Raw genomic sequence first — 279,912 nt, 5'->3', positions numbered from 1 at the left:
TGTGATTTTGAGATAATGTTTTAATTCAGTAAATATATTTGTCTTCATTAGCACATTTAAATTGTAATGTCTGACCAGTTGTCAGGTTTTTTTTAAGGAACACCAAAGCCAACTATGTCTTAAATACATGACACCAAAGCCAACTTCATAAATGAGCTGAACTAAGTATCTCTTAAATATAGAACCAATGCTTACAGATTGATGGGGCATATGACAGCAGAAAAAATGCCACGTGGCTCATAGTAAGCACCCAGAGGACAAATGAGTTTACCAATTCATCAGGTAAGAACTAGGTCAGTAGCCACTGATATTAATAGTAGCACAGGCCTGCCTTAGATTGAAAATATGCACAATGCTGTATCACATGAGTCCCTAAGCAGGTGTCTAAAAATGTAAAATATTGACCCTAAATCATGTTCAAAAAGGGGTTTCATTATAAATAGTAGTTTACTGAAGATCGTTTTAGCTCTCAGTTTTGCAGCATATTGTTCACAGCTTTGCATGCTGATTTGCAGTGGCTCCTAGAAATCCAGATTTTTGCTATCATAAACTGCTCTCGTGAACTGCTAAGAGTTGAAAGAAAGTTGCAAAGACACTCATATGTTTATAATCTTAGTCCTATTTTATGTTTCCAGTCTCATACTGTGTGAGATAATAATTTAGGTCAATTTTTGTTAGCTGTTTCAATTTACCCACTAAGAGTTTATTTATGATGACAATGAAGAAATGAAAACCCATTTTAGGGGTGTTTCACGTATCTCATTTTTTATGGTCACTCGGTAAAAAAATTCTACAGGAGATTCAGGATGCATGTTATAATGACAAAAAGTTAAAGTGACAAAAATAACTAGAAATAACCATTGGATTGACTGAAAAGGAAGTGAAGATTTTAAAAAAATTTAGTAACATTGGTTAATAAATATCAATATTTTAGAATCTACTGATTGAGATCTTTTTTTCTTTAAGCTACGTCATAAATGTAGCTGATGGTGGTGTATCTTTTACTAAACAATAAAAAAAGCTAAAAAGGATCATGGTGGGGTTATCTTGGAGGGCAATAAAGAATTTACTTGTTGATTTGTGTAAAAGGCAGCATGATTTACACTCTGACAAAGTTAAAATAAAACAGCTTTTCCAAACTTTATCTAAGGTCAGGTTTTCAGGGTTAGAATTATGTGGTATACTATGATTTCCCAGCAAGATCTAGCAGTTTATTCAAAACATAACACAGAAAGCATGAGGAAGGATTGCAAACCTTTCCACTAGGCAAAGATTTAAATAGGAGCCAAGCCCACATCATGATGGGTGAGGCATATCTCCCTATGGTCTTGGCAACCTCCAGTTACAATTTGGGCAAAGAATGACCCCTTCGGTGTCCACCCAGAAGCCGTAGCATTTCCATTCTGGAAGAAGACAAGCAATGGGGAACCTAAAATGGAGGCCAAAAGAGAAACTTATCCTGTGAACTTGGCTTAGGGCAAGGCTCCAACTTACGTCTTGGATGCAGGAGCACTGAAAATAAAATAGAAATGTTGCATTTCTAGGGATTTGGGCAGTTAGAAGGGAGATTGACAGTTATCTGCAAAGTGGAGAGTAATAAACGGTGCCGATGGTGAACTCCAGGCCAGCCTCTCTGTGGCACTTGGTTAACTGGTAAGATTCAATAGACAGCATTTATTCTGTACCAAAACTCATCTCTGATTCTATCTGGTAGATAGCCAAGGACATAATGATATAATGAAAAGAGCAGAGACTTTGTAGGCAGAAAACTTGAGTTCAAATTCTGGGTCTTCTACCTATAGACTATGACCAAAACTGCTGGCTATTCATCAAAATACTATTTCTTTTTCCTGGACACCCAGTGAGGTTGCATTTCCCAGCTTCTCTCAGTTAGTCATATCACATATGACTGGGTTCTAGCTAATATAACGACAACAAAAATGATGTTGATGTGATTTTGACAAAAACAAAGATGCTTAAGAGTTGTCTTAGAGGGCAATTAGGTATTTGCCAGGTGGTCTATTGTAGGGCATGTGCTGTGCACATACTCAAAAAATAAAAATGGAAGAACCCTCATGGTTCTCCCAAACTCTATCTTCTCATTCAAGAACAAACTGAGTACATGCTGCTAGTTCCTCTTTTCACCATGGAAAGAAAAGAGAGAAGGTTTTTAATGTACTAATTCATAACCTACAGGAGAGATTTTTACCCATTTTTAACTCACTGAAAGCACTCCTTGTTTGACACATGGGATAGAGTTAAAGAAGACCAGAATTTCAAACTCTCAAAGGAGTTTATGACTGCTGAGGTAGAGCCAGGTTCCAGAGCTCTCTGGTGATTAATTTGGGTGCTTCAACAGAAAGTACCCAGTTGAACCAAGCAGTTCAACTCTTCGTCACCATGCCCACTCATGGGCAGAGGAGTCTTCAGAGGGCCGCAGAGGTGTCTTCCACAAGCAGGAAGCAGGGATAGGAGTAGACGACTCAGAGAAGCAAGATAGTCTCCTCAGTGTCTGGCAACATCCACCATATTCAAAAGATCACACAGTCCAGTGCTTCAAGTTTCTCTCTGGGGTCACAGCAGGCAAAAGCCAATGCCAAAACTATAAAAAACCAGCCTAAGTAAATGATTACAAACCAAGTCAATGATGTGTATCTTAGGAAAACTAAAAATGAACTTCATTAGCCAATAAAAGTATTTACAAACTACCAAAATTAATCACACTTAAAATTTGATGAAAATCAGAAATCTTTTTCTTTGCTGTCACTTCTTAATTAAAACACTATAATAGAGCATTTTGCCAGAGCAATAAGACAATAAATGAAAAGTATCTTTCAAACTCTGTAAAATAGAAATTAGCTAAAATATGCAAGACTTTGTTTAAGGAAACTATAAAATTATCCAGAATGGCAGAAATAATAATCTGAATAAATGAAGAAATTTATTATAATTCTCAAAAAAAAATAGTCTTAAACTTAGCGTATTCCAAATCCAAATTCCAACAGGATTTGTAAAGGAATTTGACAGGCTGATTCAAAATTTCATGTAGGAGGCCTTAACTATAAGAATATCAGAGACATTTTTGAAAAAGAAGAAAAAAGTGTATTATCAAAGCATATCTAAACAGCATACAGAAATTAAGCTGACTAGGATCAAAATAAGAATAGCATATCAATCAATCAAAGCAAAGAATCAAGAAACAGACCCATTTATATATGTAGATTTTGTAAAAAATAAAGTTGGTGTTTTAAACTGCTAAGGAAATGACACATTATTCAATAAACGGGGTTGGAACAGTTGAGTATTAATTTTAAAAAATGATAAAGTTAAGAGCCTACCTCACAGAGTTCTAAATTAATTCAAGATATAAATCTAAGGCAAATTTTAAGATAATTATGAAAAATATATCTATAAGCCTGGAATAAGTGATATTGTCACTTAAAAACAAAATATTAAAGGAGTAATAAATTTGACCACATCAAAATTAAAGCCTTATCTATGCTAAAAGTTTCCATAAAAATTTTTTTAAACCAAAAAACAGAAAAGGGAAATATATTTGAAATTTCTATAACAAGCAAAAAGTTAGTATCTAGCATATAAAAATAACTCTTACAAATTAATATTTTAATGGTCCACGAAAATGAGGAAAGAATATAAATTGGCAATTCCAAAGGGGAAACCTAAGTAGCCAGTAAGCAAGAGAAGACGTGCAGCCTCACTGGTCAGGGAGGAAATGGGAATTAAAGCAAGCATGGGATACCATTTTTTAAAAGCAATCTAATGCGGGGAAAATGTTATAATATCAAAAGCTGCTGAGCCTAAAGGCGAAAAGGAACTCTCCGAAGTGGCTAGTAGTAAATTGGTACAGCCACTTTGGAAAGCAATTTTGTGGCATTTGTTAGATTTTTGAAACACATCTCCTGTGTCTTGTCACTTCCAGCCCTAGAGAACCACTCCAATAAGTGTGCAAAGAGGCAAGTGTGAGGTATTGCAGCATCAGTTAAAACTGCTTAATTAAAAAACAGGGAAATAAGCATATAAATCAACAGAAGAATGATAATTATACCAACATATTATAGCCATTCTATCAACTTTTATTATATTATGGAAAAACGTTACTTGAACATAGAAATGTACAGTATATTATCATTTATATCTTTTAAAAAATAATACTATGTACCATTTTTGTATAGAGACACTTATTTTATGCAGATGTGTAGGAAGGCCTCATAGCATACAGGGTACTCATTGATAATAATGGTTACCTGGAGGGAAGGGCCTGGACATTAAATGTGATGGTGAAGTAAGACTCAGTTTTGTCATAATATTTGCATATTTTACAATGAGAATGCATTTATATATTCATTATTTGTTGTGTAATAAAATAAAACTTAAAAATATTTTGGCCTGTTTAGACTCAGCTGGAATGGGTTTCAGGAGGTATTTCTATCCAGCAGCTTAGATAGTGTGGCAGACAGAATAATGGTCCCCCAAAATGTGCATGTCCTAATCCTCGGAACATGTGAATATGTTACCTTACATTGAAATGGGGACTTTACAGATGTATTAATTTAAGGATCTTGAGTTGTGAGATTACCCTGGAATATCTGGGTGGGTACAATGCAGTCACAAGGGTCCTTATAAGAGGGAGGCAGGAAGGCCAATCAAAAGCCTATGTGACATAGCACAGGGAGATCAGCTCGGTGATTTGTGACCACCTAGAGGGGTGGGATAGGGAGGGTGGGAGGGAGGCTCAAGACGGAGGAGAAATGGGGATATATGTATAGGAATAGCTGATTCACTTTGTTATAAAGCAGAAACTAACACACCATTGTAAAGCAATTATACTCCAATAAAGATGTTTAAAAAATAAATAAATAAATAAAAACTCTCAAATTTATATACTTGGAAAAAGAAAAAAGCCTATGTGACAATGGAAGTAGAGAGAGAGATGGGATGCTACACTGGCTGCTGGCTTTGAAGATGGAGGAAGCGGCCACGAGCCAAGGGATGTAGGTGGCCTCTGGAAGCTGGAAAAGGAAAGGAACCAGGTTCTCCCCTAGGATCTCCAGGAGGAATGCAGCCCTGCTGATCATTTTGAACTTCTAACTTCCAGAATTGTAATATAATAAATTTGTCTTTGTATAAACCTCTGAGTTGGTGGTAATTTGTTACAACAGCAATAGGAAACCAGCACAACTAGTTATGATAATAATTTATGAGTCAGTAAATAAATAACCAGACATCAAAAAAATAAGGGAGGCTGCCTTAATTATTAAATAGCTTCTACTCTACCTCATACAAAAAAGGTGTTAATTTCAGGATATGTTTAATAAAAGTTCCCAAATACAGAGATAGTATATCAAAATACAGATACAAGAGTGAATATAAATTATTAACACCAGCAATTATTTTCATTAAAAATGCTGTATATCACTTTTTTCTTCCTGTCAAGGAAATTTTTAGTGATGTTATCTTGCTTCTGGTCAAGTTGCGAAGATATTTTTTAGTACTGTCTATGAATAAGTTCTCCTCAGTTCCAACAAATACATATCTTACTTACCAGCTTGTTCATCTTTTTATCAGATACTGGTCTTACCTGAGATACAAAGCAAAGATTTTGGAGCTCTTCCACAGGCAGAAACCAGACTTCTAGACAGGCTAGGAACACACAGGGCTACAGAATGCATCTATATGCCAGGAGGAAATATTCTCAGCAAACTTTGCAGGTCACTGTCAGCTGCTTTATCTTCTTAAATAACAACAGAAAATATAAGTATATATTTTTTTAAAAAACTATTTTTTAGAGTAGTTTAAGGTTCACATCAAAATTGAGAGGAAGGTACAGAGATTTCCCGTATATCCCCTGTCTCCACACAGGCCCAGCCTCCCTCATTATCAGCATCTCCCATCACAAACTAGTGAATATAACAAAGAAGAAACAGACTCACAGATATAGAAAACAAATTAGTGGTTACCAGTGGGGAGAGGGAAGGGGGAGTCACAAGATAGGGATAGGGGATTAAGAGGTACAAACTATTATGTATAAAACAAATAAGCTACAAGGATGTATTGTACAACACAGGGTATATAGCCAGTATTTTGTAGTAACTATAGATGGAATGTAACCTTTTAAAATTGTGAATCACTATGCTGTACACCTGTAACTTACGTATCAATAATATTGTACATCAACTACCCTTCAATTTTAAAAAATGAAAAGAAAAATCCCTCACCAGAAGAGTACATTTGTTACAATTGATAAACCTACATTGACACGTCATTATCTCCCAAAGTCCACAGGTTACATTAGGGTTCATTCACTCTTGGTGTTGTATATTCTAAGGGTTTTGACAAATGTAGAATGTCATGTACCCATCATTATAGTATTGTACATATAGTATTTTCACTCCCTTAAAAATCCTCTAGGCTTTGCTTACTCATTCCTCCTTCCCCTCAAGTCCCTGGCAACCACTGATCTTTTTACTGTCTCCATAGTTTTGCCAAATATAATTTATTTTAAAAAGATTAACAAAGAGTATTTTTAAAATCCTGTTTGATTTTCCTTCTGCTAAAATCAGACTGATCAAACAAATTCACCAGTTGCATTTTTCCACTGACAGTATTTTTCCATATTGTTGTCTCCTGATTTATTTTTCATTGTCAAAAAGCACTTAAAATATCAATGACCCACTCCAGAACAAGTTCCGGTTTATAGTCTGACTTTTTTTTTTTTTTTCCTCTTTAAAGCACTATCTCCAAGTCCAAGGGTTTCAAAAAGACTACTTTTTATAGAATACTTTGGAAAGTCTAGAGTGGGAGATGCTATCTGGGGCAGAGGAGAGAAGAGGTTTAAGATAAACTTTTCCATTGATGGGATTAGTCTATTATCTTGAAATTGAAACATAAGACAAATTGCCCTCCTTTCCACTTCTGCTATTAATGTCATTTTTCAATTTACATTGTCATGGTTCTTGAGAAAACTGTTCTGCTGACAGTCTCTCAGGCAGAAATTGCACCAAGCACAGGGAGAAAGGGGGCAGGTTATGAGAATGATAGAACACAGAGTGGCAGTCTCTATAAACCAAACACTGAGGAAGACTTCTTTTTTAATTTGAACAGGTCATATATTATTTTATATTCTCAAGACAATTCAATTTAATCATTTATTGAGCTCCCTCAAGTAGATGTGGTTTTGTTCTCTTTCAATAGCCTCAGCATAAGCAGGTCAGGAAGATGGAATTTGAAATCAAGAGAAATGGATTTTGAATTACATCTCTGCCAGGTCCTAGCTGCTGCCCTAGGATAGGTTTCATACCATGCTTTGAGATTTTGTTTCCTCATCTGTTAAATGGCAATGGGAATAACTCCTTCGCTTGGCTGTATCATGTGTATCACGTGAGATAGAAGCCTCTTTGCACTATGTCGACACATACTAAGGACTCAATACATAACAAATGTTATTATTCGATTTGTATTTTTTAAGTCACTGTGATGATCAGGAAAAATTTATTGCTGTGACTCATAAAATCCATCCACTCCTTTTAAGCCAATTTCTTCTTGCTTAAATCTCTGCAGTCCTATACTGAACACACAACATTACACCTACTTAATTATGCTAATTGGGCAAGAAGTAATTTAATCCGTAAGGCCAGTCAAATCCACTTATTGATGGAAATGACTGAAACAAACAGCTATGTTGGATTAGATAATAAACCTGAGGAAGATATCTTTTATATATCACATTTCTCCAGTAATGGAATATTCCAACTGAATCTCTATCAAGACTACAGATTGAGAAGCTAACATTAAATTCTGTTACTTGAGCTACCCTCTGTTCACTGAGACATTTATCCTCAAAAAAGAGAATAAACCAAAAGAGGCAGTGTGGTAAAAGGCTCCAGGTTAAAGTGTGGGTCTGTGAATAATTAGTCTCATTTATTCATTTAATCAATAAGTATATTTTGAACACCTACTAGTCAGGCATAATTCTAGCTGCTGGAAATAGAGCAGAGAATGAAACAAAGCCCCTTCCCTTGAACACATTGGAGACAGGCTATAAACAGATAAATGTATAGGTCATATTCTAATATGTACTATTGTCAAAAGTAATGCAAGATAGGGTTGATAAGGGGTGCCAGCTTGGTAGTGGGAGTTGGGGGGTCAGAGACAGCCTTTCTGAAAAGATGATAATTGAGCAGAGGTGCAAAGGAGTGTGCCACGCACGTATCTAGGGGTAGAATGTTCCTGGCTAGGATTCTTGTACTAACCACAAACATTGTATTTAGTGGCTAAATGGCAGTGACTTGACCTCAACTAAAAATCTTCTAGAAAAAGTAAAACAACATTCTGAATTTGTATAATTCATGACTTTAAAAAAAATATTTCCAATTTTACAGTTCAGTGACAGAACGAAGCCAGCAAGAATGGAATCTTAGAATGTGTATAATTTTCCAGTACTTCATGGTAAAAACAGTGCGCATGGGAGAGTGCAAAGAATCAACTGCAGAGTAATGCCCAATGAGCTGTTTTATTGTGGACTGAAGGGAGGCGATTCCAAACTGGAAAACAGGAAAATGCTTCACCATAGTATGTGGATAGACGGTAAAGTACAATGGTGACAGGGCACTTTGTGTCAACCTTAAGGGGTGACATTGTTCCATTGGAGAAAAATTTTCAGGCCAACCAAAAGACGAAAAATCTTAAGTAGTCTCAGCAGCTTTAGACAGGAGCTGCAATTGTTCTTCAACAAGTGAACCTAACACGCATTCAATGAGAAAAGGCACAGCTGCACAAACAAACAGCAGTTTGTTCTAAAAAGACAATAATAGAAAAATGCCCTTTCTCAATCCCCAAGCAAACACACAAGTTTATGCTATTTCGTATGTCTTGGTCACACACCTGATAGGCATTCAATTCTCAATGCTATAAGATGCTGTGTGATATGAAACATTGTATTTAAGGTAGAAGAAATAATTTAGCCTTAATCACCAGGCAGTTTTATGATGGGGAGTCTTGTGTTTTTGTTTTTGTTTTTTTAACATCTTTATTGGAGTATTATTGCTTTACAATGGTGTGTTATTTTCTGCTTTATAACAAAGTGAATCAGCTATACATATACATATATCCCCATATCTCCTCCCTCTTGTGTCTCCCTCCCACCCTCCCTATCACACCCCTCAGGTGGTCACAAAGCACTGAGCTGATCTCCCTGTGCTATGCGGCTGCTTCCCACTAGCTATCTATTTTATGTTTGGTAGTGTATATATGTCCATGCCACTCTCTCACTTCATCCCAGCTTCCCCTTCCCCCTCCACATGTCCTCTAGTCCATTTTGAGTCATAAAAACCCTGTCAATATTCTCTGCCATCATTTGGCTTGAGAAGACCTTTGTGGCAGTTCTGCCTCGGGCTTTGATCTCATATCTTTATGGGTTGTATTTTCAAAGTAATGCAGGTGACTGCCAATCTATCTGACACATGCTGATCAAGTAACTACACTTCAAGCAATCTGCTAATGCAAAATTTAATAATATGACTGCAAACCTTGCATATGTTCATACTAGAGAAGTTTTGCTTGTCTGATTCTGTATCTACTTTCCAGGACTAATCAAATGTCTTGCCGCTTCTCCTTAGTTTCTTCCTATTCAGTACCACAGACTCCTGGGCTTCTTGGGAATGTTGTCTGAATTCATTCAGACTAGAGGAGTCATGAAACACATGTCAGATGTTTCATGTTTGCTGTGGATTATCAGTTGTTGAAGGTGGTGTCATATTGCATAAGGCAGAAGCTATGAGGCCATTTATACATGAAAATCACATGTTAAATTTAAAGAGCAGCACCCAGGATGAGCCAGGCCCTGTGCTAGTTAAAGAACAAAGTGAGGGGGGAAAAAAAAAAACCTAATCATAGGTTGATTGTGTTGATTTAAACAATTTAATAGATTCTAGCTTGTCAGTAATATTCTAAATGTAAGTTTAGATAATTGTATTTTTAAAAAACTAGATTGTATTATAGCTTAGAATATAATAAGGATACCGAATTGAAGATGAAGGAAAAGATCAACAGAATAAGGACCGAGCTAACATAGCGTGAAAATGTGAGGCAATTACCAATTTCAGATTGTATCTCGCTATCAAATTTCACAGCCATATTACATTAAATGATGGAGAAAAGTTATCACTAAGGCAATCTGCAATCAAATGCAATTTACTTGTGTTTGAAATTGCAGAGTTTCTATAAATTGTTCTCGCATTGCAAAGCCCTGAAATGGATGGGAAAATGGAGAAAGATGGGGGCACAGGACATTTCATCAATTATTGACAACTTGCAGGACTTGAGAGAGCCAAATAAATTAGCGCTTTTAAAACACTAAGATTTCCCTTAAAACTTAGAGAACCTGAGCTTCTGAAACAAACAAGATGGGGCATGTTTGAGTGATCAATTACAGGACACCTCAGATTGCTAAAGTCAAGGTATCACCATGCCTGGGGAATTAATTGACCATTAAGACTCATCTGGTCAATCTACTTAAACATGGATTTTTTTTTTTTTTTAATTCATTGAGGATCTTGGTATTGTGAAAATCTTTAAATAAAGTCTAGTGTGGTTAAGTCCTACAGGATGGAATCAAAAGCAAATGTAGAACTTGAGAAAACACACTTCTAAACCAGCATTTTGTTTTCTGGCAAAGAAGGAAAAGTGAATTTAAAAAATACAAACATATACATACATCACACCATTCTTTATGTTTCTTTATTCCATCCATTGTCTTAAATCATCTTTTTAATTTAATTAATGCTAGCCCATATTAAAAGTGACTTCACAACCCTAGAAGATTAGGGTCATACCAAATTAGTAGTGCTGAATCTAGAGTATCTCAATTAATCCTCATAATAACCCTGTAAGACATCACCATACCACTCCTGTCAGATGGGTTATTCAGTGAAACTATACTTGACTTCAACAGCATGATTACTAACGAGTGTGACAAGGCACTTTAGACCAAGCAGATGGCCTGTTGTATCCAGCAAGGAGCCCCTACTAGATCATGGCATAGCTCTTACTTTTACAGTTCACAACTGGTGAGGATGGCATGTTTCAGCAGTTAATTATTTTCTTGGCTTCCTCTGGAAATGTATAATTTAAGCACTAATGTTCAAAACATTAAATTTAGACCAGGGAAAATCCAGCAATGGGAACAACAGAACCTAAGTTCAATGAAGGCAGGGATCCACGGATATTTTCCAAATGCCTAGGACAGTACCCAATGCATACACAGTAGGTACACAATAAATATTTGTTTAATAAAAGGGCTTATGGATTCAAATATATTGTTTGAATGTAAAGTTTTATGTTGTATGTGCACGTGTTTGGGGCAAGGGTCCATACCTTTCATGAGATTCTCAAAAGGGTCTGTGAAATGAATTATGATCCACTGCTAGAAGACAGGGATTTATGTGTTGAGCAGCAAGTGAGACTAGATGACCTCTAAGGACTTTTCGACTCTAACATTTGACCTCAAAATACAAATATCTTTTAAAATGTTAATATGCCTACACCTTAACTGCATCAGTCTTTAAAGCCCAACTTCTACCCATGAGATTGAAGTTTCTCTTCTTACAAAGGAGTTATAAATTGTATTGAACCAGAGGGGGGCCTGATGGAATTCTAGAAACCTATGATATAGGGGACCTCCAGCTGTGCTATTATAGGAAGTCCTGCCCTTCTGTCTTTATTCCTATCAAGATCAGGCCACCAGAACCTCTTCAGCCACAATCCACATGTTGTGAATTTCCAGGAGTGTGAGTAGACTTAATTTATGGCAACTGCATTTTCTAGACTATTGTTTCATATAACTAATTACACTACTATGTATACTTTCTAAGCAACTAATTCATGACTAGAGTCAATAAATATTTTTCTGACTTGTGTTTATATAAAAAGTATCATATTGTCATAAAAATAACAAATCCTCTTTACTTAAAAGAAGAATGGATTTGTGGTGATCATAAATTCTAAACTGGAAATCTGGGACACAAAGTCAATAATTTTGATTTGCAAATGTATTATTCTAAATCCATATAAACTCTAAAGGTGAAACCATCTTAAATTATACCTTTAGTATTTGCGTGTGTGTCTTCTGGTTCACAGGGAAAGAAGAGAAATTACAGATTTTATATACATATAGCCTAAAATTATCATTGTGTGCCTGATTCTGATTCCAATCTTCTGTAAAGGCTAAGAAAAGAGGAAACAGCAGGAAGTCAAGAAATTGAAATTTCTCTGAAGTTTGGATTGAAGAATGCCAGAACAATGACAGGACAGGAAGGAGGTCTGGGACATGGGAGATGGTTTCCCTAGATGAGCAAGGATTTCTTTGAATCCTCTGGCTCTAAGTTCAGTTCCTCCCTCATGACGTGCCCTGATCGCCACTGTCTCCTGGTTGATTCCTTTCCCTCCTTCTGCATCTTCCCCTCTTTGTTCTTAAGGAGATTCTTCCAAAGTAGTGTAAGGATCTCTATTCCCAGTGCAAGCTTGGCACATGCTGTTCAACTAAACAAATTTTATACCTTTTTAATCCTATTATGCAGTCCTAAGCTAAAGTTATTACAAAGCTTGTATTATTCCCAGTGTGAGAGGAGTATTATCCTTGAACTTGGAGCTGCATAAAAGGAAATCACGTGAAACTATTATGTCTCTGTGAGTGCCTCATTATCTCAGCCAAGGAAATGAATGTTTTCTGACTATTCTCTGCTGTTCACCAGCATGAAGTCTGTGTCTCATATTTACTGACACTTTTATAGTTGACCTTCAAGCTAGTTGACAGATTTCAACAGTGATGTTTAACAATGAGAAATAAATCACTCTCCATACCAACACTGTGCTATTGACGGTTCCTGCTCCTCACTTTCTTAGCTCTATTATTTATTATCATCTCTTAATATAAATAACGAACTAAAAGTGGATTCATGTAACGTTGGCCTGTGAACGCTATTAGGAAAAGTGTAGCTTACTCAATATTATTGAAAAATAGAGCAAAACACTAAAGAAAATGCTTTTCTAAAATAATAAGGTTTAAAGCAGATGCTTTTGAGTCTGTATTTTGTGTTTACAAATCCTGGCAGATATGGACCAATGTTTATCAATAGAGACTTTTCTATGGCAATAGATTTTGTCATTTTTCAGAAAGCACAAACATACAGAACAGGTTAAATTTCACTTCTCTTGTTATAATATCCAAGTTCTTCCTATTTCATATGTTTATATGTATTATACTGAATATACATGTGTGTATCATTCTTAACTGCATATTTATATCTAGTTACATATATGAACTTTACACACACGTTTTAGGGTATTTGTTATTTTAGAACACTTACAGAAATGTGAATGCTTAAGACCGTTTAAAACTATATTGAAAACTATCAAAATGTTACTTAATATTTGAACTGAAGGAAGTGGTCTTTGAAAAGAGCAAAAAGCTGAGAGCACTTAAATTTCACATTATTTTGTATAAATACTCATGAATTTATGTCCTTTCCTATGATCAGAATATCCTGCTAATAAACATATTCATATGGAGAATAATGTACTCTAGACTGCACTTATATACTTATAATAATGGGCAATTATATTAAATTAAAATAATTAATTAAAACATTTGATAAAAGCACAGACCATGGCCTCTGTGTATTTTGCCAGAAGGAAGCAGAGAGCTGACGAAAGAATCTGATTTGAAAATTCATCTAAAATGTTCTAAATGTTGAAAAGAAGGAGGAATGTGAGAGACTTGAATGTCATGAAAGAAATTTAAAACTAGCTAGGGATACCATAGGTTTTAGCTATACAGTTTCAGAAAAAAAAAAAAAAAATTCAGTCAGTTGTGTGTGTGTTTTGTCTACCCAATGCCAGAGACGATTTATACGAAAGCACTTTAAAAAAGTGTATGCCTGTGACTAAACAGAACTTTTCTAATTATAAAAATTTTTAGACCTTGGAACAGGTTACTAAGATAAAAAGAGTGGAATTTTCTTCCCTGGATACTATTAATGCAGAATAAAGAGTTGTCTGGACCCCTTCCTAAACAGAGGGTATTATTCTACACAACTTTTGAGGTTCCTTTTCATCTTGCCATTTTATAAAATTTTCTAAGGCGACAGGATTAATATTGACATTCTGCAAGCTCTCTTGGACTTTTATTTCCATTTTCTTTAAAAAGGAGGAATCCAATCTAAGAAGTAAATGATGGCTTTGGGCTTTAGTACGCCAAGATTTTCTCCTATCTCTTTACTGTTTATTGTAAAATATACAGCAATGCCTCATAGAAGAAAGCTGTGAGCTTTCTATGGTATTCCTGGAACAAATGAATCTTGCATGCTGTCCTTGGTACTCCCTTGATTGTTGCCCACATTTTGAATTGGGCTTCATTGGAGCATCACATCGATAACCCTCATAAATTCAGTATGACTGATGGACAACCATGTAACCCAAATGTTCATGGGTTCCCTAACCATGATGAGGTGAAGCCTAGCCATTATGCCCTCTACAGAGACATGATCTGTGGATGTGGTCTCACTAGCTTAATTAACATAAAGCAATTTCACACACTGACCATCATTTCAATTTGGGTGAGAAAAATTTGGAGAATAATGACCTGGGTGGCTATGTGTTTGGTCAGTTCCCTTAGACCACAATGACAGTATAATTCATTGCCCAATTTCGGACCCTTTTGAAAGTAAAGCAAAGGATGGGGGAATCATTAGTATAACCCTGGGACCACACATATGTAGATGGGGACTATCCCAGGAAGACAGGAAAATGTGGTTGCCCTGCTTTGACCTGAGCCATGCTGCAATAACAGACAAGAAAGACTACTGTGCTCGTGCAGGCACAATATTAGAGAAGTTTATCACTCGTAGTTATTTACTGACAAGGAAAGCTTCAAAGTGGGAAGACACAGAACAAGCATCCATCACTTCTGTTATGCTCTATACCCCCTGCACTATTTTTACAAGATATAACACATATTCCTAAAATTTAATTTCAACGATGTCTATCTTTTCCACAATTAAGGCATTTGCTTTTATTTTAAGGGCTTTGATTTAGGAATCAAAACATCTTGCATAATAAACCACCTCAAACACAGCAGCATAAAACAGAAACAATCACTTCTTGTCTCTTCCAGTTCCGGTAGTTGACTGGGACGAGCTAAGTAGTTCTTACTCCATGGACTTTCTTGAAGTTGCAGTCAGATGGTGTCTGGTCCTAGTGTCGTCTCAAAGGCTTCCCCCCCTTACATGACAGGTAGTCATTGCTGACTGTCAGCCAGAACTTCAGCTGGGCTTGTCAGCCAGAACCCCTCACACAAGGCCTCTGCATGTGGCCTGGGCATCCTCTTAGTGTGAACTCTGTGTTCCAAAATTAAGTGACCCAAGATAAAGAGCTAGGAGAAAGCTGTCTCTCCTTTTCTGGCCCAGTCTTGGAAGTCACATAACATCATATTGACACCAGATGATAAGCACAAGGATTCACCCAGTCTCAAGGGGAAGATAAATAGACACCACCTCCTGATGGGGAACAACAAGGTCATATGTGTAATAAGAGCATATGAGTAGAGAGGAGCTTCAAGACGGCAGAAGAGTAAGACGTGGAGATCACCTTCCTCCCCACAAATACATCAGAAATACATCTACATGTGGAACAACTCCTACAGAACACCTACTGAACACTGGCAGAAGACCGCAGACCTCCCAAAAGGCAAGAAACTCCCCTACCTGGGTAGGGCAAAAGAAAAAAGAAATAACAGACACAAAAGAATAGGGACAGGGGCTTCCCTGGTGGCGCAGTGGTTGAGAATCTGCCTGCCAATGCAGGGGACACAGGTTCGAGCCCTGGTCTGGGAAGATCCCACATGCCACAGAGCAACAAGGCCCGTGAGCCACAGTTACTGAGCCAGCGCGTCTGGAGCCTGTGCTCCGCAACAAGAGAGGCCACGATAGTGAGAGGCCCGTGCACCGCGATGAAGAGTGGCCCCCGCTTACCGCAGCTAGAGAAAGCCCTCACACAGAAATGAAGACCCAACACAGCCATAAATAAATAAATAAATAAAAATTAAGAAAGAATAGGGACAGGACCTGCACCTCTGGGAGGGAGCTGTGAAGGAGGAAAGGCTTCCACACACTAGGAAGCCCCTTTGCAGGCGGAGATGGGGGGTGGGCGGGGGGGTAAGCTTCAGAGCCGCGGAGGAGAGCGCAGCCACAGGGGTGCGGAGGGCAAAGTGGAGAGATTCCTGCACAGAGGATTGGTGCTGACCAGCACTCACCAGCCCGAGAGGCTTGTCTGCTCCCCCGCCGGGACGGGTGGGGGCTGGGAGCTGAGGCTCTGGCTTCAGTCAGATCGCAGGGAGAGGACTGGGGTTGGCGGCTTGAACACAGCCTGAAGGGGCTAGTGCGCCACAGCTAGCTGGGAGGGAGTCCGGGAAAAGGTCTGGAGCTGCTGAACAGGCAAGAGACTTTTTCTTGTCTGTTTCCTGGTGTGCGAGGAGAGGGGATTAAGAGCGCCGCCTAAAGGAGTTCCAGAGACGGGCGCGAGCCGCGGCGATCGGCGCGGACCCCAGAGACAGGCATGAGACGCTAGGGCTGCTCCTGCAGCCACCAAGAAGCCTGTGTGCAAGCACAGGTCACTCTCCACACTTCCCCTCCTGGGAGCCTGTGCAGCCCGCCACTGCCAGGGTCCCGTGATCCAGGGACAATTTCCCCGGGAGAACACATGGTGCGCCTCAGGCTGGTGGAACGTCACGCTGGCCTCTGCCGCAGGCTCACTCTGCATCCGTACCCCTCCCTCCCCGCGGCCTGAGTGAGCCAGAGCCCCTGAATCAGCTGCTCCTTTAACCCCGTCCTGTCTGAGCGAAGAACAGACGCCCTCAGGCAACCTACGTGCAGAGGCGGGTCCAAATCCAAAGCTGAACCACAGGAGCTGTGCAAACAGAAGAGAAAGGGAAATTTCTCCCAGCAGCCTCAGAAGCAGCGGATTAAAGCTCCACAATCAACTTGATGTACCTGCAGCTGTGGAATACCTGAATAGACAACGAATCATCCCAAATTGAGGAGGTGGGCTTTGGGAGCAACGATATATACATATTTTTCCTTTTCCTCTTTTTGTGAGTGTGTATGTGTATGCTTCTGTGTGTGATTTTGCCTGTATAGCTTTGCTTTTACCTTTGTCCTAGGGTTCTGTCTGTCAGTTTTTTTGTTTCTTGGGGGTTATTTTAGTATAGTTTTTATCGTTTGTTATCATTGGTGGATTTGTTTTTTGGTTTGGTTGTTCTTTCTTTCGTTCTTTCTTTTTTATTACTTAAAAAATTGTTTTAATAATTATTTTTTATTTTAATAACTTTATTTTATATTATTTTATTTCATTTCATGTCATTTTATTTTAACATCTTTCTTTCTTTCTTTCTTTCTTTCTATTTTTTCTTCCTTTTATTCTAAGCCGTGTGGATGACAGGCTCTTGGTGCTCCAACCAGGTGCCAGGGCTGTGCCTCTGAGGTGGGAGAGCCAAGTTCAGGACATTGGTCCACCAGAGACCTCCCAGCTCCATGTAATATCAGACGGCGAAAATCTCCCAGAGATCTCCATCAATGCCAAGACCCAGCTCCACTCAATGACCAGCAAGCTACAGTGCTGGACACCCTATGCCAAACAACTAGCAAGACAGGAACACAGCCCCACCCATTAGCAGAGAGGCATCCTAAAATCATAATAAGGTCACAGACACCCCAAAACACACCACCAGACGTGGACCTGCCCAGAAAAAAGACAAGATCCAGCCTCATCCACCAGAACACAGGCACTAGTCCCCTCCACCAGGAAGCCTACACAACCCACCAAACCAACCTTAGCCACTGGGTACAGACACCAAAAACAACGGGAACTACGAACCTGCAGCCTGCGAAAAGGAGACCACAAACACAGTAAGTTAAGCAAAATGAGAAGACAGAGAAACACACAGCAGATGAAGGAGCAAGGTAAAAACCCACCAGACCTAACAAATGAAGAGGATATAGGCAGTCTACCTGAAAAAGAATTCAGAGTAATGATAGTAAAGATGATCCAAAATCTTGGAAATAGAAGGGAGAAAATACAAGAAATGTTTAACAAGGAACTAGAAAAACTAAAGAGCAAACAATGATGAACAACACAATAAATGAAATTAAAAATTCTCTAGAAGGGGTCAATAGCAGAATAACTGAGGCAGAAGAACGGATAAGTGACCCGGAAGATAAAATAGTGGAAATAACTCCTGCAGAGCAGAATAAGGAAAAAAAAAAAAATGAAAAGAATTGAGGACAGTCTCAGAGACTCTGGGACAACATTAAATGAACCAACATTCAAAATATAGGGGTCCTAGAAGAAGAAGAGAAAAAGAAAGGGACTGAGAAAATATTTGAAGAGATTATAGATGAAAACTTCCCTAATATGGTAAAGGAATTAGGCAATCAAGTCCAGGAAGTACAGAGAGTCCCATACAGGATAAATCCAAGGAAAAACACACCAAGACACATATTAATCAAACTATCAAAAATTTAATACAAAGAAAAAATATTAAAAGCAGCAAGGGAAAAATAACATACAAGGGAATCCCAATAAGGTAAACAGCTGATCTTTCAGCAGAAACTCTGCAAGCCAGAGGGAGTGGCAGGGCATATTTAAAGTGTTGAAAGGGAAAAACCTACAACCAAGATTACTCTACCCAGCAAGGATCTCATTCAGATTCGACAGAGAAATTAAAACCTTTACATACAAGCAAAAGCTAAGAGAATTCAGCACCACCAAACCTGCTTTACAACAAATGCAAAAGGAACTTCTCTAGGCAGGAAACACAAGTGAAGGAAAAGACCTACAATAATAAACCCAAAACAATTAATAAAATGGTAATAGGAACATACATATCAATAATTACCTTAAATGTAAATGGTTTAAATGCTCCAACCAAAAGACATAGACTGGCTGAATGGATACAAAAACAAGGCCCATATATATGCTGTCTACAAGAGACTCACTTCAGACCTAGGGACACATACAGACTGAAAGTGAGGGGATGGAAAAAGATATTCCATGCAAATGGAAATCAGAAGAAAACTGGAGTAGCAATTGTCATATCAGACAAAATAGAATTTACAACAAAGACTATTACAAGAGACAAAGAAGGACACTACAAAATGATCAAGGGATCAATCCAAGAAGAATATACAACAATTGTAAATATTTATGCACCCAACATAGGACCACCTCAATACATAAGGCAAATACTAACAGTCATAAAAGGGGAAATCGACAGTAACACAATCATAGTAGGGGACTTTAACACCCCACTTTCACCAATAGACAGATCATCCAAAATGAAAATAAATAATGAAACACAAGCTTTACATGATACATTACACAAGATGGACTTAATTGATATTTATAGGACATTCCATTCAAAAACAACAGAATACACTTTCGTCTCAGGTGCTCATGGAATATTCTCCAGGATAGATCATATCTTGGGTCACAAATCCAGCCTTGGTAAATTTAAGAAAATTGAAATCATATCAAGTATCTTTCCTGACCACAATGCTCTGAGACTAAATATCAATTACAGGGAAAAAAATCTGTAAAAATTACAAACACATGGAAGCTAAGCCATACACTAGTTAATAACCAAGAGATCACTGAAGAAATCAAAGAGGAAATAAAAAAATACCAAGAAACAAATGAAAATGAAAACACGACAACCCAAAACCTATGGGATGCAGCGAAAGCAGTTCTAAGAGGGAAGTTTATAGCAATACAATCCTACCTTAAGAAACAAGAAACATCTCAAATAAACAACCTAACCTTACACTTAAAGCAATTACAGAAAGAAGAACAAAAAAAACCCCAAAGTTGGCAGAAGGAAAGAAATCATAAAGATCAGATCAGAAAAAAATGAAAAAAGAAATGAAGGAAACAATAGCAAAGATCAATAAAACTAAAAGCTGGTTCTTTGAGAAGATAAACAAAATTGATAAACCATTAGCCAGACTCATTAAGAGAAAAAGGGAGAAGACTCAAATCAATAGAATTAGACATGAAAAAGGAGAAGTAACAACGGACACTGCAGAAATACAAAGGATCATGAGAGATTACTACAAGCAACTATATGCCAATAAAATGACCAACCTGGAAGAAATGGACAAATTCTTAGAAATGCAGAACCTTCCGAGACTGAACCAGGAGAAATAGAAGATATGAACAGACCAATCACAAGCACTGAAATTGAAACTGTGATTAAAAATCCTCTAACAAACAAAAGCCCAGGACCAGATGGCTTCACAGGTGAATTCTATCAAACATTTACAGAAGAGCTAACACCTATCCTTCTCAAAATCTTCCAAAATATAGCAGAGGGAGAATCACTCCCAAACTTGTTCTATGAGGCCACCATCATCCTGATACCAAAACCAGACAAAGATGTCACAAAGAAAGAAAACTACAGGCCAATATCACTGATGAACATAGATGCAAAATTCCTCAACAAAATACTAGCAAACAGAATCCAACAGCACATTAAAAGGATCATACACCATGATCAAGTGGGCTTTTTCCCAGGAATGCAAGGATTCTTCAGTATATGCAAATCAATCAATGTGATACACCATGTTAACAAACTGAAGGAGAAAAACCATATGATCATCTCGAAAGATGCAGAGAAAGTTTTGACAAAATTCAACACCCATTTATGATAAAAACTCTCTAGAAGCAGGCATAGATGGAACTTACCTCAACATAATAAAGGCCATATATGACAAACCCACAGCCAACGTCGTCCTCAATGGTGAAAAACTGAAACCATTTCCACTATATCAGGAAGAAGACAAGGTTACCCACTCTCACCACTATTATTCAACATAGTTTTGGAAGTCTTAGCCACAGCAATCAGAGAAGAACAAGATTTAAAAGGAATCCAAATCGGAAAAGAGGTAAAGCTGTCATTGTTTGCAGATGACATGATAGTATACATAAAGAATCCTAAAGATGTTACCAGAAAATTACTAGAGCTAATCAATGAATTTGGTAAAGTAGCAGGAAACAAAATTAATGCACAGAAATCTCTTGCATTCCTATACACTAATGATGAAAAATCTGAAAGTGAAATTAAGAAAACACTCCCATTTACCATTGCATCAAAAAGAATAAAATACCTAGGAATAAACCTACCGAAGGAGACAAAAGACCTGTATGCAGAAAATTATAAGACACTCATGAAAGAAATTAAAGATGATACAAATACGTGGAGAGATATACCGTGTTCTTGGATTGGAAGAATCAACACTGTGAAAATGACTATACTACCCAAAGCAATCTACAGATTCAATGCAATCCCTATCAAATACCAATGGCATCTTTCACAGAACTAGAACAAAAAATTTCACAATTTGTATGGAAACACAAAAGACCCCAAATAGCCAAAACAATCTTGAGAAAGCAAAACGGAACTGGAGGACTCAGGCTCCCAGACTTCAGACTATACTACAAAGCTACAGTAATCAAGACAGTATGGTACTGTCACAGAAACAGAAATATAGATCAATGGAACAGGACAGGAAGCCCAGAGATAAACCCACGCACATATGGTCACCGTATCTTTGATAAAGGAGGCTAGAATATACAATGGAGAAAAAATAGCCTCTTCAATAAGTGGTGCTGGGAAAACTTGACAGCTACATGTAAAAGAATGAAATTAGAACACTCCCCAACACTATACAGAAAAAGAAACTCAAAATGGATTAAAGACCTAAATGTAAGGCTAGACACTATCAAACTCTTAGAGGAAAACATAGGCAGAAAAGTCTATGACATAAATCACAGCAAGATCCTTTTTGACCCACATCCTAGAGAAATGGAAATAAAAACAATAATAAACAAATGGGACCTAATGAAACTTAAAAGCTTTTGCACAGCAAAGGAAACCATAAACAAAATGAAAGACCTACAGAATGGGAGAAAATATTTGCAAACAGTACAACAAACAAGGGATTAATCTCCACATACAGCTCAATAACCTAAAAACAAAAACCCAATAAAAAAAATGGGCAGAAGATCTAAATAGACACTTCTCCAAAGAAGACATACAGATGGCCAAAAGGCACATGAAAAGGTTCCCAGCATCACTAATTATTAGAGAAATGCAAATCAAAACTACAATGTGATATCATCTCACACCGGTCAGAATGGCCATCATCAAAAAATCTACAAACAATAAATGTTGGAGAGGGTGTGGAGAAAAGAGAAGCCTCTTGCACTGTTGGTGGGAATGTAAATTGATACAGCCACTATGGAGAACAGTATGGAGGTTCCTTAAAAAATTAAAAATACAACTACCATACGACCCAGCAACCCCACTACTGGGCATATACTCTGAGATAACCATAAATCATAAAGAGTCATGTACCACAATGTTCACTGCAGCTCTATTTACAATAGCCAGGACATGGAAGCAACCTAAGTGTCCATCGACAGATGAATGGATAAAGATGATGTGGCACATATATGCAATGGAATATTACTCAGCCATAAAAAGAAACGAAATTGAGTTATTTGTAGTGAGGTGGATGGACCTAGAGTGTGTCATACAGAGTGAAGTAAGTCAGAAAGAGAAAAACAAATACCGTATGCTAACACATATATATGGAATCTAAAAGAAAAAAGAAATGTCATGAAGAACCTAAGGGCAAGACGGGAATAAAGACGCACACTTACTAGAGAATGAATGGACGTGAGGACATGGGGAGGGGGAAGTGTAAGCTGGGACAAAGTGAGAAAGTGGCATGGACATATATACACTACCTAAATGTAAAACCGATAGCTAGTGGGAAGCAGCCGCATAGCACAGGGAGATGATCTCGGTGCTTTGTGACCACCTAGAGGGATGGGATAGGGAGGGTGGGAGGGAGGGAGATGCAAGAGGGAAGAGATATGGGGACATATGTGTATGTATAACTGATTCACTTTGTTATAAAGCAGAAACTAACACTACCATTGTAAAGCAATTATACTCCAATAAAGATGTTAAAAAACAAAAACAAAAACAGAGCCATTGAGTATTGGGAGAGATTTTCACGGCCTTCACTGGAAAATACATTATGCCCAGATAGCCAAGTGATGCAAGAAGAAAAAGAAGAACTTGAAAAGCAAACATTTCTGAAGTAGCCTGAATAATGAATTGTATATTTTTTTGTATCAAATTCATATCTTGTAACTTTTTCTTTCTTTCTAAATGAGTTATATGATCTGGGACCTAATTAACTCTTTAAAATTTAAGCAATATAGGGCATATATACACTACTAAATGTAAAATAGATAGCTAGTGGGAAGCAGCCGCATAGCACAGGGAGATCAGCTCGGTGCTTTGTGACCACCTAGAGGGATGGGATAGGGAGGGTGGGAGGGAGGGAGATGCCAGAGGGAAGAGATATGGGGACATATGTGTATGTATAACTGATTCACTTTGTTATAAAGCAGAAACTAACACTACCATTTTAAAACAATTATACTCCAATAAAGATGTTTAAAATATATATATACATATTTATATACCAAAAAAAAAAAATTTAAGCAATGTAGTTCTCAAAAAAGGTACACAACATTACATTAGTCCAAACTGTTATCCAAAAAATATGATACTGGTTAGCTCCACACTCAGCATCCCTGACTGAATTCCAGCTCTCATTTTCTCTCCTATGAACTCCTGGCATCATTTCCTAAGCATTAGCCTTACTTCAGCCTTCTCTCTCTGCAGTCCATTTTTGGCACTGACTGAGTTTGCCTATATATCTCAAAACGCAAAAAAATTCAAGTCAGGAATTGTTTTGAATAAATGCCCATATAATGAAAGTTAAAGTGTTTAGTTTACTGTATAACCAAAACCCAAAATAATGAATAGAGGAGAATGCTTTAATTCCTTTTAAGAGACAGTAAACCCAAATAGAAGTTAAACCTGACTCAACATGCTTTTTTTTTTTTTTTTAACATCTTTATTGGAGTATAATTGCTTTACAGTGTTGTGTTAGTTTCTGCTGTACAACAAAGTGAATCAGCTATACGTATACATACATCCCTATATCCCCTCCCCCTTGCATCTCCCTCCCACCCTCCCTATCCCACCCCTCTAGGTGGTCACAAAGCACCGAGCTGATCTCCCTGTGCTATGGGGCTGCTTCTCACTAGCTATCTATCTATTTTATATTTGGTAGTGAATATATGTCCATGCCACTCTCTCACTTTGTCCCAGCTTACCCTTCCCCCTCCCTGTGTCCTCAAGTCCATTCTCTACGTCTGCATCTTTATTCCTGTCCTGCCCCTAGGTTCTTCAGAACCATTTTTTTTTTTTTTTTAGTTTCCCTATATATGTGTTAGCATACGGTATTTGTTTCTCTCTTTCTCACTTGCTTCACTCTGTATGACTGACTCTGGTCCATCCACCTCACTACAAATAACTCAATTTCGTTTCTTTTTATGACTGAGTAATATTCCATTGTATATATGTGCCACATCTTCTTTATCCATTCACCTGTCGATGGACACTTAGGTTGCTTCCATGTCCTGGCTCTTGTAAATAGAGCTGCAATGAACATTGTGGTACACGACTCTTTTTTTTTTTTAATTAATTAATTAATTAATTAATTTATTTATTTATTTATGGCTGTGTTGGGTCTTCGTTTCTGTGTGACGGCTTTCTCCAGTTGCGGCAAGTGGGGGCCACTCTTCATCGTGGTGCGCGGGCCTCTCACTATCGCGGCCTCTCTTGTTGCGGAGCACAGGCTCCAGACGCGCAGGTTCAGTAATTGTGGCTCACGGGCCTAGTTGCTCCGCGGCATGTGGGATCCTCCCAGACCAGGGCTCGAACCCGTGTCCCCTGCATTGGCAGGCAGATTCTCAACCACTGCGCCACCAGGGAAGCCCACGACTCTTTTTGAATTATGGTTTTCTCAGGGTATATGCCCAGTAGTGGGATTGCTGGGTCGTATGGTAGTTCTATTTTTAGTTTTTTAAGGAACCTCCATACTGTTCTCCATAGTGGCTGTATCAATTTACATTCCCAGCAACAGTGTAAGAGGGTTTCCTTTTCTCCACACCCTCTTCAGCATTTATTGTTTGTAGATTTTTTGATGATGGCCATTCTGACTGGTGTGAGGTGATACCTCATTGTAGTTTTGATTTGCGTTTCTCTAATGATTAGTGATGTTGAGTGTCCTTTTACGTGTTTGTTCGCAATCTTCAACATACTTTTTCCATAACCCGTATAAACTTTTATCTTCACACCTGAGGGATTACCAACATAAGATCCACCCAAGTTTTCCCATGCATCCAAACCATCCAATTTAAATATGCATTCATAAACAAGATCTGAGAATGATACCTAGAAATATTACATGCATTGTAACATCACTGTGTATAAGGAAGATGTTCTTACACACATGTATGGCATCTAAAAACACGGTACTGATGAACCTAGTGGCAGGGCAGGAATATAGATGCAGATGTAGAGAACGAACTTGAGGACACGGCAGGGAAGGGGAAGCTGGGACTAAGTTAGAGAGTAGCAATGACATATATACACTACCAAATGTAAAATGGATAGCTAGTGGGAAACTGCTGCATAGCATAGGGAGATCAGCTCGATGCTTTGTGAAGACCTAGAGGGGTGGGATAGGGAGGGTGGGAGGGAGGCTCAAGAGGGAGGGGATATGGGGATATATGTATACATATAGCTGATTCACTTTGTTTGTTGTACAGCAGAAACTAACACAACATTATAAAGCAATTGTACTCCCATAAAGATATTAAAAAAAATAATAAAGAAGATATTCTTGGAAGAGAGAGATTCCTGAAGGTGGTATAGTTCACCTTGTTCAGGAATGATCACAGAAATAACACAGTAATATATTAGAATTGGAGCTCATTTTGATCAGCTCTAGGGCAAACTTTGATTCTGACAACTAATTATAGGTCTTACAAGAACTTGTTTAACTATTAACTTTGGGGTGCAAAAGAGCATCTTTAAGTGTATTAAAATCGATCAATTTCTCAGTAATTAGTGTTATTGGAACTGTACTTGAAATCATCAGAGTTTAATTTTTAAAGAATAACTTAAAATTGTGATCCTCCAAAAGCATTTATGCAAAACGCCCATTCTACATACTACATTAAAAGCTAAGTTCAAACTAAGAGTGACAGGCGGCTGGGAGGAAGGCACACTTGATGGGGGTGGTGATAATGGTGACAAAACTGGGGAAATGGCTTGGGACATCACATTAAAGCAGCTACTTTGATGCCTCAGGTCAGAGGAGGCCCCAGAGCAGAGAGAGTAGGCTGGAAATCATGGACCCGTAAGACTCACAAGGCTGAGTGAGAAAACATACTCGAAAATGTCTGGTCTGTAAACCTACAGTAATTCTGTCCCAGTCCTAGAGGCTATATGAAAATAGTTTGAAACATTTTGTCTCAAAGCCAATTGTTCTGCTTCTTAAATTCTGTCTAATTTGATTCAAATTGCTCACTGATGTTATAAATTTTCCAATGCATCATTCCCTTTCACCATCAGCTTGGAAAGAAACTATTTGGAAATTAAGTCATAGTGTATTTTTCCCTAATTATTTCAAAATAATGGAAAGATCATCATCTAAATATAAACACCTGGTCAATTTCTTTCCGCTCTGTCAGCATTAATTTAAATAAATATCTGTAAAATTTGTTTAGTCTTCCATTACTGTTTTCAATATAATAATGTTTGCAATTTTATTTCTGGAATAAACCATTAATATTTTAGTTATAAGCGGTATAGTACTGAGAAAAAAGTGAGGGTTAGAATTCTGAATCTACAACTTACTGGATGTGTCACCTTGGATAAATTACTTAACTTTTCCAAGTTTCAATTTTCTCACCTATAAAATCAGGATAGTATAGTGTGTAGTACTCAAAATCGTAAATATTAATATTAGACATTCATGTGGGATCCTACCACGGATCATATAAGAATCAAAAGCAACCATATTTTACCCATAAAATCTGGAGAGGTTTGTTCTTGCAGTGACAAGTAGAAGTCACTGAAATTGTTGTTATTGTTAGCCTGTAAATCCGTAAACCCAAAGCTCTTGTTAACCATTGCCCTATTAGTGACTATACCCACGTTCAGATATTTTTGGATACCATTTAACTCCTGAACTCCAATAACTCAAACTGCTGTCAGAAAATGACTAGTCCTTTGTTCTAAAGAAAATCTTCCTTTTTAGGGGAGGAAGGAAGCAGATCTAAATGTGAAAAGAAGGGGCTTCTTTTGCAGAAGTCTATTTAATATGTGACACTATGATTCCTAGGCCTTCCATAAAGGAAAAAAATGACATGTTTCAATAACTTGTTGCTCAGATAATATTCAAGAGGGGCAGAGGAGCATGAACAAGGTGCCTAGGGATTCCACTTGCCTGTGAGTAGCTTCTGGTTATTCTGAGGCTATTGAAGCAAATCTCTTTCTGCTGTGGTACAATGACTGATAAGACCTTTTCATTCAACATAATAGCTGGGAGTCCTAAATTGGCTCAGAATAATCTGAGAAACTGTCCATCAATAATTTAGTGTATCAATTTTTCCAAGTACATTAGGGCTACATTTCTGGAACATATTTAGCCTGTGGCAAAGAATGGTCATATTGTAATTTGTTTGGACTAAGGCAGGTTCAAGGTCTGAAGTAAGACACATATGATACCAAAATGTTCCTAGTTCTTCTTTTTCCAAAAAATAAAATCCATTTGGAACAGTATAAAGGTAAAGGAGGACCTACGATGAATGGGAGAAAAGGGAAACGAAGACAGAGAAAATGATCACCATACAACATTTTTAAAGGTTGGAAATTATGAATTTGCAATGGAGTGAAGCTCTGATTTTTACCTCTTGATGCCTCCATTTGCTTTCCTTAACTGAACTTGGATCCTTTGAGGGTATTGCTTTTTCTGCAATTCTCTTAATGTGAAACTCTTTACTCACTTATGTCCCACGTACTGCACTGTCCAAATGCATAATAAACACTCTGGGAGCTGCCCTCATTACTGTTCTCATTTCGTTTTATTTTCACCTTCATTTGACACCCTCCTCCCTCCTTTAACGTTCATGACATTTGATTACACCAAAGACTAGCTGTATCTCTGCTGGTTATGTTCTACCTGACCTGGGGGCCATGAGGAAAGGCCCACATTCTCCTGGTTCCTCCTTGTAGTTTCCAGGCCACTGGTGGCTGTCTTCAATCCACAAGAGCTCCTTCTTTGAATCTCATGCCTCCAACTGATATAAGCTTAGCTTCGTTGTCCACTTTTCTAGGCCATTTCTCTCTGTTTGATGAGGATTTTAGCACCAGATTCACTGTTTCCCTCTCCAGGTTGGCTTCTGTCGTCCAAGGAGATCTGACTATGGCTCAAGATCTTTAGTCTCATGGATCCTCTACTATAATGATAGTAACAATTAATCAATTTTTACCTCATTATAGCCCAATACAAATTTCTACAAGAATCTTAGAAGTAGATATTATTATTCCCATCTATAGATGAGAAAACAGATAAAGGTGTTTTTTTGTTGGTTTTTTTTTTCAGTTTACACAGGGACTAAGTAAGAGAACTAAATACATGTCCAACTCTGATCTCAAAAGCCGAGGTTTGGGTAACTGAGCTCTGCTGCCTCCTAATGATCCTCACCTCAATTTGAGTTTGTTTCCTCATGTCGAAGTCCTTTTAGCATAAACTTCATCATTGTTCAATTTGATTCACTTTTGAAATATTGAACGGTGAAATCTCCAGTTATAACTACCAACTCCTTTCCTTCCATCTCTCACTCTGACTAAACCTCCCTTTTCAAGCTCACCACAACTTTTAATTTCTTGACAACTCCCTGTTTTCTCAATTTTCCTTTAATTCCCCTCTTTCTCATTCTGAATTTCATTGAAAAAAATGATCCAACTCTATTTTCAGTGGTTTCCCTCCCTTGGTTTGCCACAAGCAGCTTGCCAGTCTCCCCTCAACTGTCCTTTTTTTCCACTCCAGTCCCAGGGTGTTGCTGAAAGGGGTATTAACTAATTTCGTGCATATTTAACAGATATAGCAGCTAAGAGGTTAGGATGAAGATATACAACCCCAACCTCAAAGAACATATGGTCTGGAGGAAAATGGTATGCAAACAGTTAAGTACAATAAATGTTATTTAAACATCTTGTATTCAGTGGAGGTAAATAAAGGTCGATTTAAGTCCAGGAAATATAAAACTGTACTATTGGATGGTCATCTATGTGAAAATTGAAATCTCCTAGAAGACAGGTAGAAATTTGGTTAGAGGAAGGAAAAACAGTGGGTCCATTGTCAAAATCCTACATTATTATATTAGTGAATAAAAATGGGGCAATTAGGAGGTGCAAGTATGGGAAGAACAAACCTAAGAGTTACAGTTGAAATATTGGTGAGAATTAGAATAGGAACTATCACTTTTCTCCTCCTTGTGACAACATCCTTGATTTTCCTTTAGGAATTCACCCTTCCACCACCCTGTGTCCAAAGTTGGTCCAAATACAGTGAATAAGAGAACTTTGGCAAGAGCTACCAAAAAAGGAACACTCTCTTTAGAACTGAATTTGAATGTGAGCCAGTGTAGACATTTGACCATCATGTAAAGTTTGAGAATGAAACCAACCTACCAAAGACAGCATAAAGTAGCAAAGACAGAATGTCAGAGCTCTGACGGAACTGTCTGAGACTCAAATTAAGGGGTATGGGCTTCCCTGGTTGCGTAGCAGTTAGGAATCCGCCTGCCAATGCAGGGGACACGGGTTCGAGCCCTGGTCCAGGAAGACCCCACATGCCGTGGAGCAACTAAGCCTTTGCGCCACAGCTACTGAGTTTGCGCTCTAGAGCCCACGAGCCACGGCTGCTGAACCCACGTGCCACAACTACTGAAGCCTGCACGCCTAGAGCCCGTGCTCCACAGCATGCGAAGTCACGACAATGAGAAGCCCACACACCGCAACGAAGACCCAACGCAGCCAAAAATAAATCATTTATTTAAAAAAATAAAATAAAATAAAAAAGTTAAGGGGCATGTGAAACCAGCTCTACTCCTGGACCACTTTTTATGTTCATGAGCCATTAAATTTCCATTTTTATTCTTCTGAGGTTTGGATTGCATTTTTCTATTACCTGCAACTGAGAAGAACTGATAGACCAAGTATATTAAGGAAGGTAAATGGAGCCAGACCTACATGAAATGTATGTGTTTCTAGTATATACAAAAAAATCAGAAAAGAGGTTAATAAATTATATTCTTACAAGCATACTGCCTGTATCTAAATTCCAGATTTGCTACTCACTGGATGTGTAACTTTGGGCAAGTTACTTAACTTCTCTGTACCTTCATAGGTAAAGTGAGAATAATAATAGTTTCCATCTCATAAATTTCTTGAGAATAATAATAGTTTCCACCTCATAAATTTGTTATGAGGATTAAAGGAGTGAAACTCTTAGAATGATCTCAATCTTATTTGTTTGATCAGGATAATCTGAGAAAGGTAAGAATGGGAGTGGATAGGAGAGGTGGAGATGAGCATTTGCAGCAGAAAGAGTGAAAATTTATTCTTAAAAAAAATCAAACAATGGCATATAGAAAGCAAAGCAGGAGGAAAAAACCAAAAGCCCTAGCAGGCAGGTGTCAAGGAGAGATTTGGAGGAGGAATGAAGCCCCGTGCGATACAGGTGCTTTCCACTAGGCTATCTATTTTACATTTGGCAGTGTATATATGTCAGTGCCACTCTCTCACTTCGTCCCAGGTTACCCTTCCCCCTCCCCGTGTCCTCAAGTCCATTCTCTACATCTGCGTCTTTATTCCTGTCCTGCCCCTAGGTTCTTTAGAAACTTTTTTTTCTTTTTTTTAGATTCCATACATATGTGTTAGCATACGGTATTTGTTTTTCTCTTTCTGACTTACTTCACTCTGTATGACACACTCTAGGTCCATCCACCTCACTACAAATAACTCAATTTCATTTCTTTTTATGGCTGAGTAATATTCCATTGTATATATGTGCCACATCTTCTTTATCCATTCATCTGTCAGTGGACACTTGGGTTGCTTCCATGGCCTGGCTATTGTAAATAGTGCTGCAGTGAACATTGTGGTACATGACTCTTTTTTTTTTTTTTTTTTTAATTCTTTGAAGCTGTTTCCTTTTTTTTTTGTGAACTTTGGGTTTATTTATTTATTTATTTTTTTAATTTTATTTATGGCTGTGTTGGGTCTTCGTTTCTGTGCAAGGGCTTTCTCTAGTTGTGGCAAGTGGGGGCCACTCTTCATCACGGTGCGCGCGCTTCTCATTATTGCGGCCTCTCTTGTTGCGGAGCACAGGCTCCAGATGCGCAGGCTCAGTAGCTGTGGCTCACGGGCCCAGTTGCTCCCCGGCACGTGGGATCTTCCCAGACCAGGGCTCGAACCCGTGTCCCCTGCATTGGCAGGCAGATTCTCAACCACTGCACCACCAGGGAAGCCCCATGACTCTTTTTGAATTATGGTTTTCTCAGGGTATATGCCCAGTAATGAGATTGCTGGGTTGTATGGTAGTTCTATTTTTAGTTTTTTAAGGAACCTCCATACTGTTCTCCATAGTGGCTGTATCAATTTACATTCCCACCAACAGTGCAAGAGGGTTCCCTTTTCTCCACACCCTCTCTAGCATAAAAAAAGCAAATAACTTCTAAGAGACTGTTTTCGTCTGCTAAAGTCCAAATGATTTGCCTTTTCATTGCTTATCAAATTTGGTAATTCTTCCAGCAATGATTTTGGAATGCATCAATATTGGTAAAATCTATATTTTCATATCAAATCAGTATAGAAAGTCTAAATGATTATGGTGGTATTTTAATTAAAAATTTCTCTTTCTGATTGCAGCTTTATGTGGAGATCTGTTTAATTATTAGACTATTGCCTTTTTTCCAACTCTCCATCTTAAGGGCTTAAAATTGCATATATATATATGACATATAGACTGAAAATGTCTAAAAATTTTTAAACAAAATAAAATATTTTGCCAATTACTTTATTCTCTTTGCCAATTACTTTATTCTCACTCTCGGGTGAACTTGTCAAAAACATTTTATTTAAAAAGAATTATGGGGTAAATTATTTTATTCTACGCTGCTAATATTTTGTACATGCAAAATCACCTTTAACGCCAATATAAAATAAAAATTTTAAATTACCTTTATCTGTAGAAGTATCAGAAGAGCTTCCTAAAGCTCAGTGAATATTCAGTGAATATTATCTTCGTAAATATTTCACTTCAGAAAGTGAAGGTGAGACCCTAAAATACAGAGCAGTAAATGATACATAGTGAAATTTTTTTTTTTTAAACATCTTTATTGAAGTATAATTGCCTTACAATGGTGTGTTAGCTTCTGCTTTATAACAAAGTTAATCAATTATACGTATACAATATATTCCCATATCTCTTCCCTCTTGCATCTCCCTCCCTCCCACCCTCCCCATCCCACCCCTCTAGGTGGTCATAGTGAAATTTTTATGACATAGATTTCTTGACTTATAATGCATTTTGCAATATAAGGTGTTTATATATTTGTGTAGCTTGAATAGGCTGCAACAGTGAAACTTCCTCAGGATTGGGAATGAGGGCTCCATTTATTATTGAAAAAGGAGATTTACGTTAGAAATAAAAGCATGTTGTCCAAAATATCACCTCAAATTACAGAGAATTAAATTGGATGTGATACAACATTGGCAGGGGGGACTGGTAAACAAGAAATCTTGTTACAGTTTGAGTGTTGTTTTGATGCCAGAGAGTACTTTTTCCCCCACTGCGACATTATTGTGCTGTGACTGTATGGAAGGGAGTATAGTGAATATTAGTCTTTTTATTTCTTCTCAATAGAGAACTTATCTTATGTTTTGAAAATTATCCATCATGTGAATCTTTGTTTTCTCCTGGATATAGAAATTAAGAAGGCAATAGGGTTGCCAGATTTATCAAATAAAAATATAGGATGCCCAGCTAAATTTAAAGTTCACATAAACAGAAAATAAATTTTTAGTGTAAGTAAATCCCAAGTAAGGATGTCCCCCAAATTCTGCACCCTAGAAGGCAAGATCTTGCTTTCCAGCCTCCTGTGTAGGTAGGATGTGACCTAGGATGGCCTTGTGACCTAAAGATTAATCAATTAGATGCACTAGATTGACCAGACCTTGAATCAGAAGAAGCAGGAACAGTGGAGACTCCATTTAGTCAGTGGTAATAGCCACAGCAGCAATATCAAGTTTCCATGGCAACAACAACGATTGTGTTGCAGTGGTGCCCAGCAATGAAAGCTTTGGCATCCTGTGTCCAGTAGCAGCAGCAACAACAACAGTGTCTCCACTGGCCTGATTCTGGGGTGTGATTTTTGCTCCTTGGCCTCTCTTCTTCCTGCACCGTTACCAAGTTCAATCCTTTAGAATTCTTGATGATTTTTGATCTACTTAACATCTTTTCAACAAATTTTTTTCTGTTGAAACAGCCCAGAATCACTTTTTTTCATATATAAAACCCCATTTTCATATCAGAAGAGAATGATTTGGGAGAGAGAAAAAAGAATGTAAACATTCAAACAATAAATTTCGAGGCATTCTCTTGAGGACTATTGAATCTTCACTTCCAAGAGCAGCAGAGCAGTGTTAGAGCATGGGCCTTGGAGTAATGGACCCTGGGTCCGTAGTCCAACTCTGTCACTCACTACTTTAGTGACCTTGCACAAGTTACTTTTTTCTGCGGATCAGAAAGTTTGTTTCCACATCTGTAAAATGAGCACAATAATAGTGTCTAGCTCATAGAAATGTTCTGAATTTCAAATGGGTTAATATTTAGAACAGGTACTGGCATATATAGAGCACTATATACATGTTTAAAAAAACCCAAAAACAATCATCATTCACAATTCCAAGTTGTATTCAGAGGCAAAAACAGTCAATTGTAATTACCATATTGATTCTCTCCTCCAGGTGCTAAAAAAAGGGCTTCAGAGGAGCCTTTGTTGTGTAATAAGCAACTCCATGACTCATACATGCTAGAACAAGCAAAATATTCTTAGTATCAGACCTCTAGCATCATAATATCAAACCAGTGAGCTTGGTGGGCCTTATTTGAAAGTGAAATAGGTGAGATTTGGGAGGAAGTATACAAACATCTATAAAAACCCCTATACACCAAAAACATCACCTCCCTCCAGCTAGCTGTGGTCTTATAGAGTTATTTATCAATGGACTATACAGAAAAGGTGCATATGGAATGACCAGATAGCTAAAACACAATTAGAAGATTATAAACGGGAGTATATTTGATTAATCAATTGATACTACAGGTACCAGAGTAACATCATACAGGATTTGGAATTTTTAGTAGAGTCAATGATGAGAAGCAAGAGAGGGAATTTTATCATCTCGATGAGAAGAGAGAGATGTGTGAGTTGAGGTCAAGAACAGGACAGAACAATAGACCTAATGTCAGGAACCTGAATGGGAATGAGGAAGGGGATGGGGGGAGAATGTCACCACCAACTGACAAATTACCCTTTATTGACTCATTTAAAAAATACTTATTAAGTTCTTCTATACCAGATGTAATTTTATCTAGAATCTGTTTGGGAGAGAAAATAACTAAGACATAAAATTTATCAGTAATGAGATAAATGCAAGCCTAGAGCCAGTGCTGATTCTGCTTGTATTTCCTTAATCAATGGGCTGAAAAAGCAGTAAACTCCAAACACCACCTGGCATAAACTAGGATCAAAATGATCCATGGGAAAAGATAGTACCTACTCCAAAGATAGAAACATATGTAAGAAATGGAAACAGTTTTCTTTTCTTAACAATTAGTTCTGGAAATTCTTTTAAGAAAAATACCAAATATATTTTTTTAAAACTATGTTGATAAGCAGCTTGGCATGAGGGTGAGGTCCCAAGGGACATAGTCAAGGGAATAGAAACATGGGTACTAAATTCTTTGTATGCCTCCAGTAAACTTAGTACAGTGCCCAGTATCCAAAAGATGAAAATTATTCTGCTGGGTGTTTGGTAAACTGACTTTGCTCTAAGCTCTCCGTCTATCAGTGGTTGAATTTAAGTGGGGAATCAAGAAAACTTGTTTATAGTTTTTCAAATACTATACTGTGGGAAAGAGATCTGTAGTTGTATAGATTTATGCCATGCTGTTATATTTTCTCAGAAAACTTCTATTTATCTTTAAATTGTTGGCTTAGTTGGTATCCTTAATACGAGACCTCTACCAAGAGTAAATAAAGCAATCCACTCACATAAGATTAACGGCTTAAAATTCTTCCTTAAAACAGAAGTTGAGAAGTGCCATGTCACTGAGAAAGGTGATAATGAACAGCCTTCTCAACAACATTCACATTTTCTGAAATATCTGTCTTCAGTGACAACAAAAGTTGGAAGATGTATTTGGATTCCAGAAATGAAGAAATTATTGTGTCAAACCTGACAAGAATTATTTTGGTACCTATTGTGTGTCAAGCACCGTTTTGGAGCCTCTCAAATGCATTACCTTAATTCTCACAAAAATATTGTGAGTGTTATTCTCATTTCACAGAGAAACAGTTGATAAAAATATTCTTTGGGGGGAACAAAAGTATCATAAATTTAGAATAGACTATTCTAATTTTACAGATTTGGGTACCAAAATACAGAGAGTTCATTACTTAAAGTCATTTATCAAATCCAAATATAAAGCTGATTTTCTACTCCGTTTTTTTGAAAACTCACAGTCCCTAAGCTTTCTAGAGCAGCAGTCTCCAACATTTTTGGCAGCAGGGACCGGTTTCATGGAAGACAATTTTTCCACAGATGGAGGGGGGGATGGTTTTGGGATGATTCAAGCACATTACATTTATTGTGCACTTTATTGCTATTATTATTACATTGTAATATATAATGAAATAATTATACAACTCACCATAATGCTGACAGGAGGCGGAGCTCAGGCAGTAATGCAAGCGATGGGGAGCAGCTGTAAATTCAGATGAAGCTTCACCCGCTCACGCACAGCTCAGCTCCTGCTGTGCGGCCCAGGGTTGGGGACCCCTGTTCTAGAAGGTTTATATTCTTAAAGGTGATAAATCTCCCATTGCATTTTGGGTGAAGATTAAATTAGTTAATACATGTGGAACACTTAGAACAGTACCCGAAAAAGATAAGCACTCAGTAAATATTACAAACTATTACTATTTGTAATATTATTGCCAGAGTTTGAGCTCCTAAAAAAATGGAAAAACATTTGGGGATGGGAGAAAGACATTTGGGTCAAGAGGTGAAACAAATGGTTAGGATAATGTAGTTTAAAATTTGACCCTGAAATGAGCCCCTAAGAAGACTCTATTTTTCTATTCAATCAAACAGTATTTATTAAGCACCTACCTGAAGTGCAACACTGTGTCAGGCTCTGTGAGGAACATAGAAATGAATGGAACAGTCACTATAGAACAAGACATAAAAGAACAAAGACAATATGAAAGTAACTTATTGCCACAGCAATGTAGAACACATTGCTTCCAAATAAGGCTGTGAGCAAGAGGTAGCATCTAAGGCAGATAATGAACATGGAAGCTATTCAAAGAAAATGAACCTCTCAAACATAGGGACAGTATGAGCAAAGGCATAGAACCAGAAAAGAATGGGATTCATTCATTATTTCATTCACTCAATCACCAAAATATTATAAGCCAGACACTGTCTGAGGTCCTGGAGATACAGAGATGAATAAAACAACCAATCCCTGTACTTAAGGGCTTTGTCATCATTTGAGAGAATGCAGGGAAACAAAGTGTCATAAATTATTAGACATACTATGAAAATAATATAATAAGGACTACAAGTTAGGAATATTTGGTTACAAAGACAAGCTTATGGAGAAGTTTCAAATACTTTACAGGGGAAGTGTGTGTCCAGTAAGTAGTGGTTTGTGGTAAAAAGGAAACAACTGGTGAAAGTAAACAAGAAGTGATATTTCATAGGGATAAGAAATATACCACTTGAGATTGGTTCAAGATGGCAGAGAAGAAGGACGTGCACTCACTCCCTCTTGCAAGAGCACTGGAATCACAACTAACTGCTGAACAATCATCAATAGGAAGACACTGGAACTCACCAAAAAAGATACCCCACATCCAAAGACAAAGGAGAAGCTGCAGTGTGATGGTAGGAGGGGCACAATCACAATAAAATTAAATCCCATAACTGCTGGGTGGGTGACTCACAAACTGGAGAACAATTACACCACAGAAGTCCACGCACTGGAGTGAAGGTTCTGAGCCCCATGTCAGGCTTCCCAACCTAGGGGTTTGGCAACAGGAGGAGGAATTCCCAGAGAATCAGACTGTGAAGGCTAGTGGGATTTGATTGCAGGACTTTGACAGGACTGAGGGAAACAGAGACTCCACTCTTGGAGGGCACACACAAAGTAGTGTGCGCATCATTTCCCAGGGAGGAGGAGCAGTGACCCCATAGGAGACTGAACCAAACCTACCTGCTAGTGGTGGAGGGTCGCCTGCAGAGTTAGGGGGTGGCTGTGGCTCACTGCAGGGACAAGGACACTGGCAGCAGACGTTCTGGGAAGAACTCCTGGGTGTGAGCCCTCCTGGAGTCCACCATTAGCTTCACCAAAGAGCCTGTAGCCTCCAGTTCTGTGTCACCTCAGGCCAAACAACCAACAGGGAGGGAACCCAGCCCCACCCATCAGCAGACAAGTGGATTAAAGTTTTACTGAGCTCTGCCCACCAGAGCAACACCCAGCTCTACCCATCACCAGTCCCTCCCATCAGGAAGCTTGCACAAACCTCTTAGATAGCCTCACCCACCAGAGGGCAGACAGCAGAAGCCAGAAGAATTACAATCCTGCAGCCTGTGGAACAAAAACCACATTCACAGAAAGATAGACAAAATGAAAAGGCAGAGGTCTATGTACCAGTTGAAGGAACAAGATCCAACCCCAGAAAAACAACTAAATGAAGTGGAGATAGGCAACCTTCCAGAAAAAGAATTCAGAATAATGATAGTGAAGATGATCCAGGACCTCAGAAAAAAAAAAATGGAGTCAAAGATCAAGAAGATGCAAGAAATGCTTAACAAAGTCCTCAAAGAATTAAAGGACAAACACCTAGAAGAATTAAAGAACAAACAAACAGATGAACAATACAATAACTGAAATGAAAAATACACTAGAAGGAATCAATAGCAGAATAAATCAGGCAGAAGAACGGATAAGTGACCTGGAAGACAGAATGGTGGAATTCACTGCTGCGGAACAGAATAAAGAATGAAAAGAAATGAAGACAGCGTAAGAGACTTCTGGGACAATATTAATGTTCTAACATTTGCACTATAGGGGTTCCAGAAGGAGAAGAGAGAGAGAAAGGATCTAAGAAAATATTTGAAGAGATTATAGTTGAAAACTTCCCTAACATGGGAAAAGAAATAGCCACCCAAGTCGAGGAAGCACAGAGAGTCCCAGGCAGGATAAACCCAAGGACAAACATGCTGAGACACATAGTAATCAAATTGACAAAAATTAAAGACAAAGAAAAATTATTAAAACCAACAAGAGAAAAATGACAAATAATATAAAATGGAACTCCCATAAGGTTAACAGCTGATTTCTTGGCAGAAACTCTATAAGCCAGAAGGGAGTGGCACAATATATTTAAAGTGATGAGAGGGAAGAAACTACTACCAAGATTACTCTACCCAGCAAGGATCTCATTCAGATTCGACGGAGAAATCAAAAGCTTTACAGACAAGCAAAAGCTAAGAGAATTCAGCAGCACCAAACCAGCTCTACAGCAAATGCTAAAGGAACTTCTCTAAGTGGGAAACACAAGAGAAGAAAAGGACCTACAAAAACAAATCCATAACAATTAAGAAAATGATAATAAGAACATACATATCGATAATTACCTTAAATGTGAATGGATTAAATGCTCCAACCAAAAGACAAAGGCTCGCTGAATGGATACAAAAACAAGACCCATATATATGTTGTCTACAAGAGACCCACTTCAGACCTAGGGACACATACAGACTGAAAGTGAAAGGATGGAAAAAGATATTCCATGCAAATGGAAATCAAAAGAAAGCTGGAGTAACTATACTCATATCAGGTAAAATAGACTTTAAAATGAATGTCACAAGAGACAAGGAAGGACACTACATAATGATCAAGGGATCAATCCAAGAAGAAGATATAACAATTATAAATATATATGCACCCAACATAGGAGCACCTCAATACATACGGCAAATGCTAGCAGCTCTAAAAGAGGAAATCGACAGTGACACAATAATAGTGGGGGACTTTAACACCTCACTTACACCAGTGGACAGATCATCCAGACATAAAATTAATAAGGAAACACAAGCTTTAAATGACACAATAGACCAGGTACATTTAATTGATATTTATAGGACATTCCATCTGAAAACAGTAGATTACACTTATTTAACTAAAGAGTATCTGATAATCCCTGGTAGTCTAGAGCCTGGAACTTAATAACCACAAAAACTTAGAGGCCTGCCAAGATAGAAATTAAAATGAGACCACTACATAAAGCTGGTATACCCAAAGATATTCCATACTCAGTGGAAGATCCAGGTAAAACACACCCCCAAAGAAAGTGACTTGCTGATCTCAGATCTGGCTCTGGGTAGACTTGGAGTTAAGAAGACAAAGTCTTCCTTAAAAGTCATAACCCATTAGGTGACATTCATGTGACACAAATTTTATGAATGTGACCAAGAAATGCAAATCAAAAGTTCAGTCTGGAGTGGATTCTGGTTGAAAATCCTCCCAGGTTGCTAGTAGATCTTTAAAATTCCAATAAATAAATATAGAAGAAACATGAGCTCACAATTTGTAAATTCACTAAACACCCAAGAAACAAGGCACCATGAGCAAGATATAGCAGAAATTCAAACTGTAAAATCAGACAAACAAAAAAAAGGTATTAAAATTCTCAGATATAGAATATATTTAATATATTTAAAGAGAGAAAAAAGATTTCAAGTATGATAAAAATACAAGAGGATATAAAAATTAACAAAGCAAATATCAAAAAAGTACTTTTATAAGTAAATAACATAATAATTGAAAAATTGAAAAACTCTCTAAGCATGTTAAATTGAAGATTAGACAAAACCAGGAGAAAATTAGTGAACTGGAGAATAAATCTGAAGATATTACACAAAATCAAGTATAGAGACATGAAAATAAAACAAAGAGAGATTGAGAGAAATAAAAGAAGAATAAGAAAGTATTCTTAACAGAAGAAAGGAGTAAATGGGGGAAAGGCAATATGGGAAGAAGGAATGGCTGAGATTTTTTCAGAATTAAAAAAAGCATCATTATTTAGATTCAGGAACCCAAATGAATTCAAGTAGAATAAATAAAAAGAAATCTATATATAGGTTTTCTGCAGTGAAAGTGAGAAACTCAAAGACAAAAAGAAATATAAAATGTAGCAAAGAAACGTATAGTAGAAAAGAAATTTTGAGGGCTGCCAGGTACATTTATGTAACATGTGCACTGTACTAAGTAGTGTTATTCATTTGTGGTTTATCTATAAATTGTGCCCTTGGGAAATGAACAATGCTTATTCTGATCAGGCTTTTGCTTCATCCCAGTGTCTGCCGAAAGTGATGAATAACCTGACAGCTGACTTCTCATTGGCAACAATAAAAACAATAGGTAGTTGATAGATGATAGATAGATAGATGATAGACAGATAATAGATGATAGATAGATAGAATATTCAAAATGGTAAGACAAAATAACTTTCAACATAAAAATTTGTATCCAGAAAAACTATCTTACAATATCAAGTCTGAAATAGAGAGGTTTTCCAAAAATTGGTGAATAAAAACTGAGAAAGATTACCACAAATATGCTTCACTAAGAATCTTCAAAAGGATGAATGAGTGAAGGGGAATGATCCAAGAAATAAGGTCAAACATTCCATTCATATTATGAGCCAAAAAAAAAAAAAAAAAAGAACTGCTAAACCTGAGTAAATTAAAGAAGTAGGCTATATAAAACCATAATAAAATTGTTTAATATGTAGGACAAAATTTTAGATAATATCATTAATTGAGAGAAGCATAATTTGGAGTACAGAATTTTAACGTCTTTTTATTGATTGAAAGGATGGTCAAAATATTAATTATAGAACTTGTTAACTACATACTGAAATAATAAGATTAGAAAAGTGTAATTTCTAAATTAGTAGAACGAACAAAATTGGAGAAAAATGAATTTTAAAAACATGGAGAGGGGCAAATAGAAAACACTAAATAAGATGGAAGAAATAAATCCAAATATCTCAGTAACAATTATCAATTTGAATAGACTAACTTCTCCAAGAAAAAGACAATTGTGAAACTAGACTTTTAAAAAATCGAGACATGTTCTATTTATAAGAAACACATCTGAAACTTAAGGATATAGAAAAGTTTGCAGTAAACTTTTAGAATAAAAATATATACAAATGCTAACCAAAGAAAGTTGGTGTGACAAAAACAGACATACAGATCAAAGGGACAGAATAGATTGCCCAGAAATAAACCACTCGCCTATGGTCAATTAATCTTTGACAAAGCAGGCAAGAATATACAATGGAGAAAAGAGAGTCTCTTCAACAAGTTGTGTTGGGAAAGCTGGACAGCCTCATGGAAATCAATGAAATTAGAACCCTCCCTTACACCATATACAGAAATAAACTCAAAAATGGCTTAAAGACAAATATAAAACTCAAGAACAAGACTCCCTCAGTTTGAATCGCATCTCTGCCACTTGATAGCTTTGTAATATTGAGCAACTTATTATCTATTCATCTGTTTCTACATCTATAAAATGAAAATAATAATATATCTACCTCTTTGGGTGGTTGAGAGGATGATATGAGTTAATATTTGTAAAGCACTTTAAAAAGTATCAAGCAAATACTAAGTGCTAGGTACATTTTAGCTTACATCGCTTATAGGACTCATCTTTTTAGAGACTGGAATATGAAAGTCTGCAATGCAGGACTACTTTCCTGGCATCAAAGTTTGCAAGAAAAGAACTAGATTCCTTGTTAAGCAAAGTAAATTATATACATAAAAGAAATGTTCAGTCTGCAATAGCCTGATAATCTATCTTTTTACTTTCCATATTTCATCATTCATTAGGCAATTTTTTCAAATTTTAACGTCTCTAAAATTGGCATCTTATAATCACTGGTGTCTTGGTGTCACTGTCAGCGTTGTTGAAATGGTGATGTAGTTATCATTGACTGTGAATCCACAAACGTGATTGATATTCCTGGTAATATGACCGAATAACTACAACCCCATGATGTTTCAGCCAATAAACCAATTAAGGATCTTTTGAGGAAGGAATATAAACTCTTATCAGCATCTAAAAATCTTCCTTTGACACCTTCTAATAAGATCAAGAAAGCTTCAGTATCAGTATTTGCAGAAGTAGCTTGGAATAAAATCCTGGTGACAACAGTGGAATACTCTTTTAGGAAGTGTATATATCACCAAAGTCTTCATGGAAGTATATTTATGAGAAATACAGATACAATGATTTTGAGAAAAACAAATGGACGCTAAATATGAAGAAGTTTTAGGAATGTCTTAACCATTTATTTTACTAACATTTTTCTCCTTACATATGTACAAGAGTGATATGCACTAAAAATCTATGTTTAAATAAGTTCAAAAGACCTCCTTCATCAGTATGAAATCAAATTCTATTTCAAAAGCATTTACTTGCAGTGTTTTTCTTTCCTAATGCAGCAAAACTATTGGCACATCTTACAGATGATGGCATCTTATTGTTGATGAATTACAATAGTTAGACCCACTGTCCTCCTTAGTACCTGGAATAAGCGTGCCCATCAAATTCAACGGCCTTTTCAATGGTCAGCGTCAGGTAATCAAAGAGAAAATTTGCTTCTAACACCTACTAAAAATGAATTACCAGAAATATTAATTACATATTTAGTGGAATTGACACTATAGTTAAGACTATTAATTCTGAAGAATATGCTGAGGACCTAATGTACAGCATGGTCACCAGAGTTAATAATACCATATTGAATACTTGAAATTTGCTAACAGAGTAGATCTTATGTGTTCTCACCAAAACAAGCAAGTGAACAAACAAAAAAATTAAAAGGTTACTATGTGAAGTGAAAGACGTGTTAATTAACTTGATTGCGGTAATCATTTCACAATGTATATCAAATCATCGCGTTGTATGCTTTAACTATACTACAATTTTATTTGTCAATTTTACCTCAAAAAAGGTGGTGGGAAAATCCTAATTTAACCTGCAACTGCCTTCCTGATCTGATGTCTGATCCTAGGGTATGAGCTGCATGCTGTGTCCATCTCCTCCGTCCAATATACACCTTGTATTCTTGGCTTCAAACACACTGGTCATTTCAACCCCAGGCCCTAATACTGGTTTTTCATCCCCGACAAATTCCTGCAATTGACTCTTCCTATTCTTTAGGTTTTCAGTGAAATTATATTTCTTCTGAGAAAATATCCATGGTCACATGATCCAAAACAACCCTCACCCCACTTCTCTATATCACCTTGTCCTTATGTTCGTGCTCCTACGTCACTTGCTTCTGTTTAAATTTATTTGTAAAATGTCTGCTTCTCCCCCTAGCCCATGTATGCACTTAAATTGAATAGAACGCCAGGTGGGCATGGTTCTTACCCATCTTTGCAGCTGTAACTTCAGTTCTAAAATTGTTCCTGGCATCCAGTGGGATCTTTGGTTTCAATAAATGAATGCTCACAGCCACCTAATGAAGTGGGTAATGGCATATTTGTTTTACAACTGGAAATTCAGGATTAGGACCCTTGGCTTAAACACTCAGCTGTTAAACAAACAAGATTTTAAATCCAGGTCCGTTGTCCATAAAACTTTACTCTCCTCCAAGGTCAGGAAATGACTTTTCTTAAGCAACCATAAATAGAGAAGACACACTACTCAAATGCATAGTGAGTGTCTGTTAAGGTATTTTCAACTCGAGATCCTTGGCTAGTAGCAAAAAGGAAAACAATTTTTTAAAAATATTATTTTTTTCATGTGATTTCGGTTTGGCATGACTTGCCTTTATGCACATTTGTAATATTCTTCCCTCTTTTCTTTGTTAGGCTAACTTCTACTTGTCCTTCATGTCTCAGCTTTGATGCCATCTCTTCTTGGCTATGTATTCGGATTTTTTAGACCTGGGCTGGGTGCCCATGTTATGTTCACCTAGAGCACCTTGGAAATGAATCCTCTTATTACTCTGTACTATAATTACCTGTTTACTTGCCTGAAGTCCTTGAAGGGACAGTCTTGATCACTGCTGTTGTGCTAGCACCTACTACTGTGTCTAGCATATATAGTCAGTGCACAAAACTTATTTAATTGAATACACCATGGTCCTTTAATGGAAATGTGAAGAAAAATAACTTGGGAAAATAATCACAAGCATTCCATCAATAAATATTTATTATTCTGGTCACTGAGGTTACAAAAGTGCACAAAGCAAGCAAATTCTGCCATCTCAGAATGTACTGACAATCAAACACACAGTGTATGTATACACTATATAGTGCATTATGTTAAATGGTGATGAGTTCTATAGAGAAAAATGGTCTAAGAGGGGCAGGCAGTAGCGTGCGCTTGCTACTTTACACAGCGTGGTGGCAGAAAGTGTCACCTGGTGGCACTGATGAGTGTCACCTGGTGGCTAGTTGGGGAGACTAGCCGAGCAGGTATCTGAGTGAGAAACATTCCAGGCAAAGAAAAAGACATGAGCAAAATCCTGATGCAGGAGAGGACTTGATAGATTTCCAGCTTGTGTGGCTAGAACAAAACATTTAGGGGAAAAAAATTGTAGGAAATGAGGTTAAAGAAGTAACCCAGCCATGTGATGACTTTAAGCCATCAGGTATTATTCCAAATGCAATAGCAACCATTGGAGAAGCATCTTTTGGGTGAATCATTTCTGCTGAAGTTGGTCTCACCCATCATATATTGACTTCTGGCCTTAACTAAAGCTCTGCTGGCTTTGTTGCTTGACCCTGAAGATAATTTTGTGTGGACTCCATTGCTCTAGCTAAGCATACAGCCATTAACAACATATTACAACTAAAATACTTGGAGGTGAATGAATTATTGAGCATGGCCCAACGTATGAGGCTTGGATCAGTCGTAGTCGATTCTAATAAACGTTAATGGTTAGAAGAAAGTCTGAGGAACTGTACTGTTCATCATGCCATTGCTCATATCGCCTCTTCAGTCGGCATATGCTTACCCACCTGTGTCCCTTTCTCCTACAGTCATCGATTTTACTCAATGATCCTTTTGTCCTTTGGGTGGTGAAAATGTCACTGGAGTTGGAGTCAAAATGCCTGGACTTGTAGCTTCAAAGCATGAGTTTTGGAATCAGACCTCAGTTAGTGGCAGATCAATTCATCTTACTTTTTGCCTTCAAAATAGGGATAAAATATCTACCCTTTAGGAGTTTTGTAAGAATTGGGATTATTTGCATTAAAAAATTATCATGACACCTAGCATGTAGCAAATGCTAAATAAATGATATGATTTTTAAATTTATAATATATGCTTGAGCATCTCTGCTCTGTCAAGGAACTTTCCACAGTTGGGTTTACATTATGGTTATGTGAACCTGTGTGTATTCTTACGCTAGTGTGTGTATGCCTTGAGATTAGAACTACAAGCATATAATTTTTATGCCCAGTACCTGCCACTCTGTATCTGAAAAGGTAGATACTCAATAAATGTATGTTGAAAGCATGAGCAACTGGGTTTTACCAATTTCTGTAGGTTGCTCCAGAGCCAGACTAATGTAGGTCTTTCCTTTCCTTAACCTACAAAGAGAATTGGGACACGGTCGGTGTGTGGTTTCACCTTCTCTATCCCACTGGAGTGTCTCTTGGTTCAATTTCCTGAGAAAGTCAGTCTTCTAGCTGCTTCACCCTCTAGCAAGCCTGTATGTCTCTCTGTCCAGAATGGTCTAGATTTCTCCAGTATCACTGTCTATTCTTCTTCCATGTAATTCGTTGAAAGTTTCTGGTGGGAATAAAACTTGAACTGTTCATTGATAGGGACTTGTGGGTCACATCTGGATTTAATGAATTCTGGTAGTTTGAATATAATATAATAAAGTCCTCAATTTGTTGCTTGACTTTATCTCCTCTCAGGGAAGGCTACTGTTTTGTTTCTCTTCCTGATAAGTAATACATTCAACATCTCAAGTTATAGCATATTAGGGCAACACACTTCTGGGAACAAAGTCATCTTGTTGATATGTTAGGTTTTGTGGGAAGTGTCAAGTAGTTTGTGGGAGTCTTTGTGAGTTTGCTCTTTCATTACTAAGTTGCTTTGTGTGTGTGCACACACATACCCACACGCACACACACTCTCTTACACAATCAAAAGCAAGAAGCTACAGTGTTTTCCAAATTTGATGTTACAATGTCAAGATGATAAATTTTTACTTTTCAACTGTCTGGGATTACTAAGTTAATCTTTATGAAAACTTGTAGTAAATGATCAAGATACTTAGGAATATGTAAGAAAACACAATGAGTTCCCCAGGAATAATATGGCATTGCATTTAATAAGCACAATTTACTGAGAAAATGTGAAATGAAAAGTCTTAAGTAAGTAAAGAGTGCCACAGTGTGGTTATAGTATCAAATTTCATATAAACTTCTGTCCAAAAAATTTTTTGAAGCTAAAATAGGATTAGTTTGTTACTATTAAAGTTTCTTCTATATACCGCAACTTAAAATAAACATTTTAAATCTATCAGTTGTTCAACTTAAAGACACATATGATGATTAATGTTATTATTAATAAAAACCCAAAAGTTACGCTACTGGTAAATGGCTGAGCAGTATTAAAATTTATTTTTATCTGATTTCAGGTGCTATGTTCTCAACAATCTATAATCTAAGCGGAGGCCTCTATAACCTAAAAGACATCCCTCACCCCTCCCCACCCCTGCAATAATTAATGATCTTGGCTTCACAGGCCTACAGGATCAATGATATTGCACACATATTTTTGAGAGGTCACATTAACACCTCAAACACGACTTATCAGTTTTGATGTACTTCACAGTAATCTTGTCAAACAAAAGAGACATTCATTTTTGCAAACATGGAGAATAAAACTCAAAATATTTATGTGCTAATGTTTACATGGCACTTAAGTGACAGAAATAAGACTGGAGCTTCTGGCTTGAGGTCAGTACATCCGGATGATTATGAGAACAGGTGGAGTCAGAAATCAGGCAACCAGGACTTCAGGCTAAGCTCTGTCACGTGGTTAGTTGTATAATGTTAAGCAGATCACTGAACTCCAAGAGTTTCTAGTTCTTTTTTTTGTAAACAAAGTAATTATATTCCCCTTGCTTGTCTTTAGAGACGGTTCTATCAATCAAATGAAATAGCACATGAAAGACCTTTTTACAGACTGTGAGGTACTATAAATGTTAGCTGTTTTTATTATTTTTCTTGCTACCACCACAATGTAAAAATGCTTCAATAATGTAGTAAAGCTTAATCATCGCTTTTTCAAAATCCTATAAGCGCTGTAATTGTAACCTAAGCTAAAATGTCTGCTTAAATCACTTATTCAAAATTATGATTTTTATACGTCTGAAAAATGCATAATCATCAAATTCTTATTGGTATCTTCTCACTTAGGGATGCAGTATTCTTGGCCCAGTAAATATTCTCCACTATATACATTATATGTATTACCTGCAGTAAAACAGAATCTGGATTATAGGAGGTGAGTTTTAAATATAATTTTATAGTAGTCTGATATCGGGTAAACCTTCAGAAAATCCAAATGCTGTACACAAGTGAGACCACGATAGCTCACATCTCACAGGACCTAACATTATAATAAATGTAGATTAGTTGTCTTTAAAACTGGCTAGAAGAGGACTATCTCCTTGAGAAGCAGATAACAACATTAATTTCATCAAATGTTTTTAGAAGTAGTGCCGGGGGTATATTTTCTATACATGGTTCAGATCCTCTTCAAATTCCATAACTCACAGTATTTGGTTTTATTCATATCATTAGTTATTAATCATGAAATGGGTTCAAGAACGTTCTGAAATAAGATTATTTACCTACATCCTTTTATATTACATAATTGCCATAAAATTAACATAATGACTTTAAAGAGCTTTTCCACATTCACAAAAGATATAAGAAACTCTGGCAGTTTAAAACCCTGTCATTAAGTTTTGTTTCAGCACTTGAATCTGCATGGGTATGGCCAACATTTGAAATGTGTGAAGCGGGTACAGAAGATTTGATTTGATGAATTGGGGCCAAATAATATCTTGGTACAATGTGTAGCAGAATTTATACAGAATTAGGTAAGTTTAGGGTTCATTCAGCAAACAGTCATTGGTTCCCTACATGTAATAAGTACCACTGCCAGACTAACACCCCAGTCCCTGTGCTTAGAAGTTCATGGCAAGGTGGGGAGACATAAATAAATAAATCATTAGACAATAGGATGGTGCTATAATGGAGATATGCATGGGGAGTGCAGGTGCAGGAAAGAACCACAGAGGAGAAATGGGGTTTTTTTGCCCTTAGGATGAAGGGGAGGATGAAAATGTGAGAGCAAGTAACACCTGGAAATGCTAGCATTTTGAAGAAATTCCAGGGCCAGGGACAACATGTATAAAGGCAAGGTTGAGAAAGTGTTAGAAATTGGGAGGTGATTCTCTAGTGTGCTGAGTAGATCATTCACCCACAGGTTTTCATTATGTCTTTCTCATTACTCCATTTTATTCCTATGTATCTTTAAATTATTTTACAGCAGCAAACAAAATGAACAAAAGAATGGTTGAATCACTTTTAAAAATATGTGTTACATTTTTGTAATCCAATGACATAATATTGTATGTGTGTTCCTAAGTGCAAGACGTGTCCTGAACTGTGCTTTAACAGACCTACAGAAGTGCTAACGTAGAACAATTTTGGAGGAATGCTGCCATCTAGTGGTCAAATTGAGAAATTTACTCACTTGTGAATATATTTCTCAGCAAATTTCTTTCAAATGTGAGTCAAGGGGTTTTATACACTGAATACATGTTTTCCTGTTCACTAAGAGTTAATAATTTCTTATTTACTTTCAGTTATTGGGGTCTCTAACGGTTAAGTCTTACATTTGGCTTCTTGACTCTTGAAGAAATAACTTCTGTAAGAAAAATAAGTTGCCCAAAAGGCCTTATATTTGTTAACGTTTTCATACACACAATATCATTTGATATTCATAGCTATCTTATGAGAAAATAAAAACATTTAATATTATTCCCCTCTTTTATAGGTGAACAAACAAAAACATAACAGAGTGGAGCTTCAAGATGGTGGAAGAGTAAGACGCGGAGATACACATATACATCAGAAACACATCTACTTGTGGAAGAACTCCTACAGAAAACCTACTGAACGCTGGCAGAAGACCTCAGACCTCCCAAAAGGCAAGAAACTCCCCACGTACCTGGGTAGGGCAAAAGAAAAAAGAAAAAACAGAGACAAAAGAATAGGGATGGGACCTGCACCTCTGGGAGGGAGCTGTGAAGGAGGAAAGGTTTCCACACACTAGGAAGTCCCTTCATGGGCGGAGACTGTGGTGGTGGAGGGGGGAAGCTTCGGAGCCACGGAGGAGAGCGCAGCCACAGGGGTGCGGAGGGCAAAGCGGAGAGATTCCCGCACGGAGGAGCGGTGCCGACCAGCACTCACCAGCCCGAGAGGCTTGTCTGCTCCCCCGCCGGGGCGGGCGGGGCTGGGAGCTGAGGCTCCGGCTTCAGTCGGATCGCAGGGAGAGGACTGGGGTTGGTGGCGTGAACACAGCCTGAAGGGGCTAGTGCGCCATGGCTAGCCGGGAGGGAGTCTGGGAAAAGGTCTGGAGCTGCCGAAGAGGCAAGAGACTTTTTCTTGCCTCTTTGTTTCCTGGTGCGCGAGGAGAGGGGATTAAACGCCCCGCTTAAAGGAGCTCCAGAGACGGGCGCGAGCCGCGGTTATCAGCGTGAACCCCAGAGATGGGCATGAGACGCTAAGGCTGCTGCTGCCGCCACCAAAAAGCCTGTGTGCAAGCACAGGTCACTATCCACACCTCCCCTCCCGGGAGCCTGTGCAGCCCACCACTGCCAGGGTCCCGTGATCCAGGGACAACTTCCCCGGGAGAACGCACGGCGCCTCAGGCTGGTACAATGTCATGCCGGCCTCTGCCGCTGCAGGCTCGCCCCGCATCCGTACCCTTCCCTCCCCCCGGCCTGAGTGAGCCAGAGCCCCGGAATCAGCTGCTCCTTTAACCCCGTCCTGTCTGAGCGGGAACAGATGCCCTCAGGTGTCCTACACTCAGAGGTGGGTCCAAATCCAAAGCTGAATCCCAGGAGCTGTGCGAAAAAAGAAGAGAAAGGGAAATCTCTCCCAGCAGCCTCAGGAGCAGCGGATTAAAGCTCCACAAACAACTTGATGTACCTGCATCTGTGGACTACCTGAATAGACAACAAATCATCCCAAAATTGAGGAGGTGGACTTTGGGAGCAACAATATATATATATTTTTCCTTTTTCTCTTTTTGTGAGTGTGTATGTGTATGCTTCTGTGTGTGATTTTGTCTGTATAGCTTTGCTTTTACCATTTGTCCTAGGGTTCTGTCTGTCGGGTTTTTTGTTTTTTAGGGGTTATTTTAGTATAGTTTTTAGCGCTTGTTATCATTGGTTGATTTGTTTTTTGGTTTGGTTGTGCTCTTCTTTCACTCTTTCTATTTTTTTATGACCTAAAAAAATTTTTTTAATAATAAGTTTTTATATTTATTTTAATAACTTAATTTTCTTTTATTCTTTCTTGCTTCCTTCCTCCTTCCTTCCTTCCTTTCTTTCTTCTTTCTTTCTTTCTTTCTCTCTTTCTCCCTTCCTTTCTTTCTTTTTTTCTCCCATTTATTCTGAGCCATGCGGCTGACAGGGTCTTGGTGCTCCAGCCGGGTGTCAGGCCTGTGCCTCTGAGTTGGGAGAGCCAAGTTCAGGACATTGGTCCACCAGAGACCTCCCAGCTCCACATAATATCAAATGGTGAAAATCTCCCAGAGATCTCCATCTCAACGCCAAGACCCAGCTCCACTCAGTGACCAGCAAGCTACAGTGCTCGACACCCTATGCCAAACAACTAGCAAGACAGGAAGACAACCCCACCCATTAGCAGAGAGGCTGCCTAAAATCATAAAAAGGTCACAGACACCCCAAAACACACGACCAGACATGGACCGGCCCACCAGAAGGACAAGATCCAGCCTCATCCACCAGAACACAGGCACCAATCCCCCCCACCAGGAAGCCTACACAACCCACTGAACCAACCTTAGTCACTGGGAGCAGACACCAAAAACATGGGAACTACGAACCTGCAGCCTGTGAAAATGAGACCCCCAAAACAGTAAGTTAAGCAAAATGAGAAGACAGAGAAACACACAGCAGATGAAGGAGCAAGGTAAAAACTCATCAGACCAGACAAATGAAGAGGAAATAGGCAGTCTACCTGAAAAAGAATTCAGAGTAATGACAGTAAAGATGATGCAAAATCTTGGAAATAGAATGGAGAAAACACAAGAAATGTTTAACAAGTACCTAGAAGAACTAAAGAGCAAACAAACAATGATGAACAACAAAATAAATGAAATTAAATATTCTCTAGAAGGAATCAATAGCAGAATAATTGAGGAAGAAGAACGGATAAGTGACCTGGAAGATAAAATAGTGGAAATAACTATGGCAGAGCAGAATAAAGAAAAAAAGAATGAAAGGAATTGAGGCCAGTCTCAGAGACATCTGGGACAACATTAAACACACCAGCATTCAAATTATAGGGATCCCAGAAGAAGAAGAGAAATAGAAAGGGACTGAGAAAATATTTGAAGAGATTAGAGTTGAAAACTTCCCTAATATGGGAAAGGAAATAGTGAATCAAGTCCAGGAAGTACAGACAGTCCCATACAGGATAAATCCAAGGAGGAACACCCTGAGACACATAGTAATTAAATTGGCAAAAATTAAAGACAAAGAAAAATTATTGAAAGCAGCAAGGGAAAAACAACAAATAACATACAAAGGAATCCCCATAAGGTTAACAGCTGATCTTTCAGCAGAAACTCTGTAAGCCAGAAGGGAGTGGCAGGACATATTTAAAGTGATGAAAGGGAAAAAACTACAACCAATATTACTCTACCCAACAAGGACCTCACTCAGATTTGGCGGAGAAATTAAAACCTTTACAGAGAAGCAAAAGTTAAGAGAATTCAGCACCACCAAACCAGCTTTACAACAAATGCTAAAAGAACTTCTTGAGGCAGGAAACACAAGAAAAAGAAAAGACCTACAATAACAAACCAAAAACAATTAAGAAAATGATAGTAAGAACATACATATCGATAATAACCTTATTATCTTAATTTTTAACAGATTAAATGCTCCAACCAAAAGACATAGACTGGCTGAATGGATACAAAAACAAGACCCATATATATGCTGTCTACAAGAGACCCATTTCAGACCTAGGGACACATACAGACTGAAAGTGAGGGGATGGAAAAAGATATTCCATGCAAATGGAAATCAAAAGAAAGCTGGATTAGCAATTCTCATATCAGACAAAATAGACTTTAAAATAAAGACTATTACAAGAGACAAAGAAGGACACTACAAAATGATCAAGGGATCAATCCAAGAAGAATATATAACAATTGTAAATATTTATGCACCCTTTATAGGAGCACATCAATGAATAAGGCTAATGCTAACAGCCATAAAAGGGGAAATCGACAGTAACACAATCATAGTAGGGGACTTTAACACCCCACTTTCACCAATGGACAGATCATCCAAAATGAAAATAAATAAGGAAACACAAGCTTTAAATGATACATTAAACAAGATGGACTTAATTGATATTTATAGGACATTTCATCCAAAAACAGCAGATTATACTTTCTTCTCAAGTGCTCATGGAACATTCTCCAGGATAGATCATATCTTGGGTCACAAATCAAACCTTGGTAAATTTAAGAAAATTGAAATCGTATCAAGTATCTTTTCCGACCACAATGCTATGAGACTAGATATCAATTGCAGGAAAAAACCTGTAAAAAATACAAACACATGGAGGCTAAACAATACACTACTTAATAACCAAGAGATCATGGAAGAAATCAAAGAGGAAATCAAAAAATACCTAGAAACAAATGACAATGAAAACACGATGACCCAAAACCCAAAGGATGCAGCAAAAGCATTTCTGAGAGGGAAGTTTATAGCAATACAGTCCTACCTTAAGAAACAAGAAACATCTCAAATAAACAACCTAACCTTACACCTAAAGCAATTAGAGAAAGAAGAATGAAAAAAACCCCAAAGTTAGCAGAAGGAAAGAAATCATAAAGATCAGATCACAAATAAATGAAAAAGAAATGAAGGAAACAATAGCAAAGATCAATAAAACTAAAAGCTGGTTCTTCAAGAAGATAAACAAAATTGATAAAACATTAGCCAGAAGTATCAAGAAAAAAAGGGAGAAGACTCAAATCTATAGAATTAGAAACAAAAAAGGAGAAGTAACAACTGACACTGCAGAAATACAAAGGATCATGAGACATTACTACAAGCAACTATATGCCAATAAAATGGACAACCTGGAACAAATGGACAAATTCTTAGAAAAGCACAACCTTCCAAGACTGAACCAGGAAAAAATAGAAAATATGAACAGACCAATCACAAGCACTGAAATTGAAACTGTGATTAAAAATCTTCCAACAAAAAAAGCCCAGGACCAGATGGCTTCACAGGCGAATTTTATCAAACATTTAGAGAAGAGCTAACACCTATCTTTCTCAAACTCTTCCAAAATATAGCAGAGAGAGGAACACTCCCAAATGCATTCTACGAGGCCACCATCACCCTAATACCAAAACCAGACAAAGATGTCACAAAGAAAGAAAAATATAGGCCAATATCACTGATGAATATAGATGCAAAAATCCTCAACAAAATACTAGCAAACAGAATCCAACAGCACATTGAAAGGATCGTATAGCACAATCAAGTGGTGTTTATCCCAGGAATGCAAGGATTCTTCAATATGTGCAAATCAATCAATGTGATACACCATACTAACAAATTGAAGGAGAAAAACCATATGATCATCTCAATAGATGCAGAAAAAGGTTTTGACAGAATTCAACACCCATTTATGACAAAAACCCTCCAGAAAGTAGGCATAGAGGGAACTTTCCTCAACATAATAAAGGCCATATAAGACAAACCCACAGCCAACATAGTCCTCAATGGTGAAAAACTGAAACCATTTCCACTAAGATCAGGAATAAGACAAGGTTGCCCACTCTCACCACTATTATTCAACATAATTTTGGAAGTTTTAGCCACAGCAATCAGAGAAGAAAAAGAAATAGAAGGAATCCACGTCAGAAAAGAAGAAGAAAAGCTGTCACTCTTTGCAGATAACATGATACTGTACATAGAGAATCCTAAAGATGCTACCAGAAAAGTACTAGAGCTAATAAATGAATTTGGTAAGGTAGCAGGATACAAAATTAATGCACAGAAAGCTCTAGCATTTCTATACACTAATGATGAAAAATCTGAAAGTGAAATTAATGAAACACTCCCATTTACCATTTAACAAAAGGAATAAAATATGTAGGAATAAACCTACCTAAGGAGACAAAAGACCTGTATGCAGAAAACTATAAGACACTGATGAAAGAAATTAAAGATGTTACAATCAGATGGAGAGATATACCATGTTCTTGGATTGGAAGAATCAACATTGTGAAAATGACTATACTATCCAAAGCAATCAACAGATTCAATGCAATCCCTATCAAACTACCACTGGCATTTTTCACAGAACTAGAACAAAAAATTTCACAATTTGTATGGAAACACAAAAGACCCCAAATAGCCAAAGCAATCTTGAGAAAGCAAAACAGAGCTGGAGGAATCAGGCTCCCTGACTTCAGACTATATTACAAAGCTATGGTAATCAAGACAGTATGGTACTGGCACAAAAACAGAAAGATAGACCAATGGAACAGGATAGAAAGCCCAGAGATAAACCCACGCACATATGGTCACCTTATTTTTGATAAAGGAGACAAGAATATACAATGGAGAAAAGACAGCCTCTTCATTAAGTGGTGCTTGGAAAACTGGACAGCTACATGTAAAAGAATGAAATTAGAACACTCCCTAACACCATACACAAAAATAAACTCAAAATGGATTAAAGACCTAAATGTAAGGCCAGACACTATAAAACTCTTAGAGGAAAACATAGGCAGAACACTCTATGACATAAATCACAGCAGGATCCTTTTTGACCCACCTCCTAGAGAAATGGAAACAAAAACAAAAATAAACCAATGGGACATAATGAAACTTAAAAGCTTTTGTACAGCAAAGGAAACCATACACAAGACGAAAAGAGAACCCTCTGAATGGAGAAAATATTTGCAAATGAAGCAACTGAAAAAAGATTAATCTCCAAAATTTACAAGCAGCTTATGCAGCTCAATATCAAAAAAACAGACAACCCAATCCAAAAAAACGGGCAGAAGATGTAAATAGACATTTCTCCAAAGAAGATATACAGATTGCCAATAAACACAAGAAAGGATGCTCAACATCACTAATCATTAGAGAAATGCAAATCAAAACTACAATGAGATATCACCTCACACCAGTCAGAATGCCATCATCAAAAAATCTACAAACAATAAATGCTGGAGAGGGTGTGGAGAAAAGGGAACCCTCTTGCACTGTTGGTGGGAATGTAAATTGATACAGGCACTATGGAGAACAATATGGAGCTTCCTTATAAAACTAAAAATACAATTACCATACGACCCAGCAATTCCACTATTGGGCATATACCCTGAGAAAGCTATAATTCAAAAAGAGTCATGTACCACAATGTTCATTGCAGCTCTACTTACAATAGCCAGGACATGGAAGCAACCTAAGTGTCCATCGACAGATGAATGGATAAAGATGATGTGGCACATATATGCAATGGAATATTACTCAGCCATAAAAAGAAATGAGGGCTTCCCTGGTGGCGCAGTGGTTGGGAATCTGCCTGCCAATGCAGGACACACGGGTTCGGGCCCTGGTCTGGGAAGATCCCACATGCCACAGAGCAACTAGGCCCGTGAGCCACAATTGCTGAGCCTGCGCATCTGGAGCCTGTGCTCCGCAACAAGAGAGGCCGCGGCAGTGAGAGGCCCGCGCACCGCGATGAAGAGTGGCCCCCGCTTGCCACAACTAGAGAAAGCCCTCGCACAGAGATGAAGACCCAACACAGCCAAAAATAAATAAATAAACAAAGTAAACAATGTGTTTAAAAAAAAAAAATTCAATACTTTAAAAAAAAGAAATGAAATTGAGTTATTTGTAGTGAGATGGATGTACATAGAGTCTGTCATACAGAGTGAAGGAAGTCAGAAAGAGAAAATCAAATACTGTATGCTAACACACATATATGGAATCAAAAAAAAAAGTGGTCATGAAGAACCTAGGGGCAGGATGGGAATAAAGACACAGACCTACTAGAGAATGGACTTGAGGACCCAGGGAGGGGGAAGGGTAAGCTGGGACAAAGTGAGAGAGTGGCATGTATGTATCTACACTACCAAATGTAAAACCAATAGCTAGTGGGAAGCAGCCGCATAGCACAGGGAGATGATCTCGGTGCTTTTTGACCACCTAGAGGGGTGGGGTAGGGAGGGTGGGAGGGAGGGAGATGCAAGAGGGAGGAGATATTGGGATAGATGTATATGTATAGCTGATTCACTTTTTTATAAAGCAGAAACACACCATTGTAAAGCAATTATACTCCAATAAAGATGTTAAAAAATTAATTAATTAATTAATTAATTTTAAAAAAACATAATAGAGTAAGAAATTCACCTAAGGTTTCCATACAAAAAATTGACTCATGTCAGGACAATTCAGTTCTTATGTTCCTTTTTCTTGATGCATTAGGGACTTGTTTCATCATTAACTCTCTTGGTAAAGTTATGGATCCTTTATATGACGTGAATAATATCTATTTTGTGAGTTTGGAATTTGGAAGTTATGAGGTTTTCATAATGTAATGTATTAGTCAGCATAGGTTAGTTGATGCCAGGGTATCAACCCCTAAATCCCAGGGATTTCACACAATAAAAGTGTATTTCTCATCTTGACTCAGCAGTAGCTCATATCGTATCTGCTTGCATTTCATCAGGCTAGGCTGCAGGGGAATGGAAAATGAACAGGAGCAAATTAAAATTTGGGGGAGAACTACTGTCTGCCACAGGAGGTATATAGTCTGTTTTTTCATTTATTAATGTGTATATAAAGTAAGGCTTTGGGATCATTTGGGTTTGCAAAGCATTACTGTGCTTTTATTTCTGTTTTGCTTTTTTGTGTTTCTGTAGAGGACCTCAGGATCACAGAATTGTTTTCATCTTCATCCTTGGCTCATGGCATTCTTATGGATGGTACATGCATGACCCTCTTCTATGTATGTATATATGCCTGCATGTGTGTATTTAATAACGTAAAAAGCACCTGTGGACTTAATAGCGAATATGAAAGCTCAGACTTTGGCAATAAGTTACATCCAGCTGTGTGGTCCCCGCTCCATCCATCTGCAGATCAACACACACTCCCTGAGCCAGTGGTGAGTCACCTCACATCTGACAAATGGGCCAAGCTCAGTTTCATCTCTGCACCTCTGTTCATGCAGTTTCTCCAACTTAGAAGGTTCTCCTAACTTCTCATGGCTTCCTTGAGAAGGAGAGCAAATAAGCAAATCATCCATATATTGCCACAAGGTAGAACCGAGGGAACTTTATATCATCCAGATCAGCCTTCAGGATTTGTGAGAAATAAGGACTTTCAGTAAGTTGAGGCATTACTGTCCAGGTGAATTGTTGTTTTCCCAAGTGAAAGCAAGAGGTATTGGCTAGCTTCATTAACTGGAATACTAAAGAATGCACTGCATAAATCAATTACAATAAAGAATTTGCTTCCAGGGAAAATGGATGTCAGTAGCACATGAAGGATAAGAAAAACAGGGTGTAGAGGAATAACAATGTTTATTGCTCAGAGGTCCTAGACAAACCTCCACCCTCAGCCCTTTTTTTTAGCCTATGATTTATTTCTTTGGCTTTTATTCAGTATAGAAAAAATAGGATTTACAGTGATCATCTGTAAGAAGAGTTAAAAGAAAAAACCATGGATATTAAATGAAAGCGGCTCATGTAAACATCTTTAATTCTTTGAGAATCCTCCAACTGAGATTCTGCTGCCAAAATTTTAATTTTAACATTTTGAAACAGTGCCAAGCTTACAGAAAGGTCGCAAGTAGAATTCGAAGACATTGTTTTTTCTTTTGTGAGTCATTTGAAAGTAGGTTGCCAGCATGATGTTCTATCACGTAAAAATATTAATGTGTATTTAATACAAACAAGGATAATCTGCTACATAGCCACAATACAACAATCAAAATCAGGATATTAATAATGATAGCTTACTATGATCCAATCCTCAGAACTCATTCAAGTTTCAACAGCTATCCTGATGATGTCCTTCATCGCAATAAGAATTCAGGTCAGAATGAAACATCTTCAGTAGTCATGTCTCTTTCATCTTCAATCTAGAACAGGTCTTTAGTCTTTCCCTGACTTCCCCGACCTTAACAATTTTGAATATTACAGACAATTATGCTTGAAATTTCTCTCATTTGGGCTTTCGTGATATTTATTCAAGAACAAATTCAGGTGATGCATCTTTTTTAAAAAAATTTGTATTGGGGTATATTTAATTTACAATGTTGTGTTAGTTTCTGCCCTACAGCAAAGTGAATCAGTTATACATATACCTATATCCACTCCTTTTTAGATTCTTTTCCCATATAGGTCATTACAGAGTACTGAGTAGAGTTCCCTGTGCTATTCAGTAGGTCCTTATTAGTTATCTATTTTGTATATAGTAGTGTGTATATGTCAATCCCAATCTCCCAATTTATCCCCTGTACCCCGCTTTCCCCCCTGGTAACCATATGATATTGCTTATATGTGGAATCTAAAAAATGGTACAAATGAACTTATTTACGAAAGAGAAATAGAGTCGCAGATGTAGAAAGCAGGTGACACATCTTTGACAGGACTACTGCAGAAGTGATTCTGCATTCTTCTCATTGTCTTCTATCAGGTGTGCAAGATTTCAATTTGTCCTGTTACTCATCATATTCATTTTTATTACTTAGCCTGCCTTCTCCATTGTAAAGTTACTCTTACTTCCCTTTGTAATAAATAAGTACTTTGCAAAAGGACATACTTTGAGATGTTGTAAATATCTGATTCCATATTAAACCATAAACTTATTTACCTATTTATCAAGATGGAGTCATGGTTTCCAATATTATTCAATGAGTCATAATCTCTTCCTATCAATATTTATTTTAATGCTCAATTTCCCCAAATGGAGCCAGTGGGTGTTCCTTCAATCTGGATTCTGTGAGTTTTTGACATGTCCCTATCATTCTTTGAGCACTTCTTTGCTTTCTGACGAATAAAATGGTCTAGAATCATTTTATACTTTTCTTTTCCCAGCCCTGGAATCAAGTTCTCCAAGGAGCCTGGGTTTCTTTTTAGCAAATAATGGGATTTAAAGGCCAAAATCTGGGCACCAGTGTTCTCCTTGTTCTTGGGGTGTCACTGCTCCTATGTCTTCTCACCGACCTACCTAGGGAATCTCTCTCTCTCTCTCTCTCTCTCTCTATATATATATATATGCTTTCAATTTCAACCTAATACTACAGAATACATTCTGGTTTTCATTTTCATATGTGTTGAGAACTTCATCATTTGTTGAGAAACCTGGCTTCCACTACATTTAATACATTTAATTATTCGATTAATCTCCGTGTGTGTAACCAATCTACATTGTCATTGCTCTTCCTCTGCCTGCATGCCCCCTTGACACTTCATGTTCTCATGTCCTACTTTGATTCATTGTGGTTCCGTGACCACCACCACCCCCACCTACTTGTCTCTGCCCCACCTAATGGTTTTAGGATCAAATAGTTTAGGAAGTAAAAAGAGAGGAGGGGGGAAAGAAAAGGAAGAGGAACGATTACCAAAAATTTTTTATGAAGTTTTTTAATATTAGAACAAAAGTATTTGTGTCTAAAATTTTCTTTTTCAGAAGGAATGAAATATGTGTATATGTATACACACACACACACACACACACATACATACACACACACTAAACTTTTATCATGGTGTTTTTATTACTTACCAAAAAAGTTACCTGAAAATAATCAGATTGCACCAGATGAAGTAAAGTAGGATCCCGGTCGTAGGCATGAACAACAGGCAAATGCTTATGTCAAAAAGGCAAAGAACTAAGCCAAAATCACTGAGGCATGTGGATGGTTTGCAGGAAGACTAAGAGGACATTTCACTTACCAGTCATTCATTGAGACAGAGATAGAATGAAAAAATAAATGTATAGATTTAACTTGTCATCAAAATGTATTTTTATAAAATCAGAACTCTAGCAAATTTATAAATGAACAAATTGGTAACACTGAACTAGTTAAGGAGCCTCTGGTATTGGCATTAAGAAACTGAAAGCATGTGAACAAAGAAAAAGCAAGGACCCTAGATCATTCCGTTTTATAATCAATAGTCTTTAAAGTGTTCATCTAGTTAGTTTCTGGGAAGCACTGTCAATTGTGATATAAAGGCCATGAGGTCACGAGCATAGGACTCCAGCTCAGACTTTACTAACCTTGGACAAGTCTCTTAACCTCTCTTGGTCTTGTTATTTCACAGGGGTATTTTGAAGGACAAATTAAATATAAACAGTATTGCCATGTCTTGAACAAATAAGTGAAAATTAATTTGTTACCCCTCCCACTCCGCTCTGGGCACATTGGTCTCTTTCCTGTTCCTGGAACATGCTTGGGGCTCCACCTAAGAGCATTTGCATTTGCTATTCCCTCTGCCGGGAATGCTCTTCCCTTAAATATTCACAGGTCCTGCCCTCTCAGCTCCTTCACATCTTTAATCTGATGTAACTTTCTCATTGTGATCTTCCCCAGGGCCCCATTTAAAATGATACACCCCCAATATTTTCCATCTCCTTCTTTCCCTTCTTTAATTTTCTCCTTAGGACTTATTGTTAACATTCTAGAAACTTATTTGTATTGTTTATTGTTGGTCACCTCCACTAGAATGTAAGGTCCTTGAAAGCAGGCAATTTTGTCAGTTTTGTCCAATGCTGTATCCCCAGACCCTACAACATGCCTGGTGGCCTGTAGTGGGCATTCATTGGCTGTGTGCATTAATCAACCAATGAAAGAATGAACTTTCAAGTGTTCCCCTCCTGTTACATTTTTTGTCTTTCTTCACAAGTAGAAATGTTAAATGAAATGTGAGATGAAAAAAGAGACATGAACAAAGACATTAAAGAAAGGTAGACTCAAAGAAAGAAGAATGAGGAAGCCCTTATATACGGAACACTAACTCTGAACCTTAGCAGTTCAACGGTAGCAAACCACAGTCATGCAATACAGATTGTCTCTAAGACAAGCCTTGCAGATACAGCCCTTGTCACTCTTCTGGATTCTTCTCTGAGGTCAACTGCTCTCTGTTGGACAAACAGGGTAATATCAGCAAGTAAACTAGAAGGGGTTAAATTTTTTTTCTACACTTTGAATAAATGTATGCCATTTGCTCAACAAATTATACATACTTTCTAAGAAAAATCACCATGATTGAAAATGACGTTTCACATTTGAGTTTAGGTTTAACAACTTTTGCGTTTGAAAGCCATGAATCTGAGCATCTGTCATAGCAATGGTGCAATATTTCATTAAAGATAACAAACAAAAACTCAGTTACCTCTTGCTCATTTGTATATAGATGTATTTATTTCATATATGTATCTATGCATATATAAATTAAAAAGTGTTGTCTCATGGCACAAATAAATCCAGTCAGTGACTTACATTCACACACAATACAAAGAATTACATATTGAGACTAAACTGTTAAATAGTCTAGAAAAGAAACCACATTTTTAAAAAGGGAACACATAAGATAGTTGGTGAGGAATGTCTAAAAATACAGCATATGTCCCTACATTTGCATCAGGAAATTCATACTGATAGAAAATGTAGCTAAGTATATTTTTACGCAATTGACATCATCTGTCAATCTAACAAACATTTAAGGGTATTATTCTCATGCAGCTAAATAACTGCAACTTTGAGTATTAACCAGTCTCTTGAGACCAGTGCTAATATCTGTCCTGTGCTTTTAAATCCAGTTGTCATGGAATTTCAGACTGCCTCCGCATCAGAAATTGCTACGCTTTCCAGTACACAAACTATGCTGTGGGTTTGCTTAGAAACTCCTTGTTGAAGAATCTTCTTGCCTCAACACTACTGAGGGAAACAGAGCAACGAGATGGATTCTGTCTTCTATATTCAATGCTTTCAACTATGGCATTCTTTATTACCTGCGAATAGAAGCAAAAGATGTATAATTAGTGCTGTTCTGAACTCACTGAAACATTTGTTTGGTCAAAAAATATATATATAATTAATCTTTTTATTATAGTATTCTCTTTGAAATAGAAAGAGAAATCTCTGAGTCATTCATGTATATATTTATTTATTTTATTTTATTTTATTATTTATTTATTTATCTATTTGGTTGCATCAGGTCTTAGTTGCGGCTCGTGGGCTCCTTAGTTGCAGCTCACTGGCTCCTTAGTTGTGGCACGTGAACTCTTAATTGCGGCATGTGTGTGGGATCTAGTTCCCGGACCAGTGATCAAACCCAGGACCCCTGCATTGGGAGCAAGGAGTCTTAGCCACTGCACCACTACGGAAGTCCCACATGTATATATTTAAATTCAACGTCTCTATTACACTTAAAAAAAATTTTTTTTAATTGATGTATAGTTGACTTACAATGTTGTGTTAGTTTCAGGTGTACAGCAAAGTGATTCAGTTATATATATATATTCCTTTTTTTCAGTTATCTGCCTATCTATCATCTATCTATCTATTCTTTTTCAGTTTCTTTTCCATTATAGGTTATTAGAAGATATTGAATATAGTTCCCTGTACTATACAGTATGTCCTTGTTGTATATCCATTTTATATACAGTAGTGTGTATCTGCTAATCCCAAACTCCTAATTTATCCCCCCTCTTCCCCTTTGGTAACCATAAATTTGTCTTCTATGTCTGTGAGTCTATTTCTGCCTTGTAAATAAGTTCATTTGTACTACGTTTTTAGATTCCACATATAAGTGATACCATATGATGTTTGTCTTTCTCTGTGCACATTACACTCTTGTTCAGTTCATAACCAGATACTATTCCTTCCCCCAGCAGAGAAAGAACTATTGTGGGAGTGTTTCAGATTTTTTTTTAATTTATTTTTATTTATTTATTTTTGGCTGCGTTGGGTCTTCGTTGCTGTGCGCGGCTTTCTCTAGTTGCGGCGAGCGGAGGCTACTCTTCCTTGTGGTGCATGGGTTTCTCATTGTGGTGGCATCTCTTGTTGTGAAGCACAGGCTCTAGGCGCACAGGCTTCAGTAGTTGTGGCATGTGGGCTCAGTAGTTGTGGCTCGCGGGCTCTAGAGCGCAGGCTCAGTAGTTGTGGTGCACAGGCTTAGTTGCTCCGTGGCATGCGGAATCTTCCCAGACCAAGGCTCGAACCCGTGTCCCCTGTGGTGGCAGGCGAATTCTTAACCACTGTGCCACCAGGGAAGCCCCTGTTTCGGATTTTTTGCTGTTAAAATAGGGAATAAAATGTATGTAACATGGTAAATTTATCTTCGTTCTGTCCTTCATGGGGAAGGTAGTAAGAGGGAAGAAATAAGTAATTACTAAATCTAGAATTTATGTCCTTTATAGTTAGTAGATAAGCAGAAATAAGAGACCACAAGGAAGTACAAGACTTTCCCTAATCCTAATGAGAAAAGAAATTGCTGGAGAATTGCCCTGCTTCCTCAGTGAAACAAATACAGTTATAAAACATGGATATCCTCTATCTAGGAAACACCACGCTTTGTGATTTTATTGATGATGGCTCTTCTTTATTCAGAATAATCTTTGCATATACCCAGATTAATGGTGAATACAACCTCTAAAAATTGCTATTGTAATTATCATATACTTTTTTGGTATGATGTTAACCTAGTTAGGAACTTTTGGAATGAAGAGAAAATCTGGAATTTGGTTGAAGCAGTTATTGCAGAGCAATGGGAATGGGCTTTTGGAAAAGAGGCCTGGATAGTAACCTTGGCTCTGCTGCTGTTTTTGAACCCTGACAAAATCAGGAAGACTCCATTCCCAGGATAGGACTATACAATTTCATCGTTTTTTTTTTTTTTTAATTAATTTTTATTGGAGTATAGTTGCTTTACAATGTTGTGTTAGTTTCTGCTGTACAGCAAGGCGAATCAGTTACACGTATACATATATCCACTAATGAGATAGAAGTTTCAGGGCCAGAGGCAAGTCACATCGATATGCCACGATTCACTTTATTCCCTTCCCCAGGGATTGTGAGGCCATGTTAAGGTATTATACACATGCTTTTCAGCCCACTGCCATGAGCAGGAATACTTGGCAAGTCTGAGAAGTTTAGAACACCATGGCCCCTCCCACCCAGAGCTGGTGTGGCCCTCTTGACCTTGGAGATGTGTACACAGTAGGGTTTTCCCATTTCACATCCAATCTAACTCGGCAAGCTGGGTTCAGTACCTGGAGGCGAGAAATGTTTGACTTGGGTGACACTAACATGCAGTTAATATTCTGTGACTTTATGTAAGGCCCAATGGGCAGGGCCCTCTATTCTCTAATGCTAACTTTAAACAAACTGTCATATTCTAGAAAGAGGGACTTATCACAGGAATGTGACACCTTTGTTTGCTTTATGATTTTTAATTTTATATATATTTTCCCCAGAAGACAATTATATATATATTATAACTATATATATATAATTGTCTTCTGGGGAAAATATAAAATACACATATTTATTTTAAATAAATATATAAATACTTATATATCTATATTATAAATATATAATTATATTATATATAACATTATGTAAATATAAAATTATATATATAATTATATATATATAATGGTCTTCTGGGAAAAATGGGCTCAAATGTTACTGAGTCTTTTAAGCAAAGCAGATATTCGCTGACCCCATCTTCCCATGAGTAAGGGAAACATAATTCTATGGAGACAGAAGAGGGGGCTTCAAGCCTATGAAGCACACCTTGATAGAGGGCCTCCAGGCACAGTCACTTCTTGACTGTGTGAGATCAAGGGGAATTAACGTATATCCTTAAGCCTGTTTCCTCTTCTTTAAAATGGAAATAATAATACTAATCTTGGCTTTTGTGGGAACTGGAGATCATTTATATAAAGCACTTTGCACAATGCCTGGCACATAGGAAACATTCCACAACTAGCATCTATTTATTGTTGGTATTTTTAAACTGACCACATGTGAGGAAATTTAGGAGCTTAAAATTAGATGTGAGGCTGTAAAGCTTACTAGAAACAAAGGCACCATGTATAGCCAATAGCGGGCTTATTATATGGTAAAATTCAGCAAATCAATTCTGCTATCAAATGTGTCCTACTACATCTTCTTTTAATAATCTCCCTGTCTTTCTAGAGACCATGTCAGCAAGTTTTTGGTTGGTTTTTCCTTCTGAAAGGAGCACCAAAGCAACATTTGACACACCAACCCTCATTGCAGAGAAGTACCCAAGTAAAACTAAAAATCATTTATTTACTTTCCAAACACCCAAAAAGCTTTAAAATATATTAAAAAACAAAACAACAACAAAAAACTACAGGGGACATTGTACTAATCATGACTGTTGTCAACTCCTTTACAATGAATTCATGAGCACAAAAAGATCAACAATATCAATATTATGAACTAGTGGGTTTATCATTGTTGGCCCTTGGAAAGTGTTTTTAGTAAACAGGCCATTCTTTTAAAGGAAAATGGATATTCACATTTATAACTGAAAAATCCAAATAATATGCAATTAGAATGTGCATTTCGAACCACTAGGTGGCACATTAACACTATGAAACCATTAACCAGGTTTTTCAGATTACCCGTTTGTTGTGATGTGTAACAGCGGTCCCCAACCTTCTTGGCACCAGGGACCGGTTTCATGGGAGACGATTTTTCCTCAGACCTGGCAGGGGGGTGGGGGGGGGATGGTTTCGGGATGATTCAAGTGCATTACATTTATTGTGCGCTTTATTTCTATTACTATTACACTGTACTATATAATGAAATAATTATGCAACTCACCATAATGCAAAATCAGTGGGAGCCCTGAGCTTGTTTTTCCACAACTAGATGGTCCCATCTGGGAGTGATGGGAGACAGTGACACCCAAAGTGTGTTGCTTATGTCCAGTCTACTCCGTACGATGCAGCTGAATTGTCACTCGCTACTCACTGATAGGGTTTTGATATGAGTCTGCAAGCAACTGATTTATTATGGTCTCTGTGCAGTCAAACCTCTCTGCTAATGATAATCTGTATTTGCAGCCGCTCCCCAGCGTTAGCATCAACGCCTCAGCTCCACCTCAGATCGTCAGGCATTAGATTCTCATAAGGAACCTAGATCCCTCGCATGCGCAGTTCACAGTAGGGTTCACGCTCCTATGAGAATCTAATGCCGCTGCTGATCCGACAGGAGGCGGAGCTCAGGCGGCGATGCAAGTGATGGGGAGCGGCTGTAAATACAGATGAAGCTTCGCTCGCTCACCCGCCGCTCACTTCCTGCTGTGTGGCCCGGTTCCTAACAGGCACTGGTCCTGGCCCAGGGGTTGGGGACCCCTGATGTATAATCCTGTGATGTAAACAGAAGTGGCTGAGCTCAGCATTACATCAGTTGCTAAATTCAAACCTTTCGGCATGACACAGGGTACAATAGGATGTGTTCGAAAAGGTGATATGTTATATTTGAGTCTTCCTATTTTTTAAAATTATACTAGGAGTAATCGTCAATAGTATTGACATCTAATTTCCTCTTTCATTCCCCCCAAAAGTCATTGAGATACCAAATCCTTCCCGTCAGTTTTATCCTCGCAGGGGTCCTTATATCTCAAGCCTCTTCATCCCCACCACCTATCCCCAAATAAGACTGGTGTCATCTTTCACTTGTGCCATTTAATAGTCTCCCAATTTGCCAGATCCTTTATTTTTTTTTTTTATTTTTTTTTAACATCTTTATTGAAGTATAATTGCCTTACAATGGTGTGTTAGCTTCTGCTTTATAACAAAGTGAATCAGTTATACATATACAATATGTTCCCATTTCTCTTCCCTCTTGCATCTCCCTCCCTCCCACCCTCCCCATCCCACCCCTCTAGGTGGTCACAAAGCACCGAGCTGATCTCCCTGTGCTATGCGGCTGCTTCCCACTAGCTATCTATTTTACATTTGGTAGTGTATATATGTCCATGACACTCTCTTACCCTGTCACATCTCACCCCACCCCCTCCCCATATCCTCAAGTCCATTCTCTAGTAGGTCTGTGTCTTTATTCCCTTATTCCCGTCTTGCCACTAGGTTCTTCATGGCCTTTTTTTTTTTTTTTCCCTTAGATTCCGTATATATGTGTTAGCATACTGTATTTGTTTTTCTCTTTCTGACTTACTTCACTCTGTATGACAGACTCTAACTCCATCCACCTCATTACAAATACCTCCATTTCATTTCTTTTTATGGCTGAGTAATATTCCATTGTATATATGTGCCACATCTTCTTTATCCATTCATCTGTCGATGGACATTTAGGTTGCTTCCATGTCCTGGCTATTGTAAATAGAGCTGCAATGAACATTTTGGTACATGACTCTTTTTGACCTATGGTTTTCTCAGGGTATATGCCCAGTAGTGGGATTGCTGGGTCGTATGGTAGTTCTATTTGTAGTTTTTTAAGGAACCTCCATACTGTTCTCCATAGTGGCTGTATCAATTTACATTCCCACCAACAGTGCAAGAGGGTTCCCTTTCCTCCACACCCTCTCCAGCATTTATTGTTTCTAGATTTTTTGATGATGGCCATTCTGACCGGTGTGAGATGATATCTCATTGTAGTTTTGATTTGCATTTCTCTAATGATTAATGATGTTGAGCATTCTTTCATGTGTCTGTAGGCCATCTGTATATCTTCTTTGGAGAAATGTCTATTTAGGTCTTCTGCCCATTTTTGGATTGGGTTGTTCGTTTTTTTGTTATTGAGCTGCATGAGCTGCTTGTAAATCTTGGAGATTAATCCTTTGTCAGTTGCTTCATTTGCAAATATTTTCTCCCATTCTGATGGTTGTCTTTTGGTCTTGTTTATGGTTTCCTTTGCTGTGCAAAAGCTTTTAAGTTTCATTAGGTCCCATTTGTTTATTTGTGTTCTTATTTCCATTTCTCTGGGAGCTGGGTCCAAAAGAATCTTGCTGTGATGTATGTCATAGAGTGTTCTGCCTATGTTTTCCTCTAAGAGTTTGATAGTGTCTGCCCTTACACTTAGGTCTTTAATCCATTTTGAGTTTATTTTTGTGCATGGTGTCAGGGAGTGTTCTAATTTCATACTTTTACATGTACCTGTCCAATTTTCCCAGCACCACTTATTGAAGAGGCTGTCTTTTCTCCACTGTATATGCTTGCCTCCTTTATCAAAGATAAGGTGACCATATGTGTGTGGGTTTATCTCTGGGCTTTCTATCCTGTTCCATTGATCTATATTTCTGTTTTTGTGCCAGTACCAAACTGTCTTGATTACTGAAGCTTTGTAATATAGTCTGAAGTCAGGGAGCCTGATTCCCCCAGCTCCATGCCAGATCCTTTAAATATTTGGCAGTAAAGGCATAAAGAAAAAAAAGAAAACATGAAAAATGTAATCTTTCCCCAAAAGGAACAAATTTAGAGATGTGAGATTGGAAGCACTCCACAAATAAGTATTGGATTTGCACAACAGAAAATTTAAAATGAGCCTTAAAAGAAAGTTACAGTATATTTTGAGAGAGAAATAAAAATTATAAATATAGCAGAATGCAAGAAGATATTCTGGAGTAAATTACTGTGGATTTACTGGCTAATGCCTGCTTCCTAATAAAAACTAAAGTGTCATGAAAGTAGGGGCCTTAAGTAGTCTTGTCATTTTTTATCCCAGCACTTAGAACATGGAAGGGGAAGAATAAAAATCTGTGAAATTAATGACTGCCCAGAAGGTGCTCAGTGGAGGTCAATTAAACAGGATAAGGCTCAACTCATGGAGACAATGAGATTTGAGTTGAGTTGAAGGACAAGCAGGATTTGATAAGTGGAGTGGAAAGACCGGGCATTCTCAGTAAAAGGATAATCTCATAAAGAGGCTGAAGATGGAAGGTCATGGCATGTACAGGAAACATGTGGGAAGTGGTTTGGCTGGAAAGGAAGCTGTGTTTGGGGTATACTAGGAAATAAGGCTTCTTGAAAGATAGATGGTTCAAAAGGGAGGAAAGAGTGAGAAAAAACCTTTGGCCCCATCTCAGCTCCTCAACATAACAGTGTGACTTCCAGCAATCAGCCTACCTAATCCATGATTCGGTTTCCTCATGTAGAAATAAAAAATACCTACCTCATAGGCCAGTTGTGAATGCTGAATATTTGAAAAGGAAATATCTGGCTTATATTAAGCACTCAAAAGTTTTCCTTGTTCTTTAGATTTTGTGCATTGTTGTATCCTTAGTTCCTAAGGATACAACACAGTAGATACTCAATAAATAAGTATTGAATTAATAAATAAATAAGATACAAAAAGATTATAAGTAGCATTAAAGGTAAATGAATTTGGGCCTGATATAGAAGGCCATGATAACCAACAAGGACATACTGTATAGCACAGGGAACTATACTCAATATTTTGTAATAACCTAAAAGGGAAAAAAAACCTGAAAGGGAACATATATAGAGATATAGATATAGATATAGATATCCGTATAGGTATAACTGAATCACTGTGCTATACACGTGAAACTAACACAGTATTGTAAATCAGCTATACTTCAATTAAAATGAAAAAGAAATGCCTAGAGATATCACATAAAAAAATAAGGCTATGATACATAATAAGCTTCTAAATTATTTTGTAAAAGATAAAAACTTTAACTTGTACCTAGACACTCTTAACATGATGATGAAATATCAGTAAATGAAGAAGTAAATACCAATACTTCTGGATATACACTTTTCCTCACTTTAATTAACACTTAATATTTAACACTTTACAGGATCACTGGAGAAAGAATTTTAAAAGCTCATGATTATGCAGCGTTGGCATATGCTGTCACCGTCTTTAGAATATGCCAACAGAATGAATAAATTGAATGAGTGAGACTGCATAACAGTACATTTTCCTGTGATAACTGGTCCTGGAAAAGAGACCTCAGAAAGTGTATTTCCTCTAGATCGAGGTGGTAGTTTATGGGTACAGCATGTAGTCACACTACCTGGCCAGGCATACATTGCCTGGAGATTCTCCACAGTCAGGCATCTGCCTCCCACCAGCAGGCCCTGTATCCTGACACTCACTACTCGTTCCTCCTATTACGTTAAACTCTTTGACAGTTTCAGCCAGTAAGTCGATGACATTTTTTAAACGATTTATGAAAATTTTGTTGCATATTTATTTTAGGTGCCGGGCATTGTGATCAGTACCTCTGGAGGATACAAGGTAAATAAGGCAAGTCATTGTTTTTAAAGGGTTTAAATTTATAATTAAAAGCAGAAGAAAAATATGGACACGGATAATAATTATTATCATTAACATATTACCTGTTTCAATAGAGTGTCTCATACACGCCAAGCTCTTAAATTGTATTCTTTTACTTAATCCTCATCCCAATCCTATAAAAATCTGTATCATTGTTTCCTTTTACAAATGAGGAAAGTAAAATTTGGAAAGGTTAATCAACATGCCCAACGTCACCTAGTGAAGAGGCACAAGCAAAAATCTGAGTACCCAATTTGGTTTAACTCGAAAGCCTCTGCATTTTGCACATACCACATGTCTACCAGTGTAAGTCACTATATATTAGGTTTCTTAAAATAAAAAAAAAAAAAGACAAAAAAAAAAAAAACATGAAATGCTGCCATTGTAAAAAGCACTTGGGCAACGTTCAGTGAAAAGGAATTTGGGAGGACTGAGTAAGTGCAGAAACCCGACACTAATGAGAAACTCAGCCTACTGTCATGAAGTGAGCAGAAACAGGACAGAAGTTCTCCAAAGATGAACTGGAATTTAGCTTCAGCAAAGCAGGGTTGCTAGAATCTCTGGGGAAAATGAAGCAACAGAAGCACAGCAACAGAGCTGTCAGAGACAGGTTGACATTTTCAGAGTAAAGATTTAAGTCAGAATGTGAATTGAAGATGAAAATTTGCCTTAAGTCACGGTGGTGGTGGCCACAAAGTTGAAAACTGCCTCCATGGGATTGGCGGTCAGATGTCTTTGCATCAGAAGAGTTTATATACACAGTGTCCACAATTGGTGAACAACTCTGACAGTCTGTGGCAAGTAAACATGTGTTGTGTTGCTGCAGCGTGAATACATCACCTACTCTCGTCAAATCGTGTGAGAATGAGTGATTTGGCTCATGATTGAGCCTCGTGACCCAGCATCCTACCTCAGAGTTTGGCTGTTCTTTATTTATCATCACTTACCAAGAAGCTTTGTTTCTGATAAAATGTGTTTTCCTGGTTAAAAGCGGGGAGTGGGAGTCATCAAGGGAGAGATAACTGAAGTCTTACCTGGGTATGAGGCACACACACGCACACATATACACAACCAAGAATCACTTGAACAGAAGTCTCAATGGTCATATAATTTAAGAGGAAGCCTACATTCATTCATTCAAAAAATATATGTATTTACTGCCTAGGCTGCCATTACGTATATTGACTTGTCTATATTCTTAATTCTGGGCATTTGCAAAGGTCTTGAGGTGTATCCATCGCGGTATGGGATATAGACACACATAGTTATGGTTCCCATGTATTAAGCAGCTTCTGTTTGCAGGGCACTGTTCATACATCACCTGATTCAAGATTCACTACTGCCACTATGATAGGTGCTGTGACACCTGTTTCAGAGGTGAGGAAACTGAGGCTCAAAAAGTTTAAGTAGCTTATTCAAACTCACACAAATAGCCCATCTAAGAGCTAAACATGATATAAAATCTATGACCTTGCTTCTACTTACTGTGTCAGAAAACTTCTTAGGAGCAATTAAAACCTGGTTAATTAAGCGGCTTGTGAAAAATCTATATCTGATGAGCTCAGGACAGTTATTTTGGAATTCAGTCTGGTTTTGTTCAGGCTTTAACTGTTTCATCTATGTGTCAAACAAATTACTTTGAAGAATGTTTGTAAAATATATAAATAGAACTATATCATTCTTTACAGACAATAGCTTACAAGGTTTTACATAAACCAAAACTGAAAACAATGAGAGAAATGTAGTTGTGTAAGTTACATATATATATATAGGCATACATGTATATATACATGTATGTCTATATACAGATATACTTTTGTGTATGTGTCCTTTTATTTTCCCAAGTTCAATAGGGTATTTATATATTCCTATAAGCTATTTTTTTTCCATTTGAGGACAACTGATCAAGTTTAATACATTTCATCCCAAGGAGTACAAAATATGATTTTGAGTTTATTGGCTTCATACTGGAAATATAGGATTACTCCTGTATTAACCCTTAGTTCATTTCTGTTTTAACAGCATGAGGTTTCATAAAACACAACTCCATTTTGAGAATGCCTGTTTGTTCCCTATGAATCATAGATTAAAATGCTGATTTTCTCTTAATATTCTTTAAATTTTCACCATCACCACAGAAACAATGTAGCATATGGGTTTCAGATTTTCACTGAATAATATAAAAGAGAAAGAAAAGGAATAAATCTATTTAGACAATGATATATGCTATAAATGTTGCTAAGCATGTTTTACTTGAATTATCACATATTCACAAATGAAGGCTGACAAGAAACATTTTAGAGTTGCAGAAACTGAAGGTTATTGGGAAAAATTTTATATGCTTACAAAAATTAAAGACATTGATTAATAAACGTATTATGGTGTAACTGTTATAACTGCACACAATTGATCATTACTAGTTTCAGACCAAACTAAACAAACAAGCAAACTAGATGTGCCAGTATTCTATTAGACCACAAAATGTAATTAAATCTCATATGCACGGAAGACTCATTCGCATGGTACATTCTTTTACTTCATTCATACAGTCTCCAAAAAGACTGACAAATCAGGCATGATACCTTTCCCTCTCCATTTGATTTCTTTCTTTCTTTTTCTTTTATTCTTTTTTTCTAATGTGCAAAATCCAATTAGGCCAATGAACTTGGGCTTTTACGACTGATAACCATTTGTCAGACACTATGATGTGGAACCGCAAGCCAACATGATTCCAATTACACAATAGTGGTCCTAAATGGTGAATTAGCAGCTAAAGAATTTTACACAGAGACAGAATCTTAGCAGCAGATAAACTAGTGATAGGAATAATACTGAAGAGAATGACTTGTTTCTAATATTTCTGAAGCAAAGCATACCTGATATCTCCAGGGCTAAAAATGGAGAGACTGCTACTTTGAGAGACATTTCCAATATCCACAAAAATAAAGACATTTAAAAGCATGAGTGTATCCATTAAAATTCATGCTATTTTTGCAGGTTAACTACACTTCTGGTTACACTCACTTTCTCACTCTTATATTTCCATTTTATCACTTTTCTTCCTAATTAAAGTTTATTTTTTCATATGATAAATACACTAGATACTTTGGGAAAGAAGCTGAGGATAACTATCCTTCAATCAAATAATATTATAAAATGTGGGCTCTGCCAATTTGGATGCATTTGTTTTCTTATTTGTGAATGTTATGGGGTTCTTCTGGAGATTAATAGAATAATTCATGAAAAATAAAATGGTACAGTTTGGGTGGTGTCGTTCATAAACCTTATTTTTATTTTTAATTAATTAAAATGAGGTATTGTTATGTTCATGTTATATGGAAGTATTTGACATTGTCAATGATTGTAGGAGATACTTACATTGATGTTGTTCAGGGTATTGAAGTACATCAGATCATGCAGCCTTTTGAATGCTTGATTTGGGTATTGAAAGTTGAAGGTGGAAAACGGTGATTCAGGGTCATCAAAAATATCAAAATCAGCTATTTCTTTCTCTTCCTGAGTTTCTCTTGGAACACCTAATATAAGAGTCTCAAATGGTGTTATTTTGAAAACCACAAATTATCTCTAAAATCCAGGGCATAAAACATACAAATAGCCAGAAACACAACATAGGTAGCCCCTTCAGGGGTCATATAATCCTTAGTATACACTATTAGGCCTCTGCCTATATTTCCTGGACTTGACCATTTTCGTATGTTCTGACTGGGCAACTTCCAATTGCCAATTATCAGCATCTCTGTGCCTAAGAGCTTTCTACTCCTCCCTGTAACCGTTCAAGGCTGCTTTGCTCACTAGCATTAGGCTGGAAATTCCAGTAAATAATACTCTGTCCCAGGAAGCAGTCAACCAAAGACTCTATGGTGTTGGTATAAAAGTTCCCCAGTTCCCTTGCTGCTTACTGTGTAAGTGGGAAGGATGATTCCAGACCATAGGTTCTATTTCATTTCGTAGAGTTTCCCAGCAGGATCAGGTTCTCCTAGTGGTAGCAGCTTACTAACACATCTTTTGTTGTCTGCCTTTCTTCCCTTTATCAGTTCCCTGCTCTCTTACTAAAGTTTCCTAGTTCACCCAAATAAACCATTTGCACTTGAACCCTTTGCTTGGAATCTGCTTCTGGTAGAACCCAAATCCAAACACTGATTAACTGTCTTCATGTCACAGGAATCCCCTCCACATCCTATTTTTGAGAATTAATAGTGATAGAAAATTCAAAATTTTCTAGGTTTTAAGTATTCCACTGTTCAATAACTAAAAATGCCAACAAATTCTTCCTTCTTTTGTGTTGAAGTATGACTCATAATAATGTCCATCTCTATTGATTTTTTCTCTGACTTCCTCCACTATCTAGAAGAAGATCACTGTCTTTTCCATAGTCTCCATGACTATTTTTTGTCTTTCCTCTCACAGCTACATTTTCTGGTCCTAAAATAATATGATTTTGAGGCATTTAGCATCTTGCCTGTCAACCTCTAGATCTCCTTTTGTTAATCAATATCTTCCAGGATACAGAAGAGTCTATAGACTCCTCTGGATGTGGCAAAACAAAATGCCTGTGCCTTAAATTTGATTCTCTTTTTTTTTATGGAATATAACATGGCAAGCTGAAATTACTAGCCATATCGTACTGCTAGATAACATTAATTTTTATGGTCAGTTAACATTCCCAGAATTTTTTGCATGATTTGTTCTGAAACAAAGCCTCCCTTTCAAGGGTAGTATTTAAAATATTTAACAATGCCTATGACAAGGGTACCAATCAATCAGAACAAATACAATCTGAGGTTGTGGAGTAAAGCCCCAGAGATTTTTACTGAGCTAGTTGTTCACCCTTCAGTTTCTGAATTATGAGGAGCCAGGGGATCTTGGGCTAAGAAAGAGGGGGAGTACTCGGGGTCTCAGGATAGTAGCCATTTATCAAGGTAAGGGAAGTGTTCAGTGTTGTAATAGCTGGTATGGCAGTGTCAGCATGCACCAGCTTAATGTTAGTCTTTATCAGATTTCTACTTTACGGAATATAACTCCCAATGTACCTGGAGCCTTGTACTTTCTGAAGTTGATGTTGGCCAGAACAAAGTGGATGATAGTTGGGCAATCTTTCTCGACATCAGGATTCTTGGGTTTAAAGACATAGCATTCCTTCAGTCCTTCTCGATCAAACACATAAGGATCGATCTTTGGAAAGGGGAGCTTATTCATTTTAGCCCACTTTTCTGCAAGTAGAAGTTCCTATGGAAGAGAGGGAAAGATCATTTGTTCAGTTGGTCTGCACATTATTCAGTATTAGTTAGGTGTCTACTATGTGCTAGCTGTATGCTCCTTGCTAGGGTGAAAAATGACCCCGTTCTTAAGAAGCTTATCAATCTCAAAAGATATAAAATTACTCCATAAACAAACTCACTATTATTTTGTCATCTTTTTGTATAGGGCTAGTTCCATAGGAGGCATTGAAAAATTATTAATGAACTGAACTGAATGAAATTACGTCGATGCAATTGCTAGAGAAATAAGTATATATTATGAGTTCTGGGCATTTATAAGCCAAGTGAATGCTTTTTAACCCTTCAGAGTCAAAAAAAAATCTGTTGAAACAGAATGAGGAGCACTCTTGTTACTGATTTTTTACCTGCATCTTCTCCACAAAACTGATTAAAAATTAATAAATTTTCTGAACGCAAAAACATTGAGTTGCCCTGAACTAGCTTTTTTTTCTTTTCTTTTTTTTTTTTTTTTTTGCTTTTGTTTATGAAAAGAAACTGAGCTTCTGGCATCATTTGTTATTCTATGTGCAGTGGCCAAGAATTGGCCATACAGAGGAACCAAGAGTTAGTTAATGGGTGTGGCAGATTGTCATTACTTCCACATATGAACTTCCTTCCGGGTAAAAAGGCTTATACATCCCCACTGGAATGAGAAGACACCTGGCACACAGCCACAGCAGCTGATTTGCATCTACTGACATGTAACGTGACCAAGAAATGCAAGTTTGCTGTCGACTACTGAGGTTTCAGGTTTGTTTCTGCATCAAGGTTGACTAACACAATAGGTAAGCACAAAAAATAATTAAATTTAAACTAAAGAACATAAATCAATACAGAGAGGTGCAGCGAATAGAGCTTATTTCTACTGAAATGCAGCTGAAGGGCAAAAGGGACAAATAAGAAGCAGACTGTGGTAGTGGGAAAAGCACCAACTCTGGGGCCAGATTGCCTGAGTTAAAGTGCAAGCTCTGGGACTTTGGGCATGTTCCTTAATGTCTCCACACTCAATATCCTCAAATATAAAGTAAAGATGGCAATGATAGTACATATTTCATAAGACTGCTGTTAGAATTAAATAAATTAATATGAGTGCAGTATTTAGAACCATGCCTGTCACATATTTCATGCTATACAAATATTTGACAAATAAATGCCAGTAAAGAGAAGAAAAGAAATGGAAGGGGAAAAGTGAAGAAAGAAAAGAGGAAAAAGAAAGAGGGATAGCAATGGTATTGGGGAAATCCCTAAAGAGGGGAAGTTTTAGAGAAATGATCACTATCATCTTAAGTTTTTGAACTACTCTTGTCATCACATTGATTCATTCAGTGATAATCATTAGTTGCCAATCTAAGTTCCATGCTAGGAGGTGGGGACATAACACTGAGTGAAACTGTTGTTCTTGTGGGATGTACATAGCCTGGTAGGTTAGAGATAGTAATCAAATAACACTTCAGGTTTAAAACTGTGGCAAATGCTATGAAAAAAGTATTTATTTGCCAGGAGATTTTGCAGTATACCTGGACTATTTCCTCAGAGTGCTTATTAATTCATTCAATGTTATAATTGAGCACCTATGTTCTAGGCATAAGAGAGAGGCTGTCCTTGGATACTTAGGGATTATAAATCAATGGGAAAGATAAAAAATAGATATGATAGTGCAGTATGGAAGAGGCAGGGAACATGATGGATGGCTTCATGCCTGGGCTGTGCAGCCTGAAAGGCCCAGCACATCTTGACTTGCAAGTTCAGTGATCTGAGACAAACCGCTTATCACTACAGCTAAACAGGGAAGAAATTATTTTGTGGGAGGAATTATGCAGTGATGCTCTCCTAATGGCACCATAGGAATCATAAATAACAACAAACGCACATGGACCAGGTTGTGTACTATCCTTGAAATAGCAGGCTCCCAATCCCATTTTATCTACATTTCAGCTGTTTCTTATTTCTCAGCAACTCATGCATACATAAATGAGTTGTAAAATAAAGTTAGCACTATTATCTTCCTGAACATTGCTGTGAGGATTAAATGAGATCATGTATTTTTAAAAACTCAGTAATTTATATTTTAGAAAACAAGTACTTTAAAATAGCACCTTATGCTTTGTGACCACCTAGAGGGGTGGGATAGGGAGGGTGGGAGGGAGACACAAGAGGGAGGAGATATGGGGATATATGTATATGTATAGCTGATTCACTTTGTTATAAAGCAGAAACTAATACACCATTGTAAAGCAATTATACTCCAATAAAGGTGTTAAAAATAAATAAATAAATAAATAAAATAAAAAAATAAAATAGCACCTTAAATTCAGAGAAAAATATGTTTTTCATTGAACTTTCACTGTTCCTGATGCTTCTAGAATGTCGTGAATTTTAAGTTGATCGACTCTCTCAATGCCATTTACTGAGAAATAAAAATCTGGGAGAACAAAGGATTTGATTTATATTAAAGCGTTTGTTTCATAAACTGTTAAGCTAAATGTGATTATATTTCACTGAAAATCCCATACATATATATGAATAATTGCTTGTTTGAAACTTGAGAAAACTTTTATCTCTAAATCATTTTTCTTCCTGTTCAGTTGAATTATTCAGCCTGTTATTTCTTGTCTAGCACTGTTCACAGTTATTCATTAAGGATTATTCAACATCAAAATAAAACTAAAAGTTCACGCTGTGGAATTGTGTGAGAACAAGGAAAAGAAGGAGCTTTCTAGTGTTTACAAACATGACTCAAGGGTATGACCAGTGATGTGTGGATGTGTGGAGAAAGAGGAAAAGGGGAATTGCGTGAGGTAAAAGACCGAGCTATTTTTAGATAAATATTTTACGCTGGAATCAGGAAGTGATGGAAACTTTCCCTTTCCTTATATGAGTCTGACATGGAAAAGATTAAAAACTGATGACTCTAAAGGCAGTGATTACAGGATGGAAAAGCCATCTCCTCTCTGATGTCTTGTTTCTCTGTTTGTAATGGCTAAGAAACAATGACACAACTATAAGTAGAGCAGACGAGTTTGAAAAGAGTATTTTAGAAGAATGCAGTGAGCAAAAAAATTGCTGCTCCACAAATTACAGCAATATGCCAGAACTGTGTTCTAACCATCCATTTTGGTTATTGTTTGACACCGCAGACACTTCAGATTTCCACAGACTAATTCATGGTAAATTTACATAGTACTAACTAAAATGATTTTCTGTGGAGATAAAAACTTGATAGTGTCCTTCCAAGTGATACTTTGTAAGATATTTGTGCTCATTTTTAAGTACTAAAACATCTTGAAGGATAGGAAAAACAATCTAAGTAACATAGAAATATATTCAAACTATAGTGTTAATGGCATATATATGCCATTTTATTTATATATGTAAATAAATATATACTTAAATTAAATTTAATCTATATATGTATAATAAATTAGCTTTTCTCTAGAGGAAATGAGGTTTTTTTTCCTGTATAAACCTAGGCTATGTGTTTTCTAAGATATTTCTCATTATTCAAAATCTATTTTTAGATTGGGGAGAGGTATGGAGTATAATTGTGTAAATAAATTTACAAAATTTTTAAAAATTATTGAAGCAACAATTGTATAAGATACAATGGATATAAACAACAATTTAGAATTCATTATTTTGTGGTTATGGTCATTCTCACTTCCAAAAAATGTATTATATTAGGTTCCAAGAGCTTTATAATGCAATAGAGCTGAAATAATTTTCTATATCTAACAGTGTATAGAATTTACAGAGCACTTTGTACTTCTTAGTTCTTTTTCACTAAGAGGTTACTATACATTCACCAAAATATGTAAGGAGAAATTAATGTTGGGTATATTTCCTCATCACAAGGCATCTGATCCTCCATGACCAATACAGGTGTAATGGGTTGAATGGTGGCCCTCCAAAAGACAAGTCCATGCCCTCAACCCCCAAGACCTGTGAATGCAACCTCATTTGGAGAAGGGGTTTTTGCAAATGTAATTAAGGGTCTGGAGATGAGATCATTGTGGATTAGCTGGGTGAGCCATAAATCCAAAGACAAATGTTCTTACAAGAACACACACGCAGAGGAGAAGGCCATAGGAAGACAGGGGCTGAGATTGGAGTTATACAGCCACAAGCCAAGGAAAGCCTGGAGTTGCTAGAAACTGGAAAAGGCAAGGAAGATTTCTCCTGTAGAGCTTTTGGAGGGAGTGTGGCCCTGAGGACACCTTGATCTCGATTTCTGGCCTCCAGAACTGTGAGAGAATATACTTCTGTTGTTTTAAGTCACCATGTTTGTGGTAATTTGTTACTGCAGCCCCAGGAAACTAACATAAGAGGTAAATCTGTAAATGCTTCATTTAATAACATGCAGTTCCTTTCATCAGCCGTGGTGGACTGACGCCCACAGAGCTAACACTTGGATTGGTTTGGCCATGCTGGTTTCATCCAACCTAAAAACCATAAGTACATCATATACAGAGGTTCTAAACCAAGGATCATGCCATAAGGTCAATAAATAAATCAAGTTAGTGTGGAAAAATACAGATTCCTTTTTTGTGTTATTTGTGGGTAACTGAAATTTTGACCTTGAATGAAAATATAGGGAGATAAAGTTAATTTAGATATATTACTTCTATAATTTGTAAAGACTGGCTCATTTCAAATTTTCCTTGCTTCTTTCTTCTTTTTCTCCTTCCTTCATTGCCTCCTTCTCTCCTTCCTTCTTTCCTTTTATTTTTATTTATTTTTTATTTTATTTTATTTTTTTGGCTGCGCCACACGGCTTGTGGGATCTTAGTTCCCCGACCAGGGATTGAACCTGGGCCCTTGGCAGTGAGAACGTGGCATTCTAACCACTGGACCCCCAGGGAATTCCCCTTTCTTTCTCTTTTATTTTTAAGAGAATGAACCCATTGTTCTGGCTTCTGATCATTGAGCATTTAATAAGGCCTGAAAAACAGTGAGATTTATGTTCAATATACAGCAACATAATATAAAATAATATAATTTATGGCATAACAACCCAAATCTATTATTCTCCATAAAATTTTGTAAGGTAAAGGAAAAAACTCTCCAGTAGTAAACTAAATTTCCCTATATTCCTTGTTTTCTCCTCAAGACATCCAAAATTATTTCCCCCTTAAATTTAGTCTGTTTATTTTGCAGACTTGAATATGAAGACCCTGGCTTATTTTTATGACCAAAATTAAAGATAAATCCTACTAAAATTTTCCCTGGATGGATCCTACTGGTAAAATGAATTTGGATAGCATATATTTAAGTTACTAAATGGTTAACAAAAAGAAACTTGACAAAATGAAACACAGAGCTGTTTTTCTTAAATCATTTAATAACACTATTTAGAGTCATGAGGCTCTTTATAGTTGGACTATTATTAGGGTGTGTGCCCACTAATCTAAAAAAAAACAAAAGAACTCCAGTATCACTGACATTGACGTCATGACCTTTCAAGGCCAGTTATAAAATATAATATGAACTTTGTTGCCTTTACCAAAAGCCATGATATCCATCATTCTCTATCTCCCTGACAAAATCTGAGATTTAACTATACTTATGAAATAAAGTTAACGGTTCTAACTTTTTGCTCTACTCTTTAATTTCAAATGGTATCGATATTTTAGTCTCAAAAATAGAAAATTATTCACTATTTAATCACCTTAATAAAATCATATTGCTTATATCCAGGTATTGCATTGGAGCTTCTCCCTTTCTATCAAAAACTTTGATGTAGATTCAATTTTTAAACCTTACAATATTATACCTAAAATAACTATTCTACTTTAGCGTTAATAGTATATTTTTATTAACTTAAAAACTATATTTGAGTAATCTTTTAGATCCATATTGAAATGCATATTATTATAATGACACTCTATATAACAACACTCATAAGTTTAAAAAATCATTTTCAGTATTCCAAATGAGCCTGAAAAGTTCATTTTGTTCACTTTGAATTTCCTGAAGTTCATTTTTGGAGGAAAAAATGTATTACATATAATATATTGCAATTTCCTTTATATTAAGTCTCTGATTCATTCCAGAATTATAGGCTTTGTGCTATACTAAACCAATAGTTAAAGGATAGTTGAAGGTTAGTTAAGGGATATATTAACCAATAACCAATTGTTATTGGTTAAAGGATATATTAACCAATAACCAATTTAACCAATAGTTAAAGGATAGTTAAAGTATATATTCACATATGAGGAAGAGGGGTAGGATGTAAGGGGTAGGATGACAAAATAATTCTAAAGCACATCTATTAGCATGCACAGCTGTAATATTTTTTTCATGCCAACAAAGCTGTGTAAAACAAGGGCTTGCATGTACAATCTAATATAGTAATGTAAAACGGTGCAGCTTTTTTAGAAAGTGATCTGGAAATACTTATTAAAAATCTTAACTAATGCATATCTAAGAAGCCAACTAAAGAAATAATAAAAAGTGTGATTAAAGATTCATGCACAAGTATGATCATTAGAGGAAAAAGGTGACAAGATAGCAATAACCTAAAAGGTGAAAAGAGAGCATTGTTAAATAAATTCATGCATACCCACATATAAAGATACCATGCTGTGCTTAAAATTATGTTTTTTAAAATATTTAATGGCATAGTAAAATGCTCACAATGTAACTTTAGGTAGAAAGAAGCAAAAATATATGACCCTAGTGTTAATAAACACACACACATGCACGCACGCACACAGTGAAGAGAGAAAAAAAGTAAAAACCAAAATATCAGTAGCCATTGTCTATGAATAGCAGAAGCACTTGATGTATATTCCAAATTTCCAAATTTTTTACAAGTATTCTTCTTAATTGGAAATAGTGAATCAAAGCATGTTTAAAAACTAGACAAAGTACAATGGTTCTTTTTAGAGGTAGAAAGTAATATTCTAAAACCTTCTTCCAATATCAGTTCATTAATGTAGTGGAACTTTGATTCATATATAAAATGATGGCTTTGACATTTTACACTCCCATTGGTGAAATGAATAATCAGCTTCTCTTACCACCCGAATGAGCTTCTAAACTATCATGGTAGCGTCATCCATTGAAACTAACCTGCCATTGCTGCTCATGGGTCATCAAATCCTGCTCTTGGTTTTCACAGTCACCTGTCCTGGTTCAGTACTTCACTGTCCTATTCTTGCATTACAGTAAATCTCTCTTAATTTTAATCTTTTGTTCTCCATCCTCCAATTCATCCTACTCTCCATTGCCAGATTAATCATGCTAAAATTCCAATTTCATAAAGTCATTTGTCTGCTGGAAACGCTTCACTGATTCTCTGTTTGCTATCATCCAACCGTAAAGTCCTAACGGGAGCGTAATATCTATCACTCTAATCAGATCACTCCTCAGATGTGCTCATTGCCATTTCTATTCTATTTCATTTATTTCCCTGTTCATCTACTCCAGGACACACCAATCTATTTTCGTATGGATCTCCTATAATACACCTAGTTATATAAACCCAAGTAACTGTTTAACAATAAGTTACTTAACTTCATTCCGAACGACTTTGTGTATAAAAGTCTTCCCCCCCCACCAAAAGCTAAAATTTTATCAAGATCAAGAACCATATTTTGGGCTTCCTTGGTGGCTCAGTGGTTAAGAATCTGCCTGCCAATGCAGGGGAAACAGGTTCAAGCCCTGGTCCAGGAAGATCTCACATGCTGTGGAGCAACAAAGCCCGTGCGCCACAACTACTGAGCCTGCGCTCTAGAGCCTGCAAGCCACAACTACTGAGCCCTCGTGCCACAACTACTGATGACCGCGCACCTAGAGCCCGTGCTCTGCAACAAGAGAAGCCACTGCAATGAGAAGCCCGCACACCGCAATGAAGAGTAGCCCCCGCTCGCCGCAACTAGAGAAAGCCTGTGCGCAACAAAGAAGACCCAACGTAGCCAAAAATAAAATAAATAAATAAAAATAAATTTAAAAAATAAACAAAGATATTACATAGTTACGAAAAAAAAAAGAACTATGTTTTACCATTAACTGCTGTGCACAGCACATAGCACACAGTGCAGGGAAAAGTACACACACAGTGTGTACAAAGGAGGCAGCTAGTGAAAGGAGAAGAACATTACATTTTCATTCTGGAGCCTTAGAATTTGGTCCAACTTGACTACTTCTTAACTACCACTTTCCTAGCCAGATCCTGAGCTATGCTCTTTTCACCCATTATCTTATTTAATTTGTTGATGTGATGAGATTTCTTATCTCATCAATCCTTGTTTCTTTGTCTGAATACCACTGACTGCCTCAAAAAAGGTAAAATATGAAAGCACTTTTAAAATATGAGGTTTAGGGGACTTCCCCTGGCGATTCAGTGGTTAAGACTCTGCGCTTCCACTGCATGGAGCGTGGGTTCGATCATTGGTCGGGGAATTAAGATCCCACATACCCTGCGGCATGGCCAAAAATTTTTTAAAAAATAAACAAATAGAGGGGCTTCCCTGGTGGCGCAGTGGTTGAGAATCTGCCTGCTAATGCAGGGGACACGGGTTCGAGCCCTGGTCTGGGAAAATCCCACATGCCGCGGAGCAACTGGGCCCGTGAGCCACAACTGCTGAGCCTGCGCGTCTGGAGCCTGTGCCCCGCAGCGGGAGGGGCTGCGATAGTGAGAGGCCCGCGCACCGCGATGAAGAGTGGCCCCAGCTTGCCGCAACTAGAGAAAGCCCTCGCACGAAACGAAGACCCAACACAGCTATAAATAAATAAATAAATAAATAAATAAATAAATAAATAAAGTAGCTATTAATTAAAAAAATAAAATAAAAAATAAACAAATAGAAATAAAATAAAATATGAGGTTTATATATATATTAAAGAGTTATTATAACCATTATTAGTCTTGAGAACAGTTTAATCATGTACAATATAAAGGAAAACAGATGTCTGAGGACCTGGGTTATCACTGACTCTTCCTGGTTGGGAGATCATGAACTATTTCACTTAATTTCTGTGAGTTTCCATTTCTTAATCTATGAATAGGGAATAATAACTTCATATCTATTATAGCATTTCATTCATTCACCCACAAAAACTGTCCTACATACTCATAATTTGGGCTAGCACTTATAAAGCAATTAGAACCAAATGATTAACACACACACACACACACACACAATGAGTGTTCTAGTTCCCAAGGAGTTCACAGACAGTGGAAGCAATATGATGTAAACAAATATGGAGAGTAGAACATGAAAATCGCTGTTAGACGAATTTACTAAGTCCTTTGTACTAAAACTATACCTGTGGAGGTCAAGAAAGGTAACATTTGAGCTGCATCTAAAGAAAGTTTGAGGCAAAAGGAACAAATAACATTCGTGGTCTCACTTGAGTGCTGCCCAGCAATTGTTCTACATTGCCCTAGTCAGAACTTTTCCTCGTTTCTTCATATAGGCAGACTTTTACTATCCTCATACCCTGGCTCCACTTCCTCCATTCTCTCACCCTCAAAAGATAATGCTGACTCCTAATTCCTCTAAAAGTTAGAAGTTATCAAGTGAATACTTTCCCATCTTCCCTTCTCAGTGTCTAACAGCTAAACTCCATCCATAGCCATAATTTCCCCCCTTCTCTCTTGTCCCAATACAGACATTTCCAGACTCCTGCCCACCTGTATTTTTGTATCTTCCTTCCACTCCGTACCCCTGTAACCTTCCCAGGGGTGTAACTCTATCATGTATGTCATCTCTCCATTCTCCAATAACATTTCTTCATTCATGAGTCCTAACCATCGAAACATTTAAACACACTCGAGTACCTCCGACACACCCCTCCACACACACAATTTTCTTATTCTCCACATCCTCGTGCAGATATAGCCCATCGCCTTCTTCCTTGAACAGTTTATAGAATTGTCTCCATTTTCTTAACTTCCACTTAACCCTCCAATCACTGCAGTATGACTTCTGCCCTCTCAACCCTATTGAAACTGCTTTTCACCAAAGACTTCCTGTTGTTAAATATCTTGACTTGGTTTTATAACACTGCACATTTCCTTGGTTTGTATCCTTTTCCCCTGATATTATTGTTGAATCATCAAGATACTATTTTACATCCTCTTCTCTTCTCATAGTATACACTCCCCGTGCATCGTTTTATTTATCTTTTACCTGCTAACTCCCAAATTTCAGCCTAATTTGCTTCATGAACTTTAGATATATTGCATCATTCTTGTCCTGCTCAGGACTATGAACTTGAACAAGGATCATGGGAAGTCATTTAAAAGTTTTTTTAAGCAGGGAAGTGACTGAACCACATCTGTGTTTTGGAAATATTACTGAAAATAATGTAGAAAATAGGCTAAAGGGATAAGAAATTGGGAGGACTAAGATAGCTACAAGGCAATGCAAAAGAATGTGGCAGATAATGGAATGCTACATAAATCCTCCTTACCTTGAACGGAGGACTGGAGTCACTTGGCCTTGCAGAAAAGTCAAAGGAGATGATGAGATCAACTCCTCTTTGAGGTCTCAGGATCAAGGGGTATGGCAGGTTAAATGTGAGGCCACTGTCCACCACATGAATCTTTTTCCTTTTGACATCCAGAGGCTCATATATCTGCTCAAATTCATCAGGATCTTTAAAAAGGATAGAAAAGAAAAGAATGAATTAAACAATCATTTAACATTATTTAGAATATTAAAACTATTTGTTATGTAAATGTGTGAGAAGAATTCCCTATGGTTAGGCCCTCAGGGCTTGGAGACTTTTGGTTTCTTCATCTGTAATATCAGAATAAAAGATTCTATCAACAAGGTTGCTGTGAGGATTAAGTGGGATGATACATGGAAAGTGCAAGCAAGGCTCAGGCCCTAGTAGTAACTCTACTCTGTGCACCATGATCCCTGTCGTAGCATTACTTCACATTACATAGATCTTTAGTGTTTAAAAACATTTCCTCATGCATTATCTTGCTTAAGTCTTAGAACAGACGTGAGATAGAGGATATCTATAAATGGAGGATGAAATACATTAAATTCATCTCTAAAATGACACAACTTGGGAGTGGCAGAGTCTGAAGGGATCCCACACAGCACCTCTCTAGGTGATGGGAGTCTAAGAGAATAACCCAGCTGACACATTCAGCAAACATGTATTGTCTGCTACTCTTCAGGCACTACTCCAGGTGCTGAACAAGAGAGATGCAAACTCTTCTCCAATAGAGCACACTGCTGGTAAATCAGTAAACAAATATATTAAAAGATGGTTCAGGCAGTGATAAATACAATGAGGGAAATAATAGAGGGTAATAGGATAAGGAGGAACTTCAGGTAGGTAGTCAGGAGAGACCTCTCTGAGAAGACTTTGAGACCAGATTCACAAGAGAGAATTGGCCATCTAAGGATTTGGAGGGTGTGGTATTTTTTTCCAGGGAGAGGGAAGAACTAGAGCAAAGGCCCCAAGGCAGAGTAAGGAGTGGTATGTTTGAGGAAGTACAGTGTGGCTACAACTTAAGAGGAGAGTAGGATGAGATGGCAAGGGATCTGAAGGAAAGCAGGGCCTAGAGATCATTAGTTTTATGAACAAATAATATTGATAACATGTTGCTGTTCACATTTATGTGTGGTGCTCCTAATCCTCTTCCTAGGAGAAAGAAATGTGATCAGAATTAAATTGATTTGAGCTGAATGAAATGACATGCAATTATTTTGTTCTGTCCCCTTGCCCTCACACTTGTTCCCACTTGTTCTGTTAGAAAGAAGGGCAGCAAAGCTCAAGAGGGAGGTTTACTACAGTAGGATAGAGTGAAGGTGCTCATGCTAGACATGCATTATGACCTCTGAGCAAGATTTTAAATTCCACTGGTGAGCATTTTCATAGAGGAAACAACAAAAACTAGAGGATCAGAGCAATCTGTGTTTATACAATCACCTATAAAATGCAGTTAATACCTATTACCCAGGAAAATGTTCAGTACATGGTAGAAACCCATCACATGTTAATTCCCTCTATATATTTCGAAATAAGAATGATGCTGAATATAATTCTCTCACAGTCGATTTTATCACTACATTGTAAGAGCAAGAGATCAAAGAGGAAAGTAAATCTTTAAATTCTTAATGTCTGATTAAAATCTATAGTCCTCATCATCACTAGAAGCTGAAACTAAAACACCCATGAGACAATTAGCCAGAACACTTATTCAATGTGAACTGAAACAGTTCTCAATTAGACTTTGGTTTAGTTACTTAAGAAAACATTAATATCCTTAGAAGTTTCTACAGTTAACAGTCATCATTTTCTTCTCTCATATCTATAAAAACTTCTCATCTCTAAAATACTGAATAACAAATGAATGTTAGAAACATTTACTAGTGATGTTTGTAAATAAAGTGGAAAAGAGTTTACATCTGAGGTGATGTGTACTGAAGGAAAGTAGGAAGGTGTGAAAAACGGTCTTAGACGAAAAACACATATGCTAAAAAAGAAAACCAAGAAACAATGGGGGACGGGGGTGTTAGACAAGAATAAGGTCATGTAACTGAATGAAAAGGCAGGTCAAGTTAAAAAAGAAGAAAAAAGTCTTGCTATGTCCAGGGTGAATGCCTAGGCCAAAAAGGAGAGAGCAGAGATATCATTCTTTAAATAATTATCTTCAGGTTAATGCTATTTTCTTATCAAGTATCTATGTAGTGACAATGTACTTTGCCACCAGCCAGAATTCTAAATATCTATCTATCACAGAACCTGAAACTTAAGAATTGTAAAATTGAAATATATATATATTATATATATATATATATATATTATCAAACCCAATTGTATCATCTATTCCTCTGAAATTTTTATTGTTTACAAATTACATATGTGAATTTTTTAAAAAGGTGAAGAATTATGAGTCTTTATCTTATATTAGTTTTAAAACATTTTACTAATAAGCTAGAAATTTATATTTGGGCACTTTTATTTCTCCTAAAAGCAGCTTTATTTTGAGTATCTATAATCTATTAGAAATTTCATATATAAGATTTATCATCCTTAGAAAACTCCTTAGAAGACAAAAGAGATATTATTAGTATCATTTTAAAGATAAGGAAATGAGGCCCTAACAGGTTCAGTTTCACACTGTGAGAGTCCAGTTTCCAAGCCAGGTCCAGGAAGTCTAAACCCTACACACAGTGTCACACTGTTACTTCAGAAAGTGGCACAGCCATAAGACTAAAAGGTTTTGAAATGGGTAATTTAAAAAACAATAACTGGGGATTTCCCTGGTGGTCCAGTGGTTAAGACTTTGCCTTCCAATGCAGGGGGTGCAGGTTCAATCCCTGGTAGGGGAGCTAAGATCCCATATGCCTCACAGCCAAAAAACCAAAACATAGAACAGAAGCAGTGTTGTAACAAATTCAATAAAGACTTTAAAAAAATGGTCCATCAAAGAAAAAAAATCTTAAAAAAAAAGCAATAAGTACAATGTATAGAGGCAATCTACACATGCATCTATCAATCATGAAAACCACATTGATATGTGTTTTTTATCACAATTAAGCATAAAAAATTAAAAACACATTAATGGGAATTTTTTTTACAATGACATGATTTTCCCTAAAATAATAAAGTACAATGATAATTCACAAATATTTTTCTCTGGTTTTATAAACTGATGCTTTAAATTTTAGCTAAAAGATTAACCAGAAACAGACTATTTCTCTCCTATTCTGTTTGAGTTCCCCCTTCTCATCATGAAGCTAATAGTCTCCTTTTTCCTGTTTTAAATCCAAGATTATATTTGAGAGAAAAATCATCATGTGGACCAATTCCCAGCTCTGGCATGTAGCTAAACACCATGGTTCCAACCTTCCATATAAACTGACGGGAAGTAATGTTTCCTAATTGTGTTGTAAAAAAAAAATAGTTTTGCAAGATATTGACAGATATTCTATATACAAATTAAGAGTTCCATGATCAAATAGGTTTGAGAAACACAAGATTCAACAACTTAAAATAATAACAAATTATAATGCATGTTCCCTATTTTCCTTACTATGCCTTGGACTAATACTACTTTTTAGTGGAGATGCCACTTAATCCTGACAATAACTCTATAAGATAGGTAACAATTGTTTCTGTTTTATAAGTTAACCATTGGAGTAAACAATGAAGATTGTTGCTTCCTCACTAACCTATGGTTCCATCAGGATCAGGTTGTTGGTTTTTAGTTTCATTCTACTTTTCTATCGTTGTTAGCAGAGGTTACGCTAAGTAATGGCTCAGGACTGTCCAGCTAATAAATGACACAGTTGGGATTCAAATGCAAGTGAAGCTGCTTTTAAAGTACTATACTTGAGGCATCTTTAAGTAGGATTTCTCAGACTCATTAGGGTATCCCATGGCATTGTGAAGAGGGGGATGGAGTTGTTAGTTTTTCCAAACTTATTTGAACTTGAACCCTATTTATTAATATCTACTAAAACGTCATAGAAAGTTTGATGAATGCCCCTATGAAAGAACATCCTCCTGTAAATTAAAGTTTACATGGTTTCTCAACCTGTGAATGAGTTAATCAGGTTCTTTGATAGGTACGGAAACAATCTCTGTTTTATAATTATGAACCATTTCCTTAACAGTTCAGCTGTGGAATTTTACAGTGGTTGTTCTACAAATACATCACACAGATTCAATTTATAATGTACAAATATTTGGATGTTTGTGTTTTGAACTCTGTCCTAAATGAACTCATGTCTTGATTTCTTATTCCAGATGGTGTATGTCACAGTAAATAATATAAACACAAAAGTAAACAGGAAAGAAGTCATGTAACTAGTGAGCAGCTTCTCTAAAATTAGTTTCCACAGGTATACAACTATTTTGAAGTAAACAAATGAGGGGAATTTTTTCATCTTATTTCTCTTGTTTTCAAAAGATGGTCTGCAAGGTGAAGCAATAGGCACAAAAGTAATACACTAACTTTTTCTCATTTTAGGTTGAGAGATTATTCTAAATGCTCAAATTTTAATCTGTATAAACAAAATCCATATAAACAAAATAGTGAACTAAATGTAAGATTTTTCCCAACATAATACTAGATAAGATTTTTAAAAATCTCTAAAAATAAAAGAGAAATAACCTTAATTAATGTTTTCATTGTGGTATTTTAACTGTATAATAAATAAAAGTTTTAATGACGATTTTATGAACAACGTTGATAACATTTTATGATAAACCTTTTAACTTTTCATTTCAAACATATAGTTTTATTCTAAAATTTGGAAATAACCAGAGGGAGATAAAAAGGGTCTATTTTGGTAAGGGCTTTGTCTGAAAAAGCACTAATCAATTCAGTATATTCAGTCTAAAATGCAGTCAGTTTTAGCAATGTTGGTTCATAAGCAACAAACTTGAATGAACTTGTCACTCACCGAACTGGATTTTTGACTAAAGTCAACATGCTGTATACATTTTTTCAATCAGATAAATATAAAGTGACTGAAGTGTAATTTAATGAGATACACACTGAGAAATAATATTTAAAGTTCCTTCTGAAGCTCATTAATCTAAAACAATTTTAGGTTAGAACATTTCAATATATCTCAACAAAAGAAATATTCAACCTGTGTAATATCATATTTTAGGATGATTAATATTTTCTATCTCTTCATGTCATTTTATGAAAACTGTCCCTGACTCTTTTTTCAAAAGGCACCGAATAAAGAAGTCAGATAAGGTGATGCACGACTATTATCCTCCAAGCACTAGAGGGACGGCAAATGAAGATCATGCATCCTCGGGGACCTACAATCGCATCAGGATCAGGGTTGCTGGCTTTTAGTTTTACTGTACTTTTCTATCATTGTTAAATAAAGTATATAAGTCCCTCCAAGAATCAAATTTTCAAGGAAGGGTCATGAAATGATTTTAATCTTCATGAGGGCAAGGACTGCATGTCTTGTTGACAGCTGGATCCCTAGTGCCACGCACACTGAAGGAGCTCTGTAAATACTGTGGCAATGCAAGAACGAACAAAGGAAAGAAGAAAGATGAAAATGAAGAACAATCTGACATATGGTGAGAATAATGAAAGAGGCAGACTTCCTAAGGGTACCAAATGTATCTAATAAAAACGTAGGCTGCCCAGTTAAGTTTAAATTTCAGATAAACAGCAAACAATTTTTATACAAGGATGTCCCAAATGTTATAAGGGGCATACTTATATTCTCTCTCTCTCTCTCTCTCTCTCTATATATATATATATATATATAAATTGAAATTCAAATTTAACTGAGCACTGTATTTTTCTGAGCAACGCTAACACCTCCAAATCTACATAAACTATTGCAAAACCACCAGGAAGCTGTTAAAATGTCGAGTGCAGGACTTGTGCTGTGCAAACCACAGAAGGAGCTATGCTTGGTATTGTGATTAAAGTAATAACATAAAACAGACGTAATAAGTACACACAAGGAAACTTCCATTTTTACATCAGCAAGACGATGACTAATAAAACCAAGGGCTATGAGAAAGAGAGTGAGCGGGAGGGAAAGGCTTCTGAGCAATGTCAAGAAGCCTGTTCAAATGTCCCAATTCTAGCTCAGCTGAGCAATTCTAGGTAAACATGATGCTATCTTCTTTGATCTTCCTTTTCTATGGAGTAAAATAACTAACGATTCTTTCTAGTCCTAAATGCTCTATGAGGCTGAGTTTTTTTGTTGGTTTGTTTGTTTGTTTAAGCCCATCATAATTCATCCATAAAGCCTGCTTCTAAAGAAGATACATTTAATTGGTATTGTAATAGCAATAAGTTAAATCATAAGTAACACACAAAAAAATAACATCACTGATTGTATGGTCAAGTGTTTTTATTTTGGATGAATTTAAAAAGAGACACTGACTTTATCACAAATAGACTTTTATTATAGTTCATGTGAAAGGGTTTGCATTGCAGGTATATAATCATGTCCTAGACTTTGATGCCACAAACATAATGCAAAATATAGTGAGTTTCTACTCCTCTTGTTTAAAAAACAGGGGTAACTTTTGCTTCTGCAATTTCCCTTAAGCTCAAGCAACAAACAGAAACAGCATTACCTAAACAATAATAAGATCTAAAGCCATGTCTAATTTTTATAGGTAGAATCCTTAAACAGTAGTAGAAAGTTTTTTGGAAAAATTTCCATGTACATTCTCATAGCCTCCTGTCAATGTTCTTAGGCAGAAATGATTGAGAAATGACGTTTGGGCAGTTAAGGGGAAAAAGATGGTATGAAGAAGTAGAAAAAATGTAAGATGCCAGGAGCATTATAAGAAAGATAATTATGTAGTGATTAGTCACCAAGACAAATTTACCTTTTAATTTGGAACATGCATGGAACCGAAGAATCAAGGCAAGTATTCTTTGGAGTTTGGTTAAGTGACAAACCTGAAAGTGAGTGGGTTCTTATGAGGTTCTTAAGTGGCCTTAAGAAAGTTACCTAACCTTTCAGAGAACTGGAAGGACAGATTCAGTAGCCTGAGGGACACTGCAGATGGGCAAACTCAACTCCACTCACACCCCTAGGGGGCACACATTACTGCTCTGCACTGGAGACATAGGCTGAGGACCACGTGTACCAGATTCCCTCCCAGCTCTGGATCTGCTGAGACCTATTCTCTGCCAAGGAGAAACACCCACGTGAGATTTGAAGGAGGAAATGAGACAGAGGCTATGTTTCTGCTATTTCTACTGCCAAGCACCGTTGTGGGGAGCGTTTGTGGGGGTGATCCTGAAGTGTTTTTGGAGTCATTCTGAGATGCTCAGCCTGGAGCTTGCTCCTCCAAGCCCTGGAACAATTTTGTAAGCACCTACTTTAAACCTCTTTTGCTTAAACAAGGGAGAGGGTTTCCTGTTTGTTGTGAGTGAACCTTGACCAATATAGAGAGGAGCAAAGTCCCCCTCAATATTTCAATGAAAACTGTTTATGCTGACATGACGATGCCACTTCCTGCCCAATGTATTTTTTCTTCCAAAAAAACAACTCAGAGCCCTTCATACATTAAATGCATGTTTTAAAATTTGATTGTAAATTAATTACTATTAATAATTAAAATGCTCCTCCCCAGAGAAGGAAGAAAGATCTCCTGAATTAGCTTCCATGGATTACATTTTGTGTACTTACCTGCTACAGCTGCATCCAATTCATCTTCCTCCAAGGACTCCTGGGTGGTAAAGTTTCTCAAAGGAGACATCGGATAGGATGTATTGAGATTCAAGCCCAGCATGAAGTTGTGCACCTTCCCAGCTCGTCCTTCTCTGGTATTAAACAAAGCTGAGTCACTCACCAAGGCCATTATCATACGTTGGACCCAACTTGCTTGATTATCATTTTGATATTCTCTTTCTGCTTCTTCATTTTCAGTGCCTAAGGAAAAAGAAAAGATTATTATACAGATTCCGAAAATCCATAATAACGAAAAAGATCTTTGGGCGATGGAATGTTAACATTAATGATGAAGCTCTACAGCTTTTGACTCAATAAACATTTGTGTAAATTATAGTAAATATTTCCGTTAATCATTTTTGTTCTTAACTTATTTTTACTGTACTGTTTACCGGTAGTCAGTCTAAAGGCTGTATTCTCGGCAGTGTTGCTTGGCCTATTCTTTAATTTCCAGAGAAACTTCTGTTTTTCCCTTTCCCAAATTCTTTTCTTTCTTTTCCCTGGCTACACACACATACACACACACACACACACACACACACACACACACACATACACACAGAGGGAATATCCACAGTAGCTAATCCCCTTCCTTTCCCAAGTTTCCTTCCCTGTCCTGTTTAATAAACATCCAGAAATCATGCAGACTGAGAGCAGACAACTGAAGGATTCAACATATATTTGCCCTCTGAACTGTCATTTCATTCTTGCTTATAAAGTTTGGGGTTTAAAAGTCTGTAAATTAAACATGTGTTTTAAAATGTGTTAAAATTCAGGAATCTTCCAAAAGAAGCCATTTTCAATGATTTTTCCTTAAAATCTATGCACTCATCACTACTACTGGGAAGCCATATTGTGTAGTTATTTAGAGCAGTGGCTCCAGAACCACACTACCCTGATTCCAATCCTCTCTCCACTGTTTACTAGTTAGTTGACCCTTCTCAGTCTTCATTTCCTCATAAGTAAACCTCATAGGGTTGTTGTGAGGATAAACTAAGTTAATGCATTCATGTAAATTTCTTAGAAAAATTTAAGCCCACGTTAAATTCTCAATAAACACTAGTTGGTAGTAGAAATAGTTGTAATAGCAGCAGTGTCATAATCCTCATCATCAATATTATTCATTCATAACTCAAATCTAAGAACACTGTATGGTAGAGTACAATCTCCCCTACCTAAATCCCTTCTGTTCAGATTTCTGGGAACCCTGGATATAAATATATATGCATATATAAATCTATATGTGTATGTGTGTGTGTGTGTGTGTGTGTGTTGAGAGAAGAAAAAAAGAATCTATGTTCAAACTTCATAATTTTCAATAAATGGTAACTAAACATACATAAGACCATAATAAATATTGATTTTTATCTTCAAAAGATTACTTAACTGAGCTCAGTAAATGGAGGGATCTTTCTCTCAATAAACAATGCAGATGACTGCCTAGTCATGAAAAAACAAATATACAGTCTTTTCTACTCCCACATTTTTCTAATGCCAAGTATAACAAAGAAAATCTTTCAATAGAATGAATCAGGCTCTAAAATGAATGATTTATATCTTAGTTACACAGGATATGAATAAGACACTCAATCATTTTCCAAAGGTTTGGAGCTCCCTCCTCTTTTTCTTCTTCTTCATCATCACTGTTGTTGTTATTATTATTATTATTAAATTTATCCCACTTCTATACCAGCAGTGGATCTACTTTCCTTATGATGTATTTGGAAATGGCATCATTTGTGGGACGAACCCAAAAGTCAACAGATAAATCATATGTATTGCTTATTAGCTATAATTCTAATAGTAAATTTCTATTTATTAGCCCTTTACAGCTTAAAACCCTTTGTATGCACTTGCTAATTTGATGATTACAGCAATTCTGTGAGCGCAGGTAAAATGACGCCAGCACAGATTTGAAAAAACTAAAGTTGAAAATGCCTAAAGACCTTGTTCAAAATCACGTGACTAAAAATGAAGGGGCGGGCTTCCCTGGTGGCGCAGTGGTTGAGAATCTGCCTGCCAATGCAGGGGACACGGGTTCGAGCCCTGGTCTGGGAAGATCCCACATGCCACGGAGCAACTGGGCCCGTGAGCCACAACTACTGAGCCTGCGCATCCGGAGCCTGTGCTCCGCAACAAGAGAGGCCACGATAGTGAGAGGCCCGTGCACCGCGATGAAGAGTGGCCCCCGCTTGCCGCAACTAGAGAGAAAGCCCTCGCACAGAAACGAAGACCCAATACAGCCAAAAATAAATAAATAAAAATAAATTTAAAAAAAAAAAAAAATGAAGGGGCATCAAGAGAAGGAGAAGACAAGCCACAGACTGGGAGAAAATATTTGCAAAAGACACATCTGGGGAGCTCCCTGGTGGCCTAGTAGTTAGGATGCTGGGCTTTCACTGCCATGGCCCGTGTTCAATCCCTGGTCAAGGAACTGAGATCCCACAAGCCATGTGGGGTGGCCAAAAAAAAAAGAGAATTGATTAACCCTTCAATTTAAAAAAAAAGACAATAAAAAAAAAAGAATTCTACTCAAAGTAAAACATTGTTTAACAAAACTGTTAACTGCTCATCCTCCCCAAAATTAAAAAAAAAAAAGACACATCTGATAATGGACTGTTACCCAAAATATCCAAAAACTTTTAAAACTCATCAATAAGAAAACAAACATCTCAATTTAAAAATGGGCAAAAGACCTTAGTAGTCACCTCACCAAAGAAGACATATAGATGGCAAGTAAGTATATGAAAAGATGTTCCATGTCACATGTCATCAAGGAAATGCAGATTAAAACACCAAGATGACACTACACACGTATTAGAAATGTCAAAATCCAAAACACTGACAGCACCGAATGCTGGTGAGGATGTGGAGCAACAGGAACTCTCATACATTTGCTGGTGGAAACACAAAATGGAACAATCACTTTGCAAGACAGTTTGGAAGTTTCTTACAAAACTTTGTTATCACATGATACAGAAATCATGCTTCTTGATTTTTTACCCAAAGGAGTTGAAAACATATCCAGACAAAAATCTGAACATGGATGTTTATAGCAGCATTATTCATAACTGCCAAAATTTGAAAGCCACCAAGATATTCTTCAGTAGGTAACCAGATAAACTATGGTATATCCAGACAATGAAATGTTATTCAGTGCTAAAAAGAAATGAGCTATCAAGCCATGAAAAGACATGGAGGAAACTTAAATGCATATTACTAAGTGAAAGAAGCCAATCTGAAAAGGCTACACACTGTATGATTCCAACTATATAACATTCTAGAAAGGCAAAATGATGGAGACAGTAAGAAAATCAGTGGTTGCCAGGGGCTGGGGGTGGAAAGCAGAGGGATAAATAGAGCACAGAAGATTTTAGGGCAGGGAAAGTACTCTGTATGATACTATAAACGTAGATACATGTCATTATACATTTGTGAAGACCTGTAGAATATACAACACCAAGAGTGAATCCTAAAGCTTGGACTTTGGGTGATAATGATGTGTCAGTACAGGTTCATTGATTGTAATAAATGTACCACTCTGGTATAAGATGCTGAAAGTGGTGAAGGCTATGTGTGTGGGTGCAGGAAATATATGGGAACTCTGTACTTTTTGCTCAATTTTGCTGTGAGTCTAAAACTACTCTAATAAATAAAGGCTATTTTAAAAAATGAATATTAAGAGCTAATAAGAAATCCTCAGAAACATCCTAAATATCATTCTCCAATGTAGGCTGGCAATAAAACAAAAACAGCCGTATTCAGAGGGTCCTTGAACTACTCAGCCTTAAGATAACAAGCTAGTACTGCAGAGGTGATCAAATGTACTGATCATTTTGGCAATTTACTTAATAATTGATAAACCATTATTACATCTACTTGATAGTCCCCAAATCAATACATAATTAATTCTAGAAATGCTAGGCATATGCTATTTATCACCTTTGTACTATCTCGCTTCATTAAAAAGAAATTCAAAATAAAAAAAAAAAGACCGGAACAACTAAAAAATAACAGCCCAGCTATGAAAAGAGAACTTTAATTTTAGTGTTGATTCAGCAAAGATTAAACAGGCTCTTCCAATATCTATACCTTGGCTGGTGGAGTTCTTTAGGTTTTGGACAAGAAAGCATTTAATATCTTTTAAAATCTAGATGATTGTATTCAAACTATAACAGGACATGTTCACCCAGTTGTTATAAAATCTTCTCTTTGTTTTTTATTTGTTTTGGCTTTTGAGCTATTAGGAACATTTGTACCAATGGCTGTGTCAAAATGTAAAATCATTCCATTTCACCACATAACAATTGCAACAAATATCCGTGATCCTTGCCTTATCTCTTCCCCGACTCCCCATTGACTATCGGGATCCACACAAAGCTAAAAACCGCCTTGTTAAGGTGTAAAAGTACTCACTTGTACTACAAAGTAATATACAAAACAAAAATTTCTCAATAATTCCACCCCACTTCATCACTGATCCCTTCCTGACAGATAGAATGTTGGCAATGGGATAAGGCTCAGGAATGGAGTGAGAACATCATTTTCTACAGGTTACTTAATAATAAGATTTTAAAAGATTAAATTTTAGTTATTAAAGCCATGTAAAAATGTTCCCAAATCACAATTTCCATGTTGAGAAGCCTGGTGCTCTAATCAGACTTAACACAGAATTTGGTATTTCTACCATCTCAGTTTGTTCTCTGTTCAACTGATAATATTTTTGAGGTATTTAAAAGAAATGAAATAAGGGATACTTGTGTTGCATATTTTATTACATATATGACATTAATTCTTGCTCTGAATTGAAAGCTACCATTCTATAACTCAATGCCTTAAGCAGAGACTACCATTAGCATCTTGAGTGAGAAAATCAGACAAAACATTCATGTCCTTTCTTAATCCACTTCTGCCAGAGGAGGTTCCAGCTCTCTTACCTTTGGGTTCTTGTGATTCATCATCACTATCCGAGCTATCATTACTCACAATATGCTTTGCTGTAATATTTTCTGCAGAAAGAAAACGAAACAATTGAAGAATCTCAGGTGTCAAGACTCACAATGAAATTTACTGCAAGGAAGTAATCGTAGCAAAACCACAGTGAGGTCTATTAGATTTACTGGTATAAATCTAGGTCAATTTAGTAAATCTAAATGTCTTAGCTTTACTAGTATTTTCAAATTTCTCATTTGAAAGCAAAATTTCCCAGGGTATGAAAAATTAGTTTAGAATTATTTATATATGATTTTAAAGGGGAGAATTTTTATTTGTTTATCTTAATTCTGACAGAAAGAATAACTTGATTATATAATTCTTATTATATCAAAAAATTTTTTCTTCAATTAAATATGTTGAAATGATGTTTATGAAGGTCAATACAGGGTAAAGCCAAAATTTACAAGGGGGCCACAAAATTGTTTCATCAAAATGAATGAAGCTACTAATATATCTTTTGATTTTAATAATACTGAATATTGTCCTTTGAAATGTCTGTTTTGGTATCAGTTTATGCTTCCTCGGAACATATTAAGAGAGCAGTTATAAAAACTAAAATAGAAACCATAAATCCGTAAAACAAAAACAAGAATAAAATCTAGCATAACTTGTCTTTTTTCAAGTAAGAAGCACTCAAATTATGGAGCACACAAACCATTTTATAATCAACATTTGTAGAAAAATCAAACATTTTTTGGACATGTACATGAAATCTTTATCTGTAGAGTGATTTTTTTTCCTTCTGTTAGTCAATAGAATTGTTTTTTTTTAATCCTAAGAAACTGACTCCAAATTGATAACTTTCAGTAATAGAGAGCCCTTTGGGCTTTTAAACTGAGAGAAATATAGGTATAACATTTGGTTTCCCCATATTATGCTCCAATTTACCTTAAAGTGTTTCTTTGAAAGAGAGGAAAACAAAACAAAAACCACCTTTGAACACCACTTTAAGAGGTAGACTTTAGTCGGCCAGTGGATGAAAGGGTCACCAGGAGTCCTCAGATTCCCCTCAGCCACCACTCTGGTCTCATTTCTGGAAACCCTTACCTAATCTGAGGTAACACGCATCCTGCTGGCCGGTGGTTCTCAAGGACACAATATTCCCCTTAAGTCTGACACACAGAGAAAGTAAATAAGCTGCCAAACCACTGGTCTCAAAGGGGGTGTCTCACAACAAAGAATATTCAAGACTATTGAGTATAAACATTCTCCTTTTCCTTGGCTGTCAGCCATTGTCTCATCCACCTTCAGATGTGTTATTTCAGTCCTATTCTCTTCCTGCCTTAGAAGGAAAAAGCAGCAAACCCTGGGTTTATCTGGATTATTTAACATAGAAGAACACAGAGAAGCAAGCCTCATAAGAGGTGGTACTTCTATTCTTTTTCTCTTCTTTTTTTCTGAACTCTTCACATCTTAGAGGAGAGTTAGTTATTCCCACAAAGTTAGAGTTGAGAACAGGTTATTCTTCTGGGATATAATGTTCATTCAAATAAATCAAGTCAGAGCTTTTCAGCATTATGCACTTTGCCTTTCAGTTACCCTTAAGAGCATGTGGCTCTGTAGTTAAGGTCAGAGAACACTCAAAAGTTCCACCAGCCTTGGCTGCTTATTCACTGAGTGATGCTCGGAGGACAGGAGCAAGTTCAAGGACAAAGTGCCTTTTTGGTTGTTTTTATTTTTATATTAAAATCTTTGGCTCTATTGCAATCATAAGATCACTTCTCCATTATTTACTAAGAACTACCCCCAAATATTAAGGACTATAGCAAGTTACTGCACTTAATATCAATATCACATATCTAAAATCAATTCTCACAGGAAGAGTGATCATACTACTTATAAGCCAATTTGTAGTGCATTAATTAAAGTACAATTATATTTTTGTTTTGCATATAAAGTTTAATTAAATAAACTGTCTGTCTGCAATAACTAAGGATGGCTTGTCAGAAAAATCCTACAGTAAGTTTTTTACATGCTAGTATTCTTCAGATAAATTGATTGTTGAGAAAGTCATTTATGCTGTTCTGTTAACTCTGTCCTCAAATAAATGTGTGATATTTCACACACGGAGAAGAGGTAGTAGGTAGGTAGTGTGCTGATAATCTACAGGACCCTTCTCCCCAGCCTCAGCTAGGCTGGCCCCAAATTCAAATTTAGCATCTCCCTGCTCCATCCCACCGCCAGTCAAAATAGCCATGAAAAATTTAGTGTTGATTGAGCTACAGATGGCAAGACATTTAGGAGATACTGAATGCATGTTTTGTTTCATTTACTTTAAATCAAATTTATTCATTAAAGAAAACATATGTTTCTATGGTATAAATATCATAACAAATGAATACTGCTGGTCCTCAATTGAGTTCATCTACTTTTTCAAGCTTTGTAAATATTATTTTTAATTTATTGTGGGCTAGTGAGTTAGATTTAAAGAAAATCATTGGTGTTAATTTATTAAATGTGATTTGAAACATTTTTTCCTTCTTTTTTGGTATGAATAAGCTGTGAGAAGTGAGGTAGTATTTAAGAGGTAAATGAACTGACAAGCATGAATTTAAGTGTTATACTGCATTCAATTGTTGTTGAATCTATTCTTCAAAAAGCTACCCTTACTGATGAAAGGAGTACAGATCTTCCTCAAATTACAATGGGGTTATGTCCCAATAAACCCACTGTAAATTGAAAATTTTGTAAGATGCACATGCATTGAATACATCTAATCTACTGAACACCACAACTTAGCCTAGCCTACTTTAGAACAATTACAATCTTTATGATGATTTAATTTTCTCTCAACATATGTGTTAATGAAATTTACCAATATAGTGTAATTATTATCAATGTAAGCATGTTTTTACAATACCTAGTTCTTCTTCCATTGTGGAACCTTTACTTTGTGAGCCAGAAACTCCCAACACTCTGTTGAACAATATAGAAAAGGCACTCCCCCAGACACCTAAAATAAAGCAAAAACAGAGAATAACTTAGAATGCACCAGGATTTAAAACAGTCAAACAAACTCATGGTAGATTTTTATCACTTACCCATTAAGAAATGCAAGGGGTTTTCTTCATATTTCTTTACAACTGTTCCCATAAAAAATTTACTTCCAAATAAGTCAGGAGCCATAAAAGTACCATATTTAGCCATGCCAATCTCATATGGACTAAATTCAACCCAATCTGAAATCATTTTAAAAAATGCAATCCATTAATAGGGAAATACTACGGAGATGTGCACAAAGATTACTTCAACATTGTCATGATTATTCTCATTCATTTATTTAAAATATTTTTAAAAAATTAACCAAATGCCTATTATGCATATGGCATTGTATAGGAGAAGTTGGGAGGGGAAAGCTTACCGATGAATAAAATGAGAACACAAAGGAGCCCTTAATTTGCACAAATTGAATACCTTTTCGCATTTAAAAACTCACACATCTTTTATAAAGTCCATCTTAATTCTAAAGAAGGGAAAACTTTAGACTCAGTTTTAAAACTGCTGGCTCAGATGTTTAAAATCTGTGCAATTTTGTGTAGATTACTTGTATTCTCTGTGTTTTATTTCCTTAATCTGTAAAATGTGAATAAAATCAGTAGATAGTTTGTAGAATTGTTGTGAAGATCTAACGAGTTAAGAAACTTAAAGAACTTAGAAGAGGACATAGCACATTCTAATCACTCAATAAATAGTAGCCACTATTATATTTCATGTATTCCTGTGGCTATAACTATGCCTAATAATTATCTGAATCTTAATCTATCCAAAAAGAATTCCTGGTTTTCGACTCCCATTTCCTTGCCAATCTTTGTCTTCCCCTGTTTGGTAAATGGTACTACTTTTCATATATTCATACCACTATCCATACTTTAGAATTATTCTTGATGGTCCTCTTTCTCTTATATCTCAAATACAAAAAATCAAGTCTGTAGGCTCCATCATCAGATGTGGTTAGAAGCGGGCTACTTATCCATTTGTTCACCATGACCATACTGGTACAAGCTGCCATACTCTCTCCTGGATCTCCACAATAGCCTCTTAAGACTTTCTCTATTCCCCTACTATCTTGTTGATATCCTGTAGCCAGATGGATTTTTAAAAATATAAATCACACCACACCAGTGCCAGCTGAAAGCTTTCCAATGGCTTCCCATTACACTGAAAATAAAAACATGGCCGAGAAGTCCTCATGATGGTCTGGCCCATGCTCCTTGTCTGACTACATATCTTAACCAATCTCCTATCACATTTTGTCTTACTTATTCCACTTCAGCCACACACCTTCTTAATGTTCCTCCAAGAGACCAAGCTCATTCCTATCTCACAGCCCTTATGCTTGCGATTCCCTTCTGTAACCATAAGGCTTGCTCCTTCCTAACTTTAGTTCAAAGTCTTTGTTGACCATCTTCTATGGAGTCCCACTACCATGCACCCCTGCCTAACCCCAAACTCTCTGTCTGCCTTTATTTTTTTTTCAGTTTTCCCCTTTCTAAAATTATTGCATGTCTATAACTCTTTATCCAACAATCCAAAATCCAAATAACTCCAAAACCCACAAGTTTTTTGCTATTCATTTGGTAGTAAAACCTGACCTGAACTAATTTAGCAGAAAAACCAGTCTTGAAAAGATGTGAGGCTTAATCTTTAGATATCCCATGGAATGTGAATATCAATACATTCCACTGGAGAAATCACTCTATTTGATTATAAGATCCCAGTGGGGTATTATGTAATACATAGTATATTTTTTAACTTCAAAATCTAAAATATTCTGAATTTTAAAACATCTGTCCTCAAAGTTTTGGAAAAGGAATTGTGGATATGCATATATTTATTATTTACTCAATAGTATAGGTTAGAACATTCTACTTTTGTGAAACAAATTATAAAATCACAATTGTGATGAGAACACATTATAATTCATTTCACATCAAAGCCAAATGGTGCATATACCCTTCATGACAAAGTGGTGTGTTTTATAATGACTTACATGGAGTTAGTGAGACATGACTAGCAATGAATCAGAGGCCATTAGGAAAATTTCTATATCACTGTGAGTAATTTCTTATCTCTGAATTTAACACCCCTCTCCAGGGTACTAAAGCGTAAAGACCTCCTGGTTCCTACTTCTCTAGCAATCTCTTCTTGATTAATGTTGTGGTTTGTATACACAGTAATGAGAGACATTCTCAAGAGGTAGATTTGCTCTCTAATCCTCACTGAAGAACTCACTACGGTACTTTGACTACTATTTCTCTGCTGCTGATTCCTACATTTCAAACCTGAACCTCTCTCCTGAGCCTCCATCTACTCATTTCCATCTTCTTGTTGTACGCTTGAGTATGCTGTCATCATACCCTGCTACACTTGCCTGGAAAGGAGCTCATCACCTTGCTTCCCAGTCTAGCTTACCTGTTTCTGTAAACCACGCTACCACCGCCCAGAAAAAAAAATTTTTCTTAACTGAAATCACTCTTAAACCCACTTACATCGAATCCATCCATCACACATTTCACTGGCAACCTTTAAGCTTTTCACATCCATCTTCTCCTCTCTTTCCTTATCAGTTTCTCCCTAGTTTCAGGACCTTATTTAAAGAAACACAGTAATATCACTGCTTCTGGTTTCCTTCTTACCAATCTACCCATATGAATCACCAAAATACTTTTTTTCAAAAACACTATTTAAATAATTTTATTGCCCTACCAAAAATCATTAAGTACTTCCCATTATCATAACTGAATAAAAACATTTCTGTCTGGAATTCAAAGCTTTCTATAACTTGGCACTAATGGTTTTCCCAAATATACCACTACTCTTCACCAGTTCACGCATGAGACCAAGGCTAGTGTCTCTTTACTGCTCCCCAAAATATACCTTTGGCTTCCCTTCTGAACATTTTCTTATACTGTTCACACAAAGTTGACTTTTCACTCCCAATTGATAGATCTTTCCAAGTTCAACTTAAATCTGAGTTCCATCACCCTCAAGAAGTCTTTCTTATGACTATACTAAATCTCTAATGTCTTACAATTTATGTCAGTTCTATATACTCTAAAAGATAGTAGTATTCTATGTGTATGGTCTACTAATTTTTCATGTTTTATTTTTGTCTCGTTAATGAGACTATAGACTTCTTGAGGAAGTACTATATTTTTACTACTATAGTGTCTGTTAAAGAACTTAACATGATGTTAAGTCTATAAATTATGCTCAGTAAATGCAATTTACTGACCAATGGAAACTTTAAAATGAAAGTTTGAAATCCTGCTAGAAATGTAGTGAAGTGGAGGAACCAAAAATATGTAACCATTTAAACAACTAATATTTATGTGTTTAAAGTCTTCAAAAGGGGAAAGTGTTTAAAACTTTTCTGAGAGGGAAGATATAAACATTCTCTGGTATTGTTGAAGTAAAGTTGATAAAACTTCTGTAAGGTAATTTTGGTCTTTGACTTTTTATAATATAATTCAAATAATATTTTAACTTTTTTTTCTTGAATATCCATTTTAATCTAAGCAAATTTAAAGGCATAAAGTATAGGCATGTCTCCTTTTTCTTTTTCCCCAATAACTCAAGCTACCAAACACTCATAACATGCCCCTTTGAATGTCTTATCTGGGTACAAGATCAACATAACTAACGTTTGATGGTTTTGTCCAACTCTGTTGGAAGAAACAGCTTGAACCTCTTCATCATAGAAACTTAACAATGAAGGTTAATGGGGCTTCTCTCATCTCAGTAACAATATTGAAATTAGGCAGTTGGCCCAAATCAGACACATCCAGGTTGAAAGACTACTAACTGCACATAAAACAGCCGTTTCTCACTCTAGATGAATCCAAAATATTCACTCGCTGGAAATATTATTTATTCTTTAATTATTGTAGTCAGATTTTCTCTTGAGAATGGCTGCTGGCTAAAACTTCAGAATAGAAAGAGACAACTGTGAAAATGCCGTTCACAATCGTAACAGTAACAATAAAACTATTATATTTTTATGTCCCTTTATCATATTCAGTATTATCCCTATCTCATGCAGTTGGCTTAATAGCTCTGTACGATAAAACTGATGTTTATTAATATCCTTCTTCTTAATAATGAGGAAAATAAGAATCAGAGAGATTAAATGACCCATCCAAGGTATTTCAGCTTAGAAGTAAGACAAGGCTTCCAAATTAGTTTAATGCTTGTTTAACTAAATCATAATGCTTCTGGGGTAAAAGAAGCCTTGTTTGGCTATGCACAAATTTGACTGGCATGCTAGTGGTATTTACCAACCAATTTCCAAGCATTCCAAGACCTCATAAGACAATAGCTATGGGAAAGCAAAAACAAAACAAAACCAAACCACCAACAAGAAAAAACAATTTATCATGGCCCTTACTTTTCATATATGATAGAATCTTAACTCTCCCTATGAACTCCATCACACAGTGTGGTTCCTCATTGCTGCTGAGTAGGCCATGGTTATCCGACACTCTTACTGCATGCCTGAACCCCCCATCCAAGAATTAAATTTGCCTTTCATATACAAATTCTATTCATCTTCAGACCTCTGACTCTTCTCATACAGCTTTCATAGAACGCTCCACATTGTTAAGATTTATTGAAACTTGATTTGGGCCTGCAATTGTTTTAAGTACTTTACATACTTTACCTCATTTATTTAGCAAAATACTATAAGGAGGGTCTCATCCTCATTTAACAGATGAGAAAACTGAGGCTAAAAGGTGTCACACAACTTGGTCAAGGAAACAGTGCATAGTAACATTCTGTTCTCTCTTGTGATTTAACTTCTTTAATAACTATTGTAAATTTCTCAAACATACTATCAGGTCTTACAGAAAAAGGGTAACATACTGTGGAGGGGAAGGGAGTTCATGCTCAGCACCTGGCATACTACATTCTACATCATCAGTAATCAGAGAAGCCAATATTTTTATAAAAAGAACAAAGGATTTCAAGACCAATTCTCAGCTCTGCTACTTACTTTCTATGTGGCAATGTGCAAATCACTGAATCTTTCTGAGGTTTTATTTTATTTTTTTCTGTGAAGCAGAGATAAAAATACCTCCTTCCCTCCCTGGGTTGTAGTAAATGTTGAATAAGACAATAAATATGATAAGTGCTTTCTGAACCATAAGCATGAGAAACATTTTAGCCAAGATAATTGATAAACACTTGTTGAATGAATGAATTCCAGGTGCACTGCTTTTATAAACTATTCAAAATTCTTGCTTGACAGTAGTCGGTTGAAGAAAAAGTGAGACTTGGTAAAACTGCAAAAGAATTCTAGATATAAATCTAGTAATTACATGCCATTCACAATGATTTTTTTAAGCTCATGGTGTGACTGATGTCACTGAGATACTTTTCATAAAAATACAGTGAACCCTATTAGCCACAGTCAGAAATTCTACCACACTGCAGACTCAGACTGGCAGTGGCCTGGAGAAGTAGGACGTCACATACTTTTAGGGCACCCAACAAGAAACAGAGCTACAGAAGAAATAAATGTTTACCTCTGAGATTTAACAAAATGAGGCATTTTGTTCACCAGCTGCCACAAATACAGACTAGCACTTTTAAGGTGCTGAATTATAAAAATTAGAATAGTGTTTTGAATGATAAACAGGTATCATGTTACCCAATTTAATGAACAGATAAGCAGCAAACAAAAATATATGCCTTGCCTAAAAGCCCTAGGCATAGTATTTTGTTAAAAATCCTTGAGAAATGAATAATTAAAATTGAATATTGATTATATTCATGATTTACTTTTATATCTTCTTTCCCACTAATTTGAATGAAGATATACTAGTCACTAGTTTCGTAGGATAGTCCCTACAACCAGAAAATCATCTAGTTTAAAATATTCTTATATTTTCAAAAGTTTTTATGTTACAGAAATATATTAAAATAAGCAACTAAAATTGCTTATGATCTTCCTCTAAAGAAAATCATTAGAAACCACAGTTCAAAGTTTCCAGGAAATGTTTTGCAAGAGGAAATTCCATACCTGCAAACATCAGCTCTGAGACATCGGGTTTGACGTGGAGACAGGTGAAAAGAGGCAAAGGGCACTGTCCAGTATTGACTTTTTCCTTCAAACTACTCAAGGTAGTGTTCATTCTCTGTCCATAGAAGAAAGAAAAGGTTTTACATATACAAACAGATACAGATTTTAAAAAACTATGTAAAATAGTACTTCTAATCAAGACACAAAATTTTTGTAATAAAAACAGTCTTATGACTTCTAGGAACCTCTGATCCTGAAAAACAACAAAAAGTAAGCTCTATGGAGGTAATTACCTTCATTCTAAAAAGAGCTATACGTCTCGGGACTATGTCGACGTTCGGCAGCTGGGAGCCCAGAAGGAATTGAGCCCCCAGATTCCCTGGCACAAACTCTACCCGCCCTGTTTCATGTTCAGATAAAATGTCGTTCTGTTGTCATGTATCGAATGGGTTTCTTCCGTGTGATTCACTCCTTTTTTTTCCTGACTCTCTCCAGGCAAGCTCCATTCTTCTTCTGCTATTTAAATATTACTTGTATTCACCTCTTTATCTAAAAAGATTGCTATTTGGGCAGAATGGGCAGTTAAGGGTTAAAATGTGTATTTTTCCAAAGAAAAGGAATACAAAAGTATTTCCCTATACATCAAAACTGACACGTAGGGAGTTCCCTGGCAGTCCAGCGTTTAGGACTCTGCGCTCTCACTGCCGAGGGCTTGGGTTCAATCCCTGGTCGCGGAACTAAGATCCCGCAAGCCGCACGGTGTGGCCAAAAAACCCCCAAAAAAACCAAAAACCAAAAACAACAACAAAACTGACACATAGTTAGAATAAATTAGTAAGCTGGTAAGAACTAATGTAATGTAGAATGAAACGTATTATAGAAGAGTTATGTCTGGCAGGGAGTATTTACTCAGTACATGTTGATAGGATAAGGTGAGTCAACTGACTTTTACAAAATGTATCGTATTTTGTTTTATTTAAAACATTACGATATACATGGTCTTCTTGTATTAAAAGGATTGTAGACTGAGCCAAGGCTTACATTGTGAATTAGTGTTTCTCCTATTAACATCCCAAAGATATCAGTAAAGGTGACAGGTTGTCCAGAGCTTTTCTTCTTCCATAAAGACTCAACGTATCTTTTAATTTTCTGTGGTGTGAGAAGTAAAAGAGGGTTGTGGCTAACACTTTTCATTAGCTCTTCGTTAATCTCCTCTGGCCCTTTCTCTGGAAAATCAGGGTGAGAATATAAAGTTGACATGTACCTGTAAAGAAAACAAAAGACAATCAGTAACGATAAAGGGCATCACACAGTAAATAGTCTCCAAAGAAAGCAGTCATCTTTGCCATCAGAAAATGAAAGAATAATAGAAATAGTTGGTTAACTAATTTTCTGATTGAAGATATTAGCTCATTTAAGGAAAGGATGCAACAATCAGAATATAGCTGGTCTACAATGGAAGTAAAGGAGAGGTCTCAGAGGAAACACTGGACTTCTCCTGCACAGTCCAGAGGAGAGGATGCCCTATTGGGCCAACTCTTCACTGTCTAGTCTCCAGGAATGGGTATCCCTATCAGACCATCAGAGACTGATGACACAACACACTGAGAGCCATGTAAATAAATTGACTTGCTGGATATAATACTAGCCAAGCAATTTGATAATTTGACTTTCCATTATGATTATCTATAGGTAGAAAATGTGCTGTGCAAACAATTGTGAATGCCTAATTCTCCTGACAATTGTGTGTGTGTTGTTGTTTTTTTTAATTGTCCATTGGCCAACTAGACAGAATCCCAAGCCTTGCCAACTGTAGGTCTCAGAATTTCTGAGCATACAAATCTAATGGTGAAATCATGGAGAGGAGTAGGTCTGAAAGATAAATGCTTTCTTGTTAAGATTCTTGGCCAACAGCCATTTGGCCACTTCTAGTGATGCTGGAAATCACCATATGCCTTGGTATTTGACATTTAGACAGTAAACATTAAGTTATGATCCTCCCAGGAACCAATATCTCTAATATTGTAGCTCTCAAACTAAATATTAATTATTAGTTTACTTATCTGTCTCCGCTAATTAGTTGTGACCATCTGCAAGGAAAACTTTGCTTATTTATCTTTTTTAGTCTTAATGATTAGCAAATGCCTAGTATACGACAAGCACAGTATATTGAACTGTTGAACTGAGAGCACAAACTAATGAAAGAAATACTCTACCACTTCACCCAACCAAAGAGAATGTAGCACATATTTAAATCTCCTGTCTCCCTGACATTCATATCAAAATGCCACCACAGTGATTTATCTTCCCTTCATGGAGGGGAGAAAACTAACTGTTATTGAGTCTTGGAATGTTCTAGGCCTGTGCTGGCTAATTGCTCATAAGGTGTTGTCTTGAAGACTTGTGATAGCTTTCAATTCTTCTATTTTAAAGATAAGCAGAGGACTGATGAATTTAAATAACATGTTCATGGAAGCAACCTAAGTGTCCATCAACAGATGAATGGATAAAGAAGATGTGGCACATATATACAATGGAATATTACTCAGTCATAAAAAGAAATGAAATTGAGTTATTTGTAGTGAGGTGGATGGACCTAGAGTCTGTCATACAGAGTGAAGTAAGTCAGAAAGAGAAAAACAAATACCGTATGCTAACACATATATATGGAATCTAAGAAAAAAAAAAAGGTCATGAAGAACCTAGGGGCAAGACGGGAATAAAGACACAGACTTACTAGAGAATGGACTTGAGGATATGGGGAGGGGGAAGGGTAAACTGTGACAAAGTGAGAGAGTGGCATGGACATATATACACTACCAAACATAAAATAGATAGCTAGTGGGAAGCAGCCGCATAGCACAGGGAGATCAGCTCGGTGCTTTGTGACCACCTAGAGGGGTGGGATAGGGAGGGTGTGAGGGAGGGAGATGCAAGAGGGAAGAGATATGGGAACATATGTATATGTATAACTGATTCACTTTGTTATAAAGTAGAAACTAACACACCATTGTAAAGCAATTATACTCCAATAAAGATGTTAAAAAAAAAACTATCACAGAAAAAATAAATAATAATAAATAAATAAATAACATGTTCACAGTTCCCCAATTAATAATAGAACTCGAATTTAAAATCTGTTCTCTCCCCTGATAGCCTTTATTTTTTAAAAATCTTTAAAGTAAGATTTCAGTTCTTAGAGACCAAACTACTCCCACTTAACATTAAATTAGAATTACTTGTTGGATTCAGAGTTCTTTAGAGACAAACTGAGAATAATTAAAACTTAACAAATGAAGAGTGATGACAGACCTAAAATGGAACACATGTTCTGCAAAAAAAATTAAACATTCTTAAAAGATCTTTATTATATAAACTGGGTTCTTAACATTTCTCACAACATGAGATAATGATAAATCAGATAGACTTACTCTGAACTCAAGCCTGATATAATCACCAAATATCTATTAAAAATACAGCTGAGATTGCTAGAAAGATGCAGAGTCCATCCATTCCTATAGTTATCCCAAGGTCTACCACATGATTCATCTAGATGAACAAAGATCTGATTCTGGACCTCATCATGCTTTTCAATAAATGCATACATTGGTGTAATGATATTGGTTTACATTTAAGGATACAATAAAAATGGGAAAATAAAACTTCCTTTTGAGTTTCTAAGTGATCAGTTCTGGAACTATTCAGGATATGTTTCATTCTTTATGAGAACATTAAGAAATTCTTTACTGGTCTTAGTATCAAGAATAATTTCTACATCCATGGATCATTGGCTTGCCCTTAACTTATTAAAAATGTGCATTATATAACTGTGCATAGTTTGGATTTTGCCTTGAATTCTAGAAACCTGAAACCAAAGTCTGTGTCTCATGCCTCCCAAAGCTACAGGTTATAGCATGAACTTTTAATCTAGTTTCTAGTTTTATACATATATATATTACACACACACAAACATATACTTTTTTCCACTTCTATCTTTATTGTATGCAATCCAGTTTTACTTTATTATTAAGATACATCAAATCCTTTCCTTAATGAAGCAGGATAAAAATAAGGAAAAGAATCAAACAAACAATGTCAGCAGAAATCAATTTAGCCACAGAATTTTTTTTTTTTTAAGGTAGGTGAAGAGGAAATGATATGATCATTCTGCTATTGGAAGTTGTCATTTCTAACTGTTCAGCAGAATGATGTAATTACTCACATCTCATCCACGTTATTTAAGACTTCTCTTCTCCATCTATATTTAGTTGGTCTTTAAAATGAATCAATGTAAGATTCTAACAAGTACCTCAGCCTCATGGATTTCCTCCAGCAAGATCTGGAGGCTCCTCTTTTCTCTTCCCTTCCTCCCAATGTTCGCCATTGGATCTAGACTAAGAAAATCCTTCCTCTGAGGTTCAGAGATTGCTCAAAACCTAGGAATCTGTGCCACAGTTTCAGAGGCAGATCATTTTAAGAGGTCAAGTGCATATGCATGTCAGTCCAATTCTCTCTTTTTTGCTCCATGTAGAACGGCTGCAGTCCATTTCTGCTCTCTAAAGGTTGAAGTAAACTCATTCACTTGGGGAGTCTCTCTCTCCCCCTTTCTCTCTTTCTTTCCCTCCCATGAAGCAGTTGGCTCGAGTATACAAGCCCTATGGAAAGACAGAAAGACCTAGAATACCTCAACCATTTGCATTGGGGCTAAGGTTCTCTGCTTGTTCAGCATGTATGAGCCCATTTTGCTTAGAAGTAACAAGTGTGAGTTGGATAGACATTTCATGACATCATTATGGTGACATCTAAGGCTTGGATTTTGGCTTTGGTGACAGCTAAAGATGCAATAGCAGGCAATGGTCAGTTTTCCTTAAATTGCTTTTTTGCTTTTTGTTTGTTTGTTTGTTTCTTTGATTGCACCAAGGCAGAATTCAGCTATCATGAGCTTCTGTGGACATATTACCATCTAAAGCACACAAGCATCAACTCTGTAGTTAAGCCTTAATTTTCATCTCTTCACCAATAAGTGACTCCCAATTATACCAATCAAGTTTCAAAAACTAAGTGTCTTAGACATAGCAGGGCCTCTATAAATAATTATTGAATGAAAGGATCTTCAATTTATTTCTCTATAAATCTGAAAATATTCACCTCTAATTCTTCAATATATTTATATGATGGGACACCTCATTCTCTCCATATGAATGTATTTTAGGCTAAGTACAAAGTTAAAAAAAAAAAAACCTTTAAATTATGCCAGAGAACAAGGAATTCTCAGTTCACTTCCTGCCTCCAAATCACAGAGTCAAAGTTTTAAAATATCAGTGTCTGGCTCCTACAAAAAAGGACCTTCCTAATCAGAATCTTCAGGGGTAAACATTTAGAATTTCTCTGCTTAAAAAAGTGCCAGAAGTGATTCTCATATGCAATAAAGGTTTGGAATGTCTTAACAAGACCCTCGACATTGTGAAGCAAGTATCCTGAAATCCTAAAGAAATTCCTAGATTAGTTTTTCCCCAAAATGTAGTTACTTATGCAAGGCTTCATTTAGTCATTAAACATGTGACAAGTGGGAGAGGTTCGTTAGCACAGTCTTCACCTCAAACAACATATTTTCTCTAACATAATCTTGATCTTTTAGCCTATCATTTCTTACAGGTCAGCTCCTACTAAAATTGGTTCATTTTTCAATGTCCCACGAATTCTTCAGATGCTAAACTGAAAGTTGTCATTCTTGAATTCTTTTTTATAGCTTAATGAATTGGGTCCCATTGCCTATAGACACAGAGCTGCTCTCATTTCTCTTTAGACGGTAATGTCATACAAACACAGCAGTCGAAATCCAATAGCCCTGTGACACCGCAAATGAACAGCTGTGCTGAGGAAGACAGCTGTGCTCACTGAGCAAAATAACACAGGATTACTGTCACTAGTTCACTCAGGCCAGTTCTCCTGCTTGGCTAATTCTTACATTTAATGAATAACAACTATCACCCAAAAATAATTTCAGAAATAATTATCATAAAGATAGTAGCAATTATAAGAAAAGCTTTGTCTTACATAAAATTCTCTTTTGTGATCACAGAAAACTTTACGGGAGGTCCAAGCCTTCTCCAGATATTTCCGTATTACCTAATTTGTGCCAGATAATGGTCATGTATCAGCAGAATATAAAAACTTATACAACACAAGAGTGTACTTTCTTTTTCCAAGTGTTTCCGAATTCCTTCCTTTGAACTTTCTACCTTCTCACCTATACTGTTTGAGAGAAAATTGTTAATGTGAATCATCCTGACCACCTTTTCTTTTGTCTCAGGAAGTGTCTCTTTTCTCCATGGTTAATAGCTTCACTTGTGCTTTTTATCTTGTCCTGTCCTGTCTCTGCCCGAATCTCTTTATATCCAAGATCCATCTATTTCTTTATCTTCCATCTATCCCTCTATACTATTACCTTCACCTCAGACTTCTACAAAAATGCTCTAGTCTTTTATATTCTGAAAACAAAAATAAAACAAAAACATTTCCTGGGTCCTATATTCCCCATCTTGAAATAATAGATGGCTCCTACTAAGGTTCACATTCCCACCTTTCTTTCTTTCTTCTCCTATTCATTTCTTATTTGTAATTTCATGATCAAAAGTGCCTTTCATTTACTTTATCTAGTAATTTTCCCTAAAACCATGAAATCTCCAAACCCAGTTCTAAGCGAAGCTTCTCATAGATCTTTCCTCTATTAAAATACCCACTACTTTGTGAAGCACTCCCATGCTTGACCTCTGCAAACCCATCTTCCCTTGATTCTCTTCTCTGATGGCTACTTTGCATTGTCCATTAGGGTTTTCTTTCTCCCTTCCTTCTTCCCTTCCTTCCTTCCTTCCTCTCTTTCTTTCTTTCCTTCCTTCCTTCCTTCCTTCCTTCCTTCCTTCCTTCTTTCTTTCTTTCTTTTTCTTTCCTCCCTCTCTCCCTCCCTCCCTCCTTCCTTCCTTCCTTTCTTTCTTTCTTTCTTTCTTTCTTTCTTTCTTTCTTTCTTTCTTTCTTTCTCTCTTCCTTCCTTCCTTCCTTCCTTCCTTCCTTCCTTCCTTTCTTGCTTGCTTTTCTTCCAGTAAGTTTTTGGATGTTTTGAAGAACTACAAATTAAATTATTGATGGTAATAACTGAAGTGGTACAAATTGGTGAAATTACCAAGGGAAGGGAGGATGTGTTGATATAATAGAAAAAAGGGGAGGGCCTGGAGGAAAGCTCATTTTAAGGAGAAAAGTAGTGGAAGTAGAAAAGACAGCTATGAGGAGAGAGCAATCAGAGAGGATGGGGGGGAAAAGGCATGGTAGGAGGGATTTGAAAGAGGGACAATTGAACGTGTGAAATATCTCAACTCCCAACTTCATCCTCCCTGACTCCCCCCAAAAGTTGAGGAGAATAAGAACTTCAAAAGACACCATTATATTTGGAAATTATGTGGCCTCTTGGTGAAAAATGATTGTAGGATTTTAGGAGTACATGGATTTTAAGGAAATAGAATAACTAAGAAAAGGCTTCAGCTCAGTGCTTTGTGACCACCTAAAGGGGTGGGATAGGGAGGGTGGGAGGGAGACACAAGAGGGAGGGGATATGGGTATATATGTATACATATAGCTGATTCACTTTGTTATACAGCAGAAACTAACACACCATTGTAAAGCAATTATACTCCAATAAAGATGTTAAAAAAAAAAGATAGGCTAATTCTAAAGTCAACTTCCTGCAACATTAAAATGTATACATTTAAAAAAAAAAAAAGAAAAGGCTAACCTTTGAGGAAATTAGACACTGAAGGATAGAGCAGGAATTTAAGGTGGCCTATAGTATTTAAATGATTGGCCTGTAACATCTAAAATTCTCTTAATTACATTTTGTAGGACTTGTTTTCAGAACCCTGACAGGGGATCTTAGATGTTTTCCCAAATCTATAACCAAAGCAATGACTGCAGCTCTAATTAAACACAAATATACACTATTACACCACTAAAATAGCACTCAAGGCCTGGTCTTTCTTTGTTAGATGAATTTAAGGAAGCAAGCTTCTTGCAATGTATTAGTCAGTGATGGACCACAGGGATCTAAAAATCAGTGAATACAGATAAAGAAAACTACCTGAAGAGTAATAATAAAATGCTTGAATAGGTGAATTAATCTAAGGGTCCAAGTTTTTCCATCACATTCATATTACTCATTAAACAGGCAGGTGCATGCTCTTTCCTTCAAGGGGAAGAATAATGATGGGCTACACCTTTCTTTCTAAAAAGACAAATCATTTTGAGAGTACATACACAGAAGGTGGCAACCATGGTTCTAAGTTTTTGTTTTTTAGCTAAAGAATCTGGTTCAAAATATATAAGAAACTATAGACTCTTTAAATGTGAATCTCTATGTAGAACAGGGGTCCCCAACCCCTGTGCCGCGGACCGTTAGGAACCGGGCCACGCAGCAGGAGGTGAGCATTAGGCGAGCGAGTGAAGCTTCATCTGCCTCTCCCCATCGCTGGCATTACCTCCTGAACCATCTCCCCCCCAGTGGAAAAATTGTCTTCCATGAAACCGGTCCCTGGTGCCAAAAAGCTTCGGGACCACTGATGTAGAATATATAGCTGTCCAAGAGAAGGTTCTGGTTCAGTTGAAAGAACCTAGAGTAGGGGATCGAAATCCTAAGTCTATATGTTGGCTCTGCTAGTGATCTTGGACAAATCACTTGCCTTCTGAATCATATTTTCTTTACTTGAAAGATGAAGAAACTCATAGCCATCTCACAGGATGAGAAGACACAGAAATTTTAAAATACAGACATATATAATATATATTATTATATATATTGTAATTATATGATATATACTTATATAATACATATGTTATACATTTATATATAATAAAATATTATAAAAGGTAAGTTTTACCATGGCTGAGTGACTAAAAGGCCTTATAAGCCAATATCAGAAGTTCTATGATAAGGTGATACTTTTATTTGAGACATCTAAGCAAGGACTAAATATTTGATTTTCAATGTGCTTATGTGAGGTAAGCAAACCAAAAAGTACATAGTATTGTCTTTGAAAATGTTTTATAAATATATTCTTGAAAATGCAAATCTACAGTATACAAATATTATACATGCAGATGCTTTAACTCTGTCTCCAAATTTAGCTGAGCTTAGATACATTTAAAGGATTAATTTCATAATTAGATATAAATCAGTGAAATTTATTGCATTTCTTCATTCAGAAGTTGTTTCCTTCTTCTGTGTACTAAGGTATCTTGCATTTCATTCTATTTGCCTTAAAGAAGAAAATGAATGCCTAGTGAATCATGTAGACTTAGACATGATTGCTGCAAGATTACAAATCAGTAAATTATAGGAAGATTAAATTGATTATGGGTGGAGTATGTTATTCCACTTCTGAGGTATTTCTATAGAATTATTTCAATTGACCTATTTTTTTGTTTTATGTTTAACTACATTTTAAGTCACAAACGGGCTTAAAGGGAGAAAACTTATGACAACAGTCATCATTAGGTATGAATTTGCCTTAAAAAATATTTTTAAGAAACAAATTACTGCATCAAGCTGGAATATTTCAGTAATTTGAAGTTAATGTCAATTTTCTAAATCCTCATTTCTGAGTTTCAGGTAGATAAACGCTAAGCATTTAGGATGACAAAACTAAGATTTAAAATGTATACTAACCACGTAGATCCAGAAAGACCAGCAATGTAGGTAGCGCAATCTAAAACGCCTGATTCATACAGTGCCTTCATCACACCGGAGAATCCTACCATGGCTCGGAACCCCCCGCCTGAGCCCAGTATGGCCACCACAGGCACCTGGAATGATGAAACACAGAGATCATTTGTAAAGTAAAATCATAAAATATGTCATTTTCATTTCAGTTTTTCTATGTCCCACATTTGGTAACAAAGAATTGTAAGTTCACTCATACCTTGATAATATCTAATTGTTAAAAAAGAAGAAAATAATGTTTCATTTAAGAAAATCAAGAATTAATGTCTATTAGAAAGCAGACATTATTAAAATAGCCAACTAACTGTTTGATAACAACAACAATAGCAACAACAATCCTTTGTATTTGCTTGACTCCTCGCAGTTTGGGGCTTGTTTTGGGGTGTAGTTTTTTTTAATTTGATCCTCTCAAAATTGCTGTAAAATGAGCAAAAAAGTATTTGCTCATTTTTCAGATGGAAGTTCTGAAAGGATACTATTACTTGTATAAGATCTATTAGCTGGTAATCTGCAGTTGAGTAAGCACCTTGCCTTCTTGGTCCAGAATTCTTAGCACTCCTTTATGCTGACCCATTTCAAAAATATGCTATTATTTAAGCCATCAAAAAGAACTTAATGAACTACAAAAAAACCTACAAAATTTATTTCTTCATTCTTTAATTCATTCATCAGTCTGATTAAGTGGTCTCTATGTTTCAAGTATCCCCAGGATGGATCTGGGGAATATAGTTAATTTAAGTGAGGCAGAAATGTAATAATAATTATGACAACAAGAAACACAGGAATAGATGATATTCACTGAGCTCTTATTATCTGGTAGGAACTGTTAGTATTTTACAGAAATTGTCTTATTTAATCTTCACAAAATCACTATGAGGTTTCCATTTTACAGATGAGGAAACCAATGCACTTAAAACCAAGACCTTGATGCACAGTTATTCCATAGGGAGAGATGAGGGCAGGGAAGGCGGCTGTTCTGGAGATGGGAGCAGCATAAGCCAGTGAAGAGTTTTTGCAGTAGAATAGGCTGTCTGTAATGTGACTGAAATGCAAGGGTGTTTCTCTGAAGAGGGAGATATTGTCATTTTCCTTGTGGTCCTGAACCATTATTGCCTAAGAGAGCTGGTTGTTTCCCTATACCCAGCAGTTCTCAAAGTGTGCATAGTTTTTAGGGGGTCCACAAGGTCAAAACTATTTTCATAATAGCAGGAAGATCTTATCTTCCTTTTTTTCATTCGCATTCTCTCATGAGCGTACAAAGGAGTTTTTCAGAGACTACATGATGTGTGATATAGCAACATTTGAATTTAAAAGCAGATATGAGAATACACCTGCACTGTGTTCCCAGCACTTGGATCCTGACTCTTGGGTGTCACTCACCAATGTGATAAATATATATATATATATATATATATATATATATATATATATATATATACACAGAATCATTATTTTAGAACTAAAAAGACGAAAAAGGCTATAGAATTCTTTCATAGAGAAAGGGAAGTCTCTAGAGGTTAGGTATTATTGGAGGTAGAACAATGAATAGCAGGACACCTAGCACTAATTTCCAAATTCAGGGCTCTTCTCTAATACTCAGTGGCCATCAAATCAGATGCAAATTGAAGACCACATTAATGAAAACACAGTCTACCAGTTCAGTGCAATGCAGCAATTTAAATGGCTTTGAACCTGTGGATGTTCAGATGAACAGAATGCTCTCAAACATAGTTTTAAAATTGTAAATAAAGTAAAATATATAAGTTCTTAAAAACTTCTATGGAGAGGGAGGAAAGCTAAGATAGGAAACTAAAGTGGGTTATAAAGTGGGTGAATAGAGTATAATATAGTATTAATATTAAGAGTAGATGTAAGGAAGCCAGATTAGAAATTAGGAGAAGGAGGAGGGATTTCGATTAGGCCTTGAATGAAGGGTTGAGTTTATAGGCAATACAATAATAGTGATAATAACAATAATAGTAAACCATTAATTGTTACTATGTGCCAAACACTGGGCCTAAGGTCAGGCCAAGATAGGCACAAATAAGAAAGGGTATGTGATTTTGAGATGAAAAGACCAGCCTTCTTATTGTAGCAGGAGTATACTAGGGAGTTGGGGAAAATAAGACTATGAAGGGCTTTAAGGGGAAAAGAAGTCAGAGGGGATTTTAAGCCTGTTGATTTGGTTACTTGCAACAGTAACATTAAACCCAATACAAGTCAGGTAGTTCAGAGTAAAAAAATTCTTAGTAACAGATTACACTGTTTCATGTCAACATATAACACACAACCTGTGCTATTGTTCAGAGAGAGATTTCATAAGAGAAGTTGGAAAATTGAACATAAAGCCTCTTTAATCCTGAGAAAACAACTCCCCAGATGTCCTTCTTCATGTGCCAGTAGCCCAACACATATTTATGGATGACTATTTTATGTTAGGAATTTTATGTTAGGAATTTTCTGGAAACAGCTACTTTTTAAACCGGGATTCATGTGTTATGTAACCCATTGTTTTCATTATTGCTTTACACTAATTCTTAAAGAGAGTTTTCAGGTTAAGATATTGAAGTCAGAAATCTGGGTTGCTATCAGATGAAAGTGTCATACTATTTGTACATAAAAATTGAATAATGAAATAATTGAATGATTGTACACATTATAATTTATCCTTTATTTATTGCACATGAATTAATCTGTTTTTATGCATCATTTAATTTTCACAACTCTATGAGATACATATTATTACCATTTTATATGTATAATTTCTGGTCTATTTCCTTTTTCTTTTTGCTTGCAAGATCTTAGTTCCCCAACCAGGGATTGAACCTGGGCCCCAGGAGTGAAAGCCCAGAATCCTAACCAGTAGGCCATCAGGGAACTCCCTATTACCATTTTAAAGATAAAGGAACTGAAACACAAAGAAGATAATTTTTCCGCTGTCTCAAATCTAGAAAGTGGTATCTTGCGGATTTAGAGCCGGGTCTGTCAGACTCCAAAGCTCTTAATTCACTCTGCTCCATTCTGTCTCTGAAAGCTTCCCCTACAGCTAGGGGGACCTAGGTAAAGAAAATCCTCTTTGGACTCTTCACTTATATGTAAAAATATTGGGTAGAATTAATGAATCTGAAGCTTTTTGCTACTGGTAGCATTCTAGATTCTATAACTCATACAGAATATGAATTATTAAACTATAAAATTATAAATTTTTATTAAATATAAAAAAGAAAGGGAAATTAGACTGATGAAGAAAATTTATTTCATTTAATCTTCTCATGCCTCATTGGGAGATTGGGATTGACATATATACACTAACATGTATAAAAGAGATAAGCAATAAGAACCTGCTGTATAAAAAATAAATAAATAAAATTCAAAAACAAAAAATCTTCTCATCCCTCAAAAATCATTATTATTTTCACGTCTCAGAAGAGGAGGTGTGGAGTGCACACATATAATACCTTGTTCACATCCGGATTGCTGATAACCAGGATGTGAGCTGAGGTGTCACTGACATATAATTCATACTCTTTCCTTTTCCCCATTATTCAGAAAGAAAAGAGTCATCTTTATTGAGAGAAACCATTTGATATTTAGCTAAATTACATTTCAGATTCATGTATCACTTCAGATGATAGCACAATGTTATGCAATAAATAGACTAACTTTGGATGTTTTAATAGTGATTGTTATTCTGAAATAACTTTCAAAGAATAACTGAGGACTTATAAGGTGCAGCTGTTAGTCTGGGCTTTAAATCTAAAAAAATCAAACAAATTAAGGTTGCCAAGAGTTTTTAGGTTATACTTAGACTTAAGTGCACCAATATTTGTGTATAAATGATATCAATGAATATTACTCATACTTCTCTCATACAATTACAGGAAATGAATTTTTATTTACCAAAGACGCTGTGTTTTGATTAAATTATCTTCATGCATTGGCTTGCAGATAGTATTAATTGCCTCCCTCACAAAAGAAAATTCTAAAGTGCTCAAGGATTTTTTTTTATGTTTTCATAGATTTTAAGTTCTGACAATTATATAAAGACTTTTGCCTCCCTGGTTCCTGTATTAGTCAGGGTTCCCCAGAGAAATGGAACCAATAGGTAGGTAGATACATAGGAAGGTAGGCTATCTATCTATCTATGGAACTGGATCACACAGGTGTGAAGAATGACAAGTCGAAATTTGCAGTATGGGACAGCAGCCTCCAAACTCTGGAGAGTCAATAATGCAGTTTTAGTCCAAACACCAGCAGGCAGAGACCCAGGAGAGCTGATGCCTCAGATGAAGTCCAAGGGTAGTCTGCTGGAGAATTCCCTCTTGCTTGGTGAGGTTGGTCTTTTTGTTCTACTCAGGCCTTTGACTGATTAGATTGGGGCCCACCCACATTATAGACGACAACCTGATTACGTAAATTTCACTGACTTAAATATTAATTGCATCAAAAAACATCCTCCAAGTTGATGCCAATTGACCATCACAAGTCCACCCCTCTCAACTCGGCAGCCACATACATCTCCTTCAACCATACTTAATATCCAAAGAAAGACAATAACAAGGTCATACTCCTGGCTAACATGATACAGACATCCTGTGTACAACTGGAAATGCACTAATCCTTTCCCCAGAAAAGGATACAAAGTCCTTAAACAATGCTTATTCTTCTCATTGATACTTCACAACTTAAATATGAATCTGTTTTTGTATTTCTGTGTGTACATGCACACACACACACACACACAAACATATTCATAACAAACTAAGGAAGAAATACTCATGGCAAATACAGTCTCATTTCTGTAATTGGTCATCTGGTCATAGCTGGTATTTATAACTACCTTCTTTCACCATCCATTCTGTATTTTCTTTGCCTTCAACAAGCACCTCAGCTGATGAGTAACCAAACCTTCATTCCTGAAGGGTCTGGGTCATTAGTAGTCCTTCCTGGATTGGGTTCTTATAGTTTTCCATTGACTCAACTCATGGCATGATAATACTAAGAGACACCACAGCGGATCTCTTGTATTCCAGACATACTCTTCATTACCTCCACCTTAGAGGAGTAGTCCAATCGCCCTTTAATAGTCAGAATCAACCACCCCAGCCAAGAGAGTAGCTCCCTTCTTTGCCTCTTGGTTCAGAGGCATGAGGAGCCAAAAAAGGTCAGGCAGCAGTATTAAATTACAGTTCAGTAGAATCATTGCTCCACTTCTGGTGGAAGCATTCCTTCCTTCAGAACTAAGACCTCTAAGTCAGAAGACTATAAGGTCACACAGACAGGAAACAAATATTTTGCTAGTGGGTCACTAGGGGTAATAGTGAGTGGTGTCACTCCCACTTCCACTCCTGGACCCATGAATCCTGGGGATAAAGAGCACCAATATTGGATGCTGAGTCAGAGCATTTACAGCCTCCTGGAAAACCGTGTTCCAGCCCTGCAGGATATTGCCACAAAGCTCGCACTATAACTGAGTCTTCAAAAGGTATTCTACCATTCTATCAAGCTAGTTACTTCATGATGGTGGAGAACATGGTAAGGCTGGTAAATTCCATTGCCATACTTCCTTTGCTGTGAGGTGAGTTCCTTGATCAGAATGCTGTGTGGAATATTGTGACTAAGGCATTTTGTGTATCTATAGATGGTAGTTTTGGCAGAATCCTTGAGTGCAGGGAAGGCAAATCTGCATCCAGAATAAGTGTTTATTCAGGTAGAAACAAAGCATGCCCCTTCCAGGATGGCAGAAGTCCAGTGTAATCAATCTGCCACCAGGTAGCTGACTGATGACCCAAAGGAATGCTGCTATATTGGGGACTCGGTGTTGTTGGGGACTCTGGTGCTGGCCAATTGAGTACTCAGCAGCTGCTGTAGCCAGCTCAGCCTTGGCGAATGGAAGACCACGTTGCTGAGCCCTGCAGCTGTCCTCTTTCAGGTGGTGCCTAAATAGCGTGTACAATCACCTCTAACAAGGCCCAAGTTTTCTCTCCTTTTGTCAACTGATCGTAGGGATCTCCCCCATGAGGCTCTGGGTGGAGGATGGAAAAGAGAAGGCAGTGTAACAGGAATGGGGAACATGGACATTTGGGCCACTTCTTCATGGAACTTATTTGTATCTTCAGGGCCTGTTCAGCCCAATTTCATATACTCCACTTCCACCTGATGATGGAGTGCATCTGTGCACACCCAATTTTATGGCTTGGTGGGTCAGATAACATGATGGTCAGCTCAGGTCACCTGATAACTTGGTCACCCATGGTTAAGCATTCAATCTCTACTATGGCCCAGTAAGCAGGCCAAAAGCTATTTTTCAAAGGACGGTAGTTATCCACAGAGGATGGCAAGGCCTAGCACCAAAGGTGCCTATGCTGCAATTTACCTACCACAGCATCCCTATCTGTCACACACACTTCAAGCATCAATGGATCTGAATGGTCATATGGCCCAAGGGGCAGAGCAGCTTACGCAGTAACTGAGTCCTGTTGGAGAGCCTTCCCTTGCTCTGGGTTCCATTCAAAACTAGCTAAGGGGAGTTCAAACTGTTTGCCCAAAAATGTTTACAATCTAAAAGGAATAAGAATTGACACAGCAAAGTGCTATTGTCATAATGAAGGTGGAAGCAAGAGGAAGAATATTGTAGATGAAGAAAACAGAACAAACAAAGGAATAAAAATTCTTATTGACAACTCAAGGTCTATTTCTATTACCTCCTGCAGAAACTATTTTGCTTTGCCTCCCCCTCTGTCACTAGACAGTCTCTTTTTTCTCTAGTTTTTCACTTAATTTATCTGACAAACTTAAGTACAGAATAGCACTCTATATAATAGATTATATTATTTAAGGACCACTTTATACTTCTATTTTCATCCAAAGCTATCTAATTGTATATCCCTTATATTCTGCCTTGACAGGAAACATTTCCTCCTTTATTCTTTGATGAAGGTTGGAGTAAAATTTCCTTCTCTCATTTCCCTGCTATTCTAATTCCAGATCTGAGTCCCCCAACCAGCTTTGCTCCCTTTATGGTCAGTTATGTGGAGACATGAAAACTGTAAAGCAGCATATCACTTCACAGAAGAGACTGTAATCTGGAAACTACATCTGACCAAAAGCTATTTTGGAACAAGAAAATTTAAAAGAAGTGGCCTCAAAACTTCCCATGCACAAAGTGTTACAGATCTTACTCATAGGAATGATCTCAGCCCTTTATTTATGGAGAAATTATACTAATCAGAGACACTGTTCTAACAACAAGCTTACTTATCAGATTTTAATTCCACAACCATAAAGTTGAAAGAGAAAGGGGTGATTTGAAGAAATTACTTCAAGGGAATATATAGAGCATGGAGAAATGGCAGTTGATTGCAAAGGCCACAGACATGAGAGCACTTAAATCAGTTCAGTCTGGGCAAAGGATTAAGTTTTTTAGAACGACTTCCATCCAAATGATTAAAATCAATACATTTTAAACTTTTTTTTTTTTTATTGAGAGTAATTTTTTTAAAGTCTTAGTACTTAAGAGAAGAAACTCTTGGATTACTAGAAACCTTAACTATTTAACTAATTCATTATCCAAGTAGGAAAGCTAAGGTTTTATTGAATTTGACATTGCCCTGGGGTGTTACGTAACAGCAACACCCATGTATTGGTTTAATAGCTACTATCGTATTGAGTAACTAAGATGTGCCTTACACATTGTTCGGGCTGCTTAGTACTCATCCTTTTAACTGAATGAGACATTGTCTCCATTTTACAAGTGAAGTAGAGGAAAGAAGCAAGGCGCCCAAATGCCTACTGCCCAAGTTCATTCAACATTTTAATTTGACACTGATGTCCTAAACTGGATGCTGCAAACCATTTGTTGAAAATTGGGAACAAGACAGGCACCGTCTCTGCATCGAGAATTGAGTAGGGCTGTTCCGTCTTAGACAAGGTGTCGCTCCTCCTTACCTTCAGGAGGCCAACCAGCCAGCACTGAAAGTGAAAGTGAAGAAAGTGAAGATCTTGGCAGGGAGCAAGGGAAATGGGAGTTTAAGAGGCCCTTGGCCAAGGAGAAACACAAAATAGGAAAACGATATTTGTGTTATGGGAATGGGCGGTGCTGAATATATCTAAACAGATGATTTATGCCAAAAGAAAAAAATGGCTCGACCAAATCCAAAACAACAACATCAAAAGTTTTAATTTGAGGAATGACTTCCAAAAACATGAGTTTAATATTTTTGAAGACTAGCCCAGAGAAAAGTATAATTACCTCATTCTCCATCTGCTGCAGAAAAGCCAATCTGTATGAATATTAGGCCAAATTTCATTTTCCCAGAAAGATTCCTTTTCACAAAAGGAGGAGTGCCTGGGAGGTGAGGCAGAAACTTTCCTTTCGAAAAGGAAAACCTAAGACCAAAGGCTACTGGACATCTGCGCCAATATGCCCCACAGACTTTCTAATGCAACCATTCAAACTGGGATCTTTTCATCCAAGCCTTCTCCTCAACCTGTCTCCTCCCTAACAACCTGATGCAAGTGTTCCCCAGTTGTGAGCCCCTGATGCCTCTCTAGTGAAGCCATCCCCTGGCTGAAATGTCAAGCCACTGCCTACACTTGTGCTCTGACCCTCACAACACAAGATTTCCCAAGGCTCTGCCACGAGTCAGGAGCTGAGCTGGTGCTGGGAATATAAAGGTGAAAAACACAGACACTGCCCTGGTCCTCATGAAAATTATATTCTAATGGAGAAAAAAAGACGTTAAATGAGTATCTATACAAATACTTTTTTTTAATATACAAATATTTTTAAGTATGATTGTGGGAAATGCAGAGAAGATCACGTGCATATTTGTGCTATGAAAGAACATGACCGAGAGACCTAACTTGGACCTGGAGGGAGGGAGGAATGGATGAGGAAGACTGTCTGAATAAGTGACATGTGCACTGGTTCAAGAATGGGAGACTGGCATAGCATAGGGAGATCAGCTGGGTGCTTTGTGACCACCTAGAGGGGTGGGATAGGGAGGGTGAGAGGGAGACGCAAGAGGGAGGGGATATGGGGATATATGCATACATATAGCTGATTCACTTTGTTATAGAGCAGAAACTAACACACCATTGTAAAGCAATTATACTCCAATAAAGATGTTAAAAAAAAAAAAAGAATGGGAGGCTGTTAGTTAACTGAAAAGGGGGTGGGGTGGAGGGAGGGAGGGGAGGGCGAGGCCTAAGCAGAGAGAAGCAACAATGCATGCAAGAGCGTCACCTGGGAAGGGTTCTGCAGAGACCTGGAACCAAGAGGCACTTAGAGGAGGGGGCGTGGGAGATTTGAGATGAACCAGCAACACATGAAGCTGGAGAGATGCTGTGAGGCCAGTCCTAAGAGCAGTGGAAGGATTTTAAGCTTGGCTTGGATAGAAACAGGTTTGTGTCTTGAAAAGATCACTCTGAATTCAGTGTGAACAGAAAGTGGAAAGAAAGAGGACAGGCGTCGGTAGAACTATAGAGACCAGAGGATTTTGTGTACAGATTCAGACATGCTGAGTGTGAGATGTTAAGAATACAAGTGAAGGAATCAGAAAGAAGAGGTATAGATATTCGGGTGTGAATCTCAGAAGAGAGGTTCTAGGTTGTTGATATACGTGTGAAAGTTCTTAGCCCAAATGTGCTGGGTGACACATGGAAGGGAGAGAAAATTCTTAAGAGGGGCTAAGGCTGAGTCTTGAAGAACTCACATTTAAATAATGCACAGAGGAAGAAGATCTGGTAAAGGGAACCAGAGAGGCATGATGAAAATAAAGGGAAGACAGTAAGGGAAGGGTAGCGAATGATTAAAATAGTAGGAAAACATGAGTCATTTGCAGCTACAGAATTAGGGAACACAGGGCCAGAAGATCCTTTGCATTTGTTAGCTGGTACCTGTGACTAGTAAAGCAGCTGCTGTAGAGTCATGAGGGCAGAAGCCTGAGGAAAGCAAGGAAGTAGAATGAGATTGTGTAGGAAACTCTGGAAAAGTTTTTGAAGATAAGGAGAGAAGCAGAGCGGAAAGGAGAAGGGAATGTACATTCCATGGGGATTTTTTGGGTTCCTTTTTTCTCTCTCTATATCAGAGTTTAGAGCAGGAAAATTTCGTACAAACATGGAGGCAGACAGCAGAGGTGGGGAGCAGCCCTGGGAGGACTGGACAGAGTTGCTATGTTGGGGCTCGTAACGGGGGTTTGCAATCCATATCTGAGATGATGTGACTCTGGAAAGAAAAGGAGCTGTTTCCTCCATTGAGCTCAGAGGGAAGTGGCAAAGGGTAGGCCCGGGTTATGAAACATGTCAATCCTATGGCAAGAAATGAAAGATGTGTCACCTGACGACTTTTAATCTCTCTAATTAGGAGGCAAGTCTATCAGCTGTGAGGGAGGCAGAGGGTGGCTCAGCACCTGGGAGTGAAACAAAAAGAATTTTAAATAAATGGAAAGCAACTAGGCTGGGAAACGTTGAGACGGCCAGCATGGGTCTCCCAAATGAAGTTGATGACCATGAATTAACAGAGGTATCCATTTCCATCACTGTGTCATCTGCTGAAATGGCTTTCTCCCCAGCTACGCTTTAAACTCACCAAGGAAAGTGACTGTTTGGTATCACCCATTTCAGTTTTATTCACCTCAAGTTCCCAGCACAGTGTCTCAACAAATGAGAAATGACAGAAATCAAAAAAACTTGAAATATCATTTCTCTGCTCCAAGGGCATAACAATGCCAAACAAGGATGGGGACAAAAAGATGGTGTAGAATTGTTGATGGAAGGTTTACTACAGAAAAACAAACCAACAAACAGAACACCCAAAAAGACTTCCCAGGAAGCTAGAAACTTCTGAGTAATACATACAGAAGGATGTGTCTTCAAGGACTCATTAGCCGGAGACAATAAGCAACCACAAGATGCATGATTGAAGAGCAGTCTCTTCTTTTTAAAAAGAAGCTTCAATGGAGGTTTTGCTTCTCCTCCAAGCTTCCTTTTAGCAAAAATCCCCATCAGCAATATTTTACCTTAGAGTTTGCTCTCATAGTACCAAAAGCCACTCTAGAAGCCCAGACTGGCTTTCGACCCCTGCTACACCCACCTAGAAACACATTTAGAAATGTGCCATCATATGTGAGACAGGGGTACCCATCTGGCCCCGTTACTCAGAATTTATTTCTCATTTCCAGTGGCATTTTGTCCTTAATCTACAGTAATCTTTAATCCCTGGTCTGTATGTACATGTATGGGGGTAAATATATATGCTTATAAATAGATATAAAATATATATTGACTTACACATTTAATGAAAATCTCTTTCTAAAAATAAATTATGTTCATCTAAAATATTTAATTAACAGAAAAGCTCAAAGAAATAAGTAAAAAAAAAAATTACCTGATATGCCGCTAAGAAGAAATTTCATTATTATCATCTGAGGAGCATCATTGCAGCAATTTATTTTTTTAATTTTGTTTTATTGAGGTATAATTGACATACATTATATTAGTTTCAGGTGTACAACATAATGATTTGATATTTGTATGTATTGTGAAATGATCACCACAATAAGTCTAGTTAATATCTATCCCCACATATGGTTACAAAATTTTTTTCTTGTGATGAGGACTTTTAATATCTACTCTCTTAGCAACTTTAAAATATATAATACAGTATTATTAACTATGGCAGCAATTTATTTTTGTAGATTTCAGAAAGAAGGATAGACCTATGGATGGATGGATGGGTGGATGAATGGACAGGTAGATAGGTAGATAGATAGGTAGACAGACTGATAGATACATGAGTGAAGGGATAAATGAATAGACAAATAGACAAAAACTGGATTGTATAATACAAGTTACTGAATAATAAATGACATTTACTTTGCTGGAATTTAAGGGAAGAAAAAGAAATTAAAGTACAATTGAAGGATTGTACTTTCAATATTTGTTGACGAAAATATTTCAATTTTAACATCTCTCTATAATTAGGATTATGAAAAATATTAAAATGTGGAGGTTATTGTTTTAACTAGTTGGCCAATTTTGGATGATATCTTTTCACTCCCTGCTATGAAATAGTAATAATTTGAAACATTTCTTTTTATCTCCCTATTCACATCTTTTAAGAAAATTTTTTGTTAATTGTTGTCATTAAGATTTATAACATTTTGTTCTTGTTCAGTAATGATAAGTCCCACAATTGTTTAATCTTAGTCTGTATTAAAATGAATTCAATGATCATTTTATATCCTTTTATAGGTTAAACTTTTGTTACTTATGAAATGAACATCTTGTGTGTGCATCAGTCCTATTCCTCTTTTAAAATCTATATATGATAAATATTACCAAATATGGGCAGCATTTGTGATGATCTTCCTCAAAGAGTTTCTGTTTATGAAAGACTTACCTTATCTTAAAAAGATAGAGAAATAATGCTTAATCACAATATTGTCACATTTGGGTGGAATTATTTGGGAGAAAGTACAAACAAAATTATTATTAAGTTGCAATAAAATTTGAAAAATTTCCAACTCACATCACGTGTAGAATACAAGCCTTCACTATTCTTTGGACCCAGGAGTTTCTTCATGTTTTCCTTTATGTTTTCTTTTCTCTGTTGTCGGAAGACTTTCTCCTGATCACACAGAGCCATACTAAATCGGAGGTCTGGGGATGAACTGTATATAAAATAGAGATCATGAACCAATGTCCCCAGTAGCCTTGTATTTTACATTACACATTTAGGTCTAAATAATATATAGGGTCACTTTACAGGTTTTTAATTTTCGTATAAATGCTATCAACTGTATGTATTCTGCAAAACATTTTTTTCCATTGAACATTTTGTTTTTGAGATTCATCTGTGTTTATAAGTAGAACTAATTCAAATATATTTACTATTATGGAGTATTTTCATTATATAATTAGAGCACAATTTATGTATCCATAAATATTGACATTATGTCCAATTTTTTTTAACTACTACAAACAGTACCACCACAAACATGTGTATACATGTGGAAAAGTTTCCTATAATACATGCTGTTTAGAAAGAACACCTCACTATATCATCACAATAGATATAAAGTACTTTTCTTATTTTACAAATGAGTAAAAAAGTAATTAGAAATCCTTTCAACTGTTAACAAAATTAGCAAGTAGGTATTTAAATCCAGGGCTTCTCATTCTGGAACTCATGTTCCTTGTAATGTACTATGTTGATCATTATCCTACATTAAGCACGAGAAGCATGATTTTTAAAAGATCTACAAATAAAGCAATGAACATAGATGTTTAGAAGATATCAGTACAAAAATATCTAAAAGAAAATTCAAAATATGTTGAGCAATTTTATAAATATAGTAACAGACATATGGCTTGTGTGTGTCTTCTTTTATGTACTATCTTTAACTCTCTAATTACTTTCCTGTTTTTATTTTATATTTAATGGAAGACATTCCATGAAAAATTGAGTTTTCCTTTAATGAACATTTCATTTTATTTATTTTATTTTATTTATTTATTTTTTTGGCTGTCTTGGGGTCTTCGTTGCTGTGCGCAGGCTTTCTCTAGTTGCGGTGAGCGGGGGCTACTTTTCATCACAGTGTGCAGGCTTTTCATTGCGGGGGCTTCTTTTGTTGCAGAGCACAGGCTCTCGGCACTCGGGCTTCAGTAGCTGTGGCGCATGGGCTGAGTAGTTGTGGCATACGGGCTTAGTTGCTCCATGGCATGTGGGAATCTTCCCGGACCAGGGATTGAACCCATGTCCCCTGCATTGGCAGGTGGATTCTTTTTTTTTTTAATAGATCTCTATTGGAGTATAATTGCTTCACAATACTGTGTTAGTTTCTGTTGTACAACAAAGTGAATCAGCCCTATGCATACATATATCCCCATATCCCCTCTCTCTTGAGCCTCCCTCCCACCCTCCCTATCCCACCTCTCTAGGTCATCGCAAAGCACCAAGCTGATCTCCCTGTGCTATGCTGCTGCTTCCCACTAGCTAACTATTGTACATTCGGTAGTGTATATATGTTGATGCTACTCTCACTTCGCCCCAGCTTCCCCCTCCCCTCCCCCACCATGTCCTCAAGCCCATTCTCTATGTCTATGTCTTTACTCCTGCCCTGCCACTAGGTTCATCAGTACCTTTTATATTTTTTTTTAGATTCCATATATATGTGTTAGCATATGGTATTTGTTTTTCTCTTTCTGAATTACTTCACTCTGGTAGGCGGATTCTTAATCACCACGAGGGAGGTCCAACATTTCATTTTAGAGTCAAGACAAATTAATATATAAAAACAGAGTTTGATTAAAGTTCACTGTAAATATATAGTAAATTGCTTCTGGACCTATGTATACATTTAGCTGAGGTTTTTTTTCCCTACATTTTTTTGATAACTCTGCTTTATTAAAGCATAATATTGTCCTAATTACACCAGTGGAGATCACTTCCCATTAAAACAAATAGCATTACTTTCATAGTCAAGTAACAAAAATATTTCTAATCTCATGCCAAAATATACCACTTGTAAGCAAGAATTGATGTAATTGAAAATAACACAACTAAAAAAGTTGGACTATCCTTTGATACATGCTGACATATATTGAATGATAGTAGTAATTTATGTAATAATTTTTTAAGTTGAACCAACATTTTCTGGGGATCAAAATAAGAGAAGAAATACCTAAACCCAATGTCAATGTATCCGGCATCATTCATTTAGCAAATCATAAGAAATGAGAATGCTACACTAATTTTGTGATGTTCGTGTAAATAAAATGTGTACTAGTAACTCTGGTAAAACCCACTTCAGGGCTTCCCTGGTGGCGCAGTGGTTGAGAATCTGCCTGCCAATGCAGGGGACACGGGTTCGAGCCCTGGTCTGGGAAGATCCCATGTGCCGCGGAGGAGCTGGGCCCGTGAGCCACAACTACTGAGCCTGCGCATCTGGAGCCTGTGCCCCACAACAAGAGAGGCCACGACAGTGAAAGGCCCGTGCACCGTGATGAAGAGTGGCCCCCGCTTGCCGCAACTAGAGAAAGCCCTCGCACAGAAACGAAGACCCAACACAGCCAAAAACAAATAAATAAATAAATTAAAAAAAAAAAAAAACCCACTTCAACAGGGAAGTTCAAAGAGATGCAGAGAGGTTGAGGGAGGTGGGATCTATGAACCTCAGCATGAGGTCAGAGATGAGCTAATTCTCAAGGCAGGCCTGACTCCCCTAAGACTCACCATATGAAAATAAATAAATGAATTTCCAACATTCATTTATGGAGACCACTTTGAAAGAGCAACACACATCATGGAACTTAACCATTTATTTTCCTGATGATCATTATGAACAAAGACAGTCTCAATTTTCAGTTTTTCCTCTTATAGTTTCCTGTGTATGTTCACTGTCATACTTTTTAATACCTATCTGAATCAGCAATGAAAATAGGCTTCAATAGCTGTATTTATTTCTATGGGAATATATATTTAACTTGAGGAAGAGCCCCTTCTAAAGGCTCTTCTTCTGACATTTATGATTTAACTGCCAAACTACTGGAAAACTAAACAAAGAATATTAGTTGTTGTTTTTTTTTTTTTAATGCTGTAGTTATTAGGAGAGAGCTAAGGAAAACCAAAGTACATTTAATGCATTTTTGATACTCAAAGGTGTCAGAGTTATTTCATATATTAAAAGTGTACTCTTCAACAATTAAAATCAGTCAGTGGATCACTCATAATATTTTCCATCCAACGAAATAAATGGACTTACCAAACTTCAAGAGACATTTCCAGAATCATTTCAGTGACCTAGTATAGATATATTAGTCAGATTAGGGTCATAAAATGGAAGTGTATTATATATAATGCAAACAAAGTCAAAATAATTTTTGAGTGACAGATTATTTTTAACCTAAAAATACACTAAAAATAAAAGTAACATAGCTCCATGAAGACCCGAAATTACAGGTGTATCTCAATAAATAATTTTTTGTTATTTTTCATGAGATAAGCCTACTTTATACATCATTTGCACCATGCGGCATGTGAGATCTTAATTTCCCAACCAGGGATTGAACCTGTTCCCCCTGCAGTGGAAGCACAGAGTCTTAACCACTGGACTGCCAGGGAAATCCTATACGTCAGCGATCCCCAACGTTTCTGGCACCAGGGACCAGTTTTATGGAAGACAATTTTCCCACAGATTGGCAGGGGGGGATTGTTTTGGGATGATTCAAGTGCATTACATTTACTGTGCATTTTATTTCCATTATTATTACATTGTAATATATAATGAAATAATTACACAATTCACCATAATGCTGACAGGAGACGGAGCTCAGGCAGTAATGCGAGCGATGGGGAGCAGCTGTAAATACAGATGAAGTTTTGCTCGCTCGCCTGCAGCTCGCCTCCTGCTGTGCAGCCTGGTTCCTAACAGGCCACAGACTGGTACTGGTCCATGGCCCAGGGCTTGGGGACCCTGCTATACATCATTTTAACAAGCATAAGAATTGCCTTGGCATGGTTGTTTTCCTTCTTCATTAAAAAGAAGCAGTGCATACCAAAATCATTACTCAAAAATCGTAAAAACTTCCTGAGATCTAAAAACTATGAAGATGTGTATTCTGGGGCTGTCCCTGGGCCTCAAAATCAGAGGTCAAAGTTAAAGAAAACCTGAGTGAAAATTAACACCTGTGCATTTGTGACAAGTGCAGGCTATAGTAAACTGAAGACAGAATGCCTATCCAAGGTGGACAGCAGGACCCAGGGGCCAACCAACTGTGCTCAGCTTAAGAAACATCTACAAATGGGATGTGGGGCTCAGGTTTTATTTTTTCAACACTATATGAACCAACCAAACTTATGGGAGGAATCCATCCTGTCCGTGGGCCAATTTGGGTTTAATGAAAAAAAGAATGAATAATATCTACAGAGAAAAGGGGTATTAAAAGATGTCTTTCCAGAGGCTATAAATCTGTTGTATAGAAAGGCCTTCTCAATACTATCCCTGCCATTAGTTATGAATAATGTAACTTTAGATTGTTGCGAGAACCAAATGAGAAAATATTTCGAAGTTTGCTGCACAAGTGTAAGATGGTGCTATTATTTTTATTACATCAGTTACCATAAGAATATAGCTAGAATGAACCTGTTGAATACCTTCAAATAGAACAGAACTAGGATATGCCTCTTAAAATGGGAAGAGGATATTTTTTGAGCCAACATAAAATGCAATAGATTATTGGCTTTTTCTTTTTTGGTTTCAGGGGATGGAAAAAAACAAAGTAGAAGGAGCTTTACAAAATGTTAAAATAAGTTCATGGATAATTCTTAGTACTGAATTTTATTAGTAAGAAAAAGGTATGGAAATTAACTGTACAAAAATTTGCCTTTCCCACTAAGTCGTAAGCTCTGTCTTAAATAGGTCTCTATTACAAGTTCATTGCACAGTATTTGGCATACAACATACAATCAATAAGTATCCGTTGAATTACTGTGTATGTGTGTGTGGAGCGGGAGCGCATCAGGCATCTTTTCCTGTCAAGAAATATCTCACTGGGAGATTGGTTCAAGACGGTGGAATAGAAGGACATGTGCTCACTCCCTCTTGCAAGAAGACCAGAATCCCAACCAACTGCTGAACAATCATTGACAGGAAGACACTGGAACTCAACAAAAAAGATACCCCACATCCAAAGACAATGGAGAAGCCGCAATGAGACGGTAAGAGGGGTGCAATCACAATAAAATCAAATCCCATAACCACTGGGTGGGGGACTCACAAACTGGAGAACAATTATACCACAGAAGTCCACCCACTGAAGTAAAGGGTCTGAGCCCCACGTCAGTCTTCCCAACCTGGGGGTCTGGCAACAGGAGGAGGAATTCCCAGAGAATCAGACTTTGAAGGGTAGTGGGATTTGACTGCAGGATGTCGACAGGACTGGGGGAAACAGAGACTCCACTCTTGGAGGGCAAACACAAGGTACTGTGTGCATCAGGACCCAGGGGGAAGGAGCAGTAACTCCATAGGAGACTGAACCAGACCTACCTACTAGTGTTGGAGGATCTCCTGCAGAGGTGGGGGGTGTCTCTGGCTCACTGCAGGGACAAGGACACTGGCAGCAGAAGTTCTGGGAAGTACTCCTTGGCATAAGCCCTCCCGGAGTCTGCCATTAGCCCCACCAAAGAGCTTGTAGCCTCCCGCACTGAGTCGCCTCAGGCCAAACAACCAACAGAGAAGGCACTCACCCAACTCATCAGCAGAAAGGCAGATTAAAGTTTTACTGAGCTCTGCCAACCAGAGCAACACCCAGCTCTACCCACCACCAGTCCCTCCCATCAGGAAGCTTGCACAAGCCCCTTAGATAGCCTCATCCTCCAGAGGGCAGACAGCAGAAAGAAGAACTACGGTACTACAGTGTGTGGAACAAAAACCACATTCACAGAAAGATAGACAAAATGAAAAGGTAGAGGACTATGAGAGAACAAGATACAACCACAGAAAAACAACTAAATGAAGTGGAGCTAGGTAACCTCCCAGAAAAAGAATTCAGAATAATGATAGTGAAGATGATCCAGGACCTCAGAAAAAGAATGGAGGCAAAGACTGAGAAGATGCAAGAAATGTTTAACAAAGACCTAGAAGGATTAAATAAAAAACACTTAGAAGAATTAAAGAAGAAACAAACAGAGGTGAACAATACAATAACTGAAATGAAAAATACACTAGATGGAATCAATAGTAGAATAACTGAGGCAGAAGAGCAGATAGCTGACCTGGAAGACAGAATGGTGGAAATCACTGCCATGGAACAGAATAAAGAAAAAAGAATGAAAAGAAATGAAGACAGACTAAGAGACCTCTGGGACAACATTAAACGCACCAACATTCACATTATAGGGGTCCCAGAGGAGAAGAGAGAGAGAAAGGGCCTGGGAAAATATTTGAAGAGATTATAGTCAAAAACTTCCCTAACATGGGAATGGAAATAGCCACCCAAGTCCAGGAAGCGCAGAGAGTCCCAGGCAGGATAAACCCAAGGAGAAACAGGCCGAGACACATAGTAATCACGTTGACAAGAATTAAAAACAAAGAAAAATTATTAACAGCAACAAGGGAAAAGTGACAAATAACATACAAGGGAACTCCCAAAAGGTTAACAGCTGATTTCTCAGCAGAAACTCTACAAGCCAGAAGGGAGTGGCATGATATATTTAAAGTGATGAAAGGGAAGAACCTACAACCAAGATTACTCTACCCAGCACGGATCTCATTCAGATTTGACGGAGAAATCAAAAGCTTTACAGACAAGTAAAAGCCAAGAGAATTCAGTACCACCAAACCAGCTCTAGAACAAATGCTAAAGGAACTTCTCCAAGTGGGAAACATAAGAGAAGAAAAGGACCTACAAAAAACAAACCCAAAACAATTAAGAAAATGGTAATAGGAACATACATATCAATAATCACCTTAAATATGAATGGATTAAATGCTCCAACCAAAAGACACAGGCTAACTGAATGGATACAAAAACAAGACCCATACATATGCTGTCTACAAGCGACCCACTTCAGACCTAGGGACACATACAGACTGAAAGTGAAGGGATGGAAAAGATATTCCATGCAATTGGAAATCAAAAGAAAGCTCTAGTAGCAATACTCATATCAGATAAAATAGACTTTAAAATAAAAATGTTACAAGAGACAGGGAAGAACACTACATAATGACCAAGGGATCAATCCAAGAAGAAGATATAACAATTATAAATATATATGCACCCAACATAGGAGTGCCTCAATACACAAGGCAAATGCTAACAGCTCTAAAAGAGGAAATCGACAGTAACACAATAATAGTGGGGGACTTTAACACCTCACTTACACCAATGGACAGATCACCAGACAGAAAATTAATAAGGAAACACAAGCTTTAAATGACACAATAGACCAGGTATATTTAATTGATATATATAGGACATTCCATCCAAAAACTGCAGATTACAGTTTCGTCTCAAGTGCACACGGAACAGTCTCCAGGAAAGATTACATCTTGGGTCACAAATCAATCCGTGGTAAATTTAAGAAAACTGAAATCAAATCAAGCATCTCCTCTGACCACAACACTCTGAAATTAGAAATCAATTACAGGAAAAAAAAACGTAAAAAACACAAACACATGGAGGCTAAACAAGACGTTACTAAACAACCAATAGATCACTGAAGAAATAAAAGAGGAAGTCAAAACATACCTAGAGACAAATGACAACAAAAACACGACAATCCAAAACCTATGGGATGCAGCAAAAGCAGTTCTAAGAGGGAAGTTTATAGCAACACAATCCTACCTGAAGAAACAAGAAAAATCACAAATAAACAATCTAACCTTACACCTTAAGGAGCTAGACAAAGAAGAACAAACAAAACCCAAAGTTAGTAGAAGGAAAGAAATCATAAATATCAGAGCAGAAATAAATGAAATAGAAACAAAGAAAACAATAGATCAATAAAACTAAAAGCTGTTTCTTTGAAGAGATAAACAAAATTGATAAACCTTTAGCCAGACTCATCAAGATAAAGAGGGAGAGGACTCAAATCAATAAAATTAGAAAGGAAAAAGTAGAAGTTACAATGGACACCACAGAAATACAAAGCATCCTAAGAGACTACTACAAGTGACTCTATGCCAATAAATTGGACAACCTGGAAGAAATGGACAAATTCTCGAAAGGTATAACCTTCTAAGACTGAACCAGGAAGAAATAGAAAATATGAACAGACCAATCAAAAGTAATGAAATTGAAACTGGGATTAAATATCTTCCAACAAACAAAAGTCCAGGACCAGATGGCTTCACAGGTGAATTCTATCAAACATTTAGAGAATAGCTAACACCCATCCTTCTCAAGCTCTTCCAAAAAATTGCAGAGGAAAGAACACTGCTAAACTCATTCTACAAGGTCAGCATCACCCTGATACCAAAACCAGACAAAGATACTACAAAGAAAGAAAATTACAGACCAATATCACTGATGAATATAGATGCAAAACTCCTCAACAAAATACTAGCAAACAGAATCCAACAACACATTTAAAGGATCATACACCATGATCAAGTGGAATTTATCCCAGGGGTGCAAGGATTCTTCAATATACACAAATCAATCAATGTGATACACTATACTAACATATTGAAGAATAAAAACCATATGATCATCTCAATAGATGCAGAAAAAGCTTTTGACAAAATTCAACACCCATTTATGATAAAAATTCTCCTGAAAGTGGGCACAGAGGGAACCTACCTCAAGATAATAAAGGCCATATATGACAAACCCACAGCAAACATCATTTTCAATGGTGAAAAACAGAATGCATTTCCTATAAGATCAGGAACGAGACAAGGATGTTGACACTCGTCACCATTACTCAACATAGTTTTGGAAGTCCTAGCTACAGTAATTAGAGAAGAAAAAATAATAAAAGGAATACAAATTGGAAAAGTAGAAGTAAAACTGTCACTGTTTGCAGATGACATGATACTATACATAGAGAATCCTAAAGATGCCACCAGAAAACTACAGAGCTAATAAATGAATTTGGTAAAGTTGCAGGATACAAAATTAATGTACAGAAATCCCTTGCATTCCTAAACACTAACAATGAAAGATCAGAAGGAGAAATTAAGGAAACACTCCCATTTACCATTGCAACAAAACGAATAAAATACCTAGAAATAAACCTACCTAAGGAGGTAAAAGATCTGTACTCAGAAGACTATGAGACACTGATGAAAGAAATCATAGATGACACAAACAGATGGAGAGCTATACCATGTTCTTGGATTGGAAGAGTCAATACTGTGAAAATGACTATACTACCCAAAGCAATCAACCGATTCAATGCAATCCCTATCAAATTACCAATGGCATTTTTTACAGAACTAGAACAAAAAATCTTAAAATTTGTATGGAGACACAAAAGACCCCGAATAGCCAAAGCAATCTTGAGGGGAAAAAAACGGAGCCGGAGGAATCAGGCTCCCTGACTTCAGACTACACTACAAAGCTACAGTAATGAAGACAATATGGTACTGGCACAAAAACAGAAATATAGATCAGTGGAACAGGATACAAAACCCAAAGATAAACCCACACACCTATGGTCAACTAATCTATGACAAAGGAGGCAAGGGTATACAATGGAGAAGACAGTGTCTTCAATAAGTGGTGCTGATAAAACTGGGCAGCTACACATAAAAGAATGAAATTAGAACACTCCATAACACCTTACACAAAAATAAACTCAAAATGGATTAAAGACCTAAATGTAAGACCAGACACTATAAAACTCTTAGAGGAAAACATAGGAAGAACAGTCTGACATAAATCACAGCAAGATCTTTTGTGACCCACCTCCTAGGGTAATGGAAATAAAAACAAAAATAAGCAAATGGGACCTAATGAAACTTGAAAGCTTTTGCACAGCAAAGGAAACCATAAACAAGACGAAAAGACAACCCTCAGAATGGGAGAAAATATTTGCAAGTGAATCAATGGACGAAGGATTAATCTCCAAAATATATAAACAGCTCATGCAGCTCAATATTAAAAAAAACCAAACAACCCAATCAATAAATGGGCAGAAGACCTAAATGGACACTTCTGCAAACAAGACATATAGATGTCCAAGAGGTACATGAAAAGCTGCTCAACATCACCCATTATTAGAGAAATGCAAATCAAAACTACAATGAGGTATCACCTCACACTGGTTAGAATGGGCATCATCAAAAAATCTACAAACAACAAATGCTGGAGAGGGTGTGGAAAAAGGGAACCCTCTTGCACTTTTGGTGGGAATGTAAATTGATACAGCCACTATGGAGAACAGTAAGGAGGTTCCTTAAAAAACTAAAAATAGAAGTACCTTATGACACAGCAATCCCACTACTGGGCATATACCCAGAGAAAACCATAATTCAAAAAGACACATGCACCCCAATGTTCATTGCAGCACTATTTACAATAGCCAGGTCATGGAAGCAACCTAAATGCCCATCGACAGACGAATGGATAAAGAAGTTGTGGTACATATATACAATGGAATATTACTCAGCCATAAAAAGGAACGCAATTGGTCATTTGTAGAGATGTGGTGGGACTTGTCATACAGAGTGAAGTAAGTCAGAAAAAGAAAAACAAATATTGTATATTAACGCATATATGTGGAATCCAGAAAAATGGTGCAGATGAACCTGTTTGCAAGGCAGAAATAGAGACACAGATGTAGAGAAGAAACGTATGGACACCAAGGGGGGAAAGTGGTGGGGGGGGGGGGGGATGATGGTGTGATGAATTGGGAGATTGGGATTGACATATATACACTAATATGTATAAAATAGATAACAAATAAGAACCTGCTGTATAAAAAATTAAATTAAATTAAAAAAAAATTTCATTGCTACTAGCAATAAAATCATGGGCTGGTCCCACCCAGACAGCAGTTTCTGTGTATGGAATTCTATGAATAGAAATATTGCTTTGAAGTTAATAAAATAATCAAGAATCCTAGTACAAATGGAATTATACATGCCCAGATGAACTGTAGTTCAGTTTTAAGTCAAAAAGATAATTGGCTTCTAAACAATTAATGTAATTGCTGTGCATTCTATCAATGAAAGCACTGCTCAGACCACATCCCAGCACATCCCCATTTCCACTTTCAAATGGAGTCTTTCCCAAAGAGGGCTTGGAAAACATTTTATATTGAATGAGGTCACTTCTTCAGATATTTAGTTAGAAAAATGAGACATGGGTAAAACACAGTCTGCTTGTTTTAAAGAAATACATGAAAGCTGCTATTAAAATGAGACTAGATTTACTGTTTTTATCTCCAAAGGGCAAAAGCACCAAGGAAGAATGGAAATTAAAAGAACAAGAATGCAGCTCAATATGAAGTTTGAGCTGAGTTTGAGCTCAATATTTAGTTTCCAATCTAACAAATGGAAAGATTCAAAGATGGAATGGGCTTCCTATTCCCATGTGTGCCATCTCATGACAGAAAATGGTTGGGAAAAAGCTGGCTTCTCAACTGGCAGATCCCTAAACATTTTACATTTTAAAATATCTGATGCCTCGGAATTCCCTGGCAGTCCAGTGGTTAGGACTCTGTGCTTTCCCTTCTGAGGGTATGGGTTCAGTCTCTGGTTGGGGAACTAAGATCCCACAAGCTGTGCAGCACAGCCAAAAAAAAAAAAAAAAGAAAAGAAAAAAAATCTCATGCCTGAATATGTCTAATGCCTACTTGTTCCAACAATTTAACAAAAGGAAAATTAACTGTGCTATGTTTATGGTCATATTTGTCTTCTCCATAAGAATATCCCTTCTACGTCTATCTGCAACATTTCTTGGCTGAGACATTCATGATCCTAGACAGACTGCTAAGACTCTTTAAATGAAAGCAGGAGGACAGAAGAGAAAACACAGGATTTTTCCGCCATTCGGAGTGTTATAGAAGGTGCTGCCATGTTTCTTGTCACATGGATTCTGATCCTTACTTCTATGTGTTGCCCAAGTGGACCACTCACAACCTGGAGGAAATTAAAAATTTTCCCTCTTGATGCACTATGTTCAGACATGCTATGAAGACGGACATTCAATATCTCTCTGCATCTTTCACCTGGAACACGTCATTCAGATAAAAGTGCCACAAAAATATGTGCTTCCTGTGAGGCATTAAACAATTATTGTAAACTCCTTCCCACACACTCCATGAAGCATCTCTGTATCGCACTCTTCCAGGTGGCTTGCATTATCAAGGCAATTAGAAGGAAAGGTGATCAAATTTCCCTGGGTCTCCCCCACCCCATAATACTTAGCCAGGAACAAGGACAATGAGGAGAGCTCCACCTCTTCTAGGAATTATTAATGTGAGAAGCAGGCTGTACTCATTGTATGTTCTTGGGGGGGAACAACAATCTCTTCTTTGAATTCCACAGTGGAATGCAATTTTAGATGCTTACAATGGGAGATGTTCAGTTGGGGCAGGGGAGGAGAACTATAGGAGAGAAACTAAAAAAAAGCCATTTCAGACTTAAAAATAATTTAAAAAGTATCTAACCCACTAATTCTCTTGCAAACTTCCCAGGGTCATTTTGAAATAATAAAGCTAATGCAACAAGCATAGTGCCTGGCATTAAGGAAGTCATTTAAAATTATTATTTCCAAAAGATGCACACCGTCAAATAATTTTTAACTTGAAAATCTATCCTATTAGTAAAGAGCTCATCAAATATGCCATGCCTTCTCTTATCAAAATACTCCAGTATTTACAAACTTTACTTTCAATAAAACTTTTATTTTGAATTCTGATCCCTCCTGAGTCAATTTACTCTTTTTTCCCTCCTTGGTAGAAACAAAGAGCGACTTATGACCATGTTGATTCAATAATCATTTATATTTTTCAAGAGAATTACATAATATTTTTTGCTTTGCCTGTATTTACCTGACCTATGCAAGATAGCAAATAAAATTATATCCAAAAAAGGGCAACTTTTGCAAAATATCATGTTTCCATAAACTGTAACTTCATCCTATGAAGAAGTAATCATATGTGTATCTAACAAATAGGCAATTCAAGTGCAGAGTAGAAGTTACAATCCCACCAATACAAACAAGGTCACAACTAAATAAATTTTGCATGTTTAAAATTGAATGATACACTGCTAAAATCATCTTTTTAAACACATGTGACTTTTTGATAACACTAAAAACTAACATTTTTTTGACTGAGATATAATTGCCATATAACATATTAGTTTCAGGTATGTAACATAATGATTCAATATTTGTATATAATGCAAAATGATCACCACAGTAAGTCTAGTTAATATATCTAATTTCTTAATTAATTTAGGCTTTATTACCAGGAATCATATAATCCATCACCCAATAATTCAGGATAATTGTGTCTCCCCAGATATCCCAGACAGTCTTAAAAGATTTGAAATATTAAAAAGTACACTATTTTCCCTGTAGCCATGTTCCACTCTGTCACACAGAGTTTTCTTCCTTTTATTTGACAACAATCTCTTTGTTCTTAATTTAAGGTCCCTTTTCTTTATGTGGACATTGGAAATTCAGAAAGAGCTGTGTAATCATCAGCTATCATACAATAAACCAGATTTCCTAGAGCACTAGTAGCAGGCCAAAATACTATCTTTTTTTCTCCAAATGGAAATCTCTCACATTCTTAAGTTTTTCTCTTTTTTAAACTTTATTTACTTTCATTATGCCCATCTGAGCACTTCCCAGATTTTCTATATTTCCCAGAAGTGCATTCAGAAAAGAAAGTGTCTGATGTGTGTCAGGCTGGGTAACAACAGTAAATAGGCTGAAAGTGTTCTAGTCCCTGACGGAGCTTAGGTCCAGAAGAGGACCCCAAGGATACAAGAGCACTCTAAAATGCCCTGTAATTTAAAAGTTATAAACTGTAGAAGTATGAAAACAGACTCACTTGAGTTTCCATTGCTAGTGTTCCAAAATAAAAATGCATTCTCTCATAAAGCCAGGAATTGTTTGACCTACGTCTGAACTCTGCCCTGCATCAATGTAATGGCATTCACATCTTAGCCAAAGATCTCCCAAGTTTCTCACAAAATTATATATTTTTCTTGTTTTCCCTCCAAAGTCTGCTTGGTCTCATTCACTTTGCTAAATTGTAGTCTTTGTCTTCACACATCAATACATGGTTTTCCAATGAAATCATCCTGATACTGACTCACCATCAAAACGCCCATTTTTTAAAAGTTTTGTCACTATCTCTTCTATAGAACTCTCTCATTCATTTTCAAGTTGCAATCAGGAATGAGCAAAAATCAAAGAAAGCATTCAGCCAAAATTAGGTACCACAGAAACCATGAGACATGACTATTTTTAAACAATAACACTAACTTCTAAATAAATATGTCAAATTAAAACACTACACAGTGGAAAATCAGAGGCTACCTTCCTCAGAATATTGGCCAAGATAAAGATTCATCTAGAGAATAAAGAAGTGTAATTTTTCCCTGTCTTACTTCAAAATCTTAGCATGTTCATGATTTTCTTGAAGTGGGCTACTTTGTTTACACAAAACACACTAAATTTGGAAGAAACTCTTTCTGCTTTAAAATGGGATATTGCAACCCAAAGCCACACTTAATATATTCAGTAACGGGTGACTAGAGCATTCTTGATTTTGAAGTGTGTTGAAACAAATGATTACTAAATTTATAGGCTCTACCCATATATAAATAAGTTGATTTCGATCAGTAAGTTCAAACAAATAAGTAAGTGTAATAGTCAGTTAAGTCAGTTTCATGAAGCGCTTGACAAATAGTTCAATCTGGCCAGTATAATTAAATGAGAATATCTAATATTTATTTACTGTTTACTGGGCCAGGCACTGTTCTAAAACTCTCCATGTATTAACGCATTTAACCACAACCACAACCTTTAGAGGTAGGTATGATACACATACAGCTCTGTTTCACAAATGGGCATGCAAGGTGAAGAGAAAAAAAGAATAACTCGTCTGACATCACACAGTGAATAAGTAGTCGAATCATGATTCCAACCCAGACGGTGGCTGTCTGACTCTGAGCCTGGGATCAAAAGCTGCACGTCCCACCAGGTTCTCTCAAATGACAACTCTGACACTCTCTAAACTTAGGATTCCAACAAGCACAACCTAACCCAGATTTTATAAATGTTAGCTGGGAAACAAAACTGTGGACCCAAATTGGCTTTCTCCTTAAAAAAATAAAATAAATAAAAATTTAAAAAAGAGAGAGAGAGCATTCTGAAATTGAGTTGAATGATAAATCATAGTCTCAGGAAAAGCTGAAAAAATTCCTGCTTTCCAACTTTAGCTGATCCTTACTGCCACTAAGTAATCATTCCATTCCACTCTTACTGACACATTAAAGCTAATGCTACACGTTGTTCAAGTCACCCCGTATTCCTCATACCTGCCACTTTCGACAGAGGTAGTCTGCTAAAGCTGCATCAGCCTTCTTATTTTCAATATCAAACATTCTTTATCTTTACCTACCAACTTTTGGTTTAGTAATACTTCTGAGGAAAAAACCAAATCCTGTTTGCTCTAAATTCCCCATTACCTGGTCAAAAACCTTCCATGACTCACTGCTGTCAATAAGATAATATCTAAACCCAGCTTCCTGAATTTGGGCTCTGCTAAAGTTTGATCCCCATGTACCTGTTCTTCCTTCACGTACAAATGCTCTGCTCCCCTGGCACTTGTCTAGACACCATTTCCTGAACATGCGTGTCTTTTCTAGTCTCGGAACTGAGAGCAAAGGCTCAGGCTGTTCTCTCCACCAGAATGGCCTTCCACCCCCTTAGTGATCCAACCACATCCTTCCTTTAGGAACAAGCCCATACCATTCATATCCACTGTAACCCACAATGGTCCACTGTAACCCCATGCCCCGTCCTCATCTCCTACTACTCTCCCTACTACTCTCTGTGTTCCAGCCATGCTCTCCTCCTTGCTGTTACTCAACAAGCCAGGCAAACTTCTGCTTCAGGATCTTCCTACTCAGAGTGGCTTCTCCCCTCAGGTATCATCAGAGATGCTTTTCTCAGCCACAGTTTTGGAACTGCATTTGCAACCCTCTTCACACACATATGCATACTCTCCTCTCCTCCTTCCTCGGTTTATTTAGCACTTATCTCTCTCACTATCCAACACAGGCATCCTTTACTTATTTATCTTACTAAGTAGAATATAAGTTCCAGGAGGGTAGGGATTCCTGTTTGTTTTATTTATTTCTGAATAGGTAGTGCCTAAAGACTGTCTGACACACAGTAAGTGCTCAATAGTTACTTGTGAAATGAATGAATGGATGAATAATTCCTTCTTATAACTCTCAGTATACATTGTTTACACGATTTATTTAGCACTTACAATTATAAATTTGTAAATAATGAACTCTAGTTGATGATATGCTGAAGTCTTTAGGGATGAAGGATACTATTGTCTGCAGTTTGTGTTTCAATGTATCAAGATGGGGAATTCCCTGGCGGTCCAGTGGTTAGGACTCCACAGTTTCACTGCAGAGGGCCCGGGTTCCATCCCTGGTCGGGGCACTAAGATCCCACAAGTCACACGGCACGGCCACAAAAACAAACAAACAAACAAATAAATAAATAATGTATCAAAATGGTTTGATGGATGGACAGATAGATACGTGAAAAGCAAGTAGAATAAAATGTTAATTGTAGAAACTAGGTAGCAGTTATATGGGTAACCAATGTAGAAATATTTCAACTTTGTATATGCTTGAAAATTTTGATAATAAAATTTGAAGCAAAATATAATACCTTAGAAAGGCCTTTTTTGACTATATAAACTTACTTGCCCACCAACTGTTCTCTACCACATCCCTCTATTTTATTTTTTTCATAGTATTTATCACTAGCCAATATTGTGTTGATTATCCTTTTGCTTCCTGTGGCCTATTTACTTTCCCCATCAGCATGCAAGCTCCCTGGGAACCATCATCCACCATGTCCTCTGCTGTTTGCCCATCACCTAGAATATTGCCTGGAACACACGCAGTGTTTAATAAATAACTCCTAAGTAGGTAAGTCAATGAATAGATGCCTCATGAGACTGCTTATTATATTACTTATCAGTTTATACGTGAATGCCTACTCCTTTTCAAACAGACTATTAGTTCCTTGAAAATGAAACTTTTCATAGCTTTCTTAATATTAATCAAAGTTTTAGGTACACAATAAAGGCTCAAGTTCTCATATTAAAAAATAATCTATGGATAGGTCAGTACTATAAAACTGCATAATAAAGATTTTTTAATACATTATCATGTTTTTCCATATCTGTAAAATGGGAAGCATTGAAAACTTCTGGGTAAATATAGTCAAGTGAAAAATAAGATATTCTTTCTAAAGCACAGAATTTTATAAATTAAAAAGCATTTAGAAATAAGTTAATGGAGGGACTACCCTAGTGGTCCAGTGGTTAAGACTGTGCACTTCCACTGCAGGGGGCGTGGGTTCCATCCCTGGTCTGGGATCTAAGATCCCACATGCCTCCCAGTATGCCCCCTCCAAAAAAGTTAATGGAAACCTTCATTTTAGTGATGAAGCAAATAAGACTCAGAGAGAAAGAATGACAACTCAAACACTCTAGAGGGAGGTTAGTAACAGACAAAATGAGAGCCCAGGTTTCCTGGTTCCCAGTTTCTACCCTGAGTGGGTAGAGCAGGACCCTGGGAATCTGGAAATCTCCATTTGGAGGTTCCTGTTCTTTCTCCAGCTGGCTCCTGGCCACAGAAATCCCTCTATGTTGACTCAGTATGAACTTCTGGATGACAAAATTTTGAAGGAGTTTTTGCTAACGTCTTGGCTTGAAGCATAAGTCCTTCCTTTGCCAAACTCAAGTTATACCAGATTGCCTTAACCATCTCCAAGAACTGTTTATAAATCTCCTCTCCCACATGATTCCCTCGCAACTTGTTTTCTCTTATAACCTCCGTGAACACTGTAGACAAAAGACAGTCCTCCTCTGAAAGATGGGGATTCAGGGATTAGGAGAGGCTGGATGGCTTGCTTAGGGCACGCCACATGGTCTGGGGGGGGGACAAATGGGGGTTCTCCCCAACCAGCCATTATGTATTTACTTTTCTCCCACTACCATCACGGGTCACCAACTCAAAGAATTGTCATTCAGATGAAAATTACAAAGGACTCTTGAGAACAGTGTAATGAAAGAAAGCTGTTTGGCCAACTGTTTTCTCAAGCACACTAAAGAAAATAATTATGTAAGCTACTTTAAATTCAGGAATGTAGAAAACCTTGCTACACACCTAAGCATAGGAAATGACAGGAGGAGAGGAAATGCATGTTTTCCTACAGTATCTTCTCTTAAAATCAGTCTTTGTGTCATAGACTGAAGGGCAGAAAAAAAACATTCTATTTCAGAAAGGCCAATTGTGCTTATGAAGCCCTCAACAAGGGTTTATTGAGAACCGATCCTAGCAACATGCCATAGGTAAGGTCTGCAGATGTTATAACATTTAGCCACTTCTAACTCTCTATCCTAATGCTCACCAACATGTACTTGCCAAGCCATGTAACTTGTCATGCCTTAGCTTGTTTTATTCTTTCAAAACTCCATGCCTTTGCACTTTCTACTAGAAACTAGAATGCTCATAACTGCTTCTCTGCCTACTGAAATTCTATTCTTCACAAACATTTATATACTGCTTAATATGTACCAGGCAATAAGCACTATATGTATGTACAGATACATCTATGTGAGTAGTATATATATCACTATAATCAATTATTGTTATATATTTTATATGTAATGTTATATACTTAATATATAAACTAAGTAATACATAACCATATTTTATATAAAATTATATAAATTATAATTAAATAATTACATCTAAATATATTTAAATGTAATATACATTATAATCTATAATTATATGGATATATTATATATAAATATAGCTAACTCATATAATCATAAGGATTCTCCTGTGAGATATAATCTCCATTTTACAGATGAGCAAACTGAGATTCAGAGGAACTAAGTGATTTCCCCAGGATGAAACAAATGGTAAGAAACAGAGCTGGGGTTTAAACACCAAACAACCTGGCTTCCAACGACGAAGTATTAACCACTATGTTCACTGTTCGACCTGCTCAAAATCATCTACCGCTATGGAGCCATCTCTGGCCTCCTCTCACAACATAATCTTTCTTTACTCTGTCTTCCCCCTGCACTCTGAACACACCTCATTGATACTTATCTTACCGTACAGTGGTTTCTTTTCATCACATGTATCTCCCTATGTTCATTTCCTTTTCCAACCCCTACCTCACCTCCACCCCAGATGAAGATAATTGAGGGAAGAGCTTCCTGTACCATATTCTTCTTTATGTGCCTTGAACACAACACAGTGGTTGGTATAGCTCTGGGTAGAAAACATATAGAAGACATGCTTCCTGGAGCAGCTAAAGGTATGAGCAGGGAGTATGTGACTGGAGTGTCCTCAAGGCAACTGGGTCACTCTGATTACATGAACTGGTCATCGTTTGGGCTTAAGTCAGTTTCTAAATAGGTATATACTCATGGAATAAATATAAACTATGTATTAGGTCTGTAATTAGGCATGCATAACCAGTATTCCAGTTTCCTGACCAGGATTTGAGTTTGAACAGTTTAAATGATTCAGTCCCAATGAACAACACATAATTATCATGGGGGTTCAGGAAGAGGTCATTTGGGATGCTAACAGTTAGGAAAGGAGGTAAGAGTTAAGGGATAAGCAGATGTGGGTGAGGGGAGAGATTCGAAAATCATCCCAAGGGACAAAAACACCAAGCTGCTCCCAAAAAGAAGAAATTAATACATTAACCAGCTTTCTGAATCCTGGTCTACCAGTTGCTTACATTTCTCACTGTAAACTACTACACTAGTTTCCTGTAAAATTCAGAATCCAATGTTTGCTCTGTATAAATAATTTCTCTAGGGTTTTATTAATCTTAAATAAATTATTGAAATTTCAGAAATGCAGCAAACCTAAGAAAGAAAGAAAGAAAGAAGGAAAGGAAGGCAGAAAGGAAGAAAGACTAGGAAGGAAGGAAGCAAAGGAAGGATTTCCAAACATTAAACTCCAACTTTCCAGGTTAAATAGATTTTTATCTGACATAAGGTTGAAAAATAATTCTGTTGTGCTGCTTACTTCGTTGAAAGTAAAAGGAACCTCTTTCTTCTCTCCCACTTTCATAGAAGATATGGGAAATACTGCTGTCCCGAGCGTTTCATCCATGACGTAATTGGCATCCATCAACGTGATCTATAGAGAGTAAAAGATAGAGCAGAGGTATCAAATTTTTCTGGAATCTTTGGAAATTATATCTATAATCTCCATCACACTTAAAAAATGAAAGTTCTCAAGTGATATTTAACAGTCATTTGAAATCCTCAATATTCAACTGGTAACAAGACTTTGTCTTTTGTTTCTGAATGCCACATTTGCTTCTAACATAATAATTAATTTTTCACTTTCCTCATTGACATTATCATATTTTGAAAAATGAAACTTTATCCCCTCTCAGGGGAAATGCTATTTTTGGAATATGAGAAAGAAATTAATGTAGAAAATCCATGCAACTCTTTTGGAAAAGATCTATGTGAACTTATTTTAAAGCTAACTATTTGAACTTTAAGCCAATAAAGTTAATTTATTTTAAAGTCCTAATCAATTGACAATATTTTTATTCTATTGTACTTGGATCCTCCTCTTTCTAACAGAACGAATATTTTCTCCAAAGCACTTGAGGAGGATAACAGATTCTTCCCAGCCCCACCTAACTCCTGTATTTCCCACTGGACACTCACATAGCTTGATGTGCAGTAGCTAGAAGCTCATCTACCATATACTGCACAGCGGGACTCCAACTACATCAAACTGAGAAGAATGAAGGCAATGAGGGGACAAACTCAAGCATCAACCTCAACATGATGATGGCCATCTCACTGTCCCCAAATGACTCACTTACCTCCAAAACATTGTCCTGATTAGGATCCAAAATAAATTCAAAGGTCTCATTCCACACAGGGTTTATGTCATTATTGAAGTGTTTTGTTCTCTTCCTGCTGTCAGGGGTTGAGGAGATGAAAAGTTCCACATAGGGGTCTGGAGTGTCAACTATAGACAGTAAACACAAATGAGAAGGGGGCAAAAATGTGATTAATTCCTAATTTGTTTTTATTAATATGTGTTATCAGATTATTTTCAATGAATCTGCAATAACATATTCAAAATGTCTGAGACAAAATGATATATAATAGAAGAACGTCATAGGTTATATACTTTTTACATATTATGTCCCTGCACTTCCCAACAGTCCTGTGAGAGGGAATCATTTATTTGGTACTTTATTCAGAATTTCTCTGTCCACCTAGAGGGCACGGTCACTGCAATCAACAACTCAGTCCAACTGCTAGACAATGATAACAATCTCACTCAGCTAACCACAGCGTAACCTTCACCCCAGGACTACGATGGCAACAAGATCATGAGTTCAGGATCATCATGATTGTTTATATTAGAAAAAAAATTAACCTACTATGTTATTTGTCAAACAAAATAATGAAAGTCGGTGTGGCATAAGTATTGCTTGTAGTTATAAGGCTGCCTTGTATGGTTGTACAGGTTGTGCACTGAAGAACTCTAAAGGGAGGCATTTACATTAGTAGTCAACATATATTTCTCTATTTATTATGGAGGTATTCAATAAGATGGAAGTGGACATCTCAAGGAAGTGACAGCTTTTTCTGTTACACATAAAGATCCCCTGAGGGCATGATATGGGTGCCATTTTAAATAGAAAGGAACAACTGCAAATAATGGAACTATTTAAATTTCCTCCCACTATACACATACTTAACAACAAGGCAACTGACCCTGAATGTGGAAATATTGATTACTCCCCCCTTTTTTTTTAAATAGATCTTTATTGGAGTATAATTGCTTCACAATACCATGTTAGTTTCTGTTGCACAACAAAGCGAATCAGCCATATGCATACAGATGTCTCCATATCCCCTCCTTCTTGAGCCTCCCTCCCATCCTCCCTACCCAACCCCTCTAGGTCATCGCAAAGCACTGAGCCGATCTCCCTGTGCTATGCTGCTGCTTCCCACCAGCCAACTATTTTATATTCAGTAGTGTATGTATGTCGATGCTACTCTCACTTCGCCCCAGCTTCACCCTCCCACCCCATGTCATCAAGTCCATTCTCTATGTCTACTCTTTATTCCTGCCCTGCAACTAGGTTCATCAGTACCTTTTTTTTTTTAGATTCCATATATATGCTTTAGCATACGGTATTTTTCTCTTTCTGACTTACTTCACTCCCTTTTAATGGCTCCTTTGAATCCTTCATCTGACAGCACTGCACACACTATATTTTATAAAGGAAACTACACATCTATCTGTCTTTTCCTACAAGACCGTCAGCAACTTGAGGTTAGGAACCAAGTCTTACTCATCTTTATATCTTCAGAACCTAACAACTATCACAATATTTAAGGTCTCCTCACTTAAGGACTCGACTTTTCTCTTTAACACATCCTTTCCTATGTGGCCATTACAACTCATAACCACAAAAACCAACCAAAAACCATCAAGTGATGCCTGATAGGATCTCTGTTGAGCACTTCACATACGTGAGTCTCATTCTAATCTCACAACAGCACTATAAGGTAAGTACTTTTAGTGTTGAGGCAACAAGAACTGAGAGATGTTAAGCAATCTGTCCAATATCACACAGCTAGTAAGTATCAGAGCAAGATGGGACTGCAACAATCATCCTCTCAATGACATCATGCTCCTAAGTGCTGAAGATGTGATCATAAGGTATGGCTTGTTATGGAAAGAGGAGATGGAAAAGAGCTTTGGAGAAGAAGAGGAAGGGAGATAAGCAGGAAGAAAAGAGGAGGGAAGGGGTAAGGATGGAAAGAGAGAGAGGAAGAGAGAGAGGTGCAGAGGTTCATAAAAAAAGATACAAAAATTGAAAACAAAGGAAAAGCAAAAATAATAGTTCTTAAATGATTGGCTTTCAAAGAATAGTTTTTTAAAAAATAATTTAAAACATATACTTTGTCCTTTCACAATAGTTATGGTCAAATAATGTCATCAATGTCCTTCACAGCTCTTCTATGTGGTTATCAGATTTTTTAAGTGGGCTTTTTTACTGTTAAGTGGGAAGATCTACAAATGAGGTATTAGCATTTGGGATTTTCGTTTAGTTAATTTTTCCACTTGCAGCTTATGCATCATTGGTCAAGGGCAGGGGAGTCTCAAAAGTGAGAGTGCAAGGTAAATGCCTAGGGAAAACTAACCACCACACATTTCAGGGCCTCTCGCCTTCTGAGATGGCCCACACTCTGTCTGTGGAGTGTGTTTTCCCCCAAGGCCCTTCTCGCCTTTTGAGATGGACCTCATTGTGTCTATGGAATGTGTATTTCTCTAAATAAACCTACAAGAAAAAAAGAAAGGAAGGAAGGAAGGAAGGAAGAAGGAAGAGGGAAAGAAAGAAAAGACAAGAAAAGAGAAGAAAAAACATAAATGCCTAGGGTTCTGATTAAAAATACAGACCCTTGACCCACATCCCATAAGACCCATAATCAGGAGATCTGTAGTGGGACTAGGGATCTGCACTTTTCAACAATTATTCTAGTTGATCTGATGTAGGTCATGTTCTGTTCACACTTCTGATATCTTATTTTAGGGGGAAATAGCTAGTTATTCCCATTTCATTTATTTATTTCTTCATATTGAGATATAATTGATATATAACATCGTGTAAGTGTAAGCTATACAATGTGTTGGTTTGATACATTTACATATAGCAATTTCTAACTCAATGTTTTTCTCTCTCAGTGGGACCATGGAAGACAAATTAGAAAACAAAAGACTTGGCAGGAAGGATGGCAAGAGGAAATGGGCCAAAGAAGAGAAGGACATGCTACAAGGGGACTCAACTCACTCCTCAACCAAGAGGTGACTGTTCCTTTTCCTTAACCATGTTTCTGCCACGTCTCCAGTACTCAGGGTTGTAAACCACAAATAAAACTACATGTTTAGAATAGCAGGTAGTAGAAGACTATAAAGAAAAATATTTTTCCTTTTTTGAATGGAGGTAGATAGGTGCTTTTAAAGAGAATATTCAATGGCACTTCACATTAAATGTAGAAAAATAAAAATGTAGCCCTTCCTCATCTCATAAGGCTGGTTCTTTCTTACGGGATTAAGGCCCTTTTATATGTTTTCCCCCAAATATTAGAAAACACAAAACCAAGCAAAAGCTAATCTAGAAAACAAAAAGTGTGCCAGGAAGGAGAAGCATGCAGATGGTAAACATCATTCATTCATTCAACAAATATTTGGGTGCCTACTATATGCCAGGAACTGCCCATCAAGAAGCAGTTTGGCCAGCACATCTATGTTACTTGACTTGGATCACACAGCTGGTGAGTGTGGAAGCTGGAATTATATTTGTTCTGAGGAACTGCCTGCCCTGGGAACCAACCCTTTAGGGACCATTATGACAGTTTGCACAAAAAAGCATCCCATGGACTCCTACTTGTTCCAAAAAATGGCCCGCCACAAAAAGCCCTTGCCTCTAACTCAGAACAATCCTTCCTCTATTGAAATATTCTAACTTGCTTGTTTATACCTTTGCAGCCAAAGACTACCAAATGTATCTAAAGGCCAAAGATCATTTCCAAAAATCTCACCTTAATAGAACGCTTGCAGATCACTGATTTTCTCAGGAATTCCTCTTTTTAATCTATAGCACTTACACTCGCTCTTCTAACACCTTGGAAGTCTTGCCAAAACACAGCAAATAGGTTCACTTGCTGCAAGTTTATGAATAAATAGCCTTTGTTAATTGTGTCAAAAAAAGAAGGGGGAAAAAAAAAAAAAAAGCAGTTTGGCTTGGCTTGGCTTGGATAGGGAGCCAAACACAAAAGTGCAGATTTGAAATATGGAAGTGAGTCAAATGCTAATAGCCTAATTTTAGAGGCAAGAGTAAATGGAAGACAAGCAGATACACTCCACCAATGACTAATAACTCAGTCACCCAGGTTATTACACACACATAAAGTCAAATCGTAGGTGGAGAAATGGCCTTTTGAGGCTTAATCTTCATTTGAATCTTTGAACAAGAGGAAAGACAGGTTTTCTTGGGTCAAACAAGAAAGAGAAAGTAGAAAGTAAAGTTCCTTGGGAGGAACCAGATACGGACAGGATGAAGCAAATTGAAGCGGTATAAGTCAACCAGTGATATTACCATCTTCTCAGCCATTTTGGACTCTCAGTGGGTCATATGCTTTTCCAAATTCTAACTGACAAAATAATAAAGAAATTACCATACAGCAAGATGCCAACCTTATGTTTATATGTCAAAACATCAACAGACTTCTTTTAAAAATTGGAATCCAGTTCAAAGCTGTCATTTTAGTTTCTTATTTTTACTTCTAAAAAAAGTCAGTACTCTAAAATTTTTCTCAAGACTGGTGGTTTTTCTAGTTTCTCCTCTTGCTTCATTGATAAGAGACACCAAAGGGTGCTAAACAGTGGAAAACCACAGACAGCTGTGAACTGTGATACTGCAATCTGCATCATTGCTAATCTTTGCAAGTTAAGAAACAGCTGTAGCAGTGGTAGACACCGCAGGATGAAAAGAAGTTTTAAGAAGCTATTTTAAAATTGGATTAAGATAATCACATATCTCTGTTCAGTTTTTTTTTTAACATAATCTATAATCTTCATTGGCATGGTAGCGCATGGAAACTTTGAAAGGGGAAAGCAGTCCATTTTGACAGCAAAACTTAGCCCAATGCTTTAGAGAAGTTCCTAGAAATGCATTGAGGGAAAAAAAAAAGTCAAACACAGGAAAAGAAATTTTTTTTTTCTCGCCTTTGTACTTATTTCATGCCTTTGTGAATTAATGCCTATAGGGTAACTGGGTGTTGAGTCACTGATCCAGCTTCACCTTGATTAGCTCCAGCGAAAACAGGTGGCAAGGTAAAGACATAATGTGTGGGTAAAGACTTACATCTTATCCTTTTATCTAAATCTTGACTAACAAAAATGTTGGGGGTGTGGGATACAGATCTGATGCGTGTAGACATGAAATTACAGGCACCACAAATAGCTTCAGAGTTCCCGGGTTATAAAACTTCTTATAAATTTCAGTAGTTGAAGGAGCGCCCGCCTAAAGTCATAACAGGTCCATCTGTCATTTTGGCTTTGTCTGAGTAATATATTATATGATTCATCACAGGAGCTGGCCGCAGCTTCTCAACTCCAAGTTCGATTTAAAATATGCTCCGTTTGCTTTCTCATATCCATTTTGCTCAGTAGCAACTTAAACGCTTTGCTTCAAATAAAGATGACCCATAACCTGTTACAATTCATGCGATATGCAGCAAAAAAAAAAAAATAAACAAAACCCAAAGGAAAAGTCCTCCCAAATCCACAGTCAAAATGTCCTATTCTGAATAGCTATGTCCACTGATGGTGAGCATAAAGCAGTGTTTTCCAAAACATAGTCCACTAGAGTATCTTCACAGTATCATCTGGAGTGTTAAAAATGCAGACACCTTGCATTTTCAGTCTTCAGTGAGGGCTTGGAAATCTGCATTTTTAACAACTTGACCAGATGATATTTACGCATACAAGTTTGAAAAATGGGATTTAAAGTATATTATGACAATCAAATACAGAACAATGGTATAATAACACCCACAGAAAAGTAGAAACATTTCGGCATTGAGAAGTCAACAGCCTTCGTCATGGATAGTCTGCCCATAGACTATATTAAGCACAAAACAATCCAGTAATTCACGTCTGTTTCTCTTAAGTCATTAAATACATTTTCAAGTGACCACATGAAAACAAATCCAAGAATAAAGTATATGTGGGTGCATGAGTTAGCAATCTATTTAAGGTGATGGACTGATATTCAAGTGTTCTGCTTCATTATCACCAAACTAGGAATGCCATAGTAAGACCAAAAATTAAATGATAATTTGTTGAAAGAATGCCTCTGAATACTATTTTCCAATGTGGTCACTCCTTTAAATGTTTATGATTTAGTGATAATGATAATTACATGGTGAACTTAAAGCTTTTAAACATAAAGGCTGAAAAACTTAAATGTTTTATGATTGCCAACTTTTTCACTATCCCTGCCCTATGCCAGCAGAGTTGCAGGTATAAACCCTAGGAAAGTGATGGTTAGCCCCACTATAAACGTATGAATTTCCATAACAGTTTAGTTCTTTTCTTAATGTAACATTTTTATTGAAGGATAAGATACATGCAGAAAAATTAGATGATTGTAACCATACAGTTTGTTGAAGTTTCATAAAATGAACTCACCCAGGATACCACCACCCAGATCAAGATATAGAACATTGCCAGCACTCCAGAAGCCTTCCTCACCTCCCTCCAGAAGGGTGACCACTACCTTACCTTCTACCACCAAATAATATTTTTACCTGTTTCTTATCTTTATATAAATAGAATCAAGAATAGTATATACTCCTACGTCTGGCTTATTCTGCTCACCATTAAATTTGTAAGATTCATCCATGTTGGCATGTGCAGAATAACACATTCATTAATTACTAATGTAAACTGTTTCACTGTATGAGCATTCCATAAAATATTTATCCATTCCACTGTTAGTGGACATATGGATTGTTTCTAGTTTGGGCTGTTACTAATGGTGCTGCTATGAACATTCTTGTACATGGCATTTGGTGCACACATTTTTATGTTTCTGTTGTGAAATTCCTAAGAATGGAATTACTTGGACATGGAATTATTATGCCATTGTACACCCTGATGTTAATGTTTACATGGCAGCAATCATTCTTAATATTTAATAGTCAGTTTTGTAATTTAAACATCTGGTGGATATGTAACGGTATCTCAGTATGGATTTAATTCATACATCTTAGATGACAATATGAGGTTGTATATTTCTTTATGTATTTTTATTGGATAGTCTCTTGAGTGAAAGGCATACTCAAATTTTCCATTTGCTTCTTTTCTGTATAACTGGTTCCCTGGTAAAATTCTCCACCTTGCCAACTATATTCTTGAACATATTAATCTTAGTTATTTTAAAGTCCATATCCAATACTTGGGGATCTATTTATTTTTCTTGATCTTACTTTTTTGGTCTACCTGGCAATTCTTGACTGAATGCCAGAACTTTTCATGAAAAATTGTTCGGGAGCTAGACCTACCTCCTCAGAGGACCCATCTTATTCTCCAGCAGGCAGTGTGAATGGGATGGATCTACTCAGTTTAATCAAAAATTGAATTGACTTAAAACTTTGTAAAATTTAGTCTACTTCTTATTCACTCCCACCCAAAGCTTTTCAACTGAGAGCCAGGGGTGTTTTCTAGGCCCCTTTTATTTGGCAGTTCTGATATCCAATTTTTTCCCCTCTTAGCACTGTGAGACTGCCAATAACTCTTCTTTGCTTTTCTCATATTTTACGTTTGCTTCTTAGTCTGTTGCCCTGCACAGGTTACGAATTTGGCTCCTGCACATGGTGGAGGCACTGACTTGCAAGCTTCTCTAGGCTTCCCTTCTCTCAGGGATCTTGTCCCTCAAATTCTAACTGACTTGGTTCTGAAATCCAGTTTTTATGTCCACAAGTCCTTTGAGATTGCCAAAGCTCTAGTAGATTCCCTTACTCTTCACTGCTTGGCCACGTCTCACATCCCCATCACCCCCAAACCCACCTAGATTACACAGTGGATTGAGAGGAAAGTGGCTTGCAGAATACGGGGCCTACTTCAATGACTTCTCTCCTCTCTGAGATCCTGGTCCCTCAAATCCCAGTTGACTCAGCAGCTTTTCAATCCTTCAGACATTTTTAAAACTTAATTTAATCTGTGTTTTCTAAATTTATCTTAGGAGAAAGGAATGCTCTGCTATTAGTTACTTCAGCATAGTCCAATGACCATTTAACTGTTAACTTGACCAAACATATACTAATCCCTATTCTTTTTTATTTCCATCCTCCACATGGCTGTTCAAACTTCTACTGCTTTTCTCAAGTCACTACTCACTATTCCTCATCTAAGAAAATAACTCAGGTTCACACTTCACTAGGAAAACAAAAGGAGAGGATTAAATGTTCTCTTCCAGTTTCTCTTCCCTATACTTCACAATTTAAAAAATATATTTATAATTGAAAATTGTATTTATTCATACTTAAATTCTTTTCTGATGTCTTAGAAGAAAAAGTTTCCATACACTCTTCTCTCAATTTCAAACTATTACACCTCCTCTCAGAGATTTCTCATTTATTTATCCCCAACCCCAAATTTAATCTGTAAATATTTGCTTGGGCATGGCTACTTCCTCTCAAGCAATAAATATAAACAAACATTGATTATCTTAAAAAATAAATACAACTTTAATTAATTCTGCCAATTCCTCAAGATCTTTCCTCTCCTCCATTAAAGCTTTTGGAAAAATAAATACAGTTTATATTTACTGCTTCTAAATCCCATCACCTATAAATTCCTAACCTACTATGCTCTGCCTTATTCTATTACCATAATCAGTCTATTCTCTCTATTGTAACTTTTTTTGGTAGCTTTATTGAGATGTAATTGACATATCACATTGTATAAGTGTGAGGCATACAACATGATTACTTGATACACTTACCTACTGCCAAATGATCACCACAGTAGAGTTAGTTAACACCTCCATCACCTCACATAATTGCCGTTTCTTTTTGTGGTGAGAACATTTAAGACCTATTCTCTTGGGACTTCCCTGGTGGTGCAGTGGTTAAGAGTCCACCTGCCAATGCAGGGGACACGGGTTCGAGCCCTGGTCTGGGAAGATCTCACATGCAGTGGAGCAACTGGGCCTATGCGCCACAACCGCTGAGCCTGTGCTCTAGAGCCCATGAGCCACAACTACTGAGCCTGAGTGCCACAACTACTGAAGCCCAGGAGCCTAGAGCCCATGCTCCACAACAAAGAGAGGCCACCGCAATGAGAAGCCCGAGCACCACGACGAGGAGTGGCCCCTGCTCGCCGAAGCTGGAGAAGGCCTGTGTGCAGCAACGATGACCCAATGCAGCCAAAAAATAAATTAAAAAAAAAAAAAAAAAGACCTACTCTCTTAGCAATTTCAGGAATATAATACGGTATTATTAACTGTAGTCACCATGCTGTACATTACATCCCCAGAACTTACTCTTCTTATAACTGGAAGTGTGTACCTTTTGATGGACATCTCCCTATATCTACCCCCTCCCCTCCCCAGCTCCTGGCAATCACCATGCCCCTATCATAACTTCAGTATAAAATTCAATGAGCTTTTTCTCAATTTTCATCAGATTTGGCATATATGCAATGCCCTTTGTGCAATTATCTCCTTCTTTTGTGCCCAAGGTATCATTTTTTTTCTGATTCCCTAACTACCTCTCTAAATGTTTCCTCATTGTATCTTAATTTTTTCCCCCAAAACTTGCCACTAAATTGTAGACTTTCTCTTCATAGCTGTTACATATCTCCACTAGAATGTTTCAGAAGGAAATGAACACTTTAAAAAATTTAGTGCTCATGTAGTCAAAACCAATTTGAAAAGGAATTATCACAGTTATTTATACGGTGGTTTTTTTTTTTTTTTTTTTTTTTTTGGCCACACCACGCAGCATGTGGGATCTTAGTTCCCCGACCAGGTATCAAACCCATGTCCCCTGCAGTGGACGCTCAGAGTCCTAACCACTTGCCCACCAGAGAAGTCCTATATAGTCTTAAGAATATTCGATGTGCACCCTTCAAGTCACATGGCACACATCAATCCTATAGTATAATTATTCTCGGATCCTTTAAAGCTGATCATATTCAGGTTTAAATGGTAGCCATCATGCATTCCTTCATTTCCTCAAGGCTTCAAGGAGGAAGCAGTACAAACATGACAAATATAAGATTCTTGATTACATGTCCATATATAATCTATTGCTAAGTAATCCATTTTGAATTTTTCCCTAAATGCAAGAGAAAAGAAAAACAAAGCAAAACAAAACCAAAAAACTAAAATAAAAACATGTTCTTTTTCCTGACTTTCTTATTTTATTTCATGGTACCATATTTCTTGCTGTCTGAGCCAGAAACGTGAGAGTCATTCTCTTTTCCTCATAGTTCCTGTATCCTATCTGTCTCCAGCTTTTACCTATTTCACCTCTAACATGCTGGCTCCTCAATTCCTCTCAAAATATCACTTACCCAGTTCAACTGGACTATTCACATAATTTCGTAGTTGCTTATTCTCCCACATTCAAGCCACTCTCCATAATGCTGCTATAGTCATCTTTGTGAAACACTTTTGACTCTTGCTGCCTACAAAGGCAGGCCTAACCTCTGTGATAAAAGGCCTACAAGTCCCCCTCACCCACCGGACCCTGGGTTTCCTTCCAGGCAGTGACCCTCCTCCACCAGGCACGGGAACATCGCTCTCGCAAGTCAACATTCAGGCCACGGAGCATCTATGAAATCCACACATTTCAAACATTCCGCACCGTCATACTGGTGGCAGAAGTATCTGTCCTGTCCAAGAGAACATTGCTTCTCTTTTACTTATGTGTATCATTATGTTTTCATTTGACGTTTTAGCTGATAACTAAACACTAGTAATTCATAACTAAATGTTATTCAAGTTGTTGTCCTTGTCCTAAGACTATCCAAGATAAGGGTCCAAAGACTGTACACTTAAAGGATGGGTGGAATGAGATGTTCTCTCTATGCTTCCCTTATCTAGTTCATAAGTCAACTAGTTGTTCTATTTTCCTATCGGGTTAAATTGGCCACTGCCAATCATGTCTCCTAGTAGCCCCATCTACGTAAACCTGCATAAAAATAATTCTACTTCAACTTGCTGATTTAGGTATTATTATTCTCAACTCGTAGGTAAGGGAATTGAGACTCCCTTGAGGCATTTAGTAAGTTGAGCAAGGTCATTTAGAAACAGGAGTTTAACCTAGTCTTTCTGAAGCCAAATTCCTTGTTCTTTCAAATATACCAACACTAACAACACTTACCTATTTTTGCCTCTATTAAACTGTAAACTTCATGATAGCAGAAACCACATCCTTCCAAATTACTATTGGATCCAAGAGTCTAGCACAAAGTCTGAAACATTATAGGGACATAATAAATATTATTGAAGTAATGGGCGATGGACTAGCTCTGAGCAATACTGTAGAAGAGGTGACCTTTGTTATAGGCACAACAATCTCCCCTAACTTCTTTTTACTCTTTGTTAGTATGTCTCAACTTTCCTAGTGCTTTGCCCCACCCCATTTATTTGCATTTTAATATACAAATATCATTGTCAATCATTTAATATATCAATGTCGGTTATGTTTTTCCAAGTGCATTTGTATTTAACCTTTATTTCCAAGTACTAAATGTGAAAGTAAATAAACGAACAAACAAACATATCTTCAAGTCCCAGTGTGCCTTCCTTAATAACTCTAAGGAATAGGGTAAAGTGCCAAAGGACTTATTTATGAGTAGCAGCCCCTGATCCCTCCAGAATGGGCTCAAAATTGGAATTGTTATGGCTATAGGTGCTGAAGGGCAGTCCCTGCAAATTGCTGGAAATGCAGAAGCTGGAAACGTTAGTGAAAAATTCAATGTGGTTTAGTAAAACAGAACTTTGGCAGTAATTCTCTATATATTGGAGAGAGAAGTACAAAACCCTTACACCAAGGCAGCATTGTCTAGGAACTCAATCATAGAATACCTTTTCCTCATTTGAAATTACGAAGCTGTTTTGTTAACACTGTTTTGGGATCCCTTTATCAGGCAGAGTGTCCGGTTTGAACGCCTCCTATTTTTCATTTTCCTTTTGCTCACAGCCTCTGATCTAGCACAGTATTTTCTCAGTGTCACATGTTTCCTTTTGTAAATGAACATGAAGCTATCAGAATGTACCATCAGCCAAATGAATGCCAGGAAGAATGTCTATAGCATCTACTCACAATCGACTTGGTACATTTTGTACTAACAATTGACTTACTACAGTAATGAAGCAGGCTACAACCCAGCATACAGTAAAAGTGACTTATTATAAAGAATGCTTATATTCATGAGAGAACAGAGAAAGATACATGTAAAGTGACCCAAAGAAAGTTAAATGAACAGAAAATTTTGTCGTTGCCTGCATTGCCCTTTTACTTAAATTTCTATGATACCTTTTTGGAAGGAAACAAAAATACTTCTGTTATCAGTGTTTCTGCTTGGAATGGTTTAAAGATTTATAACCTAGGGATGTTTTTTGGAATCCCTTTAGGTTGGAGAGAAAGTAATTCTCCAGAAGTTCTTATGTAGTATTATAAAACATATTAATTTATTTATATTATTAATTTTAGCTATATGGATTTAGCTATATATTTGGATTCCACTCTATACAAGAATAATTCTTTTTCATTAAAACAGGAGTTCTTAACCTTGACATTATTGACATTTGGGGCTAGATAATCCTTTGCTCTGGGGTACTGTCTGTGACCTCTACCCACTAGATGCCAGTAGGATCCCCCAACTGTGACAACTAAAAATGTCTCCAGGGACTTCCCTGGCAGTCCATTGGTTAAGACTCCATGCTTCCAGTGTAGGGGGCGCGGGTTCCATCCCTGGTCTGGGAACTAAGATCCCACATGCTTTGCGGTGTGGCCAAAAAATAAAAAAATAAAATAAAATAAAATATAAAAATAAAAATGTCTCCAGATATTGCCCAATGTGCCTGGGAACAAAATTGATCCCCAGTTTAGAAACACTGCACTAGAGCAGGGTATTATCCCTGCTACCTGACATTTATTCCTAGGGCAAACCGTTAAAAATTAGCTAAATTCCCTAAATAATATAATTAGAAGTGTTATATCAATCCCATTTTTAAAATATTTTCTTACTTTTTTTTCCAAATTGAAATGTCCCACATCCATTCCATACATTAGTACTCTACTTAAGTTATAAAACCCATCTCAGTCTCCATTCAAGCTACAAAGTCTTCTCAGAAGCTTATTGTCAACACTTTTCAAAATTAGTAATACTGTATAATCTAAACACACAATTACTGAGTATATACTCTCTTGGAATGACTTTCCAAAGAGTTATTTACACCCATTTCATCTTCCCAGCTAGACCATAAGTAGCTCAAAGGCAAAGGTGCTGCACGAGTAGACACCGGAGTGAGACAGGCTTGAGTTCTAGCCCCAAAACAGAAGAACTGTGTGATTTTGGACTATTTATTTAATGTCTTTAAACAAATCCCTATATTGGTAAAATTAAAATAAAAAGATCACATATCTCATAGTGTTACTGAAATGAGTAAATGAAATATAAGGTCCTAAGACCTCTGCTTAGCATTTTTGTTTATTCATTTAACAAACACACTGTGTACATTATGTATCAAGCACTTTTCTAAGCACTTCATAATCTAATTTAGTCCTCATTAAAAAATCTAGGAGGTAGGAGGGATAAATTAGGAGTTTGGGATTAACATATACATGCTACAGTATACAAAATAGATAACCAACAAGGTCCTACTGTATAGCACAGGGAACTATACTCAGTATTTTATAATAACCTATAAGGGAAAAGAATCTGAAAAAAAAACATATATATGTATGTATAACTGAATCACTTTGCTGTACATCTGAAACTGACACAATATTGTAAATCAACTATACTTCAATTAAAAAAAATCTAGGAGGAAGGTATAATTATTACCCTACATTTAATGTTGAGGAAATTGAGACCTAGGAAAGCTAAATAACTTGCCCAAATTCACATGGTTAATAAACGAGAAGGGAGATGTGAATCCAAGTAAGCGAGTTCCAGAGTCCTTGTCCTAACCATTAAGCCATGCTTCCTTGCGGGTATGAAACAGGCACTCACTAAAGTTATCTACCATAAGTATTGCATTCATTTTTTTTTTTTTTTGTACTTCTTCAAGGCACTGAATGAGTACTAAGTAAATGAGAATATTTGCAACTCCATAATGAGCCTTGCTGGGATAAGCACTGGGTTTTATTTCTTTAACATTTCTTTTCCAAAGTTAAAATTTCAAAACTGTTATTTCATTTTGCATCTGGAGGCTTAGATTACCCTTGTACATCAAGTTAAAATAATTTTGTCTAGGATTTTATCTAAAATATTTTATAAAAAACTTACTGATACATCAAATGAGGAGTAAGAATGGAAAAGTGCTTCCAAAGAATCAGTAAAATTTACAGAACCCCTCAGGCCATACCTCAGCTAAGTTTAACTAGTCATTTCAATCTCTATGTCATATAATTTTATTTTTAAGAAAACGGTTAAAATATTAAAATATACTAAAATAACATACATGATAAGAGTTTTCCCATAAATTTTAGACCAGCAGAGTTTTTCTCTTTGAAATAAAAACTTTAATAGCATACTTTTCTTTGGAAATTTAAGAAACATTTAACCTGTTTTTTAAATTTAATTCCATTAGGTATTAATTGCACCTGTTCAATATAGAAGTGGTACATGATTTCTGGCAAAGAGTGTTTACTTAACACATGATGAGAAGGTGGCATATCACTCAGCTTTAAAAAAGTTTTTTAAATTAAGTTTGTTTTCTTTAATTTTAGAAAACTAAAGAAACTATAGAACATTAACATGTTAAAGTATATATATGAAAAATATAAAAACTATTTTAAGATGAAGAAGCTCAAGTGTAAGATATATGCGATAAAGAATTAAATGAGGGAATTCCCTGGCAGACTAAATGAGTAGGATCCATCACTAATAGGTCTTGAAAAAATAAAAAGAGAGGGGGCTTCCCTGGCGGTGCAGTGGTTGAGAATCTGCCTGCCAATGCAGGGGACACGGGTTCGAGCCCTGGTCTGGGAAGATCACACATGCCACGGAGCAACTAGGCCCGTGAGCCACAACTACTGAGCCTGCGCATCTGGAGCCTGTGCTCTGCAACAAGAGAGGCCGCAATAGTGAGAGGCCCACGCACCGCGATGAAGAGTGGCCCCCGCTTGCCACAACTGGAGAAAGCCCTCCCACAGAAACGAAGATCCAACACAGCCAAAAATAATTAAATAAATTAATTTAAAATAATAATAATAATAAATTTTTAAAAAAATAAAAATAAAAAGAATAAAAAGAGAATATGTGGATTTTGTCCCTGTTAGTACTGGTAATGTACTCTTCACTTTGACAGGAACCTGCATTACTGCCAAATATACCACTGGAATATAGCTCCATTTATCTTATTGAATAAATGTGGTGAAAATCCACACAAGGATCAATTGATGTTAACAAAATATCATAAAATAGTATCATTCACTACATTTATCAGACCTAAAACACACAAATACATACATGTAAACAAACAAAAAAACTACTGAAATTTAAATAGAAAGGAAAAAGACTAACCGTACTCACAAAACCATTTGACAGCTTAATAAACTGCATGACATTCTAAATGAGTGAGGAACAGGAGTGCCTTCCTAACACATTCTATTTCCCTACCACATAGAAAATACAAGACAAGATATAAGAGACAGACATGCATTCTGGAATACTTTACTCATCTTGAAATTATTTTCCATAAAAGCCCCCTGGGAAGTTATTTCAGATTTTTTAGAATCGTGGGTGGATACTCAAAAACATTACAAAAATATTTAGTAAACCAAAATTCATGTTCAGTCACAACTGACCTCAGGGAAATGTTTGATTCAGAAAAGATGACAGCAGCAGCGCCATTTATAAAAAAGAATATCTGCAACTCCATAATTAATCCAAGAAAAGATTAATTATGTTATAAATTAATCCAAGATCTTATAAAATTTGAAACCCATGATAATTCTAGATAGCTTATGGATAGAAATCACAGAGGTATTTATAATCTACAAAAATGGAGTATAAAATTATTTTTTTAATTCTCTCTCCATTGAGGCAAAAAAGGAAGCAATATCCTAGAAGAAAGGTACAGTTACACATATTTATGTATTTTATTCATTCATCCAAAATTCTCTGAGATTTTCCTACTATACCAGGCTCAAGACTAAGCACTTATTTTCTAAAAAGTGAAGAAGAAATAGGCTCCAAAGTACATGTGACAAGTGTTTCATGGGGCATTTTTTGTTTTGCTTTTTTTGTTTGTTTGGTTGTTTTTTTGGCTGCACCGTATGGCTTGAGGAATCTTAGTTCCCAGACCAGGGATGGAACCTGGGCCCCCACCACCCCTCAGTGGAAGCACGATCCCTAACTACTGGACCACCAGGGAAGTCCCACATGAGACAGGTGTTAAGCAGAGGTCTGGATAGCTGTCAGGGGAGCAAAGGAGTGAACTGTGCCCAAGAGTATCAAAAAGACAGTGGAAGTACCATTCTACTGTTTCTCTTGAGCTGAAAAAATGAAGGATCCAATAATCTGCTCAACACAGAAATTCAGAATGGAAATTTCTTGTTTCCAAGGTGAAAAACTGAAAATAATCTCAAGTGCACAAACTACCCAAATAGAAAATACTTTGGCTCATATAAAGATTATATTTAAAAAATAAATGTCTTCTTATGTTGATATCTGAAATCATGTTAACAATAATAGATAATATTCATTGAGCAATTACTATGCATGAGGAATGTAATGCTTCACATATGTCAACTCATTGAATTCTCTCAATGTCTCTAAGATGAGAAAAAAGAAGACGGAGAGAGGAAACTTGCCTGAAGACACAAGACCAGTGAGTAGTGCTTTGCCTCTGAAGACCATGTTCTTTCATAAATATATTCTGCCTCCTCCCTGGAGATTCTGATGACTGTGGAATTCAGGAATGGCTACAGGAGAGGATAATGTATTTTCATAGTAATTTCTACATTGCCCTTGCTGCTAACACAGATTCTCAGAAGATTACATAGATGATGTTTCTCTACATACAGACTCAACACTATGTCTCTTGCCCCAACATGTGCAAATAGGAAGGATGAATTCTAACTTCCTTTCCCAGGGAATTATTAACACTTTGTGTTGAGAGTCATGTCCTTTGAAGAGGCTTAATCCTCTGGATGGTCTCGAGGTGAGGGGATTTGAGACTGCTGCTTTGGAGAGACAAGACTGGAGGAAACAGGGCTACCTTTCTTAAAACTCAAATGTGTTTGGGTTTTCTTAAGTTTCTACAAGTGTTGGAAAGTCACACTTCTGGTGCACTGTGGGTGGCGTGATGTCTACAGGATGGTCATGGAGTCTGGACTCTAAGCACCGTAGCCTTGAGCTCAGGGCTAGAGTCTCTCTGGCGTGGCATGTGATCTCTGGGAAGACTACTCTGAGAGGTGTCCCAGTGCTTGCCAAAAGTGGAAAGCCAGGATCCATGTAAACAACATTTAGCCGAAGGTTGGATGCCAATGATTGCATCCACCAAGGCTTATGGCAGGACCCACTCCTAATTTACAGGCAACTCTAAGTGCCTAGAATACCTGTAGGACCCTGGGGAGGGGGAGATCACCCACACTCCCCCACCTATTCTAGTGAATGGGGGCTCAGAATCAAAATTAATGCGATTTAGAAAAATCATATAGGTGAGATTTCATGGACCTGAGTAATGTGGAGAATATTCATTTCACTACACAGTGATGTGTGAACTCTTGCAGTAATTACTCCATAGGACTGAAAGACATAAAAAACAACACAGAATGATTCAAAAAGAATCAGACACTTGCAAATAATTAGTATCTGATGCCTGGTTTATATATGAATAGGTAGTAAAAATAGGTAGTCAAAAAAAAATTTGTAAACGAACTTTCATGTTTAGTTTGAACAGTCTTAGAGATTGGTAAGATGGTCCACATGCATCCCCCAGATCACAAGTCCCCCATCAGTACTGATGCTGATTCATCCTCAACCCCACATCACCCCTGAAGGTAGGAGTGAAGCCACAGTGTGTTTCTTCTTTCCTCAAGACCACGAGGGGGTACAAACCCAAGGTTCTTCCTGAATCCCCACCAGAAGTCAGGTGGTCTAGAATATTTTAAAAGTCTTCCATTCTGTTTGAATCACCCTGTTTTTGTACTTACATTCTTTGACAATATGTGAAAGATGACAACTTAAACTTCCTTTGTGAAGAACAGCCAGTAACAATAAGCATTTATCCAAACTTCTTGCAGTCAACACACTTATAGTACACAACTCAACCAAAGCTCTTTGCAGGGGAGAGGGAGATAGTATTTCACAATAGAGTAATGAAAAGCAGGGTACGTAGAGTTACCCTGCCTGGGTTCTTAGAAATGTCCTAAATAAAATCACAGATTAGTAAGTTGAGGGAGCATTAAACCATATTAAAATATTTATGGAGGATATATCTATGTATATGAGAGGAAGAGTATATTTATGTACATGAGGGAAAGAGTACACTATATTCATATGGGTATATGCGAACTACTTCTTTTTAAAATAAGACTATGGTGAGTCAGATGCAAATTTGAACTTCAAACTACCTCTTCATATGACGTGAACATAAGAATACAGGGAAGGGCTGGCACGGGGCACTGGGAAAAAATGTACATGATATATTTGAACAAACTGAGATTAGCAAGGATGTCTCGGAAGGGGCTGTCTTGTTCTTGGCTTGCCCAGTGCTCTGAAGTGAAAACAAGGAAGTGAGTGAGATGTTATGATTCAAATGTCAGCTCTGACTCCTCTAAAGATAGTTTATGGGGTGCTGCTGACGGTATTATGATGTTCTAGCAATGCAGTATGGTATTTCTAAAAGAAGCTAGTTAGAAGAGGATGAATAATAAAAATAAAATAATCTTGGTATTATATTTTTTAAAAAAGCAGATATAGGACTTCCCTGGTGGTCCAGTGGTTGAGACGCCACGCTTCCACTGCCGGGGGTGCGAGTTCGATTCCTGGTTGGGGAACTAAGATCCCACAAGCTGCGCAGTGCGGCCAAAAAAAATTTTTCAAAAGTAAAGCAGATATAGGTGTCAACACTTTGATTCATGTGGCACCCTTGAGAAAGCCCCTACATACACAGGTAAAGCTGAAAAACCAAATAGTAATCTGTCATTCTTTACCAACATGCAAAACTTTATGGAAATTTGCCTTTTTAAATAAATGTAGACACTATCAACAACAGAAGAGAGTGTAGTTTTCTGTCATCCTTTTCAGATCTTAGGACATTGTTTATCGTTCTATCCTTGTCTATCTTTAGAGAACTTCTGTATACAAACATCCCAAATTCTGCTTACTTGGTAATCTGTATAGATCAAGCTCACCAAGTAATATCATCAAAACTCCTCTTAGAAAAGTGACAGCTAACACCCATGCCTTTTCTCACTATAATCGCCTACAACTTCTCAAAAATAAATTGTTTGGCACTGTATATTGTCCCTCTACTTTTTCTTACCAACCTTATCATTGAATTTATTTCTCTAAGACTCTCTTTTGTTCTTTTTATCTCCTCCTGATTTCCTGTAAACTCAACAAGATGATATCAAGGGCTGGCAATGATCTCCTCCTCCCCCCAAAAAATTTAATTCAAGAAAAATAAAATCAAATTACAAATGCTGAACAGAAATGTTAACAGAATGTCACAACACTATCCTTTCTCCAACAGTGATTAACCTCCAGTGGCTATTCCTTCCAAGCGTCCTTCACTTTAAAAAGGAAGCTTTCGGGAATTCCCTGGCAGTCCAGTGGTTAGGACCCTGTGCTCTCACTGCCGGGGCTGGGGTTCAATCCCTGGTCCGGGAATTAAGATCCCGCAAGCTGTGAGGTGTGGCCAAAAGAATAAAAATTAAAAAAATATAAAGGAAGCTTTTTGGAAATCAAGGGTCCAACCTGTGTTGTGTACACTGTGGGGATCCAAACTGTTCCCTATTTCATTAGATGAATTAATATCTCATGTTCATTTTTAAGTAATATTATCAATATCAACTCAAATAGATTTAAAATGACACTTGCAGCATTACTCTCTCTCTTCCCTGTCCTAATTACAGTAAATAAGCACGGGCAAAGTGCCTGGGGCCTATGGGGAAAGTAGCTAAGAAATGAGATCCATACCAGTTGAAGGTGACTCAGCATAGAATTTGACCTGCTGTAGGACTCATCTCAAGTATGGTAAAAACCATTCTCTCTCTGAGCCAGAGCTCTGCACTGATAGTCAAATTAAAGTCAAATTAGGTCAGTAACTTGCATGGCTGGCGATTCACTGACATAGCCTTTAGCTGAATTATGAATGGCTTTTCTAACTAACAGTACAACCTCTAGAGTTGTAAGGCATGTCCTTTTCTCAAGGTCACGGGGGTACCACTTTTTTTAAATCTTTTTTTTAACATCTTTATTGGAGTATAATTGCTTTACAATATTGTGTTAGTTTCTGCTTTATTACAAAGTGAATCAGCTATACATATACATATATCCCCTTATCCCCTCCCTCTTGCATCTCCCTCCCACCCCACCCCACCCCACCCCACCCCACCCCTCTAGGTGGTCACAAAGCACAGAGCTGATCTCCCTGTGCTATGTGGCTGCTTCCCACTAGCTAGCTAGCTATTTTACATATGGTAGTGTATGGCTTCCGATTTGGATTCTCTTTCTTCTTTTTTTTTTAAATAAATTTATTTATTTTATTTATTTATTTTTGGCTGTGTTGGGTCTTTGTTGCTCTGCACAGGCTTTCTCTAGTTGCGGCGAGCGGGGGCTACTCTTCATTGCGGTGTGCAGGCTTCTCATTGCGGTGGCTTCTCTTGTTGTGTAGCATAGGCTCTAGGTGCATGGGTTTCAGTAATTGTGGCACATGGGCTCAGTAGTTGTGGCTCACAAGCTCTAGAGCGCAGGCTCAGTACTTGGGGTGCACGGGCTTAGTTGCTCTGCGGCACATGGGATCTTCCCAGACCAGGGCTCGAACCCGTGTCCCCTGAATTGGCAGGCGGATTCTTAACCACTGTGCCACCAGGGAAGTCCCTGGCTTCTCTTTCACAGGAGGCTTTCTTCCAGTGAACTCTCGTTTAATTGATGAAAATGCAAAGAATTATAAAAAGCAAAAGGATAACTTAAGAAAAGCTTTGGCAAAGGAGTGATTAAATGGGGTAGATTGATGTATGAGATAAAATTTAGAAAATAAACCCCTGGTCCAGACTAGATGTGAAGAAATTGTCCTTGTTCCCGTCACCTCTCCTGAGAAGCACTGTTCATCAAAAACTCTTGCCATTAGATTCCACCTCCTGGCCCCCTCCTTCTGACTTTTACCAATTTCCTGGACACCCTTCATTCACTGAAGGCTTGAGCCCAGAGCCCAAATTCTTCATTCCTTAATATTTAACCTCTCTCTATTGGTCCATTTTCATTGTGATTTCAACAAGCTCAAGTCCCTCCTATTCTTTTTTTTTTTTTTTTTAACATCTTTATTGGAGTATAATTGCTTTACAATGGTGTGTTAATTTCTGCTTTCCCTCTTATTCTTATTTTTGTTTTTAAAGGAATTCCTTTTTATTTTTATTTATTTATTTTTGGCTGTGTTGGGTCTTCGTTTCTGTGCAAGGGTTTCCTCTAGTTGCGGCAAGCGGGGGCCACTCTTCATCGCGGTGCGCGGGCCTCTCACTATCGCGGCCCCTCCCGTTGCGGAGCACAGGCTCCAGACGCGCAGGCTCAGTAATTGTGGCTCACGGGCCTAGTTGCTCCGCGGCATGTGGGATCTTCCCAGATCAGGGCTCGAACCCGTGTTCCCTGCATTGGCAGGCAGATTCTCAACCACTGCGCCACCAGGGAAGCCCCCCCTCTTATTCTTAAATATAAAAAGCATATTCTATAGTCACCTCCAATATATTTAACATACTATGGCCAGAACAAATATTTTTTAAAATAAAGAGCCAATCCTGTGACTTGTGACTCAAACGCCATCAAATTCTTCCCACTGCATTTCTGATAAAATCTCAGTCTCGTTGTATGAGTGCTTGTCCTCCTTCACCTTTGCTGTGTGTCTCTAACAGTTTGGGACCTCACAAGCAATCTGCCCTTCGCTCGCCTTTGAACATGCTGTTTTCTCTGCCTGGGATTCTCCCCGCTCTCAGCACTAAGATTTTCTTCCTTCAAGAACCAGTGTAAATGCCATTTCAGCCAGAAAGACTTCCCTGTTGCCCAGAATGGTAAATTGCAATCTCCGTTCTTTCCCCCAAACCCGTTATGAGGGGTAAATTGCCATTCCCATATTTTAGCAATAATCTACAACTTTACCCAATTCGTTGTCACAATACTTATCCATCCTTCTTTGTATTCCCACCTCCATTACCTTTAGTCATCTGCATGGTAAGATTAACCAGGAAAACTGCATTTTAAAACGTAGAAGGATACTGCCACCAAATTAATTCAACATTATCCTCAGGCTTTGGTTCATATCATTTGAAGCTGTCCCACACCAGTTTCTATAGCTATTTGCACACATAATAAACACATTTAAAGCCATAAGAATTAAACTGCATTTTAAAAAAATCCAAAGGCACAATACCTCACAGAGGCAGCTAGTTTAAAGTCTTGACTCAGCCGTCTTTCCAAAATAAAATGGAAATGTCTTTGAAATCCAAAACTCTATCCTAGGACAGTCATTTTATCTGATCCCAAGTACTCCCAATTAATGTAAAGTCAAGGTAAAACACTATTCTGACAGATAAAAGAGCATCAGAGAACCATTCAAAATGTTATCATTCAAAGATGTAGACAAAGATTATCACATCTGAAAAAGGGACAGCCCCTGGGTTTGTCAAGGAACACAGGCAACTAAAGAGTGAATCATAATGACATATTTTCAACAGAAAAGCAAATAAGGGCACTTACGCATGTCACCAAAGGCCCCCTTTGTCACTTTCGTGGCACCTAACACCACTACTGTGAACTTGTGGGAATACTGGTGCTCCACCTGGAAAAAAAAAACATAATGAATTTAAAATAAGCCTGTAATATAGGATCCAGGTAAATTGTTTTCATTGTTTCCTTGAGACTAATTGAAAACATTCCAGTTGAAAGGAAGTAACATGCATACCAGAAACATTCTTTGATCATGAGGCTTTTCCGTTTTTGATCCTTTCCTCTCTCCGGCACAGAATGATTGAGAAGTTTATATCATGCTTTAAAATGTCACTGCAGCTTGACTGTTAGGACTTCTTTGTAGTCCCTGCTTTACAGGATTTACCAAGCCCTTGAGAAAAATGTAAATCAGGACTGCAGGCTTTCTAGGCGCACAATCAGGCTTTGTACTAGGTGAGAAGCAAGACCTGCCTTAGAAAGGTGAAGTCAGAGCAAGATGTTTGCATTATCTAAATGTGTTTGTTTTTATTGTTACTGTTCAATGAAAGTCTTTTTTTGGTATAACATTTCCAGAGCAGTTTTCAAAATCCTTTGGATCCAAAGCAATAACCAGCAAGCTACTTATATTAATTTTAATTTATTTGTTAAAACCATATGTGACAATGTTAAAAGTTTCTATTAGCCTAATAGCTTGCATGCACATAAGAAGTATTAACAGGTAGAAGACTTTATTAAACACTTCACGTAACTGGATATTAGTTCTCAAATGATTCTACTCACCAAAACAGAATGGGAAAGCAGAAACTCACAAAGTTCTCTGAGCAACTGAAAAGATTACAAACTCTTTATCTAAAGCTCAAGCATTCTTGTTTAATCTTAGGAGAGGCCCACATTTATAAGTTACTCCTACCTTTCATAATTTTAATAAACTTGCTTAACTGGTTAAAAAGTCCATAACTAAGTAAAAAGAAGCTAAGATACTGACAATACTGAGAAGTGAGTCTAAAAGTAAGGAAGCAGAAAAAAATTATAAAAATGGACTCATAAGGACCAGCAGTAGTGGGATATAGGAGTAAAAGTTATACAGCATTCAACAGTTTCTGAAGATATCACTCTATGAACAGAGTAATTTATGTCCAGATTTATAACACAGCATTAAGAAGAGGTGAAGTCATGAATACTGAGCATACCTTGTTTAAAAAGGCAGAGAAGCATATAAAATCTTTCAAGATAATTTTTATTCAAGTTTATTGTCAAAGAGAAACGCCTTCTGTATTCAGAAGGGCTCTGAATAGCCAAAGTTTTATTCTACATACATGAAATTATCAATCATAAAAAAAATGAATGCTTAAAAAATGGCATATTGCCTTATACTACAACCAAAAATCACATGCACTCCTCCCACCAAAAAAAAAAAAAAAAAAGAAAAAGAGAGAGAGAATCCAGAGAATTCCCTGGCGGTCCAGTGATTAGAACGCCATGCTTCCACTGCAGGGGGTACAGGTTCATTCCTGGCTGGGGAACTAAGATTCCGCATGCCACGCTGTGGCAAAAAAAAAAAAAAAAAGAGAGAGAGAATCCACTATCATAATTAGAAACTTCAACACCCCTCTATCAGAAATGAACAGATGCAGTAGGCAAAAAATCATTAAGGACAGAGTTGAACTCAACAGCACCATCAGTCAACTAGATATAATTAACACTTATAGACTACTTCATCCAACAGCAGCAGAATACATATTATTCTTAAGCTAACATGGAACAAAACTGCAATGTCTACTCTCACAATGGAATTAAACTAGAAATCAGTAACAGAATAATAGCTAAAAAAATCACAAAGTACTTGGAGATTAAACAACTTCTAAATAACATAAGTGTCAAACAAGAAGTCTCAAGAGAAATTTTTAAATATTTGGAACTAAATGAAAATGCAACTACAACTTATCAAAGTTTAGCGGGATGCAGTGAAAGTAGTGCTTAGAGGGAAATTTACAGCACTGAAACATATGTGTGTGTGTGTGTATATATATATATATATATATATATACACACACATACATACATATATATGAAAGACCTAAAATCAATCATCTAAGTGTCTACTTTAGGGAACTAGAAAAAGAAGGGCAAATTAAATCTCCAGTAAGCAGAAGAAAAATTGTAAGAACTGGAGGAGTGAATAAAATTAAAAATGGAAAATCAATAGAGAAAATCAATGAAACCAAAATTTGAAAAGATCAATAAAATCGATAAGCCTTTAGCAAGGCTAAATAAGAAAAAACCAGAGAGAACACAAATTATAAATATCATAATTGAATAAAGGAAGTTCATTACAGATCATATGGACATTAAAAGAATAATAAAGGAACACTATGAACAATTCTAAGCCCACAATTTCAAAACCTAGATGAAATGGACCAATTCCTTGAAAGACAAAATCTGCCCAAATTCACACAAGTAGAAATAGACAATCTTAATAGGCCTATGTCTATAAAGAAATTGAGTCAAAATTTAACCTTTCAAAACAGAAAACACCAGGCCCAGATGGATTCACTGGTAAATTCTACCAAACACTTAAGGAAGAAATTACACCAATGTTCTCCAATCTCTTCCAGAAGATAGTAGAGAGAATAGTTCCTAACTCATGCTATGAAGCCAGCTTTATCCTGATAACAAAACCATACAGAGGCACTGCAAGAAAAGAAAACTGCAGACCAATATCTCTAATAAACAAAGATATAAAAATTCTCAACAAACTATTAGCAAATAAAACCCAACAATGTATAAAAGGAATTGTAACCACAACCACATAGGATTTATCCCAGGTATGGAAGACTGGTTCAGCATTTGAAAAGTAATTATTGTAATCCATCATATTAACAGTCTGAAGAAGAAAAATCACATGATCATATCAATAGACACAAAAAAAGTATTTGACAAAATTCAATACCTATTCATGATGAAAACTCTCAGCAACCTAAAAATAGATGGAAACTTTTTCAACTGGATAAAGAACACCTATAAAAATCCTACAGACAATATCATAGTTAATGGTGTGAAACTAGAAGTTTTCCTGAAAAGATCAAGACAAGGATGTCCCCTCTTACCACTTCTTTCAACATTGTACTGGATGTCCTAGCTAATGCAAGAAGACAAGAAAGGGAAATATAAGATGTATGGATAGTGAAGGAAGAAATAAAACTGTCTCTGTTCACGGATGACATGATTGTCTATGTAGAAAACCCAAGTGAACTGATTTTTAAAACTCCTGGAATTAGAAGTGATTATAGCAAGGTTGTAGGATATAAGTTTAATATGCAAAATTCAATCTCTTTCCTATATACCAACAATGAATAGGTGGAATTTGAAATTAAAACACAATACCATTTACATTAGCATCCCCCACACACACACACAAAAATTGAAAAACTTAGGTATAAATCTAAAAAAAATGTACAAGGTCTATATAAGGAAAACTACAAAACTCTGATGAATGAAAGCAATCAAGAACTAAATAAAAAGAGAAATATTCCATGTTCATGGATAGAAGACTGAATATTGTCAAGATAACAGTTCTCTCCAAATTGATCTATAGATTCAAGGCCATCCCAATCAAAATCTCAGCAAGTTATTTTGTAGATATCAACAAACTGATTCTAAAGTTTATATGGAAAGACAAAAGACCCCAGAATAGCCAACATAATGTTGAAGGAGAAGAATAAACTTGTAGGACTGATGCTACTTGACATCCAGACTTACTATAATGCTACAGTAATCAAAACAGTATTGCATTAATGAAAGAATAAACAAATAGATCAATGGAACAGAATAGAGAGCCCCAAAATACACCAACACACATATAGTCAACTGATCTTTTACAAAGGAGCTAAGGCCATACAATGGAAAAAAGATAGCCTTTTCATCAAATGGTGCTGGAACAACTAGACAGCCACATTAAAAAAAAAAAAAGAGAGAGAGAGAGACAAATGATATCTGAGCCTGAAAGAGAATAAGAAAATGTTCTTGAAAATCCAATTTAGGGATTAGCTTTCTCCACTAAAGAGAACTTTTCAATAATTATCATATATAATAGTACATACTCCCCAAATCATCTATGCTCTTTTTCCATATCCTAGAGCTTTTAATACCACATGGGTTTTCAAATGCCTAAAAACTCCCTCATAGGATAAAAATGATTAGCAATGCTCATCTATTATTTAACATTTTTTGAAACTGTTACAAATGTATTCATATGTCAAATGTTTATTAATAACATGTACAGAAAGATGAAATTTTTATTAGAAGGATTCATTGAGTATGAACCATCTGTTACACATTCTAATAGATGCAAATTCTCATTTTCACAACAACCCTATAAAATAGATGTTATTATATGTATTTATAGATGAGTAAAGTGAGAGGTTAAGTAATTTCCCAGTATCTCACAGACAGTAAAAGTTAAAATTGAATTAGAATCCAGTCTTCCTGTCCCCAATGTCTTTACTCTTTCTATATTCCTTTACTTATAGAGAATAATAATATCAACATCACTACCTAATAGCAAAAAAGGTTATTTCCATTTATTAAAGTTGTACAGATATTTAAAATCTAGTGCATTATATCTGTAGTTGATCTAAAGTCTCTCTAGAGGAGACCTTCAAGTTGGCGGAAGAGTAAGAAGTGGAGATCACCTTCCTCCCCACAAATACATCAGAAATACATCTACATGTGGAACAACTCCTACAGAACACCTACTGAACACTAGCAGAAGACGGCAGACTTCCCAAAAAGCAAGAAACTCCCCACATACCTGGGTAGGGCAAAAGAAAAAAGAAAAAACAGAGACAAAAGAATAGGGATGGGACCTGCACCAGTGGGAGGGAGTTGTGAAGGAGGAAGAGTTTCCACATACTAGGAAGTCCCTTCACTAGTGGAGATGGGGGGCGGCGGGGGGGAAGCTTCGGAGCCATGGAGGACAGCGCAGCAATAGGGGTGCAGAGGGCAAAGCGGAGAGATTCCCACACAGAGAATCGGTGCCGACCAGCACTCACCAGCCCGAGAGGCTTGTCTGCTCACCCGCCAGGGCGGGTGGGGGCTGGGAGCTGAGGCTTGGGCTTCGGAGGTCAGATCCCAGGGAGAGGACTGGGGTTGGCTGCATGAACACAGCCTGAACGGGGCTAGTGTGTGACAGCTAGCAGGGAGTGAGTCCGTGAAAAAGTCTGGAACTGCCTAAAAGGCAAGAGACCATTGTTTCGGGGTGCGCAAGGAGAAGGAATTCAGAGCACTGCCTAAACAAGCTCCAGAGATGGGTGTGAGCTGCGGCTATCAGTGTGGACACCAGAGACAGGCATGAAATGCTAAGGCTGCTGCTACAGCCACCAAGAATTTTGTGTACAAGCACAGGTCACTATCTACACCACCCCTCCTGGGAGCCTCTGCAGCCCACCATTGCCAGGGTCCTGTGATCCAGCGACCACTTCCCCAGAAGAACACATGGCACACCTCAGGCTGTTGCAACGTCATGCTGGCCTCCGCCACCGCAGGCTCGCCCCACATTCTGTACCACTCCTTCCCCCTGGCCTGAGTGAGCCAGAGCCCCTGAATCAGCTTCTCCTTTAACCCCATCCTGTCTGAGCAGAAAAACAGATGCCCTCAGGCGACCTACACGCAGAGGCGGGGCCAAATCCAAAGCTGAACCTAAGGAGCTGTGCGAACAAAGAAGAGAAAGGGAAATTCCTCCCAGGAGCCTCAGGAGCAGTGGATTAAATCTTCACAATCAACTTGATATACCTGCATCACTGGAATACCTGAATAGACAATGAATCATCCCAAATTTGAGGCAGTGGACTTTGGGAGCAACTGTAGACTTGAGGTTTGCTTTCTGCATCTAATTTGTTCCTGGTTTTATGTTTATCATAGTTGAGTATTTAGAGTTTATTATCATTGGTAGATTTGGTTATTGATTTGGTTGCTCTCTTCCTTTATATATATATAGATAGATAGATAGATAGATAGATAGATAGATAGATAGATATAGATAGATATATAGATATTTTTTCCTTTTCCTCTTTTTGTGAGTTTGTATGTGTATGCTTCTTTCTGTGATTTTTCTCTGTATGGCTTTGCTTTTACCATTTGTCCTAGGGTTCTGTCTGTCCGGTTTTTTTTTTTTTTTTTCTTTTCTTATTTATTACCTTTTAATTATTCTACTTTTTAATAATTTTTTTATTTTAATAACTTTATTTTATTCTTTCTTTCTGTCTTTCTCCCTTTTCTTCTGAGCCGTGTGGTGGACAGGGTATTGGACCTCCAGCCGGATGTGAGGCCTGTGCCTCTGAGGTGGGAGAGCTTAGTTAAGGACATTGGTCCACTAGAGACCACCCGGCTCCATGTAATATCAAATGGCATAAGCTCTCCCAGAGATCTCCATCTCAACACTAAGACACAGCTCCACTCAACGACCAGCAAGCTACAGTGCTGGACACCCTAGGCCAAACAACTAGCAAGACAGGAACACAACCACACCCATTAGCAGAGAGGCTGCTAAAATCATAATAAGGTCACAGACACCACATAACACACCACCGGATGGGGTCCTGCTACCAGAAAGACAAGATCCAGCCTCACCCACCAGAACACAGGCACCAGTCCCCCCCACCAGAAAGCCTACAGAACCCACTGAACCAACCTTAGTCACTGGGGGCAGACACCAAAAACATGGGAACTACGAACCTGCAGCCTGTGAAAATCAGACCCCAAAAACAGTAAGTTAAGCAAAATGAGAAGACAGAGAAACACAGAGCAGATGAAGGAGCAAGGTAAAAACCCATCAGACCAGACAAACGAAGAGGAAATAGGCAGTCTACCTGAAAAAGAATTCAGAATAATGATAGTAAAGATGATCGAAAATCTTGGAAATAGAATGGAGAAAATACAAGAAACATTTAACAAGGACCTAGAAGAACTAATGAGCAAACAAACAACGATGAATAACACAATAAATGAAATTTTAAATTCTCTAGAAGGAATCAATAGCAGAATAACTGAGGCAGAAGAACGGATAAGTGACCTGGAATAAAATAGTGGAAATAACTCCTGCAGAGCAGAATAAAGAAAAAAGAATGAGAAGAATTGAGGGCAGCTCAGAGACCTCTGGGACAACATTAAATGCACCAACATTCGAATTATAGGGGTCCCAGAAGAAGAAGAGAAAAAGAAAGGGACTGAGAAGATATTTGAAGAGATTATAGTTGAAAACTTCCATAATATGGGAAAAGAGATAATCAAGCCCAGGAAGCACAAAGAGTCCCATACAGGATGAATCCAAGGAGAAACACACCAAGACACATATTAATCAAACTATCAAAAATTAACTACAAAGAAAAAATTTTAAAAGCAGGAAAAACAACAAATTACATACAAGGGAATCCCCAAGGGTTAACAGCTGATCTTTCAGCAGAAACTCTGCAAGCCAGAAGTGAGTGGCACAATATATTTAAAATGATGAAAGGGAAAAACCTACAACCAAGATTACTCTACCCAGCAAGGATCTCATTCAGATTTGACGGAGAAATTAAAACATTTACAGACAAGCAAAAGCTAAGAGAATTCAGCACCACCAAACCAGCTTTACAACAAATGCTAAAGGAACTTCTCTAGGCAAGAAACACAAGAGAAGGAAAAGAGCTACAATAAAAAACACAAAACAATTAAGAAAATGGTAATAGGAACGTACATATCGATAATAACCATAAATGTAAATCGATTAAGTGCTCCAACCAAAAGACATAGACTGGCTGAATGGATACAAAAACAAGACCCATATATATGCTGTCTACAAGAGACCCACTTCAGACCTAGGGAAACATACAGACTGAAAGTGACGGGATGGAAAAAGATATTCCATGCAAACGGAAATCAAAAGAAAGCTGGAGTAGCAATTCTCATATCTGACAAAATACACTTTAAAATAAAGACTATAACAAGAGACAAAGAAGGACACTACATAATGATCAAGGGATCAATCCAAGGAGAAGATATAACAGTTGTAAATATTTATGCACCCAAAATAGGAGCACCTCAATATGTAAGGCAAATGCTAACAGCCATAAAAGGGGAAATCGACAGTAACACAATCATAGTAGGGGACTTTAACACCCCACTTTCACCAATGGACAGATCATCCAAAATGAAAACAAATAAGGAAACACGAGCTTTACATGATACATTAAACAACATGGACTTAATTGATATTTATAGGACATTCCATCCAAAAACAGCAGATTACACTTTCTTCTTAAGTGCTCATGGAACATTCTCCAGGATAGATCATATCTTGGGTCACAAATCAAGCCTTGGTAAATTTAAGAAAATTGAAAACGTATCAAGTATCTTTTCCGACCTCAATGCTATGAGACTAGATATCAATTACAGGAAAAGATCTGTAAAAAATACAAACACATGGAGGCTAAACAATACACTACTAAATAACCAAGAGATCATTGAAGAAATCAAAGAAGAAATCAAAAAATACCTGGAAACAAATGACAATGAAAACACACGACCCAAAACCTATGGGATCCAGCAAAAGCAGTTCTAAGATGGGAGTTTACAGAAATAAACTCCTACCTCAAGAAACAACAAACATCTCAAATAAAGAACCTAACCTTACACCTAAAGCAATTAGAGAAAGAAGAACAAAAAAACCCCCAAAATTAGCAGAAGGAAAGAAATCATAAAAATCAGATCAGAAACAAATGAAAAAGAAATGAAGGAAAAAATAGCAAAGATCAATAAAACCAAAAGGTGGTTCTTTGAGAGGATAAACAAAATTGATAAACCATTATGTAGACTCACCAAGAAAAAAAGGGAGAAGACTCAAATCAATAGAATTAGAAATAAAAATGGAGAAGTAACAACTGACACTGCAGAAACAAAGGATCATGAGAGATTACTACAAGCAACTAGAAGAAATGGACAAATTCTTATAAAAGCACAACCTTCTGAGACTGAAGCAGGAAGAAATAGAAAATATAAACAGACCAATCACAAGCACTAAAATTGAAACTGTGATTAAAAATCTTGCAACAAACAAAAGCCCAGGACCAGATGGCTTCACAGGTAACTTTTATCAAACATTTAGAGAAGAGCTAACACCTATCCTTCTCAAACTCTTCCAAAATATAGCAGAGGGAGGAACACTCCCAAACTCATTCTACTAGGCCACCATCACCCTGATATCAAAACCAGACAAAGATGTCACAAAGAAAGAAAACTACAGACCAATATCACTGATGAACATAGATGCAAAAATCCTCAGCAAAATATTAGCAAACAGAATCCAACAGCACATTAAAAGGATCATACACCATGACCAAGTGGGGTTTATCCCAGGAATGCAAGGATTCTTCAATATACGCAAATCAACCAATGTGATAAACCATATTAACAAATTGAAGGAGAAAAACCACATGATCATCTCAAGAGATGCAGAAAAAGCTTTCGACAGAATTAAACACCCATTTATGATAAAAACTCTCTAGAAAGTAGACATAGAGGGAACTTACCTCAACATAATAAAGGCCGTAGATGACAAACCCACAGCCAACATTGTTCTCAATGGTGAAAAACTGAAACCATTTCCTCTAAGATCAGGAACAAACCAAAGTTGTCCAATCTCACCACTATTGTTCAACATAATTTTGGAAGTTTTAGCCACAGGAATCAGAGAAGAGAAAAATATAAAAAGGAATCCAAATCGGAAAAGACAAAATAAAGCTGTCACTGTTTGCAGATGACATGATACTATACACAGAGAACCATAAAGATGCTACCAGGAAACTACTAGAGCGAATCCATGAATTTGGTAAAGTAGCAGGATACAAAATTAATGCACAGAAATCTCTAGTATTCCTATACACTAATGACACTAATCATGAAAAATCTGAAAGACAAATTAAGGGGACATTCCCATTTACCACTGCAACAAAAAGAACAAAATGCCTAGGAATAAACCTACCTAAAGAGACAAAAGACCTGTATGCAGAAAACTATAAGACACTGATGAAAGAAATTAAAGATGATACAAACAGATGGAGAGATATACCATGTTCTTGGATTGGAAGAATCAACATTGTGAAAATGACTATACTACCCAAAGCAATCTACAGATTCAATGCAATCCCTATCAAACTACCAGTAGCATTTTTCACAGAACTAGAACAAAAAATTTCACAATGTGTATGGAAACACAAAAGACCCCAAATAGCCAAAGCAATCTTGAGAAAGAAAAACTGAGCTGGAGGAATCAGGCTCCCAGATTTCAGACTATACTACAAAGCTACAGTAATCGGGATAGTATGGTACTGGCACAAAAACAGAAATATAGATCAATGGAACAGGATAGAAGGCCCAGAGATAAACCCACGCACATATGGTCACCTTATCTCTGGCGAAAGAAGAAAGAATATACAATGGAGAAAAGACAGCCTCTTCAATAAGTGGTGCTGGGAAAACTGGACAGCTACATGTAAAAGAATGAAATTAGAACACTCCCTAACACCATACACAAAAATAAACTCAAAATGGATTAAAGACCTAAATGTAAGGCCAGACACTATTAAACTCTTAGAGGAAAACATAGGAAGAACACTCCATGACATAAATCACAGCAAGATCCCTTTTGAACCACCTCCTAGAGAAATGGAAATAAAAACAAAAATAAACAAATGGGACCTAATGAAACTTAAAAGCTTTTGCACAGCAAAGTAAACCATAAACAAGATGAAAAGACAACCCTCAGAAGGGGAGAAAATATTTGCAAATGAAGTAAGTGACAAAGGGTTAATCTCCAAAATATACAAGCAGCTCATGCAGCTCAATATTAAAAAAACAAACAACCCAATCCAAAAATGGGTAGAAGATCTAAATAGACATTTCTCCAAAGAAGATATACAGATTGCCAACAAAGACATGAAAGGATGGTCAACATCACTAATCGTTAGAGAAATGCAAATGAAAACTACAATGAGGTATCACCTCACACCAGTCAGAATGGCCATCATCAGAAAATCTACAAACAATAAATGCTGGAGAGGGTGTGGAGAAAAGGGAACTCTCTTGCACTGTTGGTGGGGATGTAAATTGATACAGCCACTATGGAGAACAGTATGGAGGGTCCTTAAAAAACTAAAAATAGAACTACCATATGATCCAGCAATCCCACTACTGGGCATATACCCTGAGAAAACCAAAATTCAGAGTCATGTACCACAATGTTCACTGCAGCTCTATTTACAATAGCCAGGACATGGAAGCAACCTAAGTGTCCATCAACAGATGAATGTATAAAGAAGATGTGGCACATATATACAATGGAATATTACTCAGCCATAAAAAGAAACGAAATTGAGTTATTTGTAGTGAGGTGGATGGACATAGAGTCTGTCATACAGAGTGAAGTAAGTCAGAAAGAGAAAATCAAATACCATATGCTAACACATATATATGGAATCTAAAAAAAAAAAAAAGGTTCTGAAGAACCTTTGGGCAGGACAGGAATAAAGACGCAGACGTAGAGAATGGACTTGAGGACACGGTGAGTGGGAACAGTAAGCTGGGATGAAGTGAGAGACTGGCACGGACATATATACACTACCAAGTGTGAAATAATAGCTAGTGGGAAGCAGCTGCATAGCACAGGGAGATCAGCTAGGTGCTCTCTGACCACCTAGAGGCGTGAGATAGGGAGGGTGGGAGGGAGATGCAAGAGGGAGGAGATATGGGGATATATGTATATGTATGGCTGATTCACTTTGTTATAAAGCAGAAACTAACATACCATTGTAAAGCAATTATACTCCAATAAAGATTTTTAAACAAATAAGTAAATAAATGATGAATTAATAAATGAATGAATAAATAAAGTCTCTCTAGTAATTGGGTTATTTTTTCTAGCATTCAACTCTCCATTTTTAATCTGCTTTTATTTCCATCAGCCTCAATTCTGTCTGCCTAACTACAATGAATGTGAACTTGCGTACTGTTCACAGGAAATAAGGAGCAAAATGACCACTTCCTTGGTTTGTTTTTTTTTTTCCCTTGGTTTTTATAAGTTAATTTTGGAAACATTAAAAATCTTCAGGTGACGTGTAAACTACTTCAAAACAGGATTATCAAAATCATGCCCCTCTCTTTCTAAGTGCTGTAAAGAGCCATGTTTCCTGGAGCCAATATCACATATAATTTCAAACTGGTATGGACTGGGCTAGCTTCCGACTTGGATAAGTGACTTTTGGTTATGTCTCAGGGATGGTGCCAGAGGAAATAATGTTACTGAATACAAAACCAGTGTTCCCTAGGGGGGAACCTAATGGCTCAGCACAATGCTACTTGGTAGTTGACAAAAAGAGATGCCATATTTAAATTGAGATGTCAAATATAAGCTTAATACCCTGATTTAGTCAACAAGATTAAGCCTTGCCTTCAGGTCTTGAATTACCTTACTCTGAGTGTCTTTCTTTATCCATAATCTTTTTCATGGTGAAAATCATGACCCTTTTTTTTTTCACAGTTACAATTTCAAGTCATCATGAAAACTGCTACTGCATTAAATTCATTCTGGAGAATTATATTGACGTCTGTAACTAAAATGATTGGTCACTGGAAAAAAGAACCAGTCAATTTATGCAAAATCAATTTGATGTTTGTCCTATTCTGTTGAAAGTTCTACTGTTACAAAGAAGAACCAAAGAACAATCATAAAACAAATCTGATGGAAGAGAAGGTAGATTCTGCATACAAATATTATTTTTCTATTCAACTGCCATTGCCTAATTTAACTCAAATTAAAACTAAAGACTGTTAGTACGATAAGGACTACAGAATCTCATTACTGAATACAGAGATCACCATAATCACCAACAGGCAGCTTCAAACAGATATCAGCAATTTTAAAAAGAACGGCTGCTTTGATGTCATCCAAGAGTGAAGATACTTTTTTAGATAAGATACTTATTTTCAGTGTCACTTCCTGGTGTGGTTTCATTCTAATACATTTAAGAGGCACAAACATCATGCTACTATTCTCCCACATTTTTTAAAGAGCAATCAGTTTTTCTACTGAAAATCAACAGTGCTATCTAAACTTGCTTTAAGAACTGTCAGTCATGGATGGGCTATATGTACAAATGTCCAAAATTGGCTATATGTCCAAAACACCCACCTAATTTGGCAACAGAATTTAACTTTAGCAAATATCATTAAAGAAAATTATAATCAGAAATATGACTTAAGTTTCTTCTCCCTTGTGAACAAGAAATTTTCCATTTGCACAATAAGTACATCTGTCAAATATAGTAATAACATTGTATTATAATATATGTATCTTTAAATATTCAAGTAAACAGAGAGTTCATTTTCACGGAAATTAGAAGATTTTAGGTCCTATTTTAATCAGGATTACTGGGGCTGCTCTAGCAGTGAAATCAGTACCAAAAAAAAAAAAAAAAAAAATTGATGGTGATAACTTGGGTCTAAAATACTCATTTAATGACATATTCACCATGAATGTGACTCTAATATCTTCAAGATACCCAAAATAAATAATCACCCAAATTTTTAACACCTAAATTTTAATTGATATAGATTCTAGTCCAATGGTAATTAAGCAGCTATACTACCACAAAAAAAAATTTTTTTAACATTAGTTTTTTTCTTCCCTCAACACTGTAAGCAGATAGGGTAGGGGGTCCCTGGAGAAAGAGAACTAGGTATGGCTTTCATGACATAAGAGAAGCCATTTTTGGCCTAAGCCATTTTGAGATCTAAGCCTGGCCACAATGCTTGTCCTTGAACAGGTCTCAGTAATTAATGATCTTAAGAGAAAAAAAGAATGAAGAGACAAAGGATTGTCATCAGGCAAGAGAAATAACAAAAGCAAAGATAATATATCAGTTATTAAGTACTCCCAGTTCTGTTTCAATGGTAAAGATAAGCCTGAAGCACTCAACCACCAGATCAACTAGAACCTAGGGGAAGATGATGTTGACCTTTTCTGACCTTCGTGACTTCAATCAACTAAAGCTTGGACTCTGTTGACCTCTTCTGCAATTCTATACTGAATTCTCCTCTGCTTAAGCCCCTTCATGAAGATGCATGCACCCTTAGCTTAAAACTTCCCTGACTTTGTTGTTTGGGAGACAGCTCTTTGGGAAAGATCCCCTGTGTTCTCCTTACTTACTGCAAGTAATAAATCCTTTCTTCTTTTGATCTTTTGCTTGGTTGTGTCTTTTGGTTCGACACCCACCAAGAGGTGAACCCAGTTTTCAGGTCACAATAATCCTGAAAAAATCTACACCCTCCTAGGAGTAATTATGGCTGAGTTAAGGCCTGTGAAGTATAGGTATACCTTCGCCCTCCTGGAGGGGCTCACTAGAACACATGAAGTAGCATGTGCACTTGAAAAATTCTCCCCATACATCCTTAAAGTCCTTTGGGTGGCAGAGATACTTACTTGGTTTAGAATTACTGACCTAGGTGATATGTCATGTTCATTAAAATCTAAGATGTCTTTGCATTGATGATTTTCAGATGTGAGTTTTAAATTAGTAGATCTAACAAACTTGGAAATATGGATATACTTACTATTTTGGAGAATATATCCTTATTTTAAGGGACTTCTTAAAAACCTCTTTGTCTTACTTGTTCTTTTCATTAAGTGAAAAGTGATTAAAAGACACAGACATGAGTCAGAAGGGTATTTACAATACAGTGCTTTATATTCTCTATCTCGGTTTTCTACCCTTGCAATACTGTGATTTGTAGGAAAAATATATATTTGGTTATTCAGATGATCAAATATATATCAATATATTTTTTTATAATATAATTTTATAATTATATATTTTATAATTATAGAATTGAGTTGAATTCTTCGTCACTCTGCCAGTCTCCAAGAATTGCTTGTTGGTGTAAAGAAGGCTCCACGCACATGTTGGAATTGGGTCCGGGAACCCCTTTCAGCCTTGGTTTCTTCATCTGTAAAATGGCAATTATAATATTACCAACTACATGGGATTTTTCAAGGGTCTCCTGATACAAATCCAGATTCCAATATTAGAATTTCACATAAGGCAATATTGAACTTCAAGTTTGGGGGATAATTTTACCATCTGTGGAAATCTTTTAAGATGAGATGATTATCTATTTTCTTGGAATTATCTAGAGGCATTATTGATTTAGAGCAAAAGAATTAGTTGAATTCCACTTGTGATAATGGCAGACTAAATAATCTGGGTTACCACTTCCCACAGAAAATAAATAAAAACTGGATAAGGTTTTACAAAATAAGTAAACATTTTCCTAAAAGTAACTGTGATGGTTAATTTTATTTGTCAGCTTGACTGGCCACAAGGTGCTCAGTTTAAACATTATTTCTGTGTGTGTCTATGAGGGTGCTTCCAGATGAGATCAGCACTTGAATCAGTGGACTCAGGAAAGGAAAGTACCATCCCCAGTGTGGGTTGGCCTCCAATCTGTTGAGGGCCTGAAAAGAATAAAAGGAGGAATTTGCCCCCTTTTTTCCTGTCTCACTGCTTGAGCTGAGACATCTCATTTTATCTCCTGACTTGAACTGAATTACACCCTTGTCTGCCCTGGGTCTCCAGTTTGCAGATGGCAGACTGTGGGACTTCCCAGTCTCCATAACCTCATAAGACAATTCTTCACAATAAATCTCGTGTCTAGATCAATCTATCTGTTATGGTCTGAATGTTTGTGTCCTCCCAAAATACATGTGGAAATCCTAAGCCCCCAAAGATGATGGTATTAGGAGATGGGATATTTGGGAGGGGCAAGGAACCCCCATGAATGGATAAGTGCCTTTATAAAAGAATCCAGAGAGATTCCTTGCCCCTTCCACCTTGTGGACACCGTGGCTAAAGCCCTCATCAAAAGCAACCATTCCAGTGTCTCAGTCTTGGACTTCCCAGACTCCATAAGTATGACCAATAAATTTCTGCTGTTCATAAGCTACCCAGTCTGTGGTATTGTTACGGCAGCCCAGATGAATTAAGACATTATCTATCTATCTATCTATCTAACTATCTATCTATCTACCTCCTACTGGTTCTGTTTCTAATCAATCAGAGAACCCTGATTAATATAGTAACAAAGAAGTAACAAGATGGGAAGGCCTTAACTCCCAGGACAGAGATCAAGGGGAGCAAAGAAACACAGGTTTTGCCACAGGGGCATTTGTTGATCCAGAGAGGAGGAGGCTGAGGGATTAGGACCCTTCTAAGGATAAGGACCCTAGTAAGCCACTCCCTTGTTTCAAGCCTAAAACTCTACAGATTGCACCATAGGAATAAGTATGAACAGCCCCTCCACATACTGGCAGCCTCTTTTAGTGTCATCCAGGGGACCCAGAAAACAATTGACTTGAAACTAGGATTATATTTGTCCCAGACTGCTAGCTTCCCGAGCAGCCTGACAGAAACCAATAAAATTCTGAAGAATTATTTCTATAGATAATTTTTCATTATAATAATGTTAAGCAAAATCAAAGATAATTAGGAACACAAGGAGGTATGACACCAAGACTACAAACCAGCACAATTAATTAACAGGCACAGAAACAGCCCCCTCCATGAAACAGCCACACTACACTTACCATGTCTAAGGAAATGGAAGTCAAACTTAAGTATGACTACATGAAACTGGAAACTATAAAAAATGGCTCAGAAGTTTTAAAAGAGAACCAAATCGAAATTCAAGAACTGAGAAGTAAACTTGGTGACCTTCTAGGGATCTCTAATCTGTGCTCTGTGGTGAAGAAGCAGAAATATGGACCTTACTTTAAATGTGTGTACTTCTGCCTCAGGTTAGAGGCTTGTGGCAGGGAATGGCTGGTATCAGGAAGAGGTTAGAAGCTTATTCCTAACTGCCCTCTTCCTCACTTGTCTAGAATTTGTTAGTGCTCACAAAAAATATGCTATTTGCCATAAAACTCGTTATTCCTTTGTGCACAGTGCTGTGATTTTGTAATAGTTTTGTCACCTTTATATTTCTGATTTCCCAGCAGCACTATCTCACCTTCTGATGCCCCCTAGAAATATCCTACCTTATTAAGTTTCTAAAGAATGCTTGTGTACATAATGATTTATTATTTATAAAAGCCCCGTGGAACAGACACAGCAGGTACTACTCATACTCCATATGAAGCAGCTAAAAGTCAGTTTAAGTGCTCAAGAGCACGTAACTAAAGTCTGGAACTACCACTAAAACACTAGTTCTTTGATTACCTACTCCAGTGTTTTTTTTTTTCCCCCCCATGTTTCCATAATAATCTAGAATAATAGCTTTCTACTTTTTTGGTAACATTTCCAGTCATCCTACAATGACCTTTTTCAAATGTCCCTGTATTTTAGCAGGCAGTCATGCTCGCATACCCAGGTGGTTGACCTCAGTGTGGACACAACCTCAGTTTTCCCTGGATGTGGGGCAGTGGCCCTCCATTGCTAATTGGTGGTGGGAAGAGCTCTAGATTTTTTTTCACTCCAGGGAAGTGACTCATCTTTTCAGAGTAAAAAGATGGAAATTTTTTATAAGTATTTTATATTTGATCTATCTTTGCAATATTGATATCTTCCTGGTCCAAAAGAACTTCAGTAGATTCTGGAGACACAAATACCCTTCAGAATGGAAAGTACCTCAGAACAACTCTAGACCTATGGGAACTGCATTGTGCCATATATGTATTACTCCATTTTCTCCTACATTCTTAAAACCTGGCACCATTGGAAACCAGAGAACTTGCTGCATCAGCCCACAGGATTCTCCAACATGTCCCTGCATTACAGGTGTGGTGAGGATGAGTCCAGTCTTCACCGCCTTGAGGCAGACAAAACTGCGTCGGCCTGTCTGGCACCCTTCATTACTAGTAAGTTGGCTCAGTTTTCCCCATCTTTCCTTTTTAATAAAAGTATTCTCGGTTATATATTTTGAAAAGTATCCTTCTGTGAAAACTAGAGCAGGAAATTTTGTCACTAAAACAATTTACACACACACATGCACAGTTTTTTTCCACACACACAGCAAAAACAAGCATGAATGAAAGTATAAAGCTCATAGGACCCTCTCACTGAAAAGGGCTATACACCGGAACGCTAATTGATTGTCCAATTCTGATGCTGGAGAAGGTCAGGAAAAATGTGATACAGATATATGGTTTTAGCATGCTTCATCATATTAAGATGCCACATAGGTAATTATTATGGCCTAAATATTTGTCTATAGTTAACAAAATTTGCAAGAAAAGGTGACAGAAATGAGTCTTAAAACGTCCAGATGCAATTTGGTTTTAAATATGCTCTGCCGTGTTAAAAAAAGAAACTAAATAGCCGGTTAACACAGTCATCTGACATGAGACATGTGAGGCCTGCATAGCAGTTAGTAATAAGGCCTGGTCATATTAGGCAGAAAAGTGAAGGTCATTTGAAATAATAATTTCTTTGAAATGTATTATGCTCCAGCCATACCGAAATTCTTTCATTTCCTTACATCATGTACTTTCTCACCTCCAGACTACTTCACATATGCTTTTCCCAATCCAGAAAAGTCATTTTCTCTCTCTTCACCTAACTTCTACTAAACCTTCAGGTCTGTGCTTCCATGTCACTTCCTTTAGGAATTCCAGAAGGATCCCTGTTATTAGTTATTCATGTTGTATATTCCCAGAGTAATCTTCATTGTCTCCTATCAGAGCCCTTACGGTTATTATAAATTATTTTGCTGCTAGACATAAGCTCAATTCAAGGATTATTTTGATTTCCCAGTGCCTACTGACAGGGAGTAGTACACAATGGGCATTCAATAAATGGTGATAAGTGCTCAGAAAAAAATATTAAAATAGATTTGGAGATAAACTGAATTGAAAGTATAAATGTTAAGATTTAGAATTATTATTGGTCTTTGTCTCAAGCTCAGGGCTATACACCTTAACCTTATCTTCCTTCTCAGTTTCAAGTGCCAGATTTCATGTTAAGGTTTAAGAATGAACACTTTGATTGAATTCTCTGAGTTATAGAAATTATCCATCTCTCTTGAGGTGGTAGGGTAAGAAAAAACTAATCTGCACCTACCTTCATTGTTTAAATTCATCTACAGAGCACCATAACGGTGGAAGGAAAACTGGAATTATTCACTGATAACAGGAATGTGTAAGTTGAAAATCTAAAAAAACTTCAAACTATTAGAATTAATAAAGAAATTCTGTAAGTTCACTGGGTCTATAAAAAACACTTGTATTTCCATATAAATACAACGTTAGTTTTTTAGTTTCTAGTGAAACATTAGTTTAACATTAGTTTCATGATTGTAAATGGATTGGAAGATTCAATATTACTATCATGTCATCTCCCCTAACCCATCTACAGAATAATTTCAGTGTTAATAAAAATCCCAGCATTTGTGTGTGTGTGTGTATGTTGACAAATTGATTTAAAAACCTATATGGAAATGCAGAGGCCTAAGAAAAGCCAAGACAATCTTGAAGAAGAAAACGTTGGAGGATTTACACTACCATACATAAAGACACATTTCAAAGCTATAGACATTAAGATAGATTGGTACTGGGGCAAACAAAGACTAATAGACCAATAGAACAGAAAAGAAACCAAGCCACACATATATGGTTGCCTGATATTTAGCAAAGGCACCCTTGCCATTTGGTGAGGACATGAGGGTTATCAGTAGACTAGATAAATAGTTTGTGGTATACCGTATTCAGATAATGAGATACTACATGGCAACGTAGAAGTGTGGAATTCTGCTACTCACAATAACATGAATGAATCTCGCAGACAAAATGTTGAATGCAGACATCTACATGAGGGTCAAGAACAGGAAACCTGATCTTTGGTAATAGAAGACAAATATTGGTTAGTTTTGTGGAGTTTATTGACTGGAAGGGACCTGAACAACTCTTCCAGGGTACTTATAATGTGTATTTTTGTCTGTATGATGGTTTCATGGGTGGAATACATATGTAAAAATCCATCAAGCTGAACAATTAAAATTTATGCACTTTATATATGCTATGCCTCGGTTTAAAAAAGGAGTCAAACGTTAAGAGAAGCTTGCAAAAAAAAAAAAAACAAAACTTTTAAGGAGTTTTAAGAAGAGCAGAATGACCAGCAGAGATGGGGGTGGGGGAGGGGACCTGAAGAATCTATTTGATTCAGCACCAAAGAGGCCCTTGATGAGACCTTTTCATAAAGTAGAAAACCTGAGTCCAGTTTTCAATGATTCAAGTTGTGAAAGGAAGAAAGAACTACAAAAAATTATAGTACATTAATCCTTGCTATCCAAGCAGGGAAAGAAAGAGGATGGCAGCTCGAAAGGGCTGTAGGGTAAGAGAAGAGTGTTTCATTCTGAATAAAAATGAGGCTTTGTATTATTCCTTAATATCCATAAAAACTATTTCTAGTCCATATAAATCTAACTGGATCTCAAGTGTTAAATTCAGCAAAGAAATTTTTCTCCTCTGCTTTTTTGATCAGAAGAGAGAGTGTACACTTCCAACGGGGTTTGGAAAATTACATACCAAAATTTGAATTATTCAACTTTTTATTAAAAATTGCCCACCTATAAAAGAGTTTCCTTAAATACATCTAACTAAGGGAGAGTTTACAAAATTAATTACTCTGAAAATGCATACCAAAATATAGCCCTTAACTCAATAATTATTTTATCTTCTCTCTTTCAATTCATGTGAAGTGTGCAGGCTGATAATTGCTGAGTGATAACTACACTTTTTACTGTTCCATGAATGTTCAATACTGTTACATATGTTTTGGTATTATTTCCCTCCAAGTCCCTCTTTTCTGTAAACTTACAGTGATAAAAAGAGGAGATGAGTTACTTTTATTACAGATTCTACCTTATTTGAACCACACTAAGTTCATATGATTTTCATAAAAAATGCAAGGCTTTTCATAGAGTTTTATACTTTACTAGCAACAGCACCAATACTCATGCACAAAAGTATGTCTGCCCCCTCCCAGAAGAATATATAAACAGTAAATGACTTACTATAATGTGCTGATAAGGATCTATAAATGACATGTTGGTTTCAATTACAGGAAATCTCTTCACACTTCAAAAGTCTTCTCTGGCACTCTAGCTTCTTTAAAACCTACAAAATAAACAATCCTTATTGTTAAGCCTTCTCTTGGATGTATTCCCAAGATTTAGATGATAATGGGTGTGAACCTTAGGAAGTAAAACTCTACCCAAGGGAACCAGTTAGATTGAGCTCCCTAATTGTTTATATGCATGGGTATACTCACATAATTTAAGAAAGGATAAACATATTCTGATAGTACTTCTTAATTTCCATATTTCTTTGTTCAAATTTATTCTGTGAGTAATTATTGGGAAACTCCAGGATTTTTTTTTTTTTCATTTGCCAAGTATTTCATGAGAAATATATTGAAATTACAGAAAATTAAAATTGTTTTTGTACTATTTATAATTTAAAAACCACATGCCACTGTTTGTTTTCTTAACTGGATCAGTATTACACAAATTCACAATAAAAAAGGAACATTTTTCGCTTTAGCTATTTGTTAAGAATTTTAAAAACATATTCATGTTAAATTTTAATTTTAATGCTGATGTTTTAAAAGAAATGTTTGTTCATTCTGAAGTACCAGTTTAACTTGAAAGAAGCTAAATGAAATATTAAACAATTAGAAACAGTGCTGTACAAAATGATGGGAACAAGCAAAAAAGTGGAACTAGAGAATAACCTGAGAACTGATCTCTGGAAAGGAGCTAACTATAGACGGTGAGGCGGAGTGAATTTAGAATATAGTGTTCCAGGCGGGCAATTTGAGGAACTGAGAGAAGACAAGTGGCTAGTGAATGGTGAGCAAGAGTGAAAATAGCTTATGATGAGTTTGGAAATAATAGGCATGGACAGATCATGTACAGCCTTGTAGGCAACTGTTCATCTAGATATAGCTCACCCATTCTCCAGGACACAGCTTAAATGTCACCTCGACAGAGAAGCCTTCCATGACCTTCAGAGTATGTTTGGTCTGCCTGTTACTGGTTCCATTTATACCTTGTACTTCTCTTTCAAGCCTTTCATTCCACTTATACAATGTCTGCCTTTCCTGAGAGAATTAAAGATGCATAAAGTCGGTGACCACATTTATCTTGTTCATAGAGTTATCCATGCCTACTGCCTAGCACTATGCCTAAAAATATAGTAGGTTCAGGATAAATATTTGTTGGATAGATGGGTGGATGGATGGATGGATATTACATTATGTCAGGTTTATATATGAAGGAAATTCACAGACTAGCACTGACACTCTCTTTTGATGTCTCTCTTTTTCATTCCTAACTATCCTTAATGTCAAAGGATGTTAAATATCACTCTCTAATTTAAAAAAAAAAAAAAAAAAAAAAACAGAATAAGTGAAATTCCAGAAGGTGTAAGACTAGTACTCAAAGCGTTTAGAGGAAATTTGTTACTGGCGCCCAAAGTTTGGTGTCAGCAACTTTATTTCCTCTTCTCATTTCTAGCAACTCCATTCATAACCCCTGTGTTTACCACCCAACTATTCACCACTACTACTGTCACTACCATATCCTGCATCAAGACCTGGATAGAGGCTCTCTATATATTAAAGCCAAAAGTAGGAAGCATGTGTACAACAGCTAACTGCCCAGGTCTATTAGGTTAGAAACTACAAGGCAAATAGATATTTAAAAACATCACTCATGGCACTTAATCCTAGAGCAACATCCTTTTGTTCTTTAAATCCATTCAGGGGTATCTCTTTTCCTACCTTACTAAGTTTAAAAATAAAAACAAGAATGGAAAATAACTGAGCTGACACAGAGTCTGAACGTTGTAGGGGAAGACTCCATAGAACAAGCTGAGGAAAGTCACTAAAACAAACAAATAAACAGCAACAGTAGCCTTCCCAGAGAAAGGATCAGAATCCATGAGTTGCTATAATATATAATCTAAAATACCCAGTTTTCAGCAACAACACCACTAAAAACAAAAAAGAAAAACAGGAAATTGTGACCTCTTGAGCCACACACAGGAAAAAAAGCAGTCAAAGTAACTATCTCTGAAGGACCCCAGATTATGAACATCAGAAATATTTCACAGCATCTGTTATACGTTCACAGAACAAAAGGAAAGCACGAATTAAAGGAAAGTATGATGCAATAACATATCAAATAGAAAATAGCAATAAAGAAATATAGACATTAGAAAAAATAACCAAATGGAAAATCTGGAGTTAAAACATAAACTGAGGACTTCCCTGGTTGCACAGTGGTTAAGAATCCACCTGCCAATGCAGCAGACACAGGTTCGAGCCCTGGTTGGGGAAGATCCCACATGCCGCGGAGCAACTAAGCCCGTGCACCACAACTACTGAGCCTGCGCTCTACAGCCCGTGAGCCACAACTACTGAGCCCGTGTACTACAACTACCGAAGTCCATGTGCCTAGAGCCCGTGCTCCACAACAAGAGAAGCCTGCGCACAACAATGAAGAGTAGCCCCTGCTTGCCACAACTAGAGAAAGCTCGCATGCAGCAATGAAGACCCAACACAGCCAAAAAAAATAATAATTAATTAATTTTAAAAATAACTGAAAAATTTACTAGAGAGGATAAACAGATGTGAGCTTGCAGAAGAATCAGTGAATTGAAAGATGCCTCAATAGAGATTATTCAATCTGAAGAACAGAAAAATAAAATTAAAATAATGAAGAAAAAGCCTCAAAGACTGGGGACAACATCAACTACACTAATGTATATGCAAGTTGAATCTCAGAGGGGAGAGAAAAAAAGGAAAGAAAAAATATTTGAAGAAATAATGTCTGAAAATTTCCCAAGTTTGATTAAAAACATGTTGAAAAGCTCAACCAATTCCAAGTGGGAAAAATACAAAGAAATCCAAACATAGACATATTCTATCTGTTGAGTATCCAAGACAAAAATAAAATAAAATCTTGGGGGCTTCCCTGGTGGCGCAGTGGTTGAGAATCTGCCTGCCAATGTAGGGGACACGGGTTCGAGCCCTGGTCTGGGAAGATCCCACATGCTGCGGAGCAACTAGGCCCGTGAGCCACAACTACTGAGCCTGCGCGTCTGGAGCTTGTGCTCCGCAACAAGAGAGGCCGCGACAGTGAGAGGCCCGCGCACCGCGATGAGGAGTGGCCCCCGCTCGCCGCAACTAGAGAGAGCCCTCGCACAGAAACGAAGACCCAACACAGCCAAAAATAAATAAATAAGCAAAAAAAAAAAAAAAAAAAAAAAAAAATCTTGGAAGTTACAGAAGAAAAAAGGTTCATCATGTACAAGGTAACCAAAATAAGATTAATAGATGACTTCTCATCAATGGAGCTTGAAGGCAATTGGATGACATATTCAAAGTGCTGAAAGAATAAAACTGTCAACCAAGGATACTATATCCAATAAAATTATCCTTCAAGAAAAGAAGAAAAAAAAAAGACATTCCCACATCAATACAGACTGAGAATTTTTTTTGCTAGGAGATATGCATTACAAGAAATAGTGGAAAAAGTTCAGGTTGAAAGGGAGTGACACCAGATAGTAACTCAAATCCACACAAAGAAATAGAGAGCACTGATAAAGGTAAGTATATAGAAAATTTTAAATGATGGTATAAATACATATTTTTTTTTCTCTTCTCTTAACTGATTTAGAAGTCAATTACATAAAATAATAATAATAAAATTGTGTTGTTGGACTTAAAGATGTAATATATATGAAAATAATAGTACAAAAGAGGGGAAGAAATTGGGGCTATAATGGAATAAGGAAAGAACACAAGATGGTAATTGAATCCATAGGAAGAAAGAAATTGTAAATAAATACATCAATATAAAACATTTTATAAATACAATTTTTCTCTTTTCTTCTTAATCTTCTTTAAAAGAAATGGAATATGTAAAGCAATAAATTACAATACTGTATTGTTGTGTTTACAACATATATAGAATTAATATATATAATAATAATAGCACAAAGGAGTGGGGAGGGATTGGAACTATATTAGAGCAAAGTTTCTATATTTTACTGGAATTAAGTTATTATTTGCATAAAGTAGATTATAATAAATTAAGGTGCACCTAGAAATAATTCCTAGAGTAACCACTAGGAAAATCACTCAAAAATATAGTTAAAACATCAACAAAGGAACTAAAATGGTCTGCTAGAATATACCAACTTAACACAAGGAACAGAGGAACAAAAAAAGAAATGAGACATATAGAAAACAGAAAGCAAAATGGCAGATGGAAATCCAACCATAACTATAATATAGTAGTCCCTTCTTATCTGCTGTTTCCCTTTCCAAAGTTTCAGTTACCTGTGGTCAACTGAAGTCCAAAAATATTAAGTGGAAAATTCCAGAAATAAACAATTCATAAGATTAAAATTTTGCACTGTTCTGAGCAACATGATGAAATCTCATAATATCCTGCTCAATCCCACCCGTAATATGAATCATCCCTTTGTCCAAAGTATTCTACCCATTAGCCACTTAGTAGCCATCCTGGTTATAAAATTGACTGTTGCAGTATCTCAGTGTTTGAATTCAAGTAACCCTTATTTCACTTAATAATGGTCCCAAAGCACAAGAGTAGTGATGCTGGCAATTCGGATATGCCAAAGAGAAACTGTAAAGTGCTTCCTATAAATTAAAAGGTGAATGTTCTCAACTTAAGGAAAGAAAAAAAAATTGTATGTTGAGGGTGCTAAGACCTACAGTAAGAAGGAATCTTTTATCTGTGAAACTGTGAAGAAGAAAAAAGAAATCCGTGCTAGTTTTGCTGTCATACCTCAAACTGCAAAAGTTACTGCCACAGTGCAGATAGGTGCTTAGCTAAGATGGAAAAGGTATTAAATTTGTACCATAAAATACTTTGAGAGAGACCAAATTCATATAACTTTCATTACATATATTGCTATAATTGTTCTATTTTATTATTAGTTATTGTTGGTAAACTCTTACTGTGCCTAATTTATAAATTAAACTTTATCATAGGTATGTATAAGAAAAAACATAATATATGTAGGATGCAGCATACCTGAGATTTCAGGCATCCACCAGGAGTCTTGGAACATAACCACTGCAGATAAGGGGGGATAACTATAATATTAAATGTGAATGAATTTTACCCTCCAATCAAAAGGCAGAGGTTGTCAGGCTGGATAAAATCTAATACATACAAAAGACTAATAAAATCCAAATAAGGTTTGTAGTTTAGTTAATATCATTCTACCAATGTCAGTTTCCTGGTTTTGATAACGTACTATGGCTATTTAAGATATTATATTGGGGAAATCTGGGTAAAGAATATATGGAAGTTTTTTTTGCAATTTTTTTTTGATGTGGACCATTTTTAAAAAGTCTTTATTAAACTTGTTACAATATTGCTTCTGTTTTGTGTTTTGGTTTTTCAGCTGTGAGGCATGTGGGATCTCAGCTCACTGACCAGAGGTCAAACCCACACCCTCCACATTGGAAGGCAAAGTCTTAACCACTGGACCACCAGGGAAGTCCCATATTTTTGCAATTTCTTACCTTAAATTATTTCAAAATAAAAAATTAGTTTAAAAGTCCAATACACGAGGATAGATGTAATTTATATGTACAATTTTCATTCCAAAGTTATGTTCAAAAGAAGTAACAAAGGAGTCATATGGGAAAATTATTGGGTAAGGTCCACTTTCTTCAGAATAAAATCATTGGTCATTATTGCCAGACAGTGATGACATTTTCAGTTCCAGTTACAAATGGGCACCCATTCATCCTTTTTCCCCCTAAACTGTTAATAGTAACAGTAGATATTTTAGGTTTCTGTGAAATTAAGGCATTTCTGTCCACCTAGCCACATTAAATACTGGGAAAATATCTTCCCCCAAACAACTAGCTTAGCCTGGAGACATTATTGCAACTAATTTGCATAACCACTATCATGAATGATGTATCATGAATGATATCATGAATGAATACTCATAGAACAGCAGTTTTGGGGTTTTTTGTTTTTTATAACTAAGCTGAATAACCAGTCTTGGTGAGTGTACAGTCTTTTAAGTCTGAAGCAAGAGATATGAAGCTCATAGTTTCTTTTTTTTCTTTCTTTCTTTCTTTTTTCCTTGGCTGCCCTGTAATTTGAAACTTCCTGAACACTAATGAAAGGGAAATGCAGATACACTTTCCAACACACACTGGCCTGTGCAATGCAACTGTTGCCTTTCAGTGAATGCTTCATATTGTGTGGTCTGTCCAAAACCCTGTTAGTCACGTTGTCAGGGCAAGATGGACTTCTCTGGGAAAGGTGAAAAACAAACAAACAAACAAACAAAAACACAGACTAGAGTGTTTTGTCATTCTCTTTCCCTGCCTAGAGTTACAGGACAACAGGAAAATAAGAGGTTATCACAAGTATACCACAGAGATATTGCAGGTTTGGTTCCAGACCACCACAACAAAGCAAATATCTCAATAAACAGAGTCACAAAATTTTTTTGGTTTTCCAGTGCATATAAAAGTTATGTTTACATTGTAATGTAGTCTATTAAGTGTGCAGTAGCATTGTATCCAAAAGAACAATGTACAAACCTTAATTCAAAATACTTTATGGCTAACCATCATCTCAGCCTTTAGCAAATCATAATCTTTTGCTGGTGGAGGGTCTGGCCTCGATGTTGATGGCTGCTGACTGATCAGGATGGTGGTTTCTGAAGGTTGGGGTGACTATGGCAATTTCTTTTTTGTGTGTGTAGTAATTTCTTAAAATGAGACAACGATGAAGTTTACTGCATCAATTGACTCTTCCTTACAAGAAGAATTTCTCTGTAGCATGCAATGCTGTTTGAGAACATTTTACCCACAGTAGAACTTCTTTCAAATTTGGAGTCAAGGGACTTCCCTGGTGGTCCAGTGGTTGAGAATAAGCCTTCCAGTGCAGGGGACATTGGCTCGATCCCTGGCTGGGGAACTAAGATCCCACATGCTGCGGGGCCACCAAGCCCACGCACTGCAACTACTAAGCACGCAGGCCACAACTAGAAAGCCCACGTGCCACAACTACAGAGCCTGCATGCTGCAACTACTGAGCCTGTGTGCCACAACTAAGACCCGACATAGCCCCCTCCAAAAAATTAAATAAATAAATATTAAAACAAAACAAAATTGGAGTCAATCCTCTCAAACCCTGCTACTGCTTTATCAACTAAGTTTATGTAATGTTTTAAACTTTTTACTGTCACTTCAACAATCTTCACAGCATCTTCACCAGGAGTAGATTCGACCTCAAGAAACCACTTTCTTTGCTCATCCATAAGAAGCCACTCCTCATCCTTTCAAGTTTTATCATGGGATGGCCAAAATCCAGTCACATCTTCAGGCTCCACTTCTAATTCTAGTTCTCTTGTTATTTCCACCACAACCGCATTTACTTCCTCCACTGAAATCTTGAACTCCTCAAAGTCATCCATGAAGGTTAGAATCAACTTCTTATAAACTTCCTTTAATGTTGATATTGTGACCTCTTCCCATGAATCACAAATGTTCTTCATGGAATCTAGAATGGTGAATCCCTTCCAGAAAGTTTTCCATTGCCTTTGCCCAGATCCATCAGAGGAATCACTATCTATGGCAGCTATAGCCTTACAAAAATGTATACCTCTTAAAGAATAAGACTTGAAAGTCAAATGAATTGATGTTGTGTCATCAGGCATAAAAACATTAATTTCATTGTACATCTCTGTCAGAGCTCTTGGGTGACCAGGTGCATTGTCAGTGAGCAGTAGTAATATTTTGAAAGGCATCCTTTTTTTTGAGAAGTAGGTCTCAACAATAGGCTTAAAATATTCAGTAAATCATGTTCTAAACAGATATGCTATCACCCAGGCTTTGTGTTTCCATTTATAGAGTACAGGCAGAGTAGATTCAGCATAATTCTTAAGGGCCCTGGGATTTTCAGAATGGTAAATGAGCACTGGCTTCAACTTAAAGTCACCAGATGCATTAGCCCCTAACAATAAAATCAGCCTTTCCTTTGAAACTTTGAAGCCAGGCATTGACTTCTCCTCTCTAGCTATGAAAATCCTAGATGGCATCTTCCTCCATTAGAATGTTGTTTCATCTCCATTGAAAATCAGTTGTTTGGTGTAACCACCTTCATTAATGATCTCAGCTAGATCCTCTGGATAACTTGCTGCAGCTTCTACATCAGCATTTGCTGCTTCATCTTGCACTTTGACGTTTTAGAGATGGCTTCTTTCCTGAAACCTCATGAAACAACCTCTGCTAGATTCAAACTTTTCTTCTGCAGCTTCCTCACTTCTCTCAGTCTTCATAGAATTGAAGAGAGTTAGAGCCTTGCTCAGTATTAGGCTCTGGCTGAAGGAAATGTGGCTAGTTGGATCTTCTATCCATTCCACTAAAACTTTCTCCATATCAGCAATAAGGCTGTTTCACTTTCTTATCATTCTTGTGTTCACTAGCGTAGCATTTTTATTTCCTCAAGAACTTTTCCTTTGCATTTACAACTTAGCTAACTGTTTGGTACAAGAGGTCTAGCTTTTGACTGATCTCAACTTTCAACATGCCTTCCTCACTAAGTTTAAACTTATTTCTAGTTTTTTATTTAAAATGAGAGACACATGATTTTCCTTTCACCTGAACACTTAAAGACCATTGTAGGGTTATTAATTGGCCTAATTTCAATATTGTTGTGTCTTAGGGAATAGGAAGGCCTGAAGAGAGGGAGAGAGATGGGGAACAGATAATGGATGGAGCATCAGAACACACACAACATTGATCAGTTAAGTTTGCTGTCTTATATGGGTGCAGTTCATGGAGCCCCAAAACAATTATGATTGTTTCTTTCTCTATAAAATAGGGGAAATGGTCCCCGCACCTCACAGAGGCAGTGGGGGGATGAAATGAGAAAAAGTATGTCAGTCATTAAGCATCGTACCTAGTGGGTCATAAATATACAAAATTATCATTTGTTATTGTTTTTTAGGAAACTGATGCTTTCCCCCAAGTTCCTGAGACTTATTTGGTTCTATGGAGATTTCTAAGAAATTCAAGTAGGCAAATTTGTTGAGCACATTTTATAAAGACTGTGTACTTTATCACACTCAACAATGAGTTTTAATAGAGATTAAAGATCCTGCTGTTCCTGATCATTACATTTTATATATATATATATATATATATATATATATATATATATATATATATATATATATATACAAACATATGTGTGTGTGTGTATATATATATATGGCTCTGATTTATCTGCTTCAAAATTCAAAGCTTTCTCCATTATTTTGGATATAGAAAGATGTTCTAAAAGCATGAAGGCATGAAGTGCATTATTGTTTCCTTCATCATCATTCATATATACCAAGGCATTACTAAAGTTACTAGGGCATTAATAAAGTTTTAAATTCTTAAATTATTTTGCTGTTGCTTTTTTAAAACGTAGGCTAAGCAAAGAGTTTGATATCATCCACAGGCACAGAGGAATGAAGAAACAATAAGAATTAAGTACATGAGCTGCTTTATATTAGAACTGTCTCTCAGGCTGTACCCTAAGTTTAATACAGAAAACCTATTAAGAGAACTGCCCTGTTCCCAAGGAAATAGACAAGCATGCCATCAGATACATAGGCACAGATTAATGAACTGGGTCTATTTCTCAAGCCAGGAACCCAAGAGTATGGTACATGCCTCTCAGGTCCCACAGTGAGATGTGTGGTCCCTCACTAATGTCCATCCACACTATTCCTTTTGAATTGAATTTTTCCACTCTGTTTTTATTCCTAGGCCACTGACACTGCTTCTTCATCTCTCAAATTTGTATTATTGAAAGTTCATTATTTAACTTGACAAATATATATGGAATATCTATTGGAGTTTCAGAGCAGAGAAAGATTCAACTGGTTTAAAATAAACAAGGCTTGCTAGAAAAGGCAAATACCTGAGCTGATATTTGAAACCACAAAAGGGCCTAGATGTCTAGAAAAGGGGGTAGAAACATGTGCTCTAGGAAAAGGCCATGATCAGCAAGCTGCAGCCACAGTGGAGATGCCCCGTCCCATCTCAGGCTCTCACCGGTGCCACCCAGCCACCCAAAACCCTCCTTACCTCTCTCCCACATACCTTTTCTTTTTTGGCCACGCTGCATGTGACCTGTGGGATTTTAGTTCCTGGACCAGGAATCGAACCCAGGTCTTGGCAGTGAAAGGCGAACCACTGGACCACCAGGGAACTCTCTCCTCCACACACCTTCTGTGCAGAATAGTCTCTTCCTGTCCTTGAGGATTCTGTATAAACTCACTCTCTGAAGTAAACCATCTCTTTATCTACATGGTTAGGACCCTTGCATTTCTCCTTGATATCTCCTACCGCAGTGTTATGTACTCTATTACCATTATTTAGAGGGTCTGTCTCCTCTAGCTGTGAACGACAAGAGGGAAGTTTTGTCTCCTTCTCCCTGTATTCTTGTTGGGCCCTGAGTGATCGCCCAATTACTATTTACTAAAGGATGAATGAAGAAACTTGGAATTTATATGGACTACTGGGGAAAACTGATTAGACCATAGACGAGGTTTTGGGTTGAGAAATAATCAAGGGGAAGTACAGCGTAATTATAGAACCTGGAATGACAAGCTGGAAGATATCTCAGCAATTACTAATCTGAACGCTTAATTTCAAAAGTTCACGTTATGCATTTCCCAGATGCCAGTGTTATTGTGCTAAGTGATTTATATACGCCATCTTGTTTTGTCTTCGTAATAAGAGAGGGATTATTATGCCATTTTAGAGACAAAGCGTGAGTGATTTGTCTAAAAATCACTGAAAACTCAAACTGAGGCAGATGGTCCCCCTTACTCACACTTTACAAGAGAATATTGCCTCCCAGAAAGACTAAGCAACATTCCCCAGGTCATCTGGGTGAGAAACGTTGAGTTGGCCCTAGAATCCTGACCCTCTGACTCATACCAGGTTTTCTTTCTACATCATTCTGCCATTCTACAAAAGCCTCTAAAGGACAGGAAGAGAGAGGGGGCAGGGTGGAAGTGACACTTTGTATTAGTTTGCCAGGGCTACTATAATTAAACACCACAACCTACATGGCTTAAACAACAGAAACATTTTCTGACAGTTCTAGAGGCCAGAAGGCTAAGATCAAAGTGTCCAGCAGGTTTGGTTTCTTCTGAGGCCTTTCTTCTTGGTTTGAAGATACTATCTTCTCCCTGAATCCTCACATGGTCTTTCCTCTGTACCCATGCTCCCCTAGTGTCTCTTAGGGTGCCCAAATTTCCTCTTGTTATAATCACACCAGTCAACTGGATGAGGGCTCATCCTAAGGGTCTCATTTTAACTCAATCACCTCTTTAAAGGCCTAATCTCCAAATACAGTCACATTCTCAGGGACTGGGGGTTAGGACTTTAATATATGAATGGGGAGGGGCACAATTCAGTCTATAACACAGTTCAATAATATAAATATAACAGTTAAACAAAGATGCATACAGTTGTTAATGGAGAAGGGTGGCATTTGAGGAGGGAAGGGCAACCAGCCAGAGGAGTCCAGATATCATACAACAGGCACCTAAACTAGGATTGTGAGGAGATAAAGAAGAAGAGAGAGCACAGCATTATTTAGATGGACCAGCCTCCCTCATCCCCATCTGGTTATTTTGAAAGTGCACAGAAACACACACACACACACACACACACAGCGTACATAAATGAAACACAATGCATAATATAATTTATTTTACCACTTCACAATTGGGAAGTACAAATCCAGATAAACCTATTTTAAGGGCCAGAAAACTGGCTGGCCCAGTTTCATACGTTGCATGACAGACAAAGCAAGAATGTCTCCTCACTCCAGAGACAGTTTTCTGGTTTTCTTTCTCCGACCTTCCAGTTTGCTGTTATTTTCCATCGTTTCACCTCTTCAGTGGCCAAAAACAAGCAGCCACTCTGGCTGTATTTTAAGGTCAGAAAATTTTGGAATTGGAAGAAACAGTCATAATCACCACCTAGACAGACCTTGTGCAAATTTGTAAGCTGAGGTCTAAAGATATAAACAAACCTAGAGAGTTCACCCAGTTAGGGAAACAGCTGAACTCATCTCGCCACTCTCAACCAGGTGCCCTTTCTTTACACCCTCTCCTCTCCCCACCGCCATCCCCAACCAGCATACTTAGGCTAAAAAGGGAATTTAGCCAAAATTAAAAGAGCATTTGTATACAATTTAGTTTGACCAAATGGCCAAGTTATTGTCTGGTGGTGTGAAGTAGGCTCAAGATATGAATCTGAAGGAAATGAACAACTGAATTTCTCTCTGTGATTGGTCAAATAAAGCTTAAAAAGAGCCATTTTCATCTTTTAGATTTTTCTAGATGTGAATCATAGTTATAAGATGTTGACTTACAAATGCAACATGGATTGTTTTTAAAAATTCCTCTTCCCACACAGACCACTACGGAATAATACCACATTGACAAGTGTTTATTATGCTCATTTTCAGAAAGTGGAAAATGTTTTACCTTCTACTTAAAAGAAATTGATAATGGAGAGGTATCAGTGTTAAGGCTTTTGAAATATACCTAACAATGTGGCACAAAATGCCAGGAAAAGGAATGGGCTTTGAAAAGTGCATTTACTTCTGCAACTTTCTTTCTCCAGACCAGATGGTTTGCAAATATGCTCCCCTAGGGAGTATTTGTGTTTTGTTGAGGGTTCCACTCCCTCCTTAATTGCTGCCTCTTTTTATGACGTACCCAAGATTGCCACAGCAGGGAAAGCCATATCTTTTTCTAAAGAAAACAGTCCAGGGAAAACCCCCAGGAAAACCGTCATGCTGGCTTAAGTGTTTCATGAGAGCCATTTTATTACTGGGTGAGTTATAACATTTTGAAGTTGTTTTACTTCTCAACTAACATGATAACTATTTCAAGCAGCCCATGAGGTTGATCTTGTAATTAAAATATGAATGTTGACTATGATCTTGAAGTGGAAAAAAATGACAAAAAAAATAGCAGGAGCTGTGGAAGATCAGAGGCACTGTACACCCACCCATCTCATGGGTTACTGGGAAGTTAAACCACTAACCATGACAGGAGCATTCTACAAGTCCTGGATTGTGTAATGTACAATAGGAATTCAAGTTCATCATTCTTTTTTCAGGTTGTAAGAAGTTTTAGAAACGTGCTTCTAGACACTGTGAATGGCAATTCACTTTTGAAATAAACAGGAAATTCAGTCTTTTGCAGGATTAAGAACTCTGTACATAGAAAGTATGCATTTGAGGGGAAATTCTCAGGAGTTCTTAATATGTTTTATGCCTTGGATCCCTTTGGCAGTCTGATGAAGCCTACACGCCCCATGATATAGTCTGACACTGTAAAGTTCTTAAAATAAAAACTCTGGATTACAAAGGAAACCAATTATATTGAAATGCATGGAATCTATGCAGTGTAGTAGACCTCTTAAACGGTCTCAATGTATGCATTGAAGGGTTTTCTCTCTCTACTTCTGTGGAGTAGTACATCTATGCAAGTCTAAAGTTCAATGTAAAATTTTTTAAGACAGAAGAACTTTCAGCACTATAAAGGGTAAAGCAACAGAAAACTAAGTTATTTTTGTACTATCTACCTCTGCTAGCACCATAATAAACATGTAAGCCCAACCTGAATATTTAGGTGTTACATATAATAAACACAGGTTGAAATGAACTAGAAATACTCATTTGCTCCAAATTGTGAAATATACATTTCCTCAACCTTTGATCAACAGTGGAGAACAGTGCCAAGGATATTAATAAAATCTGTAAGAATGTTTCAGTTGAGCTTCTGCTGATGAGATATAACACCTCAATGGGTTTTGTAAAAATAGGAAATTAACAAAAGCAATGTTACACTCTCCCCTTCATTTTGGACAGGAAGAAGTTCGATAACTATATCTATACCACAGCCTAAGGAAATATGGGCAGAACCAGGAATAAAGTGTAGGATGACTTTCCAACACATGATAGACATGTCTTATTGAGGTGGGGAGGGAAGGAGGACATAGAGGCATCTCCTGAGTGCCAGGCAGCGCATCTGGGAAACATCTGAGCCAGAAGCAAACTCAAGTGCATCTGATCACAAGGAGCTTCCCCTCCCCACCTCCCTGCCCAGCCTGAGCCACACAGACTCACTGCTTCCATTCATGGAAGCACCTGGCCATCCACAGTGTAAAACTAAAGCACTTCAGTAGAAGGATTTATGAGAAATGGCTGATGAATTAAAAATTTATTAAAACAAGATATTTTTAAACTTCAAGGAAATACGAGAGTCCGTATTTCAATGAAATTGTTTTAGTTCTTAAAAAAAAATATGTTTGATTATGGTGATCATGATAACCAGCTGTTCTCTAAAACTCTAAAGATTGAAAAAAAAAGAAGGAAATGACTTTTAGTTGCAAAATGAAGGATTTTTGTCAGGTTGAAGAAAGAATATCCTGCTAACAGAGCTGTAAAAGAAAGACCCTCTTTTTCGATGGTTGATTATTACTACTGAATGTTTCAGCCCTCTTTACATTGCAGAGTTGTAATGGTTCCAAGTCTACAAAGCACTGTCTTTCAGGCAGCACTAAGGTGGCCTTAGTGCAGGAGTAAAGTAGGCAAAGTGGAGGGGTAAGATATAAACTCTACACAAGAACTTAGCTAGATATCCAAGAAAGGCAGGCAAGGCCACGGTTAAACATTCAGAACTGAAAACAATTCTGGCAACTAGGAAGGAAATGGAACCTAGCATGATGGCTCCTGGAACAGGTAAAGGCATTGAGATTCGCTGAAGTGTAGAACTGGGCCTAGCAGTTGGCTAGGCAAGGAAACCAAGAGTTTGAAAGGAACAAAGACTGAATCCCTGCTGACTAAATGCTGGAAATCAAGCCAATTTGTGACTGTTCCTTACTAGTTAATAATTATCCTAGATAAAAGGATCTATATTCTACAAGTTCATGAATTTCTACGCATTTTTGTTTTAGGTGTTTTGTTTTGTTTGCTTAGTGTATTGGTTGTTCATTTTAAGGGTTTCCAGATTTTCTTTCTTTAAAAACTCACACTCAAAAAAAAAAAAAAAAAAAGAACCCACTCTAGCAAAACTCAGCCATTCTGGCTTCTCTGGGTTTGCTCCTAGCATTTAAACATAGCTGGAGAAAAACGACCTAAACTGGCAGACTGGTTTTTAATCTTAGGTTTACATTCTCAGAACTCAAAGAGGCTCTCACCACTACACAACGCCTTTCTAAGTTTTTCTGGTGCCCTTGAAGTCCCACGCTAGAAAGACTTTCCTCTCCCCCTCAAGTCTCTCGCCTCACCCCACCCTCACTATTGGCTGTGACCTCATCTCCCTTCACTGAGAAAACAGAAGGCACCAGGGGGAAGTTCCCATCTTCCCACCAGCAAATCTGCAACTCCTCTGCCCAGGCACTTGGGTTCTCCTTCTCCCTGGCACGAAGGAGGCAGAGTTCCTCCTTGTGTTGCGGACCTAGCCCCACACGTGGCTCTCTAGACGCAAAATCCCTCTATCTTCTTCAAGTACTTCCCTCTGACGGCCATGCCTTTTTTTTTTTTTTTTTTAATTTATTTTATTTATTTTTGGCTGCGCTGGGTCTTCGCTTCTGTGCGAGGTCTTTCTCTAGTTGTGGCAAGCGGGGGCCACTCTTCATCGCGGTGCGCGGGGCCTCTCACTATCGCGGCCTCTCTTGTTGCGGAGCACAGGATCCAGACGCGCAGGCTCAGTAGTTGTGGCTCACGGGCCTAGTTGCTTTGCGGCACGTGGGATCCCCCCAGACCAGGGCTCGAACCCGTGTCCCCTGCATTAGCAGGCAGACTCCAAACCACTGCGCCACCAGGGAAGCCCAATGCCTTTCTTTTCTGAATCATCAGCCTTTACCTTCTACTGGAAAATCTGATTGGCTAGCTTTGTTACAGTCTCCCTTAACTCCATATTCCTTTTCCCTCCATGTCTCCATTTTTATGCTGGGTTTCACTGACAGATTTCTCTAAAGGGCCATTTGTTCCCACTGTACCTATCCATGTCCCCAGAGTCCTCCACTCCTATCCCTTTTGCCATCTCACTGAGTCCCCACCTCTCCACTGGAACTGCTCTTATCAAGACCACTAACGAGGGACTTCCTTGGTGGTCCAGTGGTTAAGACTCCGTGCTCCCAACGCAGGGGGCCCAGGTTCGATCCCTGGTCAGGGAACTAGATCCCACATGCCGCAGCCAAATAAATAAATATTAAAAAAAAAAAAAAAAAAGACCGCTAATGACCTCCAAGTTTTCAAATATGGTCGTCACTTTCCTATCCTCTGTTTCTCTGGAAGCACTTTCCCTCCTTTGTTCCCATGGCATCATCCTAACTACTGGTTTTCCATCTGATTTCTTGGTTGTTCCTTTGCAGGCTCATTTACAAATGCTGTTCTCTGCCTGGAACCCCCATCTGAGCCACACTACCCTCACTCTAGGCACCTCCCACACCTGGCTTCTCATCCCTCACATCCCGGCTTAAATTTTACCTCGCAGGGAAACCTTTCCATCCTTCACCTCCCCAGGTTAGCCTGTACTATTAAAGTCCATTTGCTTCTTTAATTATTTGTTTATTATTTGCTTAATTATCATCTCTCTCCTCCAAGAGGGAATTGACTCTTTATTCACCCATGTGTGCCCTAAATGTAGGACAGTGCCTAGCATGTAGTTAGTATTAATTAAAACATACTGAACTGGTGAAGGAATAAATGCACATAGCCCAGTGATCAAAAATTCCTGGATTATATTAGCATCTGACTTTTTCTTTTCTTGACCCAACAGGTAAAATTCTTAAGTGAAAAAGAGAGTACAGACTATCTAAATTGCTTCTAATACCTCTTCTTTTTCTAAGTATTTAAAAAGGTACATTTTTCCTACTCTTTTCCTAGGCATGCTACATATATTCATGAAATAGTATCTAGAAATTCTTTTCTTCACAGAAAATTGTAATTTATACAAGAATGCTCTTTTCATTGTGACAATAGCTCATAAGGTATTAATCAACCAAGCCAACTTGTCAACACATAATTTAAGCAGATAGTAAAATTTTCTGCAAACACTGAATGAGTTTCACAAAACTGATTCTTTTATTGCTTTTCATTGACAACAGAGGGATCGTCAGTGATAAGGATAAGAAAAAAAAACTCATATAAACATTGTGGACTTCTATATATTTTAAATATAAATCCCTCATTGTCACTACCTCAAAAAATAAGTACCAAGCAGCAGATTATAAGCAACCATCTTAATATTTTGCAACTAAATTTTTAACTAACTAAGAAATCTCTTTAAATTAGAATTTAAATTTGCTGTGAGAAGTCTTCCTAAAATGTTAATAGCATCTTCTACTAATCAATGATATAATGATACTTTGAAGTTATATTTGAACATGAATTCCTATTGTACACTGAAAGTAGTGATTTTGAAGACTATTCCATGAAATGCCCTAATGTTACCTCTTTGAGATCTAAGTTCATGACCTCAACCAGTTTTAAACTCATCTGCCTCTTCTTCATGACAGTTAAATGGAAAGGAAGTGGATACCTGTTTGAGCTTTGTGGTAGATAATAACAACGGACTGATGGATATTAAGATATCTTAATTATAGATGCCAGAATCTACACAGCATATCCTCATAACCACATGCATCTTTAGATACTTTTCCCCAGAGTACTTTTCTATAAATTCTTACTTAATTGCTCTAAATTACTTTTCTTACTACTTTCATAATATTGCATCAACTACATGTAAACAGTCCACAAAATGGATTACCCTTTTGTTTCAAGTAGTAAAAAATGAGAGCCTGGGGACTTCCCTGGAGGTCCAGTGGTTAAGACTCCGCACTTCCACTGCAGGGGCACTGGTTCGATCCCTGGTTAGGGAATTAAGATCCCACATGCCATGCAGCACGGCCAAAAAATAAATAAATAAATAAGTAAATAAATAAGAGAGAACCTGAAGAAAACTTAAAGACACCACTTTCCTGCCCCTAGACTAACCCAGGCAGACATTGTCTCTTCTATAATTACAGATCCAGGAATCCCACAAGAATACATACGGAGTCTAACATCCCAGTTTATTGCCGAGGTACTGCGCCCAACTTGCTTATCTTGTTAAAGCTGTGGATGTAAAAGTATGGGGCAGGGCTTCCCTGGTGGCGCAGTGGTTGAGAATCTGCCTGCCAATGCAGGGGACACGGGTTCGAGCCCTGGTATGGGAAGATCCCACATGCCGCGGAGCAACTAGGCCCGTGAGCCACAACTACTGAGCCTGCGCGTCTGGAGCTGGAGCCTGTGCTCCGCAACGAGAGAGGCCACGACAGTGAAAGGCCCGCGCACTGCAATGAAGAGTGGTCCCCGCTCGCCACAACTAGAGAAAGCCCTCGCACAGAAACGAAGACCTAACACAGCCAAAAATAAATAAATAAATAAATAAATTTATTTAAAAAAAAAAAAAGTATGGGGCAAATAGGAAGTGTGTCAATTTACTGACTGAAATTCAGAAGCCATTTGCTGACCTAAGGTTTCTAGTGGTGCAGTTGCATCACAGTCAAACATGACTTTCTATGTATTATTTATTATGAAGTTATACATATGTGTAATAAGCCAACGTTATAACTAAAGTTGATTTTTACTCCTGAAAAGGAATATCTGGTATACCATAAGCTACTGGGTTGTTCAGAAAGGTAAAATAATAATGATTTTTTTCTACAAATGATAAATCCAAGGTCAGAGTAACCATTTTGATACAAATGCTTTATGCCAACCACCAGGATTAATAAGAGCCAAAAAGAACCATAGGCTCTGTAGGTTATACTCAGAATATTCTAAAAAAATGCTCTATTACCAAATGAAAGTAAAACTGTTGGTAGAATTAGTGTTTCTTATACAACTCATAATACGCCTCTTTTGTATTTTTGGATTAAAGTTCATATACTTTATTGCCTTAAAGTGGCATATATCTTTATAAAATTCTAAATAGTTACAAAATAAGAAATTCTAAATCATATGCTACTTCTTCAATCATTCTTAAATTTGTGCAACTTCCTCTATTATGTCAATCAGTAATCCAGTTATAAGAACAGAACAATTGAGTTAATATGGAAATGTGCATTAGGATGTGTACTTTCTGGTTCTTCCCCTATAATTTTTCTGATATTAACAAATAGGAGGAGGTTGACAGTCTTAAATAACACGCATCAAAACTGGAAATACAGGGCTTCCCTGGTGGCGCAGTGGTTAAGAATCTGCCTGCCAATGCAGGGGACACGGGTTCGAGCCCTGGCCTGGGAGGATCCCACATGCCGCGGAGCAACTGGGCCCGTGAGCCACAACTACTGAGCCTGCGCGTCTGGAGCCTGTGCTCCGCAACAAGAGAGACCGCGACAGTGAGAGGCCCGCACACCGCGATGAGGAGTGGCCCCCACTTGTCGCAGCTGGAGAAAGCCCTCGCACAGAAGCGAAGACCCAACACAGCCATAAAATAAATTAATTAATTAATCAATTAATTAATTTAAAAAAAAAGAACCTTCCTTGAACTTAAAAAAACAAAACAAAACTGGAAATATAAACCAATCAATTAGTTAATTGAAGCATACAAAATGCATCAAAATGGAAATCATAAGACTCGGATATTAAATAAGCTATTTAACTTTCCAACACTTCTCTTTTCACATCTACAAAATGTGAATATCTGCTCTGCTAACCTACATGGTTATTATGGGAATATAGTTCTTGAGCAATCTCTTTATAAACCACAAAATGCTATGCAAACGAAAGGGATTATTGTCCCTCTGATTTTTTTTTTCAAACTAGGTAATCAGAAAACAGATTGTAAATTAAATAATAAAATGAAAAACTAACCTGAGTGTTATAAATACCTGAGTTTTTCGTACTATGGAATACTGAAATTACACATATTATGGATATTTGTTTTCTAATTCAAAACACTGTTACCTAAAATACCTAAATTTCCCTGTAGACTCCAGAAGTCAAACAAATGAAGAGGAAGATTAAGGAAAAGGGAGCAGCTGATTTACAAGTGCATTCCCTTCCCCCTAAGAAGGGAATGGAAGGAAAATGAGTGCACCTTGGTCTCTCAGCCCTTCATCTTTGACTCAGCGGTTACTAAACTCTGACCGGGATCACTTACAGGTGATTGCTGAGTTTCTCTAAAGCTATTTGAATTCATTCAATAAGTGATCAGACTGGTGGTGCAGCTTCATAAATCTGCTTATGGCGAGCACTGAATTATCAATATTTAAGCTTATTTTATATTTGTATAGAGGAGAGATAAACTGTATTTTCAAAGAACTGTTCTGAGGGTAGACTAAGAATCACAGAGAATCCAAAAAACTGAGAATCACGGAGTGGCAAGAGTAGCAAAATTTGGGCACATCTCTTTTTCTCAGGCAAGTAGTGGTATCAAAAGGCAGGAACAATATCTGCTCTATTTAATGTCTTCTTTGGAAAGAACCCCTGAACCAACCTTTTGGTTCTCCCAACTGTCACTGCCCTAGTCGCCAAGGAGTACAAGATGAACGGCCTAAAGCTTATATTCATTTTCTCTAAGTTGGTTCTTGACAAACATGGACACCATTTTTCTTACAAAACCTTTCAAAAGAATCATCCTGTAACCTTTAGACCTATCTCTAGCTCCATCTTCTTGCATTAAGCAAGTCTGGATGTTCCTAAAGCTGTGGGAGATTCTACAAGGGTTTTGGCCCTCTTCTCGGAAACCTCTTTAAGTTCCCTGAATTTTGTAGAAGCTGACAGACTGTGAGAATAAGAATGACTTGCTTTCATTTTTCTATGCATCTCACCCATTGTTAAAGAAAAGGTATCAGGAAACAATAAGAACAATCCTCTAAACTTGAAAAAAGCAATGTTTACAGAATTTCTATTTCCATTTCAAAATTTAGCCTTTCATGTTAAGACCCCTAACACTCTTCAGAATTATTGAGGACCCCAAAGGGCCTTTGATTATGTGAGTTATATCCATTGATATTTACCATATTAGCAATTAAAACTGAAAAAAGATTTAAAAATCACATTGAAAGATGCAATTCGTAAACATAGGCATACAAGTGTCCACCATGAAAATTGTTCAACCTTATTCCTGAAAAAAAATGCGAATTTAAACAAGATACCATTTTCATATAACAATTGTCTCAGTTTTTGGATTTGTTGTTTGTTCTGTTTGAGTGATAACACAATGTTGGCTTAGGGAAATTCTACTCTCTTATACTACTGATAAATGGATCCAATCTTTCTCAAGAGCAAAATGGCAAAAATAATAACAAGTACTCTACAATATTTTGCTAAATGCTTTTTAAATCCTCCAAATACTCAATTATTATTATTATTATTATTATTATTATTATTATTATTCTTTTACAGCTGAGAAAAGAAAATTTTGATAAAGCATTTGGCTTATGATCTCATAACCTGTAATTAGTGGAACTTTTGTTAGAACTTGAAAAATGCATTTTAAGAATCTATCCAAAGGAAATAAACAAAGATGTATACAAACATTTATATTGACGTCCTAAATGAAACACTATTTATAATAGTAGAAAACTTTAATCCACCTAAATATCCAGCAATTTATAATCAGCCAATACAACATGTCCATAGACTAAAAATTACATCTTAGAACCACACTCTCTTGCTCGTGGCTAGATTGCCATCACTTGCATAGTGCCTGACACATAGTAGGGACTTAGTAATATTTAAGATATGAATGAATATAAAATAAGGCATGAATATAAAAATATGTTTTAAGAGAAAATCCATGATTGAGTGGAAGCATGTTATGAAACAGCATCAGCAGTGTGCTAAATTAATTAAACAAGGAGGCCATTAGACTAAGGTGACTCTAATGCCACTGCAGCCTACATCAGCAAACCAAACTCTAAGCCGGTAAATGCCAGTACAAAATTGAAACCTAAGGACAGTCATTCACAAACAGCCAACTAAGCTTCTGTAGCCAATCCATAAATTCCTTACTTTGCTTCTGCTTTTTCTCTATAAAATTCTCTCCCACATATCATGTCAGTGAAGTGCTCCTGACCACTTCTGGTTGGGCACTGCCCCATGCCAATCAATTTTTGCTCAAATGAACTCAAAATTTTTAATATGCCTCAGTTTATCTTTTAACAAGTGTGATCACAACTTTGTAAAATCTACATGTGGGTGTATGTGTAGAAAAATGTCTAGAAGCATAAATAGATGTATATACATGAATTCCTTATCTCTGTGCTGATGCATGCTAGTTACCCAATAAATATTTTGATTGAATGAATAACATTTTAAAAGTAGTTACCCCTTGCAACTAAGGGTTCGCATGCCGCAACTAAGGGTTCGCATGCCACAACTAAGGAGCCCGCCTGCCTCGACTAAGGAGCCCACGTGCCACAACTAAGGAGGTCATCTGCCCCTAACTAAGGAGCCCACGAGCTGCAACTAAGGATCCCACCTGCCACAACGAAGACCCAGAACAACCAAATAAATAAATAAATTAAAAAAAAAAAAAAAAAGTAGTTACTGGGCTTCCCTGGTGGCGCAGTGGTTGAGAGTCTGCCTGCCGATGCAGGGAACACGGGTTCAAGCCCTGGTCTGGGAGGATCCCACATGCCGCGGAGCGACTAGGCCCGTGAGCCACAACTACTGAGCCTGCGCGTCTGGAGCCTGTGCTCCGCAACAAGAGAGGCCGCGATAGTGAGAGGCCCGCACACCGCCATGAAGAGTGGCCCCCACTTGCCGCAACTGGAGAAAGCCCTCGCACAGAAACGAAGACCCAACACAGCCATAAATAAATAAATAAAATTAAAAATAAAATAAAAATAAAATTAAAGTGAACTAAAATTAAATAAATTAAAAAAAAAAAAGTAGTTACCCCTTTTGGGAACTATATGTTCAATTTTCCTTTTCTTCTTTGCAATTTCTATATGTAACAGGATTTAAACAGTAAGCATGAATTATCTTTGTAATAAACAAGAATGTTATAAAACATAATTATGCTGGGAAATATCATTCGGAATTTTGGAACAAAAGCAGCAAATATAGACATCCCACAATCCAATAAAAAATAACTTGTATCTTACTTCCCTATTATGTTTTACTTATTGCATTCAGCAATAAAAAATATAAGATGTTATAGAAAAATGGCAAGCTTAATATTGTACAGCTAATTACTATCGGGGTGGAGTCTAAAATCTAGGTCATTTGGTTTCCAGGCAGCAGTTTTTCCATTACACCAATTACTTAGAGTTCCAGAACACTAACTGAATACATGCAATATTCACTGTGAGGCAGTTCTTTACTCATAAGTAAAATAATTTTGCTAATTATTTGAAATCGTCAGAAAGCTCCGAAATTCTAAGAAATACTATGTTTTCACACGACATGAATCGTTTTGGGGGATTTGTGAAATTCCTAAAGGTGTTTCAAAATTTGTGCATGTTTGAGGAGCAAAAGTGTCATTATTCTAGGAAGGAGTCTACAGCTTTCATAAGATTTGTAAAAGGGTCTGTGATAAACAAACAAAAAAGAAGAAGCTGAGAATAACTAACGCTATAAAATCTGCAAGCAAGAGGAAGAAAACAACTGATGGTAAATAAAAAGGCATAAAAGAGGAAAAGGAAACAGCTAATTCTGTCTTCCTCTTTTTTATTCCTGGAAGATATTTTTTTTAAATGCAAATGATTTCATTTTATGACTTTGCTTTCTAAGCAGAGACACTAGGAATGATACTGATGGGTTAAAAATTTACACAGGCCAAAGTATCTCTGTGGGATGACCTTTATCAGGTACTATTAGTAAGAAACTGACAAACGTAAAATGTAAAAAAAAAAAAAAAAAAGCATTTTAACATTGCAAGTCACTTTTGAGATATTTTTCATTTATGTTTAATTGGGACAAGGAAAATTACTAAATAGGTTTCATAGTTTCTTATCCCATAAAATGTGCTTCCCCTACAGGAAGTTTGTAAAGCTGCTTTGAGCAAATCAGATTAAACACTTCTCTATGCATTTCACAATTATTGCTTAATTTAAAATTTAACTCTTCCTCTGCTCACTGAAAGAAACAAATACCTGTTGTTTAATATCAATATCAAACTTGACTGGAAAGGTCTAGAGATCTCTAGAACATAATTTTAAAACTCTTAACAAGGTTTCTTTCACTACTATTCCCTGCAAACATCTCTTAGGCTACAATTCCAAATTTATGCAACAAACAGACACAAAACAAAACAGAAATTCTCCTTGAACCCAAAGGGTCATATATGTAAATATCATAACTTAGGAATGACACCCATCCAAATGGTCCGCCTCTAGTATTCTCCATCTGCCTTAGATGAATAAGTGCTTACATCATCAACCAACATAAAGAGCATTTCTTGTCCTAGTTTTTGAGGTAAAAATGACTAATTTTAAGATTAAAATGAGTACAAGTTATAGGAAACTTAAGTTAAACCACTATTATTTCAAATCCAAATGCCTTTTTTTTTTTTTTTTTTACAAATGCTTCCAATACAAAATTACTAAAATAGTATTCACACTCAAAACTTAGCTTTCTTATTTGAGCAAATCTTTTCCAATATCTTGTTTCGAGCTCTGTTCTCCTGGCATGTCAAATAACTTAGAAGGACGAATCAGAATACCAGTCAGTATACAATTAATTTTTCAGTGTTGTTTGTTTTTTCGCATAACACTGCCACACATTAAATACCCAGGAATGCTTTGCATAAGTAACCGAAATGACTATTTTTTAATTAAACCTTAAATTAGTTGATAAATTTCTTCGCTAAAGATCCTTAGGGCTGTCAAAGATCAAGCTGTTCAATAATGGGAATACACTACCAAATGTAAAATAGATAGCTAGTGGGAAGCAGCCGCATAGCACAGGGAGATCAGCTCGGTGCTTTGTGACCACCTAGAGGGGTGGGATGGGGAGGGTGGGAGGGAGGGAGATGCAAGAGGGAAGAGATATGGGAACATATTGTATATGTATAACTGATTAACTTTGTTATAAAGCAGAAGCTAACACACCATTGTAAGGCAATTATACTTCAATAAAGATGTTTAAAAAAAATAAAAATAAAAAATAAAAAAACAAACAAAAAAACAAAACAAAACAAAAAAAAATAATGGGAATAGGCAACCACCGGGTGGCATCACGTGGAGCGCTAAGTAGAGCCCCCTTACTGCCTTTCTGAACGTTCGCTTTCTTTCGGCGCTGTACATGAAGGAAATCCTTATCGTCGGATTCCACAGTGCATTTACACCCCGGAAAGCAAACTGGCATTTCTTAGAAGGAAATTAAGGTCCCTGATCTGTATCTCATTTCAAAACTCAGAGGACATGCAGACTTTTCACAGCGGTGAATCCTAGGCTTCCCTTCGTCCTTTCTTCCTTCCAAGCAAGATACAAACTAAAAGCTAAGGGAGGGCGGGAGAGAGAAGTGGAGCGAGCGAGGGAAGAGTAAATATATTGCTTACAGTTCCCAGAGTTACAATGAGATTCCTCAGGCTCCTTTACGCCTCTAGCTTTCTGTCAGGATCCTTTCTCAGCCCGGGACCACAGAGAAGTTCAAGTCTTATCCTTGGTAGGAGGGGCTAAAATGTGAGCTGGTTTCCTTTCGTCTTTGCAGATGTGTTAAGGTGGAATTAAGGAGGAAGGGAGGAAAAGCGTTGTTCTCAGAGCAGCTGAAATCTTAAATGTACATGTTTACTTATTAGAACTAGGAGTTTGAAGTCAGAAAACACGCTTAAATAATATGTAAGTTAAACAGTCCTAAATTACATGGAGTCTATGTATGCATGTGTCTGAAAATACTTCTTGTCCTTAAGTAGTTACTGCTTCCTCCTTTTTTTCCAAACAAGTAAGAACTCAATTGAAAAGATGGATAACCCAGAGCATACTAGAGAGTGTAATACATATGTTGAGATTTAGGGGGAAAAATCAAATCAGGTTAAATTAGAAATATGCTAAGTAAATTCAAATACCTGATATCACTGTAACCAAGAAGGTATATTGTTTAAATTTATCCAAATTCTGCAAGAATCAATTAGTGTCTTTACAAGATGACTTCTTTCTTTTTATTCTTTATCAATCATCCATGAGATGTTATAATGCAATTAACTATGAATTATAACAGAAACTTGAGGGTTTTTTTTGTTTTTCGTTTTTGCAAAGTTAGAATAAATGATCTGGGAATTCCCTGGTGGTCTAGTGGTTAAGACTCTGCACTTCCAACTTCCACTGCAGGGGGCATGGGTTCGAACACTGGTTGGGGAACTAAGATAACACATGTCACAGGGCACAGCCAAAAAAACTTATATTACTTATATTACTAAAATCAATTTCATGTATAAAAAAAAAGAATGTGACTGTTTAATTTAACTTTTTACTATTAATCTGTAGCTAATATGAACACCATAATAATTAGTCATTACATTTAGCTTTTTCTGAATATCAAACTCTGAGCAACTAAATATATTTGAATATAAAAAATTTAAAATGTGGTGGTTACCAAGGGCTGAGGGGAAGGGGTCATGGGGAGTTACAAATCAGTGAGCATAAAGTTTCAGTTAAGCAAGATGAGGAAGTTGGAGAGATCTGCTGTACCACATTATATCTATAGTCAACCATAATATGGGGTACACTTAAAAATTTAAGGGGGTTGATCTCATGTTAATTGTTCTTACTGCAATAAAATAAAATTTTAAAACAAAAACAAACCAAAAAAATTAGTGTCTTTAAAGACTGACACACTAATTTAGTGTATCTTGTTTTTCAAACACAGGATCTTCTAATTTTGTCTTTAATCTAACATTGAGCACACTCTCCTATCTCTCTCTCTTTTTTTTTTCCTAAAGTATTTGTTTATTTATTTTATTTATGGTTGTGTTGGGTCTTCGTTTCTGTGCGAGGGCTTTCTCTAGTTGTGGCAAGCGGGGGCCACTCTTCATCGCGGTGCGCGGGCCTCTCAGTATCGCGGCCTCTCTTGTTGCGGAGCACAGGCTCCAGACGCGCAGGCTCAGTAATTGTGGCTCACGGACCCAGTTGCTCCGCGGCATGTGGGATCTTCCCAGACCAGGGCTCGAACCCGTGTCCCCTGCATTGGCAGGCAGATTCTCAACCACTGCGTCACCAGGGAAGCCCCTCTCCTATCTCTCTTATAACATTTTCAAAGAATATAATTTCTGCAGACCCCATCATTAAATCTTCTGGATTATCTGCTTTCTGTAGCTCAGAATTCAACTCCTTTTTGTCTTGATTTTCTCCTATAAATTTAACCTGTTATACTATCAATCTCACCTTCCTAAAAAAGGCCTGTGGTGTCTCAGGAAGTCAAGATTGTTTTCTTTCCAAAGAAGATCCTGAATTTCTGAAAGGTTAAGTGTGCTAAGTAGAGGAACAGAGAGCACACTACTATTTTTTTTTACCTTTTTCCCCAGGTGAAGAAAGAATATGTTTTGCAGGGCACATTCATCCTAAGACCCTGGTGAAGAAAGACTCCTTTGAAAAGCAGCTTCACAGTGCTCGGGTCAGTTTGATAATAAAAGTTGTAGCTCAGTATTTGGAGGGGATATCCAATAGTGTGTAACCTGTTAAAGATAAGAAAAAGTTTTGATTAAATACTTTCAAAGAGAATTTCAGGATATGTTATGGCTAGGGTTAAAACATATGAGGAGATATTTGCCTCTTTTCAGCCTTACTAAATTGGGCTGACTTATCTCCATCCTTATAGTGAATAAAATCTACTGCAGGTATGTCTTTCCCTCTCTGGAACGGATATCCGGACCACCTCCCATTGCCCACATTCAGTTCAGTTTGGCTCCCTACCTATGATCTCATTGTTTACATAGACCCCTAGATGAGTGATACCTATTCAGATTCACTATCCTCACTTTGTCCTAATTCCTCCAAAAATATTTCCAACATTAGCCTACTAGTTCAAGTATCTCCACCTTAGGTAAGAAAGCCCCTGCTTTCATAGCCTGCCTCAGTCTGTAGGATGAATTGGTCGGAAGACCCCTCTTTTCCAGGCCTATCCATAAAGAAGATCTGTTAGGAGAAGGAATACAGGTAGGACCCATCTGAAACTGAGTATGTAGCAGCCTCTTTGAGTCCAATCCCACCTTGTGCATTATTGCTAGTCAATAAGTTTCAGACCCTTTACCATTAATTATCAATATTTTCAAAAATTTAGACGGAGGATAATAAGCTAATTTAAGCACTGGATAATTAAGCAAAAGGAATGGCCTAAAAACTGGCCAGATTAACTACAACTGGCCAGATTTGACTACTTACTTGTCAAAACCCATGGCTTAAAAAGCAGAAAAGAAAAACCTGAAGTTTTCATGATTGATTTTTCTTCCTCTATATGCAGTTGCTTTCTATTGTCTTTTTTCACTGCTTCCACTTCACCTATCCTGTATTCTAACTATATGAAAGTGATCTGTCTCCCATAAACTTATTGACTTGAGGAATGAGGTACTGCTGTTTGGTAGCTAAATCCATACATCCAATGAAAATTATTAGCCAGCATGGTATGCTGAACGGGGAAATCTAATCCAGATTGCAGATAGAAACAAGGAAGGTTGTCAATGGTCACCAATTAACCAATTTACTTATAATAATATGTCCCTCTTTTCCACTGCTACACTTGCATGTTCTAGTTCATAATGCGACTATAGTGATAGTAAAACAATAAATTGGTATTCTTACTATTTATCTGTCTGTGAATACAATTAATATGAGTCATTCCTCTCTTTATGTATTAACAAAATCAAGTTAGTAAGACACCCTAATCAAAGAAAAGGAAAGTAATTCTCACCTGTGAATTTTTTGACATCCAGCTAATTAACTCTCATCTTTCATTCAGACTACCACAGAGACTAATCTCCTTGCACACCTTTCCCTTAAATTCTACTAAAATAACCCTACTTACTCTGCAAGGCTTAGCTCAGTTATACCTTGTCTGGAAAATTTCTCTACCCACTCCCCTTTCCAGCATAATTAATCTTTCAGTTTCAGTAAGAACACTTATTAAAGGAAAAATATTTTATGCTACATGATGGTAGGAAACAAGCCTTCTTAATTTTAGTAAACCCTCTTGGCACACAAAGTCCATAACATATTAGGAGTTCAAAGGATGTTTGCTGAATTTGTTATCCATGGTATTAGGTTCAAAGATATCTTAAACCTGACACCCAAATAGCACCCTACTGCCACCTTACTGCCATTTCCATCTGTACTAAAGAAGAGGAAGTTTATTTTTTTATGCCCTGACAGACACTAATAAAATTCCTGGAAATATGAAGCTAATCAGAGGTAAGCGTGAAATGGACCCTAATTAAAATATATTTACAATTAATTTAAAAATTAGATGTCATGGGAGTTCGCTGGTGGCCTAGTGGTTAGGAGTCTGGGCTTTCACTGATATGACCAGGGTTCAATCCCAGGTCGGGGAACTGAGATCCCGCAAGCTGCACGGCACGACCAAATAAATAAATAAAATAAAAAATTTTTTAAATAAATAAAACTTAGTTGGGTTGAAAGCACAGATCTAGAGATAGTATATTTATGAACAATAAGAACTCTATTTTAATAGCTAGATATCTACTAGGACTCATCATCTGTACCTTCAATATACATTTACTATACCCATATGTTTGCATCAATATTTTTGACCTGAAAAATGGAAGCAATAATTTTCTCTTATTCTTTTTTTTAATAGTTAATTTTTTTTTACATTATTTATTTATTTATTTGGAGTATAATTGCTTTACAATGTTGTGTTAGTTTCTGCTGTACAATGCAGTGAATCAGCTATATGTATACCTATAATCCCTCCCTCTTGGACTTTCCTCCCACCCACCCCCATCCCACCCATCTAGGTCATCACAGAGCACCAAGCTGAGCTTCCTGTGCTTTTCTTTTTTTTAATATAAATTTATTTATTTATTTTTGGCTGCGTTGGGTCTTCGTTGCTGCACACGGGCTTTCTCTAGTTGCAGCGAGCGGGGGCTACTCTTCGATGTGGTGCACGGGCTTCTCATTGAGGTGGCTTCTCTTGCTGTGGAGCACGGGCTCTAGGTGCATAGGCTTCAGTAGTTGTGGCATGCGGGCTCTAGAGCTCAGGCTCAGTAGTTGTGGTGCACGGGCTTAGTTGCTCCACAGCATGTAGGGTCTTCCCGGGCCAGGGCTCGAACCCGTGTCCCTGCATTGGCAGGTGGATTCTCAACCACTGCGCCACCAGGGAAGCCCTTCCTGTGCTTTATAGCTTGTTCCCACTAGCTATCTATTTTGCACATGGTAGTGTATATATGTCCATCTTAATCTCCCAATTTGTCCCACCTTCCTCTTCCCCACCCCGTGTTAATTATTCTTCTTTTAATTGAACATGTTAGGCAGATTATTACTACTTTATTAAACTTTTTCCTCCTCAGTGTTTTTTTTTAATATATTAAGAGGACTATACCAAATAAAGCAATAGTAATATCATTGTTGCTCCTTATATAGAGCCTATATTGGGCCACATACTTTGTATTATCACTACATTTGCAGTATCATTAACCACTATATTCATGAAATTATGCATTACTGTCTTTATTTAGAATCCTAAGCACACAAAATCAGTAGTGAAGCCAGAATTTCAATCCAAGTCTGTCCGACAATTTTTTCAGTGTATTTTTTTTGTTTTGTTTGACCATCTTTTCAGCCTATCCCAAATCAGCCAAATCCCTGACTTACTAATTTATATTATACAAATGGAGTCATATTGTCAGTGATTAACATGACTTAATACACAGTAGAAAATTTGACTACAAATACACCATGTTCAGGAACTTTTGACAAAACCAAGTTGTCCTAATTCATTTTACTTGCTTGTGGCAATAATCTATAGTTAGCTAGTGGGAAGCAGCAGCATAGCACAGGGAGATCAGTTCGGTGCTTTGTGACGACCTAGAGGGGTGGGATAGGGAAGGTGGGAGGGAGGCTCAAGAGGGAGGGGATATGGGGATGTATGTGTGCATGTGGCTGATTCACTTTGTTGTGCAACAGAGGCTAGTGCAGTATTGTGAAGCAGTTATACTCCAATAAAGATCTATTAAAAAAAAAATAAGACCCTTGACTTTAGGGGCTATAATAAATGTAATTATTTTCAAAAAAAATAATAATAATGTACAAGCTGTTTTCTGCTCTCCAAGATCCCTCTAAATTTGGTAAAGCAAGCGCATGTCTAATTTCAGCAGTTCTGTCAGAATGGGCACAAGCCCAATCACACAGCTCAGAAACTGACTTGCAGACACTTTATAGGGTTTTAAAAATTCCTGTGCTCTTGGAATTTAAATGTACTGGCAACCATGCGAGAGGTTGAGCACATGTCTTTTGCTTTGAAGGCAATCCTGATTAGGAAGAATTACTGCTAAGCAAATGTCCAGAGCTCCTCAACTAACTGAGCTCCAAAGATGTCAGTAGAGGAATTCCATTAGAGGATGAAGATAATAGCATTCCTATACTTATGTTTATAAAACCAGTGACTAAGTATCTCAAAAGCACTTTTGTTATTTGACTTTTCAAATACGTTGTCAGAACCAACATGTTCTCTTTGGCAAAATCTGTTTTCCTTCATTCCATATATATATATATAAAATCCATATATATATAAAATCTTTCTCTGATTGGAAACACAGTAAAGACAACTCTTAATCTTCACCCAAATAACAAAAATAGTCACATAACAAAATTTAATTTCATTACATTTATAATCTAGCCTTAAATCCCAGTTTGTCCCAAATTTATTTTTTAGGATAGAGTAAAATTTGATAATTTATAACCACAACAACAAAAATCCAAAAGCTGCTATAAAAAATAAAAATTTCTGCTAATCTAATTCATTACAAATTAGCAAAATGATCCAACTGTTTTCTACATATAGATAGGACTATTAAAGAAAACATTGTTGACTCAACAAATTAAATATTTCCTAATTAATATGCTACTGAGGTATTTTTACTTTCCTGAAAATAGCAGTGGTCCAAGAACTGAAATAAAAATAAAATATTAGACTAATATCCTAAACAGTTGTAAGTCCATTACTGCTTATAACTTGCTACATTTAAAGAAAACACTGCAATAACGTATAATATTTTGATTTATCACTAAAATAGGGAGAAAGAAGAAGGTATGATTATTTTGCTATAAATCATAATTCTAGAAAAAGAATCTCCCTTTCGTTTGGCTCTCTAGATATTTCTATTTCCCTTAACAGCCATTCTGCTACTTGTAATAAATGCATGGTAAAGTAATTCAATTTTATATATATATATATACACACACACACACACACACACAAATAGGACCTACCTATACAGTAGGTCCTTGTTAGTTACAACTACTACTATATATAAAATAGGTAACCAACAAGGACCTACTGTATAGGTAGGTCCTATTTGTGTGTGTGTGTGTGTGTGTGTATATATATATAAAATTGAATTACTTTGCTGTACACTTGAAACTAAGACAATGGGACTTCCCTGGTGGCGCAGTGGTTAAGAATCTGCCTGCCAATGCAGGAGACATGGGTTCAAACCCTGGTCCAGGAAGACCTCATATGCTGTGGAGCAACTAAGCCTGTGCGCCACAACTACTGAGCCTGTGCTCTACAGCCCGCGAGCCACAACTACTGAGCCCGCATGCCACAACTACTGAAGCCCGTGTGCCTAGAGCCCGTGCTCTGCAACAAGAGAAGCCACTGCAGTGAGAAGCCTGCACACCGCAATGAAGAGTAGCCCCCACTCACCGCAACTAGAGAAAGCCCGTGCGCAGCAACGAAGACCCAACGCAGCCAAAAATTAAAAAAAAAAGAAACTAACACAACATTATAAATCAACTACACTTCAATTAAAAAAATAAAATTTTTAAAAAAGAGAATAAATAAATGTAATGGCAAATTTGAAAAAAAAAAAAAGAAAGAAATTTCCCAGCTATCAAAGATGGTAGTGGTTAGTTGCGCTATTTTGTTTTGAATATGGTAGTTGATTGTCAGAGAAGGGTGTTGGTTTCTTGGCTCTTAGCAAGGGAATGACATTATTAACCTGGTATTTAGTAAGATAGCAGCATAGACTGAAGAATGGAGACAGTAATGTGAGGAGGGGGAAAACCTGAGTGATTACTGTGTCAAGAAGGAATGGTGAACTCCCTGTATGGGAGGAGACTTATCAAGATGAGAAAGATGAATTGGAAGGTTGAGACAATTTGACAAAACTCAACTACAGGAGTAAACCAAACCACATGGCATAAGAAGATAATCTGTAACAGAATGATGATTCAGAGACTCAATCTAGAGTTAGAGACAATGTCTTATACACGGTATGTATTTAATGTTTTATTAAGATTTAAGATTTAATCTTCAACTTGCTGCTTACCTCATATAGTTACGTCTGAACAAGTCAGTCAGTTTATTCTTAGTTGGGATCAGTTTTGCCAACTGAAAGTTGTGAAAAACAATTTGGGGAAGCAGATTTGGGATTATAAAATGTGTCCTCTGCTTTTAAGCCCGCGGAGAGGCAGACATGATTCCTTAGAGAAGAAACTCTTCCCAGTGTACTGGAGTCATCCGGTGGAGTTGCATGTAACCTCTGGGATTAACTGGGCATCCTGGTAGCATTGCCCCAGCCTTGCAGAGTAGGTGATTTACCCAAAAGTGAACATCAGAGTCAAAGTTTAAATCAAACCTTTGACCTCAAATTACATATCTCTTTCTATAGCTCTTTCCCATTGCCTATTTACAGATAAATTAATTGAGCCTTAGAAGTCAAAGAAAAAGCTCCCAAGTAAATAAGAAATGGGAAAGTTTTGAGTTTTTATAAACACATGCTTTGTTTTGTTCCCTGATAGCTGTTTTTTTTTAAATAAATTCATATTAGAAAGGTAAAAATTTCACTGTTGAACATTTTGAAAATGCATGTGCCATCCTTTTGTGTTTAGTCCTCAGGGCTGTGGGTATTTTTTCTTCTCTACTCCAAATCATGATATTGCATTCCCTTAACAAATAATCTTTTAAGAAGTATAACCACTAAAGCAGCCACTATAAAGCATGGAGAAGATTACTCCCCTGTACTCCCCACTTTCCTCCATGTCTTTTCCCAATATGTTTGCAAAGTGCAAGTTCTTATAGGGAATTATGAAAGGGAGCAAATGTGAAGACAAGGTAGAAAGGATCCAGGTGATTTGTTTATTTACAGAGTGCTGGTAACCCCATCCCTCAGATCAAGAGCAGGTAGCAAGACTTCTGGGGAATGGCTACCTCGCCGCATGGTAGAAGATAATTTGTATAAGATTGATGGTTCAGAGACTCCATTTAAAATTAAGGATTCTAGTGTCTTATACAATAATAATACATATTATTACATAGTAGTATATAAGTAATACATAGTGATACATAATAAGTATGTATTTAATAATGTATATTTAGATTTCATCTTCGAATTTCCACTTACGTCATGAATTAATACCTGAATACGGAAGCCAGTTTATTCTTAGTGGGAAACAGTTTTGCCATGCGAAAATAAGAAAAACAATTTGAGGAGGAATGAAAAGATTTGGGATTACAAAATGCACAGTGCCTAGGGTAACATTGGACTATATCTGCAGGAGTTTGTAGGACTCAAGCTGGGCCCAGAAGAAAGAGAAAATTTCTTAGATTTAAAGGCATGCTGTGGCTTGGGCATGGGCTTATCATGGGTAATGGGAATACAACAAAACGTGAAGATTCTATTTAAATGTTTGGAACTTTACAAGATCCACAGGACACTTGCACAAACTTGGACAATTTTAAGAGGAAAGAAGTTTCAATAGTGCTTGAAATTACATGTCCTAGCCAGATGGGGACCAGGAGCAGTTTAATTTTGACTAGGAAAATAAAAGAAATGTCACATTTCTTACATCCTGTCTCATAGAAGTCATAGCCACTGGCCTAGTTATTTAGAAGAAAGAGAATAAAAAGTCACACATCCCACCATCCAGAGATAACAATTGTTAACATTTGTTGTATATCATTCCGGTTTTTTATTCTATGCATGTACATATGATTTTTCATATCATTATACTGTATACATTGCTTTATTTCTATTTTTCCCTATCCACAGCATGTTGGAAATATTTTTCCATGCCAATAAGATATTTTTAATGGTTGTGTAACATTACAATATATGAGTACACTAGAATTTATTAAAGGATAACTTATTTTAAGATATTATGCTGTTTCCAACATTTTCCACTATTTTAAACAAAATTTTGTTAAATATTTTTGTAACTAAAACTCAGTTCAAATCCACAATTAATCGAAAAGGCAAACTTTGATTTGAGAAGCAATGGGAAAGTTAACATTTGTATGTTTCCCTGTGGAGAACACTCTAGATCAGGCAGATGGATATCCAACATCCAGGACATCCAAAGGGACCTAGGTGGAAAGGGAGGGTTGGATACTAGAATCAGAAGAATGAACATGAGAAGAGAATAGTAATCATTTATTGAGGGTCCAGAAAACATATTGATGCTCTTTCATTCACTTTCAACTGCACTATAACAGGGTATTATCCACATTAATTAATAATTAATAATATTCTCATATAAATGAGAAACTAAGGCACACGTTCACTAAATTGCCCAAGGTAAGTTACTAAGTGTTAGAGCAGAGATCCAGACTCAAGTCTTCCTGATTTCAAAACCCATGGCATTTTTATTGTTTTTTTTTTTTTAACATATGTAACTTAAAACAAGTTTGACAAATATCACATTGTACATAGGCAGGATTTTACCTAGTAATAATAGCATTTATTCTGCTCTAAAATATCTAAGGAATGATGAAGAAAGCAAGAAGTTCAAGTTTCTGGAAATACTCCTCTTGATGTGTTAGTGGGAAGTATGCTAGTGTCATTCCTCTCCAGGTTAAGACTAAACTCTCAGACCTTCTTAAGCCTGCTTTATATAGAGACAAAAATTACATTTTCCTGTTCCCAAAGCTTTTTTCCACCAGATGAACTACTTTAATTAAGAATAAAGTGAAAGCAAAAATACAGTGTCTATGAAACAAACATTTTCAGAGATGCTCACTCACTGGATCTTTATTTTCTAAACATTTTCAATATATATTAATATATATGCAGCTATTTTATTGTATGTGTATGTTCCTTAGAAAAATACCACAAGTCAGGGAAGTCTTAAAATAAGAGGTTTTAAGTTTCTGTTCCTATTCTGAGGTTACTTTTCAGCACCCTTATATGAAAGCACGATGACTCATCAGAATTGTGTTGCGTCTTCCAGGGGTATATTTACAAATCTAGTAGTTATTAAACAAAGGAAAACTCTGAGAAACATCTGCTCTCCTCCAATGAATAAGCAACTCTGCCACTTTCTCGGTAAGAGAGGTTAAGCCCCTTCTAGTCTATCCTAAAAGACACAGGTGTGGAATCAAGGCATTTTTCAAACTCTTAAGTGACTTTGGGTATGTTTGATTCACAGGTAAAGGCAATACCAGTTTTTATCCTGTCTCTGTGGTAGGTAGAGCTGAGGTTTACAAAATTCAGTCTTTGGGCTACTGTGAACAAGACAAAATGTTATAGCTTTGTGAACTATAGAACTAGAAAAATGAGGAAAATCTTATGCACAAAAATGTTATTAACCATCCTTTCAGAGGAATGAGAAGGCTTACCATTTCCTGTGAGATTGTACTCTTTAAAGTTTGGTGTTAGAATGGCAATCCAAATTTTTATTTGGGTTATTGTTTTGTTTTGTTTTTTTTGCAGGGTGAGAGGGAAGTAATTTTTGATCCCTGATATACAAAGGTCTGGGAACCATAATTTTGAACCCTATCCAGAAAGGCTAGGGAACACTTCCAGCAGTACAAGTGTTTGCAATCTCATAACGAGTGTTGTCATCAAGAAGGAAAACTTCACCAGACTGCATAAATGTGATAAATCATTATCCCAAACTTCCTCTTGCTCTTCCTTCAGTTAATACAATCTACCTTATTGACTGGTAGACATATTGTCTGAGAGGCACATATAGATATACACATATATGTTCCCAACTTTCACTCATTTCCCCTCCAAAGTTTTCTCTAATAGCAGCTAACATGATCATGATCACTGCAGTACACAAATCTTTTGTCAATTCCCTTCAATGTCTCCCCACTTCTTTTGGAATGCTACCCATTCTCTTTGACATGGTCTCAGAACATCTTGACCCAATAAGTATCGTCTGTTTCTCTTTTCTCCAGAGCTAACTGGACTTTTTTCATTTCCAAGAATATCTCATACTCTTGACTGTCTAATTACCTTCCCACAAATCCCATTTCTTTCTCAACATCTCTGCCTTGCTGACATCTACTTAACGTCAATTTTCAATTTAAAGGTTCCTTTTTCCAAAAAGATTTTACCAGGCCAACACCCGCCTTCCTCTGCCCAAGCAAACCAGGCCCTTCTCCTTTTCCTTCTATTTCCCCTGCAATTCTCCATCTTAACACTTCAAGTCATTTATGCAGTGTCTACATTTCCTATAGTTTCATGCTCTAGACTACACTCTTGGGGAGGGCAAGGACTGTCTATTTTGTGTTCTGCTGTATAAACTATGTAAAACATGGTGCCGCAAAGTTAATAACTGGTATGCAATAGAAATTTTCAAATGAATGAATTCCCTCTGCTTAGCTTTCTAAGCTCTTTTGTCTTGTTATTTTTTATTCTATTAGTTTCAATAACTGATCTTAATTAATTCAAGAAACAGTGTGATAAATCAGTATCTTAATTTCCAAGATTCCACAGCTCTGCATTTTATATATGATAATAACATGTTTTCCTATAACATTTCTTCTTTGTGCTAGCAAATTCTGAATTATGCTCCCTAAATTCTGGTTGAATTTTTTTTTAAGATAAGGCGCCGTGAATTCAGGACCGTAATTAACACAAACTAGTATGCTTCTGTTTCTCATATTAAGGTTCTAGAATGAAATTTTAAGACTCTGCAACATACCTCAACTGGATGATTGATGACGGTAGCGTTTCTTAGCCATTTCTGAGGGTGTGCTGCAGTGAAATGAATGAAAGTAAGGTAAACAGAAGAAGAGTTTTATCAAATGATTACTGCGGAGGAAACCATAATAGAAAACAGCCTCATAACTGTGGGTTAAATTTTCGTTTAAATTTAAAAATTTAAATTAAAAAAAATGTAAATTTCATTTAAATTTAAAAAAGAAAGAAAAGCAGGTGGTTTTGTGGAGCAATGCTTACCAAAGACAAGACGCAGTCACAGGGGGACCTTCAAGATGGCAGAGGAGTAAGACGTGGAGATCACCTTCCTCCCCCCAAATACACCAAAAATACAGCTACATGTGGAACAACTCCTACAGAACACCTACTGAACGCTGGCAGAAGGCCTCAGACTACCAAAAAGGCAAGAAACTCCCCACATACCTGGCCATGTGGCTGACAGGGTCTTGGTGCTCTGGCCTGGTGTTAAGCCTGAGCCTCTGAGGTGGGAGAGTCAAGTTCAGGACACTGGACCACCAGAGACCCATGTAATATCAATCGGTGAGAGCTCTCCCAGTGATCTCTGTCTCAATGCTAATACCCAGCTCCACCCAATGGCTAGCAAGCTCCAGTGCTGGAAATCCCATGCCAAACAACTAGCAAGACAAGAACACAACCACACCCATTAACAGAGAGGCTGCCCAAAATCATACTAAGTTCACAGACACCCCAAAGCACACCATCCAACACAGCCCTGCTTACCAGAAAGACAAGATCCAGCCCCACCCACCAGAACACAGGCACCAGTCCCACCCACCAGGAAGCCTACACAACCCACTGAACCAACCTTACTCACTGAGGGCAGACACCAAAACCAACGGGAACTACGAACCTGCAGCCTGCAAAAAGGAGACCCCAAACACAGTAAGTTAAGCAAAATGAGAAGACAGATAAATATACAGCAGGTGAAGGAGCAAAGTAAAAACACATCAGACCAAACAAATGAAGAGGAAATAGGCAGTCTACCTGAAAAAGAATTCATAGTAATGATAGTAAAGATGATCCAAATCTTGGAAATAGAATAGAGAAAATGCAAGAAACGTTTAACAAGGACCTAAAAGAAATAAAGAGCAAACAAACAATGATGAACAACACAATAAATGAAATTAAAAATTCTCTAGAAGGAATCAATGGCAGAATAACTGAGACAGAAGAATGGATAAAGTGACCTGGAAGATAAAATAGTGGAAATAACTACAGCAGAGCAGAATAAAGAAAAAAGAATGAAAAGAATTGAGGACAGTCTCAGAGACATCAGGGACAATATTAAATGCACCAACATTCAAATTTTAAGGGTCCCAGAAGAAGAAGAGAAAAAGAAAGAGTCTGAGAAAATATTTGAAAATATTAGAGTTGAAAACTTCCCGAATATGGGAAAGGAAATATTCAATCAAGTCCAGGAAGCTCAGAGAGTTCCATACAAGATAAATCCAAGGAGACACCAAGACACATATTAATCAAATCTTAAAAATTAAATACAAAGAAAAAATATTCAAAGCAGCAAGGGAAAAGCAACAAATAACATACAAGAAAATCCCCATAAGATTAACAGCTGCTCTTTCAGCAGACTCTGAAAGCCAGAAGGCTGTGGCAGGACATATTTAAAGTGATGAAAGGGAAAATCCTACAGCCAAGATTACTCTACCCAGCAAGGATCTCATTCAGATTTGACAGAGAAATTAAAAACTTTACAGACAAGCAAAAGCTAAGAGAATTCAGCACCACCAAACCGGCTTTACAACAAATGTTAAAAGAACTTCTCTAGGCAGGAAACACAAGAGAAGGAAAAGACCTACAATAACAAACCCAAAAGAATTAAGAAAATGGGAATAGGAACATACATATCGATAATTACCTTAAATGTAAATGGATTAAATGCTCTCACCGAAAAACACAGACTGGCTGAATGGATACAAAAACAAGACCCATATATATGCTGTCTACAAGAGACCCATTTCAGACCTAGGGACACATACAGACTGAAAGTGAGGGGATGGAAGAAGATATTCCATGCAAATGGAAACCAAAAGAAAGCTGGAGTAGCAATTCTCATATCAGACAAAATAGACTTAAAAAAAAAGACTATTACAAGAGACAAAGAAGGACACTACATAATGATCAAGGGATCAATCCAAGAAGAAGATATAACAATTGTAAATATTTATGCACCCAACATAGGAACACCTCAATACATAAGGCAAATGCTAACAGCCATAAAAGGGGAAATCGACAATAACACAATTATACTAGGGGACTTTAACGCCCCACTTTCACCAATGGACAGATCATCCAAAATGAAAATAAATAAGGAAACACAAGCTTTAAATGACACATTAAACAAGATGGACTTAATTGATATTTATAAGACATTCCATCCAAAAACAACAGGATACAATTTATTCTCAAGGGCTCATGGAACATTCTCCAGGACAGATCATATCTTGGGTCACAAATCAAGACTTGGTAAATTTAAGAAAATTGAAATCATATCAAGTATCTTTTTGACCACAATGCTGTGAGAGTAGATATGAATTACTGGAAAAAAATCTGTAAAAAATAGAAACACATGGAGGCTAAATGATACACTACTAAATAACCAAGAGATCACTGAAGAAATCAAAGAGGAAATCAAAAAATACCTAGAAACAAATGACAATGAAAACACGAAGACCCAAAACCTATGGGATGCAGCAAAAGCAGTTCTAAGATGGAAGTTTATAGTAATACAATCCTACCTCAAGAAACAACAAACATCTCAAATAAACAACCTAACCTTACACCTAAAGCAATTAGAGAAAGAAGAACAAAAAATCCCAAAGCTAGCAGAAGGAAAGAAATAATAAAGATCAGATCAGAAATAAATGAAAAAAAAATGAAGGAAACAAAAGCAAAGATCAATAAAATGAAAAGCTGGTTCTTTGAGAGGATAAACAAATTTGATAAACCATTAGCTAGACTCATCAAGAAAAAAAGAGAGAAGACTCAAATCAACAGAATTAGAAATGAAAAAGGAGAAGTAACAACTGACACTGCAGAAATACAAAGAATCATGAGAGATTACCACCAGCAACTATATGCCAGTAAAATGGACAACCTGGAAGAAATGAACACATTCTTAGAAAAGCACAACCTTCTGAGACTGAACAAGGAAGAAATAGAAAATATAAACAGACCAATCACAAGCACTGAAATTGAAACTGTGATTAAAAATCTTCCAACAAACAAAAGTCCAGGACCAGATGGCTATACAGGTGAATTCTATCAAACATTTAGAGAAGAACTAACACCTATCCTTCTCAAACTCTTCCAAAATATAGCAGAGGGAGGAACTCTCCCAAACTCATTCTAAGAGGCCACCATCACCCTGATACCAAAACCAGACAAAGATGTCACAAAAAAAGAAAACTACAGACCAATATCACTGATGAACACAGATGCAAAAATGCTCAACAAAATACTATCAAACAGAACCCAACAGCACATTAAAAGGATCATACACCATGATCAAGTAGGGTTTATCCCAGGAACGAAAGTTTCTTCAATATACTTAAATCAATCAATGTGATACACCATATTAACAAACTGAAGGATAAAAACCATATGATAATCTCAATAGGTGCAGAAAAACCTTTTGACAAAATTCAACACCGATTTATGATAAAAACTCTCCAGAAAGTAGACATAGAGGGAACTTACCTCAACATGATAAAGGCCATATATGACAAACCCATAGCCAACATCGTTCTCAATGGTGAAAAACTGAAACCATTTCCTCTAAAATCAGGAACAAGACAAGGATGCCCACTCTCACCACTATTTTTCAACATACTTTTGGAAGTTTTAGCCACAGCAATCAAGGAAGAAAAAGAAATAAAATAATCCAAATTGGAAAAGAAGTAAAGCTGTCACTGTTTGCAGATGACATGATACTATACATAGAGAATCTAAAGATACTCTCAGAAAAGTACTAGAGCTAATCAATGAATTTGGTCAAGAAGCAAGACACAAAATTAATGCACAGAAATCTCTTGCATTCCTATACACTAATGATGAAAAATCTGAAAGAGAAATTAAGGAAACACTCCCACTTACCATTGCAACCAAAAGAATAAAATACCTAGGAATAAACCTACCTAAAGAGACAAAAGACCTGTATGCAGAAAACTATAAGACACTGATGAAAGAAATTAAAGATGATACAAACAGATGGAGAGATATACCATGTTCTTGGATTGGAAGAATCAACATTGTGAAAATGACTGTACTACCCAAAGCAATCTACAGATTCAATGCAATCCCTATCAAACTACCAATGGCATTTTTCACAGAACTAGAACAAAAATTTCAATTTGTATGGAAACACAAAAGACCCCGAATAGCCAAAGCAATCTTGAGAAAGAAAAATGGAGCTGGAGGAATCAGGCTCCCTGACTTCAGACTATACTACAAAGCTAGACAGTATGGTACTGGCACAAAAACAGAAATATAGATCAATGGAACAGGATAGAAAGCCCAGAGATAAACCCAGGCACATATGGTCACCTTATCTTTGATAAAGGAGGCAAGAATATACAATGGAGAAAAGACAGCCTCTTCAATAAGTGGTGCTGGGAAAACTGGACAGCTACATGTAAAAGAATGAAATTAGAACACTCCCTAACACCATACACAAAAATAAACTCAAAATGGATTAAAAACCTAAATGTAAGGCCAGACACTATAAAACTCTTAGAGAAGGGACTTCCCTGGTGGTCCAGTGGTAAAGAATCCACCTTACAATGCAGGGGACACGGGTTTGATCCCTGGTTGGGGAACTAAGATCCCACATGCCGCAGCACAACTAAGCCAGCGTGCCACAACTACTGAGCTTGCCCACCTCAACTAGAGTCCACGAGCCACAAACTACAGAACCCACGTGCTCTGGAACCCACACCACAACTACAGAGTCCATGCGCCCTGGAGCCTGCACGCCACAACTAGAGAAGAGAAAATCTGCAGACCCCAACTAGAGAGAAGCCCTCACACCACAATGAAGATCCCGTGTGCTACAACTAAGACCCAACGTAGCCAAAAAATAAATTAAATAAATAAATAAATAAAAATAAATAAACCTTTTTAAAAAAAAACTCTTAGAGGAAAACATAGGAAGAACGCTCTTTGACATAAATCACGGCAAGATCCTTTTTGACCCACCTCCTAGAGAAATGGAAATAAAAACAAAAATAAACAAATGGGACCTAATGAAACTTAAAAGCTTTTACACAACAAAGGAAACTATAAAAAGGCAATAAGACAACCCTCAGAATAGGAGAAAATATTTGCAAATGAAGCAACTGACAAAGGATTAATCTCCAAAATATACAAGCAGCTCATGCAGCTCAATATCAAAAAAGCAAACAACCCAATCCAAAAATGGGCAGAAGATCTAAATAGACATTTCTCCAAAGAAGATATACAGATGGCCAAGAGGCACATGAAAGGATGCTCAACATTACTAATCATTAGAGAAATGCAAATCAAAACTACAGTGAGGTATCACCTCATACCAGTCAGAATGGCCATCATCAAAAATCTGCAAACAATAAATGCTGGAGAGGGTGTGGAGAAAAGGGAACCCTCTTGCACTGTTGGTGGGAATGTAAATTGATACAGCCACTATGGAGAACAGTATGGAGGGTCCTTAGAAATCTAAAAATAGATTTACCATATGACACAGCAACACCACTACTGGGCATATACCCAGAGAAAACCATAATTCAGAAAGAGTCATATACCATGATGTTCATTGCAGCACTATTTACAATAGCCAGGACATGGAAGCAACCTAAGTGTCATCAACAGATGAATGGATAAAGAAGATGTGGCACATATATGCAATGGAATATTACTCAGCCATAAAAAGAAATGAAATTGAGTTATTTGTAGTGAGGTGGATGGATCTAGAATCTGTCATACAGAGTGATGTAAGTCAGAAAGAGAAAAACAAATACCGTATGCTAACACATATATATGGAATCTAAAAAACAAAATGGTTCTGATGAACCTAGGGGCAGGACAGGAATAAAGATGCAGACGTAGAGAATGGACTTGAGGACACGGGCAGGGGTAAGGGTAAGCTGGGACGAAGTGAGAGAGTAGCATTGACATATATACACGGCCAAACGTAAAATAGATAGCTAGTGGGAAGCAGCTACATTGCATGGGGAGATCAGCTCCGTGCTTTATGCCACCTGGAGGGGTGGGATAGGGAGGGTGGGAGGGAGACGCAAGAGGGAGGGGTGAGATGTGACAGGGTGAGAGAGTGTCATGGACTTATATACACTACCAAATGTAAAATAGATAGCTAGTGGGAAGCAGCCGCATAGCACAGGGAGATCAGCTCGGTGCTTTGTGACCACCTAGAGGGGTGGGATAGGGAGGGTGGGAGGGAGGGAGATGCAAGAGGGAAGAGATATGGGAACATATGTATATGTATAACTAATTCACTTTGTTATAAAGCAGAAACTAACACACCATTGTAAAGCAATTATACTTCAATAAAGATGTTTAAAAAAAAAAAAAGAGGGAGGGGATATGGGGATATATGTATACATATAGCTGATTCACTTTGTTATGCAGCAGAAACTAACACAACATTGTAAAGCAATTATACTGCAATAAAGATGTTAAAATAAAATAAAATAAAATAAAAAATAAAATGTGAACTACCTCAAAAGAAAAAAAAAAAAGAAGCAGCCACAAACATTTTCAGGCCTTGCAAACTTAAAAAAAAAAAAAATGCACTTTATGTGTATACAACCTGGGAAAAATTTCTAATTATATACTTGTTTTTAAATATATTTGTTCAGCCAGATAATGATCACTTTCAGGGCCATTATTTTGAAATAAGAGGGAAGGAAAAGGAGGTGCATGTAAAAGAAGGAACCTGCTTCAATTCACAAGAAACTTACAAATTCAGAGAGGACAATGACCCTTGAAATCACCTAGGAAAATTCTTACCGATTTAAAGATGAGGAACTTCATGTTTGGTAATTGCAATCATTGTTGCTTTTGTTGTGGTCATCCATGTACAATGCTTGGTGTCAGTCTATTTATCTCTTGTAAAAATAAAATACAGTGTGTGTGTGTGAAAAAAAAATAAATAAATAAAAAAAATAAAGATGAGGAACTGAGACATGACTTGTGCACTAATTTGCGTTCATCCATTCCATGATTTTTACGTGGACCATTAGGATATCTAAAAATTGTAATAAATTTTAAGCAGCATTTAGCACATTCCTCTAATTAGATGATATCCCAAATTCCCCAGTGCTCTTAAGATCCATGGGCTCATAATCCTAGAGTTACATTTGAATTAACTCTCTCCTTGTTATCTCACATTTAATGAGATTTTAAGTTCTTTCATTTTTTTCCCTGCTCAATATCTCTTATATTATTATTTTTTCTTTTCTAGTTCTAGGGTTATAATAATAATTCTCCATAATTCCTCATCTGGAAGAACTGTGATAGACACTAACTGGTCTCTCTGTAATTCAGCCCGTACAAAGTAGCCAGAGCAGTGAAAATATTTATCTCAAAGATCATTTCCATCATAGCATATTACATTTATAGTATCATTCAAAATCTCAAATCGTTCTCCAGTGCCTAGTAAATCAAAAACATTCATAGCAATCAGTAACTGTCTGCTCCTGCACAGAAAACTTTCCTTCTTGCACGGGTCTGTGATTTTAACACCCTCTATGCTGTGATCTTGGGCTAACTGGATAAGATAAGCACAGTGGTGGAAAGAATCCAGCATTGTTTCTCAGCCTTGCTCATCACCAGGGGTATAACCTTGCTACTGCTCTTTATCGATTCTGAGCTGCAGTTTATTCACCTCTGAAAGGTAGATGATTTCACTCTTCACCACAATGATTTGCTATGAGAATTTACAGACATAATGCAAGTATAGCACCTGGCATGTATTAAACATACTCACACGTTTAACTACTATTATTTTATATATTTGCCCTGCCTAATTTCACAAAGGATTTAAGTAAGCCATCATCTACTCATTTTTTCATTCATGTATTCAACCAAAATTATTTATTGAGCACTTCTTTGTGCCAGACCTTATGTCAGTTACTTGGAATATAAAGGAAAAGAAGTAATCCCTCACCCTGAAAAAACCTCACATAGTAGCAAAATATAAAAATATAAACATAAAGCAATGTGACTATGTGGGAATAGTAATACACTGTGTACTAGTGGATCCCTGAGGAAGGAATCCTAAAGTTGACCAAAATTTGGGAGTTGGGTCAAGAGGATGGGATGCCTGATTTCAACCAATAGGCGAAAATGAGTTAAAGCTATAAAGGCAAAGAGAGAACAAAAGGCTGCCAGAGGTATACGGGTAGATCACTATAACTGTGGTTATTATTATTATAAATACCTCCACCAGAAAACACTGCCTCAGATCCAAGTTAACTTCTGGTTCCTTACTTACAACAAACTGTACTGAACTCTAACTTTGCCCAGTTTATCAGTGACTGAATCCCACACCTTCGCCCATACCCAGCTCTGGACATGTTCTCTCTGACCTAGTTCTCTGCTTCTATATACTTCAGAATTGTGGTTTAAGTTCCTGAGATCCTTCCATTTGTTTCTTTGCTACTCCTTCTTGACCACATTGGCCTCCCGGGGTGTTGGATTTAGTCCGTCCGCTGGGAATTGTTCCACCAGACTGTGTTCATCCCAGCCACACAACCCTCAGTGTATGTGCGTGGCTCCTTCTTGATATCAGGTCTTTGTTTAAATGTCACGTCTTCAAAGGGCCCTCTCTTACTCACCTCCCTTCCCCACTCCCAGATTTGAGAGAATATCTCAGTCTCTCTTCCATATTATTCACTGTAATTTCGGCATTGCAATTGTTATCTGGTATTTTTTTCTCATGGTTTGTTATCTGTTTCTGCCTCTTTCCACTAGGATGTAAGTTCCATGAGGTTTGAGGTCATGTCTGTTTTAATCCCTATTGCATCCACGGTGCTTAGACCATTTCTTGGAACATAGCAAATTATCAATAAACACTAGATTAATGAATGAATGAACGAATATCTCTACTCTGTCAGTGGGCCATAAATTCCTGCTTCCCTGACTCTCACACACAATAGATTCCTCTGCTTTCAGCTGACTCCTAGTATTAAACTCTTTTTTTGTTTGTTTGTTTCTAGCATATTCTCTGCTTATTTGCCTAGAGGAAAAAGCATTTGCCGGATAAATAAATGTACCACAAATATCAAGGCACGTGTTTGGTTGTTCCAATAAAGAGACTGTATCTTTTTTTTCTAATTTAATTTAATTTTTTTTTATACAGCAGGTTCTTATGAGTTATCCATTTCATACACATCAGTGTATACATGTCAATCCCAACCTCCCAATTCATCACACCACCCCCACCACCCCCCACATTCCCCCCTTGGTGTCCATATGTTTGTTCTCTACATCTGTGTCTCTATTTCTGCCCTGCAAACCAGTTCATCTGCACCATTTTTCTAGATTCCATATATATGCATTAATATACAATATTTGTTTTTCTCTTTCAGACTTACTTCACTCTGTATGACAGTCTCTAGGTCCATCCACATCTCTACAAATGACCCAGTTTCATTCCTTTTTATGGCTGGGTAATATTCCATTTATATATGTACCACATCTTCTTTATCCATTCATCTTTCGATGGGCATTTAGGTTGCTTCCATGACCTCGCTATTGTAAATAGTGCAGCAGTGAACATTGGGGTACATGTGTCTTTTTGAATTATGGTTTTCTCTGGGTATATGCCCAGTAATGGGATTGCTGGGTTATATGGTCCTGGTTCTAAACTCTTATGATCTGTTCCACTGGTTGCCACACAAGTCCCTAGATCCACATGAGCCTAAAATTGAAGGTCATCCATTATCTTCCCCATACCAAACCTTAACTGATATTTTATTAATCATCAGTTTGACCCCTCTGCTTTAGCCAACAACATGAATTGTCATCCTTCAACCAAACTTACTAATGTTTGTCCTTACCTAGACTTAGCTATAGGATAAGAGTTTATTTTCATCATCATCTTCAGGTTCTGGTTAAAAACTACTCTCAAAGTCATTTCTAATCATCTTCAAATGAGAGTACCCTGTAATCATGTCCTTTATTAGTTTTTTCATGCTGTACCATATTGTAATTTTTAGTATTGATTTTAATTTTTTTATCTCTAACCATATGCATTTATTTTTTCCTTGCTACACTGCAAGAGTTTTATACTAATTATTATTATCTCTCTTTTTTTTCAATCCTTACATTCATTTCCATCACAGTTTTACGATTTCTCCTTAGGAGACAAAAAGTAGAGTTTCAAATAAAATAGGATCCCAATTATTACTGATATTATACAATTTTGTTTGTTGTTGTGACTATTCAGAGTAGCCAAATTTCATGAAGTCCCAAATCTCTTCACTCAATCATTGTTTTTTTTAACATCTTTATTGGAGTATAATTGCTTTGCAATGGTGTGTTAGTTTCTGCTTTATAACAAAGTGAATCAGCTATACATATACATATATCCCCATATCTCCTCCCTCTTGCATCTCCCTCCCACCCTCCCTATCCCACCCCGCTAGGTGGTCACAAAGCACCGAGCTGATCTCCCTGTGCTATGTGGTTGCTTCCCACTAGCTATCTGTTTTACATTTGGTAGTGTATATATGTCCATGTCACTCTCTCACTTCGTCCCAGCTTACCCTTCCCCTTCCCCGTGTGCTTAAGTCCATTCTCTACGTCTGTGCTTTTATTCCTGTCCTGCCCCTAGGTTCTTCATAACCATTTTTTCTTTTAGATTCCATATATATGTACTAGCATACGGTATTGTTTTTCTCTTTCTGACTTACTTCACTCTGTATGACAGACTCTATGTCCATCCACCTCACTACAAATACCTCCATTTCATTTCTTTTTATGGCTGAGTAATATTCCATTATATATATGTGCCACATCTTCTTTATCCATTCATCTGTTGATGGACACTTAGGTTGCTTCCACATCCTGGCTATTGTAAATAGTGCTGCAATGAACATTGTGGTACATGACTCTTTTTGAATTATGGTTTTCTCAGGGTATATGCCCAGTAGTGGGATTGCTGGGTCATATGGTAGTTCTATTTTTAGTTTTTTATGGAACCTCCATACTGTTCTCCATAGTGGCTGTATCAATTTACATTCCCACCAAAGAGAAACTTCTCTAGTAATGAACTAAAGAAATGATCCCTGAAAGTATAGTCTTTCAATCATTTTTTTAATGTATCACCACAACTCTTTCTCTTCTCCTTACCCACCAGGACAGTGAGCTCCTTGAGGACAGAAACCCAGTCCCATTCATCTATGAAGTCCTAATAGCTAGCACATAGCTTGGCATATAGTAGGTGTTCAGGAAAACTTCACTGAAGACCAAAATAAATTAATCATATTTCCAAAGGTTCTTGTGGAGCACAGCTTAGAACTTTCACTTCAACAACAGCTTAGATTGTGACCCTGAAGTGCTGGTTCAACTGCTTTGGCATTCATGGAATTGTCAGAATTGGACTGTGCTTGCTCAGTGGGTCAGTTCTATATAACTGTGCTTGTGGGTCCCATGCTTCAGCAGCAAAATATCAAGAGTTCACCGTTCTTCTGAACTTTCTTCTACTTGTTATTACAGAAAGTCCATTCTTTCCTCAATGGGAAGACAATCAAATTTATATTTTAGGTGCTTTTTCAGCATATCTTGTTTATAGCTTTGTAATTTATTTTCCTATATTGTATAGAAGGCAAAAAGTCCCCCAGACTTAGAAGAATCAGTGGTGTGTTTGTGACAAAGAGAAGTAGTAAAAAGTAACATGTTACTGCACAGGACCCCAAATCAGCCAGGGCATAGTTACAGAGGAAACAAAGGAGGGACTCACTTCAATCATAGTAAGAGGCAGAAGATGAGAACTAGGTAAGGCTCAGAGTCAGAGAGAGATTAGTAACGTCTTTTACTTGAGGCTGAGCCAACAAACTATTAACTTAGGGCTTATTATGTTTTACTTGATTTGGTTCCAGAGTCTGAAGCAGAGCTGAGCAATGCCCATAGCAGGTCCAACTATATATGTTGAAGGAAGGCAGTGAAACAGAGACAGGCAGGACATTATCCTCTCGGGTGCATCCTCTGGTTTCATCATACTCATTTGATCCCTCTGTTTATGAGGTTCATTTTCTCTATTTCTTTCTTCCCACATACATACACATGTATGGTGCTATATTCCTTTTCTTACCAGCCTATTCTTAACCTTGAACATTCTCATTGATCAGAATTTAATTTTAGTTATAGTATATGGTAACTCAAGACAGTATTTTTTTTTTAATTAATAGCTACTCTATTTATTATTTTTTTATTTTTTATTTATTTTTAGCTTTGTTGGGTCTTCGTTTTGTGCGAGGGCTTTCTCTAGTTGCGGCAAGCGGGGGCCACTCTTCATCGTGGTGCGCGGGCCTCTCACTGTCGCGGCCCCTCCCATTGCGGAGCACAGGCTCCAGACGCGCAGGCTCAGTAGTTGTGGCTCACGGGCCCAGTTGCTCCGCGGCATGTGGGATCTTCCCAGACCAGGGCTCGAACCCGTGTCCCCTGCATTGGCAGGCAGATTCTCAACCACTGCGCCACCAGGGAAGCCCCGCCCCCGACAGTATTTTGTTATTAGAAATTTAAGAGCATTTCTTATAATTCTGAAAGCACTGAAAATGTATTCATCTAACACTGGTTTCCTTCTAGTGCCATAATCCTTCATATAAGCTGCCAATCATTCAGTTGATTGAATATTAAGAGTTTAACTACATATAATCTCTTTACATTATTTTATGTAAGAGGTAAGCTACTGTCCCAGAATTTAGCTAAACTTATATTCTATTATAGTTTTATTTTTCATGTTGATTCATACTCAAGTCTCCTCTTTTTTGGTTCATTCGTTCCCTGTAGAATTTTGACCTCATTCTCCCTTGAGAAGCTATAAATTACTTATCTTGGAATCTTTTTAAAATTCTTGTGGCTCATAAGATTTCAGTAGTAAGACTATTTTCATCACTGTGAGACAATCCCTCAATGAAAACAGTGTAATCTTCACATTGTTAGCCTCGCACCCTGTATTTTTTCTCTTAACAAAACAAAAATGTATTTGTGGATTACCACAGCCCTCTTAATTCTCTTGTTGGTAAAAATTTATTTATGCATTCAACAAGCCTTATTCAAATCTTTATTACATACTAGTAACCAAGGGGGAATTCAGAAGTAAAGAATGACTCAACACTTCCCTTCCAAAAGCTTATAATCTAATTGGGGATATAAAAATACATACATGCATGAAACAAAAACAATAATAATAATGACAATAATAATAGCAATAACAATAACATTCTCATGGAGCTTTACCATTTTTAAGGAACATTCTCTTATTCGATCCTACAATGATCCTGTGAGATGGATGATATTACCATGCCCATTTTACACATGAGGACCCCAAATACATAAAGCTAATATGACTTGTCAAAATTCCCTTACCCAAAACTGGAGTTTGAAATTGGTCTTCTAACTCCAAATCCTATTGCTTACCACACTATCCTTCAACAACTAAAAAAAATATACAGTATTCTCTGCCTCAGGTCACCCATATTACCCATATTTCATAGCATTGAGGCACTCTAATCATTTTATTTACTGATATTTTTGTTTATAAATGATATTAGAAAGGGAAGAGTATTTCAAAAAAGAGTTGGGACTTGAACTTTGGATAAGGAGTGAGAATGGGACCTGTAACTAGAGGAGGAAAGAGGACATTCCTATGTCCAGGGTAACACATGTAAAGGTCTAGTTTCAATAATAGGCATATCTTATGCAGGACGGTGGGAAAGCTTCCTCACCTGAAGTAAAGGGCTCATGATGAGCTGTCGAGAAAGATGTTTTGAACATATAGTCTGGGGACAAATAATTGTGTTCCATGTCCCTGCATGTTGGGCTGAGGAACTTTATTTTATGGGAAATGGTGAGCCTCCAGAAGGTTTTATGCTCAGAAGTGGAAAGATCAAATCACTGTTTCAGATTTTTAATGTACCCAGAAGCAGAGTGATCAGCTAGGAAGCGGCTATAGAAATCCAGGCATTGGGTGATGACCACCTAACTAGGGGAGGGCACTGGGGATAGAGAAGAAAGGAACAAATGTGAAACAACTTTAGAAAGAAGTGACAATACAATTTGGCAGCTGATTAGAAATAAAGTAGAAAAAAAGAGTCAAAGACTGCATGAGATTTCAAGCCTGGGTAAAGGCACTGATTAGAACAAAGAAAGACCATAGTGAACTTACTTTGGTTTGTAGAGTATGGGGGAAATCTAAGAAATTACCATTATGAAGCCAGAGGTAATGGGCATGGTCTCAGACACATTTAAAAAATAAATTTTTACTTACGAAGATCCATCTCTCCATGTTAAAAGATAAGAGTATCACCACTAGGGGACTTCCCTGGCAGTCCAGTGGTTAGGACTCTGAGCTTCCACTGCAGGGGACACAGGTTCAATCCCTGGTCGGGGAACTAAGATCTTGCATGCCCTTTGGTGCAGCCAAAAAAAAAAAAGAAAGAAAGAAAGAAAATGAATATCACCACTGGGGAGTTTTTAAGATTATAAATACCCTCATATTTACAGAAAGAGTAAACAGTAGCTTGACAACTTTCCAGTTGAAACCAAATCATAAATATCCTCCCCAAAACATTTTATTCATTAATTAATGTATACCTTTAATCACAACAAATTGTCCCTTTCTCCTTATTTCAAAGCAAGCAATTTCTAGAATCATGTCTGATGACCATATTATTGCCCTATTTCCATGCATTTTATGCAGACAATTTTAGTTCTCATCCTATCTTCTAAACTCCTAGACTGAAGAGATTATATGGTGTGAAGAAGCCACACAATAGACACCAGTGATTCTTAACCTTCGTGGTCTCAGGAACCCTTTATGCTCCTCAAAATTATTGAGGACCCAAGAAAGCTTTTGATTATATGGCTTATAGCTACTGATATCTACTGCATATGCCATGGAAACAGAAACTTTTAAAACAATTACCTACATATTCATTTTAAAATAACAATAATAGGTTCATTATATGTCAACACAAGTATATATTTTAATGAAAAATAACATTCTTCAACCAAAAATAATTTAGTGGGAAGAGTGGCATTATTGGGCATTTTTGCAAATTTCTTTAATGTCTGGCTGAAGAGAGGATATCTAGATTCTCATATTGTCTCTGTAGTCTATCTATTGTAATATTGCTTCAGTTAAAGTATATGAAGAAAATCCAACCTCACACAGATATGCCATTGGGAAAAGAGGAATATTTTAATAGCTTTTTAACAAGTATCTTTGATACCACACCACAAGTTAACAAATAGTAGTTTCTTAAAAGTGAGTTGAAATGTGGAATCTGAAACCAAATATCAATAAACTTTTTGTACTTTTCTATATGCAAATTCATTGGTCTGTCTTATGCTTGAATCAATCTTTTACACATGCATGATTTTGTAGCAAATATGTCTGTCATTTGAAAAATATTGGTTCACTGAGTTACACACTCTTTAAAACGTTGACACATTTCATTGTAGAAAATGAAAGGTTACATTTGTTACTATTACTACCAATCTCATCAGAAAAGTGTTTAAGTATTTGGAAAATGTAAAGCTCACAGTGCCGGATATAAGTTTTCCAAAATTCTAATTTTCATGTGAAACTTCAAATGTTATTGGCAACAAACACTGTTGGTTTTTTTCCTTGAAGTGACAGGCACACTCCACTCATTTTTGAGAGAATGAATGCCAAAAATTAAAGTCAAAATAACCATAATCTGTCTGTCAGTTGGCCTTTCAATAAAAAATAGTATTTCATAAAAAATGTGAGTAATTTAACCCACAACTCAAACAACTGCACACATGCTTTTTTCTCAAGACACCACCATACTTTAGGGCATAGAAATGTTTTATGTATTCTCTTTGCATCACACAGGATATTAAAAATATATATACTCAGTAGTTGAGATTTAATAAAATTATTATATTTTACTACTTCATAAAGGACATTCTTAAGTGATGCTGACATTCTTTTTAACTGAGATTGCATGGTGGTAAAGGATTCAATGACTATAATATGAGCACCAGTACTAGCAGTAAAGAGTACAATAACTTCTAGTAATGGTTAAATAAATAATGGGCAATTAATACCTTAGCATTGTTATGAAAATGTTTTTCCTTGTGGATCTCCTGATAGGATTTTGAGGACCCCCAGGTGCCCATGTATTATATTCTAAGTACTGTTGCCCTAGAGCATCTGATAATAGTTGATGTTTATGGGCTTTTCCTATATGCCAGGCCCTATTCCAAGCACTGAGTTACTTTAAATCTGAATGCAACATCTTTTTTACTTTAATAAGAAATGTTAATGTGCCAGAGTGGAAGAATAAAATGTTGTGGAAAATACTTTTTAACAGAATATATCCAGTAAATGCTGTCAGTAACATTTTTTCCTTACAGTTTTATTGAGATAGTGGACGTACAGCACTGTATAAGTTTAAGGTGTACAGCATAATGATCTGACTTACATACATCCTGAAATGATTATTACAATAAATTTAGTGAACATCCATCACCTCATATGGATACAAAATTAAAGAAATAGAAAAAAATATAGATTTTTTTCCTTGTGATGAGAACTCTTAGGATTTACTCTTAACTTTCATATATAACATACAGCAGTGTTAATAATATTTATCATGTTGTATCGATACATTACATCACTAGTACTTGTTTATCCTATAACTGGAAGTTTGTACATTTTGACCACCTTCATCCAATATCTCCTTCCCCTACCCCCAACCTCTGGTAACCATATATCTGATTTATTTTTCTACGAGTTTGTTTGTTTGTCTTTGAACTATAATTGACCTACAAGACTGTGTTGGATCCAAGTACACAACTTAGCGATTCAATATTTCTGTACATTTCAAAATGATCACCGTGTTAGTCTAGTTACCATCTGTCACTACACAAAGATATTGTATAATTATTGACTATATTTCCCATACTGTACATTTTGTAACCATCATTTGTTTTGTAACTGGAAATTTGTACCTCTTAATCTCCCTTACCTATTTCTCTCCTCTCCCTACCCCGCTCCCCTCTGACAACCACCTGTTTGTTCTCTGTACCTATGATTCTGTTTTTGTTTAGTTATGCTTGTTTGCTTGTTTTGTTTTTTAGATTCCACATGTAAGTGAAATTACACAGTATTTGTCTTTCTATGTCAGACTTATTTCACTTAGCAAAATATCCTCTAAGTCTATCCATGTAGTCACAAATGGCAAGACTTTTTTTTTTCAATGACTGAGTAATATTCTAGTGTGTGTGTGTGTGTGTGTGTGTGTGTGTGAGTGTGTGTGTATATATATATATATATAAAATCTTCTTTATCCATTTATCTATTGATGGTCACTTAGATTGTTTCCATATCTTGACTATTGTAAGTAATGCTGCAATGAACATACGGGTGCACGTATCTTTTAGAATTAGTGGTTTTTTATCCTTTGGATAAATATCCAGGAGTGGAATTGCCGGATCAATTCTTTGGCATTGGTCTTAACAATACATTTTTGGATATATCTCCTCAGGCAAGGGAAACAAAATCAAAAATAAACAAATGGGACTACAATAAACTAATTTTTTGAGGAACCTCCATACTGTTTTCCATGGAGGCTGCACCAACATTCCCACCAACAGTGTACAAGGGTTCCCTTTTCTCCACATCCTCTGCAGTACTTGTAATTTGTTATCTTTTTGATAATAGTCATTATGACGGGTGTGAGGTGATATCTCATTGTGGTTTTGATTTGCATTTCCTTGATTATTAGTGATGTTTAGCATCTTTTCATGTGCCTGTTGGCCATCTGTATGTCTTCTTTGGAAAAATGTCTATTCAGGCCTTCTGCCCATTAGTTAATCAGGTTATTTGTTATTTTGATGTTGAGTTGTATGAGTTTTTGGTATATATTGGATATCAAACCCTTATTGGATATATCATTTGCAAAAATCTTCTCCAATTCAGTAGGTGGCCTTTTCATTTTGTCAATAGTTTCCTTCACTGTACAAAAGCTTTTTAGTTTGATATAATCCCATTTTTTAATGTTTGCTTTTGTTTCCCTTGCCTGAGGAAACGTGCAAAAAAATACTGCTAAGACCAATGCCAAATAACGTGCTGCCTGTATTTTCTTCCAGGAGTTTTATGATTTCAGGTCTTACATTTAGGTCTTTAGTCCATTTTGAGTTTATTTTTATGCATGGCATGAGAAAGTAGTCTTGTTTGATTCTTTTGCATGTTGCTGTACAATTTTCTCAAGACCATTTCTTGAAGAGGCTGTCTTTCCTCCACTGTGTATTCTTGCTCCTTTGTTGTGGATTAATTGACCTTGTCTGTGTGGGTTTATTTCTGCATCTCTGTTCTGTTCCATTAATCTGTGTGTCTGTTTTTGTGCCAGTACCATGCTGTTTTGATTACTGTAGCTTTGTAGTATTGCTCTCAGTAACTTGAGATCTAAAGTATATACTTTTAAATGATATGCATTGGTAAACTATAATAAAGTCAATATTTTTGTAGGACTGTAAATAGAATGAAATTTCCCCAGTTCTTAACATCAATTCTTCCCATTGGCGAAAGGATTAACCAAAGATTTTAAAGAAAATTATGCCTACTTGGTGTTATAGCAATTTTAGGAAGACCCAGCTCCTATCTTCAAGAAGTTTATTTAACCCTGGAATCAGATTCTAGTTCAAGCTTTGCTATTTTAAGTGCTGCATAATACAAATCACTAACTTTGGGGGTGCTAGAGAATTAAAGGAAGATTTTAAAGTACACAAAAAAAGCCTTAGGTCTGCGGCCATTAAGAGAAAACCCAGAGCCTGCTGAAATTCTTTTTTTTTCCAAAGATTTTTCTTTTTAATATTTATTTATTTATTTATTTATTTAGGCTGTGCCAGGTCTTAGTTGAAGCATGCGGGATCTTTTAGCTGTAGCTTGTGGACTCTTAGTTGCGGCATGCATGCGGGATCTAGTTCCCTGATCAGGGATTGAACCCGGGCCCCCTGCATTGGGAGCATGGAGTCTTACCCACTGGACCACCAGGGAAGTCCCCAGAGCCTGGTCAAATTCTAAGCCAAGAGTTATTCAGAAGGACTGTTGGGTCAGACATTCTCCTATGGAAACGGCTAGTAAGTGGGCCTTTGGTACCCACTTTTAGGCATTGGAAAATAGAAGACTTTTAGATCCTATGGGAACACCAGTGCGTACCAATCACACTAATCTAGATACTCTAACTAATAATGAAAAACCAAAATTTTATCTATCTTGTTTACTAAACTCAGTTTCTCTATCTGTAAAACTGGTCTAATAAAACTGACCTAAATGATTTAGGATTATCCAGAACTGTCAGTACAGTTTAATTCCAAGACAGTGCGTTCCTGGCTAGAACTAGTCAAATTATAGGACAGTTTTGGTGTCATAGAATCTAAGAGTAAAGGATCAGCATGTGCGAGGGTCCCAAATCAACCTCTAAACTTTCCTGCAATTACCAATTTTCATTGTAATCTGGGAGGAAGGAACATAATGTGTCCTCACTCATCATAATCTCCAGGAAAAAGGCTTGGAGATTTGGCCTGTCAGAGTAAATGTAGGGAAATGACATAGCATTCTCTTACAGGTCAGCAGGGGGTGTCACTTCACCAGCCTTCTTGTTGTCCTTTAAGCTCCTATAGTTGGAGAAGAGATCTTTAAATGAACAAAGCATTCAAATGAAATTCATCCATGACAGTTGTGACTCTTCTCACTTTATTTCCTTCTATTCATTTAATGTTTTGTTTTGGTTTTCAGAACTACCTTCCTAGACTTCTGTAGAAAGTTAATATATTGCTGCATAAATAAATTAGGTTCCTGGACTTAGTTCCCTCTTGTGTGTGTGTGTGTTGGAGGGGGAGGGGTGCTCTGCCACACCAACAAGCAATTCTCAGATGCAAGCAAGGTGTCTGAGAACTCACCTCAATTCTGGCACTAGCTAACTGGAGATAGAATCAGATTCCACTGGTAAAGAGCTCAGTCCCGCAAGACCTCCCTCCACTTTGGACGCCAGTCTCAGGTCCAGCTTGTTACCTGTGCTTCTGACCCATTGGCTATAAATAAAATGTTCCCACGACCCCCTCCTTGGGTTTAATTAATTTGCTAGAATGGCTCACAGGACTCAGGAAAATCCGTTTACTCACTAGATTACCGATTTATTGCAATGGATATTAAACGATATGAACCAGCCAGATGAAAAGATTCATAGGGCATTAGGGAGGTGGGGAGGGGGGTCCCGAACAAAGGAACTTTTGTCCTTGTGGAGCATGGGGCCCAACACAGTGGTACGTGGAACTGTTCAATTTCCCAACATGGTGGTTCCCCACAAAATCCTCATTTGGGGTTTTATGGAGGCTTCATTAGGTGTGCCTCGTTGGTTAACTCATTGGCCATTGGTGACTGACTCAACCTCTAGTCTCTCTTCCGTCCCTGGAAATCAGGGGTTGGGACTAATAGTTCCAACCCTCTGTTTATGGTTGGTTCCCCTGGCAACCAATCCCCATCCTTAGGTGTGTTCCAAGAGTCACCCCATTAACATAAACCCAGTCCGGATAGTAAGAGCTTGTTGTGAATAACAAGACACACATTTCACCTTTGCGTCAATGAAGCATTTTCAGGAACTGAGCACAAGAGACCACATATCATAACAAAGAGACTCCCATTTCTCTTATAGTTCAGGAAATTTCAAGGGTTTGGGGACTGTGAGCCAGAAACTGTAGATGACCAAATATAGATGCGAAATGTGTTTTGGTCAACTGAATGACCAAATATAAATATTCCTTATAAATCACAGTATCGCAACAAAAATGTTTAAAATTCTCAGCCTATATTTTACAGCGTGTCCTTATTTGTTTGTCACCATCACAAAAATCAACTCATTTTAAAATATAATTGAAGTAAGTTTCTCATGCTTTTCAAAAAAAAAAAAAAAAACAGAAAAAAATCAGAATCAGCTCAGGAAAAACTAGAATTCCTCACGTGATAAGGAAAGGAACATTACAGACTGTAATGACAGAAGAACTTTAGAAAAGTGGTTATGTCACTAACGAATAGGCAAGGTTTTCCTCAATGAAATTCAAGTCAAGCATTAAGAGACACAATCCATACTATAGAGTTGCACCTTGACACAACATATGAAAGCAGGTAAAGGCTCACACAGTCAGGGCAATTGTACCAAGTTAGGTAAGGAGTGAGTGAGGAACATACGATTATAGGAGATTTTGCCATTTAATTGTTAAAAAAAATTAAGAACAAATTTAAAATGCTTAGCTAGAGGCAAATATGAGACAAAAACTTGCAATTGTTTTCTTTTATTTTTATTTAGTTATTTAAAATGTTGTTGAAGTATAGTTGATTTACTATGTTGTGTTAATTTCTGCTGTACAGCAAAGTGATTCGGTTATACATATATATGTGTATATATATATTCTTTTTTATATTCTTTTCCATTATGGTTTACCACAGGATGTTGAATATAGTTCCCTGTGCTCTATAGTAGGACCTTGTTGTTTATCCATCCTAGATACAATAGTTTGTATCTGCTAATCCCAAACTCCCAATCCTTCCCTCCCCTACCCTGCAATTTGTTTTTTTAAGCCTTAAAAAATTAGTGGGAGAACAAACTGTTTGAGGGGGATAGTGGGGGGGAAAGTTTGCACTCTTCCTATTCGTTTTGTGTACCAGTGGAAACCAGGAAACTGGGCTTGTGCTTTCTCTGTTGTCATGGCTAGGATCTGGGCACTTGTCCTCACTGACTACTGATTCCCCCAGATGATTGCAACTCAATCAACTTTAGCAACTCATGTGTTTAAGAAGTGGAAAGTAAGCTAATTACATAATGTCTTTTGCATTAATAGACAACACAGCTCTGACCCATTCATGATGTACTTTGACTTTGGAAGTAGTTTTCATCAGCTTGGTTATTTTCCTCCTCAAGTGGGCCAGGCAACCTGGATCCAGGGGACAGATTAGGATAATTCATGAACTTTTAAATTGTCAGGGAGGAAGAAATATTCCTCTCTTTTTCTAGGTTCTTCTGGCTGGTCTAAGAATTAAAATGACATGAGACAAATTAACAGGAGAAAATCAAACAAAAGTTTAATAAGATGTATACATGAGAAAAGCCCCCAAAACTGAGCAAGTCACCAAAATGGCTGAAAACCCCTAAATACCATCTTCAGCTAAATACAGAAGAGGATGTTGGGAGTAGTGGTTTGGAACTTCAAGTAGGAGGAAGGTAATTTACATAGAGATGGAAAAGCAAATATTTGGCGAACAGATGTTTCCTGGGCCACGGAGAGACAATGAGACACGAGTGGACACTCATCTCCAGGCCCTGCCTGGAGTTTCCCCCACCATATTTAGCTCATATTCTTTGCAAATATATCTGGTGACAGCTCTATCAAAGTTTCTTCCTGAGTCTTTTGGCCTTGATTATTTTCAGCTCAAAATAATCTCCATACCAGAGAGACATTTTGGGGTGGCAAATCTTGTTTCCCCACAGAACAAAGGAGCATGTTTCCAAAGGAAAGGAATCTATAAACATGGGACAAAGTTGTTTTATTTTTAACCTACCTTTGCATCCAATAATTTACCTATATACACAAAGTCAACACAAGTAGTAATATATGTTTTCTATCCATTCAACATAGATAACAAGACTTGAAAGACTGTGAAAATATAAATATTAGGTACTTGGGTGACATTTTAATGACAAGTTGATTCATTATATGCTTCAAAGAAGGCTCACATCATGGGTAATTTATGTTTATGTTGCTGGAACATAGTTATCTCAAAGCATTTATATTGCACTAAAGATCTCCACTCTTATGGGTGTTCAGTGTGAATGGTGGTTAAAAAACAATGACTGGGAGTTAGGGAGAGTAGGTAATCAAGAGGCAGTGGTGTGACTAACCTTGCATGCCCTTCAGAAAATGACTGCGTAATAACCGTGTCCTGCCTTGAAACAGCATAGTTCATTAGGTTTCTGAATACCCTATTCAATCATTTCAAAGCTTGCCCATAGTTAAAGAGTAACAACGTGATTATTTCCCTTTCCCCAAGGGAATTACCAAATTGCAAAATCCTGTTATGAGGACCCAGGCCTCTGACAACATACTGAATAAGAAAACCTCACTCACTCAGAATAATTGTGCAGGCGGCTCCCTTGTTCTGAATGGGGTCTCTGGTGCACTTTCGTAAGTACTTTAATTTATAGACTATTTTGAAAAAAATGTGGCTTGTTAGTTTCCAGTACATTTTATGAAACACCGAGACATCAGTGAGTTCTGATACTCATAGTTCATACCATGGTTTCAGCAATATTGTCTCAGAAGAGCCAGAAAAACTGATTTTAACTCCAAAAAATAACAACCAACAGCAACGAGCAAAATTGCCAAATTTGAAGCTCTCACATGTTTGTTTGAAAGGATCTCCAAACTCTCCTTCATTATTATCCCCTCACCTTCACTAGTATTTACTCTTCCTTTGATGCCCACTGGGACCAAACTGTTTAATCTCATCACTCAATAAAGAAAGAGGAGTAGACCTGAAAGTAAGTAAATACGGACACACACTCATTCACATCAATCTCTTCACTTTTATGAGTAACCAATTTAATACACAGATGGTCCCTTCTTTGAAAAGTCACTGTAGGCCATAAAAAGCAGAATGCAAAGGAACTAGAATGAAAGAAGTCAATGACTGCATACAAGTTTCCTCTGGGCCAATGCCTTCCTCTTCTCTATCCACCCCTGCTATCTCTTCTGCCCTAAGGACTTCAGACTCCAGGAACCCAAAATCTGCTCTCATTTCAAAACATTCCCGTCCCTGATCTATTCATCCTTGAATAATCATATTTTCCAATTTACAGAGTATTACAGTATTCCAGGTGAGAAGTGGTCAGGAGCTGGACCAGGTGGTAGTAGTAGGAATAAAGAGAGAGTCAAAACTAGGTACCTGCCTTTAACTGTATGATCCTGCTCATTGGAAAAATGTTGCCCCTGTCCAACCAGTACATGTTAGACACTCAGAATAGCAGCTTCTCCCGAGGGGTTAGTACAGAGGGCTAGAAATGTTACTTTCAAAACTTAGATTGGGATTGACAAATACACAGTACTATATATAAAATAGATAACTCACAAGGACCTACTGTATAGCACAGGGAACGCTACTCAATACTCTGTAATGACCTATATGGGAGTGAAGTCTAGAAGACAGTGGCTATATGTATATGTATGGCTGATTCACTTTGCTGTACAGCAGAAACTAACACAACATTGTAAATCAAATAGACTCCAATACAGATTAAGAAAACAAAACCCCAAAAAAAGACTTCCCTCATGGAGAGCAGCTCAAGGCAATGTGAGCAGTGGCTGAAAGCTAACAAAAGAGTCATTTCACAACATTACTGCTCAGGAATGTCTAGTCTCCACATCTCTGAACTGGGACATATTCCAGAAGACCCTTAGAAAATTCTATCGAGTGGGTCTGTAGCAATGGTCTTGGCCATTCTCTAGACAAGTTCCTTTCATGTGGAAGAAGAGGAGCATTGCAAGTTGCCACTGATTGCTCTAATATTTCTGTCAGAGAAGAGGAGAAGCCTGCCTCTCAGAACCAGAAATGAGAAAGAAAAGCTGTAGCTGGTGGGAAAAAAAAGAACCCTTCCAGTAAAGAAAGCAACCTCACAGTCAGAGAGCTAAGGAAGCAGTAGGGTGATATTTGATAGTAAAATATAAAAGAGACAATGGTGAAAAATATTCTTGTTTGATACATTTTTCTTGGAGTTCTTACTATTTTGTTACCTTTAAAAAAAAATAAAGCAGATATATTCCCTTTGAGTTCAATAAAAAGAAGAGAGTCTCCCCTGACCTTCCTCAAATATTCCATCAAAAAGGAGATTTAGAATATATCACAAGTTAAGTATTCTTTTGGTCTACTAGGCCAAGTAAAAAATCAAAAGAAAACACATCGGGACTTCCCTAGTGGTGCAGTGGTTAAGACTCTGCCTGCCAATGCAGGGGACACGGGTTCGAGCCCTGGTCCTGGAAGATCCCACATGCCGCAGAGCAACTAAGCCCGTGCACCACAACTACTGAACTTGTGCTCTAGAGCCCGTGAGCCACAACTACTGAGCCTGTGTGCCACAACTACTGAAGCCCGCACGCCTAGAGCTCACGCTCTGCAACAAGAGAAGCCACCGCAATAAGAAGCCCGCGTACCACAATGAAGAGTGGCCCCTGCTCGCTGCAATTAGAGAAAGCCCACACGCAGCAACAAAAGACCCAATGCAGCCAAAATTAAATAAATAAATAAAATTTATTGAAAAAAAGAAAATATATCATCAGTATCTTTTGGCATTTTGCAATCAAGGTCACGTAGGTACTTTATTTAGGCATTTCTTGTGTGTGTGTTTCCATGTTTTGCCTGTAACAACTTCCTCTCCATTCAAGATTTTTTTTTTTACTATATTAGTAGCACAATAAAAGGAAGAAAACAAATTGATTGACTGTGTGGATCTAACCTCATTAGTCACTGATATGTTTTTAATTTACTTTAAAATATTTTTCTTTTGTTGCACCAACTATGTTCCATAATTTTTTTCTCATTTATTTATATTCCTTTTTATTTTATTCCATTGCTCAACAGTGGGCTTGTTCAGACTCCAGAAGGCAACCAAAGAACAAGTTGCAATAAATAATTTTAATGTTTTATAGTATATTAATTTTTATATTAAAATGTAATAAATTATAAGAGTTTTCATCACAGGGAAAAAAATATTTTTTCTATTTCTTTAACGTTGTATCTATATGAGATGATGGATGTTCACTCAACTTATTGTGGTCATCATTTCATGATGTATGTAAGTCAAATCATCATGCTGTACATCTTAAAGTTATACAGTGCTGTATATCTCAATAAAACTGGAAGTATGTATATATTTATTACATTTATATGTAATATATAATATACATATTTATCTCTTTATATACTATAATATTTAAATATTTGTGATTTTTGTATAGCTTAATAAAATCACCTTACATCTTATGGAAAAATACATTTTAAAATACTAATTAAATAAAATTAATTTGATAATCTTCCAGGTCTGGAGTATTCAGGTAACTACTTCAAGAATCAAATATCTTTCCAAATCTCTAAAAGACAAAAGTCAATGTAATAGGACTCTTAGGAGTTCATTCTTTGTTGTCAGTTTCTAATACTACCCTGAAATAGTGTCTGCTGTAAGCCAGAGTTAAGGAGGAAAGGGGTTTAAAGGTAGGGTAAGGTATGATATAATATCTTGTCAGAATTTCATCACATTAAAGCTGTGTATCTAGGTATCTCCCATCAAACTAATCAGTCAAAAAAGTACGAATTAAAAGTCATCTAGTAGATAAAATCTTATCTGGCAGGGACAAGAAAATCATGAGAGATATTGTCTTAAAAATATTTTTTAATTGAACACAATAAATGTGATAACATCTTTAGACTGCTCAGCTTGGAGCCTTTTGTGTGAATTCAGGAATGTGGATGTCTGCAATCCTAAAATCAATGTGGAAGAGAGCTGGAGAATACGAATAAAAATTAGATGAACACAACAATAACATCTTATATGCATAATAAACCTCTACACTTTTCCTCCAGTCTAATTGTCCTCAAAACAATAACCTGGTAACAGTAACAGCAACAGCAGTGGACCAGTCTCTGTCATGTTTTGATACATAACAAAGATTTGCAAGTATGTTGACCAAAGTCTAGCATGATGATATACATTGCTATGCTTTGAATCCCATGCAGTATTACATAATATTGCAATCACCATTGTCTTCATCAATCAAGTACTATTTGTAGAATATTTTTATATCTATGGATTGTGCTAAAGTATTATAAATTCATTAGGTGATAACATCCTTGCTTGCATTATAACATGAAGATACATGAAATAAGAATATTCATGACTTTTTATAAAGCTGGAATACAAACAAAAAGTGTTTCCTTTATTTTACTATATTTCACAAAGGATATTTTCTAAGTATAAGAAGGGGAAATGTAGGCAAAAAAACTAAACAAGAGTCCATGAGTAGACAAATAACTTGACTCATATTGTGATTGTAAATCAGTTCAGGAAGGGAGAGAAGGAGGGAGAGACCAGGAGGGAATAAAAAGGGAAGGAGAGGAAAGGGAAAAGGAGTAAAGAAAAGAGGGATAGGACAATTCAGAAACAATCAACAGGAATCTTTTTAAAAACAGGGCAGGAATTTATAATACTATAAATTATACTATTATCAATCTTATACTATGAGTAAATAAAAATATATTATTTACTCAATGGCTATGGTCAACTTTGAGAGGTGAAAAGAGATTAGGTAACTCCTGAGTCTTCCAGCTCAGTAATTAGTGGAATCATTTGGCATTATTTTAATTATTTAACAGTAAACTTACGGTTACTGGGGGAAAGGGGGGAGAGATAAATTGGGAGATTCGGATTGACATATACACACTACTATATAAAATTAGATAAATAACAAGGACCTACTGTATAGCACAGGGAACTCTACTCAATACTCTGTAATGGCCTATATGGGAAAAGAATCTAAGAAAGAGTGGATATATGTATATGTATAACTGATTCACTTTGCTGTACAGCAGAAACTAATACAACATATAAATCAACTATATTCCAATAACAATTTAAAAATTATTTAACAGTAATATCATCAATGACTCCAGATGAATATTTTTTATTTATTCCACTTTCTTTTCTATTTCATCCTTCTTCTAACAGTTAAACATGTTTCTCATGTCAATGATGCAGAGTTAAATCATAGCCTAAATGTATAAAATCTCAGTTGCTTAAAAGACATTTCCATCATTACCAAATCAGTTATGGGAACAAAAACAAAGGGTAAGAACTCTGGTTCTCTGACTGTGATTTCCCCTCATAATAAAAAATCTGCTCAAAATGTCCTGTATTTCTTAAATGGGAAGCATGTTTCACCCAACATTATCTACGAGGTCATACTTGAGAGATGTTTGCACAGAGCGTATCTGTATTTGTTTTATGAATTGAGTTATCTGTGAAACTGACCTTAATTGGAGGTCCTGGAATATTGAAATCTGTAAATAAAAAGATGATTAAAAGACTTGTGGGGAGTGTGCTGTATAAGAAAAGTAAAGCCCTGGTTTGGGGCAGGATTAGTATGAAGACTGTTTCCAGTCACCTGAGCCCCTCCTCACTCATTCTCAGCTATGGTGTCTCCTCCTCTGATCTGGCTTCCTCATCACCCCAGCTGACCCTTTTTACCATCTGGTGGTCAGACAACCCCATGAGGAAATTATCTGATTCACAGAGTCACACAAAAGTGTATTTGAAAGATTAGGTTTTATTAATTACCATTCCCAGAAGTATTTGCAACAAGAAATATATACTTTTTAAAAAAATTAAAGTACAATGTTGTGTTAGTTTCAGGTGTACAGCACAGTGATTCAGACATATATATATATATATATATATATATATACACACATATACATATATTTTTTTTTCTTTTTCAGATTCTTTTCCCTTATAGGTTATTACAAAATATTGAGTATAGTTCCATGTGCTGTACAGTAGGTTTTTGTTGGGTATCTATTTTATATATAGTAGTGTGTGTATGTTAATCCTAACCTCCTAATTTATCCCTCCCCACCCCCCTTTTCCCTTTGGTAACCATAAGTTTCTTTTCTATGTCTATGAGTCTATTTCTGTTTTGTAAATAATTCATTTGTATCTTTTCTTTTTTTTTTTTTAGATCTTACATATAAGCAACATCATATGGTATTTGTCTTTCTCTGGCTTACTTCACTTAGTATGATCATCTCTAGGTTCATCCATGTTGCCGCAAATGGCATTATTCCATTCTTTTTATGGCTCAGTAAACCAATTTGTTGTAGAGTTTTATCAGTTCCTACAAAGAAAAGACAGATCCTGAGGGAATAGCATTTGGTGCAATGACATAGAGAAGAATAGGAAGTGAATAATACAGAGAATATTTACAATTCCTTTTGCTGTTCAGAATTTATTCCCCTTTCCTAAGATCATCCTCTTATTTGGGAAATTTCTCTTTCCTTCATTGTGTGTGGTTTCGTGGGAATACATATCTGGGAGGCTGATTATCCATCTTGGATTGATTCTGGGAGTGTTGTCTGTCTTTACAATAAATTTCTCCTTGCTTAATTTAAGCAGAATCTATTTCCATTTCTTGCAACCAAGAACTCTGATGGCGACAGGAAGGGGCAATACACCAGGATGCTCTGGAACTGTGGGAAAGAATGTGAAAGCATTCAACAAACTTCTGTTGCTGGGAGTACGGAGATGAAAAAAACATGACTCATAGTCTTGAGAGAGAGTTTTTGAAGGGAGATTAGAGAGAACCTGAGTAAAAGAGTGAAAACACGGAAGGAACTATATTGTGTGAAGGGCATTAGAGGTATTGCTTCAGAAGTAGTAATATTTTGAAAAGCAGAAAGTTGCGCATTGGAAGATAAAATAAAAATATGCATGATTTTCTTCAACTTTTTAATTGTGTCTAGAGCAACTCTCTTTTTTAGGAATTACATATATTTCACAGCAGTTGTTTATTGCATAAATATGAAGAATGTGGAGAAGCAACACATCATTCTTATCTTCCAGGAGGTCATAATTGTGAGTGGAAATAATATTTTAAATACTATGTGTTTATTTGTAAATCATATATCTGATAGGGACTTATATACAAAATATATAAAGAACTCTTACAATTCAATAATAAAAAGTCAAATAACCCAATTTAAAAATGGGCACAGATTTGGATAGATATTTCTCCAGAGGTGATATTAAAATGACCAATAAGTTTATGAAAAAAATGTTCAAAATCTTTAGTCATTTGGCAAGGGTGTGGAGAAATCAGAACCCTCATACATTGCTGGTGGAAATGTAAAATGACACAGTCACTTTGGAAAACAATTTGGCAGTTTCTCAAGATGTTAAATACAGGGTTATCATACCACCCAGCAATTTCACTCACAGGTATATATCAAGAGAAAAAAAAAAAATGTTCACCAAAGACTTGTACATGAATATTCATAGTAGTTTTATTCACTACAGCTAAAACATGGAAGAACCCCAAACGCCCATCAACTGATAAATGGTTAAACAAAATGTGGTATACAATGAAATATTATTAAGCAGTAAAAAGGAATGAAGTACTACATGCTACAACATGAATGAATCTTGGAAATACATTAAGTGAAAGAAGCTGGTCACAAAAGACCAAATACTGTATGATTCCATTTAGGTGAAATGTCCAGATAGACAAATCCATAGAGACCAAATTTAGATTAGTGGTTCTAGAGGATGGGGGGAAGAGAAAAATGGAGAGCGACTACTTAATGGGTATGGGTTTTCTTTGAGGGGGGGTGCTCAAAATGTTTGACAATTAGATTTTAGTAATTGTACATATCTCAGAATGTATGAAAAACCACCAGCATGTACATTTTAAAGGAGTGAATTTTATGGTATGTGAATTATATCTAAAAAACTGTTTTAAAAATAAATATAATGTGCTAATTTGTGCAAATCTAATAATATGTACAAAATGTAGGGGTGCATGGACTGGGGAAAGGAGTGGAACAGAGAAGATTTCATGGGAGAGATGATGTTAAATCTGTGAATTACTTGTCTTTCACCCAACCTTACCTGTCAACCCCTTGGGAGTCAGTTTCGTCAGGCTTTGGCTGCCCAGATACATAAATATTAAAGAATAACAATTGTATTTAATGCTGAATGGAAAAACATGTTCCAGAACTCTCAAGCATACCAATCCCAAGAGATTAAGCTTCAGGCAAATCCAATCTTCCCAGCTAGAGCTCTAAAAGAGGTCATTATGGCAGGTCAGCTACACCTGAATTTATCCAATGAGGTATTTTGTTTTTTCTCTTCAAAGACTCATAAATACAAGAATTGTCAGGAGACAAGAACCCCTCAAGCATTTTATTCTTACAGGATGTTGAATGAGTAGTTATTAGAACCCACTTCATTTATCTGGTTGTTAAGTGTGTAACCAAAACAATTCAGGTCTCCAAATGTTTGGTCACATACTAAAAACCTAAACAATATTAAGCAGCCCACTAAAGACAGGAAGTGCCTCCTGGAAACTGTTGTAATACTGAGCGCTTTGGTACCACAGTCAAACTTCCCCAGTAAGAAAAAGTGTGCCTCTTTTTATCATGCATATACTTAGAAATTACAGCAATCAGATTCCTTATCTTCTCTCTATAGACTACATGTGTGTAAATTGAAAAAAAAGTTTTAGACCATACGTCCCGAGTTCATATATACCATTAACCTAGGGCACAGTTTTTATGGTACTACTGGTTAGTTATTAGCACTATTCCATCAATCTCACACAAAGAGTAAATAATAACATGGAAAACGGAATAAAAAATTTGACAGGGTACTAAAGTAGAATTTTTAGAATTTTTATTGTAATGTAGGAAACTAGAAGCTTGTCAATCATTTCTCCTTGTATACCGCTGAATCAAAGAGAAAGTGACCCAAACGAGTTGTGGTAACAAAAACCTGCATCACAAATTATACATAAGTCTTATGACCTTAAAAAAATTTCTGGCAGAAGAAATGTCATGTCAAAAGACCACTGTGACCGCAAAAGAATAGCAATCTATGGACCAGGAAGAAATGTGTCTTAGTAGACTCAGTGACCAATCCCTGGATAATATTGGGAAATCACATTTTGTAATATCATAGAAGCGTACTGAGTCAGAGTCGAAGTTAGCCTGTAATGATAGACTAGTAGAATCAGAAAGCAATATGAACAAAGGAGGTAATCCCCACATTTCCACTGACTCACTAAAGTAGACTATATCTCGACCTCCAGCAGGAATGTCAGTCATTCTCTGCTCTGCATAGATCTCCTACTGGATGAGAAAAGAGGAAAACAAGATCCTGAAGGGTCTGGAGTGGGGAGGGTCAAGGAAGGGCATTTATGACAGTCTGCCGGCCTGGTAGAATATCTACAGAAAAAATTAAGTATCTTGTATTGTGAATATTAGTTTCCCATTAGTATTTGCTTCGTGCCATTAAAAAAAATTTTTTTATTGAGGTCAATTTTACTGCAGTGAAGTAGATAGACCTTAAAGACACAGTTCTGACAAATGGGTAAACTCATATAATCTACACCCTATCAAAATATAGAACATTTTCATGGCTCCAGAAAATTCCCTTATGCCTCAATCTAGTCAATCTCTTCCCACCAAGGAATAGCTTTGCTCAGATTTTCCATCACCATCAAAAAATGGTGACGTTTGGACTTCCCTGGTGGCGCAGTGGTTAAGAATCTGTCTGCCAATGCAGGGGACACGGGTTCGAGCCCTGGACGGGGAAGATCCCACACGCTATGGAGCAACTAAGCCTGTGTGCCACAACTTCTGAGCCTGCACTCTAGAGCCCACGAGCCACAACTACTGTGCCCATGTGCCACAACTACTGAAGCCCATGCACCTAGAGTCCATGCTCTGCTACAAGAGAAGGCACCACAATAAGAAGTCTGTGCATCGCAACAAAGAGTAACCCCTGCTTGCTGCAACTAGAGAAAGCCTGCACATAGCAACGAAGACCCAATGCAGCCAAAAATAAATAATTAATTTTAAAAAAATTATGTATTGATGGCCTACAATGAGCCAGGTTTTAAAATATATATATATATATTTTGTACTACCACTCCATACAAATATGTATTTCGTTACATCAGGATTCTTTCACTCTGTATAATGCTGCTGCATGCATCTGTAATTTATTCCTTTTTTATAACTGAGGGTTAGTCCATTGTATATTTGTATATTCCTTCTTCTGTTAATGGAAATCTAGACTGTTTCCAGGTTTGGTTTACTAGAAATAAAGCTGCTGTGAACATTGTTGTACAAGTTTTTTTAGGCATTTATTTTTATTTCTCTTGAATAAAACTGGACTTGCTGGATCATAGGGTAGAAGTATGTTTAAGTCTTTCAAAAACTACCAGTTTGGGGCTTCCCTGGTGGCGCAGTGGTTGAGAGTCTGCCTGCTAATGCAGGGGACACGGGTTCGAGCCCTGGTCTGGGAAGATCCCACATGCCGCGGAGCAAATGGGCCCGTGAGCCACAACTGCTGAGCCTGCGCGTCTGGGGCTTGTGCTCCGCAACAAGAGAGGCCGCGACGGTGGGAGGCCCGCGCACCGCCATGAAGAGTGGCCCCCGCTTGCCACAACTGGAGAAAGTCCTCGCACAGAAACGAAGACCCAACACAGCCAAAAATAAAAATAAATAAATAAAAAACAAAATACATTCCTTTAAAAAAAAAAAAAAAAAACTACTAGTTTTCCAAAATAGATATACCATTTTACACTCCCACCAACAGTATTCTATTTGCTTTACACCTTCGTCAACATCTGATTATGTCTTTTCATTTTAGCTTTTCTTAGTGGCTATGTAATTATTTCACATGGTAGTTGTTTTTTTTTTTAAGATTATTATTATTTTTTTTTATTTTATTTATTTATTTTGGCTGCACCTGGTCTTAGTTGGGGCACTCAGGATCTTCATTGCAGCGTGCGGGATCTTAGTTGCGGCATGCATACGGGATCTAGTTCCCTGACCAGGGATCGAGCCCAAGCCCCCTGCATGGGGAGCGTGGAGTCTTACCCACTGGACCACCAGGGAAGTCCCTCACATAGTAGTTTTAATTTGCATTTTTCTAATGATTAAGGATTTTGAACACATTTTCATGTGCCTATTGGCCATTTATATATCTTTCTTTGAGAAGTATCTGTGCAAGTCTTCTATTCATTTTTATAGTGGGTTGATTATCTTTTTATTTTTGAAATGTAGGTATTTTTTCTATATTCTGAATACCAGTCCTTTCCTCAGATATATGTGTTGCAAGTATTTTTCTCCTTGTGTATGGTTTGTATATTCATTTCCTTAGTAATGTCTCTTGCTGAGCAGAAGTTTTGAATTTTAACATTCAATTTATCATTTTTTTCTTTTAAATTTATCTTTATTTCTGTGTCATTTCAGAAAATATTTGCACACCACAAACTTGCAAATATATTCTCCTATTTTTTTCTAGGAGCTTCATAGTTTTGGCTTTTGCATTTAGGACTACCATTCATTTCAAATTAACATTTGCATATGACTTGAGGTAGAGGTCAAGTTTCTTTTTTTTAATATTTCCCATATGAATGACCACTGGTTTCAACACCATTTATTGAAAAAAAATTTTACTTAAAAAATTTGTTTTGCTTCTTTTAGGTTCTTTTGAATTTCTACACAAATTTTACAGTTATCTTGTCAACTTCTACTTTAAAAGTGTGCTAAGATTATGATTGCAAAGATCAATAGACCAATTTGGGGACAACTGAACATTTAATCATGTTGAGTCTTGCATTTCATAAGCATGATATATCTCTCCACTTATTTAAGGTCTTCTTTTATTTCTCTCATAATATTTAATATTTTAATGTAGAGTTTTTACTCAAATACTGTTAAATTTATTCCTAAGTATTTATGATTTTGAGTGTTATTATAAATGCTATTTTGAATCTTACTTTCAAATGTTGGAAATATAAAAATACAATTTATTTTTGCACATTGGCTTTGATACTAAAACATTGCTAAATTTACCTGTAAGTTCTAGTAGATCTTGTATAGATTACTTAGCAACGTCTACGAGTACAATTATGTCACCTAGAAATTGAGGCAGCTTTATTGTTTCCTTTTTTATCTATATGCCTTTTATTTCTTTTTCTTGCTGTATTGCACTAGATAGGACCTCTATTACAATTTTAAATAGAAGTTATAAAAGTGGACATCCTGCAAGAGAATAAGAAGACAAGTTACAGATTGGGAGAAAATTTTCCAAAAGACATATCTGATAAAGGACTATTATCCAAAATATACAAAGAACTCTTGAAACTCAACAGTAAGAAAATGAACAACCTGATTTTAAAAATAAACAGATGAGGGACTTCCCTGGTGGTCCAGTAGTTAAGAAACCGCCTTCCAATGCAGGGGACACGGGTTTGATCCCTGATCGGGGAACCAAGATCCCACATGCCACAGGGCAACTAAGCCTGTGCACTCTAGAGCCCACAAGCCACAACTAAAGAGTGCCGCATGCCACAACTACTAAGCCTGCAAGCTCTGGAGCCCGTGTGCCACAACTAGAGAGAAGCCAGTGTGCCACAATGAAGAACCTGCACACCACAACAAAAGATCCCCCATGCTGCAACGAAGATCCCGCGTGCTGCAACTGACGCGGCCAAATAAATAAATAAATAAATTTTAAATAAATAAATAAAAATCAACAGACAGCTCACCAAGGAAGATATACAGATGGAAAATAAACATAAGAAAAGATGCTTAACATCAAATGTCATTAGGGAATTGCAAATTAAAACAATTAGATATCACTACATACCTATTAGAATGGCCAAAATCCAAAGTACTGACAACTCCAAATGCTGATGAGGATGTGGAGCAATAGGAACTTTCATTCACTACTAGTAGGAATACAAAATTGTACAGCCACTTTGGAAGACAGTTTGGCAGTTTCTTACAAAACTAATATGATCCAGCAGTTGCACTCCTTGGTATTCACCAAAATGAGTTGAAAACTTACGTCCACATGAAAACCGGCACAAGAATGTTTATAGCAGTTATATTCATAACTGCCAAACCTTGGAAGAAACCAAGATGTCCTTGTCCTTCAGTAGATGAATGGATAAATAAACTGTGGTACATCCAGACAATTGAATATTATTCAGTGCAAAAAAGAAATAAGCTATCAAGCCATGAAAAGACATAGAGGGATCTTAAATGCATATTAGTGAGTGAAAGAAGTCAATCTGAAAAGGTTACATAGAATATGATTCAGACTATATGACATTCTGGAAAGAGTAAGACTATTAAAACAGTAAAAGGATCAGTGGTCTCCAGGGGCTTGGGGGAGGGGAGACGGATGAACAGGCTGAGTACAGAGTATTTTTAGGGCAATGAAACTATTCTGGGACTTCCCCGGTGGCACAGTGGTTAAGAATCTGCCTGCCAATTCAGGGGACATGGGTTCAAGCCCTGGTCTGGGAAGACCCCACATGCCGTGGAGCAGCTAAGCCCGTGCGCCACAACTACTGAGCCCGCGTGCCACAACTACTGAAGCCCGCGTGCCTAAAGCCTGTGCTCCGCAACAAGAGAAGCCACCGCAATGCGAAGCCCGCACACCAAAACAAGGAGTAGCCCCGGCTCGCCGCAACTAGAGATAGCCCATGCGTAGCAGCGAAGACCCAACGCAGCCAAAAATGAATAAATAAATAAATAAATTTATTAAAAAAAAAAAAGAAACTATTCTGTACAATGCTACAATTGTGGATACATGTGATTTTACTTTCATTAAAATTCGTAGAATGTACAACACCAAGAATGAACTCTGATGTAAAGCTTGGGCTTTGGGTGATAATGATGTGTCAATGCAGGTTCACGGATTGTAACAAATATACCACTCTGGAGGGGGATATTGATAATGGGGGAGACTGTGCATATGTCAGCACCAGGGGTGTATGAGTCTCTATAACTTCTTGTCAATTTTGCTGTAAGCCAAATTGCTCTAAAAAGTGTCTATTAAAAAAAATGTGGACACCCGTGCCTTTTCCCTGTGTTTAAGGAAGAGCATCCAGCATTTCATCAGTAAGAATGATATTAGCTCTGGAATTTTTGTATATGTCTTTCTGACTGAGAACTTTTTCTTCTATTCTTATTTTGCAGAGAGTTTTTATCATAATTTGGAGCTGAAATTTGATAAATGCTTTTTCTGTATCTATTGAATTATATAACTTTTCTCCTTACATTAATATTTAAATCACATTGTTGAACTTTTATATTAAACCAATAAAGTATTATGCTTTTTCTATGTTGCTATATTTGATTTGTTTATATTCTGTTAAAAATTTTGTATGTATATTTATAAGGAATATTAATTTATAATTTTTCTTTTCTTGTAATGTCTTCAGCTTTTTTGGTAACAGAATTGCACAGACTTCACAAAATTAGCTGAGAAACATTACCTCTATTATCCTGTATTATCTGAGTTTGTGTAATATTAGTAATATTTTTATTATTTTTTTCTCTTTTGTTTTCTCCTTTCCTGCTTTTAGTTAGTACTTTACAAAAAGCCATCTACCTTTGCAACTAAGAACTCTAGCTCTAGCTCTGGGTGATGGCAATGGGTCTTTGAGATGTAAGAGGGAACAAACACCAGTCTTGCGTTCATATTTTTTTTTTTAAGTTTTTAAATTCTTTAAACCTCTATCATTTAAGGGGTGTGTATATGTGTGTGTGTGTGTGTGTGTGTGCGTGTGTGTGTGTGTGTGTGTGTCTCATGTTTAGGTGAAATTCTAAATATTTCCACACATCCAAAAACAACAACACACACACACGCACACGCACACACACACACAGAGGAATAGATTACTGAAGAGCCTAGGTTTTGAAATGCCTTACCTCTGCTGGTATAATAAAGATAACCATTTATTCGCTTTAGGTATCTTCTTCTTGAAAAGAATGTTAGTTATGTACGTCCTGAGGGCATACTAAAGTCATACAGAAAAAATTTGCTATGTAGTAAAAGGAATGCTCCAGACAATTATTGTTTACACAGATGAGAAATTAACATTGCATTGACACTCGTTGTAATGTTGGCATTTCTAAGTTTTCTACACAATTGAATCTCAAGTGAAATTATTTTTAAAGAAATAAGGAGATAAAGAGACCACATGAACTAGGGACATTGACTGTATTTAAGTGGCAATTTTCAACACACGGGGTGAGGCACTGACCTAGCCAAGTCACACAGCAAGCAAATTGCAGACCTGAGATTCAGACTCAGGAGTTCTGACTCTAAATCCAGTGTTCTTTCATGTGCAGTATCTCCCTGTTTTAAATTATTAATGAAATGCTTAAAGCATTCAGTTGGTAGAAGACTTTGTCTATTATATGTTCTACCTTTTTATACCCAACCTCATATCTAAGCTTTGTCATATCTATGTAATATTATCAATCTGCTTTTAAAATACTTCATTATTTGTTACCACACTGAAGGAATCCAAATGAAGAAATGAATAATTAAAGTTATACATCAAAAAAATTATACATCAAAAATATCAGTGACAATTGGAACATGTTTATAACATATAGTATGAAAGTTTGCTATCTTTAATACATAAAGAACTCATTTAATAATAAAGAAAAGCACGCAGTAGAAATATGGTAAAGGGTATTGACAAGAAGCTTTTTTGGGGGGGGGACGCATTCGGCATGGGGGATCTTAGTTCCCTGACCAGGGATCAACCCCGTGCCCTTGTTCCCCGACCAGGGATCAACCCCCTCTGGAAGCGCACAGAGTCTTAACCACTGGACTGCCAGGGAAGTCCCAAGAATTTTTTTCAGAAGATTGATAAATCCTTAAAAAGGATTAAGTTTTTATCATGTGATTATAAAATAAATGTCATGGGTTTGTAATGTACAGCATGGTGACAAGAGTTAATAATACTGTTCAGCATATTTGAAAGTTGTGAAGAGAGTAGCTCTTAAAAGCCCTCATCACAAGAGAAAAAAATTGTAACCATGTGTGGTGACGAATGGTAGCTGGGCTTATTGTGGTGATTATTTTGCAGTCACCTTTGACTCATGCTATATTTAGAAGTTAATTTCCAAATATGTGGCGATTACAAAATAGTTGTCATTAACTATATCAATAGCTTAATATAAGGTCAGAGGATATATTTTAGTATTTGAAATTTTAAGATTCTTTATGACCTAGAATATAGTGAACTTTTTGTAAATGCTTTATGTGTACTTACAAACATGTTATTCTGCAATCATGTTCAGTGTTCCATATTTTATCATTAGGTAATTTTTAACTTCATTATTCAAATCTTGTATTTCCATACTGATTTTTTGTGTGTGCCTGTTTGCTCTGCCAAATACTGTGAGAAGTGTGTTAAAATGTCTCACTATGGTTGTGGATTTTCCTATTTCTTTGTAGTTCTGACCTTGTCTGTTTTTTCTATTTTTAGGTTACAATTTTACTTGGCATGCAAATTAAATATTATTACATTCTTCTGATGAATTAAATGAGGAAATTAATTCTAATCAGTATAAAATGAACGTCTTTACTCTCTAGTAATATTTTGCCTTAAAATGTTATCTGATGTAATATTAGTGTAGCTATATGTGCTTTATTTTGTTGTTTGCATATTGTTATATATAATTAGCTAAAAAGATTTGTAAGAAGTACTCATTAGATTTATTTGGTTCATTTTAAAATAACTTCTAAAACTTTGACAAAATTAAAATTAGGCCTTTTGACCTAATAAAGTTTACAATACATTAATGAACAAAACAATACCAAATACAATAAATAGCATATTCTCGTGGAGGGAGGGGTGAATGTATGTTGTGTGTGTGTGTGTGCTCATAGTGAGCTGCATTGGGTAGTTTGTCCTAGGTAATGGAATGTCAGTGATTTTTGTTTCTTTTTGCTTCTCTGTATTTTCTAATTTTCTAAAATGAGATTTGGGGTTTTGTTTTAAAGAAAAGCTTTTTGGGGACTTCCCTGGTTGTGCAGTGGTTAAGAATCTGCCTGCCAATGTAGGGGATATGGGTTCGAGCCCTAGTCCGGGAATATCCCACATGCCATGGAGCAATGAAGCCTGTGTACCACAACTACTGAGCCTGCACTCTAGAGCCCGTGAGCCACAACTACTGAGCCCGTGTGCCACAACTACTGAAGCCCGCATGCCTAGAGCCCGTGCTCCGCAACAATAGAAGCCACTGCAATGGGAAGCCCGCGCACTGCAATGAAGACCCACTGCAGCCAAAAATAAATAAATAAATTTATTTAAAAAAAAAAAAAGCTTTTTTAAAAAAATCAAGAGAAAGGGAACAGTGTCAAATGGTCAAAGAGAAACCAAGTTGTAACTTGGTTGAGACTCATTGACTTTGGCAATAGCAGTGTCTTCAATACCTAACAAGGAGAGTTTAGTAGAGGGTTTGAGGCTGAGGTTAGAGTATAATGGACTTCAGAGTAGGAGAAACAGGGGAAAGACACAAACGAGATGACGTATGAATGATGTGTGAAAGAAAAGGGAAGGTTTAAGTTTATTTTTGCTTAGATTAAGAGAAAAGTTAGCGTTTATTGGCAAAGGGGAAGAAAAAAGATGAAAACAAAAAGGGCAGTTCATGGAGCTAGACAGAGGAAGGCCTCCGGGCCCGGGTGGTACTGCCTACCAGTTCTGTATCTTTTAAGAAACAGAAACTGAGCTGAAACAGGTAAGGATTGTATTCTGGAAGTTCCTTGCAAATCAAGAAATAATAACCTAGTATCCTATGTTTACAAATGAGAAGCAGGCAAGACTACAGGCATACCTTGAATATATTGTGAGTTCAGTGCCAGACCACAGCAACAAAGCAATTATTGCAATTAAAGCAAATCACACAAACTGTTTGGTTTCCCGGTGTGCATAAAAGTTATGTTTGCACTGTACTGTAGTCTATTAAGTATGCAACAGCATTATGTCTAAAGAACAATGTACATACCTTAACTAAAAAATACGTTGTTGTTAAAAAAAAAGCTAACCATCATCTGAGCCTTCAGCAAGTCATAATGTTTTGGCTGGTAGAAGGTCTTGCCTCAGTGTTGATGGCTGCTGACTGATCAGGGTGGTGGATGCTGAAGGCTGGGGTAGCTGTGACAATTTCTTCAAATAAGACAGCGATGGAGCTTGCCGCATCCGTTGACCCTTCCTTTCATGAGCAATTTCTCTGTAGCATGCTATGCTGTTTGAGACCATTTTACCCACAGTAGAACTTCTTTCAAAGTAGGAATCAGTCCTCTCACACTGTTGCTGCTGCTTCTCTGTCATCCAAGTGTATGTAATATTATAAATCCTTTGTTGTCATTTCAACAGTCTTCACAACATCTTCACCAGCAGTAGATTCCGTCTCCAGAAACCACTTTCTTTGCTCATCCATAAGAAGCAACTCCTCACCCGTTCAAGTTTTATCATGAGATTACAGCAATTCAGTCCCATCTTCAGGCTCCACTTCTAATTCTAGTTTCTCCTGCTACTTCTACCACATCTGCAATTCCTTCCTCCACTGAAATCTTGAACACTTCTAAATCATCCATGAGGGTTGGAATCAACTTCTCATAAACTTCTGTTAATGTTGATAATGTGACCTCTTTCCATGAATCACAAATGTTCTTCATGGCATCTAGAATAGTGTATTTCTTTAATAATAAGGCCTGAATATTGAGATAACTCCTTGATCCTTGGTTTGCAGAATGGACTTTGCGTCAGCAGGCATGAAAACAACATTAATCTCATTGTATGTCTCTGTCAGAGCTCTTGGGTAACCAGGTGCATTGTCAATGAGCAGTAGTATTTTGAAAAGGAATCTTTTTTTCTGAGAAGTAGGTCTCAACAGTGGGCTTAAAATAGTCAGTAAATCACGTTGTAAACAGATGTGCTGTCATCCGGGCTCTGTTGTTCCATTTATAGAGCCCAGGCAGAGCAGATTTAGCATAATTCTTAAGGGCCCTGGGATTTTCAGAAAGGTAAATGAGCACTGGCTTCAACTTCAAGTCACCAGCTGCATTCGCCTCTAGCAAGAGTCAGCCTATCCTTTGAAGCTTTGCAGCCAGGCATTGACTTTGCCTCTCTAGATATGAAGTCCTAGATGGCATGTTCTTCCAACTGAAGGCTGTTCTGTCTACATTGAAAATCTGTTGTTTGGTGTAACCACCTTCATTAATGATCTTTGCTAGATCTTCTGGATAACTTGCTGCAATCTCTACAACAGGACTTGCTGCTTCACCTTGCACTTTTATGTCATGGAGACAGCTTCTTTCCTGCAACCTCATAAACCAATCTCTACTAGCTTCAAACTTCCCTTATGCAGCTTCCTCACTTCTCTCAGGCTTTCTAGAATTGAAGAAACTTAGGGTCTTGCTCTGGATTAAGCTTTGTCTTAAGGGAATGTTGTGGCTGGTTTGATCTTCTATCCAAACCACTGAAACGTTCTCCATATCAGCAATAAGGCCGTTTCATTCTCTTATCATTCATGATTTCACTAGAGTAGCACTTTCAATCTTCTTTAAGAATTTTTCGTTTGCATCCACAACTTGACTAACTGATTGGCACAAGAGGCTTAGCTTTCAGCTAAATAGGCTTTTGACATTCCTTCCTCACTAACTTAATCTTTTATTTCTAGCTTTTGATTTAAAGTGAAAGACATACCACTCCTCCCTTCACTTAAACACTTAGAGGCCACTGCAGGGCTATTAATTGGCTTAATTTCAATATTGTTGTGTCTCAGGGAATAGGGAGGCCTGAGGAGAGGGAGAGAGATGGGGGAACAGCCAGTTGGTGGAGCAGTCAGAACGCACACAATATTTATGGATTAAGTTCACTGTCTTATATGGGCATAGTTTGTGATGCCTCTTTGATGATATTAACATCGAAGATCACTGATCATAATCACCATAACAAATATAATAATAATTTAAAAGTTTCAAATAGTTTGAGAATTACCAAAATATGACAGAGATGTGAAGTGAACAAATGCTGTTGGGAAAATGGTACCAATAGACATGCTTGACTCCGGGTTGCCATAGACTTTTGTTTTGTAAAAAATGCAATAAAGTGAAGTGCAATAAAACAAGGTATGCCTGTAGTTTCAACTTGCTTAATGTTGCCTTTTTTTCTGGGAACAAGAACACAAACACCCAACAGATAGGAGCTTATTAAAGGAATTAGAAAAATCTAGACTATGTCTTGTGTTTTTACCTGAATAATTGAACCATTCCGGTTGCCTTTTGTAACTAGACTCAGGGTCACTAACACTACAAACTCAAGTGAAAAATAGAGCAAGAACATTTTCTTTCAGCCCTGCCTAAAATGAAAATGTGCGTTAATTATTAAATGATTATTAAAAGAAATTCTTACACCCAAGGGTAACCATATAAAATGATATATTCATAGCATTAAGTTGTTTTGTTTCAAGGAGCTGTGACAAAAGACATGGAACTTCATGGAGGAAAACAAAGGGAGGCAAGGAACCAAAAAGATACTGAGTATTCAGGACTGGGTGGGAATAGTAACTCTCTGATGTTTCTATTTTATACATGATGAAACTGAACCTAAAGTGATAAAGTTATTTACCCTAGCTCACACAGCTAGTAAGCAGCAGTGCTGGGATTTTACTCCAGAATTCATAGTTTCCACTATGCCTGCCTAGCTGCAGATCTGAATTTCCAGTGGATACAATGATGATCCTAGAGCTCAGGCTCCCAGAATTAGGAAGCCAGCCAATGCATCATTATAGAAGATGAGTGAAGGAAAATGGCAAAGGGGGAGAAGACTAGCTTCCAGAGAAGAAAGCTGGCCTCTAGGCTCACGTTGGCCCACATACTATCTATGTGGCCGTGGGCAACTCATTACCTTCTCTGGATTGCGGTTTCCTTATCTGAAAAATGGAGGACTTTTACTAAATTACTCTGAGATTCCTTTCGAGCTCCAGAATGCAGGATCTCATGGTAAGTGCTCTGTGATGAAGGTTCTGCCTGTTTTCTAACACTTTATGTGCTTCCTAAGATCCCTCAGGATAGAAGGCTTACTTACAGTGTGCAGAAAGCAAGGCAGGACAAGATGCAGTCCATCAGGTCAGATTCTGGCTGCAACCAGCCTTAAGTAATCAGCAAGAAAACATCCAACTTCTGACTGCCTCTCCAGGTCAGGAACTGTGTTTGTTAGAGTGGACGCCCTTTTTCATTAAAGGGATTTTTATTGCCCTGGTCTCTACCTTATTTCTGAGTATGCATTTTGTGGCAATTCTCTTAGGAGATTGTAAAGAAAATAACATATTTTTAAATTCATAAGGCAGTTATAAAATATATATTAAAGTAAATGTTGTGTTCTAAAACCCAGTAAGAAGCTTTAAAGAAAGCACATATTGTGAATTTAAGATGAGCATAGACACATACATTGAATCAGAGATCATTATAACTAGAAATGACAATGGATCGTCTGGTCCACACCTCTCACGTGCACTTCAGTGCACTTCCAGATGATCTGCAGAGCAAGGAGACTTCTTTCAGAAACTCTGCCTGTGACTACTCGTGCTTGTGCTTGCCACAGCAGCACAGATAAAGCAGGAAGAGATTACACAGGCCAAGGGATGTGAAAACATCCTCTCTTCGACCCAGTCAACTGTGGGTCTAAAGAGAATTTTTAAAGTAACCAGAACATTGTAAGAGCAGAATCATCTCCCGATACAGACATTTTCATTGCTTTGGTTCTCCAAAGATGAAATATTTCCTTCCTCTTTTCCAAATGTGCTGCCCAAGTTGCTGGTTTACCCTAGATATTTTTACTTCAAATTTCCACGTATTCCAAAACAATTGTCCAACTTCTATATTCTCTACCGATACTGAATGATATAATGAAGAGTTTTCAAATAAGAGAAATCTGGTGGATGGAGGCTGTTTTACTTCCTGTATCACTCAAACAATGCCAATGGTGGCTCTGTCTTTGTCTCAGTTTCAGCTTGGCTTAGCTGCTGCTGAATGCCTGTGCGTATTGCAGTAAAAATGTTCATGACATGCTTGGCTGCTTGTTTTTACAGATTCACAAATAAACACTGATAGAACAGAAGACTGCAAATTATCTAATCTCTTTATTCTGATTGTTTTTTTAAAAAATAGATAAAACTTGTATCTTGAAATATGGCCAGGATAGTATGGATAACTGTGGCAGGATTCTTTGAATGGCTAAGAACTGTAGTACTACCCATAGAATAGAGTGAGGCAGGCAGCAGGTAGGAAGTTCACCTATGTAGGCAGAAAATAGTACAGAAATGTATGGCAAGGGAAAATAGAAGGTAGTTGAAAGATACACAATGGGGAGACAGACTACAGCATCAGCTGTGGGAGGAAAAGGCTGTGATGCCAGTATCTGATGGAGCTAGGTAGACACAGGATGAGGTGCAACTTGGAAGTTCATTGAGGGAGATTAATGCACTGTCAGGTGCGTTTATTTCATTGGGTTCAGGCAACAGGCTCCAGTCCAGAGAGGAGAACTGTAAGGACCAAAGGAGGTCCTTGGCAACAAAACGATTTCAATACTTGGAAGATTGTCAGAATTGGGAAATACGGAGGGGCCAGCTCACAGAAAGTAGGTAGAAGCCCGTTGTGGAAGATGAGAAACGAGGGGTGAGAGCAGAAAGGCTAACTTACTCCTGAGTCTGAGACAAGTGGGTCATTTCTTCAGTCCCTTCGGCTCCAATGAGGGTGACACTGAGGGTTTCCCTGGCTACAGCTCCGTGGAGAGGAGGCCTGGAAAGCCAGAACACAAAGAGACTATAACCGAGCAGAAAGTTAGAGCAACCCTTTCTAAAAATACGACTTTGGTTTGGTTGTTTTTCCACATGGAGAACAATTTGCACAATTTGTGTGAATGCAAACCTTAAGGAACAAATAAAATTGTAGTTTTCA

The 279,912-nt window shown here is 37.0% G+C and overlaps 1 protein-coding gene and 1 pseudogene across 5 annotated transcripts; both read right to left on the bottom strand.

The window, feature by feature from the left end:
* Positions 1-62,205: 62,205 nt before the first annotated feature.
* Positions 62,206-221,537, bottom strand: PLA2G4A (phospholipase A2 group IVA). 5 transcript variants are annotated; one of them, XM_059904202.1, is made up of 19 exons: positions 221,462-221,497; positions 196,815-196,964; positions 195,877-195,979; positions 174,814-174,895; positions 151,943-152,091; positions 151,123-151,236; positions 134,101-134,138; positions 130,866-131,007; positions 118,280-118,416; positions 109,609-109,831; positions 108,568-108,682; positions 102,587-102,724; positions 102,406-102,498; positions 99,488-99,559; positions 94,509-94,751; positions 86,812-86,996; positions 76,162-76,357; positions 74,489-74,646; positions 62,206-62,814 (listed from the first exon to the last, which is right to left on the bottom strand). In XM_059904202.1, the coding sequence occupies exons 3-19, from the start codon at positions 195,907-195,909 to the stop codon at positions 62,683-62,685; spliced, it is 2,250 nt and encodes a 749-aa protein (XP_059760185.1). In that variant the 5' UTR covers positions 195,910-195,979; positions 196,815-196,964; positions 221,462-221,497; the 3' UTR covers positions 62,206-62,682. The 5 variants fall into 5 exon arrangements, with proteins under 5 accessions (XP_059760185.1, XP_059760176.1, XP_059760211.1 ...); XM_059904193.1 differs by lacking the exon at positions 196,815-196,964 and having other exon boundaries at positions 221,462-221,537; XM_059904212.1 differs by lacking the exons at positions 62,206-62,814; positions 196,815-196,964 and adding an exon at positions 63,834-64,099 and having other exon boundaries at positions 221,462-221,537.
* Positions 221,538-245,255: 23,718 nt separating this feature from the next.
* On the bottom strand, positions 245,256-245,359 carry LOC132355077 (small nucleolar RNA U3; annotated as a pseudogene).
* Between the last annotated feature and the right edge of the window lie 34,553 nt (positions 245,360-279,912).

The sequence above is a fragment of the Balaenoptera ricei genome, chromosome 1 (genome assembly GCF_028023285.1).
Source record: "Balaenoptera ricei isolate mBalRic1 chromosome 1, mBalRic1.hap2, whole genome shotgun sequence".
Taxonomy (NCBI): domain Eukaryota; kingdom Metazoa; phylum Chordata; class Mammalia; order Artiodactyla; family Balaenopteridae; genus Balaenoptera; species Balaenoptera ricei.
This window is presented reverse-complemented; position numbering and strand designations above follow the sequence as displayed.

What these genes read in the sequence shown, in the direction of transcription:
- PLA2G4A (XM_059904193.1), bottom strand. Translation starts at nt 195,909, where the DNA reads ATGTCATTTATAGATCCTTATCAGCACATTATA. An exon ending in CCCCTTGCATTTCTTAATGG is followed by an intron (nt 102,499 to 102,586) that starts GTAAGTGATAAA and finishes GCTTTATTTTAG; the next exon opens with GTGTCTGGGGGAGTGCCTTT. An exon ending in ATACCCTGAACAACATCAAT is followed by an intron (nt 62,815 to 74,488) that starts GTAAGTATCTCC and finishes TTCTATTCGCAG; the next exon opens with GTAATAAAGAATGCCATAGT.